Below are 288,358 nucleotides of genomic sequence, written 5' to 3'. Positions count from 1 at the left end.
CCATACCGTGCAAGCCACAGTGTCTATTCACACCCTCTGATGCTTTAGGGCCAGGACCACTGCAACTGAAACTGCAGGTGCCGTGGTGCAGCATGGTGGCATTCAGATGCAGAGTGTGCCAGAAACTGCATAGGGAATAGCAAATGGTGCATAAACTGAGCCTTGGTGCTACAGTAATATAAATCCATATCTGGAGTCCTCAGCCTGCCCTGATCGAAAGGGGCATCACTCTATCCCATGTAATCGACTGCCCACACGAACGATACTGGGCATGAGCAAAGCTGATGGTGGAGATATATCAATAGGGGAAGTGGCAGATTAATGAACAAATAAATACATTTGGAGAGGATCACCATTTTAGCAATGGCTAGCTGCCCAGTTAAGGATAGCGAGTGCTTGTGCCAGCGCTCTATACACTCATGTAGCCATGTCATTAAGCATCTATAATTATCTTCCCACAGATGATCTAGGTCTCTGCTGAGCCAAATCCCTAAATATCATACCGGTTCCCTCGCCAACTGCAGTGGAACCTCCGAGGTGAACTCTTTCGTCTCAGCTGTCAATGGGAATGGAATCGACTTTGCCCAGTTAGACCCCCGAACCTTGAATTCTCCTATTAATGGGTCTAAGTTGTTTTGTGGGTCTCCCACGTGCAGGGTGACCTCTGCATAAATCGATGAAAGAATTCTATGAGGTGTAAATGCCAGTCCTAATGCGAATGGTGGTGACACAAATTAAGCTGCAAGCGGCTCCATAGCTATGGCAAATAGAATGGGTGCAGGAGCATCCCTGACGGGTTACCCCTTGACACTGGGAATGGGGAAGTAATCCTCCCATTAACCTGTATGCGGGCCACTGTGTGGGCATACAGGAGACCAACCTTATAAACTTGGGGCTCACTCCAAGTCTTGAAAGCAGGGCAAAGAGGTAGGGCCATTGATGTAAATCAAACACCTTCAAGGCGTCCAAGAATACTGCAGCTGTACTAATGTTAGGATGGATAGTATGGAGTAGGGCAGAGAAGGTGCGCCAATTGTGAGCAGTCGATCCAGCACGAACAAAGCCGGATTGATCCGGGAGCACAATAGTCCTCAAAAGGGGGAGCATCCATGAGGCAATCAGCTTTGCACAGAGTTTATTATCCATGTTAGTTATGGTAGGAATCACAGTTCTGTTTTTTTTTTTATCCGGTTTGAGTATTGTCACCATTAACTCCTTGTGCAGGGAGGTGGGAAGAACACTGGCAGTAAGGGACTCCTCATACATGGCAAGCAGATGCGTGGCCAGGGTGTGGGCATATTCTTTATAGAAGGCAGCAGTGAGGCCATCGAGGCCAGGGGCTTTGTCTCCGGGCATTTCGTTGATAGGCTGGGCAACATTCTCCCCCGGGAATAGTTCATCTAAGAATTTCCTATGGCTTTCCTCATGCCACAGTAGCTGCACTGAATCGAGAGAGGAGTCAAGATCCGGTGGAGGAGAGGACTGTTTGGTTGTGTGGAAGGTGGAGAAAAAGGTGGTCATCTCTCTGCGTGGCCTCGGTGCAAACATGTTTGTTGGAGTGGTCGTCCTGCAATTTGTCTAAGTAATCACTTGCCCATGGTTTATTCAACAAGTTGGCCAATGTCCTGCCCGCCCTATCCCCCTCACAATAGAGCAGAGTGCAGGTCTCTTTCCCCAAGTAATTGGTTTTCTCTGTGCAGCCTCTTTGTATTCTGCAAACTTTCCCCGGATAGACGCCAGTGTGGACTCACTACAATCGACAAAGTATTGGAGTTCCAATACTCTGATTTCCTGCTCTAATTGTGCCAGCTCAATGCACGAAGCACTTCAGCCTCTTTCGCTATACAAGCTCCCCTTCAGAACTTTAAAAGCCTCCCAGAGGGACGATCACAATGCCACAAAGTGCTCATTATTCTCAAAATATTCCACAACAACTAATCTTAGAGCCTCAATGTGAATGCATGTGTACTGCAGCCTGGGGGGCAAACTATCTCCAACGATACCAGCGCATGGTAGGATAACGTCTGAGGTAGGTGTGTGACACACGAGGTCCATGTATTGTTATTGCGTGTCGCCAGCCAGTAGTCCATGCACAACCTTGTGTGTGCAGTTGCTATGCATGTACCTAATGCATAGAAGCGGCAAAGATCGGAGTCAATTGGCGTCCATTAGAAGATGTAACTGTGCGGCTGTCTGATGCAGGCGTCAGGTGTTGCTAGATCTATCCGCTTCAGTGTCTAGAACCACATTAAAGTCCTCTCCAGCGCCCAGGCCCCAGCCAGTCTCAAAACCTCTGCAAAGATCTGGGATCATCTACCTTTAGACCGTACTCTGAGAGAAGTCTGAGCCGGTGACCCTGTAGTGTGCCAGAGAGCAGGACATATCGACCCTTCTGGGCACATATGACTCGGTGGATGTGTCATGGCAAGCCTTTGTGAATCAATATAGTCACCCCACGGCCTAATTGGAATAATACGCCATGTGTCAATTTCATTTTCACCCTGCCCACAGCTGCGTCTGAGTGCTCTCAGTGAGATGTAGTTCCTGCAACAGACAAATGTATACGTTGTCTCTCTGTAGATATGCAAGAACCGACTTGAGCTGATCATTGAGGCCTGTATATTCCAGGTTAAAACTTTAGTAAGCTGCATTTGTAGCAATGTATTGGTGTTATTGTTCCTGGTGCTCCTGTAGAAATTGCCTAACATGAGAGAATACATTAGTGTGCGGAGTAGCAATAAAGGCAAGATATAAGAAAAAGTTTGCATCTGAGAGGCTGCCAACATTCCACCCACTTTGGCCCCCCAATTCGGCCAATACCATCAACCCACCCTCCATGTGACACCCAACAACTAACCTGAGTTGCCATCCAAGGGCTCATCTTGTGGGATCGATCCACATATCCGACACTTTTCCAGCAAACACACAGCCGGGTGGCGAAAGAAGAACAGGATCAAGGGGGCCAGGGCCTACCCAACGGGCTAGCATGGGCAGTCTCCTCTCCATCAATGACACAGGCTTTGCTGCTTTTGCACAATGGTGTTGCCCGGAGCCTCAAGATGTGCAGTAAGAGAGTGTCAGTGTCTGCTGAGCATTAACCTCTCAACAATCCCTACTGGGTGGAGCCATGATGCTCAACCTGGGTTACCACCGCAGTCTGTCCAGCATGAGAAAAATTTGATAACACTTAGTGCAGAAGCACTCTGCACCGGGTACAGTCAACAACCTTCAGATTGCAGTCTTTAGCAGTACTCGCAGAAGGTGCAATGCCTTAGTCATTGTTACTCCAATATCTCGAGTCAGCTTTTTGTGCTGCTGATGCTGACCCCTCTATATTCACTGGGATATTCTTGACGAACCTGGCTGCCAGCTTTTTATCAGTAAAGTAGTGAGCCTTTCCTAAGTGGGGTATGCACAGCTTGGCTGGGCAAATCAATCAGTAGTTGGCATCCTTACGTTGAAGTGAGCGCCTGACTGGCATGAACTCCTTTTTAGCAGCATGTTCAGCGATCGTGAAGACTGGGAAGATGGAGATCTTGCCTTGGTAATGGAGTGGTTGGCAATCCCTTGCTAGTTGCAGAGCCACATCCCGGTCTCTATAGTTAAACAGCCGGGTTATTATGGTACGGGTCTGTGTCCCCGGGGGTAGGGCGGCGTCCAAGCTATCATTGGGCTTGTTCCACTAAAAGCATAGTACAAAGTTCATCACTGAACAGTCCTCCATTCGAACAATTGCCATTGATTCCAGCTCTCCCAGGATACTTAAATAGTTTCTCCTCAAGTGGGCTTCCAGGTCTTCATTCTGGTTATGTTTGACCTCTAGCACCTTTTCCAGTAGATTCTCCCCAGACGCTGAATGCCCATCTTCGACATTCAATGTGTGGCGCTCAAATTGGTTTATGCGTTCATTGTGCTTATCAACTTTTTCTTTGAGGCAGTCAAATCGATCTGTAAAAGTGATCTATTTTAGTATCAATCGCAGTCAGACTCTGTGGTAAGGCAGCAAAGGCACACCTTGAGGGGAGTCCATGAATTGTCCCAGCACAGCTTAAAGCCTGTTGTTTTCAGACGGGACTTGCGGCAAAACTGTTGGAAATCAACTTAGTTGTGAGTGGGGATCAGGATCCACGTCATAAGGAGTGGTAAGAAAGCAAGACATCAGGGCACATAATTGGCCCTTATGTGCAGTTCAGGTCTGTCACTTCTGGGGTAGTATGGAGCCAGTGGGAGAGCTGCTCAACCCCACCTACCTGTTGGTGCTGGACTGGGAACCCAAAGCAGCCCTGGCAATTTTATTGGAGCAGCCCCCCTGGGGGGGGGGGGGGAAGAAGGAGATTTACAAGGGCAGCACTGCTATTTATGTTACTGGGGGCCGGTTTTGCAGCACCACCGCAAAACAAGCACCCATTAACAAAATCGGACCCAACTGCTGAAGAACTGACCCCAACCTTTCATCCTCCTGGGGAAATCCCCAATGCCTGCTACAGCAGTCCTGTCCTGCTACCTGTGTATGGGAAAACTGCAAAAAAAATATTCTCCAGATACTGTCTGATGTCTTTGGGGATATTCAAAAGGGGAGGAGTCTGTGGTTAGATTAAATTGAGCACCCAACATTAAGAGCATTACTGATGGTAAATTACTAGTTTGAGTGTGAGCAAAGTGGGATACAAGTGTGATGCCAAGGAAACTTCCTGGCTCCCTTCATATGGAGGGCCTGTAGGTATGCAAAACTGAGAAAAAGGCTAGGTCCTCCCTTATCCCTGTGGTCTAAATCACAGCATATGTATCAATAAAGAGATTTCTAATGAACCTCACAGGATTATTTCAAGGAGATTTATACCCATGGGTTTCCTTCCTTACATAGGTTCTCATAATTGGGGTTACCAGCCCTTGGGGATTACAAGTTTGTAGTGATTCTCGCAGACGGGCCGATTCTCAGAATCGTCCCATTTGCGAACGGGAAAAGGCATTTTGGGATGTATCATCCCAAAAGTGCATTGCAAATGAGAGAATCTCAAGATTTGCGATTCTCTATTTTGCAATTGCATTTAAGGAATCGCAAATTGCGATTTCTTAAATGCGATGTAGAAAGCACCTAAGTTGTGTGAATTTGGAATAAGGAATCGCAAATTACTACCAACTGACAGTTGGTGGTAATTTGCAAATTCTTTGAGAAAAGAACTTTTTTCAAAGTGCCATGTGGTACACATACATGCCCTTAGGGCATGTACGTGCGCCACATGTGCACACATGCTCATTTCAGGGGTGCATGAGGGTGTCCTTACGACACCCTTGCAACCTTGAAATTGCATTCTCAATTTGCAATTCTCTAATTGCAAATCGCAAATTGAGGATGTCTTCCATTCATTCCTATGGGCGTCTACGCCCATAGGAATGAATGGGGAAGGTATTCCGTAATTGCGAATCGCAAATGAACACGAGTGTTACTGAGTATTCAGGAGAGAAGTGGACCCTTTGGGGTGAATCTCTTTGCGGACAGACTGAACATGCAGCTGGAGAAGTTCTTCAGCTGCAGACCAGATCCTCCGCTTTGGGGAGCAGACGTCTCTTTGCAGGATTGGAGGGGCTTAGCGCCTTAAGCATTGCCCCCATTTGCTATGCTCCCAAGAGCACTTTTGCAAGTACCAGATGCAGGGACACTATAGTTCTGTTACCCCCACTTTGGCGGTCACAGGCTTGGTTTTCAGTCTTGTTGGAAATGTCAATAGATTTCCCTAACCTGATCTCAACGTTAAGGGACACAATTCTAGGACCAGGGGAAGAATGTTATACCCTAGTTGATCAGGGTCTCCTTGTCCTCGTGGCCTGGAAGATTTCAGGAGACCGTGGGAAATCCCAGGGCTTTTGGCAGATGCTTATTGACTCATATCTGAGCCCTGGACTTCAGGAACAAGGAAAGCATATTGATTGGCTTGAAAGAAATGACTTTGTTGGTGTATTCGACGGAATTACGATCCAGTTCAAATGATTTAGAACATTCAATTAACTATTTGACAGAGTTGTTTGGTTCAGGCCTTTCATACAGAACAGTGAATGTCTACAGGTCAGCTATATCAGCCGGGTACTGCTTGGTTGATGGTGCATCTGTTGGCCAGTATTTACAGACTAGGAAGATTGTGTAGCATGCTTATGCTGAACCCCCCCACAGCATAGTACTCTTCCTTGTAGGATGTAAAGGATGTTTTACAATTTTTAGCAGACTGGGGTGATAACTCTAGCTCACATATCTCTTTTAAACTGACCGTTTTGCTCTCCTTGGTGTAGTTTAGGCGAACTTCTGATGTAAGAGCCATAGATGTCACTAGTAAGGCCGATCAACCAGAGGGAGTTTGTATTTATATTAAAAGCAGCACAAAGACGTTGTCTACCACTATTGTCTATCCTTTTTTTGTACGAAAAAAAGACTGTGTGGTTAAATGCTTGAAAGTGTACGAGAAAAGAATGGCAATTTTGAGAAGTAATGTGGTGCAATTGTTGATTTCTCACATATGGCCTTATAGGGCTCTCTCATTCCTCAACCCATCTTGGCAGGGTGGGTGGAGGTCATGAGAGGCTGCTGTGGATGTCAGTAGATTTGGGGCTCATTTTCTTAGGATTGCGTCGGCATCAAAGTCTTACATCTTGGGGGGTGGTTTGCAAGACATTCTTAGAGCTGCAGATTAGTCCAATGAGAATATGTTCAAAGGTTATTACTTTAGACCTGTTGTAAATGCCATTGATAATGTGTTAACTGCACTTTAAACTTTATACCTCACTAGAATGTTTAAAGTTCTAAGTTCTTTCAATTGTTACTGCTGTGAGAAGGTAATAAATCCAGATTTGCATAATCTTAGCTTCTGTGTCATTAATAAAATCCAGATTTTCTGCCCATCAAGCTGTGAAAAATCTACTGCTGCTAAAAGGAAGAAATATCTCTGAAACAATGAGGAAAAATGTGAATAGGACACTGAAACACATTCTACTGAATGTTTTACCCCAAAGCACACAGTTCTCGTTGGTTATCAACACATGGAAATAGTGGGACCTCTGGTAATGGTAATTCCACTGGGAAAACAGTGAAAAAATGGTGATTGTTCTGGGCAATTCGTAATGTTACTACATGTGCTGGATATGGCGGTCAATTAATTGAGATTTTGAGGTTTTTGGTAGTGTAAATTTAATTTATAAGTAATTTATGGTGTGACAAGGATCCTTCTTAAACACTGACTTTTCACGATGTGATGAAACAGATGGAGACTTCCTGCACATTGTATTGCGTTGTGAGGCCTTGCGGACCTACTGGAAACAGGTGACCACTCACCTAAATAGAGGGACACACTCCTAAGATGTGTTTTCTGGGCCCATTCCCCAGATCAACTGCGAATAGACCAAACTCCAGATTCGCAGATTTAGCTCTGGTGCTAACCAAAAGATGTGTTACTATGCACTGGAAAGGCGACTGCGGCCCTTGCCATAGAGAGATGAAATTGTGATACTAGCAAGAGAGTTTCTACTGAACACCTCACATTGCTGAGGAAGGGAGGGGACTTGGAAGATTCCGAACGAGATTCTAAAGCCTTTAAATTCCAGGGGTGACCGTAGGCGATGATGCATCCCAGCACACACACTCACCACAGATGCTGCAGACAATACACAATAGACCCCACAGCGAACACAATAGAGAATATGCCTGTTGTGCAATACCACACATTCTATGCTATACCAGGACACAAGGACTTGGGCAGCTTTTGTGTCTATTCCACATCTTTCTTACGGTACTGTTTTTGATGATGCAGCAGTGTATGATTACTCTCTGCAAGTCGACAAATGGGATAATGGATGGCGACTTCAGCTTTGACCAGCTCATCAGCCCCAAAAACGTAATAGAAAGCACCAGCTGTGCAATTATGGTTTGGTAGAATGATTTAACAAACGTACATTGTTGTGCGTGTGTGTGTGTGTGAGAGAGAAAAAAACCAATCAAACCTGAAAGAATTCTAACAAACCTGAAAAGCATAATATACAGTTTAGAAAAATAAAAAGCACGCCCTCTGGTTGCTGGGCCAGATGAGTGCATATCATCAGAGATAAACTATGGTGCAAAAACGCAGATCTTGTAGAAAGTGCTCTTTCTGATGCAGTCTTCTTGCAGCGGATTCCTCACCTTCTGAATATTCTCCAGGTGTCAGACTAGATCCAGAAGCTTTTCAGAAGTGCCTCTGTGCCAGTAGATGGCATTGTGCAGCTCTAGACTGATGCTGTTACTCTCCAGGAATGACATGGGGAGCATATATATATATATATCTCACTCCGCATGCTAAAATCAGGTTCAAAGCATATGAGCTGCAGATCACACATTATGCATAGAGCGCCATCTGGAGTTGGGCCTGGATGTTTGCACTTGTTTTTGTCTTGGAAAAGTCTTTGGAAGTCATGAGATGGGTGACTCCTCCTTTGGATGATAGTGCACATGGGCATCAGTTCCATCTTCAGATTGTTTTTTCCGCCATTGGGTTCGGATGTGTTTATCGCGCTCCAGTTCGGTGCTTTTACGATACAACTTTCGATGCGCAATCCTTCACCATTTCTATGGTATTGTTTTCGATCACGAACCCTAGTCGTCGCGCATCTCTCCAACGTCGAAGTCCTCGATTTCGATCGTCCACGAGGGCCTTTGGGCCTACCTGGGCCTTAGCATCTGGCTCATGGAAAGGACTCCATTCAAGAAGTGTCCTCGATGTGAGTTGAAGTTTCCCCACACCGATCTGCATGAGATGTGTAACCTCTGCCTTTCACCAGAGCACAAGGCCAGAGACTGTGCAGCTTGTGCCTCTTTCCGCTCCAAGAAGACCATTCAGGATCGTTGAGCTCGTAAAACAATGGCTCGCATGTCGACATCCATTCCCAACGACATCTTCCAGGAGGGCGTCATCGTACCAGAACAAGAGCAAGACGAACAACACAGCGCCTCTGAAGCCGAGGACTCCGACATCGAAGACCTCACTCCAAACAGCGGGTCGTAAGTAGAGAAGCTTACTTAATATTGAAGTTCAACAGTGTGCAGAGGGGCCTCAATACTTTATCTGAAGTCGCCAGACTCTGATTCAATGGTGTCTTGTTTTCCTGACGACCGACTCGGTCGCGTCTCAGTAGGTTTTAATGTAACATGGATTTTTTCCCACTTAATACATGACATTTGCACAAACTACTAATCCCATAATGCAAAGCAACACCCCAATGACTCATTGCCATAGCAACCACAGCAGCATCCATCTTGGGAAACCAGACAGAATGCTGTGAGCCGTCAACTGAATCACATCGAGGTAAGCAACGCTCCTGCGGCAAAGCACCGCGACCCAGCGCGCTCCTAAGGACTGAGGCAAGCCGTAGACTAACAACAACTCCGTTTTTCCTTAGCGGAGATGGAGCCCGTCCACTAAACTTTAACACGTCGGCTTCGCCAAGACGTCCTTTCAGGCAACAGGATCCCCTTTGGACCAACACAGTGATAAACGTAAAAGGTACTATTTCCACATGTCGGAAGAGAACTGTTTTAAGACCCAGACTTCAGTTTACAAGTACCGATACATATTCACTTTTTTGCACACAGCGCTACTCTCCCCTCTTTGACTGCGAGCACGCTGCGGAGCCCTCATCCCGCAATAAGCAGCCGTTTTGATCGACTTTGAAACCATTGACGGTACGCTTAGTGGTGATTTGTTTTCTAAATGTTAGCATTTAAATGTCCAATTTGTGCTAAAATGTCCATCCATTTTAATTGTAGGCGCTCCATACTTGGACCCACTTTCAAGCCTGCACTTTCATTCTCTTGCTGAAATCAGCTTTTTCCAAAAGCGGTAGGTCACAGCTGATTGTCACAACATAAGGAGTGTTGCCTCTACATCAAATCATGACACTGAAACCTTTCCCCCTTCTTTGTTTAAATTCACAGATAGATTAACTATGCCCTGATGAGAATCCTGACAGTTAATCTCTGGATTCGAAACGCGTCGGCGAATTAGAAAAGGACAATTCAAACTCAAGCCATTGCTGACGATAAAATAGAGTCTCGAATTCACTTTCGCGCTCCTTTTTTCTAATCTTTCCTTTCTTTGCTAGTTTTTTGCTTTAATCAAATCTTGCACTGATGTAAAAATGTGTTGCACTATGTACTTTGTCACATATGTTTAATGTTTCTATCTGTTAACCACATTCAGGCCTACGTTTAATTTTGACAATATGTTGCAATGAATAATTTAAACTTTGTTTAAAATTGACGTCTTGCACAGGTCTTTTCTGCTTATCATATGTTGTGTACGACAAACATTCTATAAACTAAAAAAGTAACTGGTATAAATAAAAGTACCGTGTTGAAAACGACAAATAGCGTCTTCAACCTGCCTTGATTTTTGGCTGTGATTGAATAGTGAGAGGCACTCTTGTTTGATTACTACTACCTGGGCCTTAGCATCTGGCTCATGGAAAGGACTCCATTCAAGAAGTGTCCTCGATGTGAGTTGAAGTTTCCCCACACCGATCTGCATGAGATGTGTAACCTCTGCCTTTCACCAGAGCACAAGGCCAGAGACTGTGCAGCTTGTGCCTCTTTCCGCTCCAAGAAGACCATTCAGGATCGTTGAGCTCGTAAAACAATGGCTCGCATGTCGACTTCCATTCCCAACGACATCTTCCAGGAGGGCGTCATCGTACCAGAACAAGAGCTAGACGAACAACACAGCGCCTCTGAAGCCGAGGACTCCGACATCGAAGACCTCACTCCAAACAGCGGGTCGAAAGTAGAGACGCTGAACCCCTCCATACACCATCCAAAGGCTTCAGTCACACCTTCACCTTCGGGCCCAGGTGCACACCGAGAGACTGCTTCCCATGCCTGCCCTCTGGCACGGCGAAGAAGCCTATTAAGCCTTCAGCCCACTCGGGCTTGAGTCAGCCTGCCATCAGTACTAAAACTCATTCGCCGGCACCTTAAAAGAAAATGCCCTCCTCCTCTGCGCCAAACGATGCCTCCACATGGACACACTCTGCACCGAAACCAACAACTACCAACCCTTCGACTCCGAAAAAACACTTGGAGCTGAGCAAAAAGCCACTCCCTAAAAGTTCGGAACAACCTTCGGAGCCGAAACAACCTTCGGAACCCAAGAAAACACCGGTTCCACATACAGAGACCTTAAAATCTCACAGTTTCAAGCCAAAAGACAAAACCATTCCAGAGTCGTGCCGCGTAAGGCAGCCGAACCTAAAAAGTCAGCGCCGAAAGACCAGCCTCCATCAGAAGAGCTTTTTATGCCAGATCCTAAATAAAAGACTCTTCTAAAAGACCCTAAAACTGGTCCGCTCATCCTAAGCTCAAAGAGACCATTGGATACACCTGCACCGGCTCCACCACCAAAAAAAGTGACATTGCCACATCTCCACTTAGAATTCCTTCTCCATCACCTCCTCCTCCTCCTCCTCCTCTTCCATCTCCTCCCCCACCACACCACTCTCCTACACCATCCCCTCCACCAAGGGACGATGATGATAGTTCTGATAACACTGGGGAGGGTGCAGGTGAGTAGCCACTAGAGGACCTTAGTCAACCTTCTTCCCCTGACCCCTGGGATAATTACAACACTCCAGATGTCCCTAATGTTCCACAAGAGGACGTATACCACTCTAGACCTTCCCCTCCAGAGGACACAACATGATTTAATCAGCTGCTCTACAGAGCTGCACAATACCATGGGGTTAACTTACATACTGGCCCAGTGGAAGAGGATTTCCTAATGGACACTTTTGACACGTCACAAAGGACCACCTCTTTCTTGCTTATACTAAAAGGGGTCATCAAGCATGCACTTTAAGTTTTTAAAGATCCTGTCAGGGCTAGAGTCATCAACTCCAGGATCGAGGAAAAAATACAAAGTTGCCTCTGCCGACCCAGCTTATATTAAAGGCCCGGTACCCTTAGATTCACTAGTAGTCTGCAACGCTAGGAAAAGGGCCGATTCTCAAACATCAGGTGATGCTCCACCCCTGATAAAGAGTCTCAACTCTTTGACGCCTCTGGCAAAAGTCCTAAGCAGCTAACATATGGCGTATTGCCAACACTCAAGCTTTGTTAGCCAGGTACGATAGGGCACATTACGATGAGTTAGAGACCCTATTACAGCACCTTCCAGACAAATATAAAATCGGGGCCAGTGACCTTATGCAAGAGGGTAAAATCATTACTAACACTTCCATTCGATGTGCTCTAGATGCAGCAGACAATGCTTCCAGAGCAGTCAACACAAGTGTCCTTCTGCTTAGACATGCTTGTCTATGCATTTCTGGTTTTAAACCAGAAGTACAAACTTCTATTTTAAACCAACCATTCGATCAGGAACACTTATTTTGGCCTAATGTCAATTCATCACTAGAAAAAATGAAAAAGGACACAAACACAGCCAAATCCATGGGAGCATTGCAATCGCAAGCTCCCAGATGTTCCTTTCGTCGCTCCTTCCAGATCTGCCTCCACACCTACCCAATGACTTCCCTCCTTTCCCCTCAGACCATTTCACTCCGGTTGGGGGAAGAATACAGCATTTCCTTCCTGTCTGGAACAACATTACTACAGACAGGTGGGTGAGACAAATCGTTCAGTCAGGTTACTTTCTAGAACTTACCTCTAACCCCCTCACCAGACAGCGTTCGATGCCTTTAGAACATCTATTGCTGCTCAAGCAGGAAGTCCTCTCCCTCCTACAGAAAGGGGCAATAGAACCAGTTCCTCCGCACCATCAAAACACAGGAGTTTACTCTGTATTTTCTCATTTGAAAAAAGGACGGCTCTCTAAGACCCATTCTAGACCTGAGACCCCTAAACCTGTACATAAAATCAGACCAGTTCCACATGGTCACACTTCAACAGGTTCTTCCTCTCCTGTCACAAGTCGACTTCCTTGCCATTCTAGATCTCAAGGACGCCTACTTTCACATTCCCATTCACGCATCTCACAGGAAATACCTTGGGTTTGTAGTGGATGGTCAACACTACCAATTCAAAGTACTGCCATTCGGAGTCACCACAGTACCCCGAGTATTCACCAAGTGCATGGCGGTAGTTGCAGCCCATCTCAGAAGACAACACATTCACGTCTTCCCATATCTAGACGACTGGCTAATAAAAGCCAGCTCATACAGTCAGTGTGTACACCACACTCCCGCCATTATTCAACTACTCACCAACTTAGGGTTCACAGTAAATCACGCAAAGTCTCATCTGCAACCGTCCCACATACAACAATACCTAGGTGCCACAATAGTCACCTCAAAAGCACTAGTTTATCCCAGTCCAGCCAGGATAGCAAGCATGCAAACCCTAATAACTATATTTCAGCCTCAACACTCTCTTCCAGCTCGAGTGTTCATGCAGCTTATAGGGATGATGGCCTCTTGTATATTTATAGTTCCTCACACAAGACTCCAAATGTGTCTTCTACAAAAGTGCCTAGCACATCAATGGAATCGGGCTCAAGTTCAGCTAACAGATCTGGTGTTGGTAGACAGTCACACTCATCGCTCTCTGCAGTGGTGGAACACCAAAAACCTTTCCAAAGGATGACCGTTCATAGAGCCAGTTTCACAGATAGTCATGATAGCGGGCGCATCACTCTCCGGCTGAGGAGCTCATCTATTGCATCACACCATGCAGGGCACGTTGAGTCCTCAACAAAAATTACTCCACATCATCCGGTTGGAGTTATTAGCCATATTCCTAGCCCTAAAAGCATTCCAAAAACAATATCAGGCAAAGCTGTCCTAGTCCGAACAGACAACATGACAGCAATGTATTACAAACAGAAGCGAGGCGGGACACACTCCCTACAACTCTCCCACCTTGCACAAAATATATGGAGAAGGGCTATTCCCCAGAACATTTTTCTGCTAGCCCAAGTAGTTCCATAAGTCCAGAATAATGTAGCAGATCTGTTAAGTCGTCAAATGCAACAGATTCACGAGTGGGAACTTCATCCGCAAGTTCTTCAACCTTTTTCCACACGTGGGAACAACCAGACATAGACCTCTTCGCCACACACGGAAATGCCAAAATGCCCAAGCTACGCCGCCAGATATCCACACCCATTGTCCAAAGGCAATGCGATATGGATGAATTGGTCAGGCAGATTTGCGTACGCTTTTCTGCCTCTCCCACTCATTCCACTGGTGGTGCGCAAACTGCAGCACACTCACTGACACTTATCCTTGCTCCTACATGGGCCAGACAACCGTGGTACACAATATTGCTAGAACTATCAATACTCCCACACCAAAAACTACAACTCTCCCCACGCCTCAACCCAGAACCGTGGAGAGATCAGACACCCAGACCCAGCACAGCTCAACCTAGCGATCTGGCTCCTGAGGTCTTAGAGTTTGGTTACCTTAACCTTCCCCCTGATTGTATGAGCGTTATCAAAGAAGCTAGACACCCCACCACTAGAGCCTGCTACACAGCCAAGTGGAAAAGATTTGTTCTATATTGTAACAACAACAATATCAATCCATTAGATGTTTATTCAACACATCATATGTTATCTATTACTTCTTCAAAGATCTAGCCTAACATACACATTGCAGCCTACTTTCAAAATAGGCAACATTTATCGCTATTCAGAGTACCTGCCATCAAAGAATTTATGGAAGGTCTCAAAAGAATAATTCCTCCCAGGGTACCACCCTCACCTGTATGAAATTTGAATATTGTTCTCACAAGACTAATGGGCCCTCCGTTCGAACCTCTGCATAAATGTGAGTTACAATTTCTTACATGGAAAGTCGCTTTCCTTGTAGCCATAACTTCCCTTAGAAGAGTTAGTGAGATACAAGCACTCACTATTCAAGAACCATTTTTACAACTCCATAATAACAAAGTGGTTCTTAAAACCAATACAAAATTCCTTCTTAAGGTTATTTCTCCCTTTCACCTCAATCAGTCTGTGGAGTTGCCAGTTTTCTTCTTGCAACCACAAACAGTCGCAGAAAGAGCTCTACATACTCTTGACGTAAAAAGAGCACTCCTTTATTACATTGAAAGAGCAAAACCTTTTCATAAATCAAAACAACTTTTTGTGTCTTTCTCAACTACCACATAAAGGCAACCCCATATCAAAATCTGGAATTGCAAGGTGGATTGTCAAATGCATACAAATTCTCTATCACAAAGCAAAACGCACATTATCTGTTCCTCCTAAAGACCACTCTACGATCAAAATAAAGGCTTCAATGGCATTCTTAGGGAACATTCCCTTAGATGATATCTGCAGAGCAGCTAAATGGTCTACACCGCACACATTCACAAAACATTATTGTGTAGATGATCAGACAAAAGAACAAGCTACTGTAGGCCAAACTGTACTCAAAACACTATTTCAAACTACTGCAACAGATACGGGTAGTCTCCGCTAAGGATGGGTACTGCTATACAATCTATGCATAGGGTGTGATCTGCAGCTCATCTGCCTCAAACAGAAAATGCTACTTACCAGTATGCATCTTTTCTTGGCACGTAAAGCTGCAGATTCACACACGCCCATCCGCCTCCCCGGCTGCCTTTATCTGTTCCAGTATTATCTTATTTAGATACAGCAAACATGGGCATCTTTTCTGTTTCATACAAAACTCCATCATTTTCCTCCTGGCGAAAAACAATCTGAAGATGGAGCCGATGCCCATGCGCACTATCATCCAAAGGAGGAGTCCCCTATCTTGTGACTTCCAAAGACTTCTCCAAGACAAAAACAAGTGCAAACATCCGGGCCCAACACCACATCGTGAACTATGCATAGTGTGTGAATCTGCAGCTCTACATGCCAAGAACAGATGCATACTGGTAAGTAGCATTTTCCTTCCTTTCTTTCAATGCCACTAGAAGTGGATCGAGAGCTATTGCTCATCTCATCGAGACCTTTACTGTAATCAAAAAATAGTTTTATGTTGTACAAGGGACAATACGCCACCCAAAATGACCGCTTTCAAGCTCTATAAGGACTGTAGCATGCAAATGTCTGTGACAGGCCTTCACCAAATTTTCCTGTCAAGCCACGACTCTTAATGCCTTCAGTGATGGCTTAACGATGAACCCGAAGTCCATACAAGACCACGAGTCAAAACTCTACATTGAAAAGCACCAGAACATGCTGCAACAAGACTGGTCAAGTCAAAAGTTTATTCCCCCGTCCCGTTCAAGAGCCGTCAGTTGCCAGAGTTGGTTCAGAGGTTGATCTTCCTCTCGATCCAAGTCTTAAGGTAATTTGAAGAACAAAACACAACAAATCTAAGCAAGACTCTGCCTCTTTCCTTCACTCAAACTCCCATGAGAAGGTGTGAGGGCAGCACCATACTTCTCTATCCCACTTCCAAGCTGGTTCCGCAACTTGTTCCAGCACAACTAGAGTTTATAGGTTCTGTGCATCACTCCTGGATGATGCACAGCCCTATCTCTGTAATGGGGTGAATGTATGAAATTGTTCTGCATTCTGTGCATCAACTGTTGTTTTTGCATTTGTCACCCCGAGTGGGACGGGTATGCCCAGATGTGGGTCCAGTGCTCTCCATGCCACTGGAATCAAGCTATCCTGGCTGAGGAGGGGTAAAACCCAAAAACAGGTCCGAAGTTGCTTGTTTCCAGTCCAGGGAGAAACCTGGCTTGGCAGTTCAGGCTGGACTGTTCCCATGAGGCACAGGGTCATGACTGATTTGCATTTGGCTGGGTTCAAAATGGAATGGCATGGTGAGCAAAACAACGATGGATTTTGGCCCAGATCTCTGTGCTGGGCTGAATGTATGACAGTCTTCTGCATTCTGTTCATCACTCCTAAGCAGATCAAACTGTTCCAGGAAGCCAAGCTGCGACTCGTTGGATCCTTGATGCCTCTCTCTCTGGTGCTCCTGCAAGCCCCATAGACCTGAAAGGTTCCACACCTGGGTTACCACTGCTTGGTTCATCCTCCAAGCTCATAACTGGGCTGCCACTGGCTCATCTTAACTTTGCCTCCGGCGCCACAGCCCACACCAGTTTCCGGTGCATCAATGGCGATACAGACTCTATTTACGCCAGAACACAGGATTGTCCTTTCTGATGTTGAGCCAGTACAGATCCAACATCCATCGAATTTGAGCCTGGCCATCATTGAGGCTACATTTCCTCCACTTGATCTACCTCCACAATTACAAGCGTACACCCTGCATTCCCTGTATTTCAAAGGTTCAGATAACGAATACGATACAGGTGTTGAGATAGGCTAGCCTTATCAATGGGAGAAAAGGTATGACGATCTGCAGGAGGCTAGTGACCTTGATGCTTCCCCGGAGTCTTTCGACCAGCCACAAAATAATCTGCTTCCTGTGCAATGGTTATGCATGGGGTGGCTGAAGTCCTTGGCCTCCAACCCCTCTTTTTCTAGGTCAACACAAATGTACTGATAGAGGTTCTACACTGGGACAGACATCTGCTGAGTCCATTTTACCATTTAACGAGGCCCTTACAAACACCTTGCTGGGGACAAAGGCCAAACCTTGCTTTGCCCCCCTGTCAACTGCCAAATTGTACAATGCCACGGACCTGCCCCAGAAGATCCTGCATTTGTATCTCCGCTCACTTCCCCTGCAAGCTTGGTAATGCAGGAATCGACAAGCAAAACTAACCTCAATGCATTCCCAATTACTCCCTCGATAGAGAGTCAAACCGGGTGGAGACTTTAGGGAAGAGAGTTTCTGTCCACCAGCTTGGCACTCAGGTCAATGAATACCAGCTGCCATCTTGGGAGGCTGTCCTCATGCCCTTTGGGACTCGGTGGCTCAAGTCCTCCCAGGTGTACCTGATAATCTCTGACAGCTCCTTCTCCAGACCATAGAAGACAGTCATTACACAGCATAGTTTACAATTTGTTGCGGCTTGGACACCACTGATTCCATCAGGCCTGCCATTGGCATCAGTATTGCCATTCGCTGACGTACTTGGCTACGGTCCAACTGTTTGTCATGAAATACCCAATTGGCTCTCACTGACCTGTTTGGCGGGACTTGAACCGGTACAAAAGGGGGTGGTGATGGACGGAGCATCTGAATCAATCAAACACTCACACCCAGTCAAAAGATCTGGGTTTAATCCATCACCGTTCTTTAGCCCACTCTGCCACCCCAGTTCAGACATGGCTATATACAAATCAGTCTGACCCTGTGCCTCATGGGAACAGTCCAGCCCGAACTGCCCAGCCATGTCTTCCTTGGACCGGAAACAAGCTTCTGAGGGTATGCTCAGACGTGAGTCCCTTGCTCACTTTGCCACTGGATTCAAGCAAGCTGGGCTGAAGACAGCTGGAATGCCAGAAACCGGTCCTCGGAAGCTTGTTTCCAGTTATCATCAGGGATATTCTCATTGTTGTCATGAGCACTAGTCCCATGGTTATCAGTGCTATTCTCATTGCTGTCATGAGCAATAGTCCCATTGTTATCATCAGTTCTATTCTCATTGCTGTCATGAGCAATAGTCCCATTGTTATCATCAGTGCTATTCTCATTGTTGGCATCAGCACTAGTCCCATTGGTGGTATCAGCGCTATTCTCATTGTTGGCATGGGCACTAGTCCCATGGTTATCAGTGCTATTCTGATTGTTGGCTTCAGCACTAGTCCCATTGGTATCATCAATGCTATTCTCATTGTTGGCATCGGCACTATTCCCATTGGTATCATCAGCGCTATTCTCATTGTTGTCATGGGCACTAGTCCCATTGGTATCATCATTGCTATTCACATTGTTGTCATGGGCACTAGTCCCATTTGTATCATCTCTATTCTCATTGTTGGTATCAGCACTAGTCCCATTGGTATCATCAGTGCTATTCTCATTGTTGGCATTGGCACTAGTTCCATTGTTATCATCAGTTTTATTCTTATTGTTGACTTCAGTACTAGTCCCATTGGTGGTATCAGCACTAGTCTCATTGTTGGCATGGGCACTAGTCCAATGGTTATTAGTGCTATTCTCGTTGTTGGCATCAGCACTAGTCCCATTGGTATCATCAGTGCTATTCTCATTGTTGGCATTGGCACTAGTTCCAATTTTATCATCAGTGTTATTCTTATTGTTGGTTTCAGCACTAGTCCCATTGGTGGTATCAGCGCTAGTCTCATTGTTGGCATGGGCACTAGTCCAATGGTTATTAGTGCTATTCTCATTGTTGTCATGGGCACTAGTCCCATTTGTATCATCTCTATTCTCATTGTTGGCATCAGCACTAGTCCCATTGATATCATCAGCGCTATTCTCATTGTTGTCATGGACACTAGTCCCATTGGTATCATCAGTGCTATTCTCATTGTTGGCATCAGCACTAGTCCCATTGGTATCATCAGCGTTATTCTCATTGTTGTCATGGGCACTAGTCCCATGGTTATCAGTGCCATTCTCATTTTTGTCATGGACACTAGTCCCATTGGTATCATCAGCGCTATTCTCATTGTTGTCATGGGCACTAGTCCCATTGGTATCATCAGCGCTATTCTCATTGTTGTCATGGACACTAGTCCCATTGTTATCATCAGTGCTATTCTCATTGTTGTCATGGGCCCCCTGAGAGCAGCAATCTGGGGAGGGGGAAAGGGGGTCCTATGGACCCCACAGAGATCCCCATTCTTGGCGAGTGCAGTCACTGACTATACCTGCCTGCAAGGGGATCTCTAATCCCCTTTGAAAGTGGAGACAGGTGTCGCCTGCACTGTGGAAACACGGAGCAGCTTTAAAGCAGCCACTCTGTTTTTCACAGGAATGCGCTGCCCCCTGCGCAGTGCGTGTTCACTACTTCCCTGGGGACAGCGCTTTCGCCATAATGTCGCGCATTTTTATTGTTTGCATTAGGCGCCTCCTTTAAACGTGTACCCAACGCAAACAATTAAAATGCACATTTAATGTAATCCGGACCCAGGTGGTCTCCAGACGAGTCAGGTCCAACTCCCTCCATGAGCCTGTACAAGGAAACTTGAGCCAGCTATGGTAGTTCTCATGTCTGTGGTTGCAGTGATGATTGTAACCACTTTTTTTGTTGCTGGCGAGCCTCGCTGTAATTTTATTGCCCATCGGGGGTCTGCACCCAACTTTAAAATCTCCCCTCACGCCTACTTGGGAGAGTGAGATTTGCCCACTCCTCTCAATGTTGGCTGTCACATGCGGGCAGTAGATTCCATAACGCTAATCCTGTTAAAGAGACACTAAGGGTGCAATGCAGGCTCCTGCAGCCCCTGTGGCATCAGAGGGGAGGCCCAAACTTCAAGTGGGACTCCATTCAGCCCACGGCCCATGAATATCTGGGCGCTATAGGAGACTCGGGCAGCTCCTCACATTCTGCAGGCGAGCCCCATTAATTTTCGTTATTCCTCTGACAGACACATACCTCTGGGGGCTGGGGGCTGGGAGAGCAAGTGGAGGTTAGCAGGTGACCGACATCAAAGCTGTCCAACATTCATTCTCGCTTCCTGGGGAAATACTCAGAGCTTAGTAGGGTCAGTCCAGGTCTGAGAAAGACCAGCAAGGCAGTGGTCTTCAGACTATTTCACGCTGCACACCCGAACCGTCATGAAAAAAAACTCATTAAGGCACTCACAATGAAAAACGTATCTTTTCACAATTATTCTATAACATTGGCAGGTCTAAACATGTAATAGATCAAACATTTCAGTTATGCTCACTATCCTTTTTAAAAATGCAAATACTTAATTGTTATATATCTCACGGGGAACCTGGTGTCCCTAAAATTTGAAAGTACTCGGAGTGATCTTTTTTTTTTTTTTTTTTGGGTGAGTGAGTGTGTGCGGGATTGATGTTTACTTGGAGACTCTAATCCCTCTTGACACTTATCTCATCAGGACATGAGTGATACATTATATTATAAGGGTCCGTTACAGAGTGGCTCACTGGCAAACAAACACGGCACTTCTTTAAGGCATTATGCCTCTCTTGGTAGTGCTCCCTATAATCCCCCCCCCCACAGCTCTTCAAATATCTATTTAATATATATATATATATATATATATATATATATATATATATATATATATATATATATATATATATATATATATATATATATATATATATATAACTATTTTTCCCAATATCCCTCTTTAGCTGAACCTGTGTCGCAAATTAACTACCATGACACTAGAGGGGCTAAAAGTGTGTTCTTAATGCATTAATACCTTCTTCCTCTAAAGCTGTTACAGTTCCTGTGCTCTTTGGTTATCTTCCAGACAATATACTCTGATTCATGATCTAGATAAAATTTGAACTTGAATTCCTCACTTGGGCGGTTGTTCTTTCAGGTTTTTTTTGGTATGCCGCGAACACTTCACAACTAAAACAAACACTGCTTCGTTAATGCTCCGTCTGAGGCCCACAATTGACGCAATTTGTCTTCAGAGGCCAACGTCTGTGGCGCGCGAGGTGGCAGACAGAACGAGGCTTAAATACCAACGCTGGTCTCGCGCTCGTTGGACCGCTCAAAACAGCCTCGTGAACACCTGTGAGGTCACCCCTCTTCCGCCGTCTGAAGAGACCCCATGACGCCGCACCGCCGCCGCCTTCAATTCTGAACGAGGCTGTCTCCCGCGCTTTTCTGGGCTGCTTAAAACGTGCAGACTAGCATTTCCATGGCTTCACAAGGAACTGTAACCCGTCTCGGAAAATTTTACTATCAGCAAAGAGAGTGTGGTAGCCGTTTCAGACCATGCCCACCCAGCCCATGGCCTTATCTGAGCCACTGCCATCAATCCAACATCTCCTGACCTTCAGAGAGAGGCCCAAAGTGAGAGGTAGGGCATCATCCGACTCATTGCTTCTATTTTACCTTAAACTGTGGAGGTACAGGTGACAGTGACGCAAAGATGTAGCAAAATAAGGTGGCTGCCTGCCCGCTGCAGAATCTGATGAGGGGCGTTTTGAGTCGCCCAAATCTCCCAGATATTCATTCGCCTTGGCTGAATGGGGCTCTCTTGAAGAGTTAGGGGCCCTTAGAGTGTTCCCCCACCCCGCTGTGTTACTGGGGCCTGTGTTAGGCACCTGGCAGGTGGTGCTTATGGTTGGTGCCCTTAAACCGTTCCGAAATAAAGATGTGTGACCAGCATGATCTCAATCAATGTCTATGGATATACTGAAAGATGGTAGGTAGAGTTGCAACCTGACATTTTTTTTTCACCAGCATGAACAGTACTTTAATAATAGGAACATCACTAAAAGCAGATATTTCTTCTTCATGTGTAAATTTTGGGAAACTGTTGAAAATGTGTTCTTGTGCTGCCTCAATGTCCCGGGGATGATTTTAAGGTAAATATAGACAGAAAGGCCATGTTAAAATAAATACTGACTATGTTTTTATAAAGTTCTAGCAAGTATCATCCCGGACCTATGCTGAATCTTAAAATGTGAACAAATTGCAGGTATTTGTTTCTGGGAAAGGTGGCAACCCTAATGCTATGCATGCTGCAAAAGCGTAAATGTTTTTCACTCCTGGGGATTTCTCACCTATTGTGCTCTAAATGATTATCACTCCTGGGTATAACCAACCCACTGGGCTCTAGGAGCTGCTCAGCCTAGTATTAGCCAGGGCCACTGACATTCTGCAATTCTACGACAGTTTCCGCATAAATATGGATTTGCTGCATTCGCCACATAATCCATCATGTGCCCCCTGATCTGCAAATTTTAACCAAAAAAATGGTTTCTAGCTCAAACGGATCAAAAGTTGTTAAAGTTGCAGGGACCTGTGTTGCCGTGCGGTAGACAGTCCAATACAAAGGTTGACTGATCATTTATCAGCTGCTTAGTACTGTATTTGGATGTCAATCCGGTACTAATGAGGTGAAACCTTTGTCCAAACATGTTGAAGTAAAAAAAAAAAAAGATAAAATTATGAAGCAATGATATTGCAAAATGTGCTGCATTAGGTTGCATAATTTGCCTTTTCTTGCTGCATAATTTGCTCCTCCCCTACTGCAAAATTCCCATGGCCCTGGTTTAGCCCATTTCTAGATCAATAGGCAAATATCAGATGCAAGTGAATTCACTTCCAATTTTACAGGAAGAAGATAATCTCACCTGGGGCATCCACTCCCTATTCAGACACCAGGATGGAGGCCAACCGTCTGTACCTCAAACCACAAGATGGATGACCGTAATTCTAGTTTTTCTGACAGTCCTACTTGTCTTAGTGTGAGGAAATCTGCTTTTCCGTATCCTATACTAATTCTCTACCAGAATCCCACATATTTAAAAGAACAGACATAGGATGTATGAGCGGTAACATGGAACCTTTCTGACAAATGGAGGGCACAGATACAGGTTATAAGAGCCCCCTAAGTAATCACTGTATACTAAGAGGACATATCTGCAAAAGATCTTCCACAGACTGCCGGTCACCTGAGGACTCTACGTAACCTACTGTGCTGGTTCCAAATAGTCATATACCCTGAACACCAACATCTTGTTATCACAAAATGATGTTATAACACAGTGGATCTTGGTAAATCTCTTTTATTGACCTTCCTTTGAGTAGAAATCATTTAAAGGAGAACTGTAATGCAGTCTATCAGAGCAGATCTCTGAACTCCCTCCTCCACATGTTCCCTCCTGAGATCCATAATATATCAGAGTGGAGACAAAACCAGTATAGGAAATTGAATTCAGAACATAAATAAATAATAGCAAAACAATAGAGCCCTGCAGAGCTAATCAGTGCTCCCAGCATACCACCAGAACAGTCTTCATCCATCAAACTGCCAAGTGATGCGTCCCAATACACTATAACAGCACCTTGGTGGTCATCATGCATGACGTGCATACACTTCCTGCATAGACTCAAAGCAAATTGTTCTTCCAACCACACCCACATGATGTAACTCGCTATAGATGCGTATAAGTGCTTCAGTGCCCCACATAGTCACAGTAAGTACTATAGAAATACTGCAACACACTATCTCATGTGTAAATATATTTTTTCACATTTTTACATTCTCATATCGCAAGCTATCACAAAAAGCTTCCTCCCACTATAGTAAAAAATGCTTGCCTGGAAAATTGCCTGACTTAAAGTTATCAGTTTTCCTCTTCTTTATTTTATTGACTAACCCTCTCCTTACCTTCCTTCCTGTGCATGTTTCCACTCTCTATGTATAGCCTACTTTATGTTGAATGACTGCCTGACTACTTCTCTATTATTGTAGTTCTTCCAATTGCTCACACATAGTTTAATCAATCACAACTTTTCCCTCCTTCTTTGAAATCACATCCCTGGAATCTAACAACACCTCTTCTCTACCACCTCATGTATTTACCCCTTCCAATCACCTGCACAAACTTACATACCCCCTTTCAATGATCACACCTAATTCTTATTAAAAATAAATGTATGGAATGTTTTTCTTGAGATCACAAAAACCAATACCCATAACCAATAATAATCTGTAACTAGCGGATTAGAAGCTAACCTTGGGCTCTGGAGTAGCTTAGAACTCACTACCCCTGTCGATGTGTTGAAGCTCTTGGTTGTAAGTGCTACATAAATGCAATTTATAACACAATTTAACTTTGGGTCTGTCTGATGCATTTTCATCAAATAGCTATGCATTTGCCAACACCACCAACAAGGGGGTTGCCCTGGCTGTGAGTTTATGAGAACTTGAAAATGGTTGCATACACAGAAAAGCATCAAAAAATGTCTGTTAATTTTGATGAAATGGCACTAAAAGAGTCATTAAGATCCAGTGAATAGGAAGTGGAGACAGAGTGAAGGACAGAGGAGCTAGCTATAGAAAGGGAACTGGGATCATCTGATCTTCATTTTCTTTTGAGGAGACTAATGTCTTATGGGTGAAAAGGTTCTAGGTGGAGCTAGAGAGCGAGAGAAATAGAAAATCAGTAGTAGGTGAACAAAGATGGGAAATGGAATCAAGGAAAATTATGTTACAGAGTGAAAGAGTCATGTTTTTAAGGAATAGGAATCTGGTGGACGCAGTGACAAGCACAACTGGCAAATAAAAAGAGTGTAACAATGAAGATTGGTCATCATGATGGAACTGTGGAGATAACTGGGTTAAAAACAGGACTGTCTTCAGCTTCAAAGAATAAAAGTAGGTAATCATAGTGGATAAACAAGCACACATTTTGGAGTGAGGCATCTGAAAGTCCTCATATGGAAATTCAACAGAAAAATTACGAAGTCAGGAGAAAGGGAACCTGATGGGAGTAATTAGAGAATTAGGGTCACCTCCAGAACCAGCTACTGTGGTCAAGAGTTTGGGCATCCAGGTGGACGGCAGGCTGTCTATGCAAAAACAAGTGAGGACGGTGGTAGGGACCTGCGTCGGCCTCCTTCGACAACTGAGGAAAGTTTCACCTTTGTTGTCCTTTTCCACTCTGAGGCGAGCGGTCTCTGCCACGATCTTGGCCAGGCTTGACTATGGCAATTCGCTATATATAGGACTGCCACAAAAACTTTTGCGTAAGCTGCAGGTTGTCATGAACGACGCTGCCAGGCTTATCTTTAAAAAACCTAGGAATACGCATGCATCTCCCCTTATGCAAGAAATGCACTGGTTGCCGGTTAAGCAAAGGGTGATGTTTAAAGGATTGTGCATTGTTCACAAAGCCCTGTACGGAAAGGCTCCAATGTACATGAAATCTCGCCTCATCCCCTATAGTCCAGCACGGACACTTCGCTCTACTGACGCCTCTCTTCTTATTCAACCACGGTGCAGACTGGCCACAGTAGGTGGACGTGCCTTTTCATATCTGCTCCCTACAGCCTGGAACAAGCTGCCAATCGAATTACGGAAGGAGTCTAATTTGTTGGCCTTCCGAAAGAAACTAAAAACAGTGCTTTTCCAGCAAGCATGGGGTAATCTGTAACCTTTTTATGAACAGTTATCCTCCACAGTACTCGATGTTTGGACCCTGATAAAGCGCTTAGAGACCCCTGGGTTATAACGCGCTATATAAATCAAAATAAATAAATAAATAAATAAAATAAAATAAATAAGGGGGTTTTCCCTGAAAAATTAAGGACATGACCACAGGGCCCTGAAGGGAACCGTTTCAATGTCCATTTTATATCCTTAATAAACGTAAACCGTATGGTTTAAAAAGACCACATCCATAAACACAGAGGTACATATTTTGTTTTCCAAACTACCCATCAACCAGATATTGCAATACATCCAGGAATGGTGCCCTTCCCCACCTGGGGACAACCATGCTGTTCAAAGAAAGATGAGAAAAGAAAAGTAGCACTTCACTGAAAAGTCTGTAGAGTGAGGCTGATGGGTTTGGATGTGAATAAAACGAATCTGGCCACTTTGCAACTACTCTGTCTTGCTTTATTTAGTTATGTATTTATTTTTCATATTTAAAACCTTTTATTTCTCTCTATCCCGAGGCTGCACTTTGGAATAGAAAAATGTCAGAAAAAGGGCATTTCCTGCAGGAGTGGGGTTTTTTTGGATCCATTTCGCAGGGAAGCAACTAAATGGAAGAAGGAAAGAGAGGTTGTGAACCATTTCTTCAAGTCACGGTTTTCAGTAAGTGAGGAGCAAGATAGAAAGAGAGGGAATAATAGAAAGGGGCTCAGCTGCCAGCACAGAAAAGAAGAGGACATTGTCTATGTCTTCTTTGGGCAGTAACGAAGAGATGGAGTCCTTTTCCTTCTCTACCCATCCCCGATCGTCCACAAAAGCAACCATGCACACACATGTTGCCCCCTGCTCCCCTCAGAAGTATTCTCCAGCCTCATTGTGTTAAAGCCTTAAGAAAAGAGGAAGAAGGAGAGGGATAGCGAGCATTGGAGAGGCGGAGCGAGGCGCGCGTGCATGGTGCGAGTCAGCGCAAGCTCTAGGACGCCACAAGCAAAAGTGCGTGGTAGCATTTTCTGGAGCCACACACTAAATGTATCGCAGAGTAGTGCATGCGCTGGATCAGCGAGACCTAAAAAAGGAGCCTTGGACGATTCAACCTGCTATAGACCAATTTCTCTTCTAGATTCCATGGCTAAAATACTGGGGAAAGTAATTCTGGGTCGACTTACAGGATACCTTAATCAGGCTAATATCTCTGACTTGCAGGATGGTTTTAGGCAGGGGAAAGGGACCTTGGACCAGTGCCTAAACCTGCATTTAGTTATTGGAAAGTACACCTTTGCCAAGAGAGGAAACTTATATCTGGCATTCATGGACCTAACTTCAGCTTTTTTTTGGGGGGGGGGGGAAACCTTTATTTATACAAAAGTGTACACCGCTATTCAGCCGAACATCCCGGAGGCACGGCAGCACAAGAAAAGCACAAACTTTGCGGTACACACGGATCATAGTACCGGATACACGAGGTTTAATTTTCATTTTAAAATCAGGATAGGTTCAAATAAGACAAATGAAATTCCCATGTGGAATAAGGAAATATAAAGAAGGGGGGAGGAATCAGGTGCCGTACTTTAGAACATAGTCATTGAATGAGCGGGCCAAACGAACAAATCCAACACAGTTAAACGATAACAATTAAGCGAAGGAATCGAAATAGGCATGCATACAGTCACTATGTGCACCAATCACGCGCCCACCCATTGCTGTCGATGACACAGTAAGTGTTGAGGCACAGGTTACGACATATCCTCGAGATCTCAAAGATTAACCCAATATACTGATCCCTAACCCAGAAAAGAGAAAGTAAAAGAAAAGCCAGACAAGCGAGAAGAAAAAGGCCATAGAAACAAAGAACGGAAAAACATCAAAACCCCTCCCCCCCACCATGCACCCCTGCAGATGGCTACGGCCTACCCCCCCTAGCAGCGTGCCTGTCGCCCAGTAACCAAAACCCGAAATATAGTAAGAGTGTAGGGTTATAAAAGAAGGAAAAGAAGAAGAAAAAGAAAAAAGGTGGAGGAGGAAACCGCCATATTACACGCCCCCGATAGTCCCCATTCCTCTCCGTCCGACACGTACAGCCCTAAGAGCAGTCCACAAGCAGTGAAATCAAGTCAGACCAACCAATGAAGGGAAGACGTTAAACATCGCCCGACCTCCCGCAAAGCAATGAGTTAGTGTCCCTCTCCTCTCCCAACGCCCCAGATTCTGTCTCCGACCAACCATATCATCCTTGTCCCCTCCGAATCGTCGGACAAACTCCGTCCAATAGTGTCACCATTGCCCTCGAAGAATCAAAAAGGTCTAGTAAGTCAATGACCGGTGGTGCACATCTACTCAGACTCCATTTCGCATAGTAGCCCTCAGTAGCTACCGTAGTCCCCTTCACCGATTCAACGTCCCGGGGCTCAATAGTCCACAGACCCACCCGGTCTACAGGGACAGTAGAGGGGCCATGCATCCATCAATCGCCATCAAACCCCGACGTGGGGAGGAACCACGCCGTGATTCCAACAACTAGGGCACACGGCGGTAGATGCGGTTTTCCATCCGTAGTAGTGAAGTCAGTAGCGCTCCGAGACAAAGACAAAGGTGATAAATCAGTTTCACGGCCGGGGTCTCAATCTTCCGTGTGGTAGTCCAGTATGTGCCGGTGCTCAGGAGGAACAAGCGCCAGGCACGATCGCTCGGTGCCAGTGTTGTCGGCGACCAGTTCAAGAAGCCTGGCCTTCACAATGGATTGAAGGTCCCCAATGGCAGCCATCACAGTCCGCAGAGACGGCTCACACTGTCCCCGGGCTTCCGCCCATCGCTCTGTTCGCAACATCGGTGAATACCCGATGTCACCGGGCAGGCAGACTGGAGTGGGGGCGGCCGGCGACGGAAAGTGCACCTTCGGGTAACAGAACACGGCTGACGATCTGTGGCCCCACTCTGGCGGTGGCTCAGTCTCCGGAGCAAAGCCCCCCCCGAAGAGCAGACAGGCGTGGACAGCAATTCTCCTTTGCGCGTACCTGATCAACCGTTCTCCACACACTCCAGGCCAGGAGTTTCTTTTTTTTTCAGCGGCAAGGGGCTGATCTCTGTCCAGGTCTCACGACCGATGTTGTGCAGTTGTGACCCGGCAGGACCTGTACTCGAGACCCCGGCTCGTAGGGCAGTTGGAGGCCAGGAACTTCAACACGACGTAGCTCAGCAAATCTGAGCGCTGAGAGTCTCGGGACCACACCAATGGACACAGCAGTCGTTCATCTGTACGGGGGTCCGACTAGAAATCAGGATGCGAGACAGGACATACCAACGACGGACGGAGGTCAGCGGTGCCGAGAGCTCAGGCGACCATCTTGCTTCGCTGCGTAGCTCCTCCCTAACTTCAGCTTTTAACTATGTCAACAGGTCAAAGCTGTGGTTAGTGTTACGTGATCTAGGGATAGAGGCGGAGTTAGTGTCCTTTTTTCATACTGCCCATGAAAACACCACAGCAGCAGTAAGGTATAAAACAGATGGTGGTTTGACTAATTCCTGGGAAGTAAAAAGGGGGGTCAGGCAGGGGTGCATTTTGGCACCTCTGCTGTTCACACTTTACATTAATAGATTGGGTGTAACCCTAATAGCCTGTTGTGAAGACATCCCCAGAGTCGGCCCCAAAATGATACCTGCACTTCTGTATGCAGATAATGCAGTTCTTCTGGCCAGAACTGCATTGGGCCTACAACGTCTATTACATTGTTTTATAAGTTTTATAGAGTCATTAGATCTAACTACGAACTATAGGAAATCACACAGTATGACCATAGGTTCAGGAAAGGTGGCTAAGGCCAAATTTTATTGCAAAGGGGCAGAACTGACTAAGGTGCCCACGTTTCCTTATCTAGGGGCACTTTTGATGAAAAGGAATCCTCGGTCCGCAAATCTTACTTAAAAGGAACACTCTGGCCGGAGGTGCAGGGGCTACTTTGAATTTTGCAAAGAGATTGGGGTCTAAACCACTCCCTGCTCTATTAAAGATCTACAACGCAAAATGCATCCTGATGGCTATGTATGGGAGTGAAATTTGGGAGTATAAGGATGCGAAGGGGATCCAGGTAGCTGAGAATAATTATATGCGGATGCGGAAACTCCTTGCCGTCCTGCAATACCTGTTTTTAACGTGCATGAAGAACTGGGAGCTGGATATATCTCAGACGAGATTGAAGTTGCACCATTGCTGCGCTGGCTCAGAATCTGGGCATCCCAGTACCAATTCTGGGCCAGCTCATAATTGGCGACTGCTCTAGTCTGGATGGGGCCTTGCGCATCTCTTGGTTGAATTACATAAAAGAACAGCTCGGAAGGCTTGGCCTCCCTAATCTGTTCCTGAATCCAGGGGCACTGAGCAAAACTGCTATCAGAGCTTTTAAAAAGCAGTTTTTGGACAAGCGGCAGATGCGTAGAGAGGAGGCAAAAGTAGTAAAACCGTCTGTGAGTAGTTTTGTTATATTGAGTATGGGCTCCCAGATGCAGCCTTATTTAACTTATGTTAACAAAGCATATCACCTCTTTGTATTGACTAGATTTTGTCTGAATCTGGTCCCTTGGCATTGCCCCTAGGCTACTCGAAGTCTGATTCGCTCAAATCCTGCCCCTGCAACAATTTTTCAGACCAGGATACATTACATTTAATGTTTTTCTGCATTTTTTACGAGCTTCAGCGCAGGTCTCACATTCTGCCACTGTTTAAAGACCGACAGTTTGCTCAAGTGAGGCCGGCTTTGACCTATCTTCAAATGCTATCTTCTCCCACAGTTTGCTCGGGGGTTGCAAGCTTTTTATTGGCAGCCATCAGATACAGGAAAAGCTTGCCGGCTCTAGAGTCAGTGTGTTTGGTCACCTAATGTGCAGTTCATGAGACAGACCCAATATATTCTGGTAATTTATTTACTGCTTGTTTGTACCTTATATTGCTGCTCTGTTTTGTATACTGAAAGATCTTTAAGGAATTTGTAAATTGGGATACTTTTTATCTGCTCTGCATATAGCATTTTTAGAATAGAATTTTGTAATGTTTTTTAAGGTTTTATGTACCAATGTTTTGCAATGAATTGTGCTTTTATGACTCTTAGCTGTCGAATAAAGTATCTTTTGACTACCTGACTATACAGTGGAACATAGACCTGGGAGTAACCATGCCAATGCAGGTTGGCTCTCCATATATTTCCACTTAGAACATGAAGACTCAAGTGGTCAAGTTTAGTTTAATGTCCTGATGTTTGGTGGGGTTGTGTAGGAGAGTAGGATCTGCTTCTTATAGTTATCCCCACTTTTTTGCTGATGTTTCACTGTTCTTGACTTAGACTGACTGGGATCCTGCTATCCAGGACCCCAGCCTATCTGCTTTCTCCTATAAATTGCATGTACTTTAGGTACACTCCAGATTGGATTCCTGGGTACCCTTATAAGCCCCTAGTATATGGTATACTTATAAATAAATACCCAGGGCCTAGATGCCCCAGAGGCCTCCCAGGGGCTGCAGCATGTATTGTGTCATCCCTGAGAGACCATTCAAACTGACACCACAGGTCTGCTACTGTAGCCTGCGCAAGGTGGTGCATTCACCCCTTACTTAAATATAGGTTCACTATCTCGATTATATATCACTGCACATATAAACCTATCAGTCACCCTTATGGCTGGCCTTATCAATCCTGAAGTCAGGGTGCTGGGTTTTATGTGAGAGGTTGCCCCTGCATAAGCAGAGCCCCTCGGCAACCTTCGGGAACCTATTTTCCAGGGTTGTTTGTGATGCAGCCAACCATATATATGTAAGTGCATTATAATATAAACTCGCAGTAAATGCTAACTTTATAACAGTTGCTTGGGAACATGTTGTGTTTGGTGTCAAACACCTTGGAATCATACCTCCCTGCCAGTAACTGCGGCTGAGGTATGATTCCACCCTCCTAAAGGGGCATATGCGACACACGGGTACACCTGGTACCAGCTTTCTCGACCTGGGCATCACAAAATGGATGCTGACAGCCACAGACACGTGCCTGCTCTCCTGCTTCTGAGCCACGCTCGAGCAGGGGAAGGCTTGACAATAGGCTTCCTTTTCACATGGAGGAGTAACCACCTCCCAGACAGGCTTTAGTGTATTGGGGCTGGGTAGGTGCACTCTGAGAGTGCTTTGATGTCTGCACCGGGGGCACATTTGGTGTCCCTGTGCATAGTCCAGTTCAGACTGGTTGCAGGAGCCATTGGCTCATGCTCTGGCACGAAACTGGACAAAGGACATGGGTGTAACCACCCCTCTGTCCTGACCCTCCCATAGGTGGGTCCCCAGAGTTTGTCCCAGCCCTTCCCTGGGTATAAAGTAGGAACTCCTGACTACAGGACTTTAGATTTTACCTGGACTAAACTCTGCTACAGAAACCAAGTACTTTGCCGATCTACACTACGCTGGATGACTGACGAATCTCCCTTGGAGTAAAGGATTTACTCCCCTGCAAGGCAGGCACCTAAACGCATCTAACTGGCTTGCAACTCCCGAGCTCCTGAGGACTCCGAAGTTTTGTGCAACACAGGAGGTGGGTTCCCGAGGTCTCTGAGGTTGGTCTGCGCTCTCCACAATTCTGAGGCCTGTATCCCTCGTGGGGACCATATACCCCACAAACCCCCGTGCACTGTGTACTTTTGCAGCAGCTTATACTTTTCGGTGATCCCTGAGGCTTTGCTTTGGGCTACTTGTGTCCTGACCTGAGCAGTAATTGCTTTGAAGATTTCCGGCCTACACTCCACGAGTGTTCGGTGGGCTGGTATTTCTTGATTCAGTTCGAGGTCCCCTCGCAATCCCTGGTCCATTGTTCTGTGGGTCCCTGTGAAGGTAACTTTGACTTTCTGTGGGCTTCCCTGGTTGCTCTAGACATGCCCTGACTCTCCATAGCTTGGAGAGTCCCCAGGACCTTGCTGGTCCTCACCGAAGCATCTTTTCTCTGCTTGCTTGGGTTGCAGTTGCCAAGGCTTGTTGGTGTTCAATCCGGACACTGACCCCCCCCAGCACTCTACATCCTTCATGGGACAGCTCACCTCCAGACTTTGGTTGTCGTCGATGTCTCCTGATCCCCGTGACTGCAGAATCAAGCTTCACCTCTTCTCACCTGAAACGCCCGACATCGGTGGGCATTCGTCTACTGAGCCCCTGGTCACTGTGAAGTGACCCAGACTCTGTCCCCTCTGCTTTCAGGTTCTTCTCACCTCGAATCTAGGCTTGGATTCCACCGGACACTTCATCTTCCCGGCAGCAGCACCTTTCAGCATGGTGCCATTGAAAACAACAAAGATTCCTGACATCACTTGACACCTATGCACCCGGCTCCCCTGGGATAGGTAACACAGGTACTCTGGTACTCACAAGGATGCTGGCCTTAGAGCCTTCTATGTTTGAAAGGGTTTGCTCAAAGTCCTCTCCGAAGTGTCCTTAATCTTTAAAATTTCAACAGCGACTTTCCCATAGAGTTGTACGGAGCTCGCTCTTGTGTTCTCACACTGCACCCGTCCTCCATGGGTCCCCTGTGTCACTACTTTGGGTGGTTACTTGGGGTCCCAGTGATTCTACATGCTCTAGGCACTGTGTCTAGTCACGTCGTGGTTGTTATACCACTTTCTTAGTATATCTTTTGGTCTGCCCCTGGAGCCCACTGTGTATTGTGCTATTTACTGTTGTTCTAGTGATTTAATATTGTGTGCTTTGTTCTCTAAACTCATAAAGAGGTTAGTAGAGAGTGTTTAGTAATAAATACATATATTTTATATATTCCTTGTGTGGTTCTCCTTTCATTTGGTCATTCAGGCGGTTCTGATCTGGTAAAAAAGGCTGCTTTACATTCCTTCGAGACTTAGCCTGAAGGCTGCTCTCCATAGCTACCACTAGGATAGCTTTCAATAAAGGTTGTCTTTAACCTAATCATCAATAAGGGTTGTTTTGACTGGTACACGGTGCCCACTATAATTAGTGGTCAGCATATACCAGGAAAACTTCTCACACACTTTACTCCAGACATCAGTATTTTGACGAAACTCAGTCTCCAAGGGCACTTTTTCTCAGCAGGTTTCACTTCCCACGCCTACGGAGTCCTTATATGGACAAGCAGTAGATCAGGTATAACTTTACAACAATTGTATGCGGATCCGGATGGTAGGTTCGTTATTTTCCACTGTCACAGGGATGGGTTGGCGGTTTTACTCATTGAGAATTATGGTCCCAACCAGGAAGACCCACACTTTTACCATGCACTTAGGGCATGCCTACTCCAATGTGATTACTTACCACAGATCTGGGGGTGGAGATTTCAATTGTGTCTTAGATCCTGTCCGTGATCACTCGAGGGGCTCACCTCGCCGCCACTCGCCTGCCTTTAGGGCTATAATTGATATAGCTAACCGATCTAACTTACTTGCTATATGGAGACACCGCTCCCCAGAGGCTGCGGGGTTCACACATTACTCAGCAGTACACAATATCCATACTCAAATTTACTTCTGGCTGGTGGCTAAAGGCTTGGCCTCTCGCGTTACTCATTGTGCATCCTTCCCAAGAACTTATTCAGATCATGTGCCTGTTATATTAGACTTGGCTCTCCAACTCAGGAAGTTTAAGGCATTCCTCTGTAGGTTTCCACCATGTTCTTTACTTGATCAAGCCTTTAAGTTCAAAATGGCACAAACTATAGAGGAGTTTTTCCATAATAATATTGGTACGTTGCTTGCTTCACTACGGTTTGGGAAACCTCTAAGGTATATATCAGAGGGATGACTATTTCAAAGCATGCAGGGGTGTTAGACTTAGCATCTTTTGGTGTGTTTCCCCTGACTTTTTGCTTTCTGACCTCCCGGGTTTTTTCTGGTTTAGTGTCTCGGCACACTTTCTCACTACTGTTCAGTGTTAAAGTGCAAGTGCTCCAGTTGGAAAATTGTTATTATGGATTGGTGTTTCTATGATTGGCTGATTTGATTTACTATTCACTCCCTAGTACAGTGCACCATGTGCCCAGGGCCTGTAAATCAAATGCTGATAGTGGGCTTGCAGCATGGGATGTGCCACCCATACAAACAGCCTGTAAATGTAACTGGCCTGCCATTGCAGGGCCTGTGTGCAGTCTGGTACTGCCATGTCGACTTGGCAAGTGCAACCACTTGCCAAGCCCTAACTTTCCCTTTTCTTACGTATTAGTCACCCCTAAGGTAGGCCCAAGGTACACCTGTCGGCAGGGTGCAGTGTATGTGAAAGGTAGGACATACCCTGGTGTGTGTGGCATGTCCTGATAGTGAATTACTACCCATTTAGTTTTTCACTATTGCAAGGCTACCTGTTCCCATAGGAAAGAATGGGGAGTTTGTTTATACCATCTTATAAATATTACTGCCCCTGGGAACAAGGTAGAGGAATAACGTTTAGTATACCTGAACTCAGAATCTAAAGATGCATCTTTTAGTGAAGGTGATTTTTACATTTGGTGTTTGAAAATATTGCTTTTAAAAAGGCGGTATTTTCTTGCTCAGCCATCCAGTGGGCCTCTGCTGGATTTGTGGATTGACTGTCTGGCTGTAGGATGACAGGGGGGGGAGAAGCAGTGGCTCCAGGGAGTCTAGATGGGTCAGGGATGGGCTGAATAGACCTAGGCTGCATTTAGAGTGGTGGGGGGGGGGGTCCTTTCACCTGAATGGGCCTGGTCTGCCTCTTACAATGCTGTCTCCACCTCCTGCCAGGAAGCTGCACCAGAGAGGACAGTACTGGTTCTGGCTGGGCACAAACACTCTGCCTGAGAGGACAAAGGAATTTGGGCTATAAAAAGTGAGGCCCAAACCTCTAAACTTTACAACCCTTTTGAAACCAAGAAGACTGCCAAGAAGAAGAGCTGGAGAAGCTGTGAGGAGAGACTACCACTTTGCTGTGTTGGCCTGCATGGCTGCTTCTATTTTGGACAGTAAATGGACTGGACTGAACTTTCTGCAATTTCTTTTTGTGAGCTTCTCCAAGGGCTTGAGGTAGACCTTTCCCCCTGTTCAAGAAGTCTCAGGAACAGCAAATACTTCAAGTTCTTCTGCCATCAGCACTGGCGATTGTGTGTTTTGTGCTGCAACAGAAGGAAAAGCAATGCGATGCCGTCTAAGACTCCGCTGCCGACTCAGTGTCCTGAAGGCAATGCATAGGGCACCGCCGCACCGCAACCCTGGTCTCACCGACGACATCACCTGATGCCACTGATGGAGTGGAAGTTTGCGCCTAATGCAAGCTGCTCTGTATGTGAACCTCGAGTAAACCTATGAGAGTATACTAAACCAACCTGTTCGTCATTAATATTCCACTTTTCCAGTATACGCGGGTGTCCTAGAGATGCTTGCCTATGTGTTTACTAACAGTAACACCGCTTGCATATTATAAAATGGCCGCTTAGCAGAAATTCAGTCTGCGCATGCGTCGGTCATACCCATGTGATATGACGCACTCGCAGATTTGGAGGGAAAGAGTCCGCTCATGCGCATTGTAGCTGACCTGCCCGCTTGTTCTAACAATGCTCTGCGCTTGCCCATGCTGCTTCGCATGTCTGTCTATTCTCGCACTAATTATTAATCGCTATAGTTATTATAAAGTAAGGGGTGCAGTGTAGGTAATCATGGTGTACAGTGTGTTCTGTTTTGCTGTGTTAATTTGTTTTCGCTTACTTTTCATGTACCGCGCATACATTGGCCTGGGTATGTGAACCCGACTCCATATTGTAACCTGTTCCGACCCTGTCACGTGCTGAGGGAAAACCCACACTGCGCAGAAGCAAATCCCAGCCAGCTGGCTCCTGAAGCAAGATGTGCATGAGAACTTACCTAGGCTTGTCAAAGATGCTGACAGTTACCTTGAAACATGCAACAATGTATCATACTGTTGTAAACACCCATTGTTTTTTCATATTCCTATGCCTGGGAACCTGTACGCAGGGGGGCGGGTATTAAAAATTAATATTCATTGTGGGAACTTAGAATTTGGGAGGTAAAGGTGACCTAATCATTTCTCCTGACCAATCACAAGTTGGGACCCCGTTATTTGCAACATTTGTGGGTGGTCTGGGAACCCCGGAAGAGTATATCTAGCCTAGTCAGGTAGGGAGAAATTGTCCGACTTGTCCGAGTAGCAGACCTGTCACTGACCCCACGACTCTATAGGTGATTGATACAGAGAGCTGCGGAGCCCTCTGTCCGAATTTTCCACACACTCCAAAGGGGTGGAAATAGTCTTAAGTGCTGGCGAAGCACTTTGGCTGGGGATTCGAGAACCCAATCGGGGTTATTGGCGGATTCCGTGCAGTGAGGGGGTGACGCAGGCGTTGCTTCCGAAGCTGTGGGGGTTGGTCGTGCCCTTTTGTGAGCCCAGTCCTGCCCCAGAACCTGAGGGGTATCCTGTCCTGGTTTCCGTGAGCTGCTACCTGCTCACCTACTGGTATCCTAAATCCTTGAGGGTCCTTGTCCTCGTCCTTCCAGAAACGGACCCGTGGCCAGGGTTAGTCTTCATTCTTGCCTAGGTAAATATTACCTGTGGGTGTTCGTCACTCTATCTCTTTCCTTTGCTCTTAATAAAGCCTCTATGCACATGATTTTAGCTCTGTTCTTTCCTCTGATGCTTTTGCAAATTGGTTATTAGTATGTTCCAATTTTCCCTTCCCTTAGGATGTATTTGAACTGTTTCTTTTGAATTATTAAAGTGTGGTGAACTTTAGAAGTTGCAAATAGACTTTAGCTAGACAGAATAGCATTAGGGCTGAATTACATATAGGCTGTAGAATTCACTGACTTATGTGGTTTTGACTTGTCGTCCCTAGTTTAAGCCTAAACTGAAATAGCATGTTCCCTGTTACCCATACCCTTTAGAAATCTTTGTTTACCCTAAATGGTGTTAGCCTTCTTGCATAGCTACTTCATCTTTTTGATTCTGCTTATTGATGTTTTTATCAGCATCTGTCTCATAATCTTGTCACTTTAAATTGATATATAAAACCCTTAAAACGCCTCAGGTGTCTGTGGTCATTCTAAAAGGTATATCAAATGTTGATCGAATAAATAAGTGGTGTATTTTGAAGTGTTATCACCTACCCTCGAGCTCCTGATCCATCAGGAGGAGTAAGTACCTGTGGTAAGTCAGGTATCATGACAGAAGTGTCACAGGAGACACACACACAATACTGATAGTAGCGTGTAAAATCACCCGACTTGTAAATTGGGGTTTTCAAAACGCATACATGGGCCCAAGTGCGTGATAATCTGGCAGTCTGAAGGGCCGGGTGACCTGCGCGCTCTATCAGTATTTCTGGTAGCAAGAAGATGGTTAGGACTAGTTAGGATAGGTAGATAGGAGAATTACTATTGATTGAACCGTGAGAAATAAAATGTGCTGCTAAAATCTACTATATGCTGCTATAAAAGATTGTTGGTATATATGAATGTTACAGAATAAGTTTGCATGCGTTTTTGAAAATATTACTAACCAATTGTGAGTAAATGTTTTATGTTGTGGGGATCCCCTGGGAACAGAAATAGCAGGTGGTGAGCAGAATCCACTTGGCTGTAAGGTCACTGGCAAGGGGAGAGATTAGTGCATGGTTAGGCAGGACTGGAAGCGCTAATCAGGGTTTTCTTCTTTTTCAAAATTATCTGAAGTGTGTATGGTAGCTATCAGGACCGTGGTGAAACTCCCGTTGTGATATCACCTAGTAAGGGTCACAGACGGCAGGAGTGATAGGTTCTTGGAGCTTGAGTGGCAGCAAAGGAGAGCATTGGTGAAAATTTTACTTAGTATATATCCCGGAAAGAAATGGATTAGTCAAACGAGTAGCAGGTTTTCTATTTGCTTGTGTGAAAAGGATAGGCGGAAAGGATCTATCCGTTGCGAATGAAAAGTAGACAGAAGTGGTTTACTTGCAGTAAAAGAAAGACTCTTTTCCTTTCTAAAACCCTTTGGCATAGTGGCAGTCGTTTTACCTTGTTAGCTAAAATTTGTACGCGCACTTTAGGAAAAATTCAAAGTTTCCGTTACCTTGTGAAGGAGGGAGTCAGTCGCAAAACCGCGCTGACGTCACTCCGTGCCGCGCTGGTATTGGAGGAGCCAGCGAATACAAGGCGAAGATAGAGTTGTAAGGGAGGGGTGAGCGCCGCAGAGTGAGACTGCGTTTCACGAAGGGGCCGCGCATCCATTGGTCAACAGATTTTGAAATCTCAGTGCTGATTGGTTGTCGGGAGTTGAAAGACGTATTTGCATTGGAAGCACAAAAGTAAACAAAATTTTCCGAACCGAGCTTGTAGGTTGTGTGGAGAGGTGTATGTGGTATCCTGTGTGTGGTTAGAGAATTGGGTAAAGTACACAGAAGAGGATGGAGTCCTAGCTTTTCCTCTCGATGGTACCTTCAATGGTAGAATCTTGTTTAATCTGAGAACCCGAATGGATGAATTACACCCCCGACCCAGACTGACACAGTATGAAGCTTTAGAGGAGTGGGAGATTGAGGCTCTAGAACGAGACAGGCCCCGAATGGAAAAGGGAGTGAGCAATGGTATCCTAAATTACATAAAGAGACTAAGGAACAAAAGATGAAGCGGTGGAGACAGAACATGATGGTTGAAGGGCTGTTCCCGATGTTTGGGGTAACTGAGCAAACAGGTGGGAAAAAGACAGAGAAGAGTCGACCTCTAATAGCTATGGGGGACTCGGAGGATGAATATCTGGAGGATTTGTTGATGAAAAATCCCCCACCTTATGCCGAATCTTCAGGAACTTTAAGTTCGAAAAATCCTTTTCTCCACCATGCTAGGAGTAGGAGGGCAAGTGAGACAGACCTAGCTGGTATCTGCAGTAAATCCAGCAATGGTGATGAATTTTGTAGACCTAGTACTGCAGTCCCAAATTACCGACCTTTTGGTGAGGATAGACCGGGGTCAGCCATTCCCACCGCTCCAAGTATTTACCCTCCTTTGGTGCCTCAAATATTGCATGGTAACTCATCAGAAAGGGTTTTGCAAGAAAGGGAGAGAGATGCCCTGATTAAACAAAGGAATGAACTGATTCAAACTATAGCTCAGATACATCCCAGCCCGGATGCTCTGACGATACCTGTGACTATTGGTCCCGCCATACCCATTTATGGGGATAGGCAGACTAGTCCTAAAGCTCCAATCCTTACTCCAATGTCAGTTCCCCCACAAAAAGAACCACTTGTTATTGATGACCAAGCAAGCGAGTGTGAGTCTGTAGTCTCTCTAATGGATCTGCCCATAAGAGAGCCCAGTACCAGTGGGTCTAGGTCAGGGAGTCAGACCAAAGCCAAAGAAGTCCTCATAGAAACTACATCAGGAATCCGGAGTGCAACGGTGGTGACTCCAGAGGAACTGGATAGGTGGACGAAGGAAATGGATCGAGAACCTTCCTTGCCCAAACCTTTGGACATTTACAGATTAAGGATAGAGATAGAGGAGTTAATGGCAGGGAATGTGGGATTGGACAGGCTAAACACCCTTAGCGAAGAAGATTTGCTGTTTATCAGTAAAAGCCTTACCCGAAATACTAGAGTACTCCATGAAAAACGAATGGATGCGGCTGCAGACATGGGAATCGATGTAAGTCGATCCAAAGTCCTGCAGAAACCGTATAGGGCAGAATTTTCAGACAAGGATTTAGAAAATATGAATGTGTCAGGGAAAAGAACCCAGATAAAGGAATTGTTGAGTGTGTTGCAGAAATGGGGAGATCTGGACAAGTGGAAAACTAGGTGGGCTAAGAAAAAGGAAGAGAGTAGGACAAAGCCCAAAGCTTCTGAGTTTGTGCTAAAAGAAGTCGGTCAAGCAGAAAAACTGTGTCCCATGAGGGAAGTGCCAGGGGGAAAATATGTACATGTCCCATGGTCCCGGCATGACATTGTGTCATTTACTAATGATTTCCCAAAATTGAGGGAGAAGCCCGTGGAGTGGTATAGGCAGGTGGAACGATTTGTGAAGGTCCAGAAATGCCTTTTGAAAGATCTGGATGGGTTCTTTGACATTGTAGTTCCGCTAGATTTATGGACCAATTGCAAAATAGAGATTGATTGGCCCAGTGAAGAATATCAAAGGGACCCACAAACTGGAGCCCCTTCTTCAGAAGTGATGAGAAAATATGACCAAGTCATACAATTTTTAAAGAAAAAGGTGCCAGCAAAAGAGACTGATTGGACCCGAATCGATAGAACCACCCAGGATCACAACGAAACAGTCCATTCATATTATGAGAGGCTACTGCAGGTATTCAAGACCTACAGTGGAATCGATAATATTGAAATGAAAGACATGACTCATTTTATTTATCGATTCGTGCTAGGGTTAAAACCAGAAATATCCCAGTGGATTAGAGATAACAAAATCTGTTGGCAGGGAAAGCCTATAGATGATGTTCTCAAGTATGCTAAGTACTGTGAGGATGAAATGGAGAACAAGAAAAAGGCCCTAAAGGAAAAAGTAATGTGGGCACAGGTTAAATTGGCTGAGCAACAAGAAAAACAGTTGAGTAAAATGAATAGCAATGTTTCAAACAATAACTTGGGAGGGGGAGGGAAGCCTCGAGTTAAGATGAGCAAAGAAGAGGCTAAAAAGAAGTTCCCCTGTCACGGGTGCGGGCAGACAGGGCATTGGAGAGACGAGTGTCCTCATTTGCAAGCTGGTAACGCCCCCATAAATGGTTTAAATCCACAGGTGCAGAAAGAGGGGCCACGAAAGAATCAGCAACAGGTAACTCTACCTCCATTACCTAGAGCTCCTAGACCTAATTATAAGAATCAGGCCCCACGGAATGAGAGGGTTGAAGTGTGGGAAGGACAGAATGAGAGAAATCAGGAAACCTCACAGTTCCTGTTAAATGATACATTCCTCTGTGATGATCAATACTGACGGGGCCTGAGGGGGGATGAAGGGGAGTGCGTGCTTGGCGCATCCCTACCGGTAGACCAGTCAGGGCCATACATTGAAGGAAAGGTTGAAGGAAATTATGTCACCTTTCTGTTGGACACTGGTGCTACCCGTTCGACTGTGAGAACGGACGTTCCTAACCTACCCCTCTCGGGAGAAGCAATCCAAGTAGTGGGCGTATCTAACCAGATAATTAGCACTCCTGTAACTGAACCTATGGAGATTTCTATAGGGAATTTCAAAGAAATGCACAGATTTGTGGTTTGCGATTCCAGTCCTGTAAATTTACTGGGACGTGATTTGTTATGCAAAATGAATTGTACCATCTTTTGCACGCCAAGAGGTGTTGAGATTCAGACCCCCGATGAAGATAGCCTGTACAAGCTAATGCTGTTAAGGCCTAATACCGAAGCCAAGCCCATAACAATTCTTGATTTACCTGAAGAACTCCAGCAAAGGGTCATACCAGAAGTATGGGATTTTACCGGGAAAGATGTAGGATTAATGGCAAATGTGGACCCAGTCAGAATAGCCATCAAACTTAATGCTACCTACCCAAAAACAAAACAGTATAAAATGAGTGCAGAAGTGAAAGCTGGAGTCGCACTTGAAATAAACAGATTTTTGGAGGCAGATATAATTCAAGAGGTGTTGAGCAGTCCCTGTAACTCGCCCATAATTGGAATTAAAACGCCTAGTGGAAAGTACAGGGTAGTGCAGGACTTGCAAAAGGTAAACCAGATTGTTGTACCTTGTTGTCCCATTGTGCCAAACCCTGCTGTAATCTTGTATCAGATTCCCTGGAATGCGGAGTGGTTTACTGTCATAGACTTGTGTCATGCATTCTTTTCCATCCCATTGCATCCAGAAAGCGAGTTTATTTTCTCTTTTGAATTTGACAGTCATGTCTATGTCTGGAATCGTGTCCCCCAGGGGTACACAGAAAGCCCCTCCATCTTTAATCAGATCTTAAAAAGATGTCTTGAATCTTTAGTACTGCTGAAGGAGTCTGTCCTGGTCCAGTACAAAGACGACCTATTGGTGGCGTCTAAAAGTCAAAGCGACTGTGTTACTGATACCATTGCTCTGCTGAATCACCTGGGCAGAGGTGGACACAAAGTATCTCCTGACAAATTACAGTTTTGCAAGAATTCAGTAAAATATCTAGGGCACCAGATCGAGAAAGGTATCAGAAGAGTCACCCCAGAGAGAATCAGAATAATTCGGGATATGGAACTGCCCAGAACTCAGAAGGACGTTAGAATGTTCCTCGGAGTTGTAGGATATTGCAGACAGTGGATTGTGGGATTTGCGGTACTTGCCAAACCTCTGATAAAAATGACAAAGAAAGGGGCAGACGATCCAGTCACCTGGGATGATGACAGCATGACAGCTTGGATAAAATTGCGAAACTGTCTATGCTCTGCTCCTGCATTAGGAATGCCAGATTATTCCAAGAACTTTGAGTTATTCTGTGATACACGAGACAATTGTGCACTTTCAGTCCTGACCCAGGAGCATGGTTTGACTAGACGGCCTGTGGCCTACTTTTCAGCCACACTGGACCCAGTTGCTGCCGGGCTTCCGGGGTGTCTGAAAGCAGTAGCAGCCACATGCACAAGTCTGGAACAGAGTGAGAACATTGTCATGGGACATCCTGTAACGGTTTATGTTCCACATTCAGTTGTGATCCTGCTAACCCGAACCAAAACTCAATATCTCACTCCTAGTCGGCTGACTAAGTACGAGAGAATTCTTATTGGTGCAGAAAATGTAATAATTTCCAGATGCAACATCCTGAACCCAGCAACGCTATTGCCCCTTGCCCAAGATACAGGAGCAGAAGGTGAATTCGAACATAATTGCATTGATCTGACTGAGTTTAGTACTAAACCTCGTCCTGACATAAAAGAATTGGCCCTTATCAATGCTGACATAGTGATGTTTGTGGATGGCTCTTGCCTGAGGCATGAGGATGGTGGACTGAGTGCTGCCTATGCTGTAGTCACTCTGGAAACAACCATAGAAGCATCCTATTTGAGTGAAGTCAAATCTGCCCAAGTGGCCGAGCTCATAGCATTGGCCAGAGCTTGCAAACATGGGAAAGGCAAACGAGTAACCGTATATACTGACAGTCAATATGGTTATGGGGTTGTTCATGACTTCGGCCAACTATGGCTACAAAGAGAATTCATGACTTCCTCGGGTACCCCCATCAGAAATGGAAAGGTGGTGCAAAACCTATTGGAAGCAATCCAATTGCCCAAAGAATTGGCAGTGGTCAAATGTGCTGCTCACCAATCTGGAAAGGATGAAGTGGCAGCCGGAAACAGGTATGCTGACCAAATTGCTCAGTACTGTGCACGCTACAAAATGTCCCTAAAAATCCAATTATGGGGCGGAAACAGCTGCCAACTTATGATGTTTGAGAATGTATCTTCCTGGAAGGAACTGAGAGAGTTGCAACAGGCAGCCACCGAGGGGGAAAAACTAAGATGGGAGACTGAGGAATGTCAACTCAGAGAAAGGGATGGTATCATAGTGAGTAAAGATGGTATGCCTGTGTTGCCAGACTGTATGGCTGACCCAATGGTTCGGATGATTCATGGAGACACTCATGTTGGAAGGGATGGAATGTGCCGTGTGTTTGATAAAGTGTTCTACAATTCAATATTCAGGAATATCGCGGAAAAGTTCTGCCAGAGGTGCCTGGTGTGTCAGCAGTTCAATGCAGGAAAGAGGACTGTGGTAGATCAAAGTACCATTGGAAGGGCAGAATGCCCCTTTGTCAGACTGCAGGCAGATTTCATACAATTGCCCATGTGTAGAGGATACAGATATGTCCTGGTGATAGTTTGCCTATTCTCAAGATGGGTGGAAGCTTACCCGGCCAAAAGGAATGATGCCATTACTGTGGTAAAATTGTTACTCAGAGAGCTGATCCCTAGATTTGGTTTCCCAGAGACTATTGAAACAGACCAGGGTGGGCATTTTACTGGGGACGTCCTGAAGGAACTCTATGCAGCGTTCAAAATTGAGCCTAAACTACATTGTGCATATCATCCAGAGGCTTCTGGAATAGTGGAACAAATAAATGGCACTATCAAATCAAGATTGGCAAAAATGTGTGATACCACTAAATTGAACTGGATAGAAGCCCTGCCTCTTGTCTTGATGGGATTAAGGAGCATCCCGAGCAGGAAAACAGGCCTGAGCCCCCATGAGGTACTAATGGGAAGAGTGATGCGTCAGGCATGGGTACCTGGACACAAACTGCTGAGTATTTCTGATGATTTGGTGCTAGAATACTGCAGGCAGCTGGGTGACCAAGTGCGTTCTATCTCTCACCAGATTGGAGAGACTGCTGATGAATAGCCAACCACTCCAGTCCATAAAATCAGACCTGGAGATTGGGTGGTGTTGAAGAAACACACCCGGAAGAGTTGCCTTGGACCAAAGTGGGGGAAAAAGAGGCAAGTGATCCTTGTAACTACCACTGCTGTAAAGTGTGCTGGAGTGCCAAAGTGGATTCATGCCAGCCACACTAAGAAGGTAGCCAAGGAGGAGACGGCTGAAGCTGAGGGTGATGCAGCTGAAGAGACTCCAGAAGAGGGTCCAGATCTAGCTGATGTGATACAACCTGGCACCAGCCAAGACGAGTAGTTTCCAGCAGATGACCTGATTCTTGATCCAATAAGAACCAGAAAATATTCCTACTTAGATAGAGAGTGGGATAGTGAGGGTGAGACAGGACTAGCAGGGGAAGGTCAGGTCAACGAGAATCACATCAGACCTGATCAGGAAATAGGCCAAGTAGGGACAGACCAAGTCATCGACACTCCTCCAGAGACTCCAGAAGCTGGAAAGGGACAGATAGTGGTTAAAGTTGAAGTTCATGCGGAAGAAAATCAAGGGGTCGAAGTGCATGAACAGGAACAGATAGAAGCAGACGAACGTGTTCAGGAACCAGAATCCAAGCTGGTTGAAAATCAAGATCAAATACAGACCATACCTGAACAAGGCCAGCTTAGAAACCAGGCAGAAGAAACTGATGAAAGACCTGGACCTAGTCAGACAGGAGAAGAAAAAGACAGTGTGCAAGGATGAGGCGCAGACAGGAAATAGTTGTCAAGGATTTATTGTAGATAAGAGAGCCGTCCAGCTTGAGGGGAAGAAGACAGCTGCAACTGCCACGAAAGGAATCCAGGGGTGGAATGCCTGTGCATGGAAACCTCACAGGTGACATCACAAGGTTCAGTAATAGAATCACAACAAGCAGAGGACAATGCAGATCACCACACACCTCCCCCTTTTTGTAAAAAAAAAACAATCCTGAAAGTAGAATAATAACAAAAAAAACAAATTAGACAAAATCACGAAATCTGTTAGGTCTAACAGTAGCTCTAGAACTTTTCCTTAAACTATTCCCAACATTGACAATTTTAGGAGAAGGAGCAATTGCACGGGAAGGATCTTTGGCAACACGAGAAGTGCTCCACCAATTACCATTAGACAATTTGACAGCATTTTTGCGAACTTCCACAACCTGTTGAGAATCAAGAAATTTTGAGAAACCTTTTTTGACAGTGACAGGATTTTTAATTCTAACCCAATCACCTGTACGAATGCTGGGAAAAGACTTTTTGCATAATTGTTCATTATTGGACAGAGAACTTGAAGATTTTTTGTTAGCACATTGCCAAACCTCTTCTAAGTCACAGCCCCGGTGAGAACTTTTGGCCATCCAAAAAGGGAAAGCTCGAGAGCAGGCTTTCCTTCCTCTCATGAGTTCGAAGGGAGAAAAACCAGTAGTAACATGAGGGGAAATACGATAAGACCAAATAAGATCTCTTACAGCTTGAAAAATACAATCATTAGACCTGAAAGCAGCTTGCACACATTCAACAATGACTCTATTGAATCTCTCGGTCTTGCCATTGCTCTGGGGATGGTACAAGGGAGTTCTGGTGTGCTTAATACAGCAATTTTTCAAGAAAACACCCATTTCCTTGGAAATAAACTGTACACCGTTGTCGGTGAGAATTTCTTCTGGACAACCCTCCCTCAAGAATATCTTACTCAAGCAATCAATGACACTTTTGGAGTTGGGAACATTGATGGGTTCAACTTCAACCCATCTAGAAAGGTGATCAACGAGAACCAAGAAATATTTGGAAGTATTGGGAAGGACATGGAATGGACCAAGAAAATCCAGACCAATTTTCTGCCAGGCTCTGATAGGAGGAGGAACAACAGAATTACTAACACCTTCCAAGACAAGGACCTTGTCACTGGTGTTGCAATGTGAACAAACTTTAATGGCTTCAACAATTTGATTATCCATTTTAGGCCACCAAAAGTTTGATCTGACATTTCTCTTGGTAATAGTGGCTCCTAGATGTCCAGAATGGGCATCGGCAATTATTTTCTCCCGATAAACAGAAGGGGGAATGAATTTATTGCCTCTAACAACTTTACCATTTTCTAAAGAAAGCTCTGAATTAATTTTCCAATAAATTTGAAGTTCGGAAGAAAGAGATTTTTCTTTGGGCCAACCCTTTTGAATGAAAGAAGTTACATCTTTGAGAACAACATCGCTTTCAACAGCTTTGATCCAATCACTTTCAGCAAAAGAGATGGAATCTTCGGAAATGTTGGCTACAAAGCATTCTTCGATCTCCGTTTCCCAATCATTTTCGTCAGAGTCTTGTATCGGTAACCGGGACAAACAATCTGCCCGTTTGTTTTTGCCACCTGGGATATAAATGACTTTAAGATTGAACTCCAAAAGTTTAGTGGAAAGTCTGGCCAAACGTGCAGTGGTACGCTTGATATTTCTGCCTGACAAAATATCGACAAGAGGTCGATGGTCGGTCTGAAGAACAAACGGTCTACCCCATAAGTAAGACTTGAATTTCTCAACACTCCAAGCGCAAGCTAGGAGCTCTTTTTCTATAACAGAATATTTTCTTTCCACAGGACGAAGGGTCCTGGAGGCAAACCCCACTGTAAATTCCTTTCCATAAGCTAATTGTGAAAGAACCGCTCCTAGACCATATTCACAGGCATCAACAGTGATCACGGTTTCTCTATCGCCATTGAAGGGTTGGAGAGCAGGAGCTTTAGTAATGTGCTCTTTAATAAGCTGAAAGCCTTTTTCACACTCATCAGACCAGCAGAAGGTAGCACCTTTTTTAAGTAGTAGTCTAAAACATTCAGTAGTTTTGGCATAGTCTCTCATGAATTTTGAGTAAAACTCACAAAGACCAAGAAAAGACAAAAGTTGTTCTTTGTTAGAGGGAGGGGGAGCTTCAACAATGCTTTTGACTAAACCAGGTCTGGGTTTGATGCCACTTTCAGAAATGGTATGACCAAGGTATTCTACCTCTCTGGTTTTGAATACACACTTGCTTTTCTGTAAAGTTACGCCTCTTCGTTCTAGAATACTAAAAACTTGGTCAATGGCTTTTTCATGTTCAGTCTCAGTTTGAGTAAAAATGAGGATGTCATCTTGGAAGACAACTACGTTAGAGAGTTCCTCAAACATTTCAGACATGATACGCTGAAAAACAGCAGCGGCAGAAGCTAAGCCAAAAGGGAGGCGACGAAATTGGAAAACACCATCAGGCGTTACAAAAGCAGTGAGATGTCGTGAGAGGGGATGCAATTCAATCTGGTGGTAAGCTGCCTTAAGGTCAAGTTTGGAAAACCAAGTAGATGAGCCCACCTTAGCTATTAAATCTTCAATACGGGGAAGGGGAAAGCCATCGACCCAGATGGCCTCATTGAGGCTGCGTAAATCCACACACATCCTAAGGTCACCGGACCTTTTCCTGGCAAGAACAATGGGAGAAAGCCATAACGTGGATTCAACTTTCTCAATAATTTCCTGTTCACATAGTGACTTAAGGTGTTTGGATAAGTCGTCTCTAATGCTAAGTGGGACATTTCTGATTTTGTGTTTGATTAGGGTAATGTTGTCTTTGACCTTAATGAAATGCTGAAAATTGGTGATTTTGCCAAGCCGATCTTCAAAAATGTTCTCATATTTACTTTCCCACCATTTACCATTTAAAATGTTGCATACAGGAAAAGAAGGTGAGGATTTGGAACAAGAGGAATTGCACTCCTCAATGAATACAGGATTGGGTAATCCAGGTTTGATGGTAATACCAAATTCAGCCTGATGTAGGAGACCAAGGACATTGATGCCTCGTTTGGCAACATAAACCTTCCCTTTAATGTATTTGCCAAAAATAGAGATTTCAGCCCAGAAGTATCCTAAAAGGTTAATCCTGCTCCCTTCAAAAGCTACAGACAGAACATCAGGAGGAAGTAAACACTTGTCTCGCCAAAAATGAGAGTATTTGTCGTGAGAAACGATAGTGATGCGAGCTCCGGTGTCTACGAGCAATAGAATATGATAATTATCAATAATGGTATCAACTTCGGGATCAGGAACATCAAATGTATGGCTGAGGTTGTCACTATCTTTTACCACAACAACATACTCTTGAGTAGTTACATCACAATCAGAATGTTCAGTGGAATCAGCATAACCAGAAGAAGACATTGGAGAATTCAAATCAGAAGAAAGATCAATCTCATTCATAACACATCGTACATTGCCTCTTCTACCTCTCATGCACACTTTTGAGAAATGACCATTTTTTCCACATTGGCTGCATTGTTGGTTGGCAGCAGGACAATTTTTGAAGTTAGAAAAATGGTAAGAAGAACCACATCTGAAACAAAAAGTACTTTGACTAAATTGTCTATTAGGCATAAAGGGTCTTCTGGTACCAGAAGTTCCCATTCTTCTAAAATAACCAAGTGTGTCACGAGGAACAAAATTGGGTACTTTGGTAGAAACAGGCATTTTAGAGGAGACTGCACTTGAAATAGAAGTATTGGAGAGGGACACTTCTAATTGTTTAGAATCTTCTAAAGATGTCTCTATGCTTTTAGCTATGTCGATAGCCTTATCTAGGGAAGGGTCTTTGCAAGATAGTAATTTCCCTTGAATTTGTTTGCAAGCACAACGGGCAACTAGTTGATCCCTAATAAGTTGTGAGGTGAAATTATCAAATTCACATTTTGAAGCAAGGATTTTCAAGGCAGTAACAAAGGTATCAATGCTTTCTTCAGGTTTTTGGGCCCTGGTGAAAAATTTGTAACGATGTACAACCATGTTTTTAGTTTTGACAAAATATTTGTCTAATTTGGCTATGGCTATATCAAATTCATCTGGAGCTTCACCAGGAGGAGGAACATAATGAGGTAAATGGTCAAAGACATTTTGACCTTCCACACCAAGATGATAATACATAAGACTTTTTTTTCTTTCTGCACGATATCTAAGGCCATCGATAGCACCTAAGTAAGCCATGAAAGATCTCAACCAGAGTTTCCATTCAAGAGGAGGATCTCCAGGAGTCTGAAGGAATGGAGCAGGTGGAGAAACGCTTTGCATCGTGAGATCTTCTATTTTTTGGAAAATATAAACTTAACAGTGAAAATGAAAGAAAAAAAAATAACTACTGTAAAAATAAATAAAGTCTCGAGATAAAGCTTGTAATTAGCGATGAATAAATAGTAGAAAAAAAAAATGCTGTAATACAGTAGTGTAGATAATCTTTTGAGATGTGCAGATGCTGTGCACATCAGCGGGTAAACGTTGTTATGGTAGGTATAAGCTGTGCGCATCAGCGCGAAAATGTAGTTTTTTCCTTTGTAGTTTTTCACTTTGTAAAGTAGACAATGTTGAAGTAAGTATAAGCTGTGCGCATCAGCGCGAAAATGTGGTTTTTTTGTTATGTACAAATAGAGCTGAGCACATCAGCGTGTAAAAGAAGAAGTTGATTGCTGCGTGCTTTAGCTGTGCACGTCAGCGTGTAAATAAACAAAGTGAAAAAAGCTGTGTGCATCAGCGAAGGCAAAGACTTTGTAGTTAATTTGCTGTACACGGCAAAAACAGAGAAGTCTTGGGGACAGCAGATGAACTTTTAATGCGAATGAATCCTTTATGACGTGTAGAAAAATGCACTCGAATCCAGCAGAGATGAAGCCTTTGTGACGAGTGACAGTGACGTGGTAGCCGATTGAAAAGCAGCGTGAGCGTCTTGAAGGAGGAAGATCGCTATGGTAACCACCAACGTGAGGCGTGATGACGTTAGGTTGGAGTCCGTTGGGAAATCTAAGACGTCATCATAACAAAGCGTTGCTCGAAGAGGAAAGAACATGCGAAGGAGATGCGTGCAGCAGAGAAAAAGCCGGTAAAACGGTAAAGGAGTTTTGAATAGTTGAGGAAAGGTTTCAGTAAAATGATCTGATGATGTGTATAGACACGGAGAAAATTACACGCAGTTTAAATGTCACACGCAGCTTGACGCCGGGAAAGTCACACACGGCTTGAATGTCGCACGTGGTTTAAATGTAGTTTAGGTTTAAACGTCAGAAAAAATAGCAGGGCAAATCCTGCAGCTGTGACGGCTCTCAATGAGTACGGCAAGCGAAGTAACAGTTTGAAGAGGGTACTCACGTTGGTGTTGATCGAAGATAAAGGAAATGTTCTTACTGTCGCAGCGCTGAATGTCTTCACTTTCACAGTGCTCAGCTGAAGAAAAGCTGACCATCCTCTGTCGCCATTGTAAGGATGAGGCGCAGACAGGAAATAGTTGTCAAGGATTTATTGTAGATAAGAGAGCCTTCCAGCTTGAGGGGAAGAAGACAGCTGCAACTGCCACGAAAGGAATCCAGGGGTGGAATGCCTGTGCATGGAAACCTCACAGGTGACATCACAAGGTTCAGTAATAGAATCACAACAAGCAGAGGACAATGCAGATCACCACACAGTGCCAATACAATACTGCCACACCAAAGTGAAAACAGGGGGATTCACGAGGACGGCCAAGTATCCTCGACCACTAAGAGGCCTAGAAAGCAGGAAAGACCAAGATATATAAAGAGACTGAAACTAAGACTGAAAACTGTAGAAGAAAAATTAGAAGACAGAAAAAGAGCTGCAAGTGAAAGACCGAGAAACGAGGCTCAGCAAAATAGACGCAGCATCAGGTTTAAGAAAGCAAACAATAACTATCGAAGTCCTGAATGGACCTTTTTGGTGTTGGAAGAAATTGACGACCCTGAAGAAAGTGACCGCAGTGATCATGATTCCGTGGAGGATCACAGCTCTGAGGTAGAAGACCCACCCTGAAAGGTGAAACTGCGTTAGCCTCTTGAAACGAAACAAAGAGGGGTTAAAAGGTCCCAGAAACAAAAATGTCTGATTCAAGTGTAAATGGAAGACCAATAGGGAATTGTTGCAAAACTTGCTGTAAAATTTTCCTATGCAGTGTAGCAATAGTTATAGTAATCTGGATAGGACTAACTGTCGTTATACCTTTTATGATACGTAAAGACCCTAACCTGTACCCTACTAAACCAATGAACCCAGATCCAGTAGTTGTACATACTGAAGAAACACCACAAAGCGTAGAAAGACATGACAACTCAGTTAGCCTAAGACAAACACGACATGACTTAGAAGCACCAGATGAGGATGGACTACATTTTCACCACATGAGAAATCGATCACATTTAAATGTCTTTGCAAATCTTTTAGTGCATTACGTAGAAGCTATGGAAATAGAAGATTGTTATGTCTGCATGAAGCTACCTACTTCTGTAGCTGAAGGCGTGACTTACCACCATTTGCCCCTGACTTATGGGATTTCCTGTAGTATATTAGCAAGCTTATTTTATAGAAGCACATTACAGTACTACTATTCAAACACTGACGTGATTTTTTCTGAACTACCTGTTCGGGGAAACCTGAATGTTGTGCATGTCAGAAGCGAGGTAACTAGATACATGGGAGAATACTTCCTGATTATAGGAGACATAGACTTACATGAAGCTCGAAGAGATAATTTGACTTGCTCATTACATGAGCAAGAAAAGATGTTTTTAAAGATGGCAGAAAAGAGAAGGGAGAGTTTCCAAAGAAAGGCTAATGATAAGAAACAGAAAACTCCTAAATGGGCTGAAAACATGGAAGGCACCTCAAATGGCGATGCGAATCCTGCGATGTTGTTGGATTTTGAACGATATGGGAAACTTTGTCTTCATAGAGAAAAGACTAGTTATTATAACAATGTATTCATCGGTTCCAGCGAATGCGACCATAATTACAAGGTAATTGGAGGTTGGGGTTTCAAAAATGGGTCAGAACCTGTGTTTCCCGGAATTTATTATATATGTGGAAACAAGGCTTATTTCAAATTGCCGGATCACTGGTATGGAAGCTGCTACTTTGGCATTGTCTTCCCGAAAATATACCATGTGAATAACGCTGCTGGAAGCAATGAAGACACTAATGGCTTAGTGCGTAGTAAACGTGAAAGTGTAGGAGAAATTATAGGTGATATTTTTAGTGCACTGATACCTGGAATGGGGGTAGTTCTGAATACTCACCGTATCTGCAAATTATCTACGGTAGTGGATCGGTTATCAACTGACACTGCGGCTGGATTCCTGCTGGTCAATACTGAAATGGTTGCGATCAGATATATGGTTTTGCAAAATCGCCTTGCTCTTGATACCTTATTGGCAAAAGAGGGCGGAGTCTGTAGAATGCTGAAGGCGCAACATTGTTGCACTTACATTCCAGACAAAAGCGTGGAAATTAAGAAATATGTGCAAAATATAACCAATTTGGAAAGAGAACTTAAACCATTGGAGGTTGACAGTGCCTGGAAGAGACTGACTGATGGTCTCTCTTCTGTAGGTAGTTGGTTCACTAGTGTAGGCCGTAGTCTAGTAGGTAAAATACTGATGCCAATAGCTGGAATAAGTTTGATTGTGTTTATTATAATAATCTGTTGCAAATGTCAGAAATGCCGAAAAAGGTACACTGTAAATAGAAGGGGAATAAAACGGAATGTGGATGAACTCGAATTAGAAGAATTAAGGAGTCAGATCTATAAGAAAGCTAGAGAATCCCACCCAAATAAAGCTGCAGACAAACGGCATATTAATAAGTTTGTGGAGATTGAAATGAGTGAGATGTAAATTGAAGTTGGCATCTGTTTCCCATTAATAGTGATGATAGTAAATATCATCAAAGAGGGGATTGATGGAGTGGAAGTTTGCGCCTAATGCAAGCTGCTCTGTATGTGAAGCTCGAGTAAACCTATGAGAGTATACTAAACCAACCTGTTCGTCATTAATATTCCACTTTTCCAGTATACGCGGGTGTCCTAGAGATGCTTGCCTCTGTGTTTACTAACAGTAACACCGCTTGCATATTATAAAATGGCCGCTTAGCAGAAATTCAGTCTGCGCATGCGTCGGTCATACCCATGTGATATGACGCACTCGCAGATTTGGAGGGAAAGAGTCCGCTCATGCGCATTGTAGCTGACCTGCCCGCTTGTTCTAACAATGTTCTGCGCTTGCCCATGCTGCTTCGCATGTCTGTCTATTCTCGCACTAATTATTAATCGCTATAGTTATTATAAAGTAAGGGGTGCAGTGTAGGTAATCATGGTGTACAGTGTGTTCTGTTTTGCTGTGTTGTTAATTTGTTTTCGCTTACTTTTCATGTACCGCGCATACATTGGCCTGGGTATGTGAACCCGACTCCATATTGTAACCTGTTCCGACCCTGTCACGTGCTGAGGGAAAACCCACACTGCGCAGAAGCAAATCCCAGCCAGCTGGCTCCTGAAGCAAGATGTGCATGAGAACTTACCTAGGCTTGTCAAAGATGCTGACCGTTACCTTGAAACATGCAACAATGTATCATACTGTTGTAAACACCCATTGTTTTTTCATATTCCTATGCCTGGGAACCTGTACGCAGGGGGGCGGGTATTAAAAATTAATATTCATTGTGGGAACATAGAATTTGGGAGGTAAAGGTGACCTAATCATTTCTCCTGACCAATCACAAGTTGGGACCCCGTTATTTGCAACATTTGTGGGTGGTCTGGGAACCCCGGAAGAGTATATCTAGCCTAGTCAGGTAGGGAGAAATTGTCCGACTTGTCCGAGTAGCAGACCTGTCACTGACCCCACGACTCTATAGGTGATTGATACAAAGAGCTGCGGAGCCCTCTGTCCGAATTTTCCACACACTCCAAAGGGGTGGAAATAGTCTTAAGTGCTGGAGAAGCACTTTGGCTGGGGATTCGAGAACCCAATCGGGGTTATTGGCAGATTCCGTGCAGTGAGGGGGTGACGCAGGCGTTGCTTCCGAAGCTGTGGGGGTTGGTTGTGCCCTTTTGTGAGCCCAGTCCTGACCCAGAACCTGAGGGGTATCCTGTCCTGGTTTCCGTGAGCTGCTACCTGCTCACCTACTGGTATCCTAAATCCTTGAGGGTCCTTGTCCTCGTCCTTCCCGAAACTGACCCGTGGCCATGGTTAGTCTTCATTCTTGCCTAGGTAAATATTACCTGTGGGTGTTCGTCACTCTATCTCTTTCCTTTGCTCTTAATAAAGCCTCTATGCACATGATTTTAGCTCTGTTCTTTCCTCTGATGCTTTTGCAAATTGGTTATTAGTATGTTCCAATGTTCCCTTCCCTTAGGATGTATTTGAACTGTTTCTTTTGAATTATTAAAGTGTGGTGAACTTTAGAAGTTGCAAATAGACTTTAGCTAGACAGAATAGGATTAGGGCTGAATTACATATAGGCTGTAGAATTCACTGACTGATGTGGTTTTGACTTGTCGTCCCAAGTTTAAGCCTAAACTGAAATAGCATGTTCCCTGTTACCCATACCCTTTAGAAATCTTTGTTTACCCTAAATGGTGTTAGCCTTCTTGCATAGCTACTTCATCTTTTTGATTCTGCTTATTGATGTTTTTATCAGCATCTGTCTCATAATCTTGTCACTTTAAATTGATATATAAAAACCCTTAAAACGCCTCAGGTGTCTGTGGTCATTCTAAAAGGTATATCAAATGTTGATCGAATAAATAAGTGGTGTATTTTGAAGTGTTATCACCTACCCTCGAGCTCCTGATCCATCAGGAGGAGTAAGTACCTGTGGTAAGTCAGGTATCATGACAGAAGTGTCACAGGAGACACACACACAATACTGATAGTAGCGTGTAAAATCACCTGACTTGTAAATTGGGGTTTTCAAAACGCATACATGGGCCCAAGTGTGTGATAATCTGGTCTGAAGGGCCGGGTGACCTGCGCGCTCTATCACCACCACAGAGACGCTGCTTGCACTGCAACCTGTGGGCACGCACACCGCCTCGCTTCACGCTGTCGCCCTGGTATCCCCAACGATGGAGCTCCAAGCCGACATCAATGCCATTGCTTGCACCGAGGTTCGAGAGTATCGCTCGTAAGTTACATGACACACTGTTCTCATCCCGCACTGCAGCCTTGGCCTACCGGCGCCATCGACTACGGTTCGTCAGCTGACGACAGCGCTTCAGCAACGATGATGATGCTACTTGCACCGTGACATGCCAGCACCGCGACGAGCACCACATCACTTCGCACTACAGCCCTGGTTTCACCGAAGCCGCTGGATGACCGTCACCGAGCTGCTGCCTGCACCGTGACCTGAGGGCACTGCACACTGCACTGCTGCACTTCGCACCGCAGCCCTGATGCCTGCCAACTCCAGCACTCTCAACTTCAACCGCGAGCAGTTTGATCTGCAACGCGTGTGTCTTCAAGGGCCCAACGACTCCTGCACCGACCTCCTGCACCTACGCCTACGGAAGCCGTTTTTTCGGAGCTCAACGAGAGGCCCCCGAAGCCCTGCAATTCTAAAGGTACTGTTTTGTAGGTCTTCCCGACACCCTAGCTGGCCCGCAATGCCACGGTCAGCCAGAACTCTTTGGATTTGTTGTTCACAACGCAGTGATAGCCCCGGACAGAGCTATCGACATCAAGGAACTTTATTCTGATAACTGAAGATTTCTATGTAGTGTATTGTGGATTTTTATCGTTTTGGTCTTGTCTTAAGTATATAAAAATATTGGATATTTTTCTAAACTGGTGTGGTGTCCTTTTGTAGTGCTTACACTGTATTACTGTTGGTTATGTGCAAATGCTTTACACACTGCCTCTAAAATAAGCCAGACTGCTCGTGCCAAGCTACCAAGGGGGTAAACAGGGGTTACTTTAGGAGTGTAACTCTCTTATCCTAAAGATACAAAAAGAAGAACAGCAGCAGACCAAGGTCAAGCACATTAATTCAATTTGTTCCAAATAATTTAGATTGGTGCAGCTTCTCCCAACACCCGCTGCCAAAGGATGTTCAAGAAACAAAATGTATATATACAGATCAACAAGAGAGAGAGGACTAGATAAGCTAGCCTGTATCCCCAGTATTATATATATCAATCAATATAGGCTAGCTAGTTTAAGGGAAATATTTGGGTGACTCAGGTACGTCAGCAGTATAAATGAGGAAAAAACACTGTTTTCCTTTGAAAGCCCTCACCCACCGACCTAGTCGGTGGCATGCTTCATCATCGGGCCCACCACAGTGGCACCGAATGTGCCCCGGGTGTGCTTCAACGCCAGGTGACTGCGGAGCTGGTATATTGCTGGGTGTGCAGTGAAGGGGTGTGAAGGTGAAAACTTAAAATGCTATCCAGGAGGTCCCAGCACCCGAGGGTTTAGCAATATTTAATGAACTGGGCCTCTGTTAGCAGGTTAAAAAAGGCAAGAGGACGTTTAAGGGAGAGTTACAATGACCTCCAGCGTCCAGTGTGGTCTACATGTTTCAGCCAGTGCCTTTTATTCTAAGCTGGCTTTCCTCAGGACCAAAGAGAAATGTGAAAGGTGCAAAATTATAATAAACTATATTAAGTGAGAGTTGTTTGTGTCTATGTGTTGCGCACGCTAAGGCGCTGTAACTGTTAGAGGGGGATTCCCTCAAGCTTTTTCTGCTATTTCTTAGTAAAAAGCCTCATGGGTCGCCTGGCAGAGAAAGAGACCGAGTAGTTCGGTCTGGTTCCTCCTGGGACCTATCCGTCCATCCGCGGCGCCCGAAATGCTCATAGGAAAAAGGAAGGTGCACTCCAATAAAGTCCGTAGCACAGAAGGATTTTGTGAAAAATCTCCTCTTTATTTATTTCCTTTCATAAAAGCGGCACAGACAACGCGTTTCATCCCCTTTGTGCCATGGGAACTTCGTCGGGGTTAATACTGAGTTCCGGATTCGACTTCAAATGTGGTGAGTAGGTATAGTGCTTCAATAAAAATCAATCGTATCTTGGAAACTAAGTCCTGAGCGGGGCCAGACAAGTCATGCGGCCCAGCTCGTTCCGATGATCGTAATGGTAGGTCTGTTCTACGGCAGAAGACTAGCTAGTGACTCTCTTAAAGGCAGGGAACCCACCTAATGTTTGCTCCTGATACAGGCCCTTGCCACTCCTAAATGTTAACACCAAGATTTTTGCCAAAGTCCTTGTGAATAGGCTGGCTCCAATTGTCCCAGTAGTGGTCTGTCTGGAGCAGGCAGGATTCATACTGGGTAAACGTCTATCATATAACCGAAGAACGCTGTTTGGTGTCAACCAACAAGTTGACCCAGCAGTGAAGGCTGTGGTGGTTTATTTAGATTCCGAAAAGGCGTTTGACTCCGTAGAGTGGACGTTTATGAGGGCTATTTTGGGGCAGATAGGAGTGGGCAACTTGTTTCTTTGCCTTATTTGCAGTCCTCTATGCTTCTCCTGTAGTCAGGGCTTGAGTTGATACTTTTGTCACTACCCGTTCTCAATCACAAAGGGCACTAGGCAAGGCTGTCTCCTATCACCTTTGTTATATGCCCTGATTGCTGAGCCACTTGCGTGCGCCCTTAGGAAGTACCATGATCACACGTTTCCCGGCTATCGCCTCATAATTGTTTGACCTACGCTGATGATACTTTGCTATATGTACGCGATCCAGAGAGAAATATCTCTCCTATTCTTAAGGAAATGTTTCGGTTTGCAGGTCCATCAGGCCTCAGTGTGAACAGGGGCAAGTCCATTATTTTTCCAGTGACTCCTGCCATGACCCTCTCGGCTCTGGAGTTCCCTAAAAAATGGAAAACTGATTTTGTGCCCTACCTTGGCATACAAATTCATACTGATCTAGCGAATGTTGTGTTAGACATTTATGTGAGATCAGTACAGTGCCTTGAAGAAGCCACCGAGATAAAATTGCCCCTTTCTTTGATGGGACGAGTGGCATTGATGAAAATGGTGGTCCTCCCCAGATTTCTGTTCTTATTCCAGCACATTCCAATATTTCTGCCCCGATTTTTCTTTGTTACGCTGTGCTCTTTGATGCTTAAGTTAGCCTTGGCCGGCAAGCAGCCTATGGTTGGATGGGAAGTTTTTACCCTTCCTGTCGACATGGGTGGATTGAACGCGCCAGACCTTGAACTGTATTACAAAGCGGCGCAGAGCTTTGTAATACAGTTCAAGCTCTGGCGCATTCAATCCACCCATGTAGACAGGAAGGGTAAAAACTTCCCATCTAACCCTAGGCCGCTTGCCAGTTCAGGGAGTCCAGGGTAACATTATTGGCTTCGTGACCCCCATGACCTTCCAACCTACACAAAGGGATGTTGCTGACCCACACTCCCTACCTCAGACTCTACTTGGTGGCCCGGTTAGTGCCACAGTACATTTGACTCCTTAAACTCTACAGTGCATGCTTGGCAGAGTCTGCTGGTGCAACAATCTGGTTCCTTCCTTCACTCCCCACATATGTTATTAGAGTGGTGTTCGTGGCTCCCCATGACGAGGGAGAAGGCGTATTATGGGCTCTATGCTCATTAGATATAACCAAGATGGGGGATTTCTCCCGAGATGGTGTTGTGGCTGGTATGGGGTCAGTACTCGACAGGGGACATCCGTCATCTGTGCTTACCTATTTTCAATATTATAAAGTCTGACATGCGCTGTGAGGATTATTAGGGGATGGCATGCAGGAACCTCCGGACATGTCAGTGCTTTCCTCTCTAATTCAGACGGAAGTCCCTGCAAAATTGGTGTCCAGATTATGTGCACACACACAGGAATCCAGGAGGCCCACTATGCTGAAGGTACACTTAGACTGACAGAGAGAGCTTGATAGGGTTATTGATGACAACTGTTGTCAATATTGGTGTGCCGACTGAGGGAATATCCCTCAATGGTAGGCACTGACTGATTCACTTTAAATGTATTAACCTTATGTACTATACACCGGAGAGACTGAATCGGTAGGGGTTACACGACTCAGCTGACTGTCAGCGTTGCCATGCACCGGAAGCTGGTTTTTTTGATTGCCTCTGCCCACCTGTATTAGAATTTTGAGGTAAGATCTTCCAGGAGCTGGGTGCTATAACTGACTCTTCCCTGGCCCTATTGAGATTCGATTAACAGGTAGATAAGAGTGTGAGGTGACTGGTCGCGATGGGCTTGCTTCTGGCTAAGCACCAGGTAGTGATGCAATGAGCTAGGGGTCCAGCCCCCACCTTGGAAGACTGGCATAAAGATATTGTGTATTGTAATACTCAGACCGATACCTATAGTGAACTACTACCCACCCGTTGCCGCCCCAGGGGGTTTTGGGGCCCATATCAGATATACTTAGTGGGCAAGGAGACAGGAGAGCCGGAGGGAGAGAGCAATGTTGCCTCATAGAATATATGATGATTGCTACCCTTCTTGTTGATGTTCGAAAAGAGCATGTGTATGCCTTGATTGTATCTCGGTAATTCTATGGCCTCGTATTTCGTTAGAGAGGGTCGTCACCTCTTAGAACACATTGCATGTCATGTTATCTTCATTCTGTTGCTTTCTGTTACTCAAACAAACAGATTTGTTAACGGAATTATTTTGTACTCAGCCAGACTACATGATTGCTTATATCTTGTCAATAAATAACGTTTTAAAAAAAAAGAAATGAAAAAATGAAAAACAGTGCTGCCTCAAAGGCAACGTGTTTCCTCATGTGTGAGTTGTCAACGCCTGCACCCCCTCCTACAAATGAGAGAACGCCCCAGTGCTGTCTTGCAGCAGTGTGATCTTTGCTACAGAAGGGGCCATGCAAGAAACCAAAGTGCCCCTGGAGCCCAAAAGTAGGGATACATGCCTGTAGCTCTACCGGGACAATTTTGATACTATGGCCATTGGAATCTAGTTGGTTGGATATTTTGCTCGGGTCCGGTTTATAACTGTTTAGGTGTCAAACCCATAGGTGTCTTTTATCGTTGTATTATTTGTGTTTAAATATGCAGAATACAACTGTATTTCTTTCTACAAGCAGCTGGACAGACTGAGATACTATGGACCAAATGGAAACAATATTTCAATTTCAATTTTGCTATTTGTATTCCTTATTACAATGTAGAAAGAAAAAAAGAAGTTTAGTATTATTGCTTAGGGGCAGAGTATTTGACTGTTATCCCGAACCCTCTGAAGAGGGTAGAAGGGTTGCATTAAATAAGCATGGAAATATGCTTGAGAAATTAGAGTTGTATTACATTTTAAAAATCTGGATATTGTTTGAGGAATATCGGTTGAAATATTTTGAGGAAAGAAGCTGAAAGATGGGAAGGCAATTGAAGAATTTCTGAAGGAGCATAGAAAATGTGCATGATGATGAACATTTCCAAGACAGGACTATATGTTACTATGATTCTTATCTGCCTGTTCTTTGCATGGGTTCTCCCGGTTGGCCTTTTGGCTGTGTGTTTTGGCAACTGAGCAAATGACCTTGGAGGTCTATTAACTGTTGAAAGGTAAAGTGAATCTTGCAATATCTACTGTTCTGGGCTAATATGGAAAATTACAAAAAAAAGTGATGGGTGGAAACCTTGCATTAATCTTAGGCACTGATAATTACTCGGGCTGCATCCAGGGCCATGTGTTGTTTTGCTCACCATGCTCCCTCCGATTAGACTCAGGCCTGTGTGATTCAGCCTTAATCTTTCTCCAATAGGAACAGTCCTGCCAGATCTGCCAAGTCAGATCATTTCTGCACCAGAGCACAATCAACTCAAAACCGGTTTCAGACTAGTTGGGACTCTTCAGTAGGTGCAGCTTGGTTCCAGTGACAAAGTGAGTACAGGACATATGTCTTCACATACCTATCACTCTTAGCATAAAACAATGAAGAATACAAAATAATGGGGAATGGGACACAAGCTTTGGGTAGGACAATAACTGCATGGTGCTGACTCTCTCTAGAAAAAGTATCTCTAGAAAAACGCTTTCTGTCGGAAGCGGACGTCAAGTAAATTGTCCTCTCCAATATAAATGTCCTCTCCGATATAAATGTCCTCTCCGATATAAATGTAGGCTATACTCTAATTCCTGACTAGAACTTGGCATCCCTCACAGGAATCCTACAGGCTCCAGCACTTCATCAGTGGTTTGAAGATGTTTCACCACATCACATCAACTCTCAAAGTTTCCCCTCTTAGCACTCAGCATCTTCAAAACGTAGGTAGTTATAGTTAGGACCTATTTTCTGTAGGAAATTCACAACATTCTATTTCCAATAACTTTGGCGCCGGTTGATGAATCTTCGCGAAATTGTGGGGTGCTCCAGTCTGCTCCCATCCTGAAAGTTTCGGGGTGATTCGGCCGAGAAAAAAGGGGGTCCCAAAACCTGTTTTCTCCATGCAATTTTCCATAGGAAACTTTAGACACGGCTACAGCCCGAACTGCTGAACGGAATTACACCATATTTCACAAAGAGGTAGTTCTTGGTTCAGAAATAACTCTTTTTGTTAAATGGTGAAAATCCGTTCAGTAGTTGCTGAGAAAATCAAAAGTAAAAACACATATATATCTATGGCCGCGCAGAATCCGCGCACCCTCCCGATCGCGAGCTGTATGCTAATTGGCTGTCAACACTCCAAACCAGGAAGTGTTGGCAGCCATCTTGTGCCTCAGTCCACAACGTCCAAAACATGCAAAGGGGGCAGTGTAGAAACACCCTGACCCCCTAGGCCTGCTCAGGATCCGCGCATCCGGCCACAGAAAAAAAAAGAAGCACCGGTTTCCGCGCTTCGTTAATATTTAGCCCCGGCGGGCCAAGTCCAGGGGTCAATAATGTTAATGTAATGGGGGGCCCAGAGGGGCCCCCCAGCCCCAGGGACCGCAACCCCCAGGCTTTTATAAAATATGTGCTGGGGCTCACCACCCTGGGGACCGCCACCCCCGGGGCTTCAACAAAACAAAGGTGGGGGTCTCAAAGGCCCCCCAAGCCCCGGGGACTGCCACCACCGGGGCTTTAAGAATATATTTGCAGGGGGCTCACGGCCCCCCACAGCCCCGGGGACCGCCAGCCCCCGGGGATTCTGTTTCTTTTTTTAAAAAAAAACTTGTGTGGGGGGTTCGAGCCACCCCACATGCCCCGGGGGGGGTCCGTGACGGACCTCAGCCCTAGGGCCCACCACCTCCCCCGGGTTTGAAACTGTTGGGAGGGGGCCGCGCGGCCCACCTCCTGGAACCCCAGGGCCGGCTCCTGCAGTGTCCCAGAGTGCCCACCCCCGCGACACTGTAGTTTGCTATGGCAGGGCTGGAGCCTCGCGTCTCCCACCCTGCCATAGCAAACTTGGTTTGGATTTTGAAAGAGAGAGCAGGGAAACCTGCTCTCTCTTTCAAAATGCAAACCAAATTGCTTTTCCACACGGGGAGCTGCATCTTAGGGGCGGGACCATGGGGGTATAGGGGACCCCCCCACGGTCCCCAACGGAGAGGGCCAGCCCCGGGGGATGGGGTCCTCAGGGCTACAAGTGGCCCGGGAAGGGGGCCCCGTGGCCGCCCTCCCCAAAATGTTATTAATTAATAAATAAAAATATTAAAACAAAGGCCGGCCCTGGTGGCTGGGGTCCCCGGGGCCATAAGTGGCCTGAGGAGGGGGGCAACGCAGCCCTCCTCCAAAAGAATTAAAATTAAAGAAAATAAAGGCCATGCCCCGGGGGATGGGTTCCCCGAGGCCGATTAAAGCCTTGGGCGGGGGGCCACGCGGCCCCCTTCCAAATTTTTTTTTCTTTAAAAAAAAAAATAGGGGGCAGGCCCTGGGGTATGGGGTCCCCAGGGCCAATAAATTAGAAAAGGGGGGCCACACAGCCCCCCTTCTTAAAAAAAAATTAAAAGACCGGCATCGCACCGGAGGCCATGTCCCTTCCTTGCAGCACTCCGCAAATGCGCCCCCTGGCGCGTTTGTAGATGGGGAACAAATTCCCCTTGAATACTGGGGGTCCCTGGGGGCCAACTAGCCCACCAGGAACCTCGAGTATGCTCCAGGGGGCTGTGTTGCAGAGAGGTGTTCTGAGGCCACGCTCCTTTTTACACCTCTCTGCAAAGCATCACTGTGACGCTTAATGGAGGTAGCTGGTGGGCTAGTTGCACCCTAGGGACCCTTAGGATTCAAGGGGAGTTAAACCCCCAACATGTGTGCAAACACGCCCTTTGGTGTGTTTTAAGTTGAGGAATTAATACTTCTTCAATCCTGAGGGTCCCTGGGGGCCAACTAGCCCACCAGCTACCTCCATTAAGCGTCACAGTGATGTATTTCAATGAGATGTAAGACAAGTGACTGCATGTACTGTAACGATTGTGCAATTGTACTATCCTGCAAATAAACAGTTTTAAAAAAAAAAGAAAAAAAGAGAGGGGACGGGGCTTGATGTGACATGTGCAAACATGCCCTGTGACGCATCTTAAGTTGGGGAAATAATTCCCCTTCAATCCTGAGGGCCCATGGGGGCCAACTAGTCCACCAGGTGCTTCCAGTAAGCACCATTGCGCTACGTTGGCCGTGCCCATTTTTACACCTCTCTGCAACGATACCTGGTGGGCTAGTTGCACCCAAGGGACACTCAGGATTCAAGGGGGCTTTATCCACCAAATTAAAACTGCCACAGGGCGTGTTTGCGCATGTCAGCTCAGCCCCCCCCCTCCCTTCACCAGTGTGCAAATGCACCCCGTGGCGCATTTTAAGAGGTAGATTTAATCCCTCTGCCCTATTATTTACTATGGGCTTACAGAGGAGGTCATGCTAATAACAGGGGTACCCCAACGCATAGTGTTCCCTAGTTTATGTAGGTGTTTTAACTGTATTTTAAGTGTCTTTTAGCATAGCACTGGCTCTAGGACTGGTTAGTCAGAGTCGGTTACCAACAGTACCCATCTGAAAAAGTTGAGGGTACAGGATGATTTTGCAACAAGGTGTATTTCTGCTCCTCTGTGTGGTCTTTCTGCGGGTCTTCCTTCTTCCTGCACTTTTCTTAGTCTTTGAGGACTTCTGTTGCTTCTTTCTGCATTTCTCTTTCTTCTTTGTGTGTTTTTCTTCTTTCTTCACATGTCCTACCTCTGTAAGCATAGTTAGAAACTAGCATTTAAAATACCTTAGAAATTAACTGAAAAAACCATAGGTTTCAGGGACGTTATAGTTACAAATTAGCATTTAAAAAACTTTGAAATTCACTGAAAAAACCATAGGTTTCAGGCACGTTATAGTCCGGAATTAGCATTAAAAAACCTTAGAAATTCACTGAAAAAACCATAGGTTTCAGGGGTGTTATAGTTAGTTGGACATTTCACTCGTACAAAACCATTGAAATTCCCCTGTTATAGTTAGTTCAGCTAACTATAACTCCCGCGCCCGCAAAGCACTGCTGATGACGTCACATATTACATCACTCATGACATGGTCAGTGACATCGCTCAGCAGGAACATCAGGAGCCACACAAACTAACCCCCCTTCCAATGAAACACAAATTAAGACTCTGATGAAACGCCTAGAAAAAAATCATGAAAAACGAGGTAACCAAGTGGTGGGAGCAAAAGTCCCTCACAATGTATATAGCGGAAGGACGCATTCCACGGGGGTTGCAAATTTTACTAGCCCGAGTTACGACAAACCCCATCCAGAAATGCTGAAAGAATGGGGGCACAGTAATTTGGATGCCTCCCGTAATCTAGTATTGATACTGATAAAATAAGCAGAGATTGACCCGATGCAGCTGCTTAAAGAAATGGAGGAAATTAATGGGGAGTTACTAAAATTTAACCCAATGACCTCATAGCGACAACGAGAAAGGAGATTCAGGAAAGGGTCAACAAGAACGAGGATAAAATAAAAATTCGTAAAGCGTGGAAATTTGCGCGCGATAAAGATGATTGTGAACATGGCAAAATGTATACATTCGCGCGCAAATTCGACAATGCCAAATGGCTCAAAATGAATGAGACATCGGCCCCAACAACAGGAACAACTGGGGCATCATTGGCAGGAAAAGATCCTCGTAACCAAACCACTGAACAAATTCAATGTACTAATGACTCAATCTCAATCTCCAGCAGCAATACTAGTATATATTCGGATGATGACGCCACAGCAAGGGGTGAAGATGCAGGACCTCCAATGATATTGGACTTAGGCGAAGAGGCTGATTTTTTAGTCAGTGCTCGACTACAGACCTTACGCCCACGAAACCAACAACAAAAACAGCAGAAAAAAGGGCCAGAATCAACCGCCGCAGGAAAGAGCGCCGTTGCAAAAACAAACTCAAGCAACAACAACAAAAAGAATTTTTTTTGGAGCAACAACAAAAAATAAATGCAAAAACAATTGTCAATTTGTCATCTGCAACACTCACCACGGCAGAACAATAATTGCTTAGTCTTGGCCTCACCTTCTGCCCCATAACGGATTTCAACTACACAGCGACAAGAATTGATGTGTTCCGTTACATCCGAAAACTCAAACTTTGCAAGTTTTTCAATGTCAAAAAAGGTTTAAGTAACACAGAAACGATACCAGTGGAACCTACCTCACCAGCTCTTCAGGCACGTGACATCAGAGGCTTATTTACTCTAGTACAATTGGGTGAGGGCAACAAAGATACTAACACTGACATTTCCACGCAGAAAGAATTAAGGGAGGCTGCAATTCAACAAACGGGAGCAGGATCCAGTCCTTTCAAACCATCATCAAGTTTCATGCCTATCATGCCAAGGGATGCCATAGACTCATTTCATGATGTGGTGACTGCAGACCTGAAAAAGTTATATCACCAGGTGAAACATCGCAGGAGAGCAAAGCAAGAACAAGAAAAACAATATTGGGATCTGGTAACTAAGTTAAAAAATAACCACCAGAACGTGGTATGCAGCTCTGACAAAGGAGGTAATATTGTTATCTGGCCTCAAACACAATATGTTGCAGAAGGGACAAGGCAACTTTCAGATGCTGCATGCTATGCCAAAACGTGTTTGAAGCAATATGACTTGTCTAGAGATAAACTAAGAAAACTCCTATTTCAATATAGACGGGAGGGCTTGATCTCCAGTCAAGAATTCAAGTTTCTACACGTGGAATTACCAGTAATGCCCAGATTTTACCTCATACCTAAAGTCCATAAAGGCGTTGTCATATGGTTACTGCGTTTCTATATATTGTGTTAAGTTAGCATGAGTTATTAAATGTTTAAACAACATATTTTCCTTCGGCTTCAGTTTGCACACGACACCTAATTGTTATTGTAGCTTTCAGCCTAGACGAAAGATGTGATTTATTTGAGAATAATATGTTATTGCTCTGATATCAGTTGTGCTTGGTACACTTGGTACAACTGTCTGCACACTGAGAACTGCACCCTCTAAGAATAACCTAACACAAGGTTGCTGGAGGCCTGTCCTCGCACCACATTAGACATAACACAAATAATGTTGCTGCCAACATTGGGCTCTACGCGGGTTTAAGATAGAGTTACAGGGAATGAATCAACACACTTGCTGCTTCGCATGCAGAGAGCTGGTAGCTGTTGATGTGATCTTCTACTACTGACCATTAGAGGTATAGGCCCGCCCTGCTAAAAACCCAAATGAGACCTTCTTAGATATAATATAGTATGCTAAATAGGGTGCGCGAAATATAGGTGATACAATTTTCTATAGATTTTGCATTATAATATGCTATCACCGTTCGCTTACTATGGACTAGTGACTATGCTGTTAACTCTGATTTTTATAATATGTATGTTGGTATTATATAAGATACTGCGCTTGAGAACCTTGCATTGAAAAATTAATATTTCAAACTTGCACGTGTGTTCTTTGGCTCCCAGTTTTTGTTTGAAATGATTATAGAGCGAAAGAGTGTTCATGTGTTCCACGATACCTGAGGTTCCCTAAGTTCATGTTCTGGATTGTCTAAGTCATTGGTAAGTTGTTCTGACCAATGAGACACTGTAGCTAGCTTGGTAAGGGGATTTCTGACACTAAGGTGAGTTTTGGGTCACCCTAACTCACCCAGGTTCTAGATCTCTGTGCACAGTTCTGTGGGAGAACGGAAACCCTGCTACATGGCGCCCATACGTTGTTGGCCTTATATCATGACACTCGAGTAGTATATCATTCAAACCTTAACCCCTTCATTCCCGTTTCCGGAAAACGGTGGTGTCGGAAAACCTACCTATTTTTGAAATAGGTCTTTTAAAGCTTGAATCTATTTAAAAATGGTTTCCTTGAATTACTACCCAGTTGTGCTACAAAGTAGTCTTTGTTTTTTCCTGTTCCTGTGCTAACATGGCACAAGCCGTGGACATCCCGCAGCATAGTCTCATTGCGGTGCGTGACCACTTACGGGCTTTTAATGTCCCTGTGGAAGGCTTGGCTGTGGTTCTGGTGGTGAGTGCGGAACATGCTTACCCGTACGAACTGTTTTATTCTTGGGTGACATTTCCGGCGGTGGACGCTAATTCTGGAGTGTTCCATTCATACACTGCTTCAGCTGTACCGGCTGCGTATGCTCTGTACAGGGCACTGGAAGTTCCCACTGATGCTTGGCAGCATGGAGTTTGGTTTGGTGGCGCCCTACCACACGCTTTAACCGCTCCGAGGTTGGGTCCTTTGTCCATTCCAGGCACTAATTGGCCCGCTTTGGCTGGATTCACTCCTCACCCTAATCGCGCCACTTGTAACGTGGCTGATCTGCGACGGCTTCATGAAGTCGCGGTGTCTGTGATTAGAGCGCTTGTTCATTACACAAGCCGTAATGTTCAGGACGCAGCCCCTAGGGGTGCGCAGCTTCGAGCAGAGCAGGCTGGTTTAAAAATCAATCCTGTCATGGGGAATTCCGTAATGGGCAAAAAGCCCCAAGATAAGGATGATTTTCCTTTCTGGCTTGCGGAGAAATTCGGCCAGTTGGAAGCTGTGTTTCCTAATACGAATCCTGGTGACAAACACCGGATTCTTACGCTTAGTTTACCGAAGGATTTGGCCCCTGAACTTGTTGACTGTGAGACCTGGGGTAAGACTTTTGCAGCGGTCTATTCGAGGTGCTATGGCATCCCGTCTGTGACCAATCTGGGTCCGGTCCTTAAACGTGTTCAAGATGATCACGGATCGGAGTCGGCGGTTGAGTTGGGTATGCGCCTGTGTGGCACCTTTGATATAGTTTGCGATCTGATCCTTGCAAATGTCAAGGGGGATGCAGTGAACTTTCAGGTTGCTAACGCTTTAGCGTTAATTCCCGAGGCTGAGAAACCCCGTCAGTTAGCAAGGATAATTGTGGCGGCTTATAAAATGGTTGGCCGCAATGCAAAGGGTCTTAAGACTTTTTCTGATAAAGAGAAAAAGCAGCCCCAGGGTCAGTCTTCGGAAACTAGTGGTCAACCTAAGTCCAAGAAACAGAATTGGCCTAAAAAGCAGAATCAGGGTAAGCAACAACAACAACAAACACAGGTTTCTGCTCCTGTGTCTCCGTTGCCTGCACAGTTGGATCGAGTTTATGATTTGCGCGATCGCGCGATGATTAAATCACCTGAAAGGTTTCAGGCTTCTGACCAACGCTCTCCTCGTTCCTTTCAGGACTCATCGGCTCCGTCAACCGGTGGTGGAGGGGGCGGCAGGGGCCGGGGTGGCCAGCAAGGACGTGGTCAGCCCCGCCCGCGTAACGGTGGAGATCAGCAAGAAGGCGCTACGCCCAAGAGACCGCAGTTTGCCACGAAGAAAGTCGCCGCCCTGACAGCGCATCGATATGCCCCAGATAGTGAGAACGCGGCTTCGGAATCTGACGTGGGCTCTGACCTTGCTGGACAGCGCGGCAGAGATTACCATAGTGAGAGAGGCCCTCCGTCCACTGTTGAAGGTGACAGCGACTGACACTTATGTTGTAATTGAAACTGCTGATACGCATGTTGCTCCCCCTGAACGTCTTTTTGAAATTGTCCTGTTAATCGAAGGTGACATGCAGCGAACTGTAAAAGGGGTATTTTGGGAAAATCTTTCGTCTACGTATGACATTTTACTTTCGGAGGCTGACTGGCCCCCGCCTTTTGTTCTCGCAGCTCCGCGAGGGGAGGAGGTGATCCTCCCCAGTTTCGGTCACACTGTATCGAGAGTGGAGGCGCTGCATTTTGCAGAAGAGTGGGCTCTGGCGCTTGCGCCGGCTGTGTACCGCAATCAGTGTGGCTGGGATAAATTGTCTCCAAGCCACGAGATTCCTTTAAGGTCTCAGCCGCAGCCTCGACCTCAATATCCCATTCGGCGTGAGGCCAAAGCTTCAGTCGCGGCTATCCTTGAACAATTGGAATATCAAGGTGTAACTGAAACGTGTGTGTCACCGATGAATAACCCCCTTTTTACTGTAAACAAGCCGGACTGCATATATCGTTTGGTTTTGGATTATAGGCATTTAAACTCGCATTGCCGTAACTGCGCAGTACAGAATACTCATGGCTCTGCTTTAGTGAATAGTCTTGAGCGTAAACGGTTCAAAACCACGCTTGACATTTCCAATGGTTTTTATGCCCATAGATTAGATGGTCTAAGTTCCCAATGGACCAGCTTTACATGCGGCGGTGTGCAAAAAATGTTTCAGCGTCTCCCGATGGGCTATAAGAATAGTCCTGGAGTATTCTCCGCCCGCATGGTCTCTCTTCTGGAGGGCTTCGACCCAGTTGCTTGTTCATATGTGGATGACATTTATCTCACAGACAACGATCTTTGGGAGCATCTGTGTTGAGTAAATAGCATAATTTGTAACTTTGCAGACATAGGTTACAAGTTTAACTTTGCAAAGTCGCACATTGCAGAGTACACAGTGTTGTTTCTCGGCTACGAGCTTAACAACGAGGGAAAGGGGTTGGCACCTCACTTCCTGGAGAAATGCGCACAGTTGCGCTGTCCGACAACACTGAAAAAATTACAATCTTTGCTGGTTTTTTTTAATTTTGGGAGGACTTACATTCCGGAATATGCCCAGCGTATCAAGCCTTTGTATGCTTTGATACAACCATCTTTTTCCAAATCATGCTGGCTGCCTGAGCATTCAGCCATTCTGCAGTCTTTGCAGGCTGATTTGCTCGCTTCTGAATACTTACAGACTCGTGATAACCAGACCAACCTGGTGATAAGAATTATCCCTGGGGCGGTGGGTTTCACGTATCTGACTTTTAATGAAGGGGATACAGTACCTATTGCTTACAGGTCACACTTGTACACTTCGGCTGAACTGCGTTTTTCCACTGTGGAGAAAGTTTTAACGGCTGTGCAGATGGCAATTCTTAAAGAACGTGCCCTGTCACAAGGAAAACGCATGTTGGTTGTTACCCCGTGTCCTGCCTTGGAGGCAGTTACGAAAGCCATTTGTACAAAATTCCAAAGCTTTGCACCCTCGGTGGATTCAATGGGCTGCATCCTTGACATCCCAGGATGTCACGTTTTTTTTTTACGCCACTTTACGGTCGCAGGAGTTTTTACAGTATGAATTTGTTCATCCTGCTCCTTTAGCAATGCAGACGTTGGAGGATTTCCATTGCATCATTTACACTGATGGTTCGGCGCAGGTTGCGCATGGCTCTAAACATGCCTACGTTTCTGCATGCGCCATTGTGGTCGGTGCCATGGTGAACGAGGAGTTCAAGTCCAGTGTTGTGCATACACAGACACTTGGGGACTGCACCGCACAATTAGCAGAGCTTCGTGCTCTGATGCTTGCATTGGAGTACGCAGATCCTAGTGTGACGACTTTAATCGTAAGTGACTCTTACTACTGTGTCCAGTCTTACAATGAAAACTTGTTCTTTTGGATTCAGAATGAATTTCGTGATTCCAAAGGTAGCACAATAAAACATAAAATGATCTGGGTCCGAGTGGCAGAACTTAAAGAGAAATTGCCACTCGTGTTTGTGATTCATACTCTCAGCCATCAGCGCGTGGGGGTCCACGCTATTGGTAATTCGCTTGCTGATGAAGCAGCAAAGTCAGCAGTATCAAAATACTTAGTTGCAGCAGTCACGAGATAGATGATGACATCTTGGCAGCTGTTGCTGCCACCGAGAAGGGAGGAAAATATCCTGCGGGGTTCCCTTCTAAATACACATACCACTTAAGTCCTGATAAGGTTCCTTATGTGAAAATTCCTGATGTTGGCGAACGTCTAGTTCCCAACTCGGATCGTAGGGCTGCTTTGATTACAGCGGCTCATGAAGGTGTGGCGTCTGCGCATGCGGGCGTCTCAGCCACTGTAACTCAGCTACAACAAAGGTTCTGGTGGCGGGGACTGTACAAACAGACGCGCGATTATGTCCTTCAATGTGACATTTGCCAGCAGATTAAACCTTCAACTGCTGCGCGTCCGCCTCAGACACAGTTGTACATCTCTAATAAACCTCTTGGATGCGTTTATTTGGATCACTGCGGTCCATTTTCTTCTGATACTGCATACAAGTACATCTTGGTAGCAGTTGATTCATGCACACGCTTTGTGTGGGTATGGCCACATCGAAGCGCTGATTCACGGACTGTCATCAAGGATTTGCGAGTCTTTATAGGGATTTTTGCCTGTGGTACCTTCCATTCGGATCAGGGTCCGGCTTTCTCCTCTAAGGCGTATAAGGATGCTATGGTTTCGTTGGGGGTCCAAGTCAAGTTTTCGAGTCCGTACAGACCCGAGGGTAATAGTGTAGTGGAACGAATGAACCGTGACTTAAAGCAATCTTTGACAGCTCGAGTTATAGGCACTGGCAGAAACTGGTTAGCCCACCTCAATGGCGTGCAGCGTGCGCTTAATAATCTCCCTAGAAGGTCTCTGGGTGGGCGGACCCCGTACGAAATGCTCTTTGGTATCAAGATGTATGTACCTGACCTCGACGGTCTAGACTGCAAGGCCCAGGCCACGGCCTTTGATGTAGATGAACATTGCAATGTTTTACAGGATCTACAAAAGACCAAAGACAGTCTAGCTAAGGAACATTTGCCCTCCACATCGGATGATGCGTTGCAGATCCCGGTAGTTGGCTAGCTACCCCAAGCTGGAGAACTGGTTCGAGAGAAGATCGATAACAAGAAAGAGTTTGGTCCTTCATATCGTGCACCGGTTCGAGTTCTTGGAGTAAAGGGCACAAGAACAGTCATTTTACCACCACTTCCAGGTCGTAAGGAAAACAGATTTATTTCTATTGACAATGTCAAGACACACAGGGTGGCCGATTCTTCATAGCATGACACCGGCTGTTTCCTGTCCTACCATGGTGAGGCATTCTGTGCTGGCTATTACTTCTGGTGCAGAACCGGAGGTGTCCCTCGAGATGCCTGCTATTTCCAGTCCTTTATTAAATACTATTCCTGTTACTAACATTGATGAGCTGAACTACACCTATCCTGCTGATTTATCAATGCCTGATTTGCAGACTCGTTTGGTCGACCAGTCCAGATTCTCTTTTGACTCTGTTTCGGAACTTTCAAAGAAACCCTCAACTATTGCAAAATATGCCACCTTATTTAAAAAACATTTTTTAATTCCCCCTTGGACATACATTTGGTTGATTCTATTTTCATTTTACCTTTTTAAGTCAATTGGTTTTGTGTTTTATTTTTTCCGCCTGATCGATGGTCACTATGTTGAAGAAAGAACAGGAATTCGGTACCTTAATGGAACATTGGCCCCTCTTTCTTCTTCACATTCAGCACACAGACTGAAACGAAACATGAATACAGTCAACATTACTGCTTGGCCTGTCCTTGATGGGATTGTGTGGGATGCGGTTAGATTTCAAATACATGGGCCCACTGAAGTGATTAATGTTCCGAATGTGCTTAGAGTAAACATGGGGGATGTGATTAAACAAAATATACGTTCTGATGATTGGGATATTCAGGCCGTAGAAGCATTGTTCTCTGATTTGAAATATTATGCTGCCTTTGATGCTGAGGATCTGTATTTAGATTCTATTAATTATGGTGATTTGTTTTGTTTTCAACATTATGGAAATAATTTTTTACATAAGACAAACTCCAGGAGGGTTGCTGTGAATTACACGCAGTGGGAACACTGCCCAGCTCCATTAATAGGAAGTTCCAGTACATTTCTGAAAAAATACACTTATTTTACAGATTTTAATCAATGGAATCCTGAGTCATTTTACTTCAGAATGACACAAAAGTCCATGTCCAAAGTTAGATTACCGATACAAAGTTGCTGTATTCGAAGTCCTTTCTAGACAAATTGGCTGTAGATGGCTACGAGTTCTGGAAGGGAATAATTGACCTTAAATCGGTTTGGGGTACCAAAGATTGGCAGGTACAAGGCACTGAGGCTTTGCACCGTGCATGTCTCATCCCGAATCACATGTTGTTTCTAAATTCTACTATTTCCCAAACGACATGCTTTGGATTGGCTACTTCTAAAAAATTAAATACACCAGTTATCCCCGAGTTAGAGGAATATTCAGGTTGGGGTAATTTTTCTGATTTGTCTATTAGTGAGATACAGTCTCTAATACACAATTCGTCCTTTAATGTATCCAGTTTGGATCCAAAGGGTTGGCTGTTGTGGCAAGGAAGTGCTGATTCTTGCCAACGTCGCTTTCTGGGGTTGGCCGAAGGGTTCACACAAGTCAGACCAGATCCCCGTTTTGAAGCTGATTATACTGTCACCACTTACTCTGTGGGGAAACTGTGTCAGAATTGGTTACAACATTCCACGTTAGCTGCAGTTAAACTACATCTGTCCCAGTTAACTGAAAATGTGGATTTAAATGATTTTATAAAAGGCCCGGCTAAGGGTAGATCTAAACGGTGGATTTATGCAGTTTACAATGAAATTTGGAAAGTTTCTCAAATTGAGGCTGCTAAGCGCCTAAGGGCAATTGACCAAGCACATTTGGAAAAAGTACTTGCAGTTGTCGATAACAGTATTAACACGCTTTCTTCCCGAATTTACACGTTGAACAATATTGTCTCTTCTGTTGTTGACATTGTGCATGATGAAGTGTCCGTATTATATCATGGTCAAAATCAATTGCGTTCTGTTATGCAGTTTGCTTGGACACTACAGACTCTGAAAGCTGGCCGAGTGCCTTGGAGTTACATGAACGTCTCATCACTATTTGCCCCATTTAATTTGACTGAAAAGCAGCGCATGCTTTCCATGCGAGATGCATTATTTTCTATGTTACACATTGAATAATTCGAATCTTTGCCCTTTTCTGTAGCTGAGGCAGCTGCTGCTACATGGCTTATCCATGGTATTATTACTTTACCGTTTGCTCTGTATAAATTTACAAATTGTATGCGATATATTGCTATAGGGCGATATGAACCACTAGGCAGTGCTTTCCTACACGAGACATGGTCTTTACCATACACATACAGATGTCTGAAAGAAGGGCAGGAAGTGAATCTGAATGGTGAAGAATGCACACAGTCGCATGACCGTTCACTGATATGCAGACACATCCAGTTGCATGGTTCTTGTAATCAGGACCGGCCTAATTTAGCCTGTGTTTTAAAAGGCACACCGGTTCCTGCAATAGTTCCCACATTCACTTTGTTGACTAACGGTAGTTATTTACTTTTGAATAACGAGGAGTGTTGTGGGTTAATGGTCGGTATCGCCTATGTGGTTACTGTATCAGAACGTGTGGTGTGTTGCAAGAACGTGTTATATCCACCCACGCATGGAAATTCAGATGTTTCCATCTGGCCGCGCATCCGAACCTTGAGTGCGGAGTTCAACGGTTTGAGCCGAATAAGAGCCCTTTTGTCTCAAAAAGAAGTGGCCCTGAGCTCGTCCCGTGAAACTTATGTCCTTCACATAGCTAACACACGCACAGAGGTGCAGGCACTTTTAAATACTGACTTACCGTTTAATTTCTGCGAGCTGGTTCATCAAATCTTTAATGCCTCCTCCACGTCTGGACTCGCACATTTTTTTAAATTGGTTAGCAGTGGTCTCGTGACTACGTTTGAAAAAGTATTTGGTATTATCCCTGCGTTCTTTCATTCTATATTCGCAAGTATGTTTGGCGGATTCCCTGTTTTGCTGGCTTTGGCTGCAGGCGTTTTGGTGATATTTTGCTTTATAAAACATGGATGCCCATCCTGCGCAAGAAGCCGCTCAGCCCCTACTGACACTGTTTCGCAACCGGATGCTTGATTACTATGGCACCTTGCGACTTTAAGCACGGCTTTTGGATTATCATTTCGATTTTCCTATTTCACATGTGTCCAGCCTGTGTTTCATTGCCTGAGCTGTGATTTCGACTGGGCCATTGATTTGTGTCTCTGCTTACCGACTTCTCCTGACGTCGATTTTGATCAGCTGATGAGCCCCGTAGTTGCTCACGAGTTGGTTTGTTCTGGCGAAAGGGTTATGGCCGTGGCAGCGATGCATGGACTAATGGGCCAGTGGGACATCCCCGCAGCGGCGCATGACTTTCTGGCACATAGCGTTCTCGAGAACCCACTGAGTTGTCCTCTGATGTTGCTAGAGGATTCGGTGTTGGAGGAGCACGTATGTTCTTTCCCATTGCTAAATTGGATGGCTGAACTGTTTTCGGATGATGACAGTGATTTCATGTTGGAAGCTGTGGCTGCCTATTTTGCATATTCTATCCACCCATGAGTGGCTTTGGAGACTTTCACTGTTATGGCACGTGACTTTTTAGTAATTCTGAATGGTGCCTTTTCTTTTACGAACATTATGGGCCTATGGTTTTATAATTGGCCTCAAGTTCAAGATTTTTATATTTTTGTGTGGCCACTGTAGGCATTCATACATATTTTGTATTATTGATTTTTATATACATCTACATACATTTAGCGTGGCTCAATATTGTTGAACTCTGCTTTCATGTTTTGCCTTTCTTATAGTATTGGCTTAGTATTTTTTTTCATTTTTGACCGTCCTCGGATCATTGGGGGGTGTCATATGGTTACTGCGTTTCTATATATTGTGTTAAGTTAGCATGAGTTTATTAAATGTTTAAACGACATATTTTCCTTCGGCTTCAGTTTGCACACAACACCTAATTGTTATTGTAGCTTTCAGCCTAGACGAAAGATGTGATTTATTTGAGAATAATATGTTATTGCTCTGATATCAGTTGTGCTTGGTACACTTGGTACAACTGTCTGCACACTGAGAACTGCACCCTCTAAGAATAACCTAACACAAGGTTGCTGGAGGCCTGATTCTCGCACCACATTAGACATAACACAAATAATGTTTCTGCCAACATTGGGCTCTACGCGGGTTTAAGATAGAGTTACAGGGAATGAATCAACACACTTGATGCTTCGCATGCAGAGAGCTGGTAGCTGTTGATGTGATCTTCTACTACTGACCATTAGAGGTATAGGCCCGCCCTGCTAAAAACCCAAATGAGACCTTCTTAGATATAATATAGTATGCTAAATAGGGTGCGCGAAATATAGGTGATACAATTTTCTATAGATTTTGCATTATAATATGCTATCACCGTTCGCTTACTATGGACTAGTGACTATGCTGTTAACTCTGATTTTTATAATATGTATGTTGGTATTATATAAGATACTGCGCTTGAGAACCTTGCATTGAAAAATTAATATTTCAAACTTGCACGTGTGTTCTTTGGCTCCCAGTTTTTGTTTGAAATGATTATAGAGCGAAAGAGTGTTCATGTGTTCCACGATACCTGAGGTTCCCTAAGTTCATGTTCTGGATTGTCTAAGGCCTTGGTAAGTTGTTCTGACCAATGAGACACTGTAGCTGGCTTGGTAAGGGGATTTCTGACACTAAGGTGAGTTTTGGGTCACCCTAACTCACCCAGGTTCTAGATCTCTGTGCACAGTTCTGTGGGAGAATGGAAACCCTGCTACAGCGTGTCACCAGTTCCAGGACGGCCGATTTTCTCGGTCATTAATAGTGTGGGGGAACATCTTGCTCAATACACAGACTATTTTCTGCAACCCCTGGTCACCAGTCTGCCCACATAAATCAAAGACACTGGGCATTTCTTGGACAAAATCAAAGATACAGCATGGACTGAGGACTCTTTGATAATAACGTTAGACATCGAGGCTCTTTACACGAGTGTAGAACACCATACGGGTCTCAAGGCTCTTGAACATTTTTTGAGTACTAGACCAGCAGATTGTTATAATCATAATAAGATGCTGGTAGAGCTAGTGTCATGGAGCCTACACAACTTCTACTTTATGTTTGTTAGGGATGTCTATCTACAAAAGAGGGGTGTGGCCATGGGGGCCTGTTTCTCCCCTAGCTATGCGTGCTTGCACGTAGGCTATTGGGAGGGACAGGTCCTCATTGGTGAACACCAAGACATTTTCTCAGAACATGTGTACATGTGGGTTCGTTTTATAGATGATGTTTTTTTAATTTGGAGAGGGGATGAAGCCAGTGCCTTAAATTTTATTGAAAGACTTAACATTAATGATTACAATCTCAAGTTTACACATCATATTAGTAAAAATGTAGTAGACTTTCTTGATGTAAAGGTTTGCGTAAGATCTGGCAAGTTGGAAACTACCCTCTACAGAAAGGTCACCGCGGGTAATTCCACTCTGCACGCGAGTAGTGCCCACCCACGACACACAATTGAAAATATCCCCTATGGGGAATTGCTCCGTCTCAAAAGAATTTGCAGCTCTGTAGAAGAGTTGGAAAAATGCACAGCAGAGGCCCTTACAAGATTTAAAGCGAGAGGGTACAATGATCAAACTCTCACTAGGGCGGTCAACAAAATAAAATTAAAAAGCAGGGAGTCACTTTTAAATCAGATTACCGCGATCCCCGCCATCATTGATGACCCTGAAAACTCTGCCATCAGGTTTATTACATCATTCAGCTGCCAGGACAGGAAGATTAGGTCCATCTTGACTAAAAGTTGGCCTATTCTCCAAACTGATGGCGTTCTGGCTCCTGAACTACCTGATAATCCAAAAATTACGTTTAGGAGGGGACCCTCCTTGCGTAGTCATGTCTCCAACTCTTTTCCTGAGTTACCCAAGATCAAATCCTGGCTTCCCCCACGACTTGGGTTCTTAAAGTTGCCGGGCGTGTAAATTTGGCGTTAACACCAGCACCTACATGACCTCATTTAGTCCTACACCTTTAAAGATCAAAGGCAACTACAGTTGTAGGACAGAATATGCTGTTTATGTCCTGACTTGTACATGCGGCCTGAGGTACGTTGGGAGTACTCGGCTGGTAGTACACGCCAGGATATTACAGCATCTTCGGGCGATTGTAAACAATGACAACGCGTATCCAGTGGCGAGGCACTTCAAAAGTGTGCACAGTAATAACTTGGAGTGTCTCAGCTATTTTGTTCTAACATCTGTGCCCCAACCTCGTAGGGGAGGGGACAGAGACAAGATGTTACACCAAATAGAGTCAAAAATGATACTAGAACTGGATACCAAGGTGCCCAATGGACTTAACACCACAGAAGATTTGTATCATTTTCTATAGGGTAGACCCAGTCCATCGGGTCAGTGACAATTTATACCCTTGTTTTGAAATTTATATCTTTCTTAACTGAAGTGGTTGCCTCCAACAAATTAATTTCCCCTTTTCCTTATTATCAATTGACTTTATGTCATTCTCTTTGCTGTCTCTTCTAATATATATCAACTATAATTTGAAAAAAACGTAAAAAAATATATTGTTTTGTCATTTCACCCTTATTTTTCTTTGACCTGTGGAGAGTGTAGATTGGAACTTATTGAACTTGTCTACAACATTAGTTTGGTATTCACTATTTTAGGTGTTAGGGGCACCAATAGATTGAAGTAGATACTTACTAGACGTAGGTATGATATCTGAGAACAGAGGGGTTGCCATCATTAGTCGATGTCTCCACAATACTATGACTAGTAAAAGGGGTTGCCATCAATTTCAGATGTCCCCGCAGGATTGTAAATAATGCTCATGGTCTCAACAGCACAATATTTATTAGCATCTTTTGCACAGAGTGTGAGTTTACATTGCGCAAAATTGCACATTGCTAACAGATTTTTAGAATAACAATTCATTTTTGTATTTAAAATGTTTTTAAGTATTTAAAGTATGCTTTTAAACTAAAACGGTTTTATTTATATAAAGAGTAATATTTACATATTGCGATAATTTGCACACTATATGCATTGATATTGTTATACTGTGTTGACCATGCTTATGCATTTATGCAGAAACTTTCTTGTTTTACAAAATGAATTTACTCCGTTATAAATTTGTATTCATGTGATTTTAACATGAAAAATGGTCATTGATCACCCCCCGATTCTATAATGCCATACATACGTAATAGTAGTATTTTTTCTATGTTGAATTTTATCACATGGTGCGCACTAGCATTTTAAAAATCCAGGCATTGTGGGTAAACTTTTGACTGTGAACAAGGGCATCCGCCCGAAACGCGTCAGTTTTGCTTCTGCTCAGTTTGCCTTAATAAATCCTAATTTGCCTTATTTTGGATTCGTTTGGTCGTCTGTTCTGGTTCCTGGAAGCTGGAGCTAGAGTTTGACTATTTGCGCATGTATATATATATATGAGCAAGAGGTCGGCTGACCTCGAAACGCGTAGGGTAATTTTTCCTTTGTGCCAATAAACCTTTTCTGCGCACTATTGGGGCCTTGACTCTGGTTTCTGCGAAGAGTGTATGACCAGGAGGTGATTTTATATATATATATATATATATATATATATATATATATATATATATATATATATATATATATATATATATATATATATTGCGCTCAAACAACTCCAAGCAATCCAAGGAATGCAAAAAGACAGCACTCGGGAGGCACCTTAACCACGAAGTAGTTTATTACTACAAGCTAGCCCACAGACGCGTTTCGGCGATTAGCCTTCGTCAATGTGTATAAATATATATATATGTGTGTGTGTGTGTGTGTGTGTGTGTGTGTGTGTGTGTGTGTGTGTGTGTGTATTTATTTATTTATTTTTTGACTGAAAAAAACAACCAGTAGTGTGCCAGGAGGTGCATTTGCAGAGTAGTGGAGAAAGGGACGGGCGTTTGACGAGCTTTCAGCAACCCCCTGTGTGGGGTTTACTGGAGGTAACAGGAGGGTGAGGTTCCGTGACGATTTGAACCCGTGTTTTCAATGTTGTCGGAAATACATAATATTGGTATCAGCGAACCGCAAATGATCCATTTAGCATATCCTGGTGTTTTCGCTATGCTACGAGCAAGAGTACTCCTGTTATGAACACATTTCTGATCTTGACAGCTATTTCTCCTTTTTTCCTTCCTGTGTATAATGACTATGCATTCGCAGATGAATTATTTTTGATACATACATTTCTTTGTATTACATTTGTTGTAGGTATTCTCCCCTGAAGAAGGGAACAGGGCTTCCCGAAATGCATCGGGCGACAACAAGAATACAATGTTATTGCTCCAAATGGACAAACTTAAAATATAGTGGTTTATAAGGTCACACATACATTTGTATTTTCTTTCATGTTATGAACCACACAGATTCATGTAAAGTCTTTATCGCATGATCCGCAATATGAGTTGAGAACACAGTATTATTTCTGAACAATTACTGTGAAAAATAAAAATTTATGTTGGTAATATCAATTTATAGACCTTTTGATTCATTAGAATTCTATTATATGCTTACTTTGTGAGAATAATTTTCTCCTAGGAACAGTGCATCCTGCTTGTAGGCTCCGCTTGCATTTTCAGTCACTGTTTTTGTACTATGTAGCCAACATAGTCTAGCAGTTTGCACCCTTGGTTTACTTTGGTAAATTGCCATAAATTTGAGTGCTCCTCTTTACTTTGTAATTGTATATCACATTTCTGATCTACCCACGGCATCCATCTTAGATCATGGCAGCCATTTTGTGTTTCTTGCCCTCACATACGCAATAACCTCTGATCACTTCATTTCGATTAAGGACACGTAGCCTTAGCCGGAGATTCACCTCTTTCATGACACGTGCACCTTAAACCAGATCACGCTGTAGCTACATGACTCGACAAAGGCTGCCTCCCCTGCCCGAGGCCAGCCCAACTGAACTGGTTCTCGTGTCCATTGTCCCGATCATGATTAGGCGGCCGAAGCCGGTAGCCTTGCCCGTTTACAACCCACAAACATCCCTTATCCCACTTTTCTATCTTCCACACCTGGCTCCGTTCCTTTCATTCTGAATCTTTATTAGGGGGAGGTAACGAAATTTACGATGAGGCGGTCCGACTCCTGAATGCAATATTGACAAGGGATTGTGATGAACTAGTGGGAACCCCTCTTCGTAGATGTTTGGTATCAGATTTTACCGACGGTTCCTGTGTAACGCCAAATATTTATTGTTTAGGACCGAAGGGTTTTGGGAATGTACCAACATGTGAAGAATTCGCCTGAAGGCCAAAATTTAGTATATAAGGAGCAACCCTCTTTGTACAATTTGAACAGGCTCCTAGATACTGCCCATGCGTAGTTTCTGTGACTTCTGTGTCCCTGCAGTAATAAACCTTTGGTCTTTGACGCCACCATCGAGAAGCCCGTGTTTCTGTTCATTTGCGCACCAAGGCAGGTGGAACTCCGGGGTCTTTGGGTGTTGTTCCCTGACACCTCTGGACGGAACCAAAAAGTCCAGAACTCCAAGGGCGTATGCACCCACTCACCCCCAAGTGAAACACTTATGCTGCCACTCCCAGGCCCACTCAGACACTCACATGTCCATTGAGACACTCACACACTCACTCACACACCCACTGAGACACTCATGTACTCACTCACACTCACTCTCAAAGGTTACAGGTTACAGATAGGAACTAAAATCTAAACAACGTAGAAATTCTCTGAGAAAAACAAAGGTTACAGGGACATTATAGTTAGGCTCAGATGTCACTTGTACAAATCAGTGAAATTTAGCAGTTAGAATTACCTGAGCCAACTATAACTTATGCCCCTACCAATGCACTGATTATGCTCTCACATATTACTTTCGTCTCTCCTTTCTGCAGCTACCATTGAATGTTCTTGTTTCAAGCATTGCTTCATACAACAAGGTCAGTGTCTACAAATTAGTAGTGTACAGATTGTTCATTTATGGCAGCTCAGAGACTTAATGCACTGGCAGCAACGTAATAATGGGACAAATATTTTTGCAGCAATGGGCTGAAATGTACTGCATCACTTGATTGTAAGGCTGTGAATGAATGAAACGCAGCAGGAGTCTAAACGTTAATACTTTTAACAAACTTCCACCCACCAATCTCATATTCTAACAGCTAATACAGCTAATGCCGCCAGTACAAAGCCTCTCTAACCTACTTACTTCTTATTTCTTCCGTCATTCTCGTTGTTACTTTCCTCTTCCCTTCTCTCACCCCCTATTTTGTTGAGATCCATTTCTCCACACTTGTTTCACTTCCTCTTACCTCTCCCTATGACCATCATCTCCGTCCTGCCCTCATCGTCCCCCGCCCTCTTCCACAGGCTCTTTTCTTCTCAGTCCAATCTTCATCCCCCTTTTGACTTCAGACCTCCCCACCCTGCATCCACCATCTCTTTCTGCCTTTCACCTCTATCCTCCTCACAGCTTCTGAACCTGGCAGTGGGAGGTCTGGACGCATACATACAATAAGGTCACACTTATGTGACCTTGGGCAAAACACACAGACACAAAGGCAGGGAGACTAAAATTGGTATGTCTTAGACAGGGAACAATTCACAGGGAGAGGGCACATAATATTCAAGTGATATGACACATTAACATTAGACAACTGTGATTAAAACTATTTCCTGAACTTTTAATTCAGCATTTTACATCATGGACTCATTTTCCAATTCAGGTCTTTTCAATGTTAGTTTCCTCCCAAACCATCTTTGAATCAATTAAGCATGGAGAAGAATTCACTCTCCCATCCTACTCTTGCCATTTATTGAATCATATTTAAACGCGGAAGGGTTTTAGAAACAAACCTCAAACATGAAGTGGATCACTTATGTGATGCACCAACATTGCAGGTGCCCAGGGCAGGCCTTGTTTCGCTGTACATCTAGTATGTTGAATGTTTGAACTCACTGGTTTGTTTCAATTCTACTCTATATTTCAACACTCAATATCTGCCTCTAATAGAGGTACACAGGTTGCAGTTGTCCTTTGTCAGTAAGGATCAGTAGAGAGCTGCATGTTCATAGAGTATAGAGGAGATTATGAACAAGCTTATTTTTTATAAAATGGGATCTTGCAGGAATAAACATATTCTCGATTCCTTCTCATCTCCATTACAACCCGATAAGTAAACACAAAGTATTTTTTTCCCTGAAAATACCAGCATGTTTTGCAACTCAACAGATTTGGATATTTCTTTATAGTATTTTTTGGGATCACATACAGTAGCTTGTTTGGTTTATCACTGGAGCCATCTATCTGTAATCGGTAGGTAGCAGGTTTGAGAGCCAGCTGGACAATTCAGCATTCCCTCCTTTCAAGTTTGAATTGAAGATGAGTAGAAGGTGCCGGAGAGAATGCGTACCAATTGTAGGATAGGGACCCCATAATGGGTTAAGTGTGCTAATTACATACAGCTACTGGTTGAAGGGTGCCCTCAGAGGGGCACTGCATATATTTCAGGATCCCAAATATATTTCATCATGCAGACTTATCGGTATGTCCTCTGTGATGCGAGTAGTAAGAAGCCACTAAAAGTACCATTTGGCTCATCCTGTGTCAAACATTCAGCTGTTGGCCAACATCCAAAACCTTGAGTCTGTGACACTGCGTCCACCGGTGTGTGTCTCAGAGTTGGAGTACAGCAGGGGCCCGACACGGCATCGTTGATCTGTCTAATGGATACGCTCGACACCCTGCAAAAGGTCTTTTTTTTCCCAGGATTGATTTCAGATGTTGGCACCCAGGATTGCTTTCAGATGTTGGCACTGGAGTCCTGCTCAGAAGGGAGGGCACTGGAGGATTTCAGCACAATGTCCTTCTGTCCGGTCCTTTTGCTTGCTCTGTCCCAGGGGCAGAAAGTAGGACACGGTTAGGCCACAGGAAAAGAGACACAGTAATCACACAGAGGAGAGTGTTAAACGAGAAGACTATTAGATTCACACTGGATTGACATGGCCTTCTACTACAGGAACAAAAGCAGCAGTTATCTTTTGCTTGTGCATACAGATAGTGAAACGAGCCCCAAACCATCATTGATGCGCTTATCCAACAACACAACCCTCATCTCCCACAACACTCTCCATTGCTGTTGCAGTGCTTTTATCAATGTCTTTTATTTGGTCCTGGCGTTCTTCAAGTAACGCTGACCGAAGATACGCTGTGCAGTCAGGATGAGGAGGTTCCCCTCCTCCATTTATACAAAACCAAGAGAGGGGTTTCTTTGTGAAAGAGAAAGAGGAGACAGGCCACTGTCCAAAAGCGGTCCAGGTCCAGCTATTCACAGGTATTGCACAGCAATAGCAGTAGCAGCCAGTTTACAGAATAGGCGCTGTCAGCAGGCCACTTTAGAGATTATTTGGACACCTGCTGATTCGTAATATTTTAAGAGCCAATGAGCATCTTTCATACAAGCCCAAATTAGATTTTTAACTTTGGTCATGTGCTTCGTCTCAGAGATGTCCAGGGCCACGCCCGAAGAACACAGAAAAACAAGGCTCGTGGGGGGAATACACCTGCAAAAACACAGGCAAAGACAGGCAAAGTCATACATGGAGGGGGATTCTTTTCCAAGCATTCATGTTTGAAAAGGATGTACACCTGGATAATGAACTGTAGATTGATGCCTGCCTTGGGATGGAAGGCTGTGGTTTCTTACGGAATCGATTTACATCAAAACAAAGCTGTAACTCCCTGGCTTCACATGGCCTGTTTTTTGTAACAGAGCATTTTAAGCATTGGTTTAGCTCAATTGCTCGCCATCTGAGATGGAAAACTAATAAAAACCTTTTGCCATTATCGAAGAAAGGTTCTAAGCTTAATTAGGTAGAGTGCGACACCTGTATTGTGGGAAAATGACAATGGCATTGTACCACAGGGATGTATTAAGGAATTGGGGCCCTGGTCCAAACAATTTGAATGGCCCTCGTTTTGGGATACCTTTGAAGTTATTAACCACTTTCAATTTATTCACGCCCTACTATGCTAGTTCACAGGTAGTTCCATTATAAGACTTAATAAGTGGTATAGAGTGCACATCTCCAAGATGCTATTTCTCATATGGATCCCTGGGTAAGAAAAAGGACAACCACTTGTAAGAATCCGTCAACTTACAAGACCTACAACCACAGGGGCATATTAACAAGGAACAGGGAAAATTAACGCTAAGGGCGCTTAGCGTTAATTTTTTTAGCGCCTGCTATCGCTGGATTATATCGCCTGGTTATCGCGTTATTAACAACGCTAACCACATAGGCGATAAAAAATCCAGCGATAGCGGTATTTTGGGAGGTGATCGCTGGTAATGCACCGATAAAACTACAAGAATAGGGATATCCTTGTTGATAGCCCATGGTGGATTTAGCCATGTAATCCACCTCCCGTTGGATTACATGGCTAAGTCTGAAAATTAGCAGAAGTAAAAAAGCAGCGTTAACCGTGGTTAGCACTGCTTTTTCTGTCTCTAACAGGGTTAGCGTGAAGCTTGATAATAGGAGAAATGTCACTTAGCGACATTTCTCCTATTATTTTGCACTGGAACGCCCACTTTGTATCTCATTAGAGATGCAAAGGGAAGCGTAGTGAAAAAGGGTGGTAACATGCAATTTTGCATGTTAGCACCTTGTTGTTGATAGAGCGATATTTTTATCTCCGCTTCTTTGGCTTTTAAAGCCAAAAAAGTGGAGATAAGGCCCTTGTTAATATATCCCATAGTTTGTTAAACATGGGAGACAAACTTGAACGTCAGTAAACGTAAGAACAAAGAGAACTACTGAATTACTGTTTTTTTTAAAGTCATTCATTTAAGAAAGATGTATTTCAGACTTTTTCAGGAACATTGCAAGGTTACTGTACACATTTCTGAAACTATCAATTGCTCTACAATGTTTTGAATTAAACTAGCTGGGGAGAGTAGAGCAGTCATATTTTGTTTTAGAAAACTGAGACTTCTTCATACAGCTCACATTCTAGATATTCAAGCTTTCACCAGCAGAACAATGCCTAGATTACACAGATCCTAACACAGACTGAGACTTCACACACAAACGCTACCCCCAAAGTTACACATGTGGAGGCTGCAGGCTGAGGTATCGACTCACAGGGACGCAGAGACATTTTTAATTCAGGCCTCTGGTCTATCTCTCAGGTTACACAAACAGTACAAACTCAGACACTAGACCCTTTCCACATTTTATACTGATTTCACAGACTCTCACCTTGGGCAGCAAGTTTATCACATAGACATCTGACTCCAACAGCATCCCTCCAACTACACATGTACTAAAGACTTCTAACAGCAAGGCTGCTGTGAGGGTACATTGTCATTACATGCTTAAGGATCTGAATACACAACTATTTCCTCAGGTTAGGTAAGCCTCTGACAGCATAGCAATCCCTCATGTTAAATACATCTTAGTGTCAGTCAATAGGCATAAAACCTATATCTTAGGTTACATAAAAGTTACCGGCCAAGATCTCAGACCTCATATCTTCACACTCCATACTACAAAGGTACACCTCAAGGTACATATGCCTTACAGGCGATTGTCTCAAAGTGAGAAAGAGACCATATCCTATAGAGAAACAACATGCTCAGACATCACCTTGGACAATTCAACTTTTGATTATACATATCTTAGAAGAGTAGCATCTGTCAATAAAGATGTTCCTCGGGTAACACAAATAATATTGACTCTCTCTTCTGACAGCAGAGTTATCCATTAAGTAGCAAACATCTATCCAAAGGGGAGGGCGGATAAATGCTCTCACTTTTATGTACCTCAATGAAGGCTGCGTTACGGCACTATGATGTAGATATTAAATGTTTAAAGTCAGCAAAAATGTATCACACTGCATCAGATTCATTTTCATAACTCCCAAAACCAAATGAAAGGAAAACAAAATTGCTTGCCACTGTGTTTCAAGTAACTTTCATTAGAGGTGCATGCACCCGACGCACAGTAGTTTCCACGTAGCTGTAATGCTGGACACTACTCATTTGTGAAGGAGACGCACTCTGACGACAGAACTGTAAGCTTCTGTAACAAGCAGAACATGCTCATCACAGGCATCCTTTGCACAGTCCAGCTAGCAGTAGTGTAATCCACTCGCAAAAACAGGCATCACCTGGGCAGGCTTGTCTCAGATACAGAATTGGACTAGCACAGGAAGGATGACGCTTCTAAGGTCCATTGAACTCCGGCTACAGGACAAGAGAACTTAACCTGAGCCGGAAGATTAGAGAGTTATTTTTCAGGGGGATACGTCCACCCAATTCTGAATCCTAATCCAAAATGGCATCCCACCTCATATGGAGACGATCGGGCACTCTTCTCAGCTAGTGGGGCACCATCCGCTCAAACGCGGGGAAGGAAGCAAATTCTTTTTGTTAAATAACCCTCACACACTCTAGTAGTGTCATGCTTCATCATCGGGCTCACCCTGACTCCTAACGGTCAGGTTGGGCTCGACCATATTCCAGGGAGCACGTAGGAGAGATAAGCCAGGGGGTTAAAATATTAAAAATCCTCCTCTTGCTCCAGGTATCCCTTTATTCGTGGAGTCATAGGGGATATTAAAAATGAAAAGGGGGGGTCGTAAGGAGGTAATGATCCTATGACCCTATTGCCAACATGTTTCAACCCTTTTGATAGGCCTTATAGGCTCCTAGGCTTACTTCAGGGCAAATGGATTTCCCCCCCTGGTTCAGTGAGTAGGCCATTCCTATTTTGCAAAATAAAGTGCAGAAAGCTGCACTTATTGAGACCGGTAAGTAGAATACTATCCAGTAACGTAGGGTATCCTGTCCGCCTGTAAAAGAAACATTGATTGGTGTTATTACACATGTCCAACTCTCGCTGCGCCTATATTACCCAAAAGCTTCATTCAGAATGGGTGCTATAGCGCGCATTCATCCAACATGCTTTGTGAGGTTGTGAATTCAACGAGCATTCTGGGTATAAAGCTGTCTCAGGTAGTTACTATTTCTGAATGGTAAGGCCATTTACATCTCACGACCCATACCATGGAAACCAGGTGAAGAATGGTGTAGTGTTTCTACACCCACACATAATAATCATCCTGCACCTTTACACTCATACTTATCCTTTTGTGTTAAGGTATTACCCGTATCTTGTCATCTTACTGTCGGTTTTACTCTACTACATCACAAGTTCTTATGCTATTGCAAAGGTTCTAAAATATCTCAAGAGACTGTGGGTAAAGGCAGTAGCGGTGGGTGAGATTTTAAAGTGGTGGGGCGCAAACTAATTAGCATAGAGCACCGTAGCGAGCGAGCCCAGCGAGCGAGCCCGAACCCCAAAAGGGGGGTTTGGGGGGATAACCCCCCCCATGAAAATTTTGAAAAAAAAGAAGAAAAATCGTGCATTTTTAAGCAAATTTGATAAAGCAGGAAGGTCAATAAAGCAATTGTGAAAGTGCAGTTATTACATTAATAGATGGCATAACATAGGTAGCTGCTTATTCAGTAATACCACAGAGCTTCATACATTCTGTCCTATTATGCTCAGGTGCTGATTCAGACTATAAGACTTTCATGGAAATCTCAGCTCTAAGAGTAGAAGAAGTTGCACAGCAGTGTAATGGTTTCCAGGCTCGTTCCGCAGGAGCGTCAGGAACTTGAAGAAAAGTCCACAGTCTTCCCCTACGGCCTTCCGACTCTAGAGTAACGAATGGCACGCAAGGGGAAAACAGGGAAACAAAACAAGGAAAGGCGGGGGAAGAAAAACAGTCTTGCAACATACTGAACATTAGACTCTAGAGTAACGAATGGCAAGCAAGGGGAAAACAGGGAAACAAAACAAGGAAAGGCGGGGGAAGAAAAACAGTCTTACAATATACTGAATATAAAAGAGGCCAAGGTTTCATCATTGGGTCTGCAAACAGCAAAGCAACCAGGCCTTTAGTGGGCAGGGTCACCGACAGTTCTAAAATAGTAGATGCTGAGTCGGGCCACTATACGGCTCTCCATTTTTGCTCTCACCCTCCAGGTATAAAGAAAAAACTCTGGAGCACCACCCTTTCCTGCCTTTGATGTAACTTCGAAGTACCTCGCCTTTCATAATCTCATCATTTCAGAAGTGAAGTATTTTCAATATTATATACAACAAAACCAAAGTTGTTGCTTATTTAGCTCATGCAACTAACAATTATTGGCAAAGCCAATGGTCCTGGCTTGTTGTAGGTATAGCGTTACATGCTGAATTATATATCTGGATGCAATGACAGAATCAGCAAAATACCAGTCTATTGCACTATTCTAAGCACAGGTTTTTAGCTTAGGTGTCTATAAGTCCACCATTAATTACACAGACCACGCCCCTTTGAATGACCCCCTGTATTTTCATTCCACTTAAAGCCATGGAAGCAACAATAACGCGCTAGAAACTGGGGTTCGTGTGCCTCATAAAAACACCATATTAATATAACATTTCAAACAAAGCTCTTCTGCATCTCTAGACCCAATACGATCCTTCCTGATGTTCTCACCTTATTCCCCCTCATGACAGTGAAACAAGGAGTAGATCCATGACAATATTGCCAAGTTATCCTGGGTACAGAACACAAGGCACAGAAATAGGAAACTAATTGGGCAGAAGAACCGATACAGACAGGGTGAAGATTAAATATGCCCTACAGATGGGATAAACACACAGGAGCAGACAATACTTTGAAATGCGTTGGCATAGAGACAACAAACCAAATTGACCCATACTCTCTCAAACTTACTGACAAATCTTTTGGAGAAGGGATCACATTAGAACCATGCAGATTCAAGGAGTGACTTGTACAGAAGTTTTGAAGAAGAAAATTCCACCTTACATAACCTATTTCATAAACATTTGCTTAGGACTACTCACTTGACCATGCTCACGTGTTGAGTAAAGTGAGGCAGAACATCACAAGAAACAACCTCCTTTACAAAGCACTCTCCATTCCAAATGACAAACCCTCAAAATACAGCCAAATGCCTGCACCTCTGTAACGGGGTCAAGTATGTTGCACAACTTCCGATGCAAAAAATGCATGACATTACAACATACCTTACCAATAACATAATTGTATCACTATATTATCAATATACTTAGAAAAACAGGTATCTTCTAGAAGAGACAGATAGGGCTGCAATCACGTGAGCCATTACTGGAGCAAAACAAGATTACAGGAACTCTAATTGAAAGTGGCATCTAAAGCCAATAGACACAATCTGCAAGTCCTGCAATATTCTGTAGTAAGAACAACAGTGCTTAACCTTTCAAGCCGGGCACATGTTTTTCTGGAGTTGGAGATGTACACTGGTTACAGAAAAACGAATAGCACACACATTGGACAGGCCATATTCACAAGCTGATACATAGACGTCTTTAACTTGCACAACTTTTGACCAATAACATTGGGTTTACCTCTAAGTAATGGTACATGCCCAGGTTCCTCATGACTAGGATGAGTGTCTCATTTCCTTGAATGCATATCTAGTACTGATCCCCTTCCAGCATTACCAATTCAATCCTTTACCCAGACCAACTATCAGTGTTCCCTCATCGTTATCATTATCATCATAATCACCATCATCAGCAACGAAATAATCAAATTGTATTTCTAAAACAATATATACCAAGAGCATTCATGGATCAAAGACATGGGGCATTAGTACATGGGCATTATAGACTTTGGCATTTGTAATGCCACATATGTTATGTATCCCGGCCGTCAAACTTTAAATGAGGCCTATAATGTTTTTGTAATCCTGCTACATTGGAGTAACTGATCATTGAGTTTTAGATGGTCTGGTAATAACTTCGACAAAGTGAAAGGCTAGGCAGGAAATTCTCACTCACTTGCAGAGGCCTTCTTTATACTGGGTGGAGCTAAGAAATCTGTACTGCTAAATCTTAGGGGCTCGAAGGATGATAAATGTATAAACTATTTTTCAGATAGTCAGCAGTTGCACTGTATATTATTTGATGGGCCAGGATTTTATTCAGATTTATGTAGCACAAAATCAGACCAAAGACTTTGGGGTGCTTTACATTAGCACCATATTACTTTACACAAGATCGATTTTTTTTTTTGAAAGGCACAGAGAGAGTAAGTGATTTGCCCAGAATCACAGGATGTTGAGCCGAACCTGGGACTCGAACCTGGTGACCCAGTTTCAAAGTTGTCCACTCTGGCACTTAGGCCACATCTCCTATCACCGTCTTGGTCGACCACAATATAGCAAACATAAATGCTGCGAAATCACTAGATTCTTACTACAAAGAAAACTCAATCAAACTCGTATAAATGTGTTATCTAATAGGGCCTAATAACATTTGAAATCAGATTTTAAGCACCTCACTCAGGGCTGACCTAAACTGCTAAAGACCTCAAACAGTGTCCAGACTTGTCACGTGTATAGATCATCTCAAACCTCCACTTCTGCACCACACACTAAAAGGAATGCATATTGAAGCTGAAACTGAGTCATTTCACACTGCACTGCATCATACCAGAGCTCTCCATGGCGGCTCTCCAAACTACTTTTCCTTTAAACTAACCCGCTCTGCCGGTCAGCAGTGTCAGAGAAATGCCAACAGGTAAAACCTTCGACGCTCAGGCCTGTACATGCATGGTAGTTCCAAAAATCGTGCGTATTAGTGTTAGTGTAAGAGAGACTAGAGAGACTGTGTGGATGGAATTTGCAGGTTTTCCTTTCCACTTTGTTTACTCATAAGTATGTGTTTCACGTTTTCAGTATTCTGGTCAACCTGACAGGCCAAAATATTAATCCACTTGCTGTACATTGCCCAATCAGGCTGTGCGACATGCTCAAACCTTACGAAACATGGAAAAACAACAGTCGAGCTTCAGGCACATTTAATGAGGGGAATTCCACCTGTTGGCACAATACCCAGAGGTGGCAGAGCTCCAGATCCATTGGAGTGGAATGGTACTGTTTAATCCTCCAGCATGAATTGACGTGTTCCTGGCATCCCCAAATGACACCCAATACCTTCTATAAATCATGAGTATGTAACATTTTAAGTAGGACAAGTAAACTAAACCACTGCAGTGGAACTTGAGGGTTTATCATTCAGTAAATGTCGACAGAAACTTCCATTAATTAGTAGCTTTGAAGTTCTCTTATTGAATATATATGCCATGTCAAACTGAAACACTGCAGTGCAGTGGACTGAAACATTCAAGTGCTAATGCGAGCGCGAGCACCTTAAACACAAATTCCTAAAACTACGTACTGTGTTGCTGTGCTCTTCAATAATCCCAGTTTGCAAAATACATTTATGTAAGCGAAGAGGAAAACATTTCTAAGGCTAAGAGAATTTTGAGGATGAGGCGAAATATAATACAATTATTTTGACAAATCTTGAGACATTTTTTTCTTCGTTTTCTTACAAAGCATTTTTAACATTGAAAAAACAGCACTGTTGTTCAGTGTTCGCTCTAAAGACCACATTTTACCAAGAGCATTGCTAAAGGGCTTAGCCACTTCAGAAATGCCCTACTACACCCCCTCCCCCACTCCCTTCATCTCGTCATGCTTGCGCCAGCTGGACACCTTTGTCCCTTGGCGCTGTTAGTATTTATCCCAGAAACTACTGCTAACTTTGTAAAAATATATAAATAAATAATACTAAGACAAGTCCAGGGGTCTCAACGTTTTCTCAGGAGCAAGTCGCTGGCCTGCTGAACTCCAAGGTTGCCGAATACCGAACTGCCTAGTCGATTTCACGCACACCCCCCTTCTTCCTTAGGCTTTACCCTACACATAATGTCACTTTCCTAATTTCCCTGCCCCTGTGCCACCATTTCCCTATATTTCTCTTGAGTCTTGAGCATCCTATTCGATCGATTCTCCCTTTTCCGCCTTTCTCTCTGTTGGGCTTTGAAATCAGAGCCGGTGCCCACCACCTGCTACCAAGGGGTCTAAGCAGCAACAATGGGCAGAAGGGAGGGAGAACAGTACAGACCCAATGATGGTTCTCTTTTAGTAACAACTAACAACAAACATGGTACGGTGAATTCGGGGGGGGGGGGGATTTCCATGCTGGCATTGGCGCCCATGGTACGCCACTTCTGCAACCACCTGCCCAATAGTTATTGCCAATAACTAAGCAGTGCCTGAAAGTGAGACAGTTTTGCCCTACTGTGGCGCTCGCATCACTGAGGCCGCGGCGTGTCACTCTGCAATCTGCATGCAATAAAGTCAACTTGAACTTCCTTCCTGAAAACAATTTACACAACCACATGGGAAGGGAATTCAATTGTTTGTCACTCACCAGATCCTGTACGACGTACGATGGCAGGCTTGGCAGCGCGAACAGAGGGATTGGAACTCTTCTTCCTTCTGAATCAGACGGCGAGGCGAGTGCGACTGGTCTCGTGTCTCACAGCAGAGAGAGAGGGTCGGGATGATTCCAGAACAAGTAAACCGTCACTTCAGTGACGTCTTACAGTTACACTAACGGCGGCGCGCATGGCCAATCACTGAATGGCTTCATATGCTGAAGTCACAGTGATTGGCCAGCAGGATACAGTGCTGAGCGGCCTGCCTGAGCCACCCACGCGGCATCCAATGATGTCCTTGGCGCGGTTGACCAGCCAATCCTGGCGCTAGGAGGGCACACACAGCACCCGCCCTCTCGCCTTCTAAACAACGGGGCCGGCTAAACGCGCCCCCCCCACCCCCCCGCGCTCAGGCCAGCATCTACATGACGCTGACGCGCATGCTCGGGTAAGTTTCTGCCCTTATTGCGCATCTCGCCAACTCCGACTCTCAAACTGGTTACTTTCTTTCAGTTTAAATGCCGCAGCCAGCCAGCCAACCAACCCGGCCCCACCCCCTGCGCACTCCCTATTTCAGCGGGTGTGTCCCGGCCGGAACCCCCGCTGAAAGCGTTTTTATTTGATAAGGAGCTCGTTGTTGTGCTGCTCGCAGCAGGTGCGTCCACCAGGCTTAGTGGGGCTACGCCCCTACGCCCCAATGGACGCACCGCTGCTGGGTAAAGGGGGTTAGCCCTGTAGTCAGACTGCACAGGTTCGATCCAGAATTAAGAAGAGTGGGAGAAAACAAAGTAGACACTTGCTTGTTATTATCATGCGGCCGATAGTCTCACACATGCATCTCTAAGTTGCTTTGAAGACATTCATACTCATCCTTGCCTTTTACTCACTTCATCAAAGGTCCTGCCCCTTTGCCTCACCTACTTGGGTCCACGTCTCCCGGCACTTCCGGCATCATTTGCCGGAACCGCGGCTTATAGCGTGTTTGTGACTAGCATTTCAGGATTTCCCAAGGGTGGAGTCACGCCCCTGGTGCTTGCTATTGACGTCATTCTGTAAGTCCCAGAACAGGACTACAGAAATTGACTGCATCTTGAGAAATTAAGTCAATTTCTTTTAGCAAACATGGACGTATACCAAACGCCTGTGATCGTGGTAATAGATGGCTATTTGGTCACTCTGTGGCGATATTTCATATGTGTCTGACTCAGATTCTGCATTTCCGGATTGTCCAAGGGTGGAGTCCTGTACCTTACGCATGCCATTGGCGTCATTCTGTAAGTCCCGGCTACAGGACTACAGGATTGTGAAGGCACACTGGGATATGTAGTCCCAAGACACGTCACTCCATGAAGATATTTTAAAGGAGTATGACTCATATTCTTAAACTAACTCAGCATTTTGGAATGCCCAAGGGTAGAGCACAGCCCTTTGCAATTGCTACTGACGTCATTCTGAAAGTCCCGGATACAGGGCTACAGGTTGATGATGAAACATTGGGATATGTAGTCCCAAGACATAACTCACCATATGATAAACAGTAGTTTTTTAACCGTCTGTGTTCTGGTTACTTGATGGCTATTTAGTCACTATGCTGCGATTTGTTATCAGATGTATGACTTATATTTTGCATTTCCATTTCTATCTGTTAGGATACGTAAAGGATAGTTTGTATACATATACTGGCCCATGGACTAGTTCTCAGCTCATGTTCCAGCATGAGGCACAACATTATTATTAGTAATGGTTTGTATGTATACTGTAGTTGTAAATTGATTGGGAAGAATAGGTTTGGTGAGGAAACATGTACTACCATATCAACGAAGGAGGCAAGTGTTACCATTCCAACGTACGTCTATTCAATGTTTTTACAAATCACCAGAGTGATTTGACATGTAGTTATTGAGCTATACTAGCCATTAGTGTTGCTTCACTCCGGTCTATGTGAATGTTTATTAGTCGTGGTTCTGCTACTATCTCTGTGTTGCTATTGGTTAGGGAATCCCATTATAAGGTCTTGGGTTTAGAAATCAAAGAAAGCCCTAATAAAAACCAATGGAAATGACGCGCCTAGTAGGGATTGATTTCTGATTTAACTGATTTCATGGAAAGGAATCATTAAGTCCTAGTATGTGGGTCTGTAGTCTGTAAACCCATCGCTGTTCTTTCTCTAGCAGTCTCCTAGACATGCCCGTGCCACTCTTGATCTTCTCGATTATGGTCCACTTCAGATCGTTGTCTGAATGCCCCTTCTCGAGGTTATGAGAAGTGTGGTCTGGTAGCTGTGATCGCCCTCCTGATCGTGCTCCTATGTTGACTTATCCATGTTTTTATTTTCCTGGTGGTCATTCTAATGTACCTGTCTTTGCAGGGGTAAGTCTTTGCATTTCATATGATCTCTCTGTTCCCAAGAATATGCAAGGCCCAGGTCAATATGGGTGGAGTGGGAAGTGAACTGACAAACAACACATTAACCACACAGATAGTACCCCATCACCTGTGGTTGGTTCCATATGGTCATTTGTGTATTCTGTTTAGGTTTCCAACTGTCAGTATGGACTAGTGTGTTCCTGAGGCTTTTATTGCATCTGAACGAGAACATAGGTTTTTCAAACCATAGTTTGTTGGAGGTAAGTATGTGCCACTTGTTAAATATTTTCTTGATAGCATTAGATGATGAATTGTTGGTAGTGATGCATATCAATGACTCAGTTCTCTTTTCGTGGTGGTCTCCAGTAGGGCAGTGCGTGGTGTATTGCGTGTCCTTTTCTGGGCCTGCTCTATAACCTATTTAGGATAGGTCTTCTCCTGTAGTTTCTTTGTTAGTTTGTCTGCTACTTTGTTGTAATTTTGAAGATCAGAACAATTCCTTCGGATTCTCAGATATTGTCCGATGAGGAGGTTTCCCTCAGTGATCGTGGGTGTGCACTGTTGAAGTGGAGCAGACTATTGAGGTCTGTCGATTTTGTGTAGAGCGTGCTTTCCAACTTCCCATTCTTGGCTATGATGTTCACATCCAAGAAAGACACCTTCGTATTATGAGAAGAGATAGTGAAGCGGAGGAATGGATTAAGTTGGTTTATCCAGTCTTCAAATGCTTTTTTGCTTTCTTCATCTCTGTGCCAAATGATCAGGATATAGTTTATGTATCTCAACCAGCAGCGGATTCCACCAGAGTATGGGTTATTCCTCGAGATATGTTCCTCTTCCAGTTGGCTCATGTGCAGACAAGCAATACTCGGGGCAAAAGTACTCTACACCATTGTTTACCTGGTTTCCACTGTTTGGCTGGTGAGATGTTAATGGCGTTACCACTCAGAACTAGTAACTGCCTAGAACACCGTTATACCCAGAATGCTTGTTGAATTCATGACCACACAAAGCATGCTGGATGAACGCACGCTATAGCATCCATTCTGAATGAAACTTTTGGGTGATATAGGTACAGCGCAAGTTGGACAGGTGTGATAACACCAATAAATGTTTCTTTTACAGGCGGCCAGGATACCCTACTTTTCCGGATGAGAGATAAGTATTCTACTTACCGGCCCCAAGAAATGCAGCTATCTTCACTTTATATTGAAATATAGGAAAGACTAAGCATGGGTGAATTTTGCGAATTTGCGATCCGCGAATTTGCGGATTTGCGAATTCGCGATCCGCAAAATTCGCGAATTTGTGCGAATTTGCGGATTTTTGTTTTTTTGCGTGTTCGCGGGGTTTTTTGCGTGTTTGCGGGATTTTTGCGTCTTCGCGAGCCGCTTGCATAGCGAAGTTACCCATGCAGTCGTTTATGGGAGAGGGAGAGAGAGATAGATAGATAGATAGATAGATAGATAGATAGATAGATAGATAGATAGATAGATAGATAGAAAGAGAGAGAAAGAGAGAGAAAGAGAGGGAAAGAGAGAGGGAGAGAGAGAACGAGAGAAAGAAAGAGAGGCCGGATCTCTGCAGGGCCAGATTCCTGAGTTGCCCCTACAGAACATACAGCTTTTTATTTTTAGCAAAATGCATATGAAAATTGTGCTGTAAAGGTCTCTTTTAGTTTAACCCCTCCTGACAACTCAAAATGGGTGTATTTGCCATCCTCTCCCTTCTTCCTGTTGTTTATATCTGTAAGTGCTTCCTGATGAGGCTTAATTCCTTGGACAGGTGCCTCGTTGCCTACTTGTAACTATTCTCTGACCCTGCTTCAAGGGTCAGAGCAGGGTCAGAGAATAGTTGCAAGTAGGCAGCGAGGCGCCAGGAAGCAATTAGCAGCAGGTGTCCAAGTTGAAGTTAATTTGTTTGTAACCCTTTTGTAAAAGGTTACAAAGAAATTAGGTTCAACTTTTGCACCTGCTGCTGTAACTCTTGCTTGGCTGAAAATTCGTCCCCGCTGATTCGCGGATTTTACTGCGATTTCGCGAGATTCGCAAAATCGCGGAAAATCCGCAAATTCGCCTGCGAAACGGATTTTACGCCCACCCTTAGGAAAGACCTACTCACAGAACCAGGGAGGGAAATCCATTTGCGCTTAAGAAAGCCCAGGACCCTATCGGGCCTATCAAAAGGGCTGAAACAAGTTGGCCATAATGTCATAGGACCATTACCTCCTTACAACACCCCACCTTTTTCTTTTTAATATCCCCTACGACTCCACGAATAAAGGGATACCTGGAGCTGGAGGAGGATTTTTAATTTTTAAACCCCCTGGCATATCTCTACTTAAAGTGATCCCTGGAATATGGTCAAGCCCACCCTGACCTTTAGGAGTCAGGGTGAACCCGATGATGAAGCATGACACTACTAGAGTGTGTGACGGTTATTTAACAAAAGGGAATTGCTTCCTTCCCCGCTTTTGAGTGGATGGTGCCCCACTAGCAGAGAATAGTGCCTGACCATCTCCATATCGGGTGGGATACCATTTTGGATTAGGTTTCTGAGGTCCAGTCACGCGTACAGCTTAGTAACAGCACCACAAAAGTTCCTGTAAGAAGGAAGATCCACAAAGAGTTTAAGCATCCCTCACATGGCACAGACAGCATCACGTGCAAACCGCAATCACATATAAAGACGAAGTACAGCGCGGGCATAAGCACCGGAAGCTACTTCAAAACACACACCTTGTTCTGCACATGTACAGACACTAAGCAACCTTTACTGTGTCTATCTTTCCTTTGAGGAATATAGAATTGAAAAAAATTAAACTTGTAGAGAAAAGTATCTCAGCAATGATTTTTGTTTAGGAAATTCTTGTGATGGAAGAGCCTGTATGACACTAGGAATATTAAAATGTGCTAAAAATATAAAGTAGGTGAGTAAGCAAAAACGACATAGTAATATGTGCCACACACTGGATCATGTTCTAAATGTGTTTACATATAATATTCACAACATATATACTCGAAGGCAGTAGACTGGTGTGCATTTTCAATATTATAATTCCATATGTTACCATAAATATTCTCCCGTAACCCTTTCCCAATACTCATAAGTGTACTGTTTTCAACTACAGTAAGCCTTTTTATAGATGTTGCAGTCACAAATATTAATACATTTATCTGAAAAAATGTAACAGATTCCTATACATCACTCCTGTCTACTCCTTATCAAAAAAACATTTGTTGAAAAGTATTGCACTACCTAGCAGCACAACATATAATTGTTATAAACCTACCCAAAAAATAGAACTCCATTTTAGTTTATGTGGAAAGCCTAGTTCTATGTAGTAAAATCTATTTGTATACTAGTTGCTTTAGAGTCTTTACTAAGCTGTCTATAGATCTTCAAAGTAACATAAGAAAATTGCACAAGAACAGAAGTTTCTAATTAGAGCCTCAAGCTGATGCACTTTTCTGGAGTGATCAATTGCCAAAGACGAATGCGTACAAATGTAAGTGGCGGAACTGAAAAAAACTACACTATTCACTATAAAACCGGTAAGGATGAAACTATTTTCGGACCTTAGACCGGAATGTACTCTTGAGCCGCTTGAGAAAGGAAGGTAAAATGGAAAGGATACATGAGAGCATCTACAAATTCTACTGAGATACAAGGGGAGGAGACCTTGCTCTTAACAAGCCAATTGCTGAATGAAAAAGGAATCTTACCCTCCACAATGGTTTAATTAGTTACTCACATCACTCCGATTAATCTCATGTTCTGATGTGAAAACCTAGACATTAGCCCGGGGTATGTATACAACCTCATTGTACAAGAGATATTGTGGAGTATGTACTGCCCTCCCGACAAAATAGTTTACATTACATCAAATAGAAATGCATTGTTGTTGGTGATGAGCAGAGCACATTTACTGCATCTATTTGTTAGAAGCCAAGTTATTCATCAATTGAGGGGAATGGTCTTTTGTACAATTAGTATCATAATGGAAACAAACCTGGAGCCGGGAAAGAAAATCATTTTGTTAAATGACATGCAAAACAGTTATTAGTAAATTAGAGGTTTTTAAGAGCTTTGGGTAACTTTATTGATTTGGAAATCAATCCAAAACTTAGACATCCTTTCATGGCTTCAGGATATTTTTAAACAGGCTTCTATGGATGATCGTCCTTTCAAGTGAGAAATTTGTTTTGAGAAATGTCATGTTGTGTGGGATGTTTTATTAAGCTCTATATCAAAGAATGATAACTTTGAGGAGGTTGATATTCGTAATGATTTCCTCTTTCCTAGCTTCAATTTTTTTCTTTCTCTATTGAATATTTATTGATACAATTTGTTCATTTTACACATCTTTTAGACATTGGTTTATTGAGTATTTTCTTCATAAGCAGAATGACGTCCATTAGCCATACTATTATATCCCTATGCACATGATTTTAGAATTAATAATAACTGAAAATACATTAAAAAAATCAAAGTAGAACCACAGTAATGAACACTTATATTCAGAAACAGACACAAAATAAAGGATTACAGCCACAGTAAGTAATACATTCAGAAACACGCATGGAGAGAGTAAAAGCCTTTATCAGTCCATCTGATATCTGAGTGTATCATAAGAAATCAAAATCAAACAAAGAGGTTTCTTTTAGAACTCACCTGATACTCTTCATGATGACATGCACAGCAAAGAAGAGGCCCACAAACACAAACAGGATCCCAAACACAGTGGCTACCACTTCACCTATTGGGAGAGGGATAGATTTTGGGTTACATAGTCTCACATTTTATACAGACTCAGGAGAGCAAAGACACAAGGGTAGATGTGTGATCATCAAATTACAGGTCACTGAGAGGTTGTATGAGCTACTTCAGCAGAAATTAGGGCGGAGTGTTCTTCTCTGCGTTTGTATATCTGTGCCATATATTCTCAGTTTGGGGGCAAGTAAACACTCATGTTTCACACCATCATGACATATTTGTGTTTAGTGTCTGCATAGATAAAGGAGAAGGTCATGTTAATATATTTTCTCTTTCACCAAATGTAGAGCTCAAAACACTATTTGGAGGCTGTCCCCGCCTGCATTTTACAAAGCACAGGACTTATAATAGATGTACTTATAGAACGGGCTGCCAGGACCATCTTCATACACAAATGCCCTCGCTTCATGAAGAACCTCGTCAGGACTGCACACATCTGATAGGTGGCTCCTAAATGAGTCCAAAACACAAATCTTGCTAATACCTCAGCTGCTCACAGTCTTACCCTTCAAGGGGGTAATTTCCATGGACCTTCCTTTTCTTTCCATGTTTGATGTCATGCAACTTAGGGAGCTCTTGCATCCTGAAGTGTCCCTCAATCCACAATTCTTTATATCATCGTAGTTAGCTTTTGAGATTCTTCCATCACCTTGCTGCATAAAGTGTCTTGGATCCTTTGGGTAGTAAAGCTGCAATTGTAATACTCTGTACATGGACCACCTCATCTGGCCTTATACGATGCTCTACAAGGCTTACAGCCAAGTGCTGTATGCTATATTCCAACTCAGGATGTACTTCCATATCATCCTCATCATGATATCTTTCCTCCAGCCACCCATGAGAGGAAAACCACAATTTAAGACTCTTTGCATAGTCTGCAAAGCTTTGCACCATGGAAGTCCTAAATACCTGAGAATGATCTCTGTATGAGCTGATCCACATCCTGCTAAGAATTTAGGTTATGGTGGAAGGTCAACCATATGGAATCTCGTTCACCTTCCATCAACAGCTCAAACCTTCTAGCAATAGCTCAAAGAAGACTTTCTATAACAGAGAGCTAGGTCGAAAATGTTCCTCTTTCATAAGCTTATGGTCCCACCAGCAACATTGCTTAAATACAGTCTTTATCACACGTATTGTCTCCTGGTCACATTATAGTGCTTCCAAGCAGCATTATTCAGCTTCAGTGCGATATAAATACCCTCTAAATAAATAGAGCTCATAACAGAAGAGATTTATAACTCACAGATCTTTAATATCACTTCCACTCTGGTCTTGCCCGTGAGCATAGAACTCTGGGCTCACGTGCTGCTGAGGAAAAATAACACAGCTCTTGTTGCTGCGTAATCCACTTCCAATAATGTGAATACAATGCACTAGCCAGTTATATTGGAGTCCTCTGCTGTCTTTGGTTCACCCTTCTGTTGGAAAGGGCATATGTTCTATTCAGACATCACATAGTGGCAATTAAATCCTCCTAAACGGCACTCAAAATCCTGATGTAGGCCCTTGTATTAGGCACTTGCTCCAAAATCGTAAAATCTGTAACAATATTTCGAACAATAATTATAGTGTAAAAAGATGAGAATTTTTAGTTTTTGGGAAACATGTTTTAATTGTATCTTCATGGTAAACAAATATTAGAAATATGCACAATATATTAATTACTTGAATTATATATCTACCCACAGCAAGTACATTTTTATTTGCAAATGGCTTACTGATTTAAATGCCCACCTAACAATTAATGCTCAATTTCTTTGCCTACTTCATTTCTATTTACAAACCTTTTACCCACTTTTCCATCTAATTCTTATGTCATTTACGAATCACCTGTATTTATTGGTGGTTTCTGAATTGCCCTCCTCAGTAATGGAACAGAGTAGCTTTATTTAGGAATCTAGGAATTTATCTAATCAGCTAATTTCTAAACATATGATTTGATAGTGACTTATTCTGGATATTTTGAATTGTTTGGCATGGAGGTGTATCAGAATTGTTATGAATTATTGGCAAGGGAGTAGCTTTATAGGAAATCTTGGGGGTGTGCGAGCTTCAGATTTTCCTATGCATATCGTGATTAAATACATTCTAGGACAAGCAGGGTGCATGAGAGGAGCCTAAGGAGCGGAAAGGTAAAGGAATGCGGATTGGTAGGAGTACTTAGAGAGACAACACAATATTTGAGAAAATAACCAATATGTTTGAAAACTTTGAAAACAGAGAGGGAGAGTGTGTGTGTGCGTTTTTGACTGTGTGTATTTAAAAAATCCGGGGAACATCACTTACAACGCATTTTTTACAACGCACTACCATTACATCGCAACCATTACAACGCAAACCATTACAACGCATTACGCTGGGGGGCGCTCTAGGATAGGGAATATATTTAATTTACTATCCAACACCTTCCCTGCTATCCACGGGGACTGGACTTGGAATAGTAAATTAAATAATTCACTATCCAGCGCCTAAAAGCATTATGCGTTGTAATGGACTGCGTGGTAAAAACCGCGTTGTAAAGGCATGCGATGTAAAAGCATGCGTTGTAGTGACACCAATCCAAAAAATCCTGGTGAAATCCGACAGACATCACCATATCCGACTGAAAGCAGTTGTACCCAACTATTTATAGGAAAATGCATTTATTAGTGGAATGTAACGCAGCAAACACCCCCGCCCCCCACCTTGAAGCTACGCCCCCGAATATTGGCCATTTGTAGTGTCATCACAGGTATAAACTTGACAAACTTTTTCGTTTGATGTAGATTTTCATCAAATACTTTCTAAATACTAACTCTGGAAATTTAAATCAACTATACACCTTTATGGAGATTAAATGATATCACTTCTTTGTCATACTTTATTGCAAGCAATAAAGACAATCATACCGTAGACCAAACATGTGACTGCCCCTGCCATGCAGTAGGGCAGAGTTACATTTTTGAATCTTTTGAAAAGACAACAATGAAACTCGGTGGTCCTAACTAACCATTATGTCTTTCTGCAAGAGCAAGTAGCCTACGTTTATTTGATATTTATGCAAAAAGAAACCAAGTGATAGATAATAGCTGCCCTATTGTTTTTTGACAATACTTGTTTAGCTAAGTTATTTGTTTCAGAAAGTCAGTAAGTAAATGATTAATTAATTGATACAAGCTTACAGAAAAATACATCGTTATTTGCAGGAAAATAAATATAGGTTGTACGCTGGTAACAAGGCCGTGTGGTTCAACTGGTGCAATGCTGCAAGACTTTCTTCCATCTCCTTTATTGGTATGGTGTTTTCATTATGATTTTCAACAATTATGTTTTGTTACTAAAATGTGTGGCTTTTGCATATACTTATTGCTTTACTGTGTTGCGTACATCTGACACTGAGACTTTAGAGTCACCGTCCTATTAAATCTACTTGAGGACGATGGTGTAATCTGGCACCTGCATCTCAATCTGTAATCCCATTTTGCATAATTTTCGATGTTTTAAAGCTTTGATCTTTCATTTTTCTTGACTCCTCGCCATCTTCATATGTTACTTTACTCTTGGTATCCCACCCAGATCCAAAGTGGTTAAAGGGGAACTGTAATTCTTGTGCTCCACCTTGCAGCGTGTAGTAACTAATTTTAATTTAATAAGTCTCTTATAAGTTATACAAAGAAGAGCAAATACATATGATATAAAGTGGCAGAAATTAGTGACTTGGTGCTCAGCCGCAGAAAATAAAGGCTTTCACTGTAAGAGAGACTTTTTAGGGAAGAGAAAGTATTGACGAAATAGAAACCTGGTCAGAGTGCTACATGATAGGATATGGGGGTATATGCTGCATATTGGTACTTGACCGGGGTTTTTGACATAAATGTCAGCCTACATGCAGAGGCAGTTACTAAGTGATAGGTGTAAGGCAGAAAAAACAGACGGTTGATGTTTGTATGTATGGGACCAGCGCCGCATACCAGAGAGATGCAAAGCCTGGTCAGGATGGGGCAGGCTCCTCTGCTGTATCTGCATTATCTTTCTGTTGGCAAGGACTTACTTGACCAGCCTGACTACGTGTGAAGCGGTCGCTCCAGCCTGCCTCCCGACCTCTTAGCGCTATAGTGGTATCGTAGCGCTGCTTCTCCCCACTGCCATACTTCAAATTGATTCTGCACCCGATATCCGGCGTAACGCTCCGCATTGCTTTCATTGTTTAGAATATTTTAATCGACCTGTGTGCATAGCGCTGCTTCTTCCCACTTCGCATTGCTTTCATTGTTTAGAATATTTTAATCGGCCTGTGTGCATAGCGCTGCCTCTTCCCACTTCGCATTGCTTTCATTGTTTAGAATATTTTAATTGGCCTGTGTGCGTAGCGCTGCCTCTCCCCCACTGCCATAACCTTAATTGAAATTGATTTGGAAGCCGGTCTGTGGCATAGTGCTCCGCATTGCTTTGCTCAGTGAATCTATTAATATTGTGTGCTCCACCGCTAGATCGCATTAGTCGCATTGGCCCCTAAGCACATTTGCTGCCTGATTGTTTGCGCCCATAGCGTCCTGTTGTCGTTGTTGTTGCTTCCACCATTTTGTTGTGCCTGCAGCCCGTCCCTCCCCCTACGCTCCCGCCTCCCAGCTCCCCCTCCCACGCTCCGCCCCCTCCACTTCTCCACTTATGACAGATGCACCTACGCGCAGCAGTCGCGCCCCATGCGCGCCGAAGGTGCGCCAAAGGTAAGCCCGTCTGCGACCGTCCGCGCCTGGACGGCGCCCAGCGCCGGTCCCCCTGGTCCCCGCCGTTCCCAACCCACTAAAATCACATATGATGCCGCATCTCTCCTCTCCCTCAACCCCGGACGCACACCACAATGCTGCGAAGCCACTCCAGGACGAACCCACGGCCCATTCACCTGTCTCTCCTGCAAGTTCAACTGCTTCAGGACCCTCACCAAACCCACTTCCCCCACACACAGCTCCGACTCTAACAACCTGAAGTGCATCCTGCTTAACACCCGCTCGGTCCACAGACACGCAACTGAACTCTGGGACCTACTCGACACGGCGTCACCGGACATCGCCTTCCTCACAGAAACATGGATGAACACATCATCAGCACCCGACATCGCCATAGCCATACCGGACGCTTACAAGATCATCTGAAAAGACCGCATCAATCAAACAGGAGGAGGCATCGCCATCATCCACAGGAACACCATTAAAATCACGACCAGCTCCGACGATAATCTTCCAACCGCCGAACATCTCCACTTCCAGAAGATCCACACTGACCCCAGGACCACACTTAGAGGCACCCTCATCTACAGGCCTCCAGGTACCCGCACTCAATTCAGCGATGACATCATGGACTTCGTCAGCCCACATGGCCTCGCCTCCGAGAACTACATTCTTTTAGGAGACCTCAACTACCACCTTGAAAACAAACACGACAACAACACCACCACCCTTCTGGACAACCTGGCCAACCTCGGACTCAAACAACTTGTTGACACCCCCACCCATACAGCTGGACACACTCTCGACCCTATCTTCACTTCCAGCAAGCATATCTCCTTCGATCGCACCACAGCTCTCCATTGGACGGACCACAGCTGTGTTCACTTCAGCTACAAAACCACCCTGAACCAAAACCGCCCACAACCTATTCCTCGGAGAAACTGGAACAAAATCACCTCCGACCAACTCCTCACATCACTAAACCAAAACCCTCCCTCCCTCTCACTGGACCCAAACCAAGCGGCCACCAATCTCAAGCAATGGATCACCCACAGTGCTGACGAATTAGCACCCCTGAAAAAGCACCAGATCAAGTCAGCCAGCAAAAAGGCTCCCTGGTTCAATGATGACCTAGAAAAATCCAAGAAGCTATGCCGCACCCTGGAGAAAACATGGAGAAAAAACCCAACCACCGACAACATGGCCACCCTCAAGGCAGCCACCCGCAAACACCACCAGCTGATTCGATCCACCAAGAAATCAGCATTCAAGGATCGCCTCGACAACAACTCTCACAACAGCAAGGAACTCTTCAACATCGTCAAAGAATTCACCAACCCCACCGCAGCATCTAACGACATCACTCCCTCCCAAGACCTCTGCGATGCGCTATCCTCCTTCTTCTACAACAAAATTGCCGACATCCACAACAGCTTTGAGAAAACCCCCAGCGATCAGCCCTCCCCACCCCCCTCTGATCCTACTCCGCCAACTAACAACCTTAGCAACTGGAACCCAATCACCACTGAAGACACCACCCGCTTAATGAACTCAATCCACTCTGGCTCGCCAACTGACCCCTGCCCCCACTACATCTTCAACAAAGCGGACTCCATCATCGCACCCCATCTCCGTGACGTCATCAACTGCTCGTTCAACTCTGCCACCTTTCCAGAAAGCTGGAAACACGCCGAACTCAGCGCCCTTCTGAAGAAACCCACAGCAGACCCCTCGGAACTTAAAAACTACCGACCCATATCCCTCCTCCCATTCCCGGCCAAAGTCATTGAGAAAGCCGCCAATAGCCAACTCGCCACCTTCCTTGAATCCAACACCCTCGATCCATCTCAATCCGGGTTTCGAGCCAAACACAGCACCGAAACCGCCCTCATCGCAGCGACCGACGACATCCAAACACTACTAGACAACGGAGAAACTGTGGCCCTCATTCTACTCGACCTCTCCGCCGCTTTCGACACAGTCTGCCACAGCACCCTTATACAACGCCTCAGCAACATCGGCATACAAGGAAAAGTCTTGGACTGGATCATCTCATTCCTAGCTGGGAGAACTCAAAAAGTTCGACTTCCCCCATTCAACTCAGAGGCCACTGAAGTCATCTGTGGCGTACCACAAGGATCTTCACTCAGTCCCACCCTCTTCAACGTTTACATGAGTCCTCTCGCCTCCATCGCGCGTCAACACAACCTCAACATCATCTCTTACGCTGACGACACCCAGTTATTCCTTTCCCTCACCAAAGACCCCAACACCGCCAAAACCAATCTTCACGAAGGCATGAAAGAAGTAGCCGAATGGATGAAACATAGCCGCCTAAAACTCAACTCAGACAAAACCGAGGTACTCATCCTAGGATCTTCCCCCTCTGCCTGGGACGACTCTTGGTGGCCCTCCACTTTGGGCACAGCACCCACTCCCACAGACCATGCACGTAACCTTGGCTTCATCCTAGACTCCTCTCTCTCGATGTCCAGACAAGTCAACGCAGTCTCATCCTCCTGCTTCAACGTACTTCGCATTCTCAAAAAGATCTTCCGCTGGATCCCCGTCGAGACAAGAAAGACTGTCACCCACGCACTGGTCACAAGTCGACTGGATTATGGAAACACCCTCTACACCGGAATCACAACAAAATTACAGAAAAAACTCCAACGCATCCAAAACGCATCAGCGAGACTCATATTAGACATCCCTCGCCAAGATCACATCACCGGACACTTAAAAGGCCTCCACTGGCTTCCCGTCAACAAAAGAATTACTTTCCGCCTTCTCACCCACGCACACAAAGCCCTCTACAATCTAGGACCCGAATGCCTCAACACTCGACTGTCCTTCTACGAACCCACCCGCCAACTTAGATCGTCCAATCAAGCCCTCGCCGCAGTCCCGCGCATCCGAAAATCCTCCATGGGTGGCAGATCATTCTCCTTCCTTGCTGCCAAGACCTGGAACTCACTCCCCACTCACCTCCGCCTTACTCAAAACCACATCTCCGTCAGAAAAGAACTTAAAACCTGGCTATTCGCAAATAATGAACCCCTTCCCCTAGCGCCTTGAGACCCACTGGGTGAGTAGTGCGCTATACAAATGCCCAAACTTGAACTTGAACCAAACAAGTATTGGCAAAAACAAATAGGTGAGATATTATCTATCAGTTGGTTTCATTTTTGCTAAAAGATTAAATAAACTGAGGCTGCTGGCCCTTGCAGAAAGACCTAATGGTTAGGTAGGACCGCTGAGTTTCATTGTTGCCTTTTCAAAAATTGAATTATCCAGGTATGTTTAACCTATTCTAAATTGGCCTAGGTTATGATTGCAGTTGCCGTTGCATAGGCAGACATAGTCCAAGTGATAGCAGTAGGTTATTTGCGTCAGGATGGCTTTGATTGTTCTCTGTGCTTCTTCTAAAGAACTCCTAACCCCACAAAGTGTGATGTGATAAATTATTATTATATAACTGTAGTTATTTCACTCACATGAAATAGGTTTGATACCCACTGTTAATAATAGGTCCCGTAGTAGCAGGTCAGCGTCTTCGAAGTTCATAGAAGGGTTAATACACCGAGAGCACAGAGCTGTGTTAAAATGTTTGCTTGGGATATGTCATGAATTTTCTTTTTTTTCTTTCAGAGAGTGGCCATCTGTGATTGTAGTGGAAGAGCATGTGATTTATGTCTCCCATCTTTTGTAGACAGTTGGAGGCCACCGTGGGCATTTTAGGGGGGATACTTCCATTTTCCCATGGTTTACTGTGTAGCCTGGTGTGATTCCATATGATATGATCGTTTTGAGAATTCCTAGCAGGGCTTTAAGTGGGGGGTCTTTGGGGGTCTGAGAACCCCAGTTTTTTGGGGGGGCCTCGAAAGGGGTCTCTAAGGGGCTCTATTTTCGGGCCTCAAGGTAGGGTGACCAGACGTCACGGTTTTTGTTGGTGTTGCAGGTGAGCATGGAAGCGCACTGCTTAAGCAAATCAAGCTAATGCGCTCCCAGTACCCATGGCATCCCCACACCAGCTCGATCAGAGGATCAACTAGAGTGCCCACATCCCCTTGGTAGTGTGCTTTCATCACGCCATTGTGTCGATCAATGGTAACTCAAGTGGGATCATTTAGCAGCTTAACCCACTTTGTGTAGGAAACTGCCTACATTTTGATATGTCTTCTTTACTTCTGATCATGGGAAACTTGCTTGTAAAAGTCCAGTCAAACAAAAGTTAGACGTGAAATAATACAAACGTGTTTGCACAGAAGGAAATTTTATGTGACTGCATCATAACGAGGATGTGACAGCTCTATTTTGCAAGTGTGAGAACAGCAGGTTGATTTTGTGTGCTGCGACGCTGACCTGCAGCATCGCCCAGTTGTTTGGAACACCACAAGCCTCTTGGCGTGTTTACCACCAGTGTTAAAGCCACAGAGGGGTCTATTCAGTGTCCTGGCGACAAGCACCCACTTATCATACCCACGGGGCAACGAAGGGGAGGCAGGAGCATTTGCATTGTTGAACAAAACGCCCGTGGGCACAGTAGTAGTAAGTGTGGAGATGCAGGGGCTCTAAGAAGGGGTGAAAAAATGACAAACAATCATTAACATGCAAAAGGTCTTTTAAAGACCTGTGAAGTACTGTGTGTGCTGCTGTGTGTGCGCCTGGGAAGCTGTCTCAGCCTGGGCTGCCACACAGAGGGGGCGGGGGGTCTCTGAGGAGTCCTAAAGCTGACGGCTTGTCAGAGCAGGCGGGACTGCTACACTAGTTCTCTTTATTTAGACCACGCCCCTACTTAGATAGGCCACACCCCTACGAGGTTTGCCCCTCCCCTTTTAGAGCACCCCCAGTTTTTCCCCCCTCTTAAAGCCCTGCGATTGCGGAGTCTGCTTCCTCTGAAAGGTAATCTGTATGGTACTACCTTTTGGTTTCCTGAATCAAATGGACTATCTTTGATGTGCTGATTGAGTATGGGCAATAAGAATAATAGCAGTGATAATGGACAGCTATGCATTGTACCTTGAGAATGTCTGAATTTCTCAGATAGAGTTCCAATGAGATGTTGGATTGGCATAAAGTGCAAAGACCATGAGTTAAAACAGTGGTCCAAGATCATATTTGTGTAGCAGTGAATGCAGGAAGGTCCACAATACCTTATCATGGATCTGCTTTACATCCAGTGCCAAGTCATCCAAACAATCTTATCTCGTCAGATGCCAGTCTGCTTTTCAGAAATCCAATTTGAATGGAGTTGATTAAAGTGACAGAACTTTTTCAAGTCAGATGGCGAAAATGTTAGCATAGATTTTACAGTCCATGTTGAGTAGGGATATGGGTCTATAGTTCTTGGTTTCCAAGGGGTCCTTGTCTTCTTTGTGGATCATTACAACAGTAGCTGTACCACTAATTTGTCCATAACTGACATGTTAAAAGAGTTTTTCCATGTGGTCTATAATTGTTTCTGGAAGTTTTTATAGAAGCTCACTGAGAAACCAACAGGCCAAGAGCCTTGCCATTTTTAGGTCTCGCTGAGCCAATGCGCTTGCGCATTGCTCCGGCGAGAATTATGTAGGGGCTCGAGGAAAGCCTGCCAGAGGGCTTTGGAATGCGGATTGTGGCCAGTGCATGTGAGCCAGGTGCGCGCTCGCCATTTGCTCCCCGCCCCCCATCAGACTTGAAAGGAAGCCGCTCGCACACCACCATTTGTCTGAGCCTCTGCATCAGACTTCAAAGGAAGCCACTCCCCCGCCCCCCCCCATCAGACTTCAAAGAAATGCGCTCCCGAACTTGCTGGCCTCGCTCTTGTGAGCCTTTATTTACTTGTTTCCTATTTCTCCTCAATCCCTTCTCAGTTCTTCCTACTCTGTCTTCACTTCCCCGCTCTGTCTTGCTTCCTTTCCCCACCTTTCCTCCTAACATTCCATGTTGTGCTGTTTATGTTATGTTGTTATATTATACAACGTTATGTAAATTTGTGACACACTTGTATGTAATGTTGATTTGTGCAGCGCTGCCAGTATTTCTGCTCCTACACAATGTTTGCTCCTGTTCCCTCTCTCACCTTCCGCTCAATCACCCCTCTCTCTATTCCATACGTCCTTTGCCTCCTTTCTCTAACTTCTCCGTTCTCTCCCTTGCACATTTATTTTCATTTTATCACTCACTCCTTTCATCTCCTCGCCTCTAGTCTCATTCTTTCCTCCTTATTCATTTATTTTTGTCTTACTCATCCCACTTTTCTGCTCTTCGACTCTCCTTTCTCACTTAATCTTGCAGTTCCTCTCGGGTTTATTTCCTCGGCACTCTCATGCCGCAGTCCTTCTTTGCGGTCGCTCCTTGCATTGACTACCCACGTAGCCTCTCCTTGTTAAGTGAGTTGATCACCTATACAATTTCTGATTTCCCGATTTGTTAGGTTCGACAATTGATTTTATGTCTATAGAGGACATCTGGATTCTATTTAGGTATATTTGACAATCCTCTTTAGAGGGCTGCATCTACGGATCACACAGGTTCGATTAAAACTCATGGAAGCAATCTAGGATGTTTGGTGTCTGTTTTTATCTTCTTTGTTTTGCCTTTGATGGCAGAAATGTTGCATTTATTGCCTTTAGCTTTGATGTGGCCAGCTAAGAGTGTACCCTTCTTTTTAAATTTACAGAATGTATTTGCCTGGAGGTTATTGATCTCTCTTACTGATGATTTTACTAGTCTCATATTTTACCTGCTCTAACTTATTTATAGTGTCTATGGTTTCACCATGAGAAATAGCAGCATAAAAACAGCATGATAACACATTAGATCATAAGTTTAGAAGAGAACTGAAAGCTTCTATCAGTACATAAAAGATTATTGAGTGATTCAGCAGGGTAGGTTTTAGTAGAGTAAAATTAGAGTCTGAAGTTTTTAAGCTTCTGTTTATCTAGCAGCCATACGTTTGTGTTTATCAATCAGGGACTACCCAGCATAAATAACAACTGATTGTGTGTTTAGTGGTTATATGTTAGTTTAATTGCGTAATCTATTAGGTGGCGAGTGGAAAAGGTAAGGCAGGAAATCAGGCTTTGTTTGAGTATGATCACCTCCAGGTATTTTGGGCAACCAAGTTTATATTGTGAATAGATTAGTGGCTGTGAGAAGTTCTCACCATTTAAATTTGTCTAGAGTCCATGAAGACAAGCAGCAGAGTATTAGACTGAGTTCTGGTGATGAGTGAGAAGCTATTTGAGTGTGGTAGCATAATAGAATGAAGGAGTAACCGGATTTTCAATAAATAGCTAGTGGATAGCACTCAGATAGATAGTGGTCCTTCTTAGATTATTGCAGATTTTTTATTCATATTTGGAAATCAGCAGGCTCTGCAAGAAACCGAAGACCTGGCTGTTTACCGAGCCCCAATCCCGGCTCAGCCTATACAGCTCCTGATTCGAGTGCCAGGATGCCCTCCCGGGTGAGAGCTGTGCTATACAAATACAAATGCACTTAACACAACACAGCACAACAAAGAAGGTGGTCTTCACCTTATATTTGAATTTCAATTCGGAAGGACCTACAAAAGGAATTTCATCGATTTTAGGTTACCATCAGTGCTAAAAAAACTTTTCTGTATCTCACACGGTCTTTTGCATAGTCCTGAGAGATGTCTACTTATAAGCCATTCGATTCTATTGCCTTGATCTTTCCCATGGGCTTCAGTATCTTTTTTGTAGGAGTATAACCGAGTAGTTAGAATATCATGGGTCTTAGAGTTTTCAAGAATGGTGTGGGTTTAGTGGGTATTCTATGCAAACTTTCAATTTCAGAGTCTTTTTTAAATAGTTTCTAGGATCCATATTTCCAAAATGCATGTGCATGGATTGGCTACTATTTCCATGTTCTCAGTGAGTCCAAATATTCTCAGATTTACCCATTGTTCCTATCTTCCAGTTCCATGTCTTCTCTTGCGAGGGTTTACATTTTCTTAAACATGGCATCTGATTGTTTATGCATCATAAATCTTTCATCTCAAACTAACTTATTCTCAATTCAAGTCTGGTTGAGAGGTCTAGAATTACTTTCTTAGCCCCTGCATCTCATGAGAGATACTGTGATATTAAGTCCATGTTGGCATTAGGCTCCGATTTTCCTTTGGCAGGAGAAGCTAGGATCGATGGATTAGACTTTAGACTCTCCTGGCCCACTTTTGGTTTCCTTGTTTCTTTAGTTTATTTTTCATTTGGTTCATATGGATTATTAGCCATGATGAGAAATGGCAGTGGGTATTGCATGGTGCTGGGCCTTCCTGCTTAAAATGTAATGAATTGCTATTGCTTCAGGTAATAGGAAAGCCCAATATCCAGTTATACCAGGAACAAATGTTTCAGAAGTTCTCAATTTGTCATAGCTTTACATAACCCTGGGATTGACAGGTTTCTCATTTGTAAACTATGCATCATACTGTATGTGTTAGATGTAGCACACAATTCACAGTGTCTTGAGAACCGATGTACCATATGCAGTTTGCAGGCCTCAATTTATCATGTATGGGCTATACTGATTCTAATTTAGAGCATACTCAATTTCCGTAATCGCTAATGTGTGCACACAGATTCTTAAAAATCGCTAAGAGAATTGTAGATTGTATTGTTACTGACTAGAGGTGTCTGCTCTATTTTTATCATGAGAGTTAAGTCTTGCATAAATCCAACATTTGGCCCTACTTCTTCCTAAGTTTTATTCCTTGCCTACATTCATGCACGGTCCGACTTTTGACCCATAAACCCCAAATATTATATCATAAATGCTTCTTAGAGCTCGAAATGGATGTGACATTTTCCAACAAGTTAACTTTAAAATAATTTTCCTAATTAATTTGAAGCTTAACTTCATCTCTCAAAACTATTTTAAAAGGTGCTGGTTTTAAACTCAAAATCCACGCACATAAAAAGTTTGCACACTTCTAATTGTAATCATAGGAGGAATTAGAGTAAAAGGAAAACTTTATAACTTTGCACACTCCTAATATTGAGTCAATCCTACTATTCTCTGCATTTACCACTATTTCAATGAATAATAAATAACATCCTTATAATCTACGTTACAATACTAATAGTTTTACAAATAAGAAAATAATGAAAAGTCTACTAACCAGCAGAATATGTGAATGTGGAACCTGTAGGGAACAAGAGAAAATAATTAGCTTCTCTAATGCATGCCCACAGGCCCACCTTGAGTAGTTTATAATCCAGTTAGGCCCACTAACAGGAGTGATGCAGAAACACAGCCCATGCAACCACCGCCTACAATGACTTCTCAATACAGACAAAATCTTGGAGTGTAAAGGTGTCTGTGAATGAGGAGTACTTTGTAGAATCGGACATGATAAATCTGATTTCCCATTTCTTATTGGAGCCTCAATTTACAACTCGTATAATGGCACATTTTCTGTAATCCACAGTTAGCATACCAACTGGTACCAGTAATCCCAGTGTCTGCAATTAGCTTTCCCACTACCTGGGACTTTGTAGTGAGGTCAGAGTGCCAGTCATTGGCGGCTGGTAGGGAACAGTGTGGGGGTAGGAAACAAAATAATGAAAGAAAAACAAACTTACCTGGAGGTCACCGTCGCAGCCGCTGCTTCTCCTTCAGCAGGAAGGACCCAGCCTCACAGAATCCCATGACCAATCATAACGCTTCCTTAAGCAGCGTTGTGATTGGTCTGACCTCCGTGTTTCGGTGCTCAGACAGGGGCTTGGAGTCTGGGTATGTTTTCCACTAAGGCTGCATAATATAGTCTATGGAGAACATGCACAGTGCTCATGACGGTTTGGCTGGTTTGAGATGGCAAAGCATCATGCGCACTTTGGGTGCAGCCACCAATCCTCCTACGGCCTCAACGTCGGGGGAGGCGAGCCCTACCCCGCCCTATCAACGGGGCTGCACTGCAGTGCAACTGCAATAGTAAGAATAAAATGATAATAACAGATGTTCAGTTATTATCGTTTTATTTTTACGTTGCAGTTGCACTGCTTTAAAGCAGTGGGGCGATGCTCCTCTGCTTTAGCTGAGTAGCTGCAACTGGTGACGGGAAAGAGCCATTACAACGCAACTAAAACAACACACTACCATTACAACAAATCTTTTACAACGCAGGATCCAAGCAACGCATGCCATTACAATGCATGCCATTACAACGCAGCTGCTATTACAATGCATGCCATTACAACGTAATTATGGGTAAGTATTTAATTACATTTTAACCCCTACACCAGCCAACACTTACCCTACTATTACGCCCCCCTGGAGTTAGAATAGTAATTTTAACACCTACATTATCCAACACTTACCCTACTATTACACCCCCCCTGGAGTTAGAATAGTATTTTTAACCCCTACACTATCCAACACTTACACTACTATTACATTCCATTAATTAAAAAAAAATACTTACCCATACTTACGTTGTAATGGCATGCATTGTAATAGCAGCTGCGTTGTAATGGCATGCTTTGTAATGGATCCTGCGGTTTGTTAAAGTTTTGTTGTAATGGTATGCGTTGTGAATGTATGCATTGTAACGTCATACATCCCCTGGTGACAGTGTTTTTAATGTTGGGAATGTATGCGACTCAGCACTGGATATCCAAAGTAAATCCTTCACCAGACTCATACGTTTTTCTTGCTAAACAAATTATCTTTCAGTACAGTATTGACAATTTTTTTTTCATTCAACAGTGAAATACTGCAGTTTTGTTAAATGTGTTGTTTAGCAAAACTTTAGAAGAAAGTGATCAATTCATGATATGTATACAACATTTCGCCATTCAAGGGAATAAGCTAAGGTAAGTGTGGCTGTAGATGCACAGGCTGTGCATACTTCTGCTATCTAGTATTGGGCCCAGATTTGTGCACGTTATTTTTGTTTGAAGAATTCTTATTCAATGAGATACTGTGACTCCACCTCTTGCTTTCAATGCACATGGTCATTGACTCCGTTGTTAGATTGTTTTCTTTCTTCCGTTGTGTTCGACGTGTGTTCAGGATCAAGGTCCACGCAGTGCTCTTTTTGGTCATCACGGTTCCACTCCTTCCATCGGAATTGGAATTGATCATGTTTCCTCTTTTCGCATATCGGGTCAACGCCTTCACTCTCGTCTGGGACGGTTCTCCGGTCAACTCCAGCCCCCGGTAGGACCTCGCCCGTCAAGAGTTCTTTCCCTACAACTCAGTCACTCTCGCCATGCCTCGTCTGTGATGGAATGGATGCCTTTTCAATACTGCCCTCATTATCTTGTGAAATACCCCAGGCCCGATTTCCACCAAGTCTGTAATCTTTTCCTCTCACCTGAGCACAATGAGGCTGCTTGTGGTGCATGCCGGTCTTTCTGGTCGAAAGGACTCCTCAAGACTGCCGGGCCAGTCGACTCGCAATGTTGTGCAGGACTGGCAAAGATATTTCAGACCATTTCGGCTCCCAGGACCTTGACAGGAAACATTATCCGGAAACTTTGGCCACCAAAGAAAGTTCCGACCTCAATCTCACAATCAAAGACCTCAATAGGTCGTAAGTACAGTTCCCTCTCCCCCGCAACATCTCTCTGAGTTTCCTCCCCACAAGGGACATTCAGCTGCTCTGGATCCACAAAGGTAGGCATCTGGGCCACCACTGCCTTCTGGCCATGGACGGCACTGCCCGTCGATTCTGACACTACACCCAACTGCGGCTTGGCACCAAAGCAAATTATGAAGCAGATGCCCTTGGAGCCACCTGCTCATGGTTCGGCTACGAAATGGCTGTCGGATTCTAAGCCGTCGGCCTCTGGACCAATGTCTGTGCTAACCAGATAATCACCAGTCAAACCCGTCCTCCAGAAATTGCAGGATGTACTCAACGCATGACTGGGGCAGATTGTCATCCACCACCAGACAGGCCGTATCCTCATGTAACCTCCGAGACCTGGCACTCGAAATTCAAAGAGGTGGCTTAGCTTTGAGGCAACCCTGGAGCCTCCTCCACTACCAAAGCAATGAAAGTAGCACAACAAAGGCATCAGTCATCTTTCTGACCCTGTGCTGCCACTCCCCACCTCCATTCCACCCAGACCGCCACAAAAACCATCCCCACCACCCTCTCTGCCTGGCCCACTTTCATACAAATCACAGTGGTCGTTGCCTGCTCCTTCCCACCAGATGACACCATATCCTACAATGAAGTATTGGTTAAGACTGCATGTCACTATAATGTAGAAATGCATAAGGAGCCTGGCAAATAGGATGTATTTTCTATTCGAAACTCTTTCCACTTCCTATTGGTCTATGCAGTACCTGCCTAAGCTAAAAATGATGCTCAAGCCAGCTCGTGGTATCTTCAATGAGCCATGTAAAGCTCGAGATAGCACCCCCCAGGTGGATAAATATACAAAGCCTCCACTGCAGATCCCATCTACTTTAGGGCAAACTCTCTCCAGACTCTCTGGTGGTGCATACCGATTGCAAGAGAGCTAGACACATGCCACCGGCAATGCTGCTCCACCAGACAAAGAGAGCAAACAAATAGATGCTGATGGCAAGTGCATTGCGATGCAGTCCGCCAATCAATGACGTATCACCAACTCCATCAGTCTGCTATCCAGGTTATGACCAGGATCACTGGGACTAAATGGAGGAACTTCTCCAAGATCTCTCATAGAAGCACCATAAAAGGGGGCGTGAATTGGTGTCTGAAGGCAAACTAATCTCTAACATCAACATTAAGTCTTCATTAGAAGCTATTTATACGATGCTTTGGGCATCAACTCTGGCGTCCTCCTTCGCAGACATGCCCAGCTCAGTGTCTCCGATTTTAAGCCGGATTTTCAACAGTATCTCCTCCACCTGCCCTTTGACTGGGAGCATCTTTTTGCACCTCAGGTTATTGGGATGCTGGGGAAAATAAAAAAGATATGAAGACAGCGATGCCTACCCCTCAGTGGCCCTTTCGCTGCTCAGCATATTGTGCAGGATCCAAGACCACCTCCCCAGAAGCTTTCACATCTTTCCAGCGTCAGCCAGCACATCAAACCTCCACAAGAGGTTACTTTAGGGGTGCTTATCATGGCAACAGCCCCAAAGGTGGATGCTAGGTTAACTCCCCCAAAGGAGCTACCCCAGCCAAGCACTGACTTGCCACTCCTCCCCACCGATGAGACAATACTTGTCGGGGTACGTCTTTAGATGTTTTTTCCCGCATCAAAACACATCACCTCCGACCAGTGGGTATTAGACATCATTCAACAGGGTTATGCCTGGAGCTTATTTCCAAACCAGCCAACATACCACCCCATCGATATGATCTCTCCCCGGTACATCAGTGCCTGCTTCACGAAAAGGTTCAATCGCTCCATCTCAAAGGGCTATAGAGACTGTACCACAACACCTACAGGGATCAGGGGTGTATTCCATCTGCTTCCTCATTCCCAAGAAGGATGGGCCCACAGGCCCATTCTGGACCTCATACCCCTGAACAAGTACATGTTGTCGGAACTCTTCCACATGATCACTCTCCAGGATGTCATTCCAATGCTCCAGCAAAGCGACTTTATGGCTGTTTTTGTCAGGCCTGCTGCGTTCCGAGCACAGCTCATCTTGAGCAGGCCACCAGCAGCATGTGGTGTGTGGGACGTTGCTGTTCTGCTGTCAGGTTTACCTTTTGCCTGGCAGCATTCTCTCCCATAGGGAGTTCAGGCATGCAAGTGTGGTCTGGAGGGTGCACAGGGGGTGCAGGCTGCACCAGAGTTAAGCTAGGGTACTCTTGGCATCCTGGTGGGACTGCAACATCTTGGATTATTAAACAGCCCAGTCCAAGATGGTGCCTCCCATATTATTTCCAACTGGCTTTTTCCTATCCAAGATGGTGGTCATTATTTTCCTGTGGGTCGCTCCCTGTTTCAGGCCATTTAGTATTATATAAGGCTGCCAGCCTGTCAAGAGTTTGTCGTAAACATCCTCATTCTGTGTATACGCTCCTAGTTAGTTCCTTTATTCCTATACTAGTTTCTCCAATTATTTGTGTCCTGTTTCCAGGTTGGTCCTCTCTGTCTTTTCCTGCCCTTCTGAATATTTCATCTTTGGAGTTTTTACTCTTTTTGCATTTCCTCCTCCAGAAGTGGTTCCTTTTCCGGGGCAATCTCTAGCTTGGAATACTCTCCCTGTTGGCTGGGTGGCTTTGGGAAGCGACCGCCCTTTCTTCAACATCAAGGTATCTAGGATCCCAAATTGACCATTGCGACCAGTGAGTGACAGTATTCGACTCCAAAGACGGCTACTTCCACATCCCGATCTTTCCTGTGCATTGGCACTACCTCTGGTTTGTGGTGAGTGGCAAACACTACTAATTCAAAGGGCTGTCCTTCGGGATCACCACTGCACCAAGAGTTTTTACAAAATGCCTCGCAGTGGTAGGTGTGCACCTGCGAAGACATGGTATGCATGTATTCTCATTCCTGGATGACTGGCCGATAAAAAGCACAATGCAATAGCAGTACCGTGCATGCTCTCAAGCCACTATAGACCTATTTCTCAAATTGTGTAAAGTCCAATCTCCAACCCCTTCAAATTCAACCCTATCTGGGAGCCATCTGCAATGCAGAGGTCATCCAAGCCTATCCCAGTCTGGCAAGAACCCAGTCCTTTCATGCATTACTGCCTCTTTTTAAGCCAAGCGCAAGATTGCACATACACCCACTACAGGAGTGCTTATCGCATTAATGGTTTAAGGTGGAGGGTCATTGGAAATATCTAGCATTGATCAGCCTCTGCACTTATCACTCTCTGCAGTGGTGAAAAACGAATACTTTGTTGCAGGGGTGGCTTTTCTCGACCCAGTCCCTCAGGTTACTATTGCAATTGATGCATCTCTCACTAGGTGGGAGGCGCATCTACAAAACCTGACTGTCCAAGATCAGTGGGTTCCTAGTCACGGGGAGCTCTACATTAACTATGTGGAGCCGCTAGCTGTCCCTTCCCCACATAGTGGGCAAGGTAGACCTCGTCTAGACGGACAATATGACAGCCATGTACTACATAGTCGCCTCAGCAGGGGTAGTAAGCGCTATATAAATGCAATTACAATACAATACAATACATTCAGATGCAGGGAGTCATTCTTTCACCCCAGTTTTCTCACCTAGCTCAGTCTATCTGGCGTTGGGCTCTTCACCGCAGGATCCACCTGCTGGTGGAGTACCTCCCACTCTTGCCTGCTATGCTGCCAAATGGAAACTGTTTGTCTGCTACTGCCTTTCAAACCAGATTGACCCCTCTTAGCAGCCAGCGTCCAGATCGTTGTTGGTTATTTGCTACACAATCAAACATACGGACTAGCCTTCACCTCAATTCAGCCACCCTCATAGAGACATGTCAATGAGCTCCTGGGCTAAACCTCACAACCGTTCTTTCAGGTTCACAAATATAAGGCTGTTCTTCACACCAACCGTGGATTTCTCCATACGGTGGTCTCTCCTTTCCACCTTAACCAGTCTATGGAGCTCCCATTTTCCTTTCCTCAACCTGACTAAGATGCAGAAAGGGCTCCTCGTACTCTAGATGCCAAATGAGCCTTAATGTACTGTGTGCACAGAACTTAGCTCTTTCAGAAAACTCAACTGTTTGTTGCTTTTTTGGAACCACATGAGGGGAAAGCCTTATAAAAGTCAGGCGTAGCCAGATGGATAGTTAAATGCATCCAGATCTGTGACGCAACAACTAAATGGATTTTACCTGCTCCTCCTAGATTCCGTTCTACTAGGAACAAAGGGGCCTCATTGGCCTTTCTCTGGGACATCCCCATAGCAGACATTTGCAAAGCTGCTACTTGGTCTACACCACATAGCTCCCACAAAATATCACTGTGTAGACGTGTTAGCCCGCCAATTAGACAATGTTGGTCAGCCTGTACTACAAACCGTTTTTTAGTCCTCTGAAACATTCACAGGCTAGCCACCTCTTAAGGGAGGACTGGTTTACCCGTCTATGCAAGGCATGTGTATCTACAGCTACACAGGCTTCGAACTGAAAATGTAACCCTGAAAGAATCTGTTTGTGGCATGTAGTGCTGTTGATTCTCCTCCTCAGAATCTTCTGGCTGTTGCAATTATCATTCCTTCTTACTTATTTGACATAGTCATATTTCTATCTCTGTTTCCTGTATCGCTTTGGTCCAGCCTCATCCTCACCCACCGTGCGGAAAACAATACAACAATGAAGCCAATGACCAAGCAAGAGGTCGAATCACAGTATCTCATGACTCAAGAAGAATTCTCCGCACAAAGACAACTTGCACACATCTGGGCCCAACACTAGATTGCAGGAGTATGCACAGCATGTGAATCTAAAGCATGAGATGCCACAAAAAGATGCTTTTAGGGTAAGTAACATTTTCCTTTCTTGTGTCTCCTCCACTCCTCCATCTGTAATTTGCAAGGTGATAAACCATTTGATTTCCAGTGTTAGCCCATTTAAAAAACATTTCAAAGGGGAAGCACTGCAGTTGTGTGACATGTGTTCTCTCAAACAGAACTTTAGAAGAAATTCATTATAAGTATACAATTCTACGTTCAAGGAAGTAAACTTTTCTTCCATCTCCCTCATCCATATTTTTTGCCAGGTGGTAAATCTTTTGACATCCTTCATCATACTCTTACGTTTTACTTGTTAAATAAACTTTAATTCATTTCAGTATTAGCACATTTTTTCATTCAAAGGAGAAGCACTACAGTTTTGTGAAATGGGTTCTGTTTAGCAGCACTTACGAAGAAATTGATGAATTCATGAAAAGTATACAATTCGACGTTCGAGGATTAAACATTTCTTACGTCTCCTCCATCAATAATTTGCTAGGTGGTAAATCATTTTACTTGCTAATTTTTGGCCTCTACTTGAAAAATAAATCTCTGGCCCTAGCGATGGAATCGAGCCAGCAATTATTCTTTATGGGAGACCTAAACACATAGGGCTAGGGTTCTCTCTCGTGAACCAAAAACTGCAACGAAAGTGACAAAAATGGGCTACAACGCCGAAGCATGCATATTCTTAAATATGAGCCATAAATATTAATGATACCAAGTATGCAAGGGACTAATTCGTGTGCGGAGAGAGACACTAGTACTAGGGATGTCTTTAAGAAGTCACTCGCTTGTCAGAAAGATCTGGTTCAAGCTGCTTTACATTTGGAAACTAGACTATAATATTAAGGGAAGAATAGCTTAGTGATTGTTTAGTTTACTGGTCTCAGTGTCAGCCCTCATACAACACAGGCACTTTAGGTATATGTCCGGTGAAGAGTCTGTGAGTGACACAGGCATTAATTTGTGGAGACCAGTGCTTATTTTTTTTCATCATCCAGCTTCCTGCTAGAGAGGGGAAAGCAGAAAAGGGGTGGGGTGGATGTGAAAGATAAGAAAACAGTGAGAAAGGGTAAAAACGGGGATGAATAATGATATGCAAGAGTGACATAAAAATACAGGAAAGGCAGGGTGGAAGAAGAAACAGGCATGGGGGGAGTCAAAGGTGGGCACAGAGGCATAGATACTAAGCACTGGAAATAGATCACAATCCTAATTATTGGGAGTCACTGTGTTTCTAAAATGTTCTCATTTTGGGCATAAAAAAAGACAACAGAGACAGAAAGGTGGTGAGGAATGAAGCAATATGCCTAGGCTAACACAATGAACCAATGAGTGAGAAAGTAAAGATTAGAACGTTGTAGTTTTGGCTTCATGATCTGGTATTGAGTGAGCTGACAACTTCTCCTAAACTATTCCCTTTAGCTCACCAATTGGCGTATCTATTCTCTTCACTTTATACTCTGCACACTTACCCATTGGAAAAGAGGAAGACACAATCCTCTGGTTCAGCGTCTGTGTCGCTCTGAAGTTATCCACCAGTGGAATCGGAGAGCTGTCTGGTCCTGTGTCATGGAGGGCTCCCTGCAGATTTTCTAGCTGCAAATGAGAAAAAATACAACAGTTGGCATGGCAATGGGTGGACGGTCGCCACCAAGCACAGACAACAGTGATAAGACCATTCCTGCTACACACAAAACAAATCAAACAAGCATTGGCCTCTTTGCCTATGCGGTAACAAGACAAAATATCGAATTCAAAATATAGAATTACCAAAATATCGAAGTCAAAATATAGAATGAACAAAATATCAAATGGACAGAATATAGTGGTGAAAAATAACGAATTTAAGGTAAGTAATTTAATATCGAATAGTAATTTTTATCCCTACGCTATCCAACGCTTTCCCTACTGTTGAACTCTCTGGAGGGGGAATAGTAATTTTTACCCCTACGCTATCCAACGCTTTCCTTACTGTTGCACTCTCTGGAGTGGGAATAGTAATTTTTACCCCTACGCTACCCATCGCTTTCCCTACTGTTGCACTCTCTGGAGGGGGAATAGTAATTTTTACCCCTACGCTATCCAACACTTTCCCTACTGTTGCACTCTCTGGAGTGGGAATAGTAATTTTTACCCCTATGCTATCCAACGCTTTCCTTACTGCTGCACTCTCTGGAGTGGTAATAGTAATTTTTACCCCTACGCTATCCAACACTTTCCCTACTGTTGCACTCTGTGGAGTCGGAATAGTAATTTTTACCCCTATGCTATTCAACGCTTTCCTTACTGCTGCACTCTCTGGAGTGGGAATAGTAATTTTTACCCCTACGCTATCCAACGCTTTGCCTACTGTTGCACTAACTGGAGTGGTAATAGTAACTGTTATATTTATTATTTCATTAATTTTAAATTACTTTGAAGACATTTTAAAAAAAATCGATATTTTGACTAACTATATTTTTTAAAACTATATTTTTGATTCAATATTTTTGTACTTACCTGTTTGTAGATGGGAATTCGATATTTTTGCATTCTATATTTTTTTCTTCGATATTTTGGTAATTCTATATTTGTGAATTCGATATTATGTCAGTGATCTGCCTATGCAATAGCTACTGGCATTGTCAAGGTTTATTTATTTATGTTCTATAGTACGAAATAGTATGGTATGGCCTGTTGTTATATAGTGCAGAATGGTATGCCTATCATTCTATACTATGATATAGCATAGTACGACCTGTCATTGTATAGTATGGTATGGTAAAGCCTGTAGTTGTATAGTATGGTATGTATGGTATGGTCCAGGGACGAATAAGTGAGCGATGACTTGAGAGCGTGGGCGGCAATGCTTGCCGAACTGCTTACGCCACCAGATGAATTACCCAAGTAGAGCGTAGGGGGCGGGTACAGTTCTGGTCCAAAACACAGGGTCGCATCACACCGAGAGTATCTGGGCGGACAGAGAGCACATGTGTTCAGTATTCGCATATGTAGGCACATGGTGTGTTCGCTGGTGTAGTCCCTTTCATAACAGGCAATCTGGAGTCACCTGCATAGCGTTAGTTTACTGAGCCCGAGGTGGGGGGGGGATGGGTGGGAGAGGTTGGGGGGGGGAAACAGCTAATTAGGTATACATCCGTATGGTTGAGTTAATAGTTCGATGTTTTGAATGTAACGTATACAATGTTACTACTTATTTTTGAAATGCCAATAAAAATATGTGTAAAAAATATAAGGTATGGTCGGCAACAGAATAATATGGTTTGGTATGAAAAGGCCTGTCATTGTACAGTATGACTTGTCATTGTACAGTATGGTACGGCATGGCCTGTCATTGTAGGACATGGTTTATTATGATCATGGCCACTGGATATTTGTGGGAAGGTAGGAACAAATTATGCAGCAGGGTTAATTAAATTATAGGGCAAGAAAAGACACATTATGCAGCATAATGCACCAAATTTTGTGGCCATATTATTTCACTATTTTGCAATTTTTACAATGTTATCACTGTCTGGGCAGAGGTTCAGTTTCACTCTAACCCCTAAATGCAGCAATCAGCAACATAAAGTAGATATGTCACTATGCGGTAAAGGGCTTGCTACATAGTTATACTAACTTTTGATTGCTTTGAGATAGAAACAACACTTTTTGAGGGATTACATGGCAAGTGCAGCAAATCCACAATTATGTGGAAAATAGCAAAGCTGCAGATTCACAGTAATTCTGTGATCCAGGATATTGTATGGACTGTCATTGTATAGTATGGTAGGGTATGGCCTGATTTGTATAGTATGGTATGGCCTGTCAATGTATTGTATCGCATGGTATGACCTGTAAGGCTATTGTATGGTATAACATGGTATGGCCTGACATTATGTAGTATGGTATGGTCAGTCACTCTTTAGAATATTATGTTATGGGACAAACTGTCATTTATATAGTGGGACGGCCTGTCTCTGTCTGGTATGGTATGGTTTGAGATGGCCTGTCATTGAACAGTATGGTATGGCCTGTTATGTAGTATTGTATGGTATGGTATGGCCTGTCATTTTAAACTGGGGCATGCTATGGTAAAATATGGCTTGTCATTGTATAGTATGGTTTGGTAAGAATTGTCATTATATAGCATGGTATCATATGTTTCGCCTTGTCATTGTATAGGATGGTATGGTCTGTCATTCTACAGTATGGTACAGTACGGCCTGGCATTCTATAGTAGGTATAGTATGGTATGGTATGGTATCATTGGGCCTGACATTGTATAGTATGGTATTGTATGGTTTGTTAGGGTATAGTATGGTATTGTATGGTTTTGTCAGGGTATAGTATGGTATGGTTGTCACTGTATAGTAAGGCGTGGCTGTCAATCTACAGTATAGTATGGTATGGTATGGACTGTCATTCTACTGCATGGTATGGTGTGGTATGGTATGACCTCTCACTATCTAGAATGGTATGGTATGGTCTGTAATTGTACAGTATAGTATGGTATGGACTGTCATCAAATGGTATGGCCTGTTATTGTATACCATGTTATGATATATTATGGTATGGGATGCCATTGTACAGTAGGGCATGGTATGGTGTGTTATGAAGTGGCATGGCCTGTTATTGTATAGGATGGTATGGTATAATATGGTCTGTTATTGTAAAGTAAGGAATGTTATGGTTTGTCATTGTATAGTATGGTTTTGAGTGGTATGGCCTGTCACTGTATAGAATGGTATTGTATGGTGGTTCTGTAGACTGTCATTTTACAGTCTGGGGTGGTATGGCCCATTATTGTATACTATGGTATGGTATGGTCTGTTGTATAGTATGATATGGTATGACCTGTTATTGTATTCTATGGTATGGTATGGTACGGCCTGTCACTGTACAGTCTGGTATGTCCTGTCACTGAATAGTATGGTATGGTATGGTGTGGCCAATCATTGTATGGCATGTTAGTGTACAGAATGTTATGGCCTGTTATTATATGGCATAGTATGGTATGGCCAGTCATTGTACAGTAAAGTGCGGTATTGGTAAATATGGTATGGCCTGTCGTTGTATACTATGGTATGATATGGCCTGAAATTGTACACTATGGTAAAGCAATAAAATGACCTGTCATTGTATAGTATGGTATGGTACAGTTTGTCATTGTATAGTATGACCCTGTCATTGCATTGTATAGCATAGTATTGTATGGAATAGGCCTGTCATTGTACAGTATGGTATGGTATGGTATGGTATGATCAGACTTTGTAAGATATGATATGGTCTGTCATTGTATAGTATGATGTGGCCTGTTATCGTTTAGTATGCTATGGTATGGTATGGCCTGTCATTGTATAGTTCTGTATGGTATGGACTGTCTTTGTATAGCATGGCATAATATGTTATTGTAAAATATGGTATGGTGTGGTATGCCCTGTCAATGTAAAGTATGGTATGGTACAGTATTGCCTGTCATTGTATTGTACAGATGGCCTGTCATTGTAGAGTATGGTATGGTTATGTGGTCATGTATGGTATGTGGTATGGTGTGGTATGGTATAGCCTGTCATTGTATGGTATAGTATGATGTGGCCTGTTATATGGTATCGTTTGACAAGGTATGGTATAGTATGGCATAGTCTATCTTTGTATACTATGGTATAGTGGGGCCTGTCATTGTACAGTATGGTATGGTATGATATGATCAGACTTTGTAAGATATGATATGGTCTGTCATTGTTTAGTATGGTATGGTACGGTCTGTTATTGTATAATATGATATAGTATAGTATGGTTTGTCATTGTATAGAATGGTATGGCATGGAATGGCCTATCATTGTATAGTATGGTATGGCCTATCATTTTATAGTATGGTATGATGTAACCTGTCATTGTATAGTAATGTATGGTATAGCCTGTCATTGTATACTATGGCATTTTCTTGGGTGGCCTCTCAGTGTATGATATGGTATGGCATTGTATTGTCTGGCATGCTATGGAATGGCATGACCTGTTATTGTATGGTATGGTAAGGTATGGCCTGGAATTATATAGTATACTAAAATATGGTATGTTATGGTATGGCCTTTCGTTGTTCAGTATGGTATTGTATGTCATTGTATTGTATAGCATGCTATGGTTTAGCATGATCTATCATTTTATAGTATGGTATAGTATGGCCTGCCATCGTATCGTATGCTATGGTTTGCCATGACCTGTCATTGTATAGTATAGTATGGTACGTATGGCCTGTTGTTGTATGTTATGGTATAGTATGGTATAACATGGGTTCTCATTGTATAGTATGGGATGGTTTCTCATTTTATGCTATGGTTTGGTATGGCATGGCCTGTTATTGTATGGTACGGTATAGTATGGTAAAGCCTGTCATTTTATAGTATGGTTCACCTGTCATTCTACACAATGGTATGGTATTGTATGACCTGTCATTGGACAGTACGGTATGGTATAGTATGGACTGTAATTGTATGGTATGGTATGGCCTGCAGTTGTATGGCATGGTTTAATGTGGTACGGCCTGTCATTGTATAGTAATGGTAAAGTATGGTATGGCCCATCATTATTAAAGTATGGTTTGTATGATATAGCTTCTTATTGTGTAGAATGGTATGGCTTGTCATTGTATAATATGGTATGGCAGGCCTTAAAAAATCCCAAAAATGTTACTAGATCTGCAGGTCTAGTGACTTAAATAATCTACTCAACCTAATTATAATGATCTTGACCCATAAACTGGTTTCAAATTATGTGATCCTGGGCAAGTATTGTAATTCACTGAGGCACCATGTTCTTCTTTATCTTATATGAGAGCACCTTCAAATACGTGAGTTCAGCATGTCTGCTGTACAGAAACAGAAAACTCTTGTGTTGTGGATTTAGGGGTAGTGGGTTCCCCTTCTTCTGTTTTGACTGCTGGAGGATTCTTTGCAGATGCTTCTGAGAACTGTGGCTGTTGACACTGTTCCATCACATCCTTGACTCTATTCTGCCTGCCGAACTATCTTATTTTCCTATTGCCTTATGCTAATAAACTTATGTGCTGGACTATTTGGATCTGTCTGATGAGAATCCAGACCTGAACCTTTGATAAATGGTCCATTTTCTTTTATCTATATTTATGGAGTATTCCCTAGTGGACTTTAACTCGAATCCTGTGTCCCTTTGAGAGATTTCTTATTGAACCATCCTGTTACCTTTGGAAGCCATGCTTTGCTTTCTTTGATTTGACTTACTAAATGTTTAGAATTTTGCTGCATGCATTAGTGTGCATGACAGGATTTCTACAGATGTGACTTGCATTAATTTTGAATCTAATTCATTGATTCATTTATTTTAAAGAACTGTTTGAATTATTTATCTGAGATTAATGTTCTTTCTTTGAAACTGTGCTTGGGAGTTGGCTACTAATTAATGGTCCTCACTGGGTAGACTGACAGTGGGTTATCCTAGATCCCACCCCTTACTGCTACAAAGAAATATCCACCAGAGGACCAATGCCTATGTGGTAAGGTACACCAAGTAAAGATTTGTGATATAGCACTCCTATGGATCCACATGTTAGAGTGACCATTTTTGTTAAAAAGAGCTTTCACTGTCGCAAATCTTGGCAGTAGAGCTATGGTTTGTCTTGTAATGTGTGATTTAAGATATCCCAAAATTTGATTTCATCTGTCCAGTCCGAAAAGTAAAAAATTCCATGTTTGACTGAAGGACTGATGGAATAGCTGACGGATTTCGACGACTTGTAGCAGCAAAGGAGTGTGAGTATTAATAGGGTTGCACATTGCATTGCTTTTGCTTAGATTGCAGTATTATTTTGATATGATTGTGTGTTGTTGAGTGAGGTGGTTAAAGTCAGCAAAGTAGTTAAAGACAAGCCCATGTAATGGTTAACATCCATGTATAATTGTGGCGCTAAATACAGAGAAGCTGAAGTTGTTTTTGGGTCCGTTTGTGGCTTAGGATCCCGGGATAAACACCAACCTGGTGGTCTTAGTTGTAAAAGACACTAAGTTAGTTGTCTGCTATATTGTGGTGTTAGCAATGAGACATTGTTGACAACATCTATGGATAGGTACTTCCTAGTGTGTTAGTGCTATACGATTGGTATAGTAGATCTCAGGTGGACAGAGAATAACTGTATCAATTAAGGGAGAAATCCCGCTGGTCGAGATTTTATTTGAAGTGAATGGTAAAATAGGTATAGAAATAAGATATTTTGTATTACCTTTTGAGTGAGAGATATTCTTCCTGCAGAACAGACAGTTTTAAGTTAAAGCGCTTGCATACTGTTTGTGGTTTTGCGTTGAAATCGTGCAGAAGAATATTGTAAAGGAGGGTGAACTGCTGCAAAGAGCGAGATTGAGGTCACAGTGTGTTGCGCGGTGATTGGCTGGTTGGTGTAAAGACGCGTTGAGATTGGTTGACAACGCCATAGAGAGGCTCACTGTTATTGGTTGAGACTGCTGAACAAAGAGAATTGTGGGAAAATGTAACTTCTTGGATTTTATGGAAAACATTTGTGAATACAAAATTGAATGACAATTACATTTTCCAAGGTTTTACAAAAATGTATTAAGGGAGATGATACAATACATACTAGAGTAGGAGTATGAGCACCTCCTGATAGTATGCCAGGACATATTGAACTGATGCAAAAGATTACATCCATTTCTGTGGCTTGAGTTTTGACAAAAACGTACAAAAGAAGACAAAGAACTAAAGTTTCTTGAGTGACTGATAACCCGAAAACGGGCACGCCATAAGAAAGTTTCCAATGTGAGTTGTGGGAATTCGGCAGCTGTATGGTGCTGGGGTGGGCACAACTTTATTCATATTTCTATTCATTGTGTTTGGAATTATTGCGTGTTACACTATATCAAATATTGTCTGTAACAGTCATGATTGTGAATTGCTCTACTCGATTTGTATTATAATGATAATAAAATGTTTTTTTTTTAAAAAGAACTAAAGTTTTCTTGTTCTGGAAGATTTGACAAGAATTATTGAGACTCTGAGGAGGCGATTGTATGATTTGAAGCCACCTCCAAAAGCTGCCCAATTTGAGTCATTAAATACCCGGGAACACATTACAGATCAAAATGAACAGAAAAAGTATCTGGGAAGATACAGAAGAACCGTAGATCATTATGCAGAAGCTAGATGGGATTCACAACAGAAAGCCTGGAGAGCAGATATTGTACAGGGAACTAGATTATATCCAGTGTTACCAGTTGAAGGAGTGAATTAGGGTAAATCGGAACGAGAAGACAAAGCACATTGAAACAGAAAAGAGTGATGTAGAAACAGAAGGAGAAAATAATGACATAGATGACCAACTTTGGAATGATTTTTTAATGAGTCGTCCGTCCCCCTATAATGAATCTCTGAATGCGAATGCTTAAACAGGAGTAACGGCTCCCCTGAACCCATTTGAAACAAAAGCTCCAGATGCTTTGACTGTTCCCGTTATCATTGGACCTGTTGTACCTCTTTTTAATTCTAGGTCACAGTTGAATACTACACATTCTCTGACTATACCTGCAGGAGTAAATACTGTACATGATAACCAACTACACTTGACCACAAGATCTTTGCTCCAAACGCCAATGATTCTGATTCGGGGGTGGAGCCTAGCCGAGCAAAAAGATGGCCGCTCGGTAGTGGGGCTCTGCTGGCTAAAATAATATTCTGACTGAATCTTGCCCCATCGGCTCTCCACTCAGAGACATACCACTACACAGCTTATCAATAACTGTGCAGCTCCCGTCTGGGTGAAGAGTGGTCCTTGGGGTGATGGCAGAGCCTAGCACTAGGGGCGAGAGCCACAGCCTGGGCTGGCCTGTGCATCGCTAGGCTTGTGTGGCGGCTTGGCAGGGCTGCTTGCTGCCTTGTGTGGAGCCGACAGGCTGGAGCGGCAGCCCGACTGCTGCCAAACTTGAGGGAGTACCGCCTTTGCGACTGGGTGTGTTCAGCGTAACCTGGTCCCCCTGCACTGGGAAACCAGCAGCTACTAACTGACATCTGGGGCTGCGCCCGTGCTGCGCCCGTGCTGCTAAATGATATCGGGTGCGAGAGTCAGTCCAAATCTGAAGGGCAGATTCGGCCAACTACAGATCCCCAGTCCAGCTGGAGGTAAGCTTCATTTTTTCATGCTGCATTAGCTGGGGGCCCGCATTGCATTGCCAGCTAACATAGCCTAGGTCCCCCCTCCCCCGAGCGCTTGAGTGAAGATCTGCGGAGGTTCTGCCAGGGGTACGCCTGTTCTGGCCTGTGAGCTTTGCAGGCATTCATCTAATTACCGGCTGCCCAATTGATGACACACCGTTCTGGTGGCTGCAGCAGCTGACTAAGTTGATTATTGTGGCTACTTCTGTGGACTAATTGGGTCTGCTCATGCCCCCTTTACCTGTTGTCTACCCGTGGTTATGGGGTGCCTGGGATCTTGCTGCCCAACCGGCTCTATGAAGCCGGACCTCTCAACACCATTGGCCAGGGTTGTATGATGTTACAACGCGATCAAAATGATCGGGGTACATCACAATGCATCTTTTACAACGCAAGTCGTTACCACGACTTGCGCTGTAGGGTGCTGGACTTAGGAATAGTAAGATTTACTATTCCAACTCCAGCCTACGTACAGGGAAGGTGTTGGAATAGTAAATCTACTATTCCTTAGTCTAGAGCGCCCTCCAGTGCAAGTCGTGGTAACGACTTGCGTTGTAAAAGACGGTATACAGACAAAATATCGACTCCAAAATATCGACTGGACATAATATCGAGTTTTAAATATAGACTGGACAAAATATCGACTGGACATAATATCGACTACAAAAATATCGTTTTTCAGGTAAGTGAAGTAATATCGACTGTATAAAATATAGATAGCAAAAATATCGAATTTTTAATAATATATAATATTTTATAGTGTATTTTTATGTAATAATATGTGTGAATAGTGTGTATTAATGTTATAAAATATTTTATTAAATGAATTTTGTTTTTATAATATTTGCGTAATGTAATTCTGTAGCGGGTTGTGGGTTTATAGGGGAATAGGGTGGGAAGTAATTTAATAATAATTAATTAATTAATATATGTTTGTTAATATTTTTAATTATTAATTAATTGATAATTAATTAATATTAATTAGTTAATTAATTAATATAATTTTGAACATATTTTGTATTAGTAATTAATTGGTAATTAATTAATTGTAATTAGTTAATTACATTAATTAGAGTAAATTTTTAATATATATAATTTTGTGTTATTTTTAAGTAATTAATTGGGAAAAAATAATATTAATTATTAAAATAATTACAGCTAATGTGCTAATATATTTACTTTATTGTTATTGTTAATTAATAATTAATTGGTAATTAAATAATATTGATAAATTTTGGGTAAAGGAGCATTTTTAGGGTTCAGGGTCAGTTTTCAGTTTTAGGGTAAAGGGGTATTTTTGGGGTTCAGGGTCAGTTTTCAGTTTTTGGGTAAAGGGGCATTTTTAGGGTTCTGGGTCAGTTTTCAGTTCATGGGTAAAGGGATATTTTTAGGGTTCAGGGTCAGTTTTCAGTTCATGGGTAAAGGGGTATTTTTAGGGTTCAGGGTCAGTTTTCAGTTCATGGGTAAAGGGGTATTTTTAGGGTTCAGGGTCAGTTTTCAGTTCTTGGGTAAAGGGGTATTTTTAGGGTTCAGGGTCAGTTTTCAGTTCATGGGTAAAGGGGTATTTTTAGGGTTCAGGGTCAGTTTTCAGTTCTTGGGTAAAGGGGTATTTTTAGGGTTCAGGGTCAGTTTTCAGTTTTTGGGTAAAGGGGCATTTTTAGGGTTCAGGGTCAGTTTTGGGTTTTTGGGTAAAGGGGTATTTTTAGGGTTCAGGGTCAGTTTTGGGTTTTTGGGTAAAGGGGTATTTTTAGGGTTCAGGGTCAACAAATAAGATTGTAAAAAATTATTTGTATTATTTTCATTTATTATTTAATTATTATAATTTAATTTAAGTATTTTTAAGTATATTTTAGTAATTAAAATTTAATATTAATTTAATTTAACACTGTTTTTAATAAAGTCGATATTTTTTACATCTATATTATTGTTAACGATATTTTGTACTCGATATTTTTGTACTTACCTGTTTGTAGATACAAACTCGATATTTTGACTGTCGATATTTTGTCAACGATATTTTGGCAAGTCGATATTTTGACCCTCGATATTATTTCAGTGATCCGTAAAAGACGCGTTGTAATGGCACTGCGGTGTATTGACCGAATTGTGAAGGATGTTCCCCATTGGCCAGGGCCCTACCTGCTAGCTGCGTTTACTTAACGAACCCTTGCACGCAACTATACTTGCTTATAACTTGGGCCTGCTTTTACTGTTCTAGCCTTGTGTGCTGGAGGGGGGTGTTAGAGCTCTGGCATGTAAAGTGATCCTATGCCCCTTACCCCCCGGTTGCATTGCTGCTGCACTAAAGCCTCTTGTGGTATTTATAACACTCTGAACTTTTGTGTCGACCTACTGTCTTCACTACCGCCCTATTCTGAGTGCTCCTTAAAACCTGGTAGTTAAGTTGGTCAAAACAATACAGAACAATCCAGATTCCCATTCGAGAGTAAGAAATCCTCACACCAGACCGGTATGGAGAGGCCACAGGAGATGCATTCTGCCCTTTCCACAGAGGATGTCAGCAGGGAAGATGATATTAAAGAAGGCCTTGTGGATGTAAAGTTAAGCCTGCGGGTAATTGATGCCAAGCTAGACCTCATGGAAAGTCACCTGGAGGACCGTTCAGAACTCCAATCTACTCCAACTTCTATACTCTCCACAATGACATCCTTTTACTCTCAACTATCAGACCAAACCCACACTGCCTGCCGAGGAACTTGAAACCTATTTAGATACTGTACAACATCTCTGGCTCAACCAAGCACCCTCTTATATTTAGATTCACCCTTCAATGAAGAGGAGGTTTTAAAAGTAATACGCAGCCTCCCAAATGACAAAGGACTTGGTCTTGACGGGCTTACGAATTCCTTCTACAAATAATACGCAACCCTAATGATCCCCCACTTTCTATGTTCCATGCTTCTCTGGAATCAACAGAACTACCTTCGTTGCTTCGCGAAGCGATTATTGTCACATTACTTAAACCTGCCAAACCCACAAACCAGTGTGACTCCTACAGGCCACTGTGTATGATAAATGTAGACAATAAAATACTGGCCCAACTTATCACCAACTGCCTCCTTCCCCATCTGCCATACATAGTTAGACCCTACCATTCGGTGTTCGTGACTGACCATTCCATGGCACACAATCTTCGCACATTGTTTGCTGTCATGCATAGCATGTAGCCCTGACTGGCTGGATCATCGCCCTCCTAGAGCCCACTAAGGCATTCGATTCTTTAGAATAGCCCCTTTTATTTGCCCTTGTTCATCAATGGGGCTTACGCCCTTGATTTGTGAGCCTTATTAAAGTGCTATATTCTTCCCCATCTACTAAGATGCGCTTAAATGAGATGATATCAGATCTTTTCCAGATCTCATGAGGCACCCTGCAAGGCTGTCCCTTATCCCCGATGTTATTCGCTATCCCTATAAAGTCCCTCGCATCCCTGCTGCGCCAACATCATACTCATAGGGGGCTTAATTTTAAACTTAGAAAGCTATTGATCGCCGCGTGCGCAGATGATATTGCACTATATATTCGGGGGAAAAAAACTTGAATCCCATGATTCGGGAAGTCATTCACTATGGTGGTCTGTCAGGAATAAATATCAATTGGGCCAAATCTATTATATTCACCCTAATGAACAACACGCCATGGTTTGATTCTGAGTTTTCCAGGGAATGGGCAATGGAGCCAGTGTGATATCTTGGCATATGGCTCAGCTGCGACATGGATGAACTGTGGCGTGCTAATAATGGCAGGGTAATGTCCTGACTGGAAGACAGAATCCCAGTGTAGAATCAACATCCCTTATCATTGTCTGGGCACCTGGCGATAGCCAACATGGTGGTATTACCTAAATTCCTATACTTCTTTCTGAATCCCCCCCACCACTAACTACCCAATTTTTCCAACGTCTGCAATCGAACCTGATTTCTCTTGCATGGGCCTGTAAACACTCCAGGATTGCTTGTGAAATCCTTACACTCTCCCTATGCCAGGGCTTTCTCAACGCACCAGGCATGGCGCTATACGCATGGTGTACCCAGGCCCAATTCCTACGTTTTTGCTTATACCCCTCCAAATTCCAGCCACACATGGCGGCAGAGGTTGACTTGGCTTCAGTGAATCCAGGATATTCAGGCCATGATACCGATGTTTCAGCTGTGCCTCATGGCCTCCTGCATCCTGCTTGTGACACATGCCAGATGGAATATGCAGTCTTTGCCGTGAGAGCTGAAGTTCCAGCGGGTGCAGATTCAGGGGCATATCTCCAACATGGTCCTGATGTTGGAGGGAACTGCACAGGACCTGCAGTGGTGGCTGATCAATGGTGATTGGGTCAGAGGCAGACGCCTTTCACTTCCCCAACCAGATCACACAGTAGTGACAGATAGTCACTCCTGGGATAGGGCAGCCATCTGGGGAGGTGGAGATCAGGGAACTCTGGTCTCTGGCACAATTCAGACGCCACATCAACTTGCGGGAGACCCGAGCAATTCGCTTGCGTTTGAAAGCTTTTCTTCCTTCATTCAAGGGAAAGATGGTTCAAGTGTTCATGGACAACACCACTACCATGGCGTACTGCAACAAACAGGGCGGGAAGGGGTTGTGGACCCTTTATCTAGAGGCCCTGCATCTCTGGACATGGCTGGAGCAGCAGGGGATATCTCTGGTGGTTCAACACCTGGCAGGTTACCTGAACGCCAGGGCGGAGGAACTCAGCTGTCTAGTGGATCACGAATGGCATTTCCAGCTAGCGGTGGCACAAGGTCTCTTTCAGCAGTGGGGAGAGTCTTGGTTAGATCTGTTCACCTCTGCAGGGAACATGCAATATCAGAAGCTTTGCGTATTGGAGTTTCCAAGGTAGCTCTCGCTCTGAGATGCTTTTTGTCTCAACTGGAGCTCAGGCCTCCTATACGCCTTTCTACCCATACCACTCCTGTCCAGAGTTCTCAAGAACATCAGGAGTCACTGGGACCAAGTCATTCTTGTGGCTCTGGACTGGCACAGAGAGTCTGGTATCCTGAGCTTCTCCATTTGAGCATCAATTCTCCGATCAGGCTCCTTCTTCAGGAGAATCTTCTGTCACAGCAGCATGGCAAGGTCCTTCACCCAAACCTGTCAACTCTTTGTCTTCTTGCGTGGAGATTGAGCAGGGGCAGTTGATAGCATTCAACCTTCCTCCCGAAGTTTGCAACATTATTTTGGCAGCCAGGCGACCCTCCACTAAGACCATGTACACCTATCGGTGGAACAAACTTGTAAAATATTGTACAGAAAGATCTATTGCTTCCCTCTCTCAAGTCTTACTTTTTAAGTTGACTCTTTCCCAGCAGGGCGCTCCTCTGGGAACTCTCAAAGGGTACCTTTCAGCCTTGTCTGCCTTTATGAGGCTGCCAGACCAACCCGCCACTATTGTAAATAGATTTCTCAACGGTCTTGTACATATGTTTCCACCTGCCCCTTTCATCATGCCTCAATGAGACCTTAAATTGGTTCTTACCATCCTGATGTGTGCTCCATTTAAACCTTTGTTCAACTGTCCCCTCCGGCTGCTCACCATCAAAACAGTCTTTTTAGTGGCAATAACATCTTTCAGGAGGTTGAGTTGATTGCAGGCTCTGTCATCCAAGCCTCCTTACCGGATCATCTTCTGTGATAAGTTGGTGGTTCACATTAGGGCTTCTTTCTTACTGTAAGTGGTAATACCATTTCACGTTGAACAAGTTGTCACCCTGCCCACTTCATACGCTCCTTCACATCCCTCTAAAGAAGAGGAGCCACTCCATTGTCTAGACCCAAAAAGAGTGTTGTAATTTTAGCTTGACCACACAAAAGAGTTCCGGGTGGATGACCAACTCTGTATGGGGTTCGTGCAAAAAAGGAGGATCTTGTGATGGGTCATCCTTTGCATCAAAACCTGCAATGCTCTTGCCAAAGAGCAGCCACATGAAGGCTTAAGGCCCATTCTACTAGAGCTAACGCTCCTACCATGGCACTGCAACGTAGAGCGCCAGTCCTCGACATATGTTAGATGGCAATGTGGGCATCTCTGCACACATTCATGAAGTACTACTGCCTAGACAGTCAAGTCTGCAGGGATGGCTTTCTTGGCTGCTCTGTCCTGCAGGACTTCCTGGTCTAAATTCGTCGGTAGCCCCTCCTCCAGCGATGGCATCATTTGGGTATCTTTTCAAAGGTAAGGAATCTGCAGCTAAGGATGAGTTACTTACCTTCAGTAATGCCTTATCTAATAGAGACATGATCTAGCAGAAGATTCTTTACCGAGCCACTCATCCTCCCCACACTACGGACAGGTTTTTAAGGTCAGGGCTCTTCCTATTCAGGGTCCTAGTTGTTCAGCTACACACCAATGGCAGTGCAATTCATGGCTCCTTGCTCCTGGCATGGAAAGTTGGGAAAAGTAACTGACGTCAGTGTGCTGAGGTGGCACCTATATAGGTGGCGTGGACATCACTACAGTGGAGATGATGCTGACAATGGTGAGCAAGGGTATTGCTCAAAGAAAAATCTTCCGGATCCAGTCTGACGCCTGGGAAATTCAAAGGTAGGGAATGTGTGGCTAGATCATGTCCAGATAAGACATTACTGAAGGTAAGTAACTTGTCCATCAGGTAAGTGACAATGCTATCTATCTACCTCTGTATCTATCTATGTATCTATCTATACACACACACATATGAGAGTGTATATCTCTCTCTATATGTATATACATACATAAAGTGTGCTTCGGCATTTCCTTTCTTGTTAATAACAGTTTGGCGGACCCGCTCCGTTCCCGCTGTTTGCCGGGGCTGCCCTGTTGGGTTGGGGGCTCTCTGCTCATAGGTGTTTTCGTATATTTAATATGGGAGCATGACCAGCCTCCTCCAGAGGACCTACCTTGGAATACAATTTTGGAATACAATTTGAAATCTGGCGAAGAGCAAGGGATGCGAGAGGGTTATTGGAACCACATCTTGTGGACTCAGACAAAGGGCCATGAAAATTGTTTTAAGGAGCACAGCAACACAAAGCACGGATAAAATGCTACTTGAACAGTTAAAGGAGAATGCATGTCAATAATGGAAATAAGATGGCTACAGTACACTCAAAAATCATTGGACTATGAATAATGTACTGATGTACTGAAGTCCTAAACGAAATCATTCAAAAATATTACAATTTCATTTTGATGCATTATGGGTAATGAAGTACCCTGAGAGCAAGAAGCGCGAAAATTCATATGTATCAGATGTGGACAGTTAATACTAACAAGTGCTACTCTATGATTAAGGCACACTGGCCGAAAAGCGTCAGAGTAAATTAAAATGTTGCTGCCCCACGAGTGAATAAAGAGCTTCGTGTTCTGAGTGTGCTTCGGAATTTCCTTTCTTGTTGATAACAGTTTGGTGGGTCGCTCCGTTCCCGCTGTTCGCCAAGGCTGCCATGTAGGGTCCGCGGCTCCCTGCTCAGAGGTGTTTTTGTGTGTGTATATATATATATATACTTTTTGGATCCGCTGCTGGTATTTGGACCTTTTCAACGTAAACAAGGGAAACCCTACTCACAAAGGAACCAGGGCCAAAATTATATAAAAAAACGAGAGAAATATACACAATTGTACGTACATTTCTTTTTGCCATCCTTGTCAATCCTCAGTATTAATGTTTATCGCCATTGAGCTATATATTTAATTCATATCATTTTGATTACACCACTGGAACCATTGTTTTTGATAATAGCTGGTATTTGGACCAGCACACTCCCTACACTTCACCGACCTGAGCTGCTTTGAACATTAAGCTTCCTGGGAGTTGTAGTCCGAACATTTGTAACGCCCTGCAACAGGTGAGCAGGATTACTTTGGTGGGAGGAGCGGACCAACGTCATCTACTGAAAAGGCAGCAAGGTGAACACTTACCATGACTTTCCTTTCTTGTGTTGGGCGCTGAAGAAGGCGCAATGCCGAAATGCATCCACCACCACAAGAATCGTTCTGAGGAAATAAAGGCCTTTCCAAACAGTTCTCCTCTGGGCTTCTGCTTCTTTTTCGGAGGGAGTCTGCTGCTGATATTTTCTGTGCCTGCCAGTGGCGCAGTTCAGAAGTCCCCGCCTCGTCATTGGGTCCGGACCATAAGCTGGCATGCTTCACGGCACTTCGTTACCTCCCAGGATGGATAGTGTCCGGTACCCGCCTCTCTAACAGGACGATCCGAGCAGTTGAGGTATTTTGCCTCTGTTTGGGTATTTTGCTTTGTGCACTTTGACCCCTGCTCATTCATCTTCCTGTGCGGGGGGGCTGAGGCGGTACGAGGGGGCTCAAGGAGAGACTTTATTGACACAGGACCTCTGTGGAGGGTCTTGATATCCTGCTCCATTTTTTGGATCCGCTGCTGGTATTTGGACCAGCACACTCCCTACACTTCACCGACCCGAGCTGCTTTGAACATTAAGCTTCCTGGGAGTTGTAGTCCGAACATTTGTAACGCCCTGCAACAAGTGAGCAGGATTGCTTTGGTGGGAGGAGCGGACCAACGTCATCTACTGAAAAGGCAGCAAGGTGAACACTTACCATGACTTTCCTTTCTTGTGTTGGGCGCTGAAGAAGGGGCAATGCCGAAATGCATCCGCCGCCACGAGAATCGTTCTGAGGAAATAAAGGCCTTTCCAAACAGTTCTCCTCTGGGCTTCTGCTTCTTTTTCGGAGGGAGTCTGCTGCTGATATATATATATATATATATATATATATATATATATATATATATATATATATATATATATATATATATATATATATATATATATATCTCGCTGCTGCAAAGTACATAATACAAATACAAATATATATATATATATATACACACTTATATATATATATATATATATATATACATATATATGTGTGTATATATATATATATATTTGTATTTGTATTATGTACTTTGCAGCAGCGAGATATATATATATATATATATATAAGAGTATCAGAGGGGGTAACAGGGAGAAATCCCTCAGACAATTAGAAAGCAAATACATTTTACTATTGGACACGAGGATCCCAAACGGCCTTAATACAGGGGAGGACCTTCATTGCTTTTTATAACATCATTACCCATGATTCAGCTTACTGACTATGTTAGGTGCATCATTTAGCCCCCCCGGGTGGCCACTATCTAGCATCTTCGAATTTTGGGATAGCAAGCTAAGTTTAATTGGACTTGTAAGAAGTGTGTAAAATTCATATTGTACCATCATACCTGCATCTATAATAAGAATTCCATCTTTATATTGCAGGATTGTCTGAGGCTCTCACCCGTGGGTGTCAAATCAGTTCCCCTCTCTTTTGTGTGTAAATATCTTCCGTTTAACACATCATCGATTTGGACATCTTGTTCCATTCCATATTGAATTCTGTGTTTACCAGCTGTAAAGTAATGTCCAAACTGTTACGTTTTGATACCCTTAAGGCACTATGTCGGAATGTTATCTCTTATAGTTGAGATTGTATATACACTCAGGTGTTTATCTGTATGGGGTATCTAATTTGCTAGTACTATTGTCACGGTTCATTTAAGTTTGGGAAGTAGGTTGAGTAGGTGTATTTACTCTTGCACATGCAAACCTCCTAATTGGCGTAACATGGTTAAGCATGAGTATCTCCCAATTTCCATACTTTTGACCAGTGTGTTAAAACTTTAATACTAATCACAAATTAATTCACTTATTTTGATCCCTTTTTGAATTTTGGGTTATGGTTTTTTCCTTTCCCCCCCCCCGTTTTTTACACACTAGGTGGTCACGTTAGGGGTTCAAATACCAATCAACTCGGGTGAGAGAGGGGATCTGTATTTATATATGTATATATTGAACAAGAAATATAATTGCACACCATCTTTTGATTTTGCAAATACATGTAATGTAATATGACATTAGGTTTGTAAATACATGAAAACAGCAATCTCGATGGATTCACATGTACATAATGTATAGTAACAATGATACAATGAATTGATGTTTTGTCTATAATGTGTGCGTGTGAATAGTGTAATTAATATATGGATTGTAAATAGTCAGGCATTTTTAAATCCATTTCTTTGTCTGTTTTCCATGACAATATGATGTGCATGTAGTGATTTTTTCAGTTTCCATTAACTCTCCCGCCCCCTTTTTTTGATTGGTAAGCCCTATATATACATTTTCATTGGTTTTGTTCGTCATGTGATCAAGGTCACCGTGGAGTGACCGAAACGCGTCATGCTGGCGAAATCGTGTGAATAAACTTGAGTAAATTTCATCTTTGCGCTGTGGAGTGGTTTGTACCTGTGGCATCCGGTGTGGCAGATAGGATCTTGGTCCTGATTTGAGGCAGCGGAACAGGACTGTGAATTGCATATATATATATATATATATATATATATATATATATATATATATATATATATATATATATATATATATATATATATATATATATATATATATATATATATATATATATATATATATATATATATATATATATATAGAGAGAGAGAGAGAGAGAGAGAGAGAGAGAGAGAGAGAGAGAGAGAGAGAGAGAGAGAGAGAGAGAGAGAGAGAGAAGAGGTATGATGGCAACAAGCAACGGAGCGGGAGAGAGGGAAAAAAAGTTGCCTTAATATGAGTGTCACCAGCAGAAGGGCACCTATAAAGAAATCAATCAGTACTTAGCTGATGCTCCAGACAAAGTTAAGCTGGCACACACTGGCCAATTAGAAGGCAGCAAATGAGAGTGACAATGAGGCTAACGAATAGTAAACAATGGGCTGGTTCCAAATTCCTTTTTGTAAACAATATCTCACGCAAGCGAACAAGCATGCGCTACTGCATGTGCTGTCACAGGCTAGACCTAAAAATACATTCCTTATGTATTCAATGAATGGATGAGAAGCATAATTAAATTTGTGATAACGGAGTGTAATCCTCAGATGTGAAATATTCGCCGTCGCATTTCAGTGAAGGTAGAAGGATAGATCCAAAGATCCACTAGAAAGGAGGTGAAAATAAAGTACTCATATAAACTGATTCAATCTGTGATTTTCAGTGAATGGAGGTAATGGTCGAAGGTTCCGGAGCCAAAATAAGCCTGTTGCTCTAGCGAACTGAAGCAAAGCCCTTTAGACTATGTATAGAATATATGTTCACCATGAATGCAGGCACCTTCTCAAGTCAAACTAAAAGAGGTGAAACCCCTGATTATCATTGTACAATCTAAGGCACAATTTATTTTAAAGGTACTTTTTTTAAATCCACGTTCGTGGTTTACAGCTTTCTGAGAGAATGGCACCCAAATATTTATTTTCAGGACCATAGTGGACCGTCTTCTGCAAGACCTTTGTACCACGCTAAAAAGGGGGCAATATTTATCTTCCACCTTTGGGCCACGATTAATTGCTTAATATGTGCCAGGGTTTGCAAGTAGTAAACAAAGTTACCCATTTTTGGTGTATGAGACATTTTTTCATCATCACACTTTGACCCAGAGAATGAAAAGAGGAAAGAAGGAAGGAAGAGAGACGTAAGACAGCAATGTGAATGGAAAAAAGTAGAGATGTAAAAATAATATGCTACTGTGACATAAAGACAGGAAGTGTAGGATCATGGCGGCGGCATGAGTTGGAATCGAAACTAGGCAGCTTTGGTGTTCAGTAGCAATAGCAGTGAGTTACTAAACACTTTCTATTTTACGTGCCAATCTGATGCGGTCCCCTTCGCTCTCCAATAGTTATTTGATATGCATGTAGTCGCCAGCACAGTTTTCATCATTTTTCCTTTAAATAATGATGATGTTTATGCAATTTTTTCTTTTCTTTCTGAAGCTTAAATTCTAAACACGATTCTCTATTTTTGGATTAGAGGCACAAGACATTACAAAGAGTGGCACATATGATGGATACAAATTAAGCTGGGTTAAAGCTGAAACTGTACAGTCCTTGTTTATATAATCAAATTATCAACATACCTATTTTTACAAGACCTAAATTTCTCTTTAGGCAGACTTACAAAGCAGAACCAAGATTGTAGCATCCTGCTACAAATAACCATGGACACAGGTTATAGTTTATGAGAGCTTTATTCAGTACAACCTGCTTATCCCCTGTCCCTACTCTAACTGCCCTCATCCTGTCCTGACTCCTCCTCTTCCCCTCAGCCCACCTAGCTCCGCCCACCCCAGCTACTAGACTGTCAACTATATTACATCTCCCCCTTTCTTAACAAAATGAGCTTAATGTCTTCAGTGTTCGCAATTCTTCAATCCACCACACGCACCGGCGGACAGCCTGTTCTTCAAGCCTCAGTAGTGTCGAATCAGTGGTGGGCTTGGCTTTGGTCAATCTTTCCGTTGTCTTAATCAGGGCATTCTTGACCACGTTGCGTGTGAACTGTTTACTCTCACACTCCGCAGTCCTCATGTTTCCTTCCTGTGGTGTAACTGCTGTTGGTTCAGATGCTCGGTCTCTTTCATGAGTGGATAATGTTCTGGTCCTCTTCTGAGCACCCGCATCTACTTTTACTTCCTTTTGTCTTGTCCGGTCGAGGGCAACACTGTCCTCCAATTCAGGGTCATGTATACCAGACAGTACGGTACTATCTGACGAGACTGTCTTGGTTTGGTTCAATAACTCATTCGCGGCCTCGGGTTGTCTGGCGAACTCGTGGGCTATCTGTGCATAGGCATGTCTCTCTCTCATCCGATGATGATCTCTCTCTACTGACACGTCAGCTTTCCTTGCGGAGTGACTGGCTGGTCCCTTCCCATCCGGTGACTAAGGTCCACTGTCTCTGCTTTCCTTTTGTAGGCTCTTTGAGTCAGCCTCGCGGACCCCTTCAGGGGTGACGGTGTCTGATCTATGTCCGGATATACTTGTGACTGACATGACAGGTTGTCTTGTGGAGTGACTGAGTATTCAGAGACCTTAGTGTGTGACATGTTGCTCTTGACGGGAAGGATGTCCTCTGGTTCCATGGTGCGTTCGGGTGGTTGACGCCATGGCTGTTGTCGGGACCATGACTCGGTCGACTCACGGGATTGAACAGACGTGCTCTGTGGGTCAGAGAAGTCTTTTGTCTACTTCCAGGATCGGACGGACGCGCTCTCTGAATCAGAGGAGTTCCTGGCCATACTCCTTTTAAAGCGTTCCTTTGAGAGTGTATCGAGTAATGGATTTCTGAAATGAGTAGGCCGTGAAACGTTGTTCTTTGACTCAGGGTTGTCTTTAAGACGCTTCTCCGGGCGCCTTCGTCGACTTGTCTTTGACGTTGTTTCATTTGAGAAGTTGTTCAACAACCACGTGCTTGTTCTTTGTGTTTGATCTTGAGGTTTTCCATCTTTGCCTTTCTCACATATCAACGACTCCCTCTCAGTTTCTTCGTTGTCCCAGGTGCCATTGATGCGTTGGTCTTTTCCTGTTCGTTGTTGGGGAGGGTCAGTTCATCTTATGCGACCTATTTCTTCTTCCCACTTATTTGGTGCTCGGACACCCATGATACGGGTGTGATGTGTTCTCCTGCTGGATGTTCCTTCAGACTCATCTTCACAACTTGGCGAAGAATGTTCCTGCGCCAACTTCCAGTTTTGACCATTTTGATCTCTTCTTCTATAGTTTGTCTTCCTTACTCTCTTGTTGTGCAGGTTGCCATCTTGTCCAGGAGTGCGATCTGTCCCACTTGATGCTCCCTCCTCGTCAGACTTTGAATGACACCTTGAGGGTGAAGAACTCCTTGAGGTTGCCCTTTGACTGATTGACTCGGAGTGCTCCTTGTCACTTTGTCTCTCCCGTTGTCTTTTCACTGGTCTGCCTTCCCTCTCTCTCCTTTTTGTTTTGGGCATTTTCCGAGTTTCATCCGTCCAGGCATCTTGATATTTTGCCTTCAGAGGCAGGTCCTTTGATCTGTCTCTTGCCTTGACGTGTATTCCAATTTCAGCCTTCCTAATGATTTCTTCTAATGACCAATTTCCTCGCAGGATCTTGAGCTTTGTGTCGGGGTTTGCGCAGCCTTCAATTATCCGGAGTCGAACTGCGTCCTCATTCGTAAAGGTGTTAAAATGGCAGCCTTGTACCAGGTTTTGCAACCGAATGATGAAAGTTGGCAATGGTTCGCCTGGTTCCTGCCGAGCTGTGTTGAAAGCGATGCGATCATGATCCACTTCCGCTTGTGCGGAGAGACGGGCACATAGCTTCTCTTGGAGTCTTTCATAGATTTCTGTGTCTTCTTTGGAAAATGTTTTGATTGGGCATCGGCCCTCAGGACCCACCAAATGGAGGAGCAGCATTAGACATTTCCTCTCTCTTTGTTCACCATTGGCGTCCAGGAAGTCACCCAATGTTGCCAGCCATTGGTTCCGTTTGAGACACAGACTCCAGGTATCCGTCTGCACCCCTGGGGGTGGTACTTCAATGCAGGGATTGAACAGTTGTGCTACTTCTTCCCCCGCCATGAGAGGAGGATTCTGATAGATTATATTTGCAGGGCACGGGCTGTTCACTCGTCTTCTTGGCTGATCCTCTTTAGTCGAAACCTTCGGTCTGGTCATGTGCTGGGACGTTGATAATCTTTGCAATCATCACAGTATGTCCCAGTAAATCACTTAGATTTCGTGCGTTCCGAAGTGTCCATCACCCAGCTGGACTGTGCTAGACACAAGGTTCCTTTTCTTTCGAGTCGCATGCTAGTGGCAGGTGGTTACCAACTCTTCCGCGGTGATGCTGGGCACGTTTGATATCTTTGTTCGTTCGGGCGTTCCCTGTGCACTGGCGCAAGTCCTCCAGTCACTTCAGTGTGTGTTGTGCTTGTTTCTGGGACTGTCTTTCGCAGTCTTGCCCTCTTCTGAACCTCGTGCGGTTCTGTCCAGCAGCTCCTCCCTTTTACGCTCTTCGGTATGTGTTCACCATCACCTTTACCCGTTGCTTGCGTTTGCTTGTGCTTGTTCTCTTATTATACTCCTTGCATTTGCTCGTGATTATTGATGTCCACTTGTCCTTTTTTACCTGGCTCTTGCATGCGTCTGTGCTCGTTTCTTTTCCTCACTTGCGTTGGCCAATGTTTGTTGCATCACCTTTGTAGGTGCTCGTGCTGGTTTGCTGTTTCTCGCCAATGTTTGTTTATTTGCTTTTGCTTTGTTTCTTTTCGCCACTGCTTGTTGGTTTCTACTCGCCACTGCTTGTTGGTTTCTACTCGCCAATGCTTGTTTGTTGGCTCTTGACAGTGCTTGTTTCTTTCTATTAGCCAATGCTTGTTTATTTGCTCTTATCAATGCTTGTTTGGTCTTCGCCAATGCTTGTTTGGTCTTCGCCAATGCTTGTTTGGCCTTCGCCAATGCTTGTTTGGTCTTCGCCAATGCTTGTTTCTATTATGTTTGCCAATGCTTGTTGCTAAACTCAGCTCGCCTGACCTCAAAATGGCCGCCTACAGTTTGCACAGGGAGGATGTCCCAAAAGTTGCCTGACTCAAAGATGGCCGCCGTAGTTGTCTGCAGGCACTACTTTCTCTCTCTGCACTCGACCCGATTCTTCACACAGGACTCAACGGCAGTTGCTTCCAGGGTCAGCACACTCCAGATTTGGCTCCCTCTGATCACTGCTACAGTCAGGTGAGGTTGGGGTGGGCTCCCGCCTTCACTTTGCAGGGTCCTTCGGAGGCAGCGTGCCAAAACTCACGCTTCCGGTGTGAGGTTTTCCGACGTCGGAACTCACTCGGGCTCCAATTTCACTGCGCTCAGCAGTGCTTGGCAAGAGACCTTCGTGGGGGCAGTAGACCTTCGTGGGGGTGATGTCCTTCACCCTGAGGTACTTTTCTTTCACCTTTGGGGCTTGGCAGAGTCGGAGTGGGCTCCCGACCTCTGCTCGTGCAGCACTCACTCGTTTTGCACGCTTCACGCGTGAGCCGCGTTTCGGCGCGAACAGCGTCCCTTCCTTCGAGCGGTTTGGCGCTCGGTGTTTCGGCTCTCTCTTGGCTCCCTCTTAGTCTCTGGAGGGTAGGGTCACCTGCTGCTGGCCTCGGTCCTCATGCTGCAGCTCCATTTTACGCGGCAGCGTTTTCCTCACCTCGAGGCTGTTTGGGACAGGGTTCTCTCATCAGGAGTTCTCTCAGGGGGTTCTATGAATCGTGGGCTTGCTTGATCCCACCCTCGTCGCCAGTTGTAGCATCCTGCTACAAATAACCATGGACACAGGTTATAGTTTATGAGAGCTTTATTCCGTACAGCCTGCTTATCCCCTGTCCCTACTCTAACTGCCCTCATCCTGTCCTGACTCCTCCTCTTCTCCTCAGCCCACCTAGCTCTGCCCACCCCAGCTACTAGACTGTCAACTATATTACAAAGATGTCTTGTATGGAGGGAACCACAATTTGAAATATATTTTGGGCACAGATGTAAGGCTTACGGTACGCTTTGTATAAACCTAGTCCTGGCCATGCTACTGGCATGGTCATAATCTGAGTTTGATCCAAGTATAAACCAGAGCCTCAGAGTGCCTTTGCACAGACCATAGTCTTGGTTTGACCTGGGCAGATATAAGCATGATCAAGCCTTTGTACACACCTGTGCCTGGATGAGTTCTCTGTACAGCTCTGTACAGCTCTGGCTATGCATTGCTACTTGCAAAAAAGATGGGCCACGTACATTCTGGATATATGGGCATGGCTGTGAGTGCAGCCCACTGTACAGTTATGACACCATCATTGAGATTACTTAGGGAATGCCAGTAGTGTTTGCAACAAACTGGTAGTAGAAGTAATACCACATCTAATAGATTTTTGAAGGTGAAATAAGTTTGGGTGGGTGGGTAGGAAGTTGATGGGGAAAATGCGAATCCTGGATGCAGTAATACCACATTTGCATGCTATTCTCCATTCCAATCTCAATATCTTGGAATCAGGCGGTAATGCCCCACCATCAAAAAATCACATGGGGCAGTATTGGATTTTTCCCAGGGTGAAATGTCTCCACTGAGATTCCCTGGTAATTTAATAAGTGCCTGGGTGGAGGCCCTTCACAGACCTGAGCTTGAGTGCCCTCCCTGCAAAGATGTGAGCACCTCTTGTAAAACATGAAGCTGTGTGCCCTATACAGATATGACCATGTACTCTGTAAGATTCTAGCAGTGCTCTAGGTGAAGAACTGCCTCTGGGTATGATCCCTAAATTGTGTTGGCAGGTTTGATCCTGAATGTGACCCAATCCTCATATGTGCTGTGTACTGTTCTTGATCCTGAGTGTGTAAATGTGATCCGGGCATCAGAGCACTCACTGCAAACAGCATTGGCGGATGTGCTATCCTACGCAAAACTGAATACCCGTCCGGCAAAGGCCTCAGCCTGAGTCTCCACTTTATAAATGTTAGTATGCCCCCTGTGCATATATGAACCAAAGAGAGCACCCGTGCAACCTTGAACAGACCTGAGACTTTGATAGCTGCACCGCCTGGTGGAAGACTGTCCACAGCACACTCTGGTGGCAGGGTGGGGTGGTCAGGGAGCCCCGGTACCTGTAGAACTGGTCAAGCTTCTCTGGCAGCAGGTGAAGGACATTAAATGAGGGAATGGGGATTTTATCACCTAGGCGAGAAGAAATAAACATGTAAAATAACCTATTTATTGAAGAGTCATAGTGAGACAGTAAAACTCCAATGATACACGAACTCTGGCACATGATAATCCTAAGCTTTATGTAGTATTAATAATGGTGTGAGTTGGAAATGAAAACTTGGAGTTGCCATTAAGCCAGAGACATTTAAAAGATATTAAAGGTGTCACAGGCGTTTGCAACAAACTCCATTTATTTCTGCTTAAACATACATTTACGTTGTTAAGATTATGCACTTTCTATCTATTTTTCAATCTATTTATTGACAGTAGCAGATATAAGTAAATCATAAATGTTATCCAGTTCTAGAAGTATATATTGAACATATGCTTTATTTGCTGTTAGTTGTAAGATGTCATTGCGAATGTTTAGCAACAAATGGTGATGAATCCAGGTTTGGACCATTAAGTATTATTTTTTAGTCTTAGGACTGATTTAGATATTGGCGGACAGTTTACTCTATTACAACTGTGAGGGATTTCCCGTCTGCTGAAATATCAATCCCATTATATCCTATGGGATATATATTCGGGTGGACGGGATATCTGTCACTGTTGTGGAGGAGTACCCAGTCCGCCAAGATCTAAATCAGGCCCTAAGTCTCATACTTTTTCTATAGTAAGTTTCACCTTAAGTGAGACACTTTACATGGTTCAATCTTGTATTCTTCATGTTCAAAAGTTAAATATCTAATCAGAAAAGTGTATAATAAAATTGTGAAAGTTTGATTTAATCAGAAGAGGGGTAGGATTTTTGGTGAAAAGGTGCAATGATAAAAAGAATGATGGTATGCTGGAAATGTACATAACTAGAAAAGCATGCAATCAAATTGACAAAGTTTTAAAGCTCAGTAGTAAAATGAACTGACTGGTGAAGTATTCATAAAGAGTATTGGTGGGGAATACAATTAATTTTTAGACACCTGTTGAAAACATAAGGCTTTATATCTAGAGCTATATGACTTAATCGTGAAATTAGAGGCTTGATTTTGAAAATTATGAGGCGCAATTGTGAAAACTATAATGTGGTAAAATGTATAATAGCAAATATTGTTCTGCATTCTGTCCATCAACTGTGTTTTTTGCAATTTTCACCCCGAGTGGGCTGGGTATGCTCAGACGTGAGTCCCAGGCTCTCCACATCACTGGAGTCAAGCTATCCAGGCTGAAGAAGGCTGATAGCCAGAAACCGGTCCTTGGATGCTTGATTCCGGTCTAGGAAAGACATGGCTTGGTAGTTCGGGCTGGACTGTTCCCATGAGGCACAGGGTCAAGGCTGATTTGCATAGAACCAGTGTCTGACCTAGGGTGGTGTGGAGTGCAAAAAAACGATGGATTTAGGCCCAGATCTTTGTCCAGGGGGTGAATGTAAGACATTGTTCTGCATTCTGTCCATCAACTGTGTTTTTTGCAATTTTCACCCGAGTGGGCTGGGTATGCTCAGACGTGAGTCCCAGGCTCTCCACCTCACTGGAGTCAAGCTATCCAGGCTGAAGAAGGCTGATAGCCAGAAACCAGTCCTTGGATGCTTGATTCCGGTCTAGGAAAGACATGGCTTGGTAGTTGGGGCTGGACTGTTCCCATGAGGCACAGGGTCAAGGTTGATTTGCATATAGCCAGTGTCTGACCTAGGGTGGTGCGGAGTGCAAAAAAACGATGGGTTTAGGCCCAGATCTTTGTACTGGGGTGAATGTAAAACATTGTTCTGCATTCTGTCCATCAACTGTGTTTTTTGCAATTTTCACCCCAAGTGGGCTGGGTATGCTCAGACGTGAGTCCCAGGCTCTCCACATCACTGGAGTCAAGCTATCCAGGCTGAAGAAGGCTGATAGCCAGAAACCGGTCCTTGGATGCTTGATTCCGGTCTAGGAAAGACATGGCTTGGTAGTTCGGGCTGGACTGTTCCCATGAGGCACAGGGTCAAGGCTGATTTGCATAAAGCCAGTGTCTGACCTAGGGTGGTGTGGAGTGCAAAAAAACAATGGATTTAGGCCCAGATCTTTGTACTGGGGTGAATGTAAGACATTGTTCTGCATTCTGTCCATCAACTGTGTTTTGTGCAATTTTCACCCCGAGTGGGCTGGGTATGCTCAGACGTGAGCCCCAGGCTCTCCACATCACTGGAGTCAAGCTATCCAGGCTGAAGAAGGCTGATAGTCAGAAACCGGTCCTTGGATGCTTGATTCTGGTCTAGGAAAGACATGGCTTGGTAGTTCGGGCTGGACTGTTCCCATGAGGCACAGGGTCAAGGCTGATTTGCATATAGCCAGTGTCTGACCTAGGGTGGTGCGGAGTGCAAAAAAACGATGGATTTAGGCCCAGATCTTTGTACTGGGGTGAATGTAAGACATTGTTCTGCATTCTGTCCATCAACTGTGTTTTTTGCAATTTTCACCCCGAGTGGGCTGGGTATGCTCAGACGGGAGTCCCAGGCTCCCCACATCACTGGAGTCAAGCTATCCAGGCTGAAGAAGGCTGATAGCCAGAAACCGGTCCTTGGATGCTTGATCCGGTCTAGGAAAGACATGGCTTGGTAGTTCGGGCTGGACTGTTCCCATGAGGCACAGGGTCAAGGCTGATTTGCATAAAGCCAGTGTCTGACCTAGGGTGGTGTGGAGTGCAAAAAAACAATGGATTTAGGCCCAGATCTTTGTACTGGGGTGAATGTAAGACATTGTTCTGCATTCTGTCCATCAACTGTGTTTTGTGCAATTTTCACCCCGAGTGGGCTGGGTATGCTCAGACGTGAGCCCCAGGCTCTCCACATCACTGGAGTCAAGCTATCCAGGCTGAAGAAGGCTGATAGCCAGAAACCGGTCCTTGGATGCTTGATTCTGGTCTAGGAAAGACATGGCTTGGTAGTTCGGGCTGGACTGTTCCCATGAGGCACAGGGTCAAGGCTGATTTGCATATAGCCAGTGTCTGACCTAGGGTGGTGCGGAGTGCAAAAAAACGATGGATTTAGGCCCAGATCTTTGTACTGGGGTGAATGTAAGACATTGTTCTGCATTCTGTCCATCAACTGTGTTTTTTGCAATTTTCACCCCGAGTGGGCTGGGTATGCTCAGACGGGAGTCGCAGGCTCCCCACATCACTGGAGTCAAGCTATCCAGGCTGAAGAAGGCTGATAGCCAGAAACCGGTCCTTGGATGCTTGATTGCGGTCTAGGAAAGACATGGCTTGGTAGTTCGGGCTGGACTGTTCCCATGAGGCACAGGGTCAAGGCTGATTTGCATATAGCCAGTGTCTGACCTAGGGTAGTGTGGAGTGCAAATAAACGATGGGTTTAGGCCCAGATCTTTGTACTGGGGTGAATGTAAATGTATGTATGTATTGGCATTTATATAGCGCACTACTTACCCATAGGGTCCCAAGGCGCTTCGACCGCTGCGAAACCCTTCCTGGCTTCCCAGAGAGATGGTCCCTTAATGGGTATCTCCAGGGTGAGACCAGGCATCCCCGGCGGTCTGGTGGGGCCGTTAGTGAAGATGAGGCAAGCTAATGCCCAGAGTTGCCGAGTGTGATCGCTGATCAGAGTGGGCACCGAGGCGAGAGAATTATCGAGTCCGCTGACCCTGGTCCAGAAACCTGCCGCGCCGGGAATCGAACCTGGTCCCGGGCCGTCCTCTGCTCTCGGGTCTGCCGCCTCTAACCAGTGAGCCACACTACTTCACATTGTTCTGCATTCTGTCCATCAACTGTGTTTTTTGCAATTTTCACCCCGAGTGGGCTGTGTATGCTCAGACGTGAGTCCCAAGCTCTCCACATCACTGGAGTCAAGCTATCCAGGCTGAAGAAGGCTGATAGCCAGAAACTGGTCCTTGGATGTTTGATTCGGGTCTAGGAAAGACATGGCTTGGTAGTTCGGGCTGGACTGTTCCCATGAGGCACAGGGTCAAGGCTGATTTGCATATAGCCAGCGTATGACCTAGGGTGGTGTGGAGTGCAAAAAACGATGGATTTATGCCCAGATCTTTGTACTGGGGTGAATGTAAGACATTGTTCTGCATTCTGTCCATCAACTGTGTTTTTTGTAATAGCAAATGGGTACATGTAGTTCAGAAAATTGCAAAAAGTAGAATATGAGGTGACAAAAAATTGTTTTTGGGGCAAAAGTATATCTTGAGGGTTATAAGAAAAAGATGCATGTTGGAGAAATTCAAAGACCTAATGTTGAATAGTCAAAGACCTGATGATAAGAATAGTAAAACGTGTAAGGCTTAATGATGAAAGGTATATCATATTATTGGTGAAAGTACATTACCATATTAATACTGAAAAGGACAAGTTGTAAGTTTGAAAGTATACAAAGATTAAGGATCTCAGTTTCAAACTTTCTGTGCACCTGAATTGAACGTATGTGCTCAAAGTTACCATCTGCTTTTGTAAATTCTAAAACTCAGATTATAAAATTGGTGTCTATGGATATTTGTAAACCACAAAAAGCACCCTGTATGTTCTAAGTGTGTTATGCAGTGATTGTTCCTTCCTGTACTAAATTCGTGGTTAGGGGTGGAAAAGTAGTGTTGGCCATGCAAAATGCATGGAACACATAAAAACCTGCACATTTGGAGGAATTCGGAAGCATTTTGTGCTCTGGAAAGCCATGTATAACTACTAAATAAGGTAGGAAGGGGCATGTTTATGATAGAAAGGGAGCACTCACAAATAACTTTGGGGTGTAGAGTAAAAATGTTCAGAAACTAGTTTTCCTTGTGAAGAAAGAAATGGTTTATGCGCAAATGTATAAATGTGTTACACTTACACATGTTGGGTGTCCATCATGCATACAAATGGAACAAGTGAATGTAGAGGATAATTCAATTTGGTGCATCTGTTTTGTGTAGTTCTTGGGGTTTTTGTGAGTCTCCATTGAGTGAGAAAACTACACACTAGCTAGTTAGTAGGTCTATGTGCACATTTTTAACTTACTTTAAAATATTTGTAAACCAAACCTGAAATGTATGAGGCTTGATGGTTAGAGAGTAAAAGATTTATTTTTGAAATGCAGAAACCAGAATGATTTATAGCATAAAACCTAATTGTGCCAAATGTGTCGAGTTTTATCGTTAAATGTGTAAGACGTTTGGGATCAACTGTAAACAATCTAAAGGATAAGATTTAAGAATTAAAATATGCATCCTAATGTAGGACGTTAAGAGACAGTGCTGAAAAGTATAAGACTTTATGGTGAAAATTATAAAAGTTAATAGTGATGTTATAACACTTAGCAAGAAAAATATATGGCTTAATTGTGGAAAGAATGATGGTGGGAAAAATAAAGCCTAATTGTGCAATGTGTAAGACAGAATGTTGGAAAATATAAGATTTATTTGTGAACAGTGTAAACATATTGTTGAAAAGCATAATGTTCAACAACCAAAAAGAGATTTTTGATTGCACACTATTGCAGTCTCACTTGTGAAAAATATCATGATAGTGTTGTGTTCTTTTCCTCACCTGCAAATTTCACCTTTGACAAGTACATAAGTATGTTGTCATATGCCTCGTTCACAATCTCTCCAGCCTGACCATGAGAAAAAAACAAAGAGGTTTCAGTTATGTTTGCAATGTCTACTTGTTAGTTTCAAGAATGAAAGAAGCTATTATATCGGTGCTACTGCCCTTTAGGAATCACCATTCAAGAACCCTGGAAAAGGATGTTTAATCATAGTACTAGGGGGGATAGGTACAATGAAGTGGCGAAGCGTGTCGTTAGCCTCCTTGACTTAACAACACGCCCGCCACTTCGGGAACACAAGGCTGCACTATATTTACAAGAATGTGGTGTAGCCTTGCGTTTCCCCCTACGATGGTGCTATGTTTAACAATTTAGCGCCAACGCAGGCATACTTGCACCAGAGTGCAAGACTGTCTGTGTGCAGGAGAGGATTAGTTATGTGTAGGAACGTGCCCCTCCCTGCACATAAACAATCCTAAAATGCCATTTTAGTAACTTTCATGTGTGCTGCTTCATGCAGCACACATGAAAGTTACAAAATTGTATTTTTTAAAAGGTTTTTACATGTATAGGAAAGGTCACCTTCCTGTACATAAAGAAACCAGGGCATTTTGTTTTTCCAGGTGTGTTGCACAAGGCAGCACACATGGAAAAAGCGAAAACGAGGCGAAATAATGCATTTATCCTCGTTTCGCCAACCTAAAACCAGAATTTTCCAGGTCTTAATTTGGCGCTGCCTCCTATGTACGCCACCTTTGTACATAGGGTGCAGTGTCAAATACAATGGTTGTTGCGGTGGAACGCCCACCACAACACCCACTGCACGCCTCTTCCACGCTCACCATAGCGTGACAGGGTGCCTTATGGACAAGGCAGCGTTGAGCCACGTTAAGTGGCTTATTGCTGCCTTGTACATAAGGCACAGCCCCTATCGCCACCACAACGTCGGTAAAAGTGATGTTGTGGTTGCGATAGGGGCTTGTACATATGCCCCTAGGAGCCTTGACATTCCATACACAATATCTTGCAGAGGATGTGAAAACATTCTTTGGGATGCAACTCAGGGGCTGATTTACAAGCACCTTGAGCTGCCAGTGCATTACTTTTTATGTGATAATAAGTGACGCACCGGTGGCGCAAGGGGCTTGTAAATAAGACTCTCAGTAATGTACTACTGAAGCATAATATTTTTCCATATACAAAAATATTTTTCAAATAATAATAGAACAATAATGGTATCAGAGATGAACCAAACAATATTAAACTAATCTGATGGCATGCAGTCATCTGAGCACTGAAAACATACCAATGGTGAATCTCTAGCTTGTACTTACTCTTTACGTTAATCGCCCCTGTTCTCTGTCAGCAGGTTATGCAGCCTACCAAGGTGAATGAAAAGTTGAATAAATGGAGGTGAAGTGTATGAAGAGAAATGTAAGCATCTGTCATAAAATAATAGGGGTGGAGCGGTACTGGGAAACCAACTTGTAAATAATGAAAGAATAGAGTCAATTGGGGGCAACATCCTACCGAGTCTTCGCTATTGGGTCACAGCCTGTGTCGGCAGCGGGGTGCCTATATCACCTTCTCCTCTCAGGGCTCATTATGAGTTCACCGCTAATCTCCTCTGCAAAGAAGTTACAGAGAGATTACAAGTGGAACCCTAAGGGTCCCCTACGAATGGGAGAATTAAATCTAATTTTTTCCCCTTGGATTTTGGCACTTTTCCGCTGCTGGAATTTTCGGATGGGCCAAAACATAGCCACGATGTTCCCACAGATCTCATCATTACAAAGGGGCGAGAAACAGTTGTTACAGATTCCTTAATTAAAAAAAAACGGAATTGTGTAGTGAGAATTTCTGAGTCTGCCTCTTGTCACCAACAAAAAGGACACCCCAAAAAAGTTATGTTTTGAGGGATAGCATAAGAATAGAACCTGCCCGGGCGAGGCATACCAATCTAGAAAGTGGTGACCTTTCCCTGCAATGTACTGACCTAGAATGTAATCTGATATAGATTTCTGGAAGTGGCAGTAAACATAATCTCTAAATTATTTTACAAAGTACTTCCCATCACTCTTTCTATGCTTTCCTGCTCTCAGCTGAATAGGCATCTGGGGCTTGTGAAGTTGAATTGATTAGCAAGGGGTCACACAATTGAGTTCTAATACCCTTAATATTTTTTGGACTTCAATGCTCCTTTGAAAAATGACTCCTCTTTTGACAGCTCTGCTATTTGCTCTCAAGAGAATTTCTGTCTGTATTTCCCCTGATTTCGGCTCGACAAACCTAGGACTTTTTGTTGAGTCTCAAATCTTACTCTTCTGGTGACCATTGCATGCCTAAATCTTTACAACTAGCTTTGCATCCTATTGCTAATTTCCTGCAGAAGGGGTTTAACTTAACACTTCAATCTGGTGTTTTTCCTACGGCATGGAAGGAAGCAGTTGTCACTCCAATTCTTAAGAAACGAAGGGGCACATGCATCATTGAAAATTGCATTCGCAAAGGGTGCGTATCGCAAAATTCGCCCGTTTGCGAATGCAATTTCATCATTTGGGATGTATCATAATTTTTGTACTTTTCGCAATTTAAGAAATCGTAAAATTGCGATTACTTAAATTGCGATTGCATTTAAGGAATCTCAAATTGAGATTCTTTAAATGCAATGCATAAAACTAAAAAAAATAGCGATTTCGCTAATAGGGGGAGCAAATTACCATGAAGTTGACCTTCATGGTGATTTGCAAAGACCTTGAAAAATGCACTAAAGTGCATTTTTCGAAGTTCCATTTCACAAACACACATGCCCTTGGGGCATGTGTGTGTGCAAGATGTACATATAGGCAGATTTCAGGGGTGCAACAGGGTGTCCTTTTCACACCCTGGAACCCTTGAAATTGCATTCTCTATTTAAGATTCTCTAATTCAGAATCGCAAATTGAGAATGTCTTCCCATTCATTCCTATGGGCCTGTAGGCCCATAGGAATGAATGGGGAGGTATTCCTCAATTGCGATTCGCAATTTGCGGGTCGCAATTGAGGAATTTTAAGAAATCGCAATTTTTTTAGCGATTTCTTTATGCATAGCCTTTTGCAATTCCTTATTAGCGAATCCTTATTTTTCGCTAATAAGGAATCGCAAATGGCATTGTTGATGCATGTGGGCCGAAATGCGGACCCTGGCGACATTAAAAATCTCCACCCTATCCCTCTGATGCCAGTCCCTGCTAAAATTTTAGAGCAGTCCATTAACCAAGAATTGGTTCAATTTATTGATACCCATGGTGTCCTCAACCCTTCTAAGAATGGGTTTTGGGCTGGTGACTATACAGAGACTGCTCTCATTCTGGTGGCTGATAGTATTCGCTGCCAGCTTAATCAGGGCGGGCGGCTATCTTGGTTATGCTTGATCTATCTGCAGTACTTGATACTGTCTCGCCCGTACAGATGGTGCAAGGCCTGCAGCGGGCCAGGGTATCTCAGAGCGTCCTTGACCCCACAGTATTCAATATGTATGTGGCCCCCCTGGCTGAATTGCAATAATTCGGGCTTCAAGTACAATAATACGCTGACGATACTTAAATTATCTTCTTCATCTCCAATAATCTGACCTCAGTGAGGGAGAGGTTCAACCAGTGTTCATTTTCAGTTGCCGCTGCCAAGCCCTGCCCACTTACATTTCTGAAGCAGACTCCCTTATGTCCTTTAAAAACATTTGAAAACTTGGCTTTTCTCACTATAGTTACCTGAATTCTTGGTTGGTTTGACTCTGTTGATTAGTCTGTCTCCTAATAACGCTTTGGTACCTGAGGGTTTTAGGGTGTGTTACAAAACGATATCATATCAAAGCAGGAAAAGCTGGATTAGAATTTAGGGCTGCTGGTTCCACATCAGATAACCTAGCTACTAGATCACATTGCCACATCCAAGATGGTGGATGTAGGAGCAGCATTTGACTTAGTCTAGCTTTGATATGATAAAGGGGATGTGGCTTCCAGGGCCTCTTTGAGGCTTGGGAATTGAGATTTTAGGCACAACTACAGCCCGAACTGCTGAACAGAATTACACCAAATTTGGCAGAAAGGAGCTGTTGGTCCAGAAAGTGACCTTTATGTAAATTGGCGTAAATCCATGCAGTAGCTTTGGAAATATTAAGGGAAATCCAAATTTGTATATACTGGGACTTGAAGGCTTTGCAAAACCCTCCCGATCGCGTGCTGAGATCTGATTGGGTACCAGCACTTCAAACCAGGAAGTGTTGGCCACCATCTTTGGACTCAGCTTTAGTTCATGTTGTGACTGTGACGAGGGGGTTCTTTTTTGTCATCTTCTGCTGAGAGCAGAATCCATGGTTCTCCCTTTTAAAAGCCTTAAGTAATGCCCAAAATCCATAGCTCCACTCACACACCCATTCACAGATCACAGGCACTCATACAACCACACAGCCAATCATATGCCCATTTACAGACCCATAGTGCCACTCATAAACCCAGACACAGGCACTCATACAACCAATCACAGACCCAACACAGGCATTCATGGACCCACACAGGCACTCATACGCCCACTTGCAGACCCACACAAACACCCACAGACAGACCCACTCATGCACTCATTGACCCACTCACAGACTCACTCAAACACTCACATACCCACTCACTGACCCACTCAGACACTCATCACCAACTCAAAGACCTGCTCATACACTCACTCACACACCCACTGACAGACTCACTCAGACACTCTTACATCTACCGACAGACCTAATGAGACACTAATGCACTCACTCACACACTCATTGTTAAATGTAAGTGGTTACAGTTAGGAAATAAAATACAAAAAACCTTGGAAATTTACTTATGAAACCAAAGAGTACAGGGATGTTATAGGTAGGAAACAACATTTAAAAAACCTTAGAAATTCACTGAAAAAAGAAAGGTTGCAGGGACTTGTACCCACACAACCACTCACTCACTCATAAAGCCATAAAGCTACTCATACAACCATTCACTTACCCATAAAGCCACTCACATAGTCACACACTCATCCAAACAGCTACTCTCACACCCACTTATTTACCTATAGACCCACTTACACAACCACTCACTCACTCACCGATAAAGCCTTTCAACACAGTCATTCAGTCACCCATACAAGCACTGACACACTCCCTCACACAACCACACCAAACACTTACATACCAATTCACACATCCATACAAGCACTCACACATCTACTCACTCACCCATACATCCATTCACACAGATACTTACTTTACAATACAGCAACTCAAACTCCAACTCACTTAACCAAACAGCCACCCAAACAGCCATTCACTCACCCATACAACCACTTAGACAGCCGGTTAATCATTGATAGAGCAATTCAGACACACACTCACTCACCCATACAGTCACTTTCACACTCATTCACCCACCCATACGGCCGAGTCCTACAGAAAATGTAAAAATTAAAAAGGGCAGGATAATACCCCGAGCTTAGATATGGTGGAGGGGTCCCACAGGGCTTTACCTTTTAATAATGCAAGGGGGCCACGCAGACCCCCCCAAAGCCCTTGGGACCACCACCTCCCTGGGGCTTTAGCCAAAATAAATGCAGGCAGTGTGGCCCCCTGCAGCTCCAGGGACCACCACCTCCCTGAGGCTTTAACTTTAAATAATGGGGGCCGTGCAGACCTCCCCCCCCAACTCCAAGGACCACCACCTCCCTGGGCAATTAACCTAGAACTGTGGGGGCCCCGCAGCCTCTGGGACCATCACATCAAATAATATAATGGAGAGGGTCCGTGGCCCACCGGCCCCCTACCTCCATGGGGCTAAACTAAAGATGGCAAAGGGCCAAGTGGCCCCCCTCATGGAGCTTAAGATTGCCCGGGGGACCGCTACCCCTCAGGGCCGGCTCCTGCTATGTCCCAGGGTGCCCACCCCCAGGATAAAGCTGTTTGCTATGGCTTGGGGGAAGTTTTACCACTCCTGCCAAGCCATAGCAAACTGTGCTTTGCTTTCAGCAAGCAAGAGCATTTTGCTATAGCTTGCTCAAAGCAGGGCAAAATTGCTTTGACAGAGAGTGAGTTGCATGTTAACATCTCCCTCTTTGTCAAAGCAATGCCGGCTCCTGTAGGAGGCAGGGAACCAGCAGGGACTGCGGGGGCCTTGAGGCTCCCCCTGTGGTCCCAAACATTGTTAAGTGGGTGCTCACGGTGAGACCAGGGAGCTCACACTAGAGACTGGGCCCGGGAGATGGTGTCCCCCGGGCCAAATCGTCCCAGTAGGGGGGTTGTGCCCCCCTCCCCCTATTCTTTTATTAAAAAAAAAACCCAAAGGCCAGGGCCCGAGGGATGGGGTCTGGTGGCCAAAATTGGCCTGGGAGGGGAGTCGTTTTATCCCCTCCCTTTAATGTATTTTTGTTTTAAAGGATGGGCCCTGAGTATTGCCATACCTGGGGCCAAAATGGACCCAGGGAAGGGGGCCGAGTGACCCTCCCCCCCCCATTTAAAAAAAAGGCCTTGCCCCGGGGGATTGGGTCCCCAGATCCAAAATTGCCCATGGAAAGAGGGGCCATGCACCTCTCCTACAAAAATGTAATTAATTAAACAAAACACCCAGCAAGTAGCCGGAGACCCCACCCACTTTCTCCAACACTCTACAAATGTGCCTCTTGGTGCACTGCTGGTTGGGGGTATGAAGCCACCTTGGTTCCAGAGGGTCCTTGGGGCCAACAAGCCCTCCTGTTACCTCCAGTAAGTCCCACCCAGCAGAATTGCTGAGAGTTCTTTGGAGGCCATGCCCCCTTTATTTACCAATCTGCAAATGCAGCTCCTGATACACTGCTGGTGGGGGGATGAAGTACCTTACGCTGCTGAGGGTCCTTGGGGGCCAACTGTCAGGTGCCACTGCTTACCAATCACGGTTCTCTGGTTCTTGCACAGGAACAGAAGATGCTAGCTTCCCGACTCCCGCTTCCAATTTATCAGAGCCAGAGTAAAATCATGGCACTAATCCATCAGAAAGGGGGAAGGGGGAAATTGGATAAAATAATAAACAACAACAGAAGAGGCTGGTCCTGAACCTTCGGTTTTCCTGCTTGGGTCTTCGTCAGCTTACATCACCCCTACGAAGGTACCTGAGGAAACTAAGCATACGCAACAATTATCAGGCTTAACCTATCTAACTACTCTCTCTCTTTTCTTCTCTCTCTCTGTAAGTATTACCTACCCTAGGTCCTACAGTGACCCGCTTCTCTTCTAGGAGTATGATGTGTAACTTTTCTTCTTGCTAGTTAGTTGAAACTCCACATCTGTAATTACAGTAAACAAGGTTAATCCCTGACCTTCTTTTCTACTCTATTTAAATGTATCTTATTATCGTAGAAGAACCCACCAGACTCTTTTATGCGTGTAGTCTTATTTATGGATTCTCTATTATTTCTGTTGTATTCTATGTGAATTCTTCTATGTCTTTACTTCATGCCTTTTGTCTTTTCAGGGTTCACAAGTTGCTGGCTGAAGCTTAAGGTAAGTCGTCCTCTTCTAGTTTTATTTGTCAAGTCTCTTATTATTTCTCCTGAATTTCTTCATTCACTCGAAACATAACTGACTTCTTTTCCTTCCTAGGTGCTAATAAACTGTCTTAGCGGTAAGTATTTCTTATTTAAGCAATTAACCATTTGACATTTAATATTTTTCCTCTCAGTTATCATGTAAAGCCTTTTGTCACTTAGCTTCGTCTTCTCTTCTTTTCTCCTGTCAGGTTACTGGAATGCGTCTTCCTCCAGAGCTCCGTACGGTCTTGGAAACCTCTCGAACACTCTTCCGACTCTCCCTCTCTGAATGGCGAATCTTCGGTAAATAGCTAGGAATGAACTTCTCTAGATTTCCGATGTCTTTTAACCCTAAACCAAACCTTAAACTAAGAAAACTACGAGCGCTTTGAAAAGGTCTTGCTATCTCGGGAAACGCTTCAGTGAAGTGCGCACTTTCCCAGGTGCGCGAGTGTCATCTTAACTCCCTGCTAACGACCGCGGATCGCTAGAACGCTGACCCCAGCTCCCTGGCGGCCATCTTAAGGTTACGCAAATGCCACAGGGTTGACCAAGGAGGTTTTCTAATCAGTCCTCCTTCCCAATCGGTCCCGTGCACTTTTGTTGCTTTGTGTACTGGCCTGAATTGTGGTTCTGGGTCGTTAGGGATCCTGACAGTACCCCCCCACCAAAGATGGTCCTCCAAATCTTGGCTTGGTGGGATATCTTTGATGAAAAAGTTTGACTAGTCTAGGAGCATGAACATCTGAGTCCAGTTCCCAAGACCGCTCCTCTGGTCCATAGCCCTTCCAGTCAATCAAATAATACAATTTACCCCTCACTAACTTCGAATCCAGGATTTCCTTGACCTCAAACTCCAATCCAGTCTCTAACTGAATCGGCGGTGGAGTGGATTCTTTTCGTAGATTTGGAGCATATTTTTTCAATAGTGAGACATGGAACACTGGGTGGATTTTGAGTTTTGGTGGCAATGTCAATTTGTATGTTACTGGATTCACTTGCTCCGCTATGGGATAAGGGCCAATGAATCTTGGTTGAAATTTTCGATTGCCCTTAAGCCTAAGATTTTTAGTATTCAACCAGACTTCATACCCCACCTCCAGAGGGGGAGGTTCTTTTCTTTTTCTGTCTGCGTATATCTTGTATCTTTCCTTAGCCTGTTCTAGGTTCTTAGACGCTGATCTATGAACTAAACCTAGGTGAGATACCAAATCCTTAACTGCGGGGACTGGACTCTCAAAATCCTGCACTGAGGAATTAGGATGTCTACCGTAATTCAAATAGAACGGGGAATACCCAGTGGACGCATTCTTAGCGTTGTTAAAGGCAAATTCTGCAGTCCATAAGTAGTCTAGCAATTCCCCGCTCTGTTTCAAAGAGAATAATCGTAGATATTGCTCCAGCTCCTGATTCACTATCTCAGTTTGTCATCTGTTTCCGGATGGAAGCTGGTGGAGTATTGTGTCTCTACTCCCAGACTCTTCATGAAGGCCCTCCAGAATTGGGAAACAAACTGGGTTCCTCGTCGGATATAATGACCTTAGGTATCCCATTTAATTTCACTGTCTGTGTACCAAAATGAGTAGCTAACTGTTTTGCCGTTGGAATTCCCTTTAAAGCCACGAAATGTGTCATTTTTTTGTTTGCATCTACGACCACCCGAATTGTGTTAAACCCCTGACAGGATGGTAAATCAGTGATTAAATCTAGGGTCACAGTGTGCCAAGGGAAGGGAGGAACAGGTAGCGGCTGTAACAACCCCTTGGGAGCTTGCCGTTCTGATTTTCCCTGAGCGCATATCTCACAGGTCTTTACATATTGTTCTATATCTCTAGTTATCTGTGGCCACCAATATTTTCGTTTTATTAGCTCCACTGTCTTGAGCTCTCCTTTATGTCCTGCTAGCAGATGATCGTGACATTCCTTCAAGGCTTGTGTCTGTAATGCTGAAGTTGGCAGATACAATGCTCCTTCTCTGTAGGGTAAATCATTGAAAACTTCTCGTCCCTCCTCCTGCTGAGCCCATTCCTGCACTTCTTGAGGAAGTAAGACTCAGACTATCTGTTCCTTGAAACTCTGGGTATCTGTGGCGCCAATTATTTTATAATCAGGTATGATCGTTTGGGTGTTTGTTTCATTCTTCTCCTCTCCTGTTCCCATTCGGGATAAGGCATCCGCCTTACCGTTTTGAGTTCCTGACCTGTACGTTATTACAAAATCATAGTCAGCAAAATACAGTGACCAACGAAGTTGTCGGGGAGTTAGGGTTCTAGCTGACTTCAAAAATGTGAGATTGCGATGGTCCGTATAGACTGTAACTACATGGTGAGCCCCCATGAGATAATACCTCCCTTCCTTGAAAGCATCCTTTATTGCCAACAGCTCTTTTTCCGTAATTGTGTAGTTGATTTCAGCTGATGTTAATTTTCTCGAACGATAGGCCACTGGGTGCAACTGGCCTGTTTCCTTGTTTCTTTGAGAAAGCACTCCTCCTACTGCAAGATCTGAAGCATCTGTTTCAACATAAAAAGGTTCCATAGGATCCGCGTGAAGAAGAATGGGTGCTGAGGTGAACTCACACTTCAAGGACTTAAAGGCTGATTCCGCTTCCTCTGACCATTCGAAACGTGCTCCCTTCTTCAAAAGTCGAGTAAGAGGCAAGATTCGTCGAGAGAATTCACTGATGAATCTTCGATAGAAGTTGACAAACCCGATGAACGCTTTTACTTCCTTGACACTGGTTGGTGACTTCCATTCAAGTACTGCCTGGATCTTCCGTGTGTCCATCTTGATTCCTGATGGTGAGATCACGAAGCCCAAAAATTCCACTTGAGTGACACTGAAAGCGCACTTTTCCAACTTGACAAATAATTTATTCTCCTGTAGTTTCCGTAGAACTCCTCGAACCTGTTTCTGATGCTCCTGGGTATCCACTGAATAGATTAGTATATCATCTATGTATACAATTGCACATTGATCGATGTATTCACTGAGTACGTCATTGATGAAATGTTGGAATGCTGCAGGAGCATTACATAACCCATAGGGCATCACCTGGTATTCAAATAATCCGAAACGAGTTCTGAAGGCGGTCTTCCACTCATCACCCTCTCATACACGAATGAGGTGGTAAGCTCCTCTTAAATCAAGCTTCGTGAAAATCCGAGCCACTTTAACCTGATCCAACAAGACTGAGATAAGTGGAAGTGGATATCGGTTCTTTTTGGTTATTCTGTTTATTGCACGATAATCTATGCACGTCCTCAACTCCCCCTCTTCCTTCTTGGGCACAAAAAATAGAGGCGAAGATACGGGGGATTGGGAGGGGCGAATAAACCTGTTAGCCAAATACTTGTCGATATACTCCCTCAGATGGTGATGTTCCTTTTCCGTCAAGGCGTATACCCGACTGCGTGGCAAATTAGCACCTGGTTCAAAATCAATTTTGCAATCGTAAACACGATGCGGTGGCAGTTGTTCAGCTTCCTGTTCATTGAATACATCTTCAAAATCTTGATATTCCGGAGGTATTGCTTGCGTGTTTATTACACACACTGTGGCTTCCGCTGAACATAAAGCATGAGCCGGATTCTCTACTTTCGCTTCTTCTTGATTTCCGAAACAATTCTCTCGGCAATAGGTTGAAGTCATTGCTATTGTTCTGCTACTCCAGTCAATTGTTGGTTTGTGCTCTGTGAGCCAAGGAAGTCCTAGGATGAGCTGAAACTGAGGGGCATCAATCAAATTAAAATGAATAGCTTCCCTATGCCCATCATCTCGAATTAACTGTACCAATTCGGTGTGACTTACAATGGGTCCTGAGGAAAGATTAGTACCATCTATAGCTCTAACTGGTTCACTTTTTGCCTTAGCGATTGCTTGCAGCCCGATTTTTGCTGCGAATTTCCGGTCGCAAAAATTGCCAGTGGCTCCAGAATCTACCATTACCGCCACTCCTTCCATGGTTTCTTGGCAAAACGTAATCGTCATGGACAAGATCAAGTGTGGCGAAGAAGACTGTAGTGTATTTACCAAAAAATTTTCTGATGGAGTTTTTTCTTCGTTCGCATCCACCTGTACAACTCCCTCTACAGGTGGTGCTGCAAGTTTTCCTTTGGCTTGAAAAAGCTTTTTGGTTTCTTTGGGCAATTTCGTACAAAATGCCCACTTGAGCCACAGTACATGCATAAATTACTGGTTCGCCTTTTTTTTTTACTTCCTTGGAAAGTGGACCCCTGATAGCTCCTATCTGCATCGGCTCCGGCCCTGAATTTCCTTCCGCGCTTCTTCCCACATCTGTCCTTGCTCTATCAAACCGAGGAACTATACTTCTGGACTCTCGCTTTCTCTCTCCTCTTCGCTCTCCTTGACGGAAATCCAGCTCCAATACCAGATCAATTAAGGCGGATATTTCCGTAGGACGGTTCGGTATCTGCGCCAACCCATCTTTCAATTCATCTCGCAGACCACGATAAAAGATTGCAGTTCGCTTACTTTCCGGCCAATCGGTTTCCATGATGAGTTTATTGAATTGGGCCAAATACGCCACTAGATCTTGATTCCCTAGCTTAAGCTCCAACAACTCATTATCCACTGCTTGGTAGATTCGTCTTCTATCGAATATTCGCAAGAATTCTTTTTTAAACTCGTCGTAGTTTAGCAAGAGAGGATCATCGCGTGACACAATCAGCATTGACCAGGCTGCCGCGTCTCCACTGAAGTATGATAGGATAAAGGCTACTTTAGATTGCGCATCAGGGAAGATAGCAGGGCGGCACATAAAATGCAAAGAACATTGTGTGATAAATACTTGTGCCTTCTGTGGGTCCCCACTAAATCTCTCAGGGGCAGCCAAAGGTATTACAGGAGACAAGGAATGAATAACCTGTGTTGTTAACTGATTTGTGTTTCCCCCAGAAGTGGAAGAACTCTCTCCTCCTACCGAGTATGGTTGTCTCATTCTCTGTGCTAACTCTGCCGTTTCTTTTCTTGAATTCATAACCTCTTGTCTTAGACTTTGATTTTCTTCTTTTACCACTACTAACTCTTTCTGTATGGCTTCCAAGACCGCCCCCAGGGTCTGCAAATTCATTCCCTCAACCATTCTGTTCAGGTGCAAGTTTAATAAGTGGACACGTCACTCTGTCAGGTGCCACTGCTTACCAATCACGGTTCTCTGGTTCTTGCACAGGAACAGAAGATGCTAGCTTCCCGACTCCCACTTCCAATTTATCAGAGCCAGAGTAAAATCATGGCACTAATCCATCAGCAAGGGGGAAGGGGGAAATTGGATAAAATAATAAACAACAACAGAAGAGACTGGTCCTGAACCTTCGGTTTTCCTGCTTGGGTCTTCGTCAGCTAACATCACCCCTCCGAAGATACCTGAGGAAACTAAGCATACGCAACAATTATCAGGCTTAACCTATCTAACTACTCTCTCTCTCGAAGTATTACCTACCCTAGGTCCTACAGTGACCCGCTTCTCCTCTAGGAGTATGATGTGTAACTTTTCTTCTTGCTAGTTAGTTGAAACTCCACATCTGTAATTACAGTAAACAAGGTTAATCCCTGACCTTCTTTTCTACTTTATTTAAATGTATCTTATTATTGTTAGAAGAACCTACCAGACTCTTTTATGCTTGTAGTCTTATTTATGGATTCTCTATTATTTCTGTTGTATTCTATGTGAATTCTTCTATGTCTTTACTTCATGCCTTTTGTCTTTTCAGGGTTCACAAGTTGCTGGCTGAAGCTTAAGGTAAGTCGTCCTCTTCTAGTTTTATTTGTCAAGTCTCTTATTATTTCTCTTGAATTTCTTCATTCACTCGAAACATAACTGACTTCTTTTCCTTCCTAGGTGCTAATAAACTGTCTAAGCGGTAAGTATTTCTTATTTAAGCAATTGACCATTTGACGTTTAATATTTTTCCTCTCAGTTATCATGTAAAGCCTTTTGTCACTTAGCTTCGTCTTCTCTTCTTTTCTCCTGTCAGGTTACTGGAATGCATCTTCCTCCGGAGCTCCGTTGAGGTTCCGTGACAATTGTAAGTGGTGTTTTTAACTCGCACGAATATGGTCGAGTCTAGTATCTATGAACCGCAAATGACGAGTTTTGTAAGTGTGCGCAGTTTCGCTGTGCTAACTTAAACCGTTCGTTTGTTATGTGGGTTTGTCATCTGTACCCACGGGTTCCATCTTAGATACGGCATCCATTTTGTCTCTTGCCCTCAAGTAGCCAGCGAACGGACGCTGTCCGCTTCGCGACCCTGGGACTCCCAAGATATGGCGGAAGACGCATGTTCTTTGTAAGTGTCTTTATGACGAGGGGGATGCTACTGTAAGGCAGATGGCGCCGCTCGAGGCTCATCTTGCCGCACGGGCTTATTGTCTCAGTCGTGCATCTCATTAGGCACGTCCCTTTGATGCCTGTATCTCGTGCTTCTCGACACTTCCCTTTTACACCCTTTCCGATCTCCCTACTGTCTCCGTCTTCCTCTGCACCTGTCTTCGTTCCTATTTCGATCTACTTTACTGCTGATTGGAATTTGCTAATGGTGGGAAGATGGGTTTTTACAGTTGGGAACCGCCAAATGTTTCCGCACTTATGTTCCGGATCTTGTGTGTTTCAAAGTGATCTAAGCGACCCCTCTGAGAGCGACTTGTGGGAACCAGGTTGTAAACTATTGTGTATCATGTTATCCTATGGGTAAAAACTGTATAAAAGGAGCGATCCACAAATACAATTTGAAGCAGTCTCCCCGAACTACACTCGATGTACTTCCTGTGACTTCTGTGTTCCCTGCAGTAAATAAACCTTGACTCTTTGACGCCGAAGGAAGTGTCCCGTGTCTCTGTGACTTGTACGCCGGAGCAGGTTACCCACGAAGGTTTCAGGTGTTGTGCCCTGGCACCGCTGGGTCCAAAGAACCCAGTCCTTCAGTTGGCGCCCAACGTGGGGCTGCATCAGTGGTACCGGTCCAAGCCCGACGATCGTGAGGAACTTCGTGTGAAATCTCCGAGGGAAGGTGCACCCCGCTTCATCGATCCTGTTGTCGAAATAAGTGGCCCGAAGACTTTTCCCGCGAAGATTCCCGCCTCCTAACGGCTGCGACGGACTGCTGCCCTGACTGTAGACCTGTTTTGGCGCCTGGCGTAGACCTTGGTATAGCGAGACGATTGACGGGCCTTCCTGAGGACGCCATTGATCTTTGAGTTAAGTATTTGTGGGTCGCTCCCAGAGTTCTTGGTTGTAGACACTTTAGCGAGTGTCTTTGTTGTAAACACTTTAGCGAGTGTTTTTGTTGTAGACACTTTAGCGGGTGTCTTTGTTGTACACGCTGTGTGAGTGTTTTTGTCGGTGACACTTTGCTAGCGTACTTTGTTGTTGTTGTATTTGTTTGACGACTGCAGCCGCCAAAGACCGAGGGTTTAGTTCTTTGCTGGGACTTGGTAAATCCCGAAATCCCGTAACCCTTGAAGTTTGTGAAACTCGGCTAGTGTGCAAGATGCCTGGTCGCAGTACTTTGTTCAGTTGCTTTAGACCTTGTGGTGCGGATTCCCTGCTGGAGGACTCGTGTCCGATACCTCCGGTTGGAACTCCTACATATGACTTATATAGCAAACATGGGCTAGGCCCGATTGCTTTTAACGATTATTGGATAAAATATACAAAGAAAGACGGCGATCTTCGTTGGCCACCTCACGGTAGCTTCGAAGCGTCGATCTTAGATAATTTGGAAATAAAGTTGTTCGAACGTAAATCAAGGCCGGCCATGTTTGATGCCTTTCGGTTCTGGCGCAAAGAAGCCCGACAGAAAGAGATCAGACAAAATAAACGTAGTCAGCGAGATACTGTTGCTACTATAGTGAAGAAAGCTGAGCAGTTTCAGCGTGATAAGGAGGATAAGGATAAGGAAGTGTTTGAGAGATTACAGCGTATGTCCATAGACAAATGCTATCCTGTTTTGCCTACGGAGTCGGATAAGAAGGAAGAGGCAGTTGAGGATTCTTTAATGTCCTATCTTATGAAGTCGCCACCTCCGTACGTACAGGGTACCGCAGCTCCTGTGGTCCCTGCCGTACCTGTTCTTCCACCTGTTATTCCTCCACCAGTTCCTCAACCTGCACCTGCTCTTCCGACTGTTCCTGCTCCTTTGCCTATTTCTATTCCTACTGCTCCTCCGCTTCCACATACTCCTGTTCCCGCTACTGCTCACGCTACTGCTCCTGTGTTGTTAACCCCTGTTGCTGCTAACGTCTCTACTCCTTCTCTTGTTAGTCCTGTGTCTTACTCTTCTCCCTCTACTCGTAATCGTGATTCTCCCCTTGCGACAAACTTCTTTCAGTCGCTCGGACCTGTTTTTGGGTCTGCAGGTTCTGATGGTCCACAGAGACGTAGCCAGCTTCCTGGTAATAGAGAACGTGTTGCGCTATACAATATGGCGATGGGTTGGATGATAAACCCTGTTAGAAATCCACCTCGTGTTGTCCTCGAAACGTTTGATCAATTCAACATACCTACTCAGAGATATGTGTTTGATGAAATGTGCAAGTTCTTACATGATCAGATAGCGGCCAATGCGCCTGACGAGGTGCTGACCGCCCTGTCTGAACTCCGGCTTCAGTTCGCAACTGGACTGATAGTCGACACTAATGTCCGACGTGCTATTGAGCGGTTGCTATCTCTTCGTCCCGCTCCTATTCCTCATGCATTGTTCGTTGAGGACATTGAACAACGAGATGGGTCTGGCCAATATCCTATGCGTGAAGTTCCGCCAGTTTGGGTACCCGCTGATAATACTAATGCTAATGCTCCAATACCAGCACATTTCCAGAGAGTGTGGATACACCTCCCTTGGAAACGATCGGAAGTGCTTCAGGTGAAACAAACTTTGCCTGATCCTCGCAAAAATCCTGCGGGGTATTACAAAGAATTATCGCAGCTCGTAGACGCTACGATAATGAATCTGGCCGATATCGACATGTTGTTTGGCAATGTCGTACCGCAACCGGTATGGGCCAAGATTCGTCACCAAGATCACGCGAATGAATTAGGTGGTGATTGGGCTGCCATTACAGCGGCAGACGCTGGACAAGTGGCTGCTACTAAACCCGATCAGTTGATTGAACTTCTTCCCCAGCGAATCATTACATTAATGAAAACGCTTATGCCAGCTATGAGGGTAAATTGGGACAAGTTGTCAGCCTGTAAGCAGAAGAAAGATGAGAGTGTTTCAGACTTCTTTACGAGGTTCGAGGAAACATTCGTCGATCATAGTGGGCAGGATATGGGTACTGAGGGTGGACAGAGGTTGTTTGTGGATAAATTCGTATCGAACTTATTGCCCGACTTGAGCCATAAATTGAAAAATTCAGAAAGTTCATGGGCCGTTTCTACCTCAGCTCAGATATTGGCTACGGCACAATATTACGAAAATAGAGAAAAAGAGGAAAATGACCGTGCCGATAAAAAGACGAAAGAGCTGAAAACTAAAGTGTTGTTACAACAAGCATATCCGCCGCGTTCTAATCAGAATGCGCCTCAGCAGAATAGATCGCAGTCGCAATCGAATCGATCGCAGCCGCGTAATGATTCATCTTTTCAGAGATCTTCATTAGGGTACAATCAATGTGCTTATTGTAGACAGGAGGGACACATTAAATTCAATTGTCCTGCTTTAAATGACCGTAGTGGTGGTAATTCGTCTAGAGGAGGTCGTGGTGGTGCACAGCACGCATCACGTGGTAGAGGTCGTGGTGCTCAGAATGATCGCTCTGACCATTCATCAAATTCTAATAACTGTTTCGATCAACGTGGATCATCGCAAGGACGATCTGCGCAGTACAATGTAGACGATTATTACGTCGATCAGGGACCTGACGATAGTAATTACTAGGACAGCCAAAGACAAGGAGAGGGAGTGGTATCAGTTCCGGTTGATCAGAGAGGGCCTTACGTCGCAGTTGCTACATCGGGCGTCGTTGAGCCTTTTCTGTTGGACACTGGTGCAGCGAAAAGTTCTATCATGCATTCGAAACTCCCTGGCGCACCTTTGTCTGGCTTAACAAATGTTTCCGTTGGATTCTCTGGCGCCCCCGTTAGCAATCCAGTTTCGCGCCCTTTGCCCCTTAAAATTGGGCCACGTGAGCTCGAAGCTCCATTGATTTTGTCTACTGGTTGTGGCGAAAATCTTTTGGGTCTGGATTTGCTTAAACGCTTGTATGCGACTTTGTATTGTTCTCCTGCGGGTGTAAAGCTTACGTTCGGAGAGAGGGTAGTCTCTCCCATGTACTTGTCCCTCGATAAGCTTCCACCGGAATTGAGTTCTCTTCCTGCATCTTTGTGGGCGACGGGTCCAAATGACGTGGGCCTACTTGATATCTCCCCTTATGTTGTTCAGTTGAAATCGAATGTGCGATTGCCACGTATTCCCCAATATCGTATCTCCCTTGATGGTGAACGAGCTTTGTTAGCGATCATCTATGATTTGATCGAGAAAGATGTCATTGAAGAAACTCGGGGAAACGTGTGCAATAGTCCTGTACTGCCCATTCTTAAACGTACTGATCCTACCAAACCGCCTGTTTATCGTTTTGTTATCGATTTACGGGAGGTGAATAAAATTGTGGTTCCTCAATTCCCTGTTGTGCCTGACATTACGGCGCTACTGACTCTGATTCCAGCTACAGCTTCATGGTTTTCGGTGATTGATTTGAAAAATGCGTTTTTCAGCATCCCGATTGCCGAAGAGAGCAGGGACCTTTTCGGTTTCTCTCTTGGTGGACGTAGCTTCCGGTTCAAACGCGCTCCTCAGGGCTACTGTGAAAGTCCATCGATTTACAGTCAAGCTTTGAAGGGTCAATTAGATGCGTTTAGGTTGCCGGTTGGTGCGGCTTTAATCCAATACGTCGACGACTTATTGGTGGCTGCTGATACTCAGGACATTTGCAAAATTGCTACAGTGTCGTTGCTGCAACATCTCTGTGAGTTAAATCACAAGGTGTCACCTTCTAAACTCCAATATTGTTGTCAAGAAGTAACCTACCTAGGTCACTTATTGTCAAAGGAGGGAAGGAGATTGACCCCAGAGAGAATTGCAGCGATTGCGCGCATGGCTGTGCCACAAACCCAAAGAGATGTGCGTGCCTTTCTAGGTATCACATCGTACTGCAGGCAGTGGATTCCTAATTTTTCATTGCTAGCGAAACCATTGGTGGCTCTTACGTGCAAGGATGTTTCGACTCCTTTACCATGGACGGAAGAATGTCAGAAAAGTTTTTCTGAATTACGTGATTCATTGTGTTCGGCTCCTGTGTTAGGTACCCCTGATTACAGTAAACCGTTCACGTTATATGTTCACGAGAGGGAAGGTTGTGCTTTAAGCGTCTTAACGCAACCTTTTGGTGGTAAGCAACGTCCATGTGCATATTTTTCCTCGACCTTAGACCCAGTAGCTAGAGCATTGCCGAGTTGTTTGAGAGCAACTGCGGCAGCTGCGGTCTCCATCCGACAATCAGCAGGATTGGTCATGGATAATATGCTTACGGTGATGGTTCCGCATGCAGTCGATACTCTTTTGAACCGTACGAAAACTCAGCACTTGACGAGTGCGAGGTTATCTGGGTACGAATTGACGCTCTTGGCAAGCCACATTCAGATAAAACGTTGTAATGTCCTAAATCCGGCAACTTTGTTACCAATTAGTGCAGAGTCAGATGCAGTAACAGAACATGACTGTTACTTGCGGACAGAGGAGGAAACAAAAGGTCGTGTGGACCTTAAAAACACCCCATTGGAAGACCCGGATGGCATCCTGTATGTGGATGGGTCATGTTTTAAATTGCCGAATGGTGATGTGACTACTGCTTATGCTGTGGTGACATTGAATACTGTTGTTGAGACTGCGAGATTGAATCAGAATTCTGCCCAAGCTGCAGAGCTGATTGCTCTTACTAGAGCATGTGTATTAGCAAAAGGTAAACGTGTGAATGTGTACACCGATAGTCAGTATGCTTTCGGTGTAGCGCATAGTTTCGGACGATTGTGGCGAGAACGTGGTTTCTTGACGTCACATGGCACGAAAATACAGCATGGCCAGCTTGTGAACGATCTTTTGGATGCATTGACTTTGCCTGCTCAAGTTGCAATTGTTAAATGTAGTGCGCATCGTAAAGTGACGGATGATGTTGGTCGTGGTAATGCGTTTGCAGATGAGATTGCTAAGGAGACTGCCCGGAACCTTAGCACTCGAATGTATGTGACGAATTCGGTTAGGTGGCCTACAGAATCAAGTATGTGTGAGAATACTATAGAGAGTGTGAAAGCAATTCAGAATGAGGCCACCGACACTGAAAAGATGAAGTGGAAAGAAAGTACGGGAAGGTTGGATGTGAATGGTTGCTGGATTGATTTGTCAGATCAGAAAAGATGGATGTTGCCTGATGCGTATGTACTGGCCGTTGTGCAAATGGCACATGGGTTAGCACATATTAGCGCGAAAGGTATTTGCAAGTTGTTGGCTGATGTGTGGAAGAATGATGGAATTACTAAGTGTGCTGAACGTTTGGTGAAGAATTGTATGGTGTGTATAATGTACAATCCTGGCAAAGGAACCCCAACTCCCCCTGGCAGTTTTGCTCCTCCTTTGTATCCCTTTGAGGTGATCCAATTGGACTTCATCCATATGGAGCGATGCAATAACCTGAAATACGTTTTGGTTGTGGTTTGCGCATTCTCCCGATGGATCGAGGCCTATCCCCTCAAAGACAATACTGCTTTGTCTACTGCGAAAATCCTACTGAAGGAATACTTTCCTCGGTATGGAATGCCTAGAGTCGTGTGGTCAGATAACGGAAGTGAGTTTGTTGGAAGTGTGATGAAGAGTGTGTGTAAGGGCCTTGGAATAAATCAGAAATTCCATAGCGCCAATCATCCCCAGTCAGCTGGATTGGTTGAAGGGTACAATGGCACCCTTAAACTAAAATTAGCGAAGATTCAAGCTACGACTGGACTTTCGTGGCCTGATGCTTTGCCTCTAGCATTACTGTCAACTAGGGCGACTGTACACTCCCGAATAGGGCTCAGTCCCTATGAAATAGTGTTCGGCCGTCCTGCGAATGTGTGGGGGGTTCCTAGGCCAGGAATATTCGTTGATCTTGAGTATCCGATGTTGATTGATTACTTACATGACTTGACTGCTAAACTGAGGTTAATTCATCAACAGGTTTACGACGCCTTGCCGACGCAGACGGAGGGTCCAGGCCACCAGCTCCAGCCCGGAGATTGGGTAGTTACCCGTAATTTTTCACGCAAGAAGAATCTGGACCCCCGTTTCACCGGACCTTACCAGGTGCTCCTGGCCACGAGGACTGCCGTTCGTCTTGAGGGGCGGAAGAATTGGGTACATGCTACCCATTGTAAGCGAGTCCCTATTCCTTTGCCGGCAGACCCGTGGGTGAGGAAAGGCATTGCGTCAACAGAAGCAGAAACATTGCCGGCGTTTGTACCTTTTAGCGACGCACAGCTTGTTGGTGAACACTCAGCGCAGCAGAAAGCCACTGTTGAACATTTGTCAGCAAAAGACTCAAGATCAAATCAACCAATTAATCAACAGGACGCTGTCTCTTCAACGGATCCTTTGTTCGACGAGCAGACACGTCCAGGGAAACATCGATATTCTCTGCGTTCTCATACTAAGGACAAATAAAATTTTCTTGCTTTGCTGAATTGATAACTGCAATATCCTCGTTTCCCCTGATCAACTTTGAACAATCGTATCATTGAATTGTTTTTGTACATATAATAAGCTCCTTCCTTGTATCTTTTCCTTCCACAGCTGAAAAATTGTGCTAAATAAAATACATATTGTGTATTGAGGGCCGTAGGGCCGCGCGCGTACTTCCTTCTGGACAGTAGGTCTTGACGCTAGGTTAAAGGCCGTCGGTTCCTAGGAACTCCTGGGGATTGACTATTGCTGCACAGAACGAAGTGCGTCAAGAAACGTTGCGGACGGTCGTAGGGAAATGGCATTTTCGAAGCTGAATGATTTGGAAGGAGCTCAGGCGTATAGAGTCAGACTGCAGGAACTTAGTCGTACTAAATGTTTTGTATTTCCGTTGTTTGTATTGTTTCTGACTGCTTCTGCATTTTTGGCGGGTGGGGTGTATTACACTATGTCTTACTTCTTACTTCCTACCCCTACTCCTACTCCTACTCCTTACCCTAATCTTACTTCTACCGCTTCTCCTCATTCCTTTCATATGTTACCGGAACACGAACAGGCTAGACGTGTAGAATTCCGCAACAATTCCTTTATCCAGCTCCTCCATCAGCATCAGTTAGTGGTTAACACTACTAATTGTTGGGTGTGTGGGCTGATGCCTCATACTACGGGTAAGGGAATTCCATATCTGGTGTTACCGTATAGTTCCCAAGGGTCAGCTCGAGCATTTCAAACAATGCTTCGAAGCGCACTGGGTTTCCACCCCACTCCAGAACAACGTTCCCCCAACTCTGGTCCTACCTCGTATCAGTGGGTGCTATCGATGGCAATAGAGGATATGGAAGATGAGATCCATGATGCTTTTCTCATCCCTAAAGAAGAGGTGCAAGCCTATAGGGTCCTAAGTAGAGGGGAATATAGTACGTTCACCAATGAAAAGCAGCTTAAAAGCTCGTCTCCAATATGGGTCGTACCCCACACTGGTAATCTTTGTCTTGTGGGTCGTGGCTCGCAAGCCTCACTTGGAGTAAGTGCTTGCACTGAAAGTTACGTTTTGCCAATGTCCCCGTCCCCTGTGTTTCTGGCTGCCAAGGGTACATACTTTATCTGTCATGATCGTGCATACACATGGTTGCCCGCAGACTTCATGGGCTCATGTTTTGTTGCAAATCTGTTGCCTCCGACGTTTACTGTAGATGCCGATTATCATAAGACTAGAGTTGTACGAGGCGTAATTAGCGAAGAGGATACTGCCGGTCAAGAGGCAGGAGACTTTTTCAAGGGTTTCCTCCCGTTTTGGGGACCTATGGTTAATAGTAGGAACCTGAGACATTTGACTCGAGTGGTAGAATTGACAGCTAACATTACTGCCAGTGCCCTTGGTAATATCACCACAGAACTTCAGGCGGAGAGACTTATGACATTACAAAACCGTATGGTTTTAGATGTTGTCTTAGCAGATCGCGGTGGGGTATGTAAAGTGATCCATTCGAGCTGTTGCATTTTCATTCCAGATAATGCTCCTACTGTCTATCAAGCCATCTCGAAGTTGCACAAGATCTCCGAATCCATACACGTGGATGTAGGGGATTGGACGCTACTTGGTTGGTTTTGGGGCCTGGTGTCGACTTGGGGTTGGAAGATTCTGACGATCATCGGGGTTGTGGTAGTGTTCCTGTTCACGTGTTGCCTTTGTGTGCAGTGTGGTCCTGCCTTATGTGGCCTCTGTGCTACAACGTGTATGAGACAACCATCTGTTACCAAGGGGACTCGGTTGGACAGAGCTATGCTACAACGACATCTTGATGGTCTGATGAATATCGAGTATGATTCCGACTAGTGCTTGCCTACATGAGGGCAAAAGGAGCGTCTGAGGTTCCGTGACAATTGTAAGTGGTGTTTTTAACTCGCACGAATATGGTCGAGTCTAGTATCTATGAACCGCAAATGACGAGTTTTGTAAGTGTGCGCAGTTTCGCTGTGCTAACTTAAACCGTTCGTTTGTTATGTGGGTTTGTCATCTGTACCCACGGGTTCCATCTTAGATACGGCATCCATTTTGTCTCTTGCCCTCAAGTAGCCAGCGAACGGACGCTGTCCGCTTCGCGACCCTGGGACTCCCAAGATATGGCGGAAGACGCATGTTCTTTGTAAGTGTCTTTATGACGAGGGGGATGCTACTGTAAGGCAGATGGCGCCGCTCGAGGCTCATCTTGCCGCACGGGCTTATTGTCTCAGTCGTGCATCTCATTAGGCACGTCCCTTTGATGCCTGTATCTCGTGCTTCTCGACACTTCCCTTTTACACCCTTTCCGATCTCCCTACTGTCTCCGTCTTCCTCTGCACCTGTCTTCGTTCCTATTTCGATCTACTTTACTGCTGATTGGAATTTGCTAATGGTGGGAAGATGGGTTTTTACAGTTGGGAACCGCCAAATGTTTCCGCACTTATGTTCCGGATCTTGTGTGTTTCAAAGTGATCTAAGCGACCCCTCTGAGAGCGACTTGTGGGAACCAGGTTGTAAACTATTGTGTATCATGTTATCCTATGGGTAAAAACTGTATAAAAGGAGCGATCCACAAATACAATTTGAAGCAGTCTCCCCGAACTACACTCGATGTACTTCCTGTGACTTCTGTGTTCCCTGCAGTAAATAAACCTTGACTCTTTGACGCCGAAGGAAGTGTCCCGTGTCTCTGTGACTTGTACGCCGGAGCAGGTTACCCACGAAGGTTTCAGGTGTTGTGCCCTGGCACCGCTGGGTCCAAAGAACCCAGTCCTTCACCGTACGGTCTTGGAAACCTCTCGAACACTCTTCCGACTCTCCCTCTCTGAATGGCGAATCTTCGGTAAATAGCTAGAAATGAACTTCTCTAGATTTCCGATGTCTTTTAACCCTAAACCAAACCTTAAACTAAGAAAACTACGAGCGCTTTGAAAAGGTCTTGCTATCTCGGGAAACGCTTCAGTGAAGTGCGCACTTTCCCAGGTGCGCGAGTGTCATCTTAACTCCCTGCTGATGACCGCGGATCGCTAGAACGCTGACCCCAGCTCCCTGGCGGCCATCTTAAGGCTACGCAAATGCCACAGGGTTGACCAAGGAGGTTTTCTAATCAGTCCTCCTTCCCAATTGGTCCCGTGCACTTTTGTTGCTTTGTGTACTGGCCTGAATTGTGGTTCTGGATCGTTAGGGATCCTGACACCAACCTACCCTCCTGTTACCTCCAGTAAGTCCCACACAGCTGGACTGAATAGAAAGTCACTGAAAAAAACAAAGGTTACATGATTGTTACAGTTGGCTCAGATTTTCCAGTGTACAAAACCAGTGATGTCATTTGAGATGTCATCAGTGATGTCACTGACCATGTCATGTGTGATGTAATATGTGAGGGCATAACAGTGCATTGTGGGGGCGTAAGTTATAGTTAGCTCAGGTAACTATAACTGCTGAATTTCACTGGTTTTGTATGAGGGAAATTGGGAGCCTAACTATAACATCCCCTTAAAGATTGGTTTTCTCAGTGAATATATATATATGACTGTGTGATCAAGGCAGTGAATGCCGAAACGCGTGTCAGCGCAATGTAGGAATAAAGCTTGAATCTCCTGAAATCTCCTGTGTCGGTGTCCGATTTTTGTGTGGAGAATCAGATGTGGTGTTAATATATATATATATATATATATATATATATATATATATATATATATATATATATATATATATATAGCGACAGCACAAGTAATAAACTACATTTGGCATCCTATACCTGGGTTTGTGCCTGCTCGGTTCGTGTCTGAGAGAAAGACTGCAGCGCGAGTAAGACGGAGGTTTTTGGTTATATATATATTGGTAGTTAGCGCCAACTTTGCTGTAAAATCCTGGTTTCGACTTCCTGGATTGAAAAGATTCTACCCACTGTATAGTGCAATCTCATCAGTGCTTGCTTGGCAGCCCGAGGATGTGTAATCAAATATTTTTTTTTGTTCTGAGATTTCACATTCATTTTACAGCTAGGCGTGGATGGCATTGAGCTAATCCCATGCTTAAATCCGTTGCTGTAGAAATAGCAAAATACTTTGTTCCTTTTTATCTTGGCGTGGATGGCACTGTGCTAATCCTAAACTTAAAGACTTTGATAGAAAAAGCAGACATTTGAGGTGAGCAAATGTAGAATGTCGCTGGTGTTGTCGAGTGCTTTATGCAGGAGCTGCTCTCCACCTAAACTTAGGAACTGCCTAGAGTTCTCTGCTTATTTTTTGCATAATTTATGCATCACTTTTTGCCTGAAAGAGTATTGTTTTATATGTATTCAATGAAAAAAACAAAGATTACAGGGACATTATAGTTAGGAAGTTGGGCTCAGGTTTCACTCATACAAACCCATAGAAAGTCAGCAGTTTTAGTTTCTCCACCACTCTGCAATTGCACCTCCTGGCACATTGCTGCGCAAGGGAAGAAGTCCACTTTAGTCCTGAGGTCCTCAGGAAGGAAGAGGACCTCATCCCCCCACCAGCTGTGCACAAGAGATGTGTTTACAGAGTGATGGAGAAAGGGGCCGTGGCCTCTGACCACCTCTCAGCAATCCCACTGTGTGGGACTTACTGGAGGTAACAGTTGGTCTTCTTGGCCCCTAAGGAATTTCAGCAGCCAAGGGAACTTCATCCCCCAACTAGCAGCGTGCTACAAGGCGCGTTTGCAGAGTGGTGGAAAGGGGGTGGGCCTCAAGCAAGTTGCTGTCGGGTTCTCTCAATTTTTATTCTTTTTTAGGAAGGGGAGCCCCCTTTCCCTGGGCCATTTTGGGGCCCTGGGACATCATCCCTCGAGGCTTGCCCACTTAAAACAAAAAAGTTTACAAAAATAAAATGAGAGGGAGGCGTGTGAACCCCCCTTCAGGGCCATTTTTGGCCTGGGTACCCCATCCACTGTGGCCTGCAACTATTTTAGTTTTTTTCAATAAAAAGGGAGGGGGCATCGGGCCCCCCTCGCAGACCATTTTTGGCCCAGGCAACCGCATCCCCGGCCAACCGTTTAAAAATACTTTTTACAGAAAAAAGGGAGGGGGCCCCCTTCCCAGGCCAGTATTAGCCCCAGGGACCCCATCCCCGGGCAAAGCCTTTATTTATTTATTTATTTTAATGTGGGAGGGGGGCTCGCAGGCCCCCTCACCCAGGCAGGTATCAGCCCCAGGGACCCCATCCCCCGGGGCCTGGCCACTTCGTTGAGGACCGTGGGGGAGCCTGGAGGCCCCAGCAGTCCCAGCTGGCTCCCACCTCGCTCCCACCTCCCACGGGAGCCAGAAATGCTTTGGGATTTAGGGAGCTGCCCCCTGGGTCCCAAGGCAATGTGTCTGTTTCCCTGCTCACTTCAGAGTGAGCCAGGAAACAAACACTGCTCTGCTTTAAGCAAGCGCGAGCATTTTTGCTCTTGCTTGCTGAAATCAGAGAGCTTGATTTGGCTTAGTGGGAGAAAGAGAGGGACCCCAAGGAGTGAGCATTCTGAGATCTACAATGTAGCTTGCCTCCAACTGCATTAGAAGCCTCACTCGATCACCCCCACTCTCTTTTGTGGGAACTTGATCCAGGCAGAAGAAACGCAATTTATCACTTTTACCATTGTATCGGCAAAATGCCTAGCCACGGGATACGTGTTATCGTGGTTGGTAATTGCCCGTGTGTGCCCCAGTATCCGTTTCTTTGCTGGATGTATTGTGCTTCCAATGTACTGGACACCACAGGGACACACTAAACAATATACCACAAAGCTGGAGTTGCAGTTCAATAGTTTGTTGATAAATCGTTTTCCTTTCATCCCTGGCACCTGATAGTCCTTGACCTTCATACTGTTTTTGCACGCCTTACAGGCAGTACATGGGAAGAAATCTGTGATTGTTGCTTTGCTCAGGGATTTCTCCAAAAAAATGGCTCTGCACTAGAATGTCTTTCAACTATGCTCTCTTTCTGTATGTTATATCTGGTCTACTGGGAAGCATACGGCCAACTATGCCATCTGTTTGTAGGATACTCCTGTTTTTCTGGACCAGATCCCTGATCCTACGCGATTCAGCAGAGAAACTGAGTATCAACCTGACCTTCGTTGTTTCATCAATTTCATCTGTACTTCGTTCAGTCTTACGTACAAGCAAATCTTGCCTGGGGGCTGGAACACGTTTGTCAGTTTTGCTTTGCTTTGGGGAGCACAAATAAATATTTCAATTATTCAAATAAGCCTGAGTGTGCAGCATTGTGTTTGGACTGTTGGTGCAATAAATTTCACCACTCCGCCCTTGTGAGCTGCGGCACCCGCTGTGTTGAGAGTGACAATCTTGGCGGAAAAGGTCTTGCGAAGATATATATAATTATGACCCTACCAGTCTCATTGGCCTGGTAGTACCAAAAATGACATCAGGAATATAATACATAGAGATGGCTTTATTTTCATTGCTGCATGTCAGAATATCAACCACAGGAATATTACATGGTAGGAATATCACAGCAAAATTACCCACAATCAAAATATTGCGAAGGCAAGTACATATTTGTATCTTAGCTTGTTATCTACATACCTTGAAGATATGTATATATATCATCAAAGTACATATATGTAGTGTCAAGTATCATAAACCTGCACTTACGTATATATATATATTTATATTGTGGATATTTTGGTTGTTGATATTTTTGCTACAATATTCTTGTAGCATATTTAAGTTCGATATTCTGATATCATACCAGTTGCACATACTTTTGAGACTTTTGATAGCTGCCCCCACCCCTTGCCTTGATATTTTCCCTTGATACCATGTTGTCCATAATAAACATAAAGATGGAGCCTAACGGATGTTCAATTTATGAGCTAGGATAACCCAGCAGACAAGTGATAGGGATTTCTCATTGGGGAATGTAATCTATATATGTTAGTTTCAAAGCTTTCTGCCTCGGAGCATCATGAGAGGATCATAGGTCACTACACACCAGTCAAAACCTACTTCAAGAACAACATGGTTTCTTTACAAGCTCACCACATGCAAATCATGCTGTACTAGTTATGAACGTCATGGTTGGTTATAGAGGCATCGTCACAGAACACATGAGAAACAGAGGAGCACAGTGATAGTTGAATGGAGCAGAATGGTCAGGAGTGTTCCAAGAGGTGGAGCCACTGTAGATTTGAAACATTTATGGTAAGTTCCAGATGTAGATGAATAGAAATGTCTAATGAACATTGGATATGACAACAAAATGCTTAATTGTATGTTGACTGCATGGTCTGCAAAAAAGATTGGTGATAGGAGATCTTTATAATTGCAATGATTTAATTGGGAGATGATGTGACAAAGTGTGAGTATGGTGAGTGTTAAAACATTTAAGTCTTCAAACCATCATTTTGTCGCTTATGTTCGACTTCTTTTTGACGAAAGAGACTCTCAAGTGTTAACTTATAGGCATTTATGAAAATTATTGTAGGAATCTGTAATTCCATGTCAAAATCCCCTAGTAATTCCTCATTTTGGCGAGGACTTTCACTCGAAGTTTTCAGCTGCTTTCGGTAACAGAACACACTAGGTGAAAGGAAACATCTCCTTATTTCGATGGGACCGGTAACTCCAGTTCCTGGCCCCATTGGATTTAATTGGCCACTCACAATGAGAGCTTTAGTCCTATCTCTTACTCCTTCACAGCTTCTTAGAAATAGTTGCTACTGCTGACAGGAGCAGAAATACTTCTTGTCACAAAGTATGCCTTAATATGCCATCAGTATTTAGACAGAATATTGGAACGAAAAATATCGTGGCACAAAATATTGTGTCAAGAATATCGAGGACGAGGGTGTTGCCGGCATGATGGTTGAGAGTCAGCACTAAATGACCGCTCCAGCCCCATATGGTTAATCCTTGAGAATCCTGCCACCCTTGTGTTTCCGACTGCTGCCCACCTGGCTGAACTGAGTGGGATTTTCTGTGGGAGCATGATACCGCTCCTCGAGTCACTGCTGGAGACCTGGATTCTGCCTCTGCGGCCTTGGCTGCAGGGGGTGCTAAGTGGGTTGTGATCACCACTACAGCGTGGTTGGATCCTCACCAAGTGTGTTGTGTGCTCCTGGAGAACCGGTGGGGGCGTCGCAGCACCTGCAGGGGCTCCTAACCACGGTCTCTCCACCCCATGATACATCCAGGGGGATGAGCTACCCTTACTGTACCGTGTATCGCCTGTAAGGGGGCTGGCATTGCATACATTGCGAGTGAAGGTGCTGGGCCCTGTGGAGCCGGTTGCTGCGATCGCCCTGATGGACAGTTGGGCCAGCCAGCACGGCTGCTGGAGTGAGGCCAAGGTAGGTGCTGGGGGTTGGGGCGGTCACAAAGGAGACCCCCCAGCGGGCCTTGAAAGAGCCTGGCCCTGATGCTGGTGGCCCTCCATCTTCCCCCCCTTTGCATCGGATTGGTGAGAGGAGTCCTGAACCCCCTTGTCTGGACTGTGCTGGCTCACAGTGGACGGAAAAGAGAGGGGAAGGCTGGGTCCTGTCTCTGACCGGCTTGGACCACTCTTATGAAACAAACAAACCACAGTGCCGGACAGTCTGGATTAATAAAGACAAATGCACACCTAGTATAATTAATTGCTAGGCTGACAAACCATTTGTGATTAATCACTTGTTTTTTATGAAAAAAGGTTCTTGAAGAAATATTTTTGGCATCAAGGGATATACACCACATTTACAGAAGTACACAAGTGCATTGAAAAAACCATATACAATACATTAAATCAAGACAAACACATATAACAATTGTGATAGTCAATAGATATGAACAACTGTGCAATGCCTCAAAGAATTACGTTTTGCTGAGGCACCAATCCTGGATGAAAATGAACAAGTGGACAAGCACAAATAAAACACAGGCCAACTTGTTTCCACCACCACTAGATACGCATTATAATTTAACATATGGTGCAAAAAATAGGAAAACACAAAACTATGCAACAGTGTAGAATTTGTGTAAATTATATTCCTATTATGCCCTGATAGTTCAGTATCTGGGTGGAGCAGGACGCCGACGCGTTTCGAACCCGTTAGACAGATTAAGGGTTCTCCTCAGGACAAGGATTGGGGGGTCGTTGTTGCTGTGAATTTAAAAAGATGGTATCAATGGGTTGCTGACTAACACAGTGGAGGCAGTGAAGACGCACTGGGTGCTCCCTACTGGGACTGCCATAGTGGAAACTTGGAAGAGTCTGGCTCTGACGCTAGTGCCCCCCCTCCCTTGGCATTGGATTGGTGAGAGGAGTCCTGCTCCCCCTTATCTGGACTGTGCTGGCCCATAGTGGGGCAGTTAAGATGCACTGGGTGCTCCCTATTGGGACTGCTGTAGTGGGAACTTCTGTGGAGTCCTCGCACGGTGGGCTCGAGCTTAAGGTGGAGAGCAGCTGCTGGTGTGGAACTCCGTAGTACAATTGAAGTAGTGGAGCTTGTGCTGGAACCCCTCCCAATTGCGGAGAGAACTTTATTGATACGAATAGTAAAGGAGTAGAGGAAATAGAAAATAAAACCCCAAAAAGTACCACAATACCTCTGGGAAAGATGGACCCCTGGGGGCTGTGATGGCTTTCCTCGCTTGCCCTAGGTGGTGTCTGTGTTGAGGCCGCAGAGCTGTGCTGGCTGAAGCCCGCTTCTTTGGTGGCTGCCGTATTCTAAGCGTACCTGGGGAGACTATTGTGATGCATGCACTTACCGGGAGCCCACTTGGTGTGATTTACCTTGGTGGATACTGGGAGGAGGGATGAACTGGGGTCACACACAGTACCTTGCTCATTGGCGCTACTCATCCAGGCTTGTGTGCTGGGAAGTCTTCATTACACTATTTGGAATAAGTGACCAGCGGGCCCGTCGTGCTGCATCAAGGGTAAGGACCGTAAGGGCGTGCATCCCATGCAGCAGATGGAGATCGATCAATAAACTGCCCCACACGCCATTGGGGGTCAACTACCGATGGAGGGGCCGAATCTCCCCCTCAAGTGTGCCACAGCTCATGGGAGCATAAATCATGGCAGCCGTTGAGGTGTCTAGCCTGGTGTTGCAGGCTAAGGTGAAGGCGATCACCATAAAAGTGAACCTGAAGAGAGCGGACTTATGCAAGGTGGCATAACGCTCTACAGAGACTGAGAGTCAAGTAACAGAACTTCGGGAAAGGTTCTCACAGTTGAAGAACACAGTGACCATGCTTGAAGCTAAGCATGGGCGGAAAATCCGTTACGCTCGCGGATTTTGCGGATTTTCGGGAAATCCACAATCCGCGAGATTTGCGAATTTCCCGCAAAATCCGCAAATCCGCGAGCAGCGGATTTTGCTCGCACTGCTCGCACTGTTCGCGTGAGTTCGCACCCCGCGAATAAGTGCAAAATTGCAGAAATACGATCTTAGCAAAACTGAAAGTAACTACTTACCAGGTTCAAAAGTTCAGGCACATCATTAGTAGCCATTTCCTGTAGTGCTTCCTGAGGGGCCCCTCCAGAGTTCAGTTGCCAGTTGAAACTATTATGTGACCCTGCTCTGAACCTCAGAATAGTTACACATATGCCACAAAGGTCCTGAATTACAGCTAAGGGAGACAAGCAGGAGCCAGGCTGGAAGTTAAAATCCATTAATCAGCCCCTAATTCATTATTGTCAGTTGGGGCAGGGCAGGTGTTGTAACTAATTTTGCAACAATGAAAGCACTTAGCAAGTGCAAAAGATCACTAATCAGGGCGCACTAAGGAAGCAGGTGCCAGCTAAAAAAATATTCTGTGACACATTAATCAGCCCCAAATTAATTCAGGTCACTTGAGGCAGGGAAGGTGTGCTTTGCTTTGCCGAAAATAATGTACACTGGACAACCAGAGGGTGTGGTGATGAAACAGAGGGTGGCATGGGTGGGCCAGAGGGTGGCATGAGTAGTCAGAGAGTGGCAGTGGTGACAGAGAGTGGCAGTGATGAAGAAGAGTGTCCCAAACAGGCTGGACACGTAGAAACAACAAGTTCGCAAAACTTGCGACCCGACAGGTAAGTTCGCAAATTGCAAAAACCCTCGCGAACTGGCAGAAACACGGGCGAACACAAAAAAAAAAAAAATCCGCAAATTCGCGGGAATTCGCGGATTTTGCGGATTGCGAATCCGCAAATCCGCAAAATTCGCGGATTGCCAATCCGCAAAATCCGCTCATGCTTACTTGAAGCCCTTTTGAACAAAATGGAGGCGAGGATAGAGGATGCTGAGGGGAGATTGCATAGGTGTAACCTCAGATTTGTGGGCTTTCCAGAGAGAGTGGAGTGGAATGGTCCTGAAGTCTTCCAGGAGGAATGGATTATATTGGCACTCCAGTGTGCCAGGTTCTACAACTACTCTGCAGTGGAGAGAGTGCACCGTTCACTGGTCCCGCTGCCTCAACCTGGATCTCACCCTCGCACTATTGTTGCTGACTCCTCAATTACAGGGATAGGGATGAATTCTTGCAAACGGTCCAGAAGCAAGGAGATCTGGCGTCTGGCAATGTAATCATTCGTATCTTCCCGGATTACACCAGAGCAGTGTAATTGCAAAGACAATCATTCTGCGTCATCAAACTGGCTGGAAATAAGGAGCAGTGATCGGATGCAGGTGGAGGATGCAGCGCGGGACGTCCTGTGACGGAGTCTCAGCAAGTCCAGGGAAGGCGGCTGCGGAGGAGAAGTAGACGGAGGAGGAGGTCCTGATCTAATGCCAGAGTGGTGGTAAGGACTGATGGTACCATCTCCTTGGAATCGCAGCAGCAGGATAGGGCGGAGGCCAGGGTGCTGGTCGAGACAGTTACGTCAGTGGCATCTTTCAGTGCTGGTTTGGAGATGCACGAGGAGGCCTTTAGTACGCATCTGTACACTGCAGTGATTTGAGAATTGTAAGGACAAGATGGTGGCAAGGCTTGGGGGTGAGGGTTCTCATCACCAATGCTTGGTAAGATATCTACTCTACCTTATGAAGGCTGCTTATACCGACCTTGATTACATTGTTACTCCCTGTGGTACTCTCAGATTTGAATTGTACCTGTGTAGGGTTGGGTGCGGGACTACTCTTCCCTTGTTTGAAAATATTGGTTCATTCATTTAACACTCCAGTGTGTTGGGATGGATGCGCGGGCGGCCACTGTTGAAGGGGCTTGGATATGCTACACTGACGCGACCCTCTTTGCTGGGGACCTCCTATTTTCTACTACTGTTTCTTTTCTCTTTATTTCCTCTTCAAATTCAGTCCCTTTTCAACTAAATGTTGACCCATTGTCACTTACATATATTGTACATTGTTAAATACACACACTCAGAATCGGGGGAGATGCTTGTACATACAGTGGGAGGACGGCATTGGGGATTGGGGGGTTCTCTTCTTCCCTTTGTGGTCTACTCCCATATCGTGCTACATAGGAACCATCCGTGACAGGTCCAGCTGGACTCCGACATTCTGGTGGTAGCGGTGGAATCGGTAAGGGGGGTTGGTTGTGATGACTAGGCAGGCACAAATTGAGTTGTGAAGTGTTCACCTGTGGTGGTGGGGACAGGTTGTTTCTCTGGTCGTACTGTTGTGTTCTTTTATTGATTATTTGCAGCAACACATGTTGGGAACGCATGGGGGATGTGGGAGGAGGAAGTGGGGGTGGTGGGGAGGTGTACGCGGGGTTGATGTATGATGATGAACGCAGTACGACTGCTGTTTTGGAATGTGTGAGGGCTCACTTCCTTTGCTAAGCGATACTGGACACATACTAACCTTAGAGGGCTTAGGGTTACATTGCGTTTCTTCAGGAGACACACTTCATGGAGGCAGAAACCCCAAAACTTGGTAAGAAAAATGGTGTGGGCATATTTATTCTGCTACATATTGGTCATACACTAGGGGGGTATCTGCTTGGGTGGTGTCATAAGTTCCATTTCAGATGAAGGAGCAGATTGGGGATGTGGAGGGGTGTTACATCCTGTTGTATGCTACCCTAGATGGGTGTGAGGTGTGCCTGGTGAACGTGTATGCATCAAATATTGATGATGGTGAATTTTCTGGGGCTTTGGGGGATGCCCTGTTGTCCTACGTGGGCATGCCGATTATATGTGCAGGGGATTTCAACGGTGTGTTGGATGGCTTATTGGATCGACACCCCCCCACGTCAGGGTACCAAGCCTTACATGGTGGCTGAGCTTCAAGAGGTTAAGCATCGAATTTAGTTTGTAGATGTGTGGCAGGAGCTCCAGCCCTTTGTGCAGGAATATTCATAGTACTCTCCAAAACATGGTACTCATAGTAGGCTAAATAGATTCCTTATTACAGGTGAAGGTGTCCTGGACTTTGTGGGGGTGTTGTATCATGTGTGGTTATTCACCGATCATGCGCCCCTCCTCTCAGAATGCGGGTTGTGGGGGCAGCACCCTGTTGTTCTACTATGGAGATTTCGGCCTGAGTCCTTGAGGGATCCTGAGTATGCTGGAATGTTTCTCTGAGGCTAACAGGGATACGGCCTGCATGCATGGGATGGAATGGGAGGCACTGAAGGTGGTCATTCAAGGTGCAGGTATGGGAAAAGTGTATGGAATTAGGCAGAAGTTGGAACGGGAACTGCGGAGAAGGAGTTATGACTTGCCGCACTGCAGAGAGGAGTGCAGGGGCGCATGGGAGACGAGGTTTCCATTGACTGAAGTGGACACAGCTGTGGCAACGATCTGGAATAGACTAGAATGCCATGTCCGCAGAGACTACCACCAACGACTGCATAGGGAGAGGGATAGATCAGGAGGCATGCTTGCCTGGTTGCTCAGGAGGGAATGACCTCCTCCAACAATATTGCCTCTCAGAGCCCCTGACGGTACAATGGTTATGGGCCAGGCCGCTGTGGTGAGAATATTGCGAGATCACCTGGCTGGTATTTATACTGCCCCAGTACAGGGAGGGACTTCAATGGCTGCTGACTTCCTGGTGCAGGTGGAACTACCTCATTTAACGATGGCACAGGCAGAGGGTCTGGGTGAGGTCTGACAGTGGACGAACTGAAGGAGGCTCTTCGGAAAATGGGCAGGGGGAAATGCCCAAGACTGGACGGGCTCCCAGTTGAGATCTTTCAGGCACATGCCACTACTCCACTGCTGGCATTGCTGGAAACAGTTTCGGAAGCTCGAGACAGGGGCAACTGCCGATGCGTATGTGAAAAGCAATTATACTCATGCTCCTCAAACCAGGTAAGGATCAGCATGGATCTGGGGTCCTATAGACCCCTGTCCATGCTGAATGTGGATGGGAAAGTACTTGCAAAAGTCCTGGCACTTCAGCTGGGGAGGGTTATCACGCATTTGGTGGGTGCCGATCAGTGTAGGTTCATGCCATGGAGGGGTTCACATATGAACCTCCGACAGTTATCTAACAGTAATGCATGAAACGCAGAGGTCTGCTTTTGAAGCCGCATTGGTATCATTGGATTAAGAAAAGGTCTTTGATACTTTGATGTAGCCATACCTTTCAGAAGTAGTGGCGTGTATGTGACTGGGAGACAAATATTTGTTGTGGGTATGCCTACTTTATACTTCGCCTAAGGGGAGAGTGCAATTGGGGACCAAGGTGTCTGAGGTCTTTGATATACAACGAAGCATACAACAGGGCTGTCCGCTGTCCCCGTTGCTGGTCGCCTTTGCAATGGAGCCACTAGCGATCTATCTTAGAGATCATCTGGTGGATTAGAGAGTTCTGGTTGGTGGCCGTCTGCATTTTATCTCACTGTACCCGGATGACACATTGGTGTACCGGAAGGATCCAATGGTGTCAATCCCGTTCCTCATGCGGCTGCTGGGGCACTTTGGGCAGCTTCCGGGTTACGCGTCAATAGGCACAAGAGAGTACTGTACCCCCTGGCAACATTGGTGGACAGCAAGGTGGCGCAACTCCCGAACGTGGAAATGGTGTGGGGAGTTTTTGACGCCTCAGACTGCAGATCACCCATGATAGTCGCCTCCAGTATTGTCTAAACATGGGGAAAATCCTGGCAGGCCTAGAGCGTTCTATCTGATTTTGGCCCTCTGCAAGATGGTTCTCCTCCCCCGCTTCCTTTATTCAATGCAGAATTATTTCTGCACACTCCCTGAAGCCATGTTCAGATGAATCAATAAGTTACTAGTGGATTTGGTATGGGTGGGGAAGAGGTGCAGGGTGTACTTAGACATGCTAAAGCTGGATGTGGGGGAGGGTGGACTGGGGCTTCCTGATCTGCGTTTGTACTGTCCGGCGGGTCTCCTACAGTATGGACAATGTGGTGTAATACTGAACGTAATTGGGAAAAGAGATGTATTTTGGGGATTGGGGGCACAGTCACGCTCCCTCCGTTGCTGATGAGTATCAGGAATTTGCTGCCTCATGCTTCTTTTTGCATAGAGAGCGTGGGATATGGTGGTTCATAGGGTCATTAGAAGAGCGCCACATGATCCGCTACTTCCGATCTGGTGGCTGCGACCCTAACTGCATATCTGTGAGTCCATAAACGTTGAAGGCTGGGTTGTGGGGGGTTGTGAGATGGTGTGTGATCTGTATATGAACTGTACTTTCATGTCATTAGTAGAGATGGGGACTCGTTATGGGGTAGACGATAGACAGTTCCTGCAATTATGCCAGCATTTCCCACACGGTTTGTGGGATATGGCCTACCTTTTCGGATGAGCCCATGTTCCCAGGTGATTTTGGATTCGGGCTCCTATAAGGGCATAATTTCTAGATTGAATGTCATATTGAAGGCGGACAGGGTAACAGTGCTTGATGTGGGACGAGAAGTGTGGGACTGAGTGGTGGACGCTCCACTGACAGACCATGAATAGCGCAGGGCTTGAACACAGGTGCCTGAGGTGACAAGCAATGCCCAATTTAAGTTAGTGCAGTTCTACTCAGGCGCAGTGCGTCCATTGGGGCGTTGGGGCGTAGCCCCACTAAGCCACATGGACGCATGCACGCTAAGCAGGCAAAATGCAATTGTATTTGCCAATGCTCCTTACCTTGACCTTTCGTCCTCGACTCCTTCCTCACCTCACGCGTCACGCTGCTGAAGCCTGGGGGTGGGGCGACACCGGCTGGGCTGCTGCAGCTTGTTTGAGTGGCACAGGGCTATAACCAGCCAGAGCATGCGCAGAGCACAGGCTTCTACCTTTACAAGGGACCCAAGGGTGCTGCTTCATGCTGCCAGGGCCGCGGCAGCCCCCGGGTCTAAATGGGCGATCAAGGCAAATACTAACTGTGCCCCCCAGGCGCAGTGCAGCCACGTCACCGGCGCACACAGTCACGTTAGACCTTGTGTTGGTGCGTGTAGTGAGTTCAGTGACTGTCTGCTGAGTCTGACTGCTGGTTGGCTTCGTCACGTCGTCACTGTGACCACCTCAACTTTTCTATCTTGCAATAAACTTCACACTTGAAGTTATTCTATTTATGTTGTCCTTCATTGCAACACTCGCGCAGACTAATTGCCGGCTCGCACCTCTTATGATAAAACTCGTGTCAGCGCGAAACGGAACATTAGGAGGAGGCCTGGAGAACTGACTATGAGGCCTGCGAGACGAGTGCCAGGGCCCCTTCTGGAAACGGGTAGAAAGGAAGGGAAGAGAAGGAGAGGAGAGCTGAGGAGGGGAGGGGAAAGGATGGGAGGGAAGGAGGAGAAGAAGAGAAGAGAGAGAAGAGTAGAGAGAGGAGAATTGAGGGGAGGGGAGGAGAGGAGGGTAGTGGGAAGGGTAGAGAAGGGGAGGAGAGTACATGAAGGAAGTGGAGCCAAGGAGAAGAGGGGCGGGCTGGGCTGGGGAGGGTGACCGGCAGAGGAGGAGAGGAGAAGAGGGGTAGGGGTAGGGTATGGGAGAGGAGAGGAGAGGAAAGGAGGAAGGAAGAGAGAAGGTAGGATGGAAAGGCCAAGTACAGAAAGAAGGGCAGGTTGAGCAGAGAATGAAGGGAGAGATGGAGGAATTAAGTCACCCACTTCTACAGTCTTTAAATATTACCATTCTACATACTGTGGTAATTACTGTGCAGTAATACCTGTGTACCTGTCATTACAGATTTATGGCCAATCACTGTGTGACTTCAGTGAAGCCATGCAGTAGCGATTGGCCATGGCTGTGTGTGTGGTGATGTCCCAGGCGCAGCACAGCCCACGTCACCGGCGCACACAGTCACACTAGACCTAGTGCTGGTGCGTGTAGTGAGTTAGTGACTGTCTGCTGACTGCTGGCAATTGCTTTATTAACCTTCCTGCTTTCTCAAATTTGCTTGAAAGTGCACCATTTTTCTTCTCTTTTTTCAAAATTTTCTCTTATGGTGGTTCGGGCTCACGGCGCAGTATGCCAATCATTTTACGCCCTACCACTTTCAAATGTCACCGGCCGCCCCTGGTTCTACTTTCTTTATCTTGTCTATCTGACCCCGGCCTGACTTCACAGAGCGTTTCCTGAGTGCTCATCAAATTGTTCACAATGTGGTATAGCGCCTGCGGACTTCTCCACGTGGCTTGGAATTGTGCTCAGCTACAGTCGTACTGGGAGGAAGTACGAGGCGAGATGTGCAGGCAGAGAGGGGAGCAGAGAAGCTCTCAGTGCTAAATTTTTCTGCTTGGGTTGCTCCCCATCCATCGAAATGGATGTAAAATGCTACACATGTTTGCTCAGCTTGGCCTACTATTAGCATGTCGTCGCATAGCTATACATTGGGCTAGCCCTGTGCCCCCGAAGGAGCTCTATGCCCCCGAGGCTCCTTCAGTGGAACGCTGACCTGTGATAGTGGACACTGGCAGAGGAATGAAGCCTCTGAAAGTGCGTACCGATGAGCATGAAGTGAGGGATATTGAGCTGTGGTGAAGCATGTTGGATTTACTTGGTGGAAGTGATCAGCAACGAGATGATGGGGAAGAGCAAGTGGGGAGGAATGGGCTTAGCGACATGGATGCAATGGGTGAGAGTGAATGGGAAGGAAAATTTAGTCCACGCATGCCACCTGATGTGACTCCAGAACTGGGTTGATTGAGCTTCGTGGGTGCAGAGGGGACAGTGACCTCTTTGTTTTATTTTATTTTTTCCTGCACGCACCTCTCTGCCAAGCCCTATGATATATGTGCTGAGGGTGAGATGTTAAGTCTTTTTCCCCTAACGCTGGATAGGATGATATATGTTGGAATTTCTTATTTGCTGGGACTTGGTGCCCTTACTCACATCTGAATGCTATTGTAATTGTTAACATGTGGAGACATGCTACTATGTTGTACTTTGTATTCCAATTTGAAAAACAGAATAAACAATTTTGGGGGAAAAAAGAATGTAGAGGACAAAAATATTGTGAAAGTAAGTTTCTATAGGTAAGCAAAGTTTTTCTATATATGACATCACATATATGTACCTTGGCGATATATATCTTCAAGGTACGTAGATAAAGAGTTGAGAATAGTAATCTATAATTATCTATTTGCATATACCTTCTCGAAATTTTGGTCCTCTATATTTTTTACACAATTTTTTTGTTTTCGATATTCTGTCAGTGATAGCCCAACGATCAATAACAAATCCATACAGTTAAAGTACAGGGTATCCTTCAAATAAAGGGTATGGAGGATATTGTGAAGATTATAATATGAGTATCAAAATCAATGTGAAGGGAAATGTTCCTTATTTTGTTATCATTGGCTTCGTCCCTCCCAATTGGTTAGGAACAGTCTGCAAATGCGAATGCTCGACAGGTCACCACGGCATATGCCAGCCATGTAGCGAAACGACTATCCTATAATGTTCATACAGGTGGTCGTGTTTAATAAAAGGACAAATGGTGTTCATGGGTTTCCCTGCAGATTTCTGAGGTGAACACTAGCCTTCAGAATTCCATTGGAAGGAGTATAATTGAAGCCTTGGAGGTATAAGAATTCCACAAATCTTATTTCTTAGAGGACCCTTGGAGTTCATCTTGTAATAGTTGAACCCAGAGTACCAGTAAGCCCAGTATTTGAAACGCCAAGCGTAAGGAACTAGTGAGCTATTTCATTGGCTACTCATAATGAAAACCATTTTGTAAAAGGCAGTTTGTTAAAATGCCATGGGCGTGGCCTCGGCTTGAACCAGAAACCATTTAATGCTCTGCACAATTAAAGTCCTGCAAGCAAAGATTTCCCCTATCAAACTTACCAACTTACTCCTTCCTGGAAATTGAAACAGATATTGAGTCACTCCACTCTAAATATGATGCTGAACACAGAAAGAGGGAGCACTGCTCTATTTCGTTCCACTCTTCATACCTCTGAGATTGAAAGTCTCTTTGTATTTCATTGAGGGAGACTGTCTGCAAATTAAAAGGGCTGCCTTGAGGCAGGAAGAAAAGAGGAAAAGAAAAGAATCACTCAGAAGGAACCTACCTCAATGAAAATGCCGAGGACTGCCAGCCCATCTGGTTTGTTTTTCGCTTGGCTCACGTTGGCGTACCTTTCTGAATTGAAATGCACAATGTGTAACTGAGGGGAGAAAACAAACACAGCATAAAATGAGATGAGTTTTCCACCCTGAGAAAGTGATGCTCTTTAAACTCATACTCCTGAATAAAGAGGATCAACAGGCGCATGCGTTAATTTGTCATTTATTTGGTGGACAATAGAGAGTTTGCTTGATATCATACATATCTATTGGATAATGGTCCCTATGGTGATGAGTGGGTGGTAATTCCAGATGTTGCAAACGTCATGAGACGCTTATTGGTGGTGTTGAGTGGGTGGCAATGCTAGACATTGCAAACACGAGTCATTGCATAGATTCATGTCTTAGATTATTTATATGGGTACATGACTAAGGGTACAGGCAGGTGAAAGACGGCATTGGGAAGGTGTACTGACAACTAAAGTGATGGTGTGGTGCTTTGTTCTTGTACAGGAACACTGCTGTGAGTCCGTAAGGTTGTGAGCTAGCTGTAGGAAGTGTCTCTGTTGGGTTGATGGAATGCTGGCAGCAGGAGTCCGCTCTGTGAGCGCCCTGTCGGGAATTCTCCATGTCCAGGGTTTCCCTGTCTCCCAATACCCGTGTGTGTTGTGCCTGAGCCTCCCCGAGTCCAGCGAATTCGATTGTACGGTGATGTGTTATTCAGTAAGTGTATCGCTTAGGTCTGCTGTGGTCGTGGTTTCCTAGTGTTGTTGGCTGTTTGACATATGTTACTTACATCCATACAGAAAGAGACTGATTTGAGAGGTGGTGCGTTCCTGTCCACTTGTCAGAGAGTGACTTCACTTGTCAGAGAGTGACTTATCTATATCTCCACGTGGTTAGTCTAGGAGTTAATTCATAATTGGGTGATAATGCAATATTGTCCATTTTTGCTGATCTGTCCTAACTGCTAGTTCCTCCCGCTTCCAACCAGATCTAAACTTCGATAGTTTCATTGGTTTCCCATCTGTGCTGTTAGTTTTTTCCAGTCCCTAGTGTTAAGTGTTTTCTTGTCTACAATAGCAATGTCTTCCATTTTCCATTATCAGTATCTCTCAGTGTTATTCCTATCCGATGTGGCACATTCTCCCTGAAAAGAATGTCAAACTGTAAAACAAATGTATGTCTATGTGTATGGCTTGTTCTTTATACTTTCATTTTTTTACCTCTGGTTTAAAAGGCATTACGGGTCCCCTGCATGGGCAGGACTACTCGGTGTTTATGAATATTAGTGAAGATCCATTGATCGAGAACCCTGGTTTTATTGTCATTGACACGGGTGGTCTTGAAATAAATGTACCATTTCAGCTTTACATTGGTGCAATGCAAATCCTTAGACTCCTCACTGGTAAAAGAGCTACAGACTATCCAATTAAAGGACCACTTTTCTACAGCTTTGTTTTAGTTTACTTATAAACTGTTTACCTTTGCTTTACTTGGTGTGCACAAACTAAGGGGCATATCAGCAAGGGATATTTATCTCCGCTTTTTTGGCTTTAAAAGCCAAAAGAACGGAGATAAAACTATCCCCCTATCAACAACAGGGAGCTAACATGCAAAATCGCATGTTAGCACCCTTTTTTCTACGCCTCCCTTTGCATCTCTAATGAGATGCAAAGTGGGCTTTCCTTCCGAAAATAACTGGAGAAATGTCGCTAACCGACATTTCTCCAATTATCAATCGGCACGCTAACAAGCATAGCGATTAGAAAAGTAGGGCTAACCACGGTTAACGCTACTTTCCTTACGCCTGCTTTTAGTTTGACTTAGCCATGATAGCCAATATAAGGTGGATATCATGGTCAAGTATGCCAGCGCCCTATCAACAACTTAGCGCCAAACGTTGTGCGATTATCGCTGGAATCCCAGCGATAATTGCACATTTGGCAGCTAACTCTGGTATTTTTTTCGCTCTCGAGATAAGCGTAGCTGATAGCGCGCTATCTCCGCGATAAAAATAAGCGATTGCCGGCGATAATTATCCTAGCGCTAAGTGCGCTTAGCGATAATTATCGCCAGTTGTTGATGATATGCCCCCAAATTCTTTACTCCTTTCCGTACTGTTCTTGTTGTGTTGTTGTTGGTACAAGTGCCATGCAAACACGTTTTCCACGGGACTGCCTCAGGTCAAGCTACCAGTTGTGAGCTAAGGTTGCACTATTACTGCTGCACTGTAAGACCAGTTTTCTCCACATTCTGTTGAGGCACTTCCTTACACTCCACCTTGGTGCTGCTCCTAGGGAATGTGTTGAATGGGAGCCTGGCAGTAACCAGGAACCCTCATGATCCATGTTTCTTCTGTTTTTATTTATTACTGTGTTTGGTACTGTGTACAGACAGAAATGAACCTGAAACTTGAGGACATATAATGACAGCGTTGCGCTTCTGGTCTGCTCGTTTTCTGGCTTAATTGTAACTCCACGAACCCTTTCATATCTCCTCGGTTTTTCTCATCCTTCTTCTCATTGTGTTTCTGTTTAGAATTTGTATTCCGCAACCTATCCCTGACGAGGCTTGAAGTGCTTGCAAGTGAGAGGCTCCTCCATTTGTTCTGCATGGTTAGTAGAGTGTAGGTTTACTGTGTAGCTTACATGGGATGCATTCTGTGTTGTGTGTATGGTATTAGAGGCGTGTTGCAATCTTATGGCAGCAACATAGTGGCTCCACTTACTTATGCATGGAGTGAAGCAGAAGTGTGAGGGAGAGATAGTAATGTGATGCCCTCTTGTGTTTTTCACATTGTTCTTAAGAGATCTTTTAACTGACGTTTTCAGAAACATTATGTTTCAAGTTCCATATTCAATCACATGTATTCCTAGACCCCTCTCCTTCCACAAAAGACCACAGGGTCGATACAGTGATCAGTTATCCAGTATTTGTTTATGCATAATACAGTCTCATTAGACTTGCTGCATTTTCTTGTCTCCTTACTAAAGACTTGTTCATTTGTCTCTCGTGTTCAGTCAATTTCTGCGTCACAACAATATAACCAGTGTTCATATTTTTCTGAGGTGCCCCTGCCCTTATTCATTGGAAGATGAAGAACCCTGCTGATATCTAAACTTACCTTCCATGTTTCAATTTCTAAGGGCGGATACACTTTGCCAGGCCTGTGTGATATGTCACTTTACTAGGACGAATGCTAGTCTCATGTAGGAATGATGGGCCGTTTTCCAGGTTCATTAAGTATGGTGTGCTTGATTTGCAGGTAATGGAAGAACTAAGGGCCAGATTTAGGAACCCTAATACCGGTCGGTAACGGCCGAAATTACCAAGGGCCAGATGTAGGAACCCTAATACCGGTTGGTAACGGCCGAAATTACCAAATTTCGGCCGTTACCGACCGGTATTAGGCATTTGGGATGTAGGTGGCTACATTTCAGATTCGGTAATTTACCGAATCGGTATTTAAGAATTAATTACCGAATTCTTAAATACTGATTCGGTAAATTACCGAATCTGAAATGTAGGAAGCACTCAAGTGAGTGCTTTTCACCTGTAAGGATTCGTTATTTACCACCAACTACAAGTTGGTGGTAAATTACGAAAACCCTAAAAAAAGCAATTTTTTGCATTTAATAACAGTGCCATGTGGCAGACATACATGCCCTTAGGGCTGTGTGCCACATGTGCAACCATGCACAATTCAAGGGAGCAACAGGGTGTCAAAGTGACACCCTGCCACCCTTGAATGTTTCCCCCTTTTACCGAATCGGTAAATACCGATTCGGTAATTCCCATTCATTTCTATGGGCCTTAAGGCCCATAGGAATGAATGGGAATTACCGAATCGGTATTTACCAATTTGGTAAATACCAAATCGTACCGATTCGGTAATACTTACCGAGTAATTACCTATAAAGCATTTACCGATTCTAAAATACTGAATCGGTAAAATACGGTATTTTAGAATCGGTAAATGTAGTTTACCTACATCTAGCCCTAAGTTTGTAACAACCCAAATTTGTCACGTATTTCCTGAAGGATTTTTGTTGTGTTGTGTGGTGCTCTTTTGCTTACTGTCAATATATCCAGCCAATCCTATTCTTTGAACCCTGTTAAAGTGTTGACATGAGGTCATTGTGTTCCAACCCAATGTGGAGTTTCACCTGTAATTATTGTGTCCTGGTGTATTTGTAGTAGGAGGCCTTACATCAGACTAATACCACTCTAGTCACAAGAGGCAAATCGAGAGGGAGTTTACCCCCTTATAGTGTGGTGCGGAAGCACCACACAGCATCCATAATTCTGTTTACTATGCTGGATCTGATTCAGGTTCATATATCCGGTCATTAATCACCTATAGATGTGCAGCTCAGAAACATGACATAGGGCCCACGTGCCGAGGCCCCAGTCATAGGTAAATTTACAGCATTTATTCCTGCCACCCTGGGAGGTCGATTCGGCTATATAAACGATCTGAGCAAATATGTCAAAGTTTTAAAAATAGATGGAAGGAGTTTAAATGGATAATTTTCAACTACATACAGGATTTTTGGGACTAGATCATTTTTATTAATGCAACCCTATCCATCAATGACAGAGGTACTGAGGATGACTGAAGAGTGTTCTTTACAAGTCCGATATATCAGAGGTTGTATATTAAAGGCATTCACTATTCGTCAGGGGCGGATCCTCCGTTATGGCAGAGGTCGCCCACTGCTGAGTGCCAGCAGATTCAAAAACATGAAAAATAAAATGATAAAACAGTTTTATTATCATTTTATTTTTCATCTGACCTGCAGACTGCCAGCGAGTTTAGTCCTAGGGCAGGGTGGGGCCAGCAGCGGCAGCAGGGAGGAGGAGTGGTGGACCCTGTAAATGTGCATGCCGCTTTTGCCAGCCGTCTTAGGATGGCCAAACCGACATGCGCACTTGGCGTTTCTCCAGCCTGAGCTGTGTTGCAAAGCCAGGTGGAGAACACACAGACTCCCAGTACGTCTGAGCGGCAAACCAGGCCGTTCTGACCAATCCCAGTGCTTCTCTCATGCTGGGTAATAGTATTCCCAACACAAGGGCAGTGTCAGGATTGGCATCTGGGAGCCCGCGTAGTGTGCACCAGCTTGTGGGAGTCGAGGATCAGGAAAGGAGCATGGTTTTGGTTGCAGCGGAAGGTAATTACTATTTTATTTATTTTTTTGTCTGTCTTTTTTTATTTTTTTATTTTCCCCGGGCTGCCTCACCACTTTGCATCCCGAGCAGCCACCACTGCTATTGGTCAAATGGTTGCCAAAGTACTCAAATAATTTGGCTATCGATCCTTATGCCTGGATCATCTGTCCATACTCTACAATCTGTCATGGAGGAGAACTGGAAGAGTCTGGTCCTATTGCAGTCTCCTTCAATCCTGATAAGCAGCTGAATTCGTTGAGAGACTGTGTGGTTCCTGAACCAGACCTCCAATGGTTTCTCAGGTAAATCAACAGGTCATCTCTATAAAGGGATACTTTTTCCATTATGCCCTCGACCAGTGGGATCCCACACATTCCTCATGTTGTCTGAGGTTGCATGCCAATGGCCAAGGCAAACAACAGAGGGGACCGCGGGCACTCCTATTCGGTTACCCTTGATATGTGGTAAGGATCTGAGACAAATCTACTACTGTAATCTGAGTCATTAGCTTATTATATATTATTCTGATGTATGCAATGAAATTAGTCTGAATCTAAGAAGAATCAACAGGGGACAGAGGAAGCCCAATGACGGGTGTCAACTGCCTTCTCAAAGTTTATGAATACTATTAGGTCAGTGATTCTGCTATATCATCTCTTAAAGCCAGGGCGTATAAACACACCGAATATTATGAAAATGTAACATGTATGGCATAAGGCAAATTTTCCCACACTTTTAACCCCTTCCCTGCTGCCATTGGTCGTCGCGAGCCCTACCTCGCTGGTGCTGTGAACGTCCAACGGCCGACGTGGCCCCGCCCACTTATTAAAACAGCCGCACTGCCGCAAAATAATGGCCGCGGTTAAGGTGTTAAGTTCAGGGCTAGATTTAACAAACTCTCTTGCGGGAAGATGATCTCTGCAAATCTATTCGCCTGACAAGAAGGGACATTTTGTTATGTTACACCTGCAGCTCCCTCCACAGTTGTTGGCCCTACTGCATGTTTTGAAAGTGCTCACTCTCTGATAAATAATTGTTTGTGTATCCTGTCGGTTTTCTTATGGTTTTGAATATTCTCCCTGGTGATCTGTTAACCCCCAACATAAGGCCCTGAATCTTTAAACCTTTTCTGCACTCAATCAAAACTCAAGGGCTTGGAGTGCAATCTGCACGCACAGTTTAACCTGATAAATAGAATATGGGCCTGCAGATCTTTTGCAAGGGCTGATCACAATTAATAGTAAGGAATATCCATTTGATCATATTTTTTGAGATATTGATCCCTGGCGGTGGTGAATCAGGGGTCGATCAGTGCAGATGCTGGGGAAGCCGTATTTGTGTGTACTTTCAGCATTTACAAAAAACTTTTCTCATCTTTTCATCTTAACCGAACTTCTAAAATTGTGCGTAAAGAAGTAGGTAAAAGTGGCGAACTTGACATGGGAAAATACCTGGTTACACACAGGTAATCATCAATACTCTGAGTCCAGGTCTTCCCGCTCCATTCCTCTGCCCGTCCCTCCCTCCCTGGTTTCTTCTTATGGTGATTGTTCTTGTTTTCTTACTTATGAGTTTCTTTGGTAGTCTCAGGCTGTCCTAGTGATGTGATTCCCACTTTATGCATGCTGGGTAGGCAGCGCCATATTGGACGACGTTTTTCGACCTCCGCTAGGTAATAAGTTCTGCGGAGGAGGCAAACTGCTCATGTGTAAGGAATGGAACGGGAAGACGGGCGAGAAGGTAATGCTTAACACACCTCATTCTTATGGTAATGGTGGGGGGGGGGGGCAAGATTGGAAATTTGAACAGACACACCCCCTTGCTTCACAGACCATCTGCAGGCAGAAACAAAGGTCTGCCTGGAAAGTTTCAAATCTTGCATATTTCCATAGAGTAGCACTTTAAGGTGTAGCATTTTTTTTAAATAGAAGGAAAATAACTCACATGGTAAGTATGAGACGACAACTGTGTGGTATTTGTCATTTTCTGTGAGTCAGACTCAAACTCTGTGGAGGTTTGAGACTCTCAGAAGTTCCCCTATCCCAGTTGAACTCAAGGGTTCTGGAGGCGGGGCCTACTAAAATAGGACCAGAGTCCTCTTACCTATCCTCTGGGTGGACAGTGACAACAAGTTTTCCTAGTCCAACTATTAAAACTTCTCTTTGTGTGCTACCCCCAGCGAGACAGGCGGGTGGGCTCCATTGTGTGGAGTCTGGTATATTCGCTGCAGGCGCTGATTTCCATCTGTGTCCAACGCTTTCACAGTCTCATTATGCGAGCTAACACATTCCTCCATGTCTGGACATACAACCCGGCCTTTTTTGTTTGCTTTTTAATCTCCATGGCTGATCTCCCTAATCCTGCGCACGAAGAAGAGACAAAAGACCTGATTTAGAGTTTGGCGAAGATATCCTTCATCACAAGAGTGGCTATATGCTGTGCTACGTTTCACAAGTGCATTACAGCCAATGACACCTGCCACTGGTAACACACGAACTGGATGTGAGGGAGTATCTAAGGCCAAAGTCACTTCCAGAATCAGACAGGGCCCTAGCACAACATAGGCTCTGTAACTTGTATCACTGTACTTATTGCAATCACTGTTTGCTGCTTTGTAACCCCCATGATTCACCCTTTACTTACACATTGTCTATGTATGTTTATGATTTGATGGGGTGGAGAAGCGCACTAACACTCAAAGGTTTCTGTGCGCTCCTGTGGACTGACCACTCTCCAAAAGGTATGAATCTATGAACTTGGGGTCTGTGATAAGAGTGGTTATTACGGCTTTTTCCCGAATCCTAGTAGGCTAAGTTCACTTGAGGGGTCCATAAACAAACGATTCTAGACCTCCGGGGCTGGACTCAGAAGGCCGGGTCTTCGAGCCATTGGCAATGCTCAAGTGGGATATGTAGGAGAGGTCTGATGGATAAACGCAGTGTTCGAGGCATGTGGGCTGCTAAATTCATATCTTAGCATTAGATCGCCGCCTAGTGTTGGGTCCGGATGATCGCACATTGTTGTCCTGGAAGAGTCTTCGAAGTATCCTGAGATAGGTGGCTCCTCCCCTGGACTACAGTGCGCATGGGCATCGGCTCCATCCCCAGATTGTTTTTTTCCGCCATTGGGTTCGGATGCGGTCTCGACGTCTCTCTGTCGGAACCGAGAAAACATAACTTTAAACGGCCAAAAGGCCTTGTGTTCTTTACGTCGGTATTGTTTGCGTGCGGTCTCGAGTTCTTCCGTCTCTCGGAGCCGGAATCAGCGGAGTATTTGCACTCTTCGGACATCGAGGCCTTCTCATCGCGACTCGACAGCGAGTTTCCAACATGGACCGGAGTCCGTTTAAACTCTGTCCGCTCTGTGGGTCCAAATACCCACATATAGACGTGCACCCGGTCTGTAACAAATGCCTTTCGCCAGACCATAACGAAGGAAACTGCAGGGCCTGTGCGAGTTTCAGGTCCAAGAAGACACTCAAGATTCGGCGCGCGGTGCGCCTTGAGGCCCAACAAACGGCCCCGGATCCAGATAACATCTTCGACGACCAAGAAGAGGAGGACCACAGCCATCATCTTCAAATCTCCCCGCCTGAGACGGAGGTCGAGGCAGATCCGGAAGACGACGACGGAGTCGTGGGTCAAGGCCTTGAATACGTCGACGAGGTAGGGGACGTCGAAGAGGTTTATGGGGCCGCGGAAGATAGCTCAGAGGACGAGCTATGCCCCGAAGTTTACGGACATAAAGAGCGGGTCACGGGATCGCCTGTCGGCCTTACCCAAGACCCCGTAGCGCAAGCCACGGCCCCGCCTTCGGGCCCGGCCACGGACATACTTGCTGCGCAGAGGGTATCGAAACCGAAAATGAAAGCTACGGTATCGACTACACCTAAAATGGCCGACCCGAAACCGAAACCGAAACCGAAACTTAAGGACTCGGGCGTCCCTAAGATGGCGATCGTACCACCAAAAACGACTAAGCCTGCTGCCTCATCGACTCCGTCGACCTCCGGTCCACAGAAGTCGAAGAAATCTGGCGATTCCACAGTGTCGAAATCGGCGCCGGAGGAGAGATCCTCTAAGAAGGGTGGCACGCACAAGACAAGCGCTGCGACGCCGGCAAAGCCCGCCAAAGCCAGCGACACGGCTCCAGCTCCGACTGGGACTTCGTTTGTCGGACGCGTGGTAGAGGCAGAGCCGTCAAAGTCACACGGATCGAAGGCTGGCACATCTGCGCATCGGTCCAAGGACTCGGGGTCGGCGGACGTGGCATCATCGTCCAACCCTCAAAAGGACCAACAGAACGTCGGATCCGAAGGCAAGGCCTCCTCGTCGGTGCCAAAGGCCACTGTCACCGACGCGTCTCTCATTGCTTCTTCACTACAAAGAATTAGGGAGAAGGCCTCTGCTTCGTCGGCGCCGGCGCCATCGCCGCAGAAGGCGACAGACGTTCCGGTCAAGCCTGCAAGTAAACTCCTCTTCCTTCTGCCGCCAAAAGAGGCGCCGAAGGCCTTTTCATCAAAATCGACGCCAAAGAAGTCGGAATCTTCTACGGCAGGGGCACTTTCAGGTCGAGTACTCGACTCAGAAGAGGATTCGGAGTGCTTTATAGACGCAGAAACGGGCAAATTGACCCTTTACAAAAGGAAGATCACTTCACAGCCGGTGGAATCCTATGTCATCCCCCTGAAGAAGAAAAAGTTTCCACAGGACGCCTCAGGCCTCATGGAACCTATCCAGCCCCCTCCAAGAAGGAGCCCAACTCCGTCTCCAGACCACTCTGAAAGTGAGGGCTATGATGAAGATGACCAATACACTTTCCCAGTCAATGAACCAGGTGCACAGCCGGATTCATATGATGACATTGGGGACCAAGGCACCCAAAATGTGGGACAGGACCCACAGGCTTTCAGTACACGTGCATCCCCAACAGAGGATTCTGCAGGTTTCCATGCACTCATTGAGAGGGCAGCTGCTAATCATGATGTGGACATGCATGCTGACCCAGTTGAAGAAGACTTTCTATTCGACACTTTTTCAGTTTCGGAAAGAACTGTAAAGACACTGCCTATGCTCAAAGGGGTCCTCAAGCATGCTGCGGACATCTTTAAAGAGCCTACCAGGGCGAGGGTGGTCAATCCACGTATTGAAAAAAAGTACAGACCAGCGCCTGCAGACCCTGCATACATTCGGGGACAGTTGCCGCTTGACTCCCTGGTGGTCGCAAATGCCCGTAAAAGGGCCAACTCCCAAACAACGGGTGAAGCTCCTCCCCCGGATAAGGAGTCCAAAGTGCTAGAGGCAGGAGGCAAAAGAGTGGCTGCGCAAGCTGCCAATTTCTGGCGTATTGCAAATACACAGGCACTACTGGCACGTTATGATAGGTCACATTACGACACACTAGAGCAAATTGTGCAACACCTGCCTCCACAGTTTCAAGAGGGCACCAAAATGATTATACAGGAAGGACAACTGATCTCCAACGCGGCCATAAAGTGTGCACTTGATGCCGCGGACACAGCCGCTAGGGCCATTAACACTAGTGTCATGCTGAGACGACAGGCGTGGCTCCGCATATCGGGGTTTAAACCTGACATTCAAACAACCATACTTAATCAACCAGTCAATCCTGATAGACTGTCTGGTCCAGATGTTGACACCACCCTAGAAAAAATTAAAAAAGACACCGAAACTGCTAAATCTATGGGGGCCCTACAATCACAGCAGTTTCGTGGCAATAGTTTTCGTCGCTCAGGTGCCCGTGGAGTCACCAGAGGACAGATGGGTCAGCAGTCGCAATTCCCTAGAGGTGGAGCACAATCCTCGTACCCCAAACAGAACAAGAGGGGCTACAGGGGAAACAGCAACAAAGGACGCGGCAGAGGGAACAACAATTCACGCTCCTCTGCCCCAAGCAATCAGTGACTCTCTGTCACTGCCCCCCGACCACTTAACACCTGTCGGGGGGAGACTACAGCAGTTCCTGCCCGTCTGGATCAACATCACCACGGACAGGTGGGTGCGACAACTTATCCAGTACGGTTATTGTCTAGAGTTAAAATCCACTCCACCCAACATTCCACCAAGGCAAAGACCTATGTCCGCAGAGCACTTGCACTTATTGCAGCAGGAAGTGGTGGTGATGCTGCAAAAAGGAGCAATCGAGCTCGTGCCAGTGGGGGAGGAAGGCACGGGGGTATATTCCCTGTACTTCCTCATTCCAAAGAAGGACGGATCTCTCAGACCAATTCTGGATCTCCGTCCCCTCAATCTGTATATACTGTCAGAGCATTTCCATATGCTTACACTGCAACAGATTCTTCCCATGTTAAACAAAGGAGACTTCTTAGCAACCTTAGACCTCAAGGATGCTTATTTCCACATTCCACTACACCCGTCCCACAGAAAGTACCTCAGGTTCACTATCCAAGGCACGCATTATCAGTTCAAAGTCCTACCCTTCGGAGTCACCACAGCCCCAAGGGTGTTTACCAAGTGCCTGGCGACAGTAGCAGCGCACCTCAGGAGGCAGAACATCCATGTCTACCCCTACCTCGACGACTGGCTCGTTCAAGCCAGGTCGGAACAACAGTGCGCCGCGGACATGTCGACTACCATTCACCTCCTTCACGACCTGGGTTTCTCGTTGAATTACCCAAAGTCACACCTTCAGCCGGCACATGTCCGGCAGTTTCTGGGTGCGACAATCAATACCCTGACGGCCAAGGCGCAACCAAACCAAGTCAGGATAGACAGCATGCAGTCTCTAATCCAAAAGTTCAGACCAAGACACTCACTTCCAGCGAGAGTGTTCATGCAGTTGATAGGCATGATGGCCTCCTGCATCTTCATAGTCCCTCACGCACGGTTGCATATGCGCCCGCTCCAGGAGTGCTTAGCAAATCAGTGGACACAGGCTCAGGGACAATTAACAGACCTAGTGTTGGTTACCAGTCGGGCATACGACTCTCTGCATTGGTGGACTCCACACAACCTTTGCAAGGGCCGACTGTTCCAGGAGCCAGTGCCACAGGTTATCCTGACAACGGACGCATCTCTCCAGGGATGGGGAGCTCATCTGCTCACTTACACGGTGCAGGGACTATGGACGACACAGCAACAGAAGATGCACATCAACTATCTAGAACTGATGGCGATCTTCATGGCGCTCAAGTCCTTCATTGTACATCTGTGCAACAAAGTGGTGTTAGTCCGGACGGACAACATGACCGCGATGTACTACATCCAAAAGCAGGGGGGCACCCACTCACCGCAGCTGTCTCACCTGGCTCAGAGCATGTGGAAGTGGGCCATTCAGAGGAACATCTTCCTCATGGCAGAACACCTCCCAGGGAAGGACAATCAGATGGCGGATCTGCTCAGCAGATACAGCCATCAAATGCACGAGTGGGAGATACATCCATCAGTACTCCAGCCGTACTTCCAAAGGTGGGGTCGTCCAGAGATAGACCTGTTCGCCACAAGGGAGAACGCAAAATGCCAAAGCTTCGCCGCCAGGTTCCCACACCCGCAATCGCAGGGCAATGCGATATGGATGAACTGGTCAGGCAAATTTGCGTACGCTTTTCCCCCGACACCTCTGATACCACTGGTGGCGAGAAAACTAAGGCAACACTCGATGACACTCATCCTAGTTGCTCCAACGTGGGCGCGCCAGGCCTGGTACACCACGTTTCTCGAACTCTCAGTGGTACCGCATCAAAGACTGCGCCTCACGCCCAGACTTTTGACGCAGAACCATGGAGAAATTCAGCATCCAGATCCGCAACAGCTCAACCTAGCGATCTGGCTCCTGAAGTCTTAGAGTTTGGATACCTCAACCTACCTCCTGAATGCATGAACATCATCAAGGAGGCGAGGAAGCCGACAACCAGAGCATGCTATGCCGCAAAATGGAAGCGTTTTGTCATTTACTGTGCAGACAATGACATAAACCCGCTAGATGCATCTATCCCTAACATCATTTGCTATCTGTTACACCTTTATAAGTGCAAACTAGCGTTCACTTCTATTCGGATACATCTATCCGCCATCGCAGCTTACCTTCAAAACAGGCAGCATCTCTCGGTCTTCAGGGTGCCTGCCATTAAAGCGTTCCTTGAAGGTCTGAAACGAGTCATTCCCCCAAGAACACCGCCAGCTCCGGTGTGGAACCTCAATGTGGTCCTCACCAGACTGATGGGACCACCATTTGAGCCACTGCACTCGTGTGAACTACAATTCCTAACGTGGAAAGTAGCTTTCCTAATTGCTATTACGTCACTAAGGCGTGTTAGTGAGCTACAAGCGCTCACAATCCAAGAGCCATTCATTCAGATTCATCCAAATAGGGTAGTGCTACGTACTAACCCCAAATTCCTTCCAAAGGTGGTGTCACATTTTCATCTCAACCAAACTATCGACTTGCCGGCATTCTTCCAGAACCCACAAACAGTGGCGGAAAGAATGCTCCATACGTTAGACGTACGGAGGGCGTTGATGTACTACATAGACAGGACACAACACTTTAGGAAAACAAAACAACTTTTTGTTGCCTTCTCACCACAACACAAAGGCAACCCGATTTCCAAAGCAGGAATAGCCAGATGGATTGTTAAGTGCATTCAAATCTGTTATCAAAAAGCCAAGCGCACTTTAACAATACCCCCAAGGGCGCACTCCACACGCAAATTGGGGGCATCCATGGCTTTCCTAGGGAACATTCCTTTAGAGAACATTTGCAGAGCAGCCACGTGGATTACACCACATACCTTTACAAAACACTACTGTGTTGATGTACATTCCAAACAGCAAGCGGCTGTAGGACAGGCTGTTCTCAAGACACTTTTTCAGGTTTCTGCAGCTGGCACGGGCAACCGCCGCTGATGGAGGGACTGCTATGTATTCTATGCTAAGATATGAATTTAGCAGCCCACATGCCTCGAACTGAATATGCTACTTACCAGTATGCATCTGTTCTTGGCATGTAGGGCTGCTAACATTCATATCGCCCACCCTCCTCCCCGGTGCCTGTCGCAGCTGCAGATATACTATTGTATTCAATCATTAGCATGGACATCCTTTACACTTTTCACTCCATCCTCTGCCACAATGGCGAAAAACAATCTGGGGATGGAGCCGATGCCCATGCGCACTGTAGTCCAGGGGAGGAGCCACCTATCTCAGGATACTTCGAAGACTCTTCCAGGACAACAATGTGCGATCATCCGGACCCAACACTAGGCGGCGATCTAATGCTAAGATATGAATGTTAGCAGCCCTACATGCCAAGAACAGATGCATACTGGTAAGTAGCATATTCAACATTCAGTGGTGGGTGGTGGGGTTGTCACTGGGCTCAGCAATAGCAAAGCAAAATTAATGGTCATGGATTGGTCCCAACCATCTCTATCAAGGACCCCGCAAAAGAATATCAGAGGGGGCTGCAGTTTGAAGCCAGGACCATCAACCTTCACACATGCGTAATGGACAAAGTATGCAGAAATATTTTCTTGGCGTTAAACAATACGTGTTACCTAATAAATAGTCTATGGAACTTATTCTATCACCCTCAGAAGAATGGAAGTTTGACTTTGCTCCCACAAGGTCTTAAACATTTGCACTTCACACACACTTCATTGCATTATGTAATAACTGCCTGAGCTTTTGTACCAGCAATGGAACTTTTGACCTATCAGTTACATCTGGAAATCAAACGTCATGAGGTTACTGGGAAGTATTGTTGGATGCAAACATGTGAAATCCAAATCACACACTGTGCACAGTTTCAGATACATAAGTAACGTCAGCTACTTCACTAGCATTAGGAGCGGAGCACATCTCCTCAATGCCTGCCTAGTCTTGATTCCACCTGATAAATCTTCTTCAACCACTGTGCACTTCCTGCCTTTTTATCCAACTCTTGCAGATTCTGTTGAATCCTGCCTTCTCACTTTGTCAATGTTATCCTATCGTTATCCTGCTCTTCCTTTCTCCATTTTCTGCCTTTCTTCCTCGCTCTGAATCAAGGATTTGGAAATGAAAAATAACTAACTGTCCCCAAAAAATTAAACTGGTTCTTGCACTGCAAGTTTTGGCATTGTACGTACACCTGGATAGCTATGGCTGAAGTAGGTGTCAATAAATGCTTATTGAAAGCTGTGTGTCTTACTAAAACCTACTCCCATTTGACGCTTTGATGCTGAAGGTGCAGATTCACAGCTGACCTTTGACCCCTTAGCGATGTGAGACCCCAAAGTTAGCATCTGTTCCCCCCTCAATCTCTTAAACATTGGGCCACTATACACCCTCAAACTATCTTCATCTGACTTTCTCAGTCATGATCAACTCTTGATTCCTCTCACAGACCCTTATTTGTCTGTCTCACCACCTGGCTTCTGTGTGACTTTTGGGCTTAAACCCTTTCATTGTCACACACCATCCAAACTCAGGCTCTGCTCTCATGGTCTTCCTGAGGGCCATTGCTAGCAACAGTTCCAGCAACCTGTGTTACAAATGAGCTGCATAACATCATTGAAATCTCACTGCGGACCTACCTCTGCTGGGAAGGCCTGCCCATTGAGCTGGTGCTCGGACCCCAAAGGATGGCTACGGCTGCCCCAGTGCAGGTGGAGTTGGACGGCGGTGTATCTCTTCGGGAGGCCGTTAAGAAACATGGACTCAGATAGGGACATCTCCACTGGAAGACACAACAGCTCTGATAAAATGCAAGCCAGAATCACCACCCTCCCAACTTTCACAGCAGATCCACGAACACGGATGGAGCCCTCATCCCAACCTTTCATATTCTTGTCATTCTATCAAGTCAGGTTTGATTTATTCATTCAACTACTCTTCTTCAGTCAACTGTTTAAACAATATTATGAAAAATGTTGAGTCCTTTACAACAAAGCTACGTTTTTATGAGCCCGCCTCCTGTTAATGCAATATCCTTGTGAGTGGTAACTCTTCCAATACTCATACGGGGTGCAGAATGGCACCTAGATATTTCAGATCTTCAATTTTTTTATACATCCTTCACTGAAAAAGTCACTACAAAAGTTGCACAAGCTATATGTTAAATTGCTATTTAGAGCCTTTGCTTGAAATCTCTGAAGCTTAGTAATTGAGGGGCATATTAGCAAGAACCTCGATAAAATTATCGCTGTTTTAGATGCAGGAAACTGTCGCTAAAACAGCGATAATGGGCTTGCTAATATGCGTTATAGAATTCCAATAGATGATCAGGTTAGATGTGCAGGACATCTAACCTGGGCTTCTATCGAAATTCTATAACGCATATTAGCAAACCCATTATCGCCGTTTTAGCTGCAGTTTCCTGCCGTTAAAACGGCAATAATTTTAACGAAGTTGTTGCTAATATGCCCCTGAGTATTTCTTGATAGAATGAAAAAGGGCACAATAATAATATTGAAACATGTCTATTGTGAAAATAGGCTGTAACAAATATGGAAAGACATCAAAGTGGGGAGCCTAACAGAGTTTTTTTTTAGTAATATACGTGGCCGTTGCTTTGAGCCTTTCTTAGACAGAATTCAACAGCGCAGGCTAAAAAGCTGTACATTAAGTTAAGGTTTGGTATTTTACCCTTAAATTCCTTCACTTCTAAATGGGACAAAAGTAGCCGTAACACCCTCAATCGTCCCTTTTGTCTGCAGACAGGGGAATCTATAGAGCACTTTTTATTTGTTTGTCCTAACTGCACCACACCTCATAAGAAACGGATCCTTCCAGTGTGTAAGTTGCTGCCAATTGTTCATTACTGGGAAGCGTCCAGAATTTTTAGATGCGACAGAAAGGAGATCATTTTGGGCCCGATGTACGTAATCTCATTTTACTGATTCCTAAATACCGAATTTTACCGATTCGTTAATTAGGAATTGGTAAATATGATGTAGATAAAAAAATCGGTAAAATTTACCGATTCGGTAATATTCCTTATTACCGATTCGATAATACCGATTCAGTAATAAGGAATACCTTCCCATTGGATCCTATGGGCCTGGAGGCCCATAGGAATGAATGGGAAGCCATTCAATATTACCGAATCGGTAATAGCGGGAGCATATTCAAGGGTGGCCGGGTGTTACATTGACACCCTGTTTCACCCTTGAATCATGCATATGTGCACATGTGGCGCACCTACATGCCCTAAGGCACCTTAAAAAACGCAAATTATTGCTTTTTTAAAGGTATTCGGTATGTACCACCAACTTGTAGTTGGTGGTAAATAACGAATCCTTAAAGCAAAAATGCACTCTCTTAAGTGCTACCTACATAGGTTTTAAGGAATCTGTAATTTACCGATTCCTTAAAATAAGGAATCTGTATTTTACCGATTCCTTAAAATAAGGAATCGATAAATTACTGAATCCTTATTTCCAGCCTCCTACATTAGGAAGGGCTAAATACCGGTCGGTAATGGGAAAATCACCAATTTTCGGCCGTTACCGACTGGTATTTAGCTACCTACATCTGGGCCTAAGTTCAGTGTGACCACATTTCTGTTATGTGCATGGAGAATTAGAGCCACCAAGTGGAAGGTGACTCCTTAGAGTAAGACCTGCTTCTGACATAGGGGTACCAAGTATAAGACGCACTGTCACTTTAAAGTCCGCTGAGGATGTATTCTGACTGTTATTTATCGGAGTGGGATTTTGGAACCATCGCCTTAAATGTTGCATTGAATTAAACTCTTCTTTAACATAAGTTATTTGATCAGTTTTTAATATTTTTATTCCTATATATATATATAATAGGTTCGGCACTGTTATTTAATGATGGATGTAAACTGTTGTATGTTGCATGAACATTTATGGTTATAAAGCCGAAATAAAGTATTTAATTGCATTGAGTATTTCAAGTGACACTAGCAGCCCCCTTCCCTGGTCTCTGGGAAGATATTCATCAATTGCAATTGCCATCTTTCTTCTCCATGGATCTACAGGACAATAGAGGACAAGGTTTTCTCACATAAAGACATCCTTTGCCAATCACAGCAGGATTACTGAAGCGCATAGTGAAGCACCTTACCACAGCTTGTGTTCCATGTTACATAATGGCATCCTACTCCAATCACTGCATAGATACCATCCTATATAACGGTGGTTATTATCCTATGGAACAGTGCTCATTCACTGTCACAATATGGCAGCCATCCTAGATAATGACACTCCTTCCAAATCGAAGCAAAGGTAACACCCTACATACTGGCTCTCCTTTCCAGCCATAGCATGAATATCTTCCTGTGTAACAGCATCCTTTACCAATCACAATGCGGCTAACATCCTGAATAATTATAATTTTTAGCAAGCACATAATGGCTATTGTGTTGCACAGCTGCAATCCTTATGAACGACTATATACTAGAGAACATGCTTCTTAGGCATGACAGGATGGCTATTATTTCTACAAACTGCATCCCTTACCAATCTCAGCATAACTATCATCCAGCATAAGGGCAGTCTCGCCAGTCACAGAATGCCTATCATCCTACAAGTAACAGAACTAACCAATCATAGCATGGCTATCATCCTCCATAAAAATGCCCCTTACTAATGACAGCATGGCTATCATTCTATATAACTGCATTTCTTACCTATCCAATCACAGCCATGATCTCATCGTCTGACGTAACTGCACTTCTTACCACTGGTCAAATAGCGACCATAGAGTACAAGTAGACACTTTCCCACTGGAATCATGAGATCCGCGAGAACAGAACGGATCCTGGGTGTTTCTACTAGAGATTTGGGTGATAAAAACATACAAAATCTCTGGGTGAACTCTGTTGCAAAAAGAGGAATCAGCAGGGGAATCAGAAGTGTTGATTCCCTTGCTAATTTCTCATTTCTGAGAGGACCATCGTGTCCTCCTAATTGAAATTGTCATAACTTTCACCCTCGCCCAAAGTTGCCCCGGGGTCGAGGTACTAGTGCTCGTAACGACCCTACCTAATGAGGCCCGTAAAGTGCTATTGTTGATTAGCTTCAAAGAAAATAGAATTATTCCATTTCATATAATTAGTGATGACGTACGAAATGGCAGGGCCAATTCTAGGGCAATACAATACTAAAATGCCACCCCCGGGGAACCATGGCCATGGAGTGGCAGAGTGACCCCACTAGCAGAAGATGTGGCATAAATGATAGGGAAGGAAGGCAAACTGCAGCTCTGCTTAAGTGACAAAAATCCTTACCCTGTCCATTAACCTCTTGGCTGCTATGGTTTTTCCCCTCCTGTGCTGACTATTGATGATTCCCTTTATTCATGACGAGCTCAGCTCGTCATCAGCACAGCTCAACCGTGCCTCATGACGAGCTGAGCTCGTCATGAGCATCGAAGGGGTTAAAATTTTATATTTATACTGTAATAAAATAGCAAATGCCATCTTGCCAACAGGTCTTTTGTGTATTTCAGATTGTTTCTAAACACGTCAATGTCCCGTTTTTATGCATCATCTAATACTAATATTTAGTTGTTTCTTTTATAAATGTCAGATAAAGTGCCATGGGCAGAAAAAATTTCGAAAACACAATTTTCACCTCTGGAGGAAGGCGGAGTAATTGAGATCTTCATGTTCCACGAGTTGTAATTCAGCCACAGGCTGTCTCCCAAAACATGACCATTTTAAAAGTCCACAATGTGGAGCCATATTAGTGTGGTGTCCATTTGTGTGGTGTCCATTTGTAGTGTTTTCACTGTGTTACTGTATGTGTGCACAAATGCTTTACACATTACCCTTTGAGATTAGCCTGACTGCTCGTACCGAGTTACCAAGGGGGTGAGCAGAGGTTGTCTAAGGGCGTAACTGCCTTACCCTGACTAGAAGCAAGGGTCCCTACTTGGACAACAGTGTAAACCATTGCCAAGTTACTAGAGACCACCATTTCTAGCATGTGAACCACCTCATGCCTCACTTTGAGAGTCCTGAAGTGACCATGCTCCTAGCAACAGATGATGGAATGGAAGAGGAGACTGACCCTCTCCCTGACCTCCTGTCTACTAAGGAACATGATGGGTCAGTGGACGGTGTGAACCTCTCCCCCACCCCTACCCCAGAACAGCAGGGGGACTGTCACCAACTGTTGGGGCAGTTCGCCTCTCTGTTCCCCCAGGTGCCACCCAGTGGTGTGTCCATGACATGGACACTGTGGGCAGTCCTCCTGTTAAACATAAAATTTACAGGTTGACTGACGGGGTCAAAACTAGCATCAAGGAAGACGCCGGTGCCTCATCATCGCGGAGCCAGTACCTGAAATGGGTGACCTCTTGAATCCATCGAACCTGCTCCGCCGTAAGGAACCGACACCTTGCCGCCAACACAACGTCACCTCCCCCGGCAACAGTATGGAACAGATGGTGTATGTTATGTTATCTTAATAAGGATTTATTGATCCCAAAGCTACTCCAAGGATTGTCCTAGCGCTACCAAATACAGTACGGGCAAAAGAGAAAAGTGAAGCAAAGAACTACTGGACAAATAGACAACTTTTGAGCATTTTCCTAACACGTCCTTCATCTTCAATAAGCCTGAGTTCTAAATGAAGGTTATTCCAACCCTCTGGCCCCAGGAGAGAGAAGATCACTCTCCAGCTTTAGTAAAGTGGACATCTTTGAGTCGTAGCCAGGTGGTTAGTAGAGAATTGCAGCTTTTTCGAAGGGAGATGTCAGATAGTTGGGTTCAGCGTGGTGCAGCACTCTCTGAACCAGAAGAGATGTCTTAAATAGTATCCTCTTGTGCACAGGACCGCAATAAAATGTGTGCAAACGTGGAAAAAATATGCTACCTTCTGGGGAGACTAACAGCAAACCTGGCAGCAGCATTCTGCTACGGGTCGATCCTTAAGGAACCCCGACCAAGACATGTATAATTCCACCCTCTTGGTAGTTCTTTTGGAATTCATTAGGGGTTATTTTATATCTGAACAACATCCTGAATAATCTCAAAGTCAATTACATTTAAATTTAGATCTCATATGCGCTGTATACAGAAAGCATCCTTATTTTTATGCTACTATTTTTGTTTGCAGAAGTGCCACCAGTTCCTCTGGAGGAGCAGGAATCCAGGCAGAAGGGCATCTCTAAATATTCCAGACAGCAGGCAGCCTGCCATATCTCTAAATAGGCCCCTAAATTCCCAGATGATGGACTCTCTGTATGGGGTACAATGACCTTAAGACATGAATGTCCTCGTCACTATTTAAATGGCCAAAACAACCATTTTGAGCCTGTGCAAAGCTCTCACGGCACATCACACTTGGAACAAGGCGCTCACTTTCGGCTACTTTATGTGAAAAGACAATTGGGTAATTCTCCCTTTATTGTGACAATGTAACTCCTACCCCGTTTTTTGTTTAAATGTAACATCCACGTGCTATTCTCGAACAGCACGTGCTCGTAAGTCCTGGTATGCCTTGCATTTAACTGATTTTGCATCAGTCCTCCTTGCCTTCGGAATGATTTCCCTACAGGCCCCTTTGATATTGAGATTGCCACATTCAGCCCAGAATTGCTCACCTAAAAGCGCGTGGGGGCATGCTGCTCCCCGGTGCGCACGCGGTCTCCCATCATTGGAATGCGCGCATACTATTACTAAGTGACACGAAGGCCGCGTTCTCTCACCGCGCGCTTTCTCTCGCCGCGCGCTTTGTGGCTGTGGGATTCTGCGCAGCCCGCCCCACGCGCCATGGAAACGGGCCCTGGACACAGAGCGCGAGGACCCCGAACCAGCCGCCGCCTATCAATGACCGCCATGTCCTCCTCTCCCTCTCATCTCCAGCGCTCAATGGGACGACGGACGCTATTCAACGAGGCCCCCATTGCTTTCTTGAATAATGAGGCAAACTGGCTCCGTGCACTGGTGACGGGGCCGTGATTAGTGTCTGCATCCAGAGTTCCTTTCTCTCTCGCTGAAAAGACCTCTGTTTAGTTGAGGGTGCACACAGGCCCGAAAAAAAAGTTAAAACATTTTACACGGTGTCGCTGGTTTTGGAATAAGCAAGTAAGCGGACACAGTTTGCAAGATATACATATGCATGTTGCATACAATGTTGTACCATAGTTTTCACACCACAGGAATACATCTGGGCCTGGGGACAGAAGAGGGATGCTTTGCAGCTCATAGCTACGCTAATTTTCGTGTGCATGATTGTCACACACAAACGTCCCTGTTCACAAATATATTTAAAAAGTTTATGGCCGAAAATAATTGATTAATAGCTAACAGAAGTTCACAGGATTCCTGGCAGGCGAAAATAGATTTAACGCTGCGGAAAAAAACACAAACGCGAAAATACCTGCAGAGGTGGGGTTACATTGAGGGAGTTATCTCACATGAAGGGTGGATTTCATCATTGGCTTCAGAGAAAGGCAGTGCACACTACAGCTCTCGGGGGAAAGACCATGATACCAAAATGCTGTCCGTGTTTTGACACGTACATTCTGCACTATCTGCAGTCAGTGTGGCATTTACTTCACATGTTCAGAATTTTCACATTGAAACATTTTATTCAAAGATGCTTATGGCTATCCATCCATCATCTCCTTGTGTTTGCTTTGTTTGCCCTAAGTTGGTAAGGTATGCCCAGACGTGGGTCCCTTACTCACTTTGCCACTGGATTCAAGCTAGTCTGGCTGATGAAGGGTGTTACTCAGAAACCGGTCCCAGAATGCTGGTTTCCAGTTCAGGGAAGACCTGGCTTGGCAGTTCGGCTGGACTGTTCCAATGAGGCACAGGGTCAAGACTGATTTGCATATAGCTGGGTGTGAACTGAGGTGGAGAAGTGAGCTAAAGAATGATGATGGATTCAACCCAGATCAGTGCCTGGGGATGAGTGTCTGCAAAGTTTTAGCACTCCGTCCATCATCTGGAGAAGTGTGGCTCAGGGGTTAGAGGCGGCAGACCCGGAAGCTGAAATCGGTCCTGGACCAGGGTTCAATTCCCCGCCTCGGCGGGTCTTGGGCTAAAAAAATTCCACGGACTTGATAATTCTCGTTCCGGTGCCTACTCGACTCACGGGTTCACACTCTGCGACTCTGGGCAATAGCTTGCTTAATCTCCACTACGGCCCCTCGCGGCGGGATGCCTGGCTTTCACCTTGTGGATACCCTGCTGGGGTTATCTCACAGGGGAATACCAGGACGGGTTCCCAAGGCAAGTGCCTTGATGCCTTCGGGTGATACGTGCGCTATATAAATCGTAATACATTTACATTTACATCTCCTTGTGTTTGCTGAGGCAAAAACATGGCAGTAGGGCTGAGATATTCATTATGGGACATAACCACTTGACCTAGTGAACTTCTGGGAGAGAGATGCACAATAACTCCAAACAACTGCTACAGGATTCTTAAGCCTAAAGGGATTCGACCAAAGTCAAAGTTAAGTGTTCTTTTTTTTGCTCCTGACAGTCAGCTGTCCACTTTCCTTTGGCACAACAGGAAAGTTGGGACCTAAGGGCACCTATCTCTTGGCTTATAGATGCAGCTGTTGAGTTATTTGTTTTTAGTGGGTTGCTGGGCCTGGATGTTGCCAGCTGGGATGCATTTCTGTAGAATCGATTCAGTCTCCATCCTTAGATTTTTCACTCCCTTGCAATCATTTGTTGTCTCTTGAAAGTGAGGTAATTCATCATTAGAGTGGTTCTGATTTCTTAATTTTGTGAAGCTCAAGTTTGTCAGCAGTGTTTAAGTTTAATGGCACTGAAGGGGCTGTCAATCATCAGAAGATGTTTTAAATCAGTATTACAAGGCAATTCCGGATAGGCCTCTTCCATATGAATTTGTATATATTGATTCTATGTATCATCTTTGTCTTTTACTTGATCTTCTTCACACACGCTTCTTTCAATCACTTTCCTACTCACCTTGGAGCAACTTATTTTAACGCCTGTAAAAAAAAAAAATTCTGATCAAACATACGATAAAATCTAAGAGCTTTGCAGTTTATAGTGTGCCTGTTTTCTATGTTTCCTATATTTTGGGTACTATCAATGTAAAAATAATCCAGTTGGGACCAATTGTTTCTGTACTACTACATACCCTGGTCGGTGGGTTTTTTCTGAGTCACCCCAGTGTTTAGTAATGGTATTCTCTGTGTGGGTTTAAAGCCCGCCCCCTAATATTCATTTGCCAGTGCCCTTGAACATTCTTTGCTTGTAAGAGGTTAATCTTGTCTCTTTGTCCCACCTTTCGGTTGTTAACTCCCATGGAGCAGGGCTCCAGGACTTGTATTCTTCCACTTGTCCCATTTTATTTCCTGGCTCAGGGACTATTTTTTTCATTTTCTACAAGCACTTCCCACAAGTGTGCACATTTTGTTTCCATTGCTCAGCCGTCACCCGCTTAACGGCTATCATGCTTCCTTCTGCTCTCTGGCCTTTTCCTTGCTGCCGCCCACCCCTCTGCCCTCTCGGGCCCTTGCTGAGCCTGCTCACCGCTGCACTTCCTCTGCTCTTTGGGTGTGTAATTACACCAAATGCTCACACTGTGACTGGCAGCCTCCTACTACCGGTGACAAGGCCTCCCCTATGAGAGAGGGAGCGCTGCTCCATTGACTCTTTGGTTGTTTCTGTGAGGACGCAGATGCACAGGAGTCAAAAGAAGCAGCCAGGAAATGAGGCCCTAGTCTGCACACCACCTATGAGTGCCTTAGCAGACGCCATCTTCCCCGCCGACTACAGTGGACTGGACTGTTCCCATTGGGCGCAGGGTCAAGACTGATTTGCATATGGCTGAGTCCAAACTGGAATGGCACGGTGAGCAAAAAAAACAATGTATTTAGGCCCAGATCTCTGTATTGGGGTGAATGTATGAGATTGTTCTGCATTCTGTCCATCAATTGTTGTTTTTGCATTTGTCACCCCTCCTTCCTTGGGGTATCGCTAATGGGCTACAATTAGGCTACCTTTTGGCTGATTTTGGGCTAAATCAGTGCTAAAAAATCTGCCACACTGCTCTCCTTGTCCTGTGCAGATCTCCATTCATTGTCCCTGGGCTTGTTTTATAAGGCACTCAGGCGGAGGGTTGTATACTTAGCCAGAGCTTGTGTGTTCATGTGTCACTACGGGCTGTCTCTGACAACCAGGCGTCCCTTTTTGGAAAGATCAAGCTTTCTGCTGCCTGTTGTAAACCTGTGTGGAATCCACCGGGCTCTTATCTTGCAGGCATTGCACCTTCTCGTCTGTGCTGTGTCCCATGCAGCAGCAGAGGCCAGTTGATGTAACCTTTACGCCTGGGGATGTGTTCTCCTCATGGTGGTCGTTGATTGTCGCTGTACAGAAACACTAGGCACAGCCAACTGTGGCCAGCTAAAGCACATGCTCCCGATGTTAGTTCTTGTTCTAACTAGGTCATGTGTATAATGATTAGCGAAATCACTTCGCAAAGTTAAACTACAGTCACATTACTAAGTAAACTGACTGGAAACAGGACATGCTGAACTTCTCGGGTGCATGTCACGCTGGTATGCCGAAACTATTAGATGGTGTGGGTGAATGGCACCGTGAGCCTGTTCTGGCTTTCTACTCAACGAGTGGGGTTTTTGAATTTGGAGTTAACTTATTTGAAGAGGAGTTACAATTCCTGGAATTGATTTTATGTTGTCTAAAAAGCCATAAGCAGCATAAAGTGTTAAGGATATTTATTTGGTGGTAATGCATATTCATCCTGATTTACATATCTCGAATACAGCTTTTATCTTCCCGCACATCCCAGTTGTTAATAAACATGACGCATGTTTTCACATATGTTGAATTGTCCTGTAAATGAAATGGTCGCTGTGGAATTGCATTTCCTTGTAACCACTCGGGTCCCTGCAACCAATTCCAACATCAGACTTTCACATCGCTTTTTTATTACAGTTTGGCCTAAATAATAAATAGAACCTTTGTTTGTATTTTTTTGTCACTATCTTGTAATGGGAGTATAACTCTCATCCAGACAGGCCCTGTTCAGCTCAAGTGCTAAGATCGTGAATCCACACTCCTTTCGCATGTGTTCAGACTATCATTGAAAACCCACAGCTTTCAAAAGAGTCCAGATTTCCTCGAAAACCCATCCAGTGTCACTGAAAACAGCACTGCTCGTACTCCAGTCTTCACGGATTAGTGGTCCCTGGTGCCACTGCACCCGTCGCACCAACAGAACCTACTCCCCAGACTCAGAGACTGACATGATGGTGAGTTAAGGGCCCACTCAAAGACACTCAGGAGAAGATTTACAAGCCACTTGCACTGGCGTTGTTTTTGTGACGCAACGGCGATACAAACAGTGCGGCCAATTTACAACCTAACACATCTAGGGAGATGCATCACATTGAAAAGCCCTGCATCATATTGTACCTGCGTCAGGTATAATGTATGCAGGGTGGGCATTCCCACGCAGGAAAGCCTTGTAAAAGTGATGCAGTGAAATCTACGCCACTGCGTCAAAACCTTACGCCTGCTTGGAGCAGGCATAAGGAGTGACCCAGTATATGAAGTATAGGCCTTCCCCAAGCATTGCTTGAGTTGCGTTGTGCTTGCGACACGACTCCAGCAATGCGTGACTTTTGGGCTGACAGATGCATCAGAATTTCTGACGCATCTGTCAATCCTTGCGCCAAGGTGCGCCATATTGTAAAAACGGCGCATCCATGGTGAAGCAAGGGTCTCGCAATGAGGCGCAGGGAATAGGACACATCTCTACAGATGCATCAGTTGCTTGTAAATCTGCCCCTCTGCATTTACCCCTGTGGCTGCCCCACGTCATAAGTAAACAAAGGTGGCTACACCTCCCGGGCCCGCTTCTGTTCCTTGGAATTTTATCGCTGACCCGTTTTAGAAAACTTTTATTGGTTAATGCGTTTTGCGAGCTCTCTTAATCGTGACTCTGTCTGTTTCACGTTCAATTAAGTGCATAACAAATTAATGCAAACATTCATTAATATTTATTTTTAGTTTGTGCAATTGATATCTTATGAGTTGTTCGTCAGACAAGCGTTCACGTGCAACAAATCAAATAATAATACAAACATAATTGAACGAAATTTACAACTGTAATAACCTTAATACTCTAACATATCATCTTTCAAAATTTATAAAAATGTTGGCATTTTTAGACCCCACGTTACAATGCCATGCGGGCAGCCGCATTTTATCAATTTTTTCTTGAACCATTAGTAGCGCCGCAATGCCGAGCAATGAAAGAGCCCACCAAGAACAACAAAGTAATCGATCAATCAATCAAAGCATTTATAGAGCGCACTACTCACCTGTGAGGGTCTCAAGGTGCTAAGCTGAGATGGTTCTGGGTCAGTCGTAGGTGAGTGGGGAGGGAGTTCCAGGTCTTCGCTGCCAGGTAGGAGAATGATCTTCCTCCGGAGGTGGTTCTGCAAATTCGTGGGACGATGGCGAGGGCGGGGCTGGTGGAGCGCAGCTGGCGGATGGGGGTGTAGAACGAGAGTCGGCTGTTGAGGTAGTTGGGGGCCATGTTGTTGAGCGCTTTGTGTGCGTGGGTGAGCAGTCTGAACGTGATCCTTTTGTTGACGGGGAGCCAGTGGAGGTTTCTCAGGTGGGTGGTTATGTGGCTGTGGGGAGGGATGTCGAGGATGAGTCGTGCAGCGGCGTTTTATATGCGCTAGAGCCTAGTCTGAAGTTTGGCGGTGGTTCCTGCGTATAGGGCATTCCCGTAGTCCAGTCGGCTGATGACGAGAGCCTGGGTGACTGTTCTTCTGGTTTCTGTGGGGATCCACCGGAAGATCTCTCGAAGCATTCTCAGGGTGTTGAAGCATGAGGATGAAACGGCGTTGACTTGTTTGGTCATCGTGAGGGAGGAGTCCAAGATAAAACCCAGTTTGCATGCGTGGTCCGTGGGTGTCGGTGCGGTTCCCAGCGCCGAGGGCCACCAAGAGTTATCCCTGGCAGATGGGGATTGTCCGAGGATGAGGACTTCCGTCTTGTCTGAGTTGAGCTTGAGACGTCTGTGCTTCATCCAGTCTGCTACTTCTTTCATCCCTTCCTGGAAGTTGGTTTTGGCGGTGGGTGGGTCCTTGGTGAGGGATAGTATCAGCTGGGTGTCGTCGCGTAGGAGATGATGTTGATGTTGTGTTTTCATGCGATGGTGGCGAGGGGGCTCATGTGGATATTGAAGAGTGTTGGGCTGAGTGAGGATCCTTGAAGAACGCCGCAGATGATCTCGGTGGCCGCAGAACGGAAGGGGGGAGGGTGACTCTCTGGGTTCTTCCGGAGAGGAACAAGATGATCCATTCCAGGGCCTTTCCTTGGATTCCAGTGTTGCTGAGGCAGTGTATTAGGGTGCAGTGGCATTCAGTGTCAAAGGCTGCTGAGAGGTCCAGGAGGATGAGGGCAGCTGTTTCCCCGTTGTCTATCAGGGTTCTGATGTCGTCTGTGGCTGCGATGAGGGCAGTCTCGGTGCGGTGGTTTACTCGGAATCTGGACTGGGAAGGGTCGAGTGAGTTGTTGTCCTCGAGGAAAGCAGTCAGCTGTTTGTTGACTGTCTTCTCGATTACTTTAGCCAGGAAGGGGAGGAGAGAAATGGGTCGGAAGTTCTTGAGGTCCTTGGGGTCTGCTGTGAGTTTCTTCAGGAGGGCGTTGATCTCTGCGTGTTTCCAGCTTTCAGGGAAGGTTGCTGACGTGAAGGAGCTGTTTATGACGTTCCGCATGGTGGGGTGCGATGGTGGTGCCGGCTTTGTCGAAGATGTGGTGGGGTCATGGGTCGGAGGGGGAGCCGGAGTGGGTGGTGTCTTCATTGCTGATGGGGGTTCAGGAGTTGAGGGTGTTGCTTTGGGTCGTTGGTTTGGTGTCCTGAAGTGGAGTTTGGGGTCCGAAGCTGTCGTGTATGTCTGCAATTTTGCGGTGGAAGAACGTGGCAAGGGAGTTGCAGAGGTCTTGCGAAGGGGTGATGTCGTTGTTGCTGGCGTTGGGGTTGGAGAGCTCTTTGACGATGCTGAAGATTGCCTTGCTGTTATGGGTGTTGTTGTCCAGTCGCTCTTTGAATGATGTTCTCTTAGTGGTCCGGATCTGCTGATGGTATTCGCGGGTGGCGGCTTTGAGGGCTGTCATGTTTTCTGTCATCCGTTCTTGGCGCCAGGTCGTTTTGAGTATTCGGCAGGTTCTCTTTGCGGTTTTGAGGGCGTCTGTGAACCATGAGGGTTTTGTGGTGGTGGTCTTGCTGTGGGGGGTTTTCAGAGGAGCGAGGTCGTCGGCGCAGTTGGTGATCCACTGTGCGAAGTTGAGAGCTGTAGTTGGTGTCGGATATGTTGGTGTCGGCAGGTGGGTTCTGGCTCAGTGATGTGGTCAGCTGGTCAGTGGTGACTTTGCTCCAGCATCTGCGGGGGATCCGGTGCGTGTGGTGGTGAGATGTAGTCTTCTTGAATGTGAAATGTATGCAGCTGTGGTCAGTCTGGTGCAGTCCTGTGGAGTGGTTGAAGGCGACGTGGTTACTGGCGGAGAAGATGGCGTCGAGGGTGTGGCCAGCGAGGTGGGTGGGAGTGTCCACCAGTTGCTTGAGTCCGAGGTTGGCTAGATTGTCGAGCAGGGTGGTGGTGGTGTTGTCATTGTTGTTCTCCAGGTGAAAGTTCAGGTTACCTAGGAGGATGTATTATGGTGAGGCTAGGGCGTGCGGGCTGATGGCATCGGCGATGGTTTCGCTGAACTGTGTGCACGGGCCCGGGTGTCTATATATGAGTGTTCCTCTGAGGGTGGTCTGGGGGTCGGTGTGGATCTGGAAATGTAGGTGTTCGGCGGAGGAGATGGTGTCTTCGGCGTTGGTCGTGATGCTGATGGTGTTCCTGTAGATGATGGCGATCCCTCCTCCTGTTTTGTTGACACGGTCCTTCCGGGTGATTTTGTAGCCGTCCGGGATGGCTATGGCGATGTCGGGTGCTGAGGATGCATTCATCCAGGTTTCCGTGAGGAAGGCGACGTCAGGTGTTGTTGTGTCGAGGAGGTCCCAGAATTCGATGGCGTGCTTGTGAACGGAGCGGGTGTTGAGGAGGATGCACTTGAGGTGGTTGTTGTTGCTGTTTGCTTTGGCGGGCGGGGGACAGGGTTTGAGGCAGGTGAATTTGCAGGCTTGACAGGTGAAGGGTCCGTGGGTGCGTCTGGGGGTGGCTTGATAGCAGGCGGGCGCGTGTCCGGTGTTGAGGGTGGCAGTGTTGTATGTCAGTCGGTTGGTCTGGGTCTGACGAGGTCCAGGGGTTCTGGTGCTGGGTGCGGTCCAGGTACGGACGGGCATAGACGGGCTTGCCTTTGGCGCGCCTTCAGCGCACAATCGGCGTGCCCTCCATAAGAGGCGAAGTGGGAGGGAGGAACAGCTGGGAGCGGGGTGGCCAATGGGCGACTGGCACGGGGCACTAAAGGCAAAAGGGGGCAGGGCCGCAGGGGAGCAGCGGCGAGAAGTGGGGAGCGGGGGGGCACAGAGGGCGAGGGCGCAAAAACGGGCGTCAAACAGAGGGGCAACCAACACTAATTAAAAAGCAGGGCAACAATCAGAAATAGAAACAAACAACAACAGAGACAGGTACCAGGGCATACCAGCGGCGAACCCTTGGCAGCAGCAGCAGGGGCAGACACGGGTAGTCACGGACAACCAGGGGGAGCCGTGCAGCTGGGGAGTGACCAGAGGTCAGGTCACCAAACCTGATGGTCTTCAAACTGTAGTGCGAGCCACCTTGAGAGAGAAGCTGTGAAGGGTTGTCAAGGGGCATAAAACTCTGGCCAAGAAGAGCACTTAATCTGGTTCAGGCAAAAGCAGACAAAGTTCCTGCTAGCAGAATTACTTTTAATGTCATGACCAAGCTGGAATGGGTTCAAAGGAGAGTTCCAAATAACACGCCTCACCTCACCCATCGATTCTGATAAAGGCTCACGCCGTATACATTTTTGGGGTGACACATCTGTCAATAGCAGGTTGGAAGTTACATAGGAGCAGGGCCACTGGAATTATGCAGTAGGCGAGTGCCACATTGTGCGGCAAGGTTGAGTAAATTATGCGGCAAGAAAAGCCGAATTATGGGGCATAATGCGGCACATCTTTCAATAATATTTATTAATTAGACCAGGTTTGCTATAGCTCTTCAATCCCTTGCAGCTCAGCACCCAGGATAATGTGATGCATGGCTAAATACTTAAGGTACAAAAGGCGAGACCTATTGGCTATGCAAATGCTTGTTTTTCACTAGCTTTTCTCCCAGTTCTTCCCAGGCTTGCTTCTGGGTCATTTCAGTTGCCTCACCTTGGGTGATGGCTGTCCATAGTTAGGCTTTTCAGTGTTTACACTATTAATGTTAGTGTCCATTAAATTAAGGCAGCTATGGCTTTTAAGGCAATTCGGAAAAAGAATACCTGTGTGGGTTCTGTTTTAGGCTGATAAAAATGGCAGCTGCAAAATGTATTCCAAGGCTTTGACTTTAATGTTAGCTTTCACGTCTTGTCATAAGGTTCAGATTTCCCTTCTTTGGGTATGAAATCATGATGTTATCAAAGTCGGAAAGGATAATAATAACCGACCTACTGTAGAGAAAAAAAATCCTGATACTTGCTTAGAGGCCGGCATGTCCTTTAAAGCACTGAGAATGTGTTTCTGGAACATCCGGGTCCAGCTAAAGAGGATTTATTTCTTCTCAGCCTCTTCCGAGTGCTGTTTCCGCCGGCTGGCTTTGCTGCACAAAGAAGGAAGCTGGTGTGGCTCCAGCTGCTTTTATTTGCTTTTTGCTTTATGATGTCATCTTCTTTGTGATGTAATTACTTCCTTGCTTTATTGAGCAACATTTACGACATATATGCATAATATTAGTCTTTGGGTCATAGTTTCCTGTCTGCATTGGGGATAATCTACATGTTGTGCCACGGTTCTGGTTAGGCCCCATTGTGAAGGAGGGGTCTTTTGTTGCTCTAATAGTTTTAACTTCCTGGGGAGGAAACTGACGTCCTAGGGTAAATAATTGTACTGTAAAGCAACTGGTTGATGGGCTGCTTAAGGATTTTAGGCCCTACTATCACATGCCCACCTTTCTTTGATGCAAAATATCTGCACAATGTTATTTTGGCCATGATGGCTATTTATTTTTCTTAACACCTCAAAATGGTGGCCTTTTTCCACTGATGCCTGTCCTACATAATTCCTTGACGTTACATGGGCAACCGAGAGATGGCCCTCTCATATCCTAGAGAACCCAAAACATTACTTCCTATACCCGTTATTAGAACATTGGAATGTTGGTAGCTCCACTGAAAACAATGGAGTGCTCAGGGCTTATAATGGCTGGTATAAGCCTGGAGCTCCAACATTCCAATGTTTCTTTGTTCACAGCTCTGGCTGTAAACAAAGGCTTCAAGAGCCTGAGGGGATTTTAATCCCCTCGCGCTCCCTGAAGGCTTTGTTTTATTTGTTAGAACATTCTGTCCTCTAGTGGCAGAATGTTCTAATAGCCTTATAGCCCTTCGTAGCTGGGCTATATCAACTTTTAAAGTCCCTCTGCTTTGTTAAAGTCCCTCGCCTTCGGCTCGGGCCTTTGGCGCTGCAGCGGGCCTTTAATAGCCGGTAAAGCCCTCTATGGCGGGCTATAAGGCTATAATATGAGTGAGCAGGAGTTATTGGGTGGTAATATCATAAATTGTATTACCGATGAAGGGGCAGTTGCAATATAGCAGGCGGGACCACAAGTTGATCCCCTCAAGTCGCCTATAGAAGGAGGAAGAACACAATGGAATTTGTATTTCTCAATCAATCGATCCATCAATCAGGATTCATAGAGCGTGGCTATTTACCCATGAGGGTATCCAGGTGCTGGGAAGCAAGATGCTGAGGTGTTCAGTCAAAAAAGCAACCAGGTCTTGAGCCCTTTCCTGAATTCCAGAAGAGAGGATGTGGCCTGTATGTGAAGAGGGAAGTCGTCCAGGGCTTTGCCCTGAGGTGGCAGAAAGAGCGTCTTCCAAAGTTGCTTTGGGAGATGCAAGGGGTGTGTGCGAGGTAGAGGGAAGTGGAGCGCAGTTGTCTGGAGGGTTGGTGGAAGATCAGGCGGTGGTTGATGTATGATGTCCTTGATTGTGAAGGGCCATGTGGGTGTGGATTAGCATCTCGAATTGACATCTCTTCTGAATGGGGAGACAGTTCATGCAAGTAAACTAGGGGTATTTACTGCAGACAAAGCCCACTAGATTTGATTCAGTGGTATCACCGGCACAGTCAAAATGTATGCTGAAGTGGGCACAATAAATGATTTTAATTTGGAACACATCAGCTATTTAGGTACAAGTTTTCAGAGCAAAGTAACATACAACCCCCACCCCTAGAGCCCCAACTCTCAATTTTATGTGAATTTGTCTATAGGAAACATGCATGTTTTCGGCTTTACATGTTTTTCAGTCTTCTGTGTATTTATACATGTAACGTATTTAATACAAATATACACAGTGACCATGGGTAGTGCATAGGAAGGAAGGCAGAAGAGGGATTACAGTGGAGTGAGGAAGGTGATAAGGCAAGGCTTGCAGTCAGGGCAGCGATGGACGTGACAGAGCAGTGGGTGAAGAAAGTGAAATAGGAAGGGTGGAAGTGGAAACTCTTCAGTTGTGGTCCGGCATCCACTTGTCTACCCCTTTGACGTAGTGTTGCTGGAAGAGATGTTTTTAACTCTGTGATGAACAGTGATGTATCTAGCCCTATGGTCGCCCGTAGCAACCCCTGTGTTTGCTGCTCCGCAGCTGCTGCATTGAAGAGCGTGAGGGGTGCTGACAAGATTCAGCGGCGATTGCCACCTGCGGTGGCCGCAATATAGAGCAGGGGGGAGATTGCCATCCCAAGATGGCAGGTAAGAGCAGAAGGAGGCAGCCACCCCCAAAACTCGTGCAACCCGGAGCGGACCTCTTCCGTCCCCCTCCTTGCTATGACACTACTAGTGATAAAGTGTAGAAGGAAAGGAAGCTGGCAGTTTGGGACGAGGATGTTATTCCTGGTCCTAGGAACATATCTGGTGAATAAATGCCTTGTTCCTGATCTTTTCCTTCTCCCATTTCCTCATTTCTGGTTTAGGATGTTGCAGTGAATCACGAATGCAGCTCCAAATATTTTAATCTAGGTCACCAGGTATGGTGATGTGCCAGAGTTGACAGAGTTGTCTGTCTTCTGTGATACTGACACAGTTCTTTGTATTGTACCAAGGGAATAGCCGAGAAAATGAAATACTTCCCACTTAGAACCATGTCCTAAGTTCTGAGGGAGGGACAAGGCAAGCAAATTTGCAACCGTTCAGGACGTTTCTCCCCTTGAGGACAATTTGAAATTCTTAAATGTCCTTCTTTCTTATCCGCCATCCTTCTTTCAGGTTTTTTTACCTTCCTTTTTCCCATCCTTCTTTCTGGCTGTTTCCTTCTTCCTGTCTTTTCATTTTCATTTCCTTCCTTTACTTTTCCCTTCATCCATCTACTCATCCTTCCACACATCTATTCACCCTTCTTCCTGTCTTTTCCATCCATCCTTCCTTATCTCCATCATTCTCACTATATACCCATCCGCCCATATTCCAGTCCTTCATTATTATTATTATTATTATTATTATTGCATTTATTGAGCGCACAGCTACCCGGAGGTTTCCCGGCGCTTGCCTTGGGAACCCGTCCTGGCTTTTCCCTGTGAGATAGCCCCTACAGGGCATCCCCAAGGTGAAAGCCAGGCATCCCGCCGCAGGGGGGCCGTTGTGGAGATTAAGCAAGCTAAATGCCCAGAGTTGCAGAGTGAGAACCCATGATTAGAGCAGGCACCGAAGCGAGAATTATCGAGTCCGTGGACATTTGAGCTCAAGACCCTGCCGCGACGGGCATTGAACCCTGGTCCCGGGTCTGACCTCAGCTTCCGGGTCTGCCTGCTCTACACCGTGAGCCACACTTCTCCACCCGTGAGCCACACTTCTCCACAGTCACTCTCTTTTCTTTCTATCCATCCTTCTCTCCAATCATCCTTCTTTCCATCCACCCATCATCATTCCTTTTCTCCGTCTATCCTTTCTATCTACCTCTGAATTCATCTATGTCTCCACCCCCTCCATCCATGCCTCAATTCCCCGCTTGAGACACCCGACCTCATATCCAACCACCCTCTCTCCATCCTACTCTTCATGTGTCCACCCTCCCTCCTTTCACCCTTCAACAGCAAACATTTGTTTTTATAGCTTCATGGAGACCAGAGTCTCAGATCCAAATTAAAGACCCCATAAATAAGAAATTAAGGGGCATATGTACAAGGAGTTAACTCCGCCTTAGCGGCACTTTTCAGACAGTTCGGCTGCGATATTTTTATCGCCATATGTACAAGCTATTGCTAACCACTGTTAGCGGCAGTTTTCCGGTTAAAACGTCCATAGAAAAGATTGCCACTTCTGTTAGAGATAATCACATGCAAGGGAGGTGTTCCTGTGCAAACATGGCTGCTATCCCCACTTCACGACATTTACAAGGGAATTCTTGAAGGTGGAGGACCCAAAAAACTGCATCTAACTGCAGTTAGAGATAGTTTTTAAAAACCAGAAAATAGCTGGTATTAAAAATGGCGATAACACTTGGGGCCTCATTTCAGCAGGTTTTGGTGCTGGACAGCGCTGCAAGCAATGTTCCTGCTCTGCCCTGCGACAAAACTGCAGGAACGCGCACCATCAATAAGATAGTGTGCATACCTGGGGGGCCTCAGTAATGAAAATTGTTGCAGCGCTGCGACAAGACAGCGTTGCAACACTTTTTACTGCACTCTTCTTGCAACACCATGGATGCGCTGTATTCACTGGACAGTGCTCCATGAGGCAAGCAATGACAGATACGTCTGAAATACTAACGTATCTGTCTGCGCTAAAGTCACACATTGCTGCAGTTGTGTCACAAGAATGACACAACTCCAGCAATACATGGGGCCAGCCTATCCATGTGGCATTGTGTCACCTTTACGCCTGCCATCAGGCTGGCGTAAGGGATTACGTAGTGCCGTCCTACAATTGTTGACGTGAAATATGAAGGATTTCACTGTGCCACTCCTATAGGGACTTGTCGCATGGGAATGCACACCCTGCATACATCATACCTGATGCAGGTATGATGTGGCACAGGGCTTTACAAGGTCAAGCATATGCCCACATGCATCACCTTGCAAATACGGCGCAATGTGGTGCTAGATTTTGCCGGCGAATGACCTTTACAACGCGGTCGTTACCCCGCGATACATTTACATCGCGTTCATTACAATGCAAGTTGTTGTAACGACTTGCGCTGGATGGCGCTCTACACTAAGGAATAGTATGATTTACTATTCCAACACCTTCCCTATTGTTACACACACTGAAGTTGGAATAGTAAATCATACTATTCCTAAGTCAAGCGCCTCTAGCTCAAGTCGTTGTAACAACTTGCATTGTAATAACCGTGATGTAAATGATCACGTTGTAATGTCACATATTCAATTTTCCCCGGTCTTTTCGTGAGGGTCGCAGGGTGTCGGCGCAGTTGGAGATCCATCGGTGGTGGTTGCGCGCTGCTTTGTTATCGCCTGTAAGCGTTGGCGGAGTGGTGGAGCTGAAGGAGTTGACGAGAAGTACTTCAGTGGCTTTGATCCAGCTGCGAGGGGGGCGATGATGGTGATGGTGTACGGTGGGCATGGTGAAGACGTGATGTATACAATGATGGCCGTCCAGAAGCGTCCAGTGGTGTGGCTGTAGTTGAAGTTCCCGCTAGCGGAGGAGACGTGCTGACCGTGTGTCTTGCTATGTGGCTTGCTGCTGTGACTAGCTTGAGTCTGATGTTGGCGAGCTTCACCAGGAAGGGGTGGTGGTCTGGTCACTGGGGTTGTCCAAGTGAAAGTAGAGTTCACCGAGTAGGATGTTGTTGGTCGATGGGAGAGCCTGGGCTGCAATGAGGTCTACAATGGTATCGGTGAATGGGGGGTCCATGGCCCAGGTGGCCTGCAGATGAGGGTGCCGCAGAGGATGGGTTTGGGGTTGGTCGGATATGGAAGTTAAGCTGGTCCATTGTCAGCGTTGGGTCATTAGAGTACGTGGTCAGTCAGAATGTGCTTCTGTAGGTGATGGAAATGGCTCCTCCTGGACAGTCGGGATGGTCCTTGCGGGTGATTTGGTAGCCGTCAGTGATGGCGATGGCAATGTCCGGTCCAGAGCAGAGGTTGGCCCTGGCAGGCGATGTTGCATCCAGGGTTGATGGTGAGGAGGGTGCTGGTGTCGTAGTGGTGGAGTGTCTGAGAGGAAGGGGCCTTGGTACTGAGCGCGGTCCAGGGGCAGACGGATGCAGACGGGCTTGCCTTTGGCATGGGAGACGTCCATTACAATGCAGGCATTACATTGTTATGCCTTTACAATGCAACAACAACAATGCAGGTGCCTTTACATTGCATTCCATTAGAACGCACTGTGAGGTTAGTAATGGTATTTTTTAGGTTTTAGGGTGGGTATGGGTTTCGGGGGTCAGAGATGAAATTTGGGCTGTATTATGGGGTAAAATATGAAATTTGGGGTGTGTTTTGGTTCAAATATGAAATTAAGGGTGTGTTTTGGGGGGGTCAAAGATTAATGTTAGGGTCCAGGCTGTGTTTTGGAGTGCAAGGGTTAGTTTTAGGGTTGCACTCAATAAAGTGGGAATAGCAATGTTTTCATCTCCGGTATCCAGCACTTTCCCTATTTTTGCAACATGCATAGTATTAGAATGCATTGTAATGGAATGCAATGTAATGGTATGCGTTGTAACATCATATATACTTTTGGCACACAAGTGGTATGCCCGCTGTGCATGGCCGCACATATCCCACCATAGAGGAAGTGCTGCGGGGGGGACTGGACAGTTGGGAGGTGGGAAACGCCGGAAAGGACACTGGATGTGGTGGGGACGCAGGGTGTGTGTCTGAGCGGGTGTTGTAAATATTTAAATGACAGACATCTTACCTCAAGGCCGGGTCTCGTGTCTTCGTTACTCCCGCTCTCCTGGGTCTGCAGGAAAGCAGTAGGGTGATGCTCTTCCGTCATTGCGGATGAGCCACCACTGGGGGTGCGTCACACCAAGTGGTAGGCCTGGACGACTCGACCCCCGGTCCTCCTCTGCTATGCGTCCCACATTCTTCTTACCTGGACATTTACACAGTGACACAATCAACTGCACTCTCTCCAAATCTGTGACTCAGCCAGGTGGGATTTCACAAGCCTGAGTACAAGAGTCGCCTCCGAATCTGTGACTCAGCCAGGTGGGATTTCACAAGCCTGAGTACAAGAGTCGCCTCCGAATCTGTGACTCAGCCAGGTGGGATTTCACAAGCCTGAGTACAGGAGTCGCCACCAAGTCCACTAGGGAACCTCCCGATTCAGGTGATGCAGCAGGGCCCCCTTAGGCGTGAAGTTGCAGCGCTCCCAACTCACAAGTTCGACGCTGCTCAGGGGTCTCACCCTCCACAGCGTCCAGCCAGTGCAAATTCATCCAGCCTGTGATGCAGAAAGGTGCCGCCCACTGTTGGTAATCCCCTCCGTGCACCCCGGTGTAGTGGTGGATCATAGTATGTGATGCAGACCTCCCCACGTTGGTGCGCAGGAGCGCCTCTACCAGTCACAGCTCCAAGGGGCTCAAGGCGGTCTTCTCACACAGATCAGCAACATGCCGGACTTTACCACCAGGTAAGGGTGATCGCTTCGCCTCAATGTCTATTGGCACAACTCCACAGCACCTCTGCATCCCACTCCAGGCTCCAGACGCAGGTCCAGCAAGGCATCCAGGCTCCAGACACAGGACAAGCGAGGCATCCAGGCTCCAGACACAGGCCAAGCGAGGCATCCAGGCTCCGGACGCAGGACCAGCTAGGCCTCTGGGCCCCAAGGACTTCTATGCTTTCAAGGTTTTGGATGCCATGGTGTTGCGAAGAGTGTGCAATGAGAAGTGATGCATCACTGGTGTTACACCACGATGCGCCTCTTTTCATGTATGTAGCCCTGCATTTCCTCTTCCCCTGGGACTCTGGCTGATCATTCTGGATGTCGAGGCACTTGACTGGGTTGTCGATCTGTGCTTCACTTGGCCCTGGCTGCTCCATTCTGCATTCCATAGTTTTTTTGCCTATTTTTCATTGGAGGACGACTGGTAGGCTATTTTTGCCTATAGAGGCAAAAAAAAAGCTCATGCTAAAGTCTCAGAGAAGCGTGAAATTGGCAAAGTGCAAGATATGAGGGGCCAATAGGTCAGAGAGGGCGATACACTATACTAGAGAACATGAATTTCGGAGTGAAGAAAAGTATAAATACCAAAGCTTCACAGTCCGGGATGAAAATGTGATCAATTTTGCATGTATAAGTTGTTTTTAAAGATAATAGCAATTCCTCCACCAGTTCTGTTAGGTCTATCTATACCAGTTAAAGAGAAGTTAGCAGGAAGCACTGCAATAATATCAGGCAAAGGGCCTGCATGTAACCAAGTTTCAGTAAGAAATACTACGTCAGGGTGAAAATCACAAAGGAAATTAAACAGGTGTTGTTGATGTTTACGGAGAGAGCGACAATTCAGGCTAAAGCAATGAAACAACTGAGTAGAATATTGCTCCACACCCAATCAATCAGCACCTTCCGCTACCATTACCTGGCTGGATGTCAGGAGTGTGGCTATCTGAGCGTTCACATTTTTTTGGGTGGGAAGAACAAGCAAAGTTGCAAGCTTTACACATAAGAGATACTGCTTCTGGCTAAATAACCTGGCTGCATGCGTTGGAGATCAGCTGTAAGAAGAGCAAGAACGTAGAGGTATACAAGAATATATGACGTTACAACGTAAACAATTACAACGCATGCTTTTACATTGCAGTTTTTACAACACAACTACATTACAGCGCATGATTTTACAATGCATACCATTACAACGCATTCCATTACAACGCATACCATTACAATGCATACCATTACAACGCATATCATTACAATGCATAATACTTTGTGCAACAGTAGGGTAAGTGTTGGATAGTGTAGGGGGGCAATTTACTATTCCCAACTACCCCAAAACCTATACCCACCTTAAAACTTAAAAATCTCCATTACTAACCTTATAATGCGTTGTGATGGCATGTGTTGTAATGGCATTCGTTATAATGGCATGCATTGTAATGGCATGCGTTGTAATGACATGTGTTGTTATGGCATGCGTTGTTATGGCATGCGTTGTTATGGCATGCGATGTAATGATATGGGTTGTTATGGCATGCGTTGTCATGGCATGCGATGTAAAGGCACTTAGATTGTAAAAGTTGTGTTGTAAAGGCATTGTGATGTAATGCCTATGTTGTAATGGACTTTTCCCGTATACAACCTCATCTCTGGCTGGGACAGACCAGGGTTTCTGGCCCCAGCCGGACGCCGACGGGTGCAGACGGGCACAGACTGGCCTGCCTTAGGCGCGCCATCAGCGCGTCCACTGCACATCCGCCCAGCCCTCATTTTGAATGCCGCACCTCAGCACAGCTAAATTGGTCAAAACTAGAAATGAATACAAGATTCATGCTCCACTTCCCTCCGCACAGTCGGCACAGAAGCCGCCGCGGAACAGGGATGGAGCAATGTGAGGCCGGTAAGAGCAAATGAGCAAAGTATCAAATGTGTGCAAGCTTTATAAAGTTAAAACAATTAGAGCATTAAAACAGCTGATTCAGTAAGGAAAAGCCAGCTAGAAGTGGAGCAGCGTACCTGCTATCTACCTTAAGATCACTATCTCAATGCTAGGGGCCTCATTTATGAAAAGTGATGCATCGCTGAGTGAAAACAGCGGTGCATCACTTTTCACTGCGCCCTCCTTGCGACACCAATGATGCGTCATATTTACAGTATGACACATCATGGCGCAAGGAGTTACAGATACGTCAGTATTTCTGACATATCTTAGGCGCAAAAGTGACGCATTGCTGGAGTGTGTCATAAAAGTGAGGCAACTCCAGCAATGTGTCATTTCACATGGGGCAAGCCCCATGTGAAAGGGCCTGCGTAAGTCTTAAGCCTGCTGTGAGGCAGGCGTAAGATATTGACGCATTTGCGTCCTAGAAGTGGCGCAGTGAAATCTCATAGATTTCACTGCGTCACTTCTATGACCCTTTCTTGCGTCAATACGCCCCCCCTGCATACATTATACCTGGCACAGGTATAATGTGGCGTAGGGGTTTACAAAGTGACGCATCTACCTAGATGCATCACTTTGTAAATATGGTGCAACAAGGCACATTTTTTACGCTGCTGGTGCGTCACAAAAAGTGACGCACCAGCGGCGTAAAAGTGACGCACTGCCTCATAAATGAGGCCCTAGGTATTTAGGCATAGCACTGTTTTATAAGAGATGCATATTTCAGGAGAAGACCCTTGGTTAAGATAGGAATACATTCCGTTTAGCTAAAAAATACACCTTGAAATATTAGTTCTTAGGATGGGGTTGAACATATAAGAACGTTTGAAATGATTAATGAAGTACAATAGAGAAACCATGTAATATGAAAACATATGTAACAAAATAATATATTTTAACGTCAATTGGTCTTATTTAAATTCTATATTAAGTGTTGACAGTTGCCCAGCAGTTCATTATAACTAAGATGAGATATAGTTAAAATGCTCTATATGACTACTTAATTTGTTTTTTATGTTTTCTTTTTGTAGTTCCTATCTGCATAAACAACCATTTTATTTGTGCATATCTTTTTTTTAACCCAAAGACAATAAAAGGGATGCTGAGCAGTACCTGTATGCCCCGTGTTGCTGAGCATAAATCGGGGGTCTTCAGGGCTCCTGTACCCCTCAGGCTGGATCGGTGGTAGGGACGGCTCATATTCCACATCTGAAGTCTGGATGTTGATTGGGGACTGAGCGGTACCCCCACAATCTGGGTACGTGTCCGGCCAGTGAGCCTGTCCATGTGGGCCTTCAAAATAGAAAGCCATCAGCATGTTAGTATACAAAGAGAGGAATAGCAATGCAAAATTAACTATCGTAATCTTGAACAATTGTCTCAGCACCATCTCTGCAGGCGCTACCACTGTGAAAAATGTCCCGCTTTCATGGCGGCCAGCCTTGCCTTTGATAGCGAGGGTCTTTTCCAACACCCTCTCTCCAGCCCAGACAATCGCAGGCCACCTGTACCCACGCCGCATTCCAGAATTTAAGAAATAGCATAGCACAATAGTAGATACAAAATATAAAAATTGCAGCATTCTTTTCCCTTCCTTTCAACACCAGCATTCCGTTTTCATGCAATATGGAACCCAAGATCAGAAAATTCATATTTGGGAGGATGAATCCACGAATTGGCCGACACTTGCAGAACACTGTGACATTCAGGGCGATATTCTCATCAGCAATAGGCCAGTTTCCGAGTCATAGCGGATGCTTTCTGTACCGCAAGGACAGCCGGCAATGACCATGCAGGTGCAATCTTTCTGTAAATGGGCTTGTTCTGAATCCCATTAAACATTTACCAAGGCTGCCTCTATCAAGTGCAAACATGTGGGTGGCCCCTCTGTCGCATCTTTGTTGCCTCCATGGGGCAAAAGGATTTTACTACAGATCGCTGCATTTAGTGGATGCTTCTGGGCTGCTTCTCTGTCGCTCCTGGGTGTACTATATAAACCCTCTTACCCTAGGAAGAAAATACTGAAACCTGACTGTTAAATGGTCATCAATAAACACTGTATGTAACTTAAAGGAACTGGACTTTAGGGTATTGCCTCCTTGATGTATACCCTTCCTTTGCAAATTGCCCAGTTAATTTGGTGGGCTGTTTGCCCAATGGCGACTCAAAGCCAAGAAGACCGGGTATGCCCAGGGCAGGGGCGGCTCTAGGCTCATGGCAGCCCTGGGCAGGGAGCGTAGGTAGGGGGCCCCGGAAGAGGGGGTCCGGGCGGTGTGAAGCCCCCCGGAACTCAGGAAGGTGGAACAGAGCCGGAGGCCGCCAAATCCCTGCCAGGGGTCGCCTAGCAAATATGTATTCATCCTCAGAGAATTATTATATTAAGGATATATATTGGCGTGGCGGCCCCTGGGGTTTGGCGGCCCTGTGCAGGTGCATAGCTTGCACATGTCTAAGGCCGCCCCTGCCCGGGGACAGAAGAGTCTGAGCTATGGTTGTTTTCTCGTGTGGATGCCTGAAGAGTCCTACCTGGTCATGGCTGCTGGTCTCCTGTGCATGCCCCTGGGATGCTCACCCGTACGTCCAGGAGTAGACTATGTACGTCATCTTGAACGGTTGTCTATATCTGGTGTATGCATGTGGTCTTCTCCTCTGTTACAGCTGGGTGGACTCTTCAGGTCATTAATCATGGCTACATATTTACAGTGCATGCCAGAGGGCAGGTATTCATTCACAATGGGATGCCACTGGCCGGCCTTCTCCTCTGCCCGTCTGTGAATTACTTCTCTGTGGGTAGACTGCACAGATGACTATTCATGGCTGGGTGTACCGAGTGCCTGTTTGTACTTTGTTCCACCTGCACTCCTCAGCCAACTTTTCATATCCTTTGGCATAGCTGCGTGCATCGTGCCTAAGGGTAGAGCCGCCTGTCGCTTCCGTATGGACTCTATATACCATTTACAATGACTGCCTCTATCAGTGTATTCTGCACCTCACACCGAGCCTTGATCAGCAACCATTAACCTCAAAGTTGGTGGGGAAGGCAACATGCACCAGCATCTTTCAAGCTACTTTGTTCCACTTCATGCATAAGTGCAGGTAGAATACCCGCAACAACACAAGGAGGGAATACCACTAATCAATACATGGGAAACCAAAAAGCTTCCCATACTGCAATTCAAAAATCTTCCTACCAAGCCCTCTCCCGCAGTAGAGTGTGGCACGCACCGCCAATAGGCATTGCTGCCTCATCAGATGTACTGAAGCGGTATATAAAGGCAACTCCAATACCTTACTAGTACACTCATTCTGTCCCAGTGAACAATGATCCTTCATCCTTGCATCTTATCTCTGCATCAGTGTAAGCCTGTCATTCATCCTGGCTCTCTTCCTCTGCATCAGTGAACACGTGTCCCTCATCTTGAATCTTGGCTTTGTGTCTTACCGTGCAAGGCTTTCCATAGCCTTGCATTGGGGTCCTCTTACCCTTCACGCTGTTAGTGTAACTCAGCTTTGGTTTACTATTATCCTACAATATTTTACCAAAACGAGGCCTAGGCTACTCTCAGTTTTCATAGAGTGCACTAGCTCTGAATCCATGTACTCGGACACATTTCCCCAATTCTCTGGCACTATTCTCAATACATCGATTCATTTGTTTTGCTCTGATGGTGTATCTGACCTTATATTTGTCTCGCCGCCTCTCCTCAGTAAACGTGCAATGGCTTAAAGCCCCACTGTGAATAATCCTTCCTTCTGCCCTTCGAAAGGGCACCAATCGCAGGCGTCTCATTCCCCGGGGAGGTGCATGCGATTCAGGCTTTCTTCTGCCTTCTGAATGTGCTCGACATGTAGACAGATCTCTCCCTGCAAATAAGCTACAACTGAAGAGTAGCCTCTCCCAGGTGATGCTCGGGGTCTGTAAACCAGCTTCTGGTTTGTGAATGTGTGAGCCCTGCAGACTGCTCCCAAACCCCCCCCCCCCCCAGCGTTTTTCTTCCTTTAAATAATTTTCTTTTGCAACCAGTGCTTAATTTGAGCTAGTGGTTTCTGGTGCTAGGCACCGGCACTTAATTCCCAACACCGGCACTAATGACAGCTCACCACATGGTGGCGCTGTCTGTCTAATATTAAGATGCACTCAAACACAGTGTTTACTAATGCAATATACATTAAAATGAATACAACCAGCCACCCACGGCATTCTTTTAGCTTTGGGTGGCCTGGAATAGTGTAAGTTGTCAAACTTGTAGGAGGGCGATGTTGGTAGTTGTGCTGGTACTGTCATTGGCAGCACTGGCTGGGGCAGTGGGTGGTGCTAGCGGCAGTGGCCTCCTGAGGAGATCCCTGGCACCAGCTTTGTAACAGATTAACCACTGTTTGCAACACATTTATTAGCCATCATGGCAATACAGGCCGTGAAAGTCTCTCAAATCAGTCAACCTTTCTGCATCCACAGAAAGAGCGAAACAGACTTGCACACCTGAGCACTGGGTTTTAACCTCATGATCTTAGCCAGACACCTAGACAATACATGCAGTGGGTGCCTCAGCTGGTTTGCCAGCTACCTCCTCTCGAATATAAAAGAGGACCCTTTGAATCTGATGCCTAGAATCTTCCTTGAGACACAAGAAGATCCTGTCCTCATGGTTGTGCAGCTCTCCACTACTCTGCTTCTTCAGGTTCAGGTTCAGGCTGGGCATCTGCCTGCAGTCAAGGTGCCAAGCATCAAAAATGTGCTCAACCAAAATTAGTCTAAAAAGATCTTCATAACTCTCCGCCTTATACACCTTCAGGAGTTCATTCAAACGTTTAGTGGCACTGTGAGTTCTTGCATTGTTTCTCAATTGTGTCTTTACATTTGCTCCAGTATTAGTGGGTGTCTTCTAAACCCTCCTTCTAAGGGCCTCCCATGGGTGTCTGCTCACATTAATTCAGTTTCTTATCACCTTATTTGCAGTGAGAGTCAACCGGTGCAGTAACCAGGCTGCCTTCTCTTCCACACTTCCTTGCCCGTGTATCACTTCCTCCGGACTGGTCAGCTACTCTGGGTTTGTGCGTGTGACGCAATTACATAAAGGAGGGCGAAGGGGACAGACACCAGCTCTTTAAAGGTCTCTAAATTCAGCTCCTTTACTTCAAACGCATTCTTATCAAGTCCTATCTTGAATGTTTATTTGACTATCCATCTCCACCTGTTTTGTTTGGAGGTAGAAAGTATGGTTATGTCAGTAGAAGTGGGCGGGTTCTGGCAGTAAGAGTCACTTACTGAATGATACCTCTATGGTTGTGTCTATGCTGTGCCTGGTGCAATAACAGCACAGAGTCTGTCTGATTGGTGGTTTGGTGAGGCAGAGAGCATCTCAAAAGAAACAACTGACCAAATAAATTCTAGAGATGTTGACTCCAGTGATAGCTCTGGAGCTGTCCACGGTGCTGAAGGTCCTCTCAAGGAGCACTGTGAGACAGCAGGCAAGTAGACTGACAGACAGTGACATGGCCATGGGTACACCTTTCCTACACCCAGCCTTGAGAGGACAGGCAGAATGCCACTCTTGGAGGAGATATGTCCAGCTCAGCTGTAGTATTTCAAACTGTTGGAATGGGGGCACCGCTTATATTCATAGAGCGGCTACACTGCTAACTGGATTGGCAAAGCCAACAGGTCCAGCTTTCCCAAGTTGGTGCTGGATTGGCAAAGCCAACGGGTCCAGCTTTCCCAAGTTGGTGCTATTTTTTTTACTACTTATTGAAAGCATCCAGCACAAATCAAAAAGAAAAAATGCAGCCATTTAAACGTGGGCATCATATGCTTGTCTGAAAAATGTAAAAATAAAAAAACATTCATGATGTAGCCATTATACTTGTGATTTTTTTAAAATAATAAGCCTTTCAGATGTGGCAGCTAGAATGATATACTTTCACGTAAATACGTCAAAACATCACTTTAAAAGGAGATAGCAAATACATCAGCATCTAGCTGGTCACCCAAAGTGTACGCAAAATGAATCGCTGTTCTCGAAAGCCCGATATGAAAAAATGTATTAAAAAAATACCTTGCGAATGGATGTATGCTCTTGCCTCGCCGCGCGAGGTGGCGATATCTGCCCGAATGCGCCTAATTCAACTGAAAATACTGCATAGGATTTATATTTCTTGTACGAGGCTGCAACTTATGGGAAGAGGGGGGGACGGGCTATGCAGGAGGGGATGTGGGGCGACGGGTACCTTTTTTCATATATTGTGGGGATGTCATAAAGTGCAAAAGTACTGGAGGAGGGTGGTGCACTGCATGCAAGAGGTGTGGGAGGTTGAAATTCGTCTAGAGGCCAAGAGATGTCTTCTTAACATATGGGAACCCACTGACTTGTCGCCTAAAGGGAAACTCTGGGTAACGCTTGGGCAAATGGTGGCAAAATGAAATATTGCTAGACTGTGGGGTGCTCCTAACCCACCGAGGCTGAGAGATTGGCAATGTGACATGGACTGGTGTATGTTGCAGGAGAAGACAGTGTATGTAACTAGAGGTTGTCCCCGTAAGTGGGTGGAAGTCTGGTCCAGGTGGAACGACTACAGGGGCAACATCTGCGAGCCTCCCCCGACCACGCAGGCTAGCTCGCTGGACATATAATACATCTTCTTACTCACTGACTCTAAGCACTTAAATGTGATTGGACATTGCTCATGCACCGGAACTGCATTGTACCTAACTGTGAAGTAACTTAACGACCAATTTAAAGGGGAGCTTGTTCTTTGTTTGTTCCCCCCCTTTTTTATGAAAAAGAAATGTAGAATCTGTTGTCTTTACCCTATGCACTAAACTAAAAATGGACCTTCATCATCCTGCCTAATGCCTCACGATTGCAAGCACAAGCACTTTACAACGCCGCCGTACTCCCGAGTTGACGGCACAGGGGTTGTGTCTCTCATGTTCTGGTATTAACGATGCTCTGATTGATTGGCCGGCCCGCTGGGTTGTAGGCGGGAATATTGTATGTTGTGCTCTGCTAAATAAAGGTCTTCAAAAAAAAAAATACCTTGCGAACCAGATTTGCCAATTAATAGGAATGAATTATGTTTAAGGGCATGTGAACAACATACACAGGCTTTTTGCAGCCACTCAAAGTGAAGGGGGGCAGTGGGTAAAGTGTGCTAACTCATTGTCCCATCCAGTACATTGTGGTGGGCAGAAGCAAAAGGTGACTGACAAGTTAACAGGCCAATGGATGAAATCGACACCAAAAGTCCTTCTTTGTATGTAAATTATGTATGCTTTTTTGGGGCACACAGTAGACTGGCAAGACAGTTAAAGCTGTCTCAAAGCCCAGACATAAAATGCCAGGGGCAGAGGCAGCACAAGACGCGGAACCTCCCCACGTGCTGCTCGGGTCCAGTGAGTCCCATTGCCACCTGTTGAAGCCTCAGCTTTCCCGATTTGAGAAATCCTATACAAGCATAAAATTTAAAAAACAAATATGTTTTTTTGAATTACTACACAAGTCGTGTAAGTAAAATTTCTGTTGTGTGTGATGTTTGTCCTGACGAATGCTCCGTAGACCCGGATGGGCAGTAAGGAGCAGAAACATGTTGACTTTGTTAAACCTAAGAGATCCAATAACTTGACCTCAAGCGATACCGACGATATTTTAATAATATATAACCTCACCTTCACTATTAAATTCTATCACTGGTGAAGTTATTGTTTTTTACCTTTTTTCTGGGGTGCCTCTTTATTTTTTATCTCTGGACACTACTACTATAACCAGAGGTTGCCTCTGGATGAGGCTGGCATATAGCACGTTCTTGGAACATCCAATGATAAATGCCTTAACGCGAGTGTGGGGCGGATGAAAGACATATACCGCACGATAGACAGTGCGTTTATGAGGGTGTTCCATCTTAACCGAAGGTTAAGTAGTTACAAGTGTCCATTCACCTCTTTTGATGATTGTTATAAAATGCTTGAGCACCTGCTACTACAGCCTGTTGCATCTACACAGTCTTTTTTCAGCGTGGGAAAGTTACAAAGTGTATTGCAAGTCCTAAATCAGACAATTTGAGCAGCAGCATTCTCATGCAGCCATATGAAGTGTACTAAGCTGCACCCATGGTGTGTGGGCGACAGCAGCTGCTGTTGGCAGTATTCTACAGGTTCCTTTCTACCCCTTGCACAGCAAAGATAAATATGGATTTTGCTGGCAGAAGGAAACAATAGACCTCTCAAATGGTATATGAACATATGTTGTTCCTAAAAAGTTATTCACTGCAATCACATGACTGAAAACGGATACTACTAATAACTTAATTACAAGTGTGAGGAATTGTGGTGTATTAAATGGTGTGGTTGTGTGACCTCACTGTGGAATACACTCACAAAACCAATTTGGGTCCAGTCAGGCTCGTTTGCTAAACTTTAGCTCAACCTGAGTAGCTGTGGCTTTAAACAGTCAGGCTTAAACAAAGGAAAGAGTGTAAAGCATTAAGAAGTACTAAAGCAGTAAAATAAAGTCACACAACAAAAAAGAAATCCAACGACAATTTATAAAAAAAATTGTATGAATTATTAGACACCAAAATGCACAAAATCCCCAGGAGGGGCACTGGAGATACTTTTTTTAAGTAAAACATGAATCTCAGCTTTTCACTCAAAAACGTAAAAAAGCATTGGTAACTGCAAAGTTTGGAAACCTTGTGAAACTTTTAAAGAGTTGTGCCCGTCCAGCTTTGGGCGTCCAAATCACAGGGGAAAAATCAGGGGGGCCATGAGGTGCAGTAGGACAATTATCTTGGCACCAAAGCATCTCAAGTCCAGTTCCAGGCTCTCTGTGCAAACTGCCATAGACTTCAATATAGTGGTCCTGATGCACGGGATACAGGATTCTGAAGATGAAGTAAGATGCTGAGGATGCTGTGAGGTTGACAGGGGTCTTCCTGGGGCTATTTCACGGTCCACAGTCCAGGTGGGGTGACTTTGGCCTTAGGGGATAATGCCCATTGAAGCCCTCTTTGGTTGCACAAAAGTCCAGTTGCCACTGGAATACTGGTCTCTGATCACAGCAAAACTAGCAGTTCCCTTTGGTGAAGGCTAGTGTCCGCCTTGGGTGACCAAACTGCACTTCAATGGCTCTCCCTGGTCCGGTGGGCACAGGTGCAACGTTTGAGTGTCTGGACTCAGTTATCTAGGCTGCATGTTAGCGGGAGTGGCGATCAGATGATTGTAGCTACTGGCTGACCAGAACAGGATTCTTCAGCTTTTGTAACCCTGTTGCTGTAACAGAAAATGAGCCAACTGACTCTTGGAGTTCACCTCTTCTGTCTGAGGCTCAGGGATGACTTTTCAATGAGCCAAGCACCACAGGCGCAGTCCTCTCTTTGCTAGCTGAATGATCAGCAGGTGCAGTGCAGTCTTTGGTGCAGCCTCTGTTTGCCAGGTCTAGACATCAACAGGGAAGTCCTTATCAGTCATCTCTTCAGTCCACATGTGATCTGAGGTCTGGGGGAAGGGGTGCCAATGGGCTACTAAATTTCTAAAAGTTGCATTTATTAAAATATTACATTAATTTTGATTTGGGAATCAAGTCGGGGTTAAGCCAACAATCATTTGGTTAGGACATATAAAAATACCTGTGCTACTCTTTAATATATAGCACCCTGCCTTAGGACTCAATAGACCTGCAGTAGGGGTTCTTTATATATGTGAAAGAGAGAAGTTTGAACTTTGCCATTAGTTTAAATCAAAAAGTTAGCAGTTTAAATGAATCTGTCAATCTGCAGTGGTAGGCTGGGAGACATGTTTGCAAGTTGCTGCATCCAGTGTGGCACAATAGATGCTACAGCCTTGGTGTGACACTTTAACCTGCAGGCCCTGGGTATCACTGGTACCATGCACTAGGGACTTATAAGTAAGCAAAGTTATACCAATTAGGCGTAAGCCAATCAGACTTATACTTTGTAGGCTCAGAACTTTGGCACTGATGTCTGGTTAGCAAGCCTCAGTACACTCTCAGAGTCGAAAAGACAGCAGCATCAGTCCAAAACTTCTGGGGTGATCATGCAACAATAGGCATTTCCTTACACCAAGTAAGACATTAGTAGAAAGAAGGCCACACCTCGGTATCCTCTGCACACACTTGAGAATCAAGAATAAACCTTATTTGAGTATAGTCGCACAACCGTCCTTGCACATGTACTCTTTGTCTGTGTACTCAACAATGTGTTTGAAGTACTATCAACAGTTAGTTGTTTTCATATTCTCGCTATCCCGGTATTCCAACCTTGTATTCATGTGCTATCTCCCTCTATTTGTGTATTATAACCTGGTGCTCATGTACTCTAACTCTGTTTTTATGTACATTCTTGGTCTAACTCAAGAACCATGTACTGTAACTCGCTATCAGTTATTTTAATATCAACGTATGTGTTAACCCCTTGTTTGTGCACTCTGAACCCCTTATCAGGATATCTCTCATACTCTATGCATGTGCTTGACGCTGCACCTGTGTGCCATTTTCTTACTTTTGTTTACTAACCCTCCAGTCATGCTCCAGTCATGCTCTTAAACCCTGTTCTCAGTGCAGTGTAACTCCCTTTTCGTGTACTCTTTTCTTCTGTGCATAGAGGTATATTTATGATCCCCTTTGTGTTGCTCTTGCACCATACAATGTGATTCAAGAGTGATGCAAATGAAAAATGAGTTTTATGAAGCCATGCAAGGCCACCTTGCGTGGCCCTGCCTGGCTTCATAAATCTTGAGCAATGTAACATAGCGCAAATCGCTGCGTTGCATTACTCTGTTTAAGGGAGGCCTTTCCATGGGTGTTGCATGGGTTTCCTACAAAACATCCATTGATTCTGACACATTCCCAGATTTAAAAGTACTTGTAAACCTGGGAATGCACCAAAAAGATATGCCTCCTCGGGTGAGGGGAAACGAGGAGGAATATCTTTATTTCTCCTCGTTTTTTCCTCTTTCTATGTCTGCTGCATTCTGCAGCAGACATAGAAAGAGAAAAAAGCCTCTCAGGATTGTTTGTGTGCAGGAAGGTGCCTTGTCCTGCACAAAAACAATTCTGCATGCAATGCAGGCACCTTTCCACATTAACGTAAGGGTTTCGGCATTGGCGCTAGGCAGCCCATTATGCACCAGTGCAGGGGGCCTAACCATATACATGTGTACCTGAACCCATCATCTGTCTACTTCAAGACAGTATGCGTGTGATAACAGCAAACCCAGCATCCTGGCCCTGAATTAATCCAAGTGGGCTGGTTATTAACCCCTTGCCTGCGGGGCTAATTACCCCGCTGTGCTGGGGGGCAGCACCCCGGGGCTCATGACGAGAGCCACGGTGGCAGTGTGCTCATGACGAGCTGAGCTCGTCACGGCCACACCCGTTTCTGTAGAACGTTCAGCACAGCGGGGGAATTAGCCCCACGTGCGAGCGCTGTGGCCGTTATGATGAGCTCAGCTCGTCATGAGCACATGGCCACCGTGGCTCATGACGAGCTGAGCTCGTCATGAGCATGGGAGGGGTTAACTCGTTTACCGCGGCCGTTATTTTGGTGCAGTGCGGGTGTTCTAAGGAGTGGGCGGGGCTGCGTCGGCCGTTGGACGTTCGCAGCACCAGCCAGGTAGTGCTCGCGACGGGCAACGGCCGACGGGAGCACGGAAGGGGTTAAGATCTATTTGTGAGCAGCCATGTCCCACCAAGATGTACTCGGCCTTTCATCCTTCCGAGTCGGTAAAGTGAGTACATATCCCGATTGAGAAATAATTTTAGAAATAAATGTTGTATGTTTAGTGATCTGCTGCACATGTTCTAGTGTTCCAGCATATGCCCTTTGTAAGCAGCCACACCCCGAGGGACCAGCAGAAATAAAGATATTTCTTCTCATTTCACCTCTCCTGATGAGGCATATCTTTTTGGTGCATTCCCGTATTTACAATTTCTTGTAAATCTGGGAATGCGTCTGAATCAATGGATGTTGCTTGGGAACACCCCGAGACCTAGCCTCTACTCTCACCCCACACCCATCCATCGAAGGTGTTGCCAGTCAGGTGGCCCTGCTAACAAAAGGGACCGGACGCACGTGCCTTGGGCAGTTCCTGTTACTATAATGCGGTGTCTGTATCATTATTATGCCTACATGTGGACCTAGGGCCCGGGACTCTACAGTATGCAATTCGCTTTGGATAAAAGCTCTATGAATAACCCCCATGTAATGGTGCCTGAAAGATATATATCACATGCATACAGGGCACAAGTCCTAAAAAAAGAAGTGGGGAGACGCTGACGTCAGGACAGGAAGTGACGTCACGAAAGGTGGCTTGCACCATCAGACTCTTTGCCTCCCCTCTCTCACCCCTTAGATGCGATTGCATCAGAGAAGCCAGCGCATGAGCAGCGTTCTCAATGGGCTCCGATCTCGCCCCAGAGAGTCCAAAGAGTGAATGTGTGGCTCCATTTGCTCCAGTTACCGAGCTCCCGGTAAAATAAGTGGGGGGACGCCGTCCACCCGCGTGGTACCCCGACTCGAGCCCTGCATGCATACATTGCAGAATAAAGACATGACAGTCAGTCGGTAGGGGCTTCCCCCTCCTCCACCCACGCTACCCCACCCCCAATCTCAGGCACACAATTCCCATTGAGAAAGGACCTAAGATGCTATTGGAGACTGGAAGGAGCTGTATGTCTGTACAGAGTGAAGGACAGCAGCACATATAATAAATACACGCCATCGAGGTACCTGTTTGGGCTGCTTCTGTTCTTACTGAAGGTCAGCCCTGCAGCCGCTGCGGCATTTTAAGCCTGGATTTGATTTGTTCTGCTCAGAAGGTCGTGGGAAGCCCAAAGCTGCCCTGTAGCGCCCTGGCCCTTTGTTGCAGAGTGAGCTAAGCCTCTCAGTGGGGCCCGGCCTTGGCAGGGGGACAAAACCCGGCAGTGGCCTATTTACATCTCAATGGGACCTTTGCTGGAGTAATTAGTTTTCAGGAAACATGTCCAACCCCTGAGAGCAGGGATCAAGACTCATTCCCTCCCTGCAGGTCCCCTTCTCGGACCCCCTTTGCCGCAGAAGCTGACGCCCCTGCTCGGAAAGGCTCCTCGGCATGGTCTCATCGAGCAGGAAGGAGAGCTTGCATATGGCTGACTCTTCAGCACACATGTCCCTTCCAGAGACAAGCCTGGAATGTGGCGCCCTCAGAACCGCCTCCTGCTATTCTCTCTTATTATCCTCTCTGCTTTCCTTCCCACCGCATAGTATCTGCAATCTCTCTCTTTCTCTAAGTCTATCTACATGCATCTCTTTCTCTCTCTAGTTCTCATTGTATTACGATGTTTACTGGCAACAGGAGAGCCGATAAACTTCGCAAAACCTCAGTGTGTCACGAATCAGAGGCGATGCTTAATTTGTGCAGGTGGTGGGCAGCGGCAATACTTTTCATCATCAAACTTGAACCTGGAGGAAGAGAGAAAAAAGACAGTGAAAGACAGAAAAGCATGAAGAAGGAAGTGAAAGACAGGAAATCCGAAATATAGTCAGTGCTTGAAATGAAAAAATAGAAGTGCCGGCAGAGTACCGGCTTGTTTCTAAGAAGTGCTGGTACTGTCCAATTAAAAGTACTACCTCTCTCTTGAGAAGTGCCGGTACTCTCCCTCTCAAAATGAAAAAGTGCAGGTACTGAGTAACGGGCAGTACAGGCCCATTTAAAGCATTGAATTTAGGGAAAAAACAGGGATGAAAAAGTACCTGCAAAAGAGGATGGAAGTTTAAAAAGTTTAGAAAGAGGTGTGGGGTGGAATCAAGACTGGGCGGCCTTGGCGTTTGGACACCCTGGCACTCAGCAGAGCTGGCAGCAGATTTTTAAGACAAGTGTTCACTTATTTTTTCCAAATTAAGTACTGTGCTGAGCATTATTAAGAACTATTCTTGCACATCTGTTCAGCTGGTAGGGAAGGTGGGAACTGAAGGTAGGAGGTACAATCATTTGACAAAATAAAATAATTCAACGGTTTCCGAGAGCTAAAAACGATTACTATTACATATGTAGAGGGCAAGCCAAGGAAAGTCCAAGCAACAGACTGCCTCAGCCCCTCTCCACAGTTTGTCCAGTCAGACCGGTCATGTTGCATCCCCATCATAGATACATTCACCAGAGGGCCCATAGCTGACCAGAACGTTGTAGGCAAGGACATTTATTTTAGGCTACTCAATTTTCTAGGTGTTTGGGGCTCTATGTGAAAATAGGCTTCAAGCTTGGAGGCGGAGCCTTCTAAGGTTTTTGAAGGGCTTGCCCTGGCATTTGTCAAGCTTGGGCTAGAATTGGCTTCCAAAGCTGACAACCACTGGCGTAACGAAACTTGAGGGGGCCCCCCTGCAAGGTACAAGCTCTATGTCAGAGTACTATGCTGAGGCGGCCCCCTGGAGCTTTGGGGCTCCCCCGCACAGCAGTTCAGCGAGGGCCTGTGTTACGCCACTGCTTACAACCTCATCCGCAGTTGGCAATATTGCATTGATTTGTAGCATTTGTGTAGTGCTTACTACAAGTATGTGGGCATTAGGCTCTTACCCACATGGCTAGCTTGGTACACAGTGCAGGGGGTGTTGTTGGAAGAGTACTGTCTTTGTTTTGATCCTCTGTGTGAAGTATGTTGATGCTGTGTCTGTGACCCGAGAGGTATTCCTATCTGGCCGGGGGATGCAGAATTAAGGGTGTGACTGATTAAGAGGTGTTACGAAAAAGAACTGTGATTGATGGCTTTTAGTGTTCTGGCAGCTGTGAATTAGCTCTGCAAGTCCCTTGAATAGGGATTGTATGACAGAACATAAAGGACAACAATATGGTGGCACCAGACTATCATATAACAAACGTATCTTAAAAAATATCAAATTTACATACTTTTTACATAGGTTACTAAAATATAAAGTACAAAACATCATGGACCAGACTACAGATGAAAAAAGGTAAGAAATATTCATATACATACCGTTATATAATGTATATTCATACACACACACACACACATATATATATATATATATATATATATATATATATATATATATATATATATATATATATATATATATATATATATATATTAGTATCTTTTTAGAAGAGTAGTAAACTCTGCAATTTACAATTTCATTAACTAAAATGATCTATATTGAATGGGTTTAAACAACTATCAATAAAGTTTCTGATTTGATTTGATTTATATATATTTTACTGTATGTAATATATTTGAAATATTAAAATACAAAATATTTATATAATTCAAACGTTTTAATTAGTAATGTAAATTAAATATGTAACTAAATGGAGAGGTTAAATATACTATTCCCAGCCCAACATAACCAAACTCATGGAAAGTGTTGGACATTTGAAGAGTCAGGTTTACATTACCACTCCAATCTAAGCAAAAGTAGTGAAATTGTTGGAGTTTGGAGAGGTTAGATTTACTATTCTCCCAGCCAGCTAAGCAACAGTAGGAAAATTGTTGGACTTTAGAGGGGCTAGAATTACTATTCCCACTTCAATGCAAGCAAATATAGGGAAAGTGTTGGACTTTGGAGAGGCAAGCTCTACCATTCCAATTCCTACTCATTTGAAAAAACCATTGACAAACCTATAAATATAACAATATTAAAACATATGTAAAATAAAAATATAAATACATTTAAAATAAAATATTTATAACATTAACATAGTAATGAAATAAAACAAATACAATTAAAAAATAATATATTTTTAAAATGTACTATTAAATTCACTTATTAACAAATTAACAATTAATTAAAATACAACAAATATTTTGAGATAACAAATAATCAATAAATAATTTACATAAGTCATTGTCAAGTAATCTTTTTATTAACCTAAAAAACTCCTTCCCATTTTAACCCACTACAACACCTCCAATCTACCACTAAATTACAAATTAGTGATTAAACTAGAACTGTTATATTACACATTTTTAAGTACTAGATCAACTTAAATAAAATAATTAAGAATTTAATTAATTAACATCATTAGTTGTCATTGAATATTTAATTAGAATAAAAATGTAATTACAAAAAGCAATCATTTATCATTTAAATTACTTCCCTCCCTATTCCCTACAAACCCAACAACCTACTACTAAATTATAAATTAGTAATTGAACTATAGAAAAACTAAATTGCACAAAATAAATTAAAATCCCAAATAAATTAACACAATTAAAATAACAATAATTGTGAGTTACATTATCAATTACCAATTAAATATTTTATTAACATAAAAATAGTTAAAAATAAAAACAACAATTCATAACTAAAGTAACTTCCCACCCTATTCCCCTACAAACCCAACAACACACTTCAAAATGAAAAATTGACCATCGAAAAATTAAATTACGCATACAAAAATAAAGTTGGGGGCATGGAGAAAGAGCAACATAGAGAGAGAGACGTTCAATGATGGATTGTGTTACAGTAATCCTTTATGCTACTGTGACTATAAGAAAGCCATTAGAAATGGAAGTACTTACTTGAAACTATAGCTAGTAGGCTCCTGCATGGGTGATGTATGTTAGAGTTCTCTGATGACATCTCTTCAGCAATTGTATGCATTTGCAATTGGAAATGAGTGGTTAGTTAAGTGGACTTTTATGCAAAATGTGATTGTACTGCCAGGACAGTTCACGTGCCAAGGAGGAGGCTGGAGATCCCCTTGACTGACTTTTGTTACTGTCAGAATTTTGTACGGCTTGTGATCTATAGGGATGAGATGGAGCATGACGGCAGCCCTCCTTTTTCTCCAGCTGACAGTCAGATCTCAGCCACTATGAGTCCTGACCCATATAGTATTGACTGCTAGTAAAGTGTTATCTTAATGGATTGGGGTTTAAGAGGCACATTGTATAGCATGGGAATGACTCAGTTTTCATATTCCATCAATACGTAGCATGATCACTGTGAATCCATGGTGGATGGTGGTAGTTGCTTGCCAATCAGAGCAGGGCAAGGTGCCTCCAGCCCAGAAGGGGTGTTTGTAACCATCCTTTTGGAGTAGGCTGTGTGTGCTCCCAATAAATTGTTATTTCAAGTGCCATCCCCGGGCCTATGCTCTGGGTCTTATTCTGGGAACATCCAGCTTTCCAACTCCCTTATGGATTCACTGTATTAATGAGTATTTCGGATTTTAGCTGGCAAGGAGTTCCAGGGTTTTTTGGCTTGTGGAACCTTCTATGTGTTTTCTATTTAAAGTGGTATGCCAATCCACAGTGCTAGCCTAGAGTGCAGAGTCCTGTTTTGTGTGGATTGTTAAAACTTCAGGTGTCTGTACAATGTTCCTTCCCATTGGGAGACTTTATAAATGTATACTGCCCTGAACATTGACTGTCTAGAAATAGGCAAACAAGGTAGGCTTGCAGGCCTGGGGTGAAAGGGAAGGAGAAGTTTTGTCTCAATTTTTTTTTGATTTGCTGTAGTTTGCAGAGTTATAGGCTATTGATGTAGGTGAACTTTGAGATCACTAGGGTGAGAATAGCTTGTAGCTTTTGTTTATATTCAAAGTATGGAAACTGTTGTTTTTATTGCGTAGAAGTTTCCTGTCAGTTTGCTGACATGTGGGAATCAGAGATAAGTCGGAGTCCAAGGTCACCCCATGATTCCTCACTCCTCTTTAAGTGGCAGACATGGCATCAGGCTCCAATGCTCAGGGCCACAGGGATTTTGCGATTCTGTGGCTGCAGCAATTTTTGCATAATTGCAGATGTGCTGCGTTTGCCACATAATCCATTGTCCGCCGCATAGTCAACATATTTGTTATAAAAAAAAAGGTTCTAGCTCAAATGGTTCAAAAGTTACTAAAACACAGTAACACGTGTTGCAGCACAGTGGAGGTCACCTTTCTGCAGCTTATTGCTATATTTAGGTGTCAAACTGGTACTAATGAAGTGCAACTAATGCCCAGAAAGTGTTAACATGTTTTAAAAGGACAAAATAATGAAGTAATACTATCACAATATGTGCTGCATAATTTGCCTTTTCTCAACACATAATTTACTTAACCCTGCCACATAATTTGTCCCTCTGATTCCGCATAATTCCAGTGGCCCTGATATGCTATATGGACATAGTCCATGCCGTTCAGGAAGGGGGTGCCTGTAGACAGGGGGACACACCACGTGCCCTCCCCTAAATGCATCCCACTGCCCTTAGGAAACAGGGAGCCTGTAGAACCCCCTTAGTTCCCTCATCGCCACAATTTTCATGGCAGTCTCAACGCCATGAAAACTGTTGCGGTGAGGAAACTCCAAATATGCTTGGCGGTTGCGGCGGTCCTATTGCGGTCTGACTGCTGTACTTCTAATAGGGCGTTTGGACCACAGGTGCGGCTGTTCACAACCACCACTGCACTTCCATCTCGCGTTTGGTGGTCCTATGGACCTTCAAACTCGTAATTAGGCCCCAGGTCTTTAGTATCAGGTTCCTTGGGCTATATGGGCAGAGATTAGCATTTGTTCCACGGTCCACAAGTCATGATGTCCGTTTTTGCAGTTTGAAGTTTCATGTGGTTATTCATCATCAACACATTTTAGCACAAAGGTAGTCATCAAGTCTTGGACCCTCATTACAACTTTGTCAAAATAGTGTGGGGTATTTACCACAAGTGGTGAATACCATTACCCAGGATATGGTATTTACTAATTGGGGTAAGAACTTGTATTCCCACATTTTATAGGAAAATGGGAGCTGACATTCAGAATTGTATTTTTAACACACTAAATCTGGAATGTTTTGCCTTTTTTTCAATCCTTTTGACACTATTACATTTCAGTAGGTTTGACCTCTGGTTATTTATCAGAGGGAAGCAGTCAGGGTGTGATAATAATCACCCAACTCAAAATTCCAATCCGTCTGCACATATGCATTCACCCAGCGATCTGAATTTATCCCTTAACTTTTAATCAGGGCCTCTATGAGTAGCGGTCTTCTGGATTGTCAATTTTTAGGATGATTTGTGTGCTACCCATATAGTTGTTACAAGTGAGACTGATCCATGTGTTAATATCCGGTTATGGAGAAAAGTAGCCTTTGAACAGGAGATGGAGATAATGGATCCCTGTAGCTTCCCAATGTAGGGTGTGACTGACAGATGTGAAAAGTGGCAGAGACATCAAGTTGAGGTCGTAGGGTATTCAATTTAGAGTTGTGGCTCATGTGGGGAGAGCTCTGCACAGTAAGTCCTGAAGCTTGTTATACATTAAGGGATACATGGAGGACGAAGGTCAGAGAACCCAGGCTGTTTCAAACATTTTAGCTGAATATTCAGCTCAGACTACAGTGGAATGTTATTAGGCAATGCTGCAATTGCAGACGGTGCATCAAAAGTTCTACGCAAGTTTTAATCAAGAGGAAGTGTGTTGTAACCTGCATATTTATTGGGTCTGTCATTACCTTCTACTCTATGACCCAATTTATGGATGCCATGGTTATGATGTTCAAAGGTTCAAAGGTAAATTCAAAGCCCTGAGCTACATGTTCAAAATAAAGGCAGGCACAGCTCCTCAATACCTTCAGGCCTTAGTTCGCCCCTACAAACCTTCCCGCTGTCTAAGATCTGAAACTCTAGGTAACTTTTTTGTGCCTAGGATCAAACTTTCAAGAATGAGAGGAAGATCTTTTTCTTTCTTGGGCCCGTCCATCTGGAACACACTCCCATCGTGCATACGTAAAGAAACAGACTATATCCGCTTTCGCAGAAACCTTAAAACCTGGTTGTTTGATCAGTAAGATCACCCGCAGGACCTGCTAGCTCTAATTCATGTTCGCTCTGGCACCGGGAAACCCTTTTTGGGTAGCTGTGCACAATATAAAATCAATAAAATAAATAAATAAATGATGAGAATGTCCTTTGGTACAGTTGTTGAGATGCAGAAGTATTGAGAATACCACTTCACGTATTAAAAGATGAGTTTGACGGAATACAACTGTTATGTTCAGTGCCATCCAGGAGCCAAGAATTATCCTGTTAACTATTTGTCCTGGTTGCCATCCGATAAGCCCGCGTGGCTGACACAGAGCTTCCTATTTTGTGGGTAAAAGAGATGGCAATCTGTAGAACTAAACGGGAGTCTGAAACGCCAAAGGATAAGGTGAGGACGCTGGTTGTGGAATATGTGGTGGCAGGTTGGCCTGACCCGCAGGAAGCAGAGGTAGAGGTCAGAGGATTTGCGAATGTCAGAGAAGAATTGAGCAATGACAATGGGGAGCTTTATCGTGGTGATCACGTGGTCGTGGTCGTGGTCAATCTTGCTCATGAGTGACATTTCGGAATTAACGTGACCGAAGCTAGGGTGAGGTAGTGTTATTGGTGGCCTGGGTTAAACGGGCAGGTGGAAAGTGCTGTGAATGATTGTCTTTAATTTGCGGCCAAGAACAAGTTGAGATCAGTTAGGAGGGCTTAATCCAGCATGGTTGGGGAGCAAACAATGTGTAACAACAGTGGATTCTCATGTGTTGATGAAGTGCCAAGATGGGTATAAAAAACATTTTGATGAGAAGCATATTGTGTGGAATCGGAAGTGGAATGTGGGGGATTTAGTTTAAGTAAAGAAACCAATTTGGACACCTAGGGGTAAATCCAAATTCTGTGGGCCAAAACGTAGGATTCGTGTGAAGAAGAATGTGGTTGAGGGATGGAGAGGTGCGGAGTATGTTCAAGTTGGTGAAGCGCGGGGAAAATGATTCTCCTCTGAATTACACCACTTTAGGTTCTTCATCTTCTTCACCATCCTCTTTACCATTGATGTGTGCTAATAAGTCAGATGATTCAAATGTAGACCATGCAGAATCCAGTCTTGGAGGCGTTCGTAGTGGTTCTAGTTCAAGAAGATTGCATTAATTAGGTGGAGAGGTCTGTTAATTGTGGAATTTTTTTCAATGTTGATCATATTCATAGTCTAAACATTTCTGCATACCTATGTATATCATTGTACTATATGAATTCGCACTTGTGTGTTAATTGGTTCTATATAGTTTTGCATGGCTTATCATACAATTTTGATTGAATTAGTTCTGCATATTCCCTTACTAATGCATTTCTTTGTACTTGTTCCTTATAGTTTTCTTTTTATTATTAACTTATTGTTCCGTGTTTTTTTTCTTTTTTCTTCCATGTATAATATATGTTTTCTTCATTTATAGAATAATGTTTACAGTTCCTTAAGGAGGGAGATGTGTGTAACCTGCTATTTTCTTGTGTCTGTGATTCTATTCTGTTCTATGACTAGCTTTAGGGGTGCCATTGTCACGATGAGAATGTTGGTGGTGGTTGAAACCGAGGGTGAAGGAGAGGACGGTTAAAGAAGCTGTGCTGCATGTTGGTGGAATATAGGTACTTGTAAAATGCAACTGACTTGCTGTTTATACTTAACAAAGTGCCCCAGTTCAGTGCTTAATTTGAGCCTGTAGTTTCTGGTGCTTGGCACCGGCACTTAATTGTCAACTCTGAGACTTATGACTGTCTGCCACATAGTGGGGCTGTTTGTCTACTTTAACCCCTTAAGCGCTGCGCCCGTCCAGCGGCCGACGGCACCACTACCTCGGGAGTGCTGCCGTCGGCCGTTGGACGTTCCAACTGCACCTGCGCAATGGAACGTTCAGCACTGGAGCTGGACGTTCCAAAGCAGCTAAGGTGTTAAAGATGAGCACACTAACAGTTGTTTGTTATTTAATATAGATTAAAAATCACTAATACATGCCACCCAAGCCAATCTTAGAGCTTTGGGGGGCTGGTATAGTCTAAATTGTCACACTTGTAGGAGTAAGATGGTCAGTAGTTGGGTTGGCACTGACATTGGCAGTATTGGCAGGGGCAATGGGTGGTGTAAGTGAAGTGGCCTCCTGCCGAGGGCCCTGGCACTTATGGTTTTTACAAATTAAGCACTGCTCAGTGTGCTCAAGCCTCATTTCCACAATTGACCCATTGCATGATCTTAACCAAGTCATGTTGTACACAGTAAATAACAAATGCTGACATTAAGTATATAGCACAAGTATTTAGCACAAATTGAATGGTCTACAGACGCTTGAAAAATAGTGGGTGTTACCCAACTCAATGGAGCCTATTTCATTCACCTTGTTGGATTGAAAATCTGAGTTGACCAGGGAGAATATCACTGACAGGCCAGATAATATATTTGCAAAAGAGCTTCTACTGAGGTAACTTTCATGTTGCGGAAGTAAATCATTTGCTTGCATACCGCAAAGTGAATAAATTCTGGGCACTCTGAGATTTTGGTAGATAATAAACTGTATCCGTGGATAACATAATTTGCTACCGTGGGGATTCAGAACTACTGCTTTCGAAGCATATAATTTAGTAGCTAGTTAGTATCTTCTACTGTTAAAGAATTCGATCTGCATAATTGGAGGATGTCTTTGCACAACAGCCAAAGAAAGCTCATTTATAAGATCACAAAAAGATCAAAGCGCAACGCCCAAAGTCTCGCTGCATAATTTGAGACTGCCTTTGAACAAGAGTCACTCTTATCATTTCCCGCCTGCGTGCTCTGTGCATTAAGAAAGTGGTTCAGGGTGGGCTCGGATTCATATGTCCTAAGCATTGCCCATAGAGATGAGCGGGTCTCATCATGGATGGTTGCGCCGCGCGCAGGACTTCGGGAGACAAGTCTCTCCTCTGATTGGTCTAGGAGTTGGCTCTTTTGCAGATGGGAAACGGAGCTGGTCCAGGCCTTCAGCGGGGCGTATGACTTACGCAATGTACGGGGAACAATGCTGGCGCGGTACCCTCGGCGCCATGACGACAAGGGATAATCCACTTTAATGACTCGGGGTTGGTGGAGAGGACGGGAGACGCTGTGAGGAAATTGCCGTTTGGAGTCGACTGACCTCGGTTCAAAGCTGGGCATCCACTAAGAGCCGGGGGCAAGTGGGGTTTAGAGCTGGCAGTTGGACTGTGGTTAGACTTCCACTGGGGGAGTGTGTGAGGGGGCTCTCAGGTTCCCGAGCCCCACCCACGTCCCAAGCATATGGCCGGCTTCCGTCCCGGAAGAGGGGTCAATTGAGATAGTTTGACCTTGGGGCTGTCCTTGGCGTTCAGCTCTCCCGCGCGCGCGTTGCTTCATGACAAGGGGCAAGGATGGCGTGTTTAAAAGCCCTGTAAAAAGGGGCTCAATCACACGGAAAAGGGAAATTAGCAGAGGAAGGCTAAAGGACCCTAAAAGAGAAATCGGAAAACACGTCAACAATGGCGGTAAAAGAAAATCCTCATTGCTCTCTATTTTTTCCCCCTCTTTTATTTCAAATAAATGAAAATGCACCGGAAAATACACAAATGGCACCTTGAGTGCCAAGGCAGCCTTATTCACATGAGCTGCAGGGAACAAAGGTGTGCAGCAGATTTTTAGAAAAGTACTGGCTGGTTATTCCTTTACAAAGCCTCTTTCTTTGTTGCATCATAATTCCTTGACACCAAGACTGCACAGCAGATACGGAAGAGCGTGCCCTCGGGGGCAATGGAGCAGTGGTTGATGGGCAGTGTTTTGTGTTTGCTTAGGGTCGTGTTTATTATGTTTAGTCAATGTGGCAGTGCCAGAAAATGGAATAGCCTGCAGACTTAAAAATACCATGGGGCACATTAGGATGGCGGGCGGACCGTCGTAAAAAGAGACCGCCCGCCATAAGGGCGGGGGTCTCGTGGGTGCCTTTAGGATGTGCCCGCCACCGTGGCGGGCGCATACAGCATTCCTATTATTGTGGTGGGCGCTGCATTCAGCACCGCCCGCCACAATGCCAGGAAGGCATGTCGTGCACTTCCATGCACAACATGGCAGGCACAGCTGCCTGCCATGTTGTACATGGAACTAAATTACCCCCAAGTGCACCCCCACCCCGAGAGTCCCTGGGGGCCCGCAACGGGCCCCCACAAGCAATTCCCGCATGACTTTCCGTGGGGAAAGGCATGCTTCCGCCCTCATAGTAATATGGCTGGTGGTGTCTAACAGACACCGCCACCATATAAACTGCTTTTCTGCCTGGTAGGCAAACGGGTGGATTGCCTACCGGCAGAAAACCGGTGGACGGTCTTCCCATCCTCCGGGGTCCCCCCCCCCCCCCGCCATGGTAATGTGGCGGGGGGAAATTGGTAGCAGGCAGAGGTTTTTGGCGGGCGATCCGCCTGTTATCCTAATGTGCCCTCATGTATCAAGTTGACTATCATATATATGCCCTAGCTTCTCATTGGCCTTTGGTGCAAGGCAGGACAACTCAGTGGGTTTGAGCCCAGATAGCTAAGAATCTAGTCTAACTTCCACAAATATGAAGTCGCTGAAAAACCACCACCAAGAAAGAATTGGAGTGGCATGCAGAAAAATAGCTGATAATTTGGAGAAACAAGATTGTAATTTTCTAAAGCTTCTTGACAAGTTAATGGAGGTTTGGGAGAATACATTGTTTCTTGTCGCAAGCACAGGATACAGTTCGGGTGAACAGGCAAAATTACTTCTCTGTCTAGTACCATAGCCGTTTGAGGAGGACCATTGATGCTGAAATGGGGATAGCACAATGATGCCTGTCCCGGGACCTCAAGGACACCTCAAGTGCCTGACTATCTCAACATGTCCTAGTCATGATAAACATTTTTCTTGGTGGCGGCACCCACAAAAGTGAACCCAAGCTTGGGCTGGTAAACTGAGATTAGAGTAAAGTCCAGCCGCAACTTCACTCCCGAACTGTGGGCAAATGATTCATTAATCGGTGCAACCGTCCTCAGCCAACCACTCAATATCATAAGAACTAAGTGAAGAAGTAAATCCTCTGTGCCTCCTTCCGAAGACCACATAAAGTACAAAATTACTGGTCAAGGAAGACGGTAATGATTGTTTTCTGATGGCACTGGCAGGGACAAGGCTCAACCAAAGTACAATCTACATTTTAAACACACTGGCAAACCTGAAAGAGTCAATCTTCTTTCACTTTCTTCTGCCCTCCAGGCTTTGTGCAGGGCTAGTGGAATGGTCTGACACCAAATGGTCAAAGAATGTGGATTTGGTGAGGGAGAAATCTGGCCATAATGGCCAGGGCCTTTCTATTGCTCTCCAGTGCCCAGCTCCAGGTAGGGGTGCTGATTTCAAGAATCTTACTGAAAAGATGTACTGGGTCTGGATTGCTCACCCCACAAACGCACCAGATACTTACGGGATTTCAATAGAGCAGCATGCAGCAAATCACGCCATCAAGGAGGAAAAAACAACCCAAAGACAGTTGTCATATTGTTGAGTTACTCGCTGTGCCCTCCATTAGATACCAATCTCACTGCACACGCCTCTTAGTCAGCAACACACATCAAACATTCTGCAAACATAAAGCTCGCAGAAACCAGGTTACCGGAGAAAGGAAGGACAAAGGATAGAGGAATTTCATTGGAGGCAACTTGTAGGCCTTCTCCCCTTCAGGGTAGATGTAGCAAGCATTGTAGGGCTTGCCTTTGTGACTGAGTTGTTGGCTTTGCCAATGCTTTTTGCCAGTCCTGCGTTGCAACAGCAAAAAAACCAAGGAAAAACTGTGAGATGGCAGCCGTTTCATTCCCTCGGCATCTGTTTGCAATATGACGTATGTATGCAAGATGACGTGTGTATGCAAGATGTGCACACCTAGGGGATGACATGAGGGCATTTTTACTGATCCACGATGCTAAATGCTATTTGGATTGGTAAATATGTAATATAATTTTAGTAGCGCAAAAGTGGTATTTGTAGAACGGAGTGGCCTCGCAGTAAGGGAAAACTGCCTGGCCCTACAAAAAAAAAATCTAAAAAATCTTATGGACCTTGAGGAACGGGTTGGGAGTGGGCATGGGCAAGGGAGCAATTGAGAATCGTGAGACTGGGCCTTGAGAGGGCCTCCCCCCAAAAAATGAAAAGTGGTGGGGATAATAATGGAGGAGCTTGGGTGTAGGGATAAGGGAACAACACAGAGTGCACGAGGGAGTAGAACGAGGGAGAGAACCAGATACACATGCACTTTCTTGGAGTACTAAAACAAACAAGCATTTGCAATGCAATAGGTCTCGCATTAGGAAAGTTTGAGCTATTGGTATTGTAAATGACAATTTTTTTATTTAGGTTTTGTTTTTGAAAATAGCGAAATTAATAGCTTTGTCATTTACAATGCCAATAGTTATAACTTTCGCAAATGTGACACCTATAGCATTTGTAATGCAATATGTGTTGTATTTACGTGACTTACGTGTATTGATATTACAAATAATAATGGCTTTTAATTTTTTTCCAATAATTAATACTTAAATAAAAGTTATTGTAATTTATAATGGCAGGGGTGGGTGAGGGGTGGGTGAGGGGTGGGTGCGGGGGTGTGACGGGGTGCGGGGGTGTGACGGGGTGCGGGGGGTGTGACGGGGTGAGGGGGTGTGACGGGGTGAGGGGGTGTGATGGTGAGGGGGTGTGACGGTGAGGGGGTGTGATGGTGTGTGGGGGTGTGACGGTGTGTGGGGGTGTGACGGTGTGTGGGGGTGTGACGGTGTGAGGGGGTGTGACGGGGTGCGGGGGTGTGACGGGGTGCGGGGGTGTGACGGGGTGCGGGGGTGTGACGGGGTGCGGGGGTGTGAGGGTGCGGGAGGGTGAGGGTGCGGGAGGGTGAGGGTGCGGGAGGGTGAGGGTGCGGGAGGGTGAGGGTGCAGGAGGGTGAGGGTGCAGGAGGGTGAGGGGGGTGTGAGGGTGAGGGGGTGTGAGGGTGTGTGAGGGTGTGTGAGGGTGAGAGGGTGAGGAGGGGTGAGGGTCAGAAGTAAATGGTGGCAGGGCAGACATCATAAGACAGAGAGATGAGACTGCGTGGTGACTGCGCTGGTGAGTTTCATAATCAGGAGGGGCAGAGTCAGCACAGTCTGCGAGGGATCAACATGTCTAGAGGCAAAGCATAGCACAACTAGAATTCCCAAAGATTACAGCAGAAAAGGCTACAGTATTAACAGCACCTATAGTAGAAACTAAAATTTTGCTCCTTACCTTGGAAATCTAGTTAATGGCAGATGTGTAAGTGACAGATTCACTTTTTTTTTTCCAACCAGATTTTGTTTTTTTCAAGACAGTCGATGCACGTATATACTGCTTATTGTTCACGTCATATTTTGCACTTTTTGCACGTATTATACATAACCATTACTCTCCGGCGTTCTTGGCTCAACATTCCCTTGTAACAAAACGTTCCCCCATGGAGTTGCGCTTGAGTGGATATTTGCAATCCCTGTGTGTTATTAGGTTCTCGTGGGTCAGGCTTCCGGTCTCCGTGTGTGTTACAGTGTTGGCCAGATTCAGATTAGGTGTTCTCCTCATCCGCTCCCTTGTTCTAGCGAGGCTGGCTGCGGAGTGCTTGCCCCACTACCATTGTCCTGCCTGCTTTGTCCTGCCGCGAGAGTGCCGCCGCGCTGCCCGCGGCTACCCGGAAGCTCTTGGCCGGCCGGCCAATCCGCTCGCGGCCGACCGGAAGTCCCGCCTCCCGAGGTCCGCGAGCTGCCGGCGCATGGAGCGCCCTGCCGTCCGGTGTAGCCCGGGTCCCCAGGAGGGGGCCGGGGAGAAGGAGGAGTGTGGCGCCTGTTGCGGGGCTCCTCTGACCTGAGGGAGCCCCGATTTGGATGAGGAGACGCGCCGTGAGGAGCCCCGCCGGAAGAGCGCAGTTGGTGAGTGGGGCCCAGGGCTGATGTGAAGTGCGTGCGTGCCTGTGTGTATGCCTGGGGGGGGAGTGGGGGGGGTGGGGGGGAGTGTGTGCGTGTGTGCGCGAGGGAACGTGTGTGCGCATGCGTGACTGTGTGTGATTGAGAGAGAATGCGAGGTAGGGGATAGTGTGCCTGTATGTGTGCCTGTATGGGTGCCGTATGCCTGCGTGTGCATGCGTGCGCCTGTGTGTGTGTGTGTGCGTGCGTGCATGCAGAGGGGTGGGGGCTGCCTGTGTCTGTGTGTGAGCAAGGGCTTTGCACCTCGCATGCGCAGCTACCAGACGCTCGCTCCCGAGGTGAAATCTGACCTCGTCAAAGCGCGCGTCTGGTAGCCGTCCACATTCCTAAATACGGGCCACAATAGGTCTGAAGCAGACACCTTCAATGCTCACGCATTGAGGGTAGGTCTGCTCGACCTAAAAAACGAATTGCCTAAATGCGAGCAGTGGAAGGATACGAGTCAGCCAATCAAAATAATGGTAATTAGGCTACACTCCTGGAGTGAGACAAACACAAGAAGAGGATAGCAACCCATTGAATAAGACAAAATAAGAGTAACATCAAAGTAAATGAATGAACAGGCTGTAAGCCCACTGAAGGTTATTGGTAGGGTTGACAAGAGGCTATTACCTACAGACAGCTAAGAGATGCCTGGTTAGCTAGACCCACAAACGTACTGTAAGTGATTATGAGTTGTTGAGTGGATATAACTAGATTTGGTGAAATATCAAAATGGAGAACACCAAGAAGTTCAGTCTCCATTTTGGTGAATAAACAAAATGTGGAAGAACTTTTTAAAATCAAAATCTGAAGATTTTTCACCAAAGTAGTATCAGACAAGGAACAGGACTAAGGGTCCAATAAGAAACAAAGGTATCATCACAATGTCTTACACTTTCTAAATTTTAAGTAGGTTAACCTTTTTAGAGGACAAAAAAGAGTTGTGGGGTAGTCTATTTTTATGTCCTGTGCCTTCCCTGTTACAGTGCACACAGACAGCGCCCAAATGTTATCACTGATCACTCTACAATTCCATTTCTTCCTGTGATCTGTGCTGCTGGTTCTTCATTTAATTTAATTATTATTGCCACATGATACTTGTAAAGGCTTTAGGCTGCTTCGAACATGTCTATAAATACAAATTTAATAAAATGCATGTACATTAAAACATAGAATTTCACACACAGAGACTGATTTATTGCACGACTGATAGAACCGCTTTCATTGGGATGGAGGAGTATGTTAAGCCGGCTATCCTGCCGGCCCTGTGGTCATCCCTGTACCATGAAAGAAGCCACTCTCAAACTAGTTTGGCTACAAGGTACAGAAAGTTTGGAGAATGACCACCATCGGTTTGCATGGCAGTTCACCAAACTTTTAACATTTTAGGTTTTTCAGAAACAAATTCACAAAACGCAAGTTTGTCCTGAAGAAAAAAAACAAATCACCCCCGACAGTCTGTGAGATTTTTCCCAGGGTTAGGTAGCGTTATTGTTTTTTTCTGTCCCTCACCTCCATGGTTTTCTTGGCAACGACGGTCAGAAACCAAAAACTCATCATCCGTTCTGCTCTAAATAGAGCAGGTAGTGATATGGCTTTACTCCAACGCCCTACTCTGTTGAGCTGTCGGACTACGTTTTTTGTCAACGGGGCCAACGGGACCTCTACCAATGCAACACCTATGATCCACCCATGTCTGAACGAGTTGGGCAAACTGAGAGTTTGCCGGACAGGTTACTCCGTCGCATTTGCCATGTAGATCCCTCTCTGACAAAATCTAAATCAGCATGAACATTTACTAGTTAACACATGATCTTCGATGTAATCTTAAAACTGAAATTTGAGTTAAATTCTGAAGACAACTGAGCTGTAAGCCCGGAAAAATGTGAATTCAATTTCAATATCATCATTTTGTATTATATACTAGCATTTGTGTAGCCAAGTGAACACATGGGTGTGGCTTTGTAGTAGTGCTGTATTGTTAGGTCTGCTTTTCTTATGTCTGGTCTATCAAGATTATACTGCCTCTTCTTTGCTAAACAAATGTTTGGATTAATTCAAAGAAATACATTTTGCCTGTTAGACTTGTCAGCCTTCGGTTTGTCTTTCCAGAACCATTTTGCTTGATCTGCTGGAGATTTTCGACTACCATAATGGCGGCTAAGTCCATAAGGTAAAAATCTTCACTGTGGTTTCGCTCCAAGGCGACAATGCTTCCTCCCCGGAAACTCCTGTAGCCTTTCCTCACAGAACGTGTACCTTCTCAGACTTAACTTGGGACTTTGATATGGTCTAGCGCGACCAGATATCTGCAATTGGCGCTTTATTCTTTTAGGTGCTATTTTGAACCTTAAACTTTCAAAATTCAAAACTCTGGTTCTACAGATTGGATTGTTGTTGATTTGGTGTTAAATAATTTATTGAAATTTACTCAATTTTATTAGGTTGGATTGGGATTTTTCTTGTGTTGCGTTTTTCACTTTTATTGTCGTTTGTGTGCTGCATAAATACTTTACAGATGGACTCCAAGTTAAGCCTGACTGCTTTTTGTGCTTAGCTACCATGGGTTAAGAACAGGTTAATTTAGTGACTTATAGTGGTTCACCCTGCAAGGGATTGTGGCTGTTGCTTGACCAGGACTCACACCCTAGTCAACCAACAACCCAATTTCTCATACAGCCCTCAATTTCAGTTTGCATAGCTCAAATGCCTTCTGGGGCGTTTTTTACGAATAAAAAAGGACTTTGAATAGCAAGAAAAAAACCTGTAATACTCACATAGGAGAACCTTCCCAGGGTCATTTCCACAGATTTGCACTTGGCTTACCTGCGTACGTCCACCGGGAGCCTAAGGGAAAACAAACAAATGCAAATAGTCATGTTGTTAGTTTGAGAAATTGAGTTTTTTTTTTCTTCGTAGGTTCAGGAGTCAGTTTTAATCCAGCATTTTTCCTTGAATCACAGGTCAACAGCAGCCATGTAACCTCATAGTAAATAAGTGCTAGCCTTTCGGTAACTCAATAACTTGTTTTACTCAGAAATACCCCTGACCTGCTCCCTTCTGGGCAGATTAGTGTAAAATCTGGACCAAAAATCCTGGTCTGAACTTTGAGATCTCATTAGCATCTGAGATAATTTAGGTTTCAGCATGGTATTATGAACAAACATACACGTGTTTCCATTGACACCAGGCTCCCTGCAAAGACTTTGGACAAACTTCAAAGGATGAAGAGCCATCTGGCCTGGGACATATTTGGCTTGAAGAAAAGTTTCCATCCACCCTGCTAAGAAGGCTTTGAACTCACTTCTTCTCAAACGAAGGGGACAATAAAACAATTCTACACCATTTTGTGGGCTGGGTAGCTCAGTTAAAGAGACAGTCTCTGACAGTGCTTAATTTGTGCAGGTGTTTGCAGGAGGTACACATGAACTCATTTTTGTGGACAGAGTATTGCAGGAGAACCTTTAAATTTCTTCTTGTGATCTAGCGGCAGATTCATCTTTTCATTCTCTTGTTATTGCCACATGATACTTGCAGCAGCTTCAGGAGTAGCGTGCTTCAACACCCCGTCAGGGGTAACAAGCACTATATAAATACAAACCTTTTTTCCTCTTCTATCCTACTGCTATCCTTCCGAATCCATATAACCGACTAACCTATCCACCACTTAAAATCTACTTGCATGTTTCACTGTACTAATTCAACACTAATCCTCTATGGGTCCCGGAGCAGCGTGCTACTCTCTGAAAACGAGCTTGTACGCCTCGTCAGGGGTAGTAAGCACTATACAAATGCAATTACAATACAATACATACAAACTTACTAAAACAATGGACATTTAAATATAGAATTTCAGACCCAGTGCCTGATTTATTGTTTGACTGATGGAGCAGCTTCTGTCGGGATGGGGGAGTACATTAAGTCTGCCATCCCTGTGGTTACTTATCTCTGTAGCTTGAAGGGAAACATTATCAAAGAGGTTTGGCTTTAAGGGATGGTCTGAAGTAGATTTTCAATCAACTTAAAAGTTGTATTTGTCCTTCATGGAATTCATATTTGTCAAGTTTTTTTAAGGTCTAAGAGGTAACAGGGGTTGGGAAATTTCTTTGTTCAAAAATGCAACAAAACTGGATATTTCACTTTTCAAACTCAACCTGCCAACCAGACACATAAGGTCGGCCTCCCAGAATCTGCGAGCTTCCCACCTATATAAGTACACTAGCTTGGCTGTAGATTTCTCTGCATATAGGCCCCTTCCACGTAAAATCTCATTTCTTTACCTTAAACATGAACAAAGATTCTTACAGGCCCTGAACTCATACCTAAGACCCAACAGCAATATAAACTCCCAGGGATGACGTGATTCGACTTCCTGACGAGGCCTTTTAACGTTCCACCTAAAATATCTTCTGCATTCATTTTTTTCCTATATGTGAGCGCTTTTGAAGCAGCCCGCAACTTATATCTAAACCATAAACAGCATGATATAGTCATTTTCTGGATAACTGACAACCTTTTTTTTTAAATAGCAATTCATTTGATTGATTCTGCAATCAGAACAATAACTTATGTGTCAAACAATTTTTATACACTTTCCCATGTATCATGTAACAGCCATCATATATCTGCAACTTAGAGTGAATAAAGCAGCAGAACATAACTGACAGTCTTAAAGACGTTGAAATGTAAGGTGCACCATTATCTAGCAGAACTTACAAGTCAGGTACAGAAAAAAATCAAATCCCACCTGCAAAAGTGGCTACATCACAAAATTTGCAGATTTGTGTTCCATTTGTGAGACCTACAGGGTCTGCATAGGGCGGTGTCATGCAATGCATTGAAGACCAGGGCTTAGGTAGTGCTTAATTTGTTAAAAAATTAAGTGCCAGGGCCCTTCTCGGAACGCCACCACAGCCTGCACCACCCATTCCCTGCTAGCACTGCCAATGACAGTACCAGCATAACATCCTAACCATTGCACTCCTACAAGTGTGACAATTCAGGCTTTTTAGCCACACAAAGCCATAATATTGGCTTGAGAGGCTGGTGTTATTCATTTTCAATGTTTATTGACTTAATAAAGACGGTTGTTGAACTCATCTCTAAAATAAAAAGACAGCACCACCATGTGGCAGACTGTCATTAGAGCCGGTGCTTACAATTAAGGGCTGGTGCAGAGCACCGGAAACCACCGGCACAAATTAAGCACTGGCTTAGAGTCGGAAAGAGCAGAGTTACAACAGATTCGGGTTTGGTATTGCCCATTATCTGGTATCATACCCCAGTATAGCTTATCATGAGTCATCTATGGAGCCCTGTTCATGTGATTCTTCAACTTCTGAGTCTCTTCCACATTTTTTTATTTTTTGTAAGTTATATTCTGCTCCTCAGAAGCAGTTTTAATTCCCTTACTGAAGCACCTGAACATCAGAAGCTGGAGACCTGCCTTGTGTTGCTTGCAGCTATAGCAAACTGATCACATATATTTGATGGTATATACATTTTTATCTGCTGCACTTCGATTGAGAAAGATAGTGTGAAAATAAACTTCTTACCCTGCATCCCTCCTGGCAAGGGCTGTTTATATAGAGAAGGGCATTTTTTTCTTTCTTTTGCACGCAGCACTTTTTTGCTTATCTGTGTGTTTGTACGCATATAGTATTTTTGGGTATATGTCTCCTTGTATCGGTGATAATTCTGGAATCGGATCTGGAAAGCCCCTTTATGAATTTTGTTTTTTTAGCAGCACCTAGCTCTTTCTTGATATATGCTCGCCTTGTATTGCTGTTAGTCTTGGTATATACCTTTGCTTGCTGTGAGGACTGGACATTGTCACGTCATTTTTTGTACCATATTTGTTGTTTATATATGCAATGCTAATTTGTGCCATGAGAATTATCACCTTATTGTTTTTTTAATCTTTTTATGGATTTTATTTCTTTTTAACCCCTCCCATGCTGATGACGAGCTGCTCGTCATGGCCCTTAGAAAGCTTGCACGCTGGGATAATTCCCCTGCTGTGCTGAGCGTTCTGAGGAAACGGGTGTGGCCATGACGAGCTGAGCTCGTCATGAGCACCGGGGCACTGTGCGTGCACCCCGCCCCCCAGCACAGCAAGAAAATTAACCCAGCAGCCAAGGGGCTAAATCGTGTTTGAATGTTGTCTTTTATGGTGTATCTTTGGTATACCGAATAAAGATTATTTGGCTTTGACTTTACAACAGAGGCATTTAAATACTCCGTGTATATTAACCCCTTCCCTGCTCCGCGAATTCTGCTGTGGCGTGGGGGGGCTAGGGGATGAGCACGGCGCTTTGGTGCTCATGACAGCTCCACACCCTCATGAGTCACGGGCGGCGTGTGCTCATGGCGGCGTGGTTCCGTCATGACCACGCCTGCTCATTAATTCACCCGCACAGGCGGGGAATTAGTGCCGCGTGGGAGGAGCGGTGGGGGCATGACAGCTCCACGGCGTCATGAGCACACGCCACCCGTGGCTCATAACAGCGTGGAGCCGTCATGAGCCCGCAAGAGGTTAATACAGTTCAGACAGTAATCATGTTCCAGTGGACATGGACAAGGCTGAGTGTCTGTAAATTTGACACTGTAAGATAATGGGTAACATAAGAACATGTGTAGTGAAAATGGTAGTATGTGTTTTGAGATCGACTTCAGGGAGGAGAAAAGGTGGCAAACAGGGCCGGACTGGCCATTGCAGGCACCGGGCGTTACCCCGGTGGGCCGGATTGGTGGGGGCCAGCTTTGTCACTGAGAGACGGTTTTCCAGCAGTGCTGCCATAGCTGCCCGCTGTAAAAAAAAGCGAGAATGGTGCTTCTCACTAGCTCTCCCTCCTCCCAGCTCCCAGGGCCAGTCAAGCAACAATCTGCCAGGAGTGGTTGCTGTTTCCAGTCCGGTCGTGGCAGCAACACCAGGAGCATTCTTCTTTAAAAAGGTCCAATATGGTCACAAAAAAGTAACAATACACCAGAGCACAGAGCTTGAAAATAATTAAGCTAGGATGTGGACAGAGTTAATAGGCCTGGAGGTTCTTCCTCCCATCAGTAGCGAATCAAAAATAGCTCTTTCCCAGACCAATCAAAACACTTAAACATTAAAATCGAGAAGCTCCCTTTCTTTACAAAGAGAAGCCAGAGATGCCAGGTAGTAAACAAGCATTCTTAATAGTACAGTTCATCTTCAGCTTCGTTACCTCCACCGCCTAATCTGAGAAACAGAAAGGAGACAAGTTGTCTCGTGTTTCTCGCTGAGTTGGTCATTCCTATGAGCTGTAAATGTCAGGAAACTGTTGCCAATATTGATCCAAGATTAAAATGCTTCCAGTGGTTCCTCAGAGCCATGCCAGGTGAAAAGAAAATTAACTGGGGAACGGGCCTTTAATGGCCAGTAGAGCCTGCTACAACGGGCTCTAAGGCTATTAGAACATTCAGCCTCTAGAGGACAGATTGTTCTAATTGTTAACAACAGAGGCCTCTCAGATCCCGAGGGGGATTAAATCCCATCGGCACAGCTGTGAAGAAAGTCAAACACTGGAATGTTGAAACTCCGGGCTTTAGAAGCCCGGAGCACTCTATTGTTTTCAATGGAGCTCCTACATTCCAATGTTCTAATGGTGGTCAATAATGTGTAGATTGCCCTCATCATCAATTGTTACATAAAGGCTTCTAAATGACAAGTTGTTCATAAGAAGACCTGCTCCTTGTTGATGTCATAAGTCTCCTGGGAGGAGGATGGCAGTCGACCATATACGGTTATGAAGGATCCGGACATGGTACACAAACTACTCAGGGAACAGTATGAATGGATATTAACTATTACAATAAATACATAATAGCCTGTAAATCCTGCAAATATTGTGTTCTGTAACTCCCTCTGATGTCATCGAGTGGCCAAAGTCTGTGAGATATTTTCTATTAACCCCCAGTGGCGTTGGTGATTTGATGCCCCCGGCATGTGGTGAGGTGTTATAATGAGCCGAGGTTGAGGTTGGTGGTTGGTGGTTGGCCTAGAGAAATGGAATGAGTCTTGTACATGGGAATGCAAATCCTTGGCAACCTTGGTACAGTGCCTTAGAGTGGGTAGAAAAATTGAGTAGGACAGCCGGTAAAAATAACATGCAACTGACACGGGCTGGTTCCAAGATTTGGTTAAGGTGATGAGTTCAAGGTGAGTGGCAGTTGGAGTAACCCGTTATGATAATGGATGCACCGCACACAAGAAAACTTAATACATCCCTCGGATATCTGATAGAGAGACTAGAGAATCTCTAGCTCATGTTCATGCGCTCCTTCAAATCTGTAAAGAGCCTCAGATTGCAGGATCCTCAATTTTAAAAATCCTAATCTGGAGTAAGCAGTAGTTTTACACTAGGAACATTTGCATTGAGCTAATCTATGTGACATCTGAGAAGTGAATGAAAACATCTCACATTTAATAAAATGTGCATAGAACCAACTTTTTAAAATTGTTCCCTGCACTGTCCCCAACAGCGCTGCAGCAGACAGGCCCATTTACAAGTAATACTGGTGGTATCTGTCAAGTAAAATGTCTGCCTTAACTGCCACCTCTGCACTAAATCCCTTACAATGTGGCACATATCTGAAATCCTTACATTTGCATTTTGCTGTCATAGAAATTAAGCCACATTGAAGTTCCATGAACATGTAGCAGAACATGGCTAAAGGGGAGGCACAGGTCTTAAGTCACTTGGAATATTGTTATGTTTCTGCGCATTAGTGGCAAAAGAAAACTATGTATTGATAAAAAAAAATAAAAAATTACGCCCAAGGCAATAAGTTACAGAACCCGTTGCATGCTTCTCTCAAAGAGTGGTTCCATTGATTCATCACACCGCACTGTATATCAGTGTAAAGATGGTGTAGAGGCCCTGGTTTGAGCAAAACAACTCTGCCATGTTGCAATAGAAGCCACTCCTCTTTCTTGCATTGGTAGATGTGGCAATGCTCTCCTTCTAATCAGTAGCTGCCGGTGCAGGTAAGCGTAGTGGGGTGGGTGGGGGATGAGTGGGGTGAAAGTGACAAAGAAAGAGATAGGGAATGTAAAATAAATAAAACCACTTACCTTGCGCTCGCCGCATCGCCGAGTCAGCCCACCGCCCCACAGCTCTTACCTGCATGGGCCGCTATTGAATACTTTCACACTTTCTCCTTTTATAACAGTCTTCTTCTATGAGCTCCTCTGCCTCCATTCTTCTATCTCTAGAACACTATTCTGCTCATCCTGACACTCTGTCCGTTTCAGTCTTTCCACAAAATCCCCCTTTCTCTGCCTGCCATTCCATCATCAGAGACATTAGAGCGCCCTGGCACAACCTCCTCCCCTCTAGATTATGGTCATCTGAAGGTGAAAGATAGACACCATTTTGAGAGAAATAGGCTGAACTGGCTTACAGTATAATTGCTTTCAATGGACTTTCATGTTGGGCGTACACCTTGGAATGTTGAGAGCTCCGTTGAAGACAACGGAGTAGCTGCGGGCTTATAATAATAATAATAATAATAACAATAATAATAAGGGAAATTTATAAAGCGCCTGGTTACGCACAGATGGGCGAGTGGAATCAGCAGAGTCGTACCGCAAGGTCAGCCCGGCTTACTGCGTGTAGAGGTGGGTTTTTAACTTCTTCCTGAAGCCAAGTTCAGATGGCTCCAGGCGAAGGTCCAGTGGCAGGGCATTCCAGCTTTTCGCGGCCAGGTATCTAAAATACCTACCTCCCATGTGTTCCTTTTTTATCCTGGGGACCTTTAGTAGCCCTACGCAGGAGGATCACAGAGCGCGCGCTGGCGCGTACCGGGTGATCAAACCCTGAAGCGGAGCTGGTGCCTTACCACCCAAGATGTGGTGGCATGTGCAAAGGGCCTTAAACTCGACCCTGCTCCTTACTGGGAGCCAATGAAGGGCCTGAAGGGCTGCCTTGGATGCTGATCTCTTGGGGAATTTCAGAATCAAGCGAGCCGCTGCATTCTGCAGCACCTGAAGGCGGTTGATCGCCTTACTGGTGGCTCCCAGATAAAGCAGATTGCCATAGTCCAGGCACGATGTGACGAGGGCATGCACCAGCGTCCTGCGGGTTGACGTGGGGAGAAGATCTAATACCTTCCGCAGGCTTTTTAGGACGCTGAAGCAAACCCCCACCACACGGCCTATCTGAGGTCCAAAAGACAGGTCAGCATCAAGCCACACTCCCAGGTTTCTGGCTTCTTGACAGGGTATGGGGACCTCCCCTAGACATGATGGCCACCATGCCGATGACCAAACAGACGGGCTCCCCCCCACCACGAGCACCTCAGCCTTGCTGCCATTTAGCTTAAGACAGTTGGTGGACATCCAGGCTTGTATAAGCCTGGAGCTCCAACATTCCACTGTTTGTCTTCATGTTTATCTTTTTCTAATTGAGAGCAATCTACCCGTAGTGGGTGGAATGCTCCTATAGCCCTTATGCCTCAGGCTATATTGGTTACTAAAGGTCCTCAGAGGTGTAACGCAGCGGCCAGGGCTGCTGACGCTGGAGCATAAGGGTCATGGTTCGAATGCCGGCGACAGCTCAGCTCAGCACCATGTGACTGTGGGCAACAGCTTGCTTAATCTTCCCGATGGCCCCCAGCAACTAGAGACCCTTAGGGGTGATTAGTTTGTGCTTTGCAGATACTGGGTTACCTTCGTTATAGGCGCTCACCTGCATCTCAGTCCTATAACTCGGGTTCAGGACCTTTAACAACCAGTATAGACTTAACCATTGGGCTATATCATCCAGCCAGGACTGAGTTATCAGGCGACTTACACACATCTAACAGGTTAAGAGGAGTAGTCCAACCACCCAGTCCTTTGCATGCTTATGCAAAGGATCTTTTAGCCAAAGCAAATACAGCTCACACTACAAAACGAAAACTATTGGCTTTGTCACTGCTTGTTTCCATATATATAAACTGTATTTTAGTCTTAACTATATCCCTTGCTGCATACCACAAGGCCTTATGTTCCCCAACAAATAAAGCTGTGCTCTGAGTCCAGATTATGTGAGCACTTTCCAAATCCATTCAGTGAAACAAAACACACCAAAACAAAGCCTGTAAACCTATGGCTAGTAAATGTTTAAAGTTGTTTAATGTAGGTCACTTTCAAAATGGGCTGCCAAGCAGATTCCTGATCTCTTGACCGCACTACAGCGTCAAAGGATATGCTCTGCTTCAATGAATAAATAAGTGTCATTACTGTGTTCGCAGAGTTATGCTTTTAATACTCGGCACTGACACTGTCAGAGGCATGTGTCAGACCCTGTTCGGAGGCCAACAGTGTAGACAGGAGCTAATGGGCCCTAACCATGTGGTTGAGGTTGTTTTGCCACTGGTGCCTACAATGGCTCTGAAAACAGGATCCTTTCACACTTGACTTTGAGAAAAGCATGGATGAGCTATCAGAGACTTCTCATGGAGTTAGTGTGGGGTGCATGAGCTCAGAACTCAACAATCAATCAACATGTCCAATAATGAAATGTCTAGTTCAGTTCTTGGGTATAGGAAACCAACATACTCGCCCAACAATTCTAAATACTATAGCGTTCAACTTAGGACACATGCCAGTAAGACTGGTGGCACTTCTCCGATGTGACGCTAGATGTTCTGGGCCACCTCAGGCTAAACCCTACATTGGTGTCCCCAAGATGGCTGTCCCACCCAGTAGTTATAGTAAAATCAGAAGTAAGGCACATGTGCAGTCTCAAATGTCATGCATTAGTCAAATGTGCACTCCGTTCACTTTCTTTCAAGTCTCTTACTCGTGGTGGTATAGTGGATAAACTATTCGTTTGTGGTGCTCCACAGAGTATATCTGGTAGACTTGTATTCCATCCCATGGCCAGGCCAAAGGCCTGCGAGGACAGCCTCAAAGACGCCGTGCAGGCCAGTTCGAGCACCCTCTCTGTGCTCTCAGCTGTCCGGATCTAACTCTGTAGTTGAGATGCCTTGGCACATTGAGAGTAAATTTGGCACAACTGCTGCGGTTCCATTCAAAGATGAAGCAGGCCTGGGCCCTCAACCGAGGTGTGTGGTAATTACGGCAAATGCAGGCCCATTCGGACTGACATTGTCTTCACTGCTGATATCATCACCGTAGATGCAGCACCGACCGGGCCGTTTCAGGCAGTTGTAGCCCTGATAGGGTTGGTGTCATCAACATGGCACGTGGAGTTCCGACCTGGCCGAACCAGGAAGTTGTACCCCTGATCGTGCTGATGTCCTCAACACAAAAACTAAGTTGTTCAAAAACAAATAAAAAAACGTTATTAAGTAAAACAGGTGGATATTGATTTAATGTTCTTCCACCTTGCTGAGTAAGTGATAATTCTGAATCAGTATAGGCACTTGTGTTTGTTTTTTCTGTTGAAGGGCTCAGCCTTACTGATTAGAGCCAGACCCATTGTTGTTTTTTCTGATGTCCTCAACACAGCAGGTGCAGCCCCAACTGGACTGGAACAGGCAGTTGTAGCCGATAAGGTCAATGTTAACACTTCAGATTCAGCCCCGAAAAAGTCGGAACAGGCAGTTGTATCCCCTCAGATCTGGGAGACAGGTTGTCAGACAACACCAGCCCTGGTTACAAGCAGTCCTTCGAGTATTCTGTGGAGCACTCCCTTCCTTGCTCTTGAGGGACACAGAACTGGAACAAAGTGAGGTTGTTTGGTTCCTACTTTTGTACACATTTTCCAGACAGGGGATGTGGATCCACGGCCTCAAATTTCAGAACCGGTTTGAGGTGGTTCTTTTTCAGCTGTCCGTCTCAGACTGCTCTCCAGACACCACCTTTATGTAGAGTGGTGCTTCTCACAGCAGGTATCCCTGAGGCTGTTGCCAGATTGGAGCACCCACAACACAGACACAATGAAGTATGAGGTCACTGACCTGACTGTCATCAGCCATTGAAGCAGTAATCAGGGATAGACAGAGGGCACGCCTGATAATGAAGCGTCCTCACCTATCTCTACAGAAACTGCAGTACCACCACTCACCCCCTGTGTGCTCAGAAAGAACTTATAAGCACATCCTTGCTAAGAAAAGTCCTCATTGAGTTTCTGAAGGTGGTCCTGTTTCCATTCCTCTCACTGTAGTGTCTGTTTCCCAGTCTCCACCTACAGGAAAACAAACAATGTTGTTCCACTGTCTATAGAAGCTGTTCTCATGTATTGTACTATGCCAAGTAGGAGCTTCCAAGATGGATCCCACCAGTCTCACTATTCAGGCTCACTCACACACATAGCTCATTACTGCACATGTACTACACAGACATATACTAGACATATACACAGGATCCCAGAGCAGGGTTTTGAGCAGGCACATAACAGTGGAACTTACCTAAGAGAGCTTTGTGACACAGGTGAAAAAGGTCTGGTCGCACTATCAGTCTCTAAAAACAACATATGCTGCCACCCCCTCTTTATGTCCTATTGCCAGGACAGCGCCTTGAGACCCTTACGGGTGAGTAGCGCGCTATACAAATTTTATGATTGATTGATTGATTGACAGGACAGTAGTCCTCTATCTACTATGATCAGCAAAAGACAGTTGTTTCAGATTATTCAGAAATCAGAGCTAGCCTGTAATTAGTTATTGTATCACAGCCAGATCTGATGTCCCAGGCAAACTGATATTTTGAAATGGAAATTATATATTAGTACTCTATGTATTATGAGCAACTGTGTTACATGCTATATGTGCTCAGTTTGCTAATGTCAGTGCATCATCATTGACAGACATTGATTAAACGTGTTTATTAAAACCACAAAACAGAGACAAGAGGGATGCCGCAATGTCACAGGAAAACTTTATTGATTGAAGCACAACAATAACTGTGTTAATTACAGTAATTGCAATCTCTGATTACAGATTACTTTGGAATGAGATTCTTCAAGACCCAGGGCCAGATGTCCGAAATTCTTATTTTGCATTTCTGTAGGAATCGCTATTTAGGAAATGCAAAATGATGTGTACAAAAGCTGCAATTTCCTAATAGCGATTCCTACAGAATAGGAATCACTATTAGGTAATCGCAAACAGGAAATGCTATTGCATTCCCACCTATGGGCCAAATAAGAAATGGTTTGCATTTCCTAAATTGCAATTTTCTAAAAAGAAATTGCAATTTAGGAACTCCAAACCCAAGGATGCCTCTGGCCTTAAGGCCCCCTTGGAGGCACCCCAAAATTCGTAGTACACATGTAAGTGCACATATGCCCTAGGTGCATATGTGCGCTTTTGTCTCATGAAAAAATGCATTTTTAAATGGATTTTCTAATTTTGCACATAGTTACTATTGATTAGGTTAATTGCATTTTCTAAATGCCCAATTTGCATTTAGGAAATGCTTTGTATATGTGCTTTAGGAATCGCAAATAGGTAATCCCTATTTACTTTTCCCATATCGCGGTCGCAATTCTCGATTTCTACCGGGTAGAAATCTCAAATCACTACCAGTTTATGGCCTTTGTACATAGGAAAAGGCTGTTTTGCATTTCTTAACGGGCCGAAATTGCGAATCAGCCATTAAGAAATGCAAAAAGCTTTCATGCATCTGGCACATATTGTCTACATAAGATTGAAAAACATCCAAATTCCCCTCATAAAAATTCCTTGATTGTAGTTACGGTATTTAAATGATTAAAGTAAATGGAAACAGTTTTCAGGGGCTCTTGTTTATGCAGAATGTTAACTTTAGGACTGGGGTCCCCCTGTATAGTCAAATCCAACCAGTCGTTCTGTGTACCACAAAAATGTCCAGGGCAAATGTACACCTAATAGATTATGGGCAGATCATTTCTATATGTGTTGGTCGTTCTGAAAATTCAACTTGATTTTACTATTCAGCAGGTCACAGAGCCACCTGTAGCTGAGTTGACATCAAATCTGCCTTGGCTCTCTTTGTCTACTGATTTAAAATCCTTGTCTTAAAAATTAAAATCATCTCTGATCGAATAAGTTGTAGTCAACAAGTGTTTAATTATCGTATGGTGATATGACTGTTGTAATCTCATCTTTCCCACTTGAGTAAATTGTGTGATCCTGAGCGGATCATTTTCTTTCAATGCCTCTCAGTTCTCTTGCTTATGAATATGGGGCACACACAAAGAGACTTGTCAGCAATGGATGGCGGTACATAAAAAGCGCTGAGAACCTTCGTTTTCATTTTGACCTTGGATCCTCAGTATCAAATAAATACAAATGTTCAGTTTCCATCCCTAGGCGCTCTAATTTAACTGTGCCGACAGAGAGTGTTTTTACATCTCAGACATAAGAAGGTGGGTGTCCAGCCATGGCCAAGGTATAGAAGTTCAGATAATCTTTGGACTCCAGAAGCAGAAAAGCCCAGGTGGCCTAAGTACAAAGCCAGTGTTTGGAAGGCACTTTGGACCCCTGCCGGGCCTGCCTTTATGTTATGAAGTACCACCATGAATGTTAAATGAAATATGTAGCCGTCAAGCAGTACCATGGCCATACAGGGACTGGGAAAGCAAAGTTCCCTAGAAAGGGATTTGAGTTTCTTTAAATTTATTTATTTATTTATTTATTTATGTATTTACTTATTTATTTAGAAGTGTTAAAGTGCCATTTGCGTTGTCCTCAGAGATGCTTTTAGCGCTGTGTGCTGTACCTGGCAGCAGGTATTGTAATGCTTGGTAACATCCCCTCTCAAGTTTTGTTGCTTTATTCATTTATTTAAATTAATTTTCCCATAAGTGGTCAAAATAGTCTGTTGTATAATACAGCTTATCGAGTGTTAATCCTGAGTAAATCCAACTACCAGAAATATTGCTTCATAGCATTAAAATGAGATTAACAGTAATTTAGGTGAAAATGACTTTCATATTTCACTATACTAATTCACCAATAAGCCTTTATGGGTTTCCGGAGTAGCGTGCTACTCGCCGAAAAAGCCCTTCAACACCCCATTAAGGGTGGCAAGCGCTATATAAATGCAAACCATTTTCCCTCTTATATCCCTCCATTATCCTTCTCAATCCGAAAAACTGACTGACATCCACCATTCAAATTACTTTCATGTTTCACTATACTAATTCACCACTAATCCTTTATGGGTTCTGGAGTAGCGTGCTCCTCGCCGAAAAAGAGCTTTGCGCCTTGTCAGGGGTAGTAAGCGCTATATAAATGCAATTACAATACAATACCTTAATGTAATTCAGTTGTGATCAAGAAATTGCGATTAATCACTTCCCTGTGCAATAGAAATCCAGCATCACACCACACCAGATAGAGAACCACACAGATTGCTGAATGGGGCACTCACCTCCACTGCCAGCGGGCACCAACGAGATGCCCTGGCAGAACACCAGGACTGCCAGCACCCAGCCAGAAGGTGCCAGGCTCGCAGGAGACATCTCTACAGCTGCTTCTGTGGCCCTGCCGGTGCCTCTCTGTGCCCACCGGTGCATCCGCTGCCAGGGTCGCTCTGGTCCCCTTGGCATCCAGCGAGCAAGCTCTGAAGTTTTCTTCTCTCCTCTCAGCTCTCCCCACCCACCTCTATTCAGATTTTTTTTCTTTCACTCCAAAGCTCGGACGGCGTCACAATTGGCATTCAGGCGGCGGGGGCACGCAGCATTAACCCCTTGATGCCCGGCTACAGCCTGGGGACAGAGACCCATCGCTTGGATGAAGACCACGGGCCCATACGTCAATCATTGCCGGCCCGTGCACCTGCTAAGCTTCAGGACGGTGCAATTAGGCGCTTTAAGGATCTCAGGGACCTGTGAGGAAAAGGGGGTGGTCCAGGGAAGCAGTTGCCTCAACTTCTGAACTTTGACCTCCTGCAACCCCCAATAATCGTGCCGTGTGTGCAATGGTGTGTGAGATGCTGTTATGGGAGCCCCTGGGGGCTAAGGCAAACTTTCGCCCTGCGACTGCCCTGCCAGAAACGCTTAGCACAGCGGTTTTCAGGAAAATCACATGCTGTTGGCATTGTTACCCTTCTGAACTCTGGTGTCTGCGCAGACACCAGAGAGAGTGTGTGTGTGTGTGTGCAACGCGGGCCTTCTTTACAAGCCCGCGCCCGCCTCCCCGCCTCCTGAACCTGCTGAGTTACATTTGGGTCGTTTTGTTCCCGTTTTAACTTTCTAACCAGGACTTCTTGGCAGTGACGTGTGCTGCGTGATAGTAAGAAGCATCATATGGCATCAGCGTCCTATTTATTGTTCGTTCTTCAATGTTTCTGTTGAAAGGTTCATAAACGGAGACACAAAACTCAGGCACAGATCGAGCGCGAGACAGGAGAATCACATTGGGACATAGAGCGAGGTGTAGTAAATGAAGATGGGCGTCCCTCTGGCTCTCAGTGGCTCTCTATAACTTACTGGGCAGTTGGTCATCTGAGGCTGAGCTGCTAACAGCTGGCTCCTGGTGGGGTCCTACTTGTCTACTCCTGTACTTGTCATCTTGGAAAGAACCTACTAATAAAGAATCCTACATACACAGTGGACTGTGCATCATCATTTACTACAAGAGGCACTTCAAGACAGGACAAGAAGAGGCCGACAGGTGGACACCAGAGACATAGGAAGATGGAGAAACAGGGAGGCATTAGGAGGCAGTGTGAGGCGCAGGAAGACAGGGCAAGAAGGAGACAGGCCGTCACGTGGACAAAAGAGACATAGAATATGGAGAAACAGGGAGGCATTAGAAAGCACTATGAGACGCAGGAGGACAGGACAAGGAGACAGACCGACGCGTGGACACGAGAGACATAGGAAGATGGAGAAACAGGGAGGCATTAGGAGGCAGTGTGAGACGCAGGAAGACAGGACAGGGAGACAGACCGACACAGGGACAAGAGATGAGAGAACCGTGGATGCAGAGAGAGCACATGGAGGCGCAGGAAGGAAGGCAGGCACCGAGACATGGCGAGTTAGAAGAGATACATGTAGTCAGAGACACTGGAAGACACTTTGAAACACAGGAGACAGGACAAGGTGAGGCTGACAAGGCCATCGTCGATCTGGGACAGAAAATAGGTCAAGACACCAGAATAAAAGTGGCCCATTAATAAATTAAATAGCTTAAAAAAAGTTATACGCAGGGCACGAGTCCTAAAAAAAGAAGTGGGGGAACGCTGTCACCGGAAGTGACGTCGGGACAGGAAGTGACGTCACGAAAGGTGGCTTGAACCATCAGGCTCATTGTCTGGGGGAGAAGTGTGAGTGCAGGAGACTGTAAGTGGAGTGTCAGTGTGCATTGTGTGAGGTGAAGTGTGCATCAGATTGTGTCTAGTCAAAGTGTGAGTGTGCATTGTGCGTGTAGGTGAAGTGTGCATCAGATTGTGTCTAGCCACAGTGTCAGTGTGCATGCGAACGATTGTGTCTAGGCAGAGCATGAGTGCATCAGATTCTGCCCAGCTGAAGTGTGAGTGTGTATGAGATTGTTTCCAGGCGGAGTGTCAGTGTGCCCAAGAACAATTGTGTCTGGGGTGCCAGTGACCAGGAAATTGTGCGAAGGCGAAGTGACAGTGTTCAGAGATTGTGCCTATGCGGAGTGTGTGTGTGTGTTTGAGATTGTGTCAAGGCGAAGTGTAAGTGCTCATATATTGTGTCCAGGCCGAGTGTGAGTGTGCATGAGAGATTCTATCTAGGCGGCGTGTGAGTGTGCATAAGAATGTATCTAGGCGAGTGCGAGTGTACATGAGAACAATTGTGTCTGGGGTGCCAGTGTGCATGAAATTGTGTCCAGGCGAAGTGTGAGTGTTCAGAGATTGTGCCTAGGCGGAGTGTGGGTGAGATTGTATCCTGGGGGAGTGTGAGTAAGATTGTATCCAGGAGGCGTGTGAGTGTGTGTGAGATTGAACCCAGGCGGCGTGTGAGTGCGCATGAGAGGTCAGCGCAGGGGTGCCTAGGAGACTCCTATCTGCGTGTGTGGGGCCAGCGGAAAGGAATGCAGCTGATTAAACCCAGTCTGTCCGGTCGCCGGGCCTGCTGCTGTGAGTACTCGGAGCTGAGCGCCCCCCAACGCTGCAGCCAAGATGCACCCCTGCATCTGAAAGGGCCCTCTCGCTGAGAACAGCGTGCCCACTTTGCTGTGATCTCGCATATGCATAGTGACCTGCACAAAAGCCCTGACGGGGCCTGATGTGCCAGTCGTCATCTTCGAACAGAATAGTGTGAAGTCGCGTGAAGAGAGGCGCCCCCAACCCCACATTGTCAAGCATATAGACTCTTTAGCTCACCCCTTAGATGCAATTGCAACCGAGAAGCCAGCGCGTGAGCAGCGTGCTGCGTGAGGTCCGATCTCGTCCCGGAGAGGCCAAAGAGTGAAGTCCAGCTGTTTGGCAGGGGGGACGCGTCCACCCGGTAAAATAAGTGGGGGGACGCCGTCCAACCTCGTGGTACCCCGACTCGAGCCCTGGTTATACGTTTGTTAATTGACGCAGTTCTGAACTTGTAAAGGGAGCTCTATAGGTGTTTCGTACCGTAGTGAAGACTGCACGGATTTGAGCTTGCTACAGGCAATGTGTGTGGTAATATCAAGGACATTATCAGGAAATTATGCCATCAACAGACCCAGAAACAGACAAAAACAAGTATTTGCAATGCAATAGGTCTCGCATTTACGCGAGTTTAAGCTATTGGCGTTGTAAATGACAATGCCTTTTATTTATATTTTGATTTTTAAAACATAAATAAAAGGCATTGTCATTTACAATGCCAATAGCTTAAACTCTCGCAAATGCGAGACCCATTGCATTCCAAATGCTTGAAGACATCGCTGAGTTGCCCCCTTCTGCCTCCCATGGCCCCTGAAGAGCTCCCCGTTTTGATAGGAGTTAAACAAACAAGCCAATGGTCACACCTGCTCAGGAGAGACCCCCCTGCAGAAAGAGAAACTCATTAAAGAAAATAGTGCTTACAGACTTAAAAAGACATACCATGTAACAACCGATGTAAAAGGGTCAGTCCTCATGGGAGGTTACCAATGAAGACAAGGCGGTACTAAGGAGGGACTAACAAGCCTAATAATGAATCAGAAGCCAGCATTTATGAAGGACAATGGCACAAGCCAGTGACAAATATGGGCGGAGAGTGGGCGAGGCTTCAAGTACATATTCCAATACAGCTTGGCTCACAGAGCAGCGCATGCGCTCCCCAGGCTCGACCTAAAAATGCCCAGACACTGACCTGTCGGACCAGACTGTCGGGCACTGCCTTATTGCCTTAAAAACAGTCTGACTCTTGACATGGACATGCAGAGACAAGAGAAAAATGGATACACAGAGGGGCCGATTCACAGAACTAACTTAAGACAAAATCCTAAACGTACTACTTTTGGTATTCACAGAAGGCATTTAGTAGTAGTAAAGTTAGGATATTGTCTTAAGTTTGACTTAAGACAAACTTAAGACAGACTTAAGACAGACTTAAGATAGACTTAAGACAGACTTAAAACAGACTTAAGACAGACTTAAGACAGACTTAAGACAAAATCCTAACTTAAGTCTGTCTTAAGACTGTCTTAAGTTTGTCTTAAGACAAAATTCTAACTTTACTACTACTAAATGCCTTCTGTGAATACTAAAAGTAGTACGGTTAGGATTTTGTCTTAAGTTAGTTCTGTGAATCGGGCCCAGAGACATACATGGAGACGCAGGGAAACAGCCACGGGGGCATGGCGAGACAGGAGGGCCACATTAAGACAAAAAGAGACATTTGTAGACCCTAATTTTGGCTCTCAAAAATCACCTAGGAAGTTTTCTTAGATGGAATAGAATCAGTAGAGCTGATAATACTTCATATTGTCAATGAGAATAATACACACATATTACCAATGTATGTGAGTTTTTGTGACCACGAAAAACCAATGTGACCGTCCTCAACCTGCTTTTAAAAATGATTTTGCAAAAATAATGATTGTGCATTAGTGCTCATTAGCTCCAAAAGTACTCAGTACTCCCTCATATGGGTCATTTTAGTCCACATGGGCGCCTTTTACATGTATTTCACCAGGTATTTCATTTTGTTGTAGTAAAAACACCTAAATCATTTCAAGGCTACTTTTGAGTTCCTGCAACATTCAGAAGTTACTGGCAGTATTCGTTGTCACTACATGCGATTACCACTAATGCCCCAGGCCCATAATTTGAATTTGTTCTCTGATGAAGGGCCAAAACAGTCACACATTGCCTTTTCAGAAGGCTGCTGCAAGGTGCAGGCCTGTCACATTAGACATCTTGCAAAACTGCACACTGGTTTTGAGGAAAGTAAAAAATGGTCAGGCGGTTGGGTCGAAGTCTCTCAAGTATTTGCCCGGCGTTAAACGCCTCTAATACCATGCAAAGGATATCAAACAAAGAGGCAGGCGCTGGAGACAGGAAGACGGGAAACAGAGTTTTATTCCGACGGAGCAGAACACATCAGATCAGACAACAAGGTATCGTTTCGAGGTGCTCTAACAGCCTCTCTGAGGCCTGGCCTCTTATACCCGGGCTTATGACATGTGAGCATTCTTTATTGCAATAAAGACACTTTGAAGTATGAAAAGACATCCCCGGAATCCCCGTTTCAGACCCATTCCCACACGTATCTACAGTAGAGGTCCCACCCCATATACAATAGGAGGGGGCTATCACACAGCTGGATGTTCCGCCGATTCTTAGAATGTGTGCGCCTGACCGGATCGCAGGGGGTGGGGAGGCCATGATCAATAGTAGCTCCTTTGAAGAGGGGAGACTCCATACAGTAGGGGGCAATAAACTGTATCCTCAGGCTAGGTGATGACCGGGGATCCGTGCAAACAATCGGGCTTAAAGGAAGGGGTCATCAATAGAGGGGTATTCATGAAAGGAATGGTTCCGTGTGGACAATTGAAGTAGAGGAAGGGGTTTATCAATAGAGGGGTATTCATGAAAGGAAGGGTGATGTTGGTCAGGCGCGAGGTGTGATTCCCAGGGGCAGAGTCACGCAGAAGGAGAGGTTTTATGACTTGTGCATGTGAGAGCGGGGGCAGCCATGGTGCGCGGGGGATGCTTGCAGGGTCAGGGGAGTGCGCTGGCGATTGATCGTGAACGGGGAGACCATGGTACCTAAAATGGCTGCCGTGCATATTTGTACGTGAGTCTGAGGAATGGACAAGATGGCGCAGATGATGTTCAGTTCGCAAGCTAAAATTCCACAGTCCTCTCTTTTAACATGTCTCGCCAACTTGTCAATTCGGATCTATCCCCATAAGGCCACGTATTTCTACCTCATAGAGGGGACTCATGTGCTCAGTTCCGAAGTCCAAAGTCTTAGGGCACATGCAGTTAGAGATGAGCGAACACAAAGGAGGCAAGCATTGAATACCTAGGCAACACCCACATAGTACCATGACCGGTATCAATATAAATGTAAACAACCTCCATCCCCAGTCCTTCAAAGCACCCCAAAACCAGCTCCCAAGCGACCAGCCTCCTTGCTCCTGGTGAACCTCTGAGGAAAGTCTGTGGAGGTGCTCGATGGCCTGGTAGACTGAGGGCGAGTCATCTGGCACGTAGGTGCAACAGCTGTATCCGATGATGCGGCATGCACCTCCACGGTCGGCTAGAACCACATCTAGAACAAGGCGGTTTTGAAGAGCCACCAGGCGGACTGCCTGAAGCTCAGCCGTGTTGTTAGCGAGGATGCCAGCTGTGATATTGATGGTCGTTTCTACTGCCTGGGTCAGGTGTCGGATGGCGCGGCTGTTTGCCATTGGGCCCCACAGAGGAACAAGTCCCTTCACCGCATCCAGGAACTGTGCTCCGGTGGAGTTGGCTTGTTCAAGGTCTCTTGCGCGCTTCGGCCGGTGATGGTTGGCTGGGGCTACATACGTTGGGGGGAGAATGAAGGCGATGTAGCAAGTACCCCCCCAACCTTTCGGGAGCCAAGTGTAAGCTTTGGTGCCACAAACAAAGTACATATTCGGAGAAGCAACAAAGGAGGGGGGATCAATTGAGTCCAATGTCCTGGTGAT

General features: G+C 44.8%; 1 protein-coding gene across 1 annotated transcript; it reads right to left on the bottom strand.

Moving 5' to 3' along the window:
* Positions 1 to 83,943: 83,943 nt before the first annotated feature.
* CA14 (carbonic anhydrase 14) lies at positions 83,944 to 282,097 on the bottom strand. The gene is made up of 11 exons (XM_086947605.1): positions 281,679 to 282,097; positions 268,172 to 268,192; positions 238,723 to 238,902; positions 212,522 to 212,664; positions 196,800 to 196,895; positions 156,118 to 156,184; positions 150,473 to 150,630; positions 124,321 to 124,444; positions 115,615 to 115,638; positions 101,674 to 101,758; positions 83,944 to 85,169 (listed from the first exon to the last, which is right to left on the bottom strand). Exons 1-11 carry the CDS (start codon positions 281,854 to 281,856, stop codon positions 85,082 to 85,084), a joined length of 1,164 nt encoding a protein of 387 aa, XP_086803731.1. The 5' UTR covers positions 281,857 to 282,097; the 3' UTR covers positions 83,944 to 85,081.
* Between the last annotated feature and the right edge of the window lie 6,261 nt (positions 282,098 to 288,358).

Source organism: Lissotriton vulgaris, chromosome 12 (assembly GCF_964263255.1).
Source record: "Lissotriton vulgaris chromosome 12, aLisVul1.2, whole genome shotgun sequence".
Lineage (NCBI taxonomy): Eukaryota > Metazoa > Chordata > Amphibia > Caudata > Salamandridae > Lissotriton > Lissotriton vulgaris.
The sequence above is the reverse complement of the archived record's forward strand: the minus strand, read 5'-3'. Positions and strand labels throughout refer to the sequence as shown.

What these genes read in the sequence shown, in the direction of transcription:
- CA14 (XM_086947605.1), bottom strand. Translation starts at nt 281,856, where the DNA reads ATGCCAAGGGGACCAGAGCGACCCTGGCAGCGGATGCACCGGTGGGCA. An exon ending in TCCTCGGCATTTTCATTGAG is followed by an intron (nt 156,185 to 196,799) that starts GTAGGTTCCTTC and finishes TCTCATGGTCAG; the next exon opens with GCTGGAGAGATTGTGAACGA. An exon ending in GTCAAAGGTGAAATTTGCAG is followed by an intron (nt 150,631 to 156,117) that starts GTGAGGAAAAGA and finishes CTTCTCGCCTAG; the next exon opens with GTGATAAAATCCCCATTCCC.